Source organism: Artibeus jamaicensis, unplaced genomic scaffold (genome assembly GCF_021234435.1).
Source record: "Artibeus jamaicensis isolate MK-2021 breed Jamaican fruit bat unplaced genomic scaffold, CSHL_Jam_final contig_886, whole genome shotgun sequence".
Lineage (NCBI taxonomy): Eukaryota > Metazoa > Chordata > Mammalia > Chiroptera > Phyllostomidae > Artibeus > Artibeus jamaicensis.
In genome coordinates, this window is record NW_026522002.1 from 653,692 (window position 1) to 888,272 (window position 234,581).

General features: G+C 38.1%; 2 protein-coding genes and 1 pseudogene across 2 annotated transcripts; 2 read left to right on the top strand and 1 right to left on the bottom strand.

The window, feature by feature from the left end:
- Positions 1-44,997: 44,997 nt before the first annotated feature.
- Positions 44,998-206,719, bottom strand: GXYLT2 (glucoside xylosyltransferase 2). The gene is made up of 7 exons (XM_037150281.2): positions 206,338-206,719; positions 167,306-167,498; positions 149,714-149,845; positions 105,998-106,249; positions 104,795-104,918; positions 77,205-77,377; positions 44,998-46,413 (listed from the first exon to the last, which is right to left on the bottom strand). Exons 1-7 carry the CDS (start codon positions 206,610-206,612, stop codon positions 46,231-46,233), a joined length of 1,332 nt encoding a protein of 443 aa, XP_037006176.2. The 5' UTR covers positions 206,613-206,719; the 3' UTR covers positions 44,998-46,230.
- LOC119052871 (methylsterol monooxygenase 1-like) lies at positions 117,828-118,767 on the top strand. Its single transcript, XM_037150282.2, is given in 3 exon segments — positions 117,828-118,322; positions 118,325-118,375; positions 118,378-118,767. Coding segments are annotated over 3 exon segments (888 nt in total). The 5' UTR covers positions 117,828-117,875.
- LOC119052846 (syntaxin-8-like) lies at positions 185,345-186,078 on the top strand (annotated as a pseudogene).
- Positions 206,720-234,581: the final 27,862 nt, after the last annotated feature.

Sequence of the window (234,581 nt, forward strand, 5' to 3'; positions counted from 1 at the left end):
TGGCCCTGGGGTTTCCCAGGTGGTACAAGCCAAGATCAACTCCCACCTGTGTTTCATCTGGGGCACCCTGACTGAGCTATAAAGCAACCTTAGTGCCTGGTTCTTGTGCTGGGCTTGGAGATTCCCAGGTGAAGCCAAGCTGTGATTCTAATCTGGCTGCCACTAGGGGTCCCTGAAGCCAGCTGTTGCTTGTTTGATAGGATTTAGAAACAAGGACCAGCCATTCTTCTGGAAAAGCATCATGGGTAGGCCCATAAGATGGGTGAGGCAGAGCCTCTGTGGATCTACGAGATGGGTCACTCAGTGTTAGCCAACTTGATAAAGTTTCGCATATAGCACCAGCCTACTGGCTCTGTAAGGGGAGGGCTCTGCAAAGGAACAATGGTGTCTGCTTGCTCCAATGTCAGAAACTTCAGTTTCTTCCTGTATACCACTGGTGCTCTTCAAGCTGCCACCTTAGTGCTCAAAGAGAGTAAGTCTGAGTAGGTGAGTCCATGTAAGGGTTTCATAAGAGGAACTGCTTAGGGCTCCAGCAGCCTCCTCCACTGAATCAACCCCTGCTGGTTTTCATAGCCAGAATTTCTGGGGGCTTATCGTCCTGGCACTGGAATCCCGGGCTGGAGGACTTGGTGTGGGTCTGGGACTCCTCACTCCCAAAATATCTGTCCCAAATTTTTATCCATGTGGATGTGGGACCAGCCCATTCTGTGTCCATGCCCCTCCCACCAGTCTGGATGGATGTCGTTTCTTCAATTCCATAGGTGTCAGACTTCTATTCAACTCAATTTCTGATGTTCTGAGTGATTGTTTTCTATGTTTTGTTGTAATTTTGATCTGGTTGTGCAAAGAGGTGAGCCATGTCTGCCTACATGACCAGAAGCCTCGCTCATCCCTTTTTATCAGGTGACTCCCTCACTTGTGGATCCCTGGATTTTTAAACATTGGATAAGATCCTTGACAGGGGACAAAATACACACAGGGGTGATAGCCTAAGGGAATCAGGGGAAGTTTACCGAAGGAAGTGGTGTTTAAGCTAAGACCTGAATTATCAGAGGAAGGTAACCAATTGAAGTGGAGAGAAGGAACTTCCAAACAGAAAAAAAACATAGGTGTGTAGGCCTTAAAATGAGGAAGAAGAACAAGGCGGGTTCTGAAGAGCCATAAGAAATTTCACCTGACTTAAGCTGAGAGTGCAAGGACAGAATAGGAAAGAGATGAGGCTGTAGCATTATTTCCTTTGGTTTATTTCCTCCTTCTTTGGAGTTCTCTAGCCAGCATGCGTCCCAATGTCTGCAATTGCTAAAGCCTCCTATTGGTGCTAATTTCCCTGGAGGAAAAGAAAATATGAATGTCACAGACAGCCTCCAGAATGGCCCCAATTATACTTTTCTCCTTGGAGTCCTGCCATAGTGTAGTCTTCTCCTACTCTAAATCAGAACTGGTCTGTATAAGCAATAAGAATATGGCATAAGGCCCTGGCCCACGTGGCTCAGTTGATTGGAGCATCCTCCTGTAAACCAAAAGGTCACAAGTTCTATTCCCAGTCAGTGTACGTACCTAGGTTGCAGGTTCAGTCCCCAGTCAGGCTGCCTTTGAGAGGCAACTGATTGGTGTTACTCTGTCACATGGATGTTTCTCTCCCTCTTTCCCCTACTCTGTAAAATCAATAAACATGTCCTTGGGTGAGGATAAAATACATGTGTGTGTGTGCATGAATGACAGAAGGGATGGTGTTTCATTTCTGACATTAGGTTATAAAAGGTATTGTGGCTTTTGCCTTGGGCTCTTGTTGCTTATGCTAGAGAAAGCCAGCTGCCATGTCGTGAGAACATTACAGCAGTGTCATGCAAAGATCCAAATGGAGAAGAACTGAGGCCTTCAATGTGGATCCTCCCAGTCCAGGAAGTCCTTAGAATGACTGAAGCTGACATCTGAAGCCTCTCTCCAATGCCTTATCCACAGGAACTATGAAAAATGACAAATGTTTATAGTTGTTCTAAGCTTCAATTCTAAAACCATTTGTTACACAGTAATAGATAACTAATGCAACAAATGAAAGTATTAATATCATTCTACTAAGTAATTTATAAAAATATATAATTTAATCCTTGCAAAGATCATATGAGATAGGTGATATGATCCTCACTTAACAGAAAAGAAACAGATATAAAGAGGTGCCCTGGTTGGTGTGGCTCAGTGGATTGAGTGCCAGCCTACAAACCAAAGGGTCACCAGTTCAATTCCCAGTCTAGGGCGCATGCCTGGGTTGTGGGCCAGGTCCCCGGTTGGGGGCACATGAGAGGCAACCACTCATTCATGTTTCTCTCCTCTTTTTCCTTCCCCTCCCTAAATATAAATAAATAAAATCTTTCTAAAAAAGAAGTGAACTAACTTTCCCTAGGTTACACAACTACACAGGCAAGTGACTGACCTATGATTCAAATCTAGAATGAATTCAAAGCTCCCAAACACTTTCTTGTTCTCAAGAAGTTTGCAAACTACCGAGAGAGGGAAGGTGTGAGTATCAACTCTGATGCAAAGTAGAAGACAACTGTGCAAAGCAGGTAGTCAGAGGCCTGTAAAACCTCTTTCAGGTAGGAATAGAAGTTGCTTTTCAGAGAAGCTTCACTAAAAGACTGGAAAAGATTTGCATCTACAGAGAAGAGACTCCGAGGTAGAGGAAATGGTATTAACCAGGCAAACAGTCCATGAGGGCCTTTTTGGTGCTGGGGAGATGTATGTAGAACTTCCTCCTCCCTATGGAGCTCATGGTGTAATGGAAAAGATGAACCTTAAACGAGCATGAACATGCAGAAAGACTGGCTCACTGCTCTGGGTATATGCAAGAGGGAAAAAGTATAAACTTGAAAAGACTGAGAGTGGGAGGTGGAAGATAAAAACAGAAGGAGAAGTGGGGGAGAAAAACCGCTGGACTATGTCACAGAAAATATACATAATTCCAGGGAGAATTACTGGCTGTCCTTCTCACATGACTCTGTGGGAAAGAACAAGAAGAAGGGATTGAGAAAAAGTTATGGAAAAACCCACATTCTGCCTGGAAGGGTTGGAGCACGGGGAATAGGCTGCACTAAAATACCACTATAGAAAAGCCTTGGAGCCTCTACAATTTTATGGCTTTTTTCATCCCTTTTAATCCTTATTTGTATATCATACTGGGTACAAAGATGAAACTGAGGAAGGCAAATGAACAAATTAAGATGAATACCATTTTCTAAACAAGAGGGTAGCCTCACATATCATCAGGTTTAACGTTTTTCAAGAGACTTTTGAAACTAACAGTTTTTTATTAGAAATAAGGGTAACAAAGGTTATGTGCAAAAGTCCCTGGGTTGTTTTCTGTGGTGCCATAATGTGCATGATTGCTGCCAGCAGCCATGTTGCTTTGAAAAGCAGTGTTACAAGAGAAGGCTGGCAAAGAATAACTAAGTACTGCCTAGGCGGATGACAATTTTGACTGCAATAATGGGAGTTCACTTCAAATGCTGTGAAATAAAATGGGAATTTATGAGGAGAGTAGGATATCCAGGGCTGTCACTGAACCCAATAACCATTCTCTTCTTTAGCTGTGCTCATTTCTTTGGAGCAGTGTTTGCTGCTCACAAATAGATATCTTAATTTCCAATGATTTGCTAAGAAAATCATGTGACATCTAGTAGTCTCAACCAACTATAATCACAATACTATCAAGATCAGGAAATACTACTGATATATTACCTCCTTCTGATCCTTGGACTTTATTTAAGTTATATCAATTGACTTAATAATGTACTTTATAGGAGAAAGAAATATCCAGTCCAAGATAAGATGTTGCATTCATTTGTTATGTCTCTTTTGCTCCCCTTCAGGTCCAGAGAGTTCCTCAGTCTATCCGTGAATTTCATTACCCTGATCCTATTGAAGGTTATAATAGTAGACTCTCTGTCATTTTGGGTTTGTGTGACATTTCCTCATGATTAGATTCAGATGATGTATCTCTGGCAACAATATTATAGAAAGGATGCTATGTTTTTCTCATTCCATCCTAGTAGATGGCCCAAATTTCAGTTTGTCTTATTACTCATGGTGTTCACTTTGATCATATGATTAAGGTAGTGCCTGCCGAATTTCTTCTCTGTATAAGATTTTTCCCCCTTGTAATTGTGTTAGTTTTCTGTGCTTGCCTAAATGAGTTTACCACAAACTGGATGGCTTAAAATACAACAGAAATGCATTCCCTTGTATTCTCTCATGGTTCTGGAGACCAAAAGTTGGAGTGCAAGGCATCAGGCAGGCTGTGCTCCCTCTCCAGGCTCTGGGGGAGAATCCATTCTTTGGTTCCTCCAGCTTCTGCTGACTTTGTTGGCATTGTCTGACTTATGGCTGCATCACTCCAATTTCCACTTCAGTGGTCTCATTGCTTCTTCTTCTATTTGTCAAATTTCCCTTGACTTCACTCTTTATACTTTAAAAAAAGATTTTATTCATTTATCTTTAGAGGGGAAGGGAAGGAGGGAGGGAAAGAAATATCAATGTATGGTTGCCTCTTGTGTGTTCCCCACTGGAACTGGCCTTCAACCAGGCATGTGCCTGGACTGGAACTCGAACCGCAGTCCTTTGGATCCACTGAGCTACACCAGCCAGGGTTTGACTTTACTCTTTAAAAGGCACTAGTTATTGAATTTAAAGCTTACCTAGATAACTCAGATGATTTCCTCAGTTCAAGATTTTTAAACTTAAGCGATACCTACAATGTTCCTTTCCCCTCAATAAGGTAACAATCACAGATTACAGTAATTAGGACATGGACATATCATTTTGGGGGCTACCATTCATCCCACTATGGTTTTCTAAATCAATTATTACTTTTACATTGATTAATTGGCATGCTAACCTAAGGAAAGCATCATCTCTTATTTACTCATTTTCTTAAGTATATGTTCATTTGGACTCTAGGATTTCTATTTTATTCAATTGGTTATGATTCGGATACCTAAGTTTTTCTAGATTTGGTCAGTAGAACCTTCTTCAGGCTGGTTTGTACATCTTTTTTGATGTGTTCTTATTGTTGGAGCACTTTTTAATATTCTGGTACAAAAAGGCTTTCTAGCCTCATCTTGCATCTTCCCTGCCTCAACCCTGCAACTAGCCATTTCTTCAAGAATTTCTTTTTTTCTTTTTTTAGTGGAGAATACTCTTTAGGAACCCAAGTGAGTCTGTTAGGGTGTTTTTTGCCATTGGGATATCATTGCCCCCAGGCTCTGTTGGCAGCTAAAGCCAGGGAATATGTACATGTACACACACTCTGTGTGTGTGTGTGTGTGTGTGTGTGTATAGCAATGAGTTCACAGCTTCCAATTCCAATCCAACACTAAGGGTTCATTCTAGTTTTCTCCCTTTTCATATGTACAAATCCTCAACAGTAAGGAAACTGACCAATCTTATCCTCTGTACATTTACTTATTAGATCAATCTCCCTGGTATACAACTAACCTGTTACCACTGCCAATCTATTTAGCAGTTACCATTCTTACCTCTCTTGGGCTCTGGCACCCTGTACCAGGCAACGCTTCCATCACCTACTTGCAAATTCCTACTTTTCTTGGCTATATCTGACTAATTTGAGACCAAATTATTCTGGAGATAAAGAGAAAAATGTATTAGTATTTATAATAAAAATGTTTTTTCCTCCAATAACTCATACATAATTCTTTTAAAAACTAAAAAATATGTAGGTCAAGCAAAAGTCCCTTATGATCCTCATTTCACCCAATACCCATCACTCTATGGAGTTTTATGTCTGCCATGAGTCTTTCTGGATATTTATTTGGTGTCTATGTTTCTCACCTGTATTATTACAGCTTTAACAGCTCTTGTGCCTTCCATACTGACTTTTCTTTTTTTTTTGTTTTATTTTATTTTATTTTATTTTAATTTATTTATTTTTTTGAATTGATTATGCTGTTACAGTTGTTCTATTCCCCCCTCCATTCCCCTCCACCCTGCCCCCCCAACCCCACCATTACCCCCCTTTAGTTTATGTCCATGTGTCTCAAGTCCTTTAGGTTCTATATTTCCCAAACTATTCTCGCCCCCCATCTATTTTCTATCTACTGTCTATGCTACCTGTTTTCTGTACCTTCTCCCCCCATCTCCTCCTCCCATTCCCCTGTTGCTAACCCTCCATGAGATCTTCATTTCTATGTTTCCACTCCTGCTCTAGCTGTCCTTTTAGTTTGCTTTAGTTTTAGGTGTGGTTGTTAATAACTGTGAGTTTGTTGTCCTTTCACTGTTCATGTTTCTTTAACTTCTTTTTCTTCGATAAGTCCCTTTAACATTTCATATAATAAGGGCTTGGTGATGATGAACTCCTTGAATTTGGTCTTATCTGAGAAGCACCTTATCTGTCCTTCCATTCTAAATGAAAGTTTTGCTGGGTAGAGCAATCTTGGTTGTAGATCTTTGGTTTTCATGACTTGGAATACCTCTGTCCAGCCCCTTCTTGCCTGTAAGGTCTCTTTTGAGAAATCTGCTGACAGCCTGATGGGGACTCCTTTGTAGGTGATTGTCCCCTTAGCTCTTGCTGCTTCCAGGATTCTTTCCTTCATTTTAATTTTGGCTAATGTAATTATAATATGCCTTGGTGTGTTTCTTCTTGAGTCCAACTTTTTTGGTACTCTCTGGGCTTCTTGGATTTCTTGGAAGTCTATTTCCTTTGCCAGATTGGGGAAATTTTCTTTTATTATTTGTTCAAATAGTTTTTCCACTGGTGGTTGTGTCTTTCCCCCTTCTGGTACCCCTATAATTCGGATATTGGAGCGTTTAAAGATGTCCTGGAGGTTCCTAAGACTCTCCTCATTTCTTTGAATTCTTGCTCCTTGACTCTTTTCTGTTTGTCCATTATTTGCTTTCTTCTGGTCCACTGCATTGATTTGAGTCCCAGTTTCCTTTTCATCTCTATGGGATTCCTGTGGAATTCCATTCATTTCCCTTAATTTAGCCTCCATATGTTTCTCTAATTTGTGGCTGTAATCCACCAAATCTGTGAGGAAGGTGATGACCAGTGTTTTAAACTGTGCGTCTGAGAGTTTTGCTATTTCTTCGTCATTTAGATTTATCTCTGGGGCTTTGAGTTCTGCCTGCGACATTTTTGGTCTGTTCTGGCCCTTTAAGTGGGACAAGCGGCGCCTTGGAGTCCCAGGTCGCTGGGTTGTGACGCTATATGTGGGGGCGTGGTCAGAGCGGGAAATGGCGCGCCGCCGCAGCCGCAGCTGCCGCCGCCTGGCCGGTCCAACCGCCGGGCTGGTCCAACCGCTCACTCCCTCACTGGCGCGTAACCAGGCAACCACAGTCAACTCGTTGCCACTGCCTCCCCACTGTGTCGCTCCTCCTGTTGGCTGCTCGGTGGCTCACCAGGTCCAATCCTGGGTTTGGAACCCTCCGCGACTCGATTCGCGCGCCTGGTCCGACCGAGCCCTCCTTTGTAAGTCCTCACCCGACGCGGTTTCGCCCCTTACCGGTCAGGCTGAAGAATTTGTTGTTAGCGGACTTCCGAAAAGTTCAGTTTTCCGTGTTCTGGTTGTGTTTTGTGATGCTAATATTTAGTTGTCCCTAAACTTGGTTGTGAGAGGAGGCAGGCACATCCAGCTAAACCTCCATCTTGGCGGAAGTCCCCCAGACCATACTGACTTTTCTATAATTCATTTTCAACACAGCAATGAATCCTTTTAACAAGAAGATCAAATCTTACAATGCATCTGCTCAAAACTCTGCAGTTGCTCTTTATTTTATGCAGAGTAAAAGCCACAGCCCTTACGGTGGGCCACACTTCAGTCATGTAGGCATAATTTGCCACTCCTCTGCCTGTCTAACCTTACTTCCTACCACAGCCTCCAATCCTTCTTCAAAATGCTCCAGCCTCAATATTCATGATGTACTCTTAACCTCTTAGGATGGCACCCCGGCTCTTCCTTCTGCTTGAATCACTCTTCCCTTTGACATCCACATAACCCCCTCACCTCTTCCAATACCACATTCTCAATGACACCTACCCTGACCACACTGACACAATGTCCTTCGTCCTTTCCTGCACACCTGACCCCCATAACCTGTTTTATTTGTTTCTTTTGTTCACACCTCTATTTTATCTTCTAACATATTATGCAATTTTCTTTTTAAAATTATGTTTATTGTATGTCTATACATGGCTAGAACATAGACACCAGGAAATTATGTTTTGTTCACTCATTTTCCCAAGTGCCTTGAAGCCTTATACAATATCTATACACCATAGTACTCAATAAATATTAGTTGCATAAATATATAAAAGGCAAGGAAAAAGTAGGTTTACATTTGTGAATATGTAAAACACAGATTTCATTCTGGTAATTTTATTACTGCATTACTTTCCATATGATCAATGGTAAGCTTACTTTTGCCACACTCTGTATTGAAGTAATTACTCATGGCTTAATTTCTCTCTCTCTGACTTTTAATAGTAACATATTTTTTTGCAATTTTATTTTCTTAATATGTCTTTCCATTTTATTTTAGGGATACCAATTTAAATATTATGTTGCTCAGTACTTTGGAGTATAGATGAAATTTGTTACTTAACCAATCCTTTATGAATGATATATAACAGTATCCAATTTTTCTCTTTTGTAAACAAGATCTTGGATAATTCAAATCTCAGTGTCCCATCTTAAAAAATAGAGACAGTTTTTACCTCAATAAAGACTGAAGTTTAGAAAGTATCCAAGGTAATGGTGGAGTAGGTGGAAGCTACACTAACCTTTTCCCAGGACTAAATTGGAATGACAACTAAGTTATTAAAAAAATTTCATAAATAACCAATGGAAGTCTAGCTGGATAGAAGTCTTATAACCAAAGACTTACAGAAGAAACCACATGAACACATCAAAAGTGGTAGGAAGTACAGAGGTGTGAGGGGACAGGCTGGGCTCCCATGGGTGTCAGCTGAAGTTCCAGAGGGATATTTCAGTGGCTGGGGAGGTCCCCGGTAAGAAGTGTGAGGTCTAAACCCTGAACTGGCTCCTAAACCTAGAGCACCAGAACCAGGAAAGGTGCCCACCTAACATCCAGCTGTGAAAAGTAGCAAGGGAGAGATGGCTAGAGATGCAGCCATCCTATTAAAGGGCCAATGCACAAAATTTCATTTACTGCCACTCACTTTGAGTGTAACAGTGGAAATTGTAAAGGTGAGAAATTGTAACCCACTCTATCACTCTTTTGACATTGTTTCTTTAAATGCTGACTCTGACTAATATATAGCTTATAGATAAACAGCATGTTTATAAGAATCCTAGGAACAAACTTCAAAAATACAGACTCCAACCTTAAGCACCCTGGCCCTGGGAGATTTGCTAACTTTCAACCATAGATCAAGGTTGATGTGGAGCCAGGATGATGTAAAGCCAGAATGACTGAACCAGAATGACACACACAAGATCATTCCTTGCTTTATTGGAATGGACTGCGCTCATCTGCGTGTACAGAACTTTTCAATCCCCTTCCTTGATCTCTGTTTTATTTCCCTCTCCCTCCTTATAAAACCCTCTGCCTCCACTGAGATATGGAAATGGGCTTTGAGGCAAGAGTCCCCCATTTTCCTGGGAAGATGGGCTTTGTGACATGAATCCCTCATCTTCCAGATGGCTGGGATATGAATAAACAACTTTCTTTAACATTAGTACCTGACTCTCCAGTATTGGCTTTTGAAGCCACAGTAAGCCAGAACTATGTTCAGTTATAGTTTTTGGCAATGCAGATGAGACAATGTTGACTTTAGTAAGGCCCAGAGAGCCCAAGCTGGGGGTCCCAGCTGCTTGTGACAGACTGACCCCATAGCAGGAATCACAAGAATTTCCCAGGAGCTGCCAAGAGCTCTTTATCTCCAAGACTCTCCCTCCTTACCTTCCTGAGGCATTAGCTGCCTTTAAATGCTTTGCTGGTAAAAGGAAGTGGGAATCTATGGAGTCAACAAACTCCAATCTGGGGAATCAAGGACTCCAAAGTGGGTAACATCCTAGTGCAAATGACTGGGAGTCCCTACCCTGCCACTTGGGTTCTTTGAGCCATTTGGGATTCTGTACAAACCAGTGGACAACAATCAGTGATAGGCACAGTTCAACAATAAGAAAAATCTCAGTTTTCTAGTGTGGGAGTGATTAGAGCACTCTTTTAGTTTTAATCTATAATATATTTTTGGATATTGTTTGCTGTTCTTGTTGCATACTACCTAGTAAATATCTATTAGTTTTGTTTCTCTGTACCTTCACAGTATAAATTTAGTTTTTGTTTGAGAGCCCTCACCTGTTTCTCTCATATGTCTGTTTTATTTAAACTTGCATTGCTCACCTTCTTATTTTTAGGGGACTTGGTTTGATCTTCACTATTCTGTACACACTGGGAATACTCCATCTCTGTTGTCTGATACATGAAATGATCCAAAAGGAAGATATAACCTTAGTAAACATTTATGCACAACAAAGGAACATTTAAATATGTACAGCGAATATTGATGGACATAAAAGGAGAGACCGACAGAAATGCAATCATGTTAGGGGATTTTAACACCCCATTGATTTCAATGGACACATTTTCCAGACAAAATTCAAGGAGATGATAGCCTGAAATAACACACTAGATCACATGGATTTAATTGATATTTACAGAGCATTTCATGCCAAAACAGCACAAAATACATTCTTTTAAAGTGTACCTGGAATATTTTCCAGAATAGACCGCATGGCAGGACACAAAACTAGTTCTTAATAAATGTTTAATTGTTGTTCAATTATAGTTGTCCCAGTATTTCCCTCAACATTGTCCCCCTGATCTACCCACTCTTACTTCTCACATTCAATCCTCCACCCCCATTGTCTTTGTCAGTGGCTCCCTTATACATGTTTCTTGACGATACTTCTGCTCTTTCCTCTGTTATTGCCCTCACCTTCCCCTCTCATTACTGTCAGTTTGCTTTTTAAATCCATGTATCTGGTTACATTTTGATTTCTTGTTTGTTTTGTTGATTAGGTTCCACTTATCGATGAGATCATATGGTATTTGTCTTCACCACCTAGCTTATTTCACATAGCAAAATGCTCTCCAGTTCCACCCATGCTGTCCCGAAAGGTAGGAGTTCCTTCTTTCTTTCTGATGTATAGTATTTCATTGTGTAAATGTACCACAGTTTTTAGATCCACTCATTTACTGATGAACACTTGGGCTGTTTCCAGTACTTGGCTATTGTACATAATGCTGTATGATCATTAGAGAACATAAATTCTTTTGAATTAGTGTTTCAGGGCTCTTAGAGTATAATTTCAGCAGTGGAATTGCTGGGTCAAAAGGCAGTTCCATTTTTAGTTTTTTGAGGAAGTTCTGTACTGTTTTCCGCAGTGATTGCACCAGTCCGCCTTCCCAATGGTGTACTAGGGTTCCCTTTTCTCCACATCCTTGCCAGCACTTGTTGCTTGTTTATTTGTTTATAAAAACCACTCTGACTGGTGCGAAATGGTATCTCAGTGTGGTTTTAATTTGCATCTCTCTGATGGCTAGTGATGCTGAGCATCTTTTCACATTTCTCTGGGCCCTCCTTGGAGAAGTGTCTTTTCAGGCCCTTTGCCCATTTATTAATTGGATTGTTTTTCTCTCTGGTGAGGAATTGTGTGAGTTCTTTATATTTTTGGAGATCAAATTCTCATTGGACATTACATTGGCAAACATGTTTTCCCATATAGTTGGTTTCCTTTTCATTTTGCTAATGTTTTCTTTGGCTGTGCAAAGATTTTTATTTTGATAAAGTTCCATTTGTTTATTTTTTCCTTTATATCTCTTGCCCTAGGGAACATATTGGTGAAAATATTGCTGCGTACAATACCTGAAATTTTCTTGCCTACATTCTCCTCTAGGACTTTTATGATGTCACAGCTTATATTTAAGTCTTTTATCCATCTTGAGTTTATTTTTGTATATGGTGTAAGTTGGCAGTCAAGTTTCATTGTTTTGCATGTAGCTGTTCAGATCTCCCAACATCACTTGTTGAAGAGGCTATTTTTACTCCATTTTATTCTCCTGCCCTCTTTGTTGAATATTAATTGACCATAGAGACATGGGTTTATTTCTGGGCTATCTCTTCTGTTCCATTGATTTATGTTTCTGTCCTTATGCCAGTACCAGACTGTTTTGATAATTGTAACCTTTTAACATACTTTGATACCAGGTATGGTGATCCCTCTTACTTTCTTCTTCTTTCTCGGAATTGCTGTGGCTATTCAATGTCATTTATGGTTCCATATAAATTTTTGAAATGTGTGTTCTACATCTGTGAAATATGTCCTTGATATTTTGATAGGGATTTCTTCAAATCTATAAATTGTTTTGGGTAATATGGACATTTTGATGATGTTAATTCTTCCAATCCATGAGCATGGTATGTGCTTGCATTTGTTTGTGTCTTTCTTAATTTCTTTCTTTAGTGCTGTGTAGTTTTTTGAGTACATGTCTTTTACCTCCTTGGTTATATTTATTCCTAGGTACTTAATTTTTCTTGTTTTAATATCACCAAGACCTCCTCTCCTTTTTGGGCCTGGCTTGATACTTTATCAAAAACTGGATTCAAAGCTTGAGCATTCTGCCCAAGCCATTATATGAGTCAATAAAAGGACCCCTACAGGAACTGATACCACCTGCAAAGTCCATTGAATGACCCTTTTAGGAGCTGAAGGAGGCTCTCACTGAAGCCCCTGCTCTGGCCCTCTCTAACCTCAATAAACCCTTTTTCCTATGCACAGATGAAAGACAGGGCATTGCTCTAGGTCTCTTAGTATAGAAGTCAGGCCCAGACCTAAAAATTGTAGCCTATTTATCCAAACATTTAGACACCCCCCTCACAGTTGTAGGTTGGCCTACTCCTGCTAACTTTGACTTTCCACCCATAATTTGGGGCATGTTCAATGCCTACTGCCAGGTCAGTGGGGCAATGTCTCTTACAATGTTGACTCCACAACCACCCACACAATGGTTGGGGCCTCAGGTTACCAACAACTACCACAATAAGTTACCAAATACCTGTTCCTTCCACTACTGGCACTTTCCTAAGGGCCCCCTATTCTCTCATATCATTAATCACTTGCATGCCACCTACCCCTTCTTCATTTTAGTATATGTGCTGCCGAAGCGAGCACCCCTTCATCATAAGTCAAAGTAGTGGGGGAATCCCAGTTGGGTCACTTAACCCAAGCCAGAGCCAATGGAGTTTCATAATCCCACAATCCCTTCTCAGAAACATCTTGAGACTCTCCTTAACCTGGTCACCAAACCTTGAGATAGGCAGAATCCAAAATTCTGGAGACTAAGCCCTTTCTTACATGCTTGCCTCCCAAAACCCACAACTCTCACTGGCACAATCCCAATATAGACATCTACCTACTGCAATGGCAGGCCAGCCAGAAAAGTTAACTTTCTCACCTTCTTTCCCAAGAAGGCCAGGACTATCTCTGTCTGTACTAAGATCACACTATGGCCGCTCATTATGGGAAAAAGCAGGGCTCTGTCTATTCTGAATTTATAGACAAACCCTTCCAAAATCCCATCATCAATTCCCTAGTTGCAGCATCCCTAGCTGTACAAGGACTTGAATACGGGGTACCAAATACCCTAGGACAAGAACACTTATTAATGGTAAATGTATCTCAGTGGAAACCCAGACCATCCTGCTTATACAATACCAACTTTCTGTAGAAATCCACCACTCTTCATGGGTATATTGGATTTGTAGATCATGAACCTGTTGAAGTCTTCCCCCCAAATGGATAGGGATCTGCTCCCTGGGGTACATTCTTCCTGACATATCAGTCACATGGGAAAACACCTCACTCCCTTTTCCACTTAGGGGACAGGGACACTTATTCAAAAGACCTAGCCCATTAATCCCCATAATAGCATTGCTAGGAGTTCTCTTTGCTGCTGGAGCCATGGCAGGTGGCACCTCCCTAGGTTTTCATTACCAATTATCTCTAGAAGCAGCAGAAGCACTGACTAAGATGGGACAAATCCTAGCTGTACCCAAGAAACAGTTAAACCCCCTAGCAGGGGTAGCCCTTCAATCCAAAGAGCCCTGGACCTACTTACAGCATCAGGAGAGGGGACATGTCTGTATTTCAAAAAAGAGTGCTGTCTCTATGTTAACAAATCAGGCCAGCTACATCTAAATTTAAAAATTGGTGTCCATCAATAAATCATAGTTCCTGGCTCTCTGGCATAACCTGGCTACTGCCATTCCTGAGACCCCTCCTCTCAATACTCCTACTCCTTGTGCTCAGACCATGTATCTTTAACCTGTTTATAAAGTTTATATCTCTCAGGCTGGAGCACTTCAAAAAACAAATCAGGGCAGTATTTGTCCTGCAACATTACCAACCAGAGCAAGTGCAAGCACAAGCAGAGCTCATAGATACGGCTTAGGGACAGCTGTATGACCTCTTTCCAGACAGAAGCAGTTCCAGTAGATAGACCTTCACCCATTTATCCCCAATCTCATGAAAATAATAAAAGCAGTCTGGGGTGAAAGGGTCAGGCCAGTTTCTCAACCTGCCAGACTGCTCATGACCCAATCAGGCCAGTTTTCCAACCTGCTGGACTGTATATGACTCAATTATCCCAACTTGCTTGGTAGCCTGTGGCTTAATCAAAACTCTCTCCCACCTTGCACAATAGATATCTGATACCAGTCAAAATGACAGTGGTCAGACTGACCTTCCTGTTCCAGGGAACAGCCCACCCCTTTCCCTAACCCATTGTCTCTACTCATACCCTGAAACCCTGAGGCAACTGAGCTGAAGAACAAGAGACTAACCCCTCCCCCTATACCCCCACAAACCCTGTGCTTTTTCTTTTAGAAACCCTGTTCTTGCCTCCCCTTGGGGCTATAGTCTGTCCAGACTCAGCCCACCTGTAAGCACAACATCAAATAAAGGCACTTGAATCAGATTATCCAGCTCCTCCAGCCTCTATTTCTCATGTATTTTTTAACAGACAGTACCAGAGAAACTGAGGAGCTGGGTGACACCTGGATCTGGGAGAACAGATGGTCAGTGACTTGCTGTGACCCAGATGAACTCTGGGTTGGTCAAAGAGTTGGACTGTGTGGGAAGTCTGGCACTTGTTAGGAGCAGCAGGCGGCACCCAAGGGGACTTTTCTAAAAAAAAAAAAAAAAAAAAAGGGATCGAGTTGCTGTACAGTGACCTTGCAAGCTCAGCAACCCAGCCAGCAAGACAGAGAACTGGGGACATGATTTACTCCACTCAGGGTGCCTCACAGATTGATCAAGCAGGGGCAGCAGGGGCTCAGTGAGACAGCAGCTCCCACAGAGACTTCTTCCAATTGCAGAACCGAGCTGCCATGCAGGGATCTCACAGGTGGACATGTGGTGGCCAGGACAACAAAGAGGGAGGAGGGAGACCCGATTTGTTCCGACTCCATTCACCTCACCAACTGATTAAAGGGTCACAAAACCAGATGGATTATTGGCACCACCCTGGTGCAAATGTGCAGAGTGGACACTGTGACCACATAGCACTCTGAAAGCATGGGCTGAAAACTGGGCACTGTGATTACTGTAGCTCACAGTGAGCCCCCATCCTTGAAGAACCACAAAAAGGAAAATAACAGAGTCAATTGCTCCTCTGCCTACAGGATCCTGGAAGACCTGCAAAACCAGTTCGACAGGTGTAAAATCAGCAGGAGGCTTTTCTTTTTTTTCCCCAAGAGTAAGGCAATAACATCAGGAACTGTGAGAAACCAGAGACTCATCCAGACAGAAGTCAGAAGGTGAACACCAACAGCTAAAACAAATTTCATTTTGCTATTTTCAGAACTTGTGTTTTTAAAATTTATCTTCCTTCTGTTTACTCAAGTTTGTTTTGTTTTGTTTTATTGTTTGATTTTTTAAAAATATTTTATTCATTTATCTTTAGAGGGGAAGGAAGGGAAGGAGAGAAACATTAATGTATGGTTGCCTCTGTGTGTCCCCCGCTGGGAACTGGCCTACAACCCAGGCATGTGCCCTGACTGGGAATTGAACCAAAATCCCTTAGTTCACAGCCCCGCACTCAATCCACTGAGTTACACCAGCCAGGGCTATTGTTTGATTTTTTTATTCTCCCTTTCACATTGCATTTTAATTTTTCCCCTTTCACTTCACTTACATTCCAAATAACATACTATTCTTGGTCTTTCACTTTTTGTTCTTTTTATTTAAATTATATATATTTTTATCACACTATTGTTATTTCAAATCCCACACAGCACCCTTCCATGGTCTTAACTCATTTTGCCATCTTCCTAAGATTTATTACTGTTGTAGTTAACTTTATTTTCTTTCACACTACACCAAGTTTCTAACCCTTAATCTCCTTATTTCTCCCCCAGCTAACCTTGCATAAGTGCTCTTCTTAAGTCAGCTAACCTTCATTTTCCCTTCCAATATGAGACATTTCTTTTCTACCTTTTATAAACAGAGGCTAGTTGGGGAAAATATCATGGTTATTGCTGTACCTCTCCAAAATAACTCACAGTTGTTTACTACTTGTTTGTACTTTAAATCCCACAGAATACTCTCCTGCTGTCTTACTCCATTTTGCATTTGACCTGCCTATGATCAATCGAGTGAGGAATTTCTTTCATTGTTTTCTCTCTTTCTCTCTCATTTCATTTCTTTCTTTCTTCCGCCTCTCTCAACCTGGACTTTACTTTTACTCTTATTAGCTTCCTTCCCCCATCATTTCATAATAATTTATCTTTACTGCAGACATCTCATTCAATTTTTACTCTTCTACAATATTTTCATTTTCATTCCACCTTTACTAAACTTCATTCGGCAGGTATTGCTATCCAGCCTGCTGTGGTTTTCTGCAGTTTTACACTTGTTGGTTCAGTACATTTTCAATTTTACTTCAAACCTCTTCCTTTTTCTATCCCCTTGTTCCTACTGCCCAATATTGTTTTAGTTACATTATAAATATTACTTTCTCTTCTTCTTCACCTCGGTTCTAACCCAACTCTTATCAATGCTCCTCCCTCTTACCACACAACAACATTTTTCCCCCTTTTAGTCATCTTATATTCCCTTTGCCATATCTTATAATATCCACAGTCTCTCTTCAACTTTATTAATTCTAATTCAGTTGTGGTAGAGACTGCTGATGTGGTAGGAGGGTTTTTAGCTGCAGTAGGTTTGGTTGTCTGGTAATACTGCTATGTTTACCAAAACTTGTACAATAGCATACAAGACAAGGTGGCAGTTGTGAATATCAGTAAACCCACGGGAGGGAAGAACCCACTAACAAAGGAGCCACCAACAGATGAAGCTCAAGTACAAGAGAGCCCACACAAATGGAAGAAAGGGCAACCCTAGAGCATCTAGACAAGGAGATCAAAGAGACTGCACCACTAAATCCCACAGAACTCCTGCCATAGAATTTTACCTTATGAAGACAGCTGGCAAAGCAGAGCATCTGGAATTGCAGAACAAAATGAAATTGAGGCAGCAAACTATAAGATATAAAATTCAAAAGAGTGGTTGAAAGTGACAAGTACAAGGAACTGAGTGGGAACTTTAACAGCATGAAAAAGGAAATAGAAACTATAAAAAAGAACCAAGAGGAAATAAAGAATACAATATCTGAAATAAAAAACACACTAGAAGGAATTACAAGCAGGCTGGGTGAAGCAGAGGACCGAATTAATGAGCTAGAAGACTAGATAGAAGGAAATACCCAGGTAGAGGAGCAGCATGAAAAACGACTCTAAAATATGAAGATAGCTAAGGGAACTACAGGATAATATGAAATGAACAACATTCAAATCATAGGAATACTAAAAGGAGAAGAAAAGGAGGAAGGGATAGAAAACCTCTTTGAAAAAATAATGACAGAAAACTTTCCAAACCTCCAGAGGGGAATAACTGTGCAAGTTCAGGAACCACAGAGGGCCCCAATCAAGATGAATCCAAAGAGGCCTACTCCAAGACACATCATATTTAAAACGCAATTTTAAAGATAAAAAGAGAATCTTAAAGGGAATAAGGGAGAAAGAGGAAGTAACATACAAGGGAGTTCCAATAAAGGCTAGCAATGGATTTCTCAACAGAAACACTACAAACCAGAAGGGAATGGCAAAAAATATTCCAAGTAAAGAAAAGCAAAGGTCTTCAAACAACACTACTCTACCAAGCAAGGCTCTGACTTTAAGTGAAGGGTAAAATGAGGAGTTTCCCAGACAAGAGAAGGCTAAAAGAATATACCTCTACCAAACCAGCACTACAAGAGATGCTAAAGGGACTGCTTTAAGAAGAGGAAAAAAAACAGTGAGAGAAGAATACAAATACAAAGGATGAAAAATTAATAAGTACCTATCAATAATAACCTTAAATGTAAATGGATTAAATTCTCCAATTGAAAGACCTAGGATAGCTGAATGGATAAGAAAACATGACCCATATATATGCTGCCTGCAACATACCCACTTCAGAACAAAAGATCTACACAGACTGAAAATAAAGGGTTAGAAAAAAAGTGTTCTAAGCAAATGGTCAGGACAAAAAAGCTGGGGTAGCCATACTTATATCAGACAAAATAGACATTAAAACAAAGGACATAAAAAGAGACACAGATGGACACTTCATAATGCTCAAGGGAAGAATCCATTCAGAAGATATAAACATTATAAATGTACATGTACCAAACATAGGAACAACCAAATATATAAGGAAAATCTTGGAGGACTTCAGGAAAGATATAGATAGCAACACAATTAGAGTAGGGGGTTTTAACAACCCAGTGTCAAAAATGGATAGATCTTTCAAAAAAAAATATCAACATGGATATTGGAGTATTGAACAACATCCTAGATCAAATGGACTTAATGGACATATATAGAGCCTTTCATCTCAAAAAAGCAAAATACACATTCTTTTCAAATTCACATGGAACATTTTCAAAGACAGAGCACATAATAGGATACAAAGCAAGCCTCAACAAATTCAAGAAAACAAATCATATCAAGCATTTTCTCAGATCACAAGGGTCTGAAACTAGAGACTAATCTCAAGGAGAAAGACTTGAAAACATTCAAATTCATGGAAATTGAGTTGAATACTATTGAACAATGAACAGGTTAATAATGAGATCAAGGGAAAAATTAAAAAGTTTCTAGAAACAAATGAAGTGAACACACAACAGTCCAAAACCTATGGGACACAGTGAAGGCTAAGAGGGAAATTCATAGTGATACAAGCCTCCTAAAAATGATAGAAACATTTTAAATAAACAACCTAACCTTACATTTACAAGAACTGGAGGAACAACAACAAACAACACCCAGAGCCAGTAGAAAAAAAAAATAACCAAGATCAGAGCAGAATTAAATGATATAGAGACTAAAAAAAATAATTTAAAGGATCAATAAGTCCAGGAGCTGGTTATTTGAAATAATAAACAAAATTGACAAGTATTTAACCAGACTCATCAAGAAAAAAAGACAGAGGGCTCCAATAAATCAAATCAGAATTGAAAGAAAAGAGATTACATACAACTGATACCATAGATATACAAAAAATTGTAAGAAATTACTGTGAACAACTATATGCCAAGAAATTTGAAAACATATGTGAAATGAACAAACTTCTAGAAAAATACAATCTTTAGAACTTCTGGCCAAGATGGAGGTGTAGGTATATATGCTTTGCTACACCACACAACCTAAAGGACAACAAGAAATTTAAAAACAGAATAACCCAACTGTCAGAAAATTGAACTGTGTGAAAGTCTGACAACCAAGGAGTTAAAAAAGAAACATTCATCTAAACTGGTTGGAGGGGAAGAAATAGGCAGCCAGGGAAGAGAGGATGCATGGCAAAGGGGTGGACCAGGTGAATGAGGCAGAAGCTGGCAGACCAGGCAGTCCCACATCTGTGTGCAGATAAGCCAGGAGGAACAACTGGGGAGAGAGAGAGACTGAGCAACCCAGGATTGCAGTGTAGGAAACTAAAATCTCAAAACCTCTGGATGTAAAAGCATTTGGGGTTGTGTCAGGAGAAACTTCCAGCATCACAGGAGGGTTCATTGGAGAGACCCAGGTGGTCATAGAATGTACACAAACCCACCCACCCAAGAATCACTAACAGAAGGGTCCAATTTGCTTGTGGATTGCAGGGGAAGTGACTGGAAGATGACTGAGAGCCTAGCACATAGCATTGTTCCTCTCTGACCCCTCCCTCACATATAACACCACAACCCAGTGAAGTGTGTTGCTCTGCCCTGGGGAATATGGAAGGACTCCCTGTTACAATGTAATAGGTGTGCAGAGACAAAGAAGTATAGCCCAAATAAAAGACTCCAGAAAAAAAAACAAACTAAGCAACAAGGAGATAGCCAATCTATCAGATGCAGAATTCATAAACACTGGTAATCAGCATCACACAACAAAACTAGAGGAAGAAGTAAAGGCTATACAAAGGAAAATAAAGAAAAATATACAGGGGATAAACAATGGAGGAAAGGGAATCAGAAATCATCAACGATTTAGAGCAGAAGGAAGAAATAAACGTTCGAACAGTACAGAACCAAGAAACACTAATTCAAAAAATGAGGAGAGGCTTGGGATCCTCTGGGAAAACTTTAAACATTCCAACATCCAAATCATAGGGGTGCCAGAAGGAGAATAGGAGGAGTGAGAAATTAAAAGGTTATTTAAAAAAAATAATGAAGGCAAATTTCCCAATCTTGGCCAAGGAAATAGACTTGTAAATCCAGAAAGCTAAGAGAATCCCAAAGAATTTGGGCCCAAGGAAGCACACACCAAGACACATCATATTTAAATTATTCAAGATGAAAGATAAGGTGAGTATCTTCAAATTAGCAAGAGAAAAGGAGACAGTTACCTACAAAGGAGTGCCCATAAGACTATCAGCTGACTTCTCAAAAGAAATCTTGCAGGCAAAAAGGGACTTGAAAGAAGTATTTAAAGTCATGAAAAGTAAGGACCTACATCCAAGATTACTCAGCAAAGCTTTCATTTAGAATGGAAGGGCAGATAAAGTGCTTCCCAGATAAGGTCAACTTAAAGGAGTTCATTATCATCAAGCCCTTATTATATGAAATGTTGAAGGCATTTATCTAAGAAGAAGAAAAAGATAAAAAATATGAACAGTAAAATGACAACAAACTTATAACTATTGACAACTTAACCTAAAAAACAAAAACAAAAACAAAAATGAATTAAGCAGACAACTAGAACAGGAACAAATTCACAGAAATAAAGATCACACAGAGGGTTATTAGCAAGGAGGGAAAGGAGGAAGAATGGTACAGGGAATAAGAAGCATCATTAGTAGGTACAAAATAGATAGGGTGGTTAAGAATAGTATAGGAAGTGGAGAAGCCAAAGAACTAATATATTTGACCCATGGACATGAACTAAGTGGGAGGTAATGCTAGTGGGAGGATGAGTGAGGGTGGAGGGGTATAATGGGAAGAAAAAAATGGGACAACTATAATAGCATAATCAATAAAATATACTGAAAAAAGAAAGGTATAATTGTCCAGAACTGAATGAAGAAGAAGCAGAAAACCTGAACAGACCAATAACAGTTAGTGAAATTAAAGCAGTAATCAAAAACCTCCCAGGACACAAAAGGTCCTGAACCAGTGGATTTCACAGGAGAATTTTACAAAACATTTCAGAACTAACCCCTAACCTTCTCAGACTATTCAAAAAAATCCAAGAAGATAGAAGACTCCCAAACTGTTTTATGTGGCCAGCATTATCTTTATGGCAAAAACACAGAAGGATACAAGGAAAGAAAACTATAGTCCAATATCGATGATGAAAATAGATGCTAAAATCTTTGACAAAATATTGGCAAACCACATCCAGTGATACATCAAAAAGATTATACACCATGATCAAGTGGGATTCATCCCAGGGATGCAAGGATGGTATAATATTTTCAAATGAATAAACGTAATACATCACATAAACAAAAGGGAAGACAAAAATCACACTATCATATCAATAGATGTGGAAAAAGCATTTGATAAGGTACATCACCCATTTATGATAAAAACACTCAGCAGAGTGGGAGTAGAGGGAGCATACCTCAACATAATAAAGGCCATATATAAGAACTCACACCCAACATCCTACTCAATAAGCATAAACAAAAGCTTTCTCACTAAGATCAGGAATAAGGCAAGGATGACCACTTTCACCACTTCTATTCAACATAGTCATGGAAGTTTTAGCCTCAGCAATGAGACAGGAAAAAGAAATAAAAGGCATCCAAATAGGAAAGGAGGAAGCAAAACTGTCATTGTTTGCAGATGACATGATAACATACATAGAAAATTCTATAGAATCCACCAAAAGCTACTCAACCTAATAAGTGAATTTGTCAAAACATCTGGCTACAAAGTCAATATTCAGAGATTGAAGGCATTTTTGTACACCAGCAACAAAATATCAGAAACAGAAATTAGGAGAAAAATCCTATTTACTATAGCAACAAGAAAAACAAAGTACCTAGGAATAAACCTAACCAAGAGGTAACAGACCTGTACTCAGAAAACTACAAAACACTGAAGAAAGACATTAAGGAAGACACAAATAAATGGAAGAATAAACATCCTCAAAATGTCCCTACTACCCAAAGCATTTTTTTTTTAGATTCAACACAATCCCTATTAAAATACCAATAATATATTTCCCAGATAGAGAACAAACATTTCCAAAATGTGTATGGAAACATAAACGACTCTGAATAGCGATACAATTTTGAGAAAGAGCAACAAAGTAGGAGGGATCACCATACCTGCTATCAAAATATATTATAAGACCATGGTCATAAAAACAGTCTGGTACTGTCATAAGAACAGAAACCTAGATCAGTGGAACAGAATAGAGAGACCAGAAATAAACCCATATCTCTATGGTCAATTAATATTCATCAAAGTGGGCAGGAGCATGGAATGGAATAAAATAGCCTTTTCAACAAACAGTGTTGGGAGATCTGGACAGCTGCATGCAAAAAAACAAAACTTGACCACCAACGTATACCATACACAAAAATAAACTCAAGATGCATAAAAGACTTAAATATAAGCTGTGACAGCATAAAAGTCCCAGAATAGAACAAAGGCATGAAATTTTCAGATATTCTGTAACAGGGTGAAGCCATTGAGGGGCCCCAAATAGGGATTTGTAATGGGGTCCAGAGTTCAGTGTCCAGGAAATATTAGAAAAAAAATATAGGATGTCCTCTCCCCCACAAGTCTGAGCTAGGGGATGGGACACAAGGGGCAGGGCCATTGAGAGTTGTTTTGAATAGCAATAGTTTTGCAGATAACTTCTAGAATGGTTATTTAGCATATCTATTGATGCAAACACCAACCCACAGTGTTTGTGGCATTGTGGATGAGACAGGAAACATTCACACAGACTACTGAGTCCTGTGGAGGAAAAGGGATGGCATGGCTACTCTCTTGAGGGGAGAGTGCCTCAGAGTGGCCTAGCCACTCTCTCAAGAGGAGAGCACCTGGACTCTTGCCTTGACAGGCTTTTGCTGGGTTCAGTTTGCACAGGAATACAGGTAAAGCGCATTAATCATCGTCAGGCAGTAGGGTCAAACAATAGATAGCATACGAAGAATTACTAGGGCTTATTCTGAATCAGGGTCTCTTAGCTAAAGGGCTACAAAACTTTGGGAAACAAACTCATTTACTGCTCAGACCCTTATCATTTGATTGAGATCATTTTTAGCAAAGCAGTTTTCAGAGGATTTTATATATTCTTTCCTAGGCCTGATCTCCCAGAAAACCCTCCCGTTCCAGCACAGGGCTGCACCATCCTCTGTCATTGTTTCAGGCTTAAATCAGGCAGGAGAAGTAAGGCAGCCAAGAGATTAGGAGACTTCTCCCAGACAGAATGAGGACTCAGGCTATGTCAAAGCTGAGGGACAAGTGTCCAACACCCCCTTCTTCTGTAGCCCCCCAAGTCTTTCCCTGGGAGCTCCCCATGATTGTGCCTGTCTTAGGTCATTCCTCTTTTGAGGAATCATACCTCTGTTATTGGCTAACCTATCAAGCATTAGGGACCAGGCAGGGTGAAGTAAAGGGAGCAGAGGCAGTACCCCTGCCAGGGAGATAAGCTTTGTCTTCTTAGTAACTTATGGTCTGAAGGTCACTCACTCAGCCTTAGCCATGGCGGGTTACAGCTTCTGAAACCAGGCAGGACAGTTCCCAACAATCTATAACCTTTAACTGGTTTCATAGATATGTTAAACAGCTGTGACCATGCTTTGAGCCAGGGGGATGGGAATGACTTCGACCCATGATGTAACTGGGAGGCAACTCCCCCTGGTTATAGAGCCTATGTAAGAACTTGGAGATGATTGGCTCCACATCACAGGGCCATACCTGCCTGGACTTACTATGGAAACCTAGTAAAGCTGGGAAAATACAGTAATGCTGGCAGCTGTTGCCAGTTGTGGGTGGAATTGGAAATGGTGCAGCCAAGGAAGATTGGCACTGGGATTTAAACCTAGGCATGGCAGCCATGCAATGTCTTTTGGGACCATGTGGCTTGGGCAGAGAAGAACCATGGACTTCTACTTCTTTTTCTGAGATACGGTATGCTGGACTGGGCAGAGAGGGAAGGACTGTGCTTTTGTGAGTATTCTTAAGGACTTTGGGATCTCAGTGAAGACATTAAGTTATTACTCTTAAGTTTGTATAACTTTTAAAATAAATAATCCCTTTCCTTTTCATCAATCTCTGGCATTGAGAGATGTCTTTCCATGGTGGTGGGCAAGGCAAACCTAGAACAGGGTGGGGAGACCCCCAGAGCAAAAAAGGGGCTCCTTTTGGTAATAGTATATCATCACTCCATCCTCAGGTCTGTTCTGTAACAATTCCACCCAGCAATATTTTCACCCATATGTCCCCTAGAGCAAAGGATATATAGAAAAGAATAAATAGATGGGACTTCCTCAAATTAAAAGGCTTCTGCACAGCTAAAGTAAACATGAATGAAATAAAAATGGAACCAACTGTATGGAAAAACATATTTGCCAATGATATATCGGACATGGATTTGAGTAAATATTTTTTGAACACCAGAAATGTATTATTCATTAAGTTAGGTGATGAGCATAGGGCAGGGAATAAGATCAGCAAAAACTGTACACTCAAGGAACCTTAGCCCAAAAGTGTTGTTAGTCTTATAGTACATACTGAAAAAAAAAAAGTGCCAGATGATACTGTTAGGCAAGATATATAGTAAAGCAAGGCAGGGTGGGGAAGGGAGACATGTCTCACTCATTAATTCAGCAACCTTGAGCCTGGTCAGATAAAATTGCCAGGTATTCCAAAAACCATAAGAAAAACCATCATAGTGCTGGAGCAGGGAAGCCCCTGAGTTCTGTATCTATTGTTTCCATTGTTTGGGAAAGCCTTTGAAACTGTGTATTAATCCCAAGGTTTGGAAAGGGGAGGTGGAGAGGGAAACTAGAAGCTGGCTACAAATATAAACCCCCTAAAATCCCAATAGTTGGTTGTACTCAGATTAGCTGAAGCCCACTTGCAGGTTTGTGCTCAAGTATATTTTACAAGTAAACTTGTTTATTTTACTTAGCATGATGCTCTCTAGTTCCATCCATGCTGTTATGAAGAGTAGGAGCTCCTTTTTTCTCTCTGCTGGGTAGTATTCCATTGTGTAAACGTACCATAGTTTTTTGATCCACTCATTTACTGGTGGGTATTTAGGTTGCTATCAGCACTTGGCTGTTGTAAATTGTGCTGTTATGAGCAGTGAAAGACAAATATCATGTGATCTCACATATAAGTGGAACATAACCAACAAAACGAGCAAGCAAAATATAAACAGGAACCTTGAATTAAAAAACAAATAGACAATAACCAGAGGGGAAGAAGGAGAGGGATAATGGGGGAAAATAAGGGAAGGTCCATCAAGGAACATGTGTAAAGGACACATGAACAAAACCAAAGTGGGTAGGTTCAAGGGTGGGAGGTGGGAATGGGCAGGGCAGGGGGCTGAGGTGGGGTAAAAATGGAGACAACTGTACTTGAACAGCGATAAAAAAAATAAAAATAAAAACTTGCTATCTCATTTCCACTATATGTGTTGTCTTTCACCTGAATCTTTTCTTGCAAGCAAGGCAAGAACTGAGGAGGAATATCCCCCAACTTGGGTCTCCCCAGTGACAATATGAAGGGGTAGAAGAAGAAGCTTCCATAAAGAAATGTCATTTAAATTGAGACCTGAAAGACAGTAGTAACTTGTCAGGTGATTTTGTGGGGTGGAGGATTCCAAGCACCTGCATATTCCCTGTACTGGAAAGGAGCTTGTCTTCTTAAAGGAACAGAAAATAAACCAACATATATGAAACTTAGTGAAATGGGAAAGACTAACTCAAGACATGGTTGGGGAGTTAGGTAGGAGGTAGATAACTTTCTGAGACCTTTGGAAAGGAGCTGGGACATTATGCTAAGAGTAAAGGGAAATTCTAAAGGGCTTTATACAAAGTCAGGATAGATTATGGTTTTGAGGGGCTAGAGTGAATGCAGAGAGGTAAGAGAGGCATTACAATAACAATCCAGTCCAGAGATTACAGAGACCCAAAGTGTAATGATTTGAGTGGTGACAATAGTGATGATAAACAGGAAGCTGACTTGATTAGTAATCAGGAGGTAGAAGCAATATATAGTAATACCTCAGTACTTGTCAGCTTCAGAACTTATCGAACTCTGTACTTGTTGCATTTTGACAAGAAAAAAAATGTTTTAGGACTTGGGGCTTGCTTGGAACCTGTTGCACTCCCTAGAACCTGTATGAGTCACTATGCCATGCCACAAGAGAAAATACTTCATGTTTGGCGTTCATTGGTTTTGGTACTCATGAGTTCTGGGACTAATTAATGATGAGTACCAAGGTACCACTATATTGTCTAACTCTCTGTAACAGTTTGAGTTGTGTTTGCTGTCACTTGTAATCAGAGTGTTTCAACTACTTCAAAATGTGGTACCAGGGGTACAGAAGTAACAATTTAGTGATGAGGGTAACATGAAGTTCAGGGAAAGGGAGGAGATAAGAGTAATGGCCTTCTGGGATAAAGCAAGGGGTGGAGGTTGGTGACATTTACTGACTTAGGGAAATATTAGGAAATCATGTTGAAGGACAGCTTACTTTTTTTTCAACCACAGGTTACATTCAATACTATTCTTCACCAGTTTCAGATGTATAGCAAAGTGGCAGGAAAACCAGGCACTCTCCAGAGGGGTCTCTCACTGCCCCAAGTATCCACCTGGTTCATACCTCGTTATCTCAATATTATTGACTATGTTCTCCATGCTGCAATCCACTCTGTGGCTATTCTGCAACCACCAATTTGTGCTGCCTAACATCTCCTCTTTTTACTCAGCCCCCAACCTCCCTCACTTTTGCTAGCTGTCAGCCTGCTGTCTATCTATGAGTCTGTTTCTATTTTGTTTGTTTGTTTTATTCATTACCTTCCACATATAAGTGAAGTAATATGATATTTTTTTGACTGGATTATTTCACTTAACATAATACTATCTGGGTCCACCCATGTTGTTGCAAAACATAAGTTTTTTTTTTTTTTACGGCTGAGTAGTATTCCACTGTGTAAATGTACCACTGCTTTTGAGATGCATATAGGCTAAAGGTCCTGATAAGGATGCAAACAGACAAGATTGTAATGGGAATGGCATAACTACTGAAGGCAAAGATTCTCAAACTTTCCATTTATGATCCTTTAAAAAGACAGGGAAGACAGAACTTCAGCAAGCGGATCCTCTGGTAAGTAAACATCTGATACCATGGCAGACTCAGTTGTCATTTCTTCAATCTTATGTTCTTTAAAAATCAAATTTTCATTTATTTAAAGATGGTAGGGACCACAAACAGGAAATTTTTAACAATTTGAAATTTCATATTTTCAGGTTTTTTCCTCACAACAATCTCCCCTGAGAAAGGTCATTGTTAGTCCTATTCTAGTAGGTGAGAGGTCTGAAGCACAAAGAAGGTTAATAAGTTTGTACATGTCACACAGTCATAAAATTGCAGAAGTAGCATTAAACTCAATTTTATCTAAATACAGTGCCTGAATCTTCACTATATCTCATATAATAATTTTAAAAAATTTTTATTTCGTTATTTTTCAAGTACAGTTTTTTGTCTATTTCTCCCATCCCAGCCCCCTCCCCCTGCGCCGTGCTCCCCACCTTCCTCCCATTTCCACCCCCCTTAGTTCTCATCCCTGTATCCTTCCTATTTGTTCCTCCAAATCCCTCCCCTTTTTTCCCCTTAAATTCCCTTCCCTCTCCCCTCTGGTCACTGTCCCCTTGTTCTCTATTTTAGTGTCTTTGTTTTTATTCTGCTTGCTTGTTTGTTTTTTTGTTTAGCTTCCTGTTAAAGGTGAGATCATATGGTATTTGTCTTTCAACACCTGGCCTATTTCACTCAGCATAATGCTTTCCAGTTCCATCCATGTTGTTGCAAAGGGTAGTAGCTCCTTCTTTCTCTCTGCTGTATAGAATTCCATTGTGTATATGTACCACAATTTTTTGATTCATTCATTTACTGATGGGCACCTAGGTTGCTTCCAGCTCTTGGCTATTGTAAATTGTGCTGCTATGAACATTGTGGTGCATAGGTTCTTTGATATTGATATTTTAGGATTCTTAGGATATAATCCTAGCAGTGGAATTGCTGGATCAAAAGGCAGGTCGATTCTCATATAATAATTTGATGTGGGTTCCAAGTTACTCCACAAAACCATATTCAGATATGTTAGCATTTTTAAATGTTTTAAAATGTAAGGAGAAAACTCAATAGATGAATTGAATACCTTGTATTTATTTTATTTTATTTTATTTTTTAAGCATAATCAATAAAATATATATATTTTTTACAATTGCAATTCTTTTTTTAAAAATTTATTTCGTTATTTTTCAAGTACAGTTTTTTGTCTATTTATCCCATCCCAGTCCCCTCCCCCGCCCCGTGTTCCCCACCTCCCTCCTATTTCCACCCCCCTTAGCTCTCTTCCCTGTGTCCTTCCTATTTGTTCCTCCAAATCCCTCCCCTTTTTTCCCCTTAAATTCCCTTCCCTCTCCCCTCTGGTCACTGTCCCCCTGTTCTCTATTTCGGTATTAAATTAAAAAGACAACCAACTGTATGGGAAAACATATTTGCCAATGATACCTCAGACAAAGGTTTAATCTCCAAAATATACAAAGAACCTTGTGTTTATTTTAAAAAGACTAGTTGGCCATGGTCAGGTTGCTCATTTGGTTGAAGTGTCATCTTGGTCATGGGTTTGATTCCTGGTCAGAGCACATACCTAGGTTTCAGATAGAGGCAACAGTTCAACATTTCTCACATCAATGTTTTTCTCTGTCTCTCCTCTCTACCTTCCTCTCTCTCCAAAATCAATATATATATCCTTGGGTGAGGATTTAAAAATTGTTTTTTATCAGTCTTTTTTATTGTTGTTCAATTACCATTGTCCCCATTACCCTGCCATCACTCTCCCCCATAATTTGTTTGAAGATTTTATTTATTTATTTACTCTTAGCGAGAGGGAAAGGAAGAGAGAGCATCAATATGTGGTTGCCTCTTGCACGCCCCCTACTGGCATATGCCCTGACTGGGAATCTAACCTGAGACCTTTTGTTTCACAGTCCAGTGCTCAATCTACTGAGCCACAACAGCCAGAGCTTACTGTGGTTTTGATATTTATTTTCCTAATAGCTTCTGAAGTTAAACATCTTTTCATATTTCTGTTGTTCATTTGTATGTCCATTTGTATGTTTTCTTGGGAAAAGCGTCTGCTCGGGTCCTCTGTCCATTTATAAATTGGGTTTTATTTTTGTTTTTAAGTTGTGTAACTTGTTTATATATTTTGGGTATTAACCCCTTTCCAGAGCTATTATCTGCAAAGCTCCCATTCAGTTGGTTGTGTTTTGTTTTGTTGATGGTTTCTTATGCTGTGCAGAAGTTTTTTAATTTGACCCAGTCCCATTCATATACTTTTGCCTTTACTTCCCTTGCCTTCAGATTCAAATTCACAAAATCCTCTCTAAGACTAGGGCTCATAGGGTACCTATGTTTTCTTTTATTAATTCATTGTTTTATGTATTATATTTAGGTCTTGAACCCAGTTTGAGTTAATATTTATATATAGGGACAAAGAACAATCTAGTTTGATTCCTTCGCATGTGGCCTCCCAATTTTCCCAGCACCATTTACCTTTTCTCCATTGTATATTTTTGGCTCCTTTGTCAAAAATTAGTTTCCCATATACATGTGGGTTTATTTCTGGACTCCTAATTCTGATTCACTGGTCTGTGTGTCTGTTTTTTTCTTTTTGCCAATATTCTACTTTGCTTATTGTAACCTTTTAGTATAATTTGAAATCAAGAGTGTGATGCCTCTGTCTTTGGTCTTTTTTCTTAGGATTACTTTGGCTGTTCAGGGTCTTTTGTGGCTCCATTTGATGATGTTTTTGTTCTATTTTTTAAATGACATTAGGATTTTGATGAAGAATGCATTAAATCTGTATATTGCTTTGGGTAATGTGACAATTTTAATTAAGTTGACTCTTCCAATGCATGAACATGGAATATCTTTCCATTTCTTTGTGTCTTTAATATCTTTTAATAATGTCTTGTAGTTTTCAGTGTATAGATCCTTCACATTCTTTGTTGAGTTTATTTTCAGGTTTTTGTTCTTTTTGTTGCAATTGCAAATGAAATTGTTTATTTTTCTAATTTTAGTGTTAGCATGAAGACATGCAATGGATTTTTGTACATTATTTTTGTAACCTGACACTTTTACTGTATTTATTATTTCTAATAGTTTTGAGTTGACTCCTTAGGGTTTTCTATTTAAGGAACCATGTCATCTGCAAAAAGTGACAATTTTGTTTTTCCATTCCCAATTTAGATGCCTTTTATTTCTTTTTCTTGCTGATTGCTGTGGTTAGGATTCCAGTACTAGGTTGAATTAACAGTGATGAGAGTGGACATCCTTGTCTTGTTCCTGACCTTAGAGAAAAAGCTCTCAGTTTTTCACCATTAAGTATAATATTGGCTGAGGGCTTGTCATATGTGGCCTTTATTATGTTGAAGTACCCTCCTTCTATACCTCTTTTATTGAGTGTTTTAATCATAAAAGGATGATGAATATTTTCAAATGCTTTCCCTCCACCTATTGATATAATTGTATGATTCTTATTCTTTATTTTGTTAATGTTGCATATCACACTGATCATTTGCCTATGTTGAAACTATCCTTGTGCCCTTGGAATGAACCCCACTTGATCATGATGTATTATCTTTTAAATATATTGTTATTTTTCAATTTGCTAGTATTTTCTTTAAGATTTTTACATCCATATTCATCAGAGATATTGGTTGGTAGTTTTCATTTTTTAAGTATTTTTATTGATTATGTTATTACTGTTTTCCCAATTTTTCTCCTTTTATCCCCCTCTGCACTGCCCTCTCAACCCTCCAGCATTCCTGACCCCTTAGTTCATGTCCATGGGTTGTACATGTAAGTTATCTGAGTCCTCTGTTTCCTGTACCATTTTTTTATCTCTCCTCATCTATTTTATGCCTAATAATGATGCTTCTTCCTTGTACCTCCCCCCCATTCCTCCCTTGCCCCACCCCACGGAAATCCCTCTATGTGATATCTATTTCTCTGATTCTGTTCCTGTTCTGGTTGTTTGCTTAGTTTTTGTTTTCATTGTTTTTCTTTTTTTTTAGGTTCATTTATTGATAGTTGTGAGTTTGCTGTCATTTTACTGTTCATATTTCTTATCTTCTTTTTCTTAGATAAATCCTTTTAACATTTCATATAATAAGGGCTGGGTGATGATGAACTTTTTTAATTTGACCTTATCTGGGAAGCACTTTATCTGCCTCTCCATTCTAAATAATAGCTTTGCGAGACTTCCGCCAAGATGGAGGTTTAGGTGGATGTGCCGTGCCTCCTCACACAACCAAGTTTAGGGACAACTAAATATTAGCATCAGAAAACACAACCAGAACACGGAAAACTGAACTTTTCGGAAGTCCGCTAACAACAAATTCTTCAGCCCGACCGGTAAGGGGCGAAACCGGCGTCTGGTGAGGAGTTACAAAGGAGGGCTGGGTCGGACCCGGGTGCGGAATCCAGATGCGCGAATCCAGTCGCACGGGTTCCAAACCCAGGATTGGACCTAGTGAGCGACCGAGCAACCCACCAGGTGAGCGACTGCAGAGGAGACAGTGGGGAGGCGGTGCAGCGTGTTGACTGCAGTTGCCTAATTGCGCACCAGCGAGGGAGTGGGCGGTTGGACCGGCGGTGATAAATGGCGGCCAAGGCGATAGAGGGTGCCGCCATTTCCCTGCTCTGACCACGCCCCCACATACAGCGTCACAACCAAGCGACCTGGGACTCCAAGGCGCCGCTTCTCCCACTTAAAGAGCCAGAATAGACCAAAAATGTCGCAGGAAGACCTCAAAGCCCCAGAGATAAATCTAAGCGACGAAGAAATAGCAAAACTCTCAGACGCACAGTTTAAAACACTGGTCATCAGCTTCCTCACAGATCTGGTTGATTATAGCCACAAATTAGAGAAACATATGAAGGCTAAATTAAGGGAAATGAATGGAATTCCACAGGAAACCCATAGAGATGAAAAGGAAACTGGGACTCAAATCAATGGAGTGGACCAGAAAAAACCAAATAATGGCCAAACAGAAAAGAGTCAAGGAGCAAGAATTCAAAGAAATGAGGAGAGTCTTAGGAATCTCCAGGACATCTTTAAACGCTCCAATATCCGAATTATAGGGGTACCAGAAGGGGGAAAGACACAACCACCAGTGGAAAAACTATTTGAACAAATAATAAAAGAAAATTTCCCCAATCTGGCAAAGGAAATAGACTTCCAAGAAATCCAAGAAGCCCAGAGAGTACCAAAAAAGTTGGACTCAAGAAGAAACACACCAAGGCATATCATAATTACATTAGCCAAAATTAAAATGAAGGAGAGAATCCTAGAAGCAGCAAGAGCTAAGGGGACAATCACCTACAAAGGAGTCCCCATCAGACTGTCAGCAGATTTCTCAAAAGAGACCTTACAGGCAAGAAGGGGCTGGACAGAGGTATTCCAAGTCATGAAAACCAAAGATCTACAACCAAGATTGCTCTACCCAGCAAAACTTTCATTTAGAATGGAAGGACAGATAAGGTGCTTCTCAGATAAGACCAAATTCAAGGAGTTCATCATCACCAAGCCCTTATTATATGAAATGTTAAAGGGACTTATCGAAGAAAAAGAAGTTAAAGAAACATGAACAGTGAAAGGACAGCAAACTCACAGTTATTAACAACCACACCTAAAACAAAAGCAAACTAAAAGGACAGCTAGATCAGGAGTGGAAACATAGAAATGAAGATCTCAAGGAGGGTTAGCAACAGGGGAGTGGGAGGAGGAGATGGGGGGAGAAGGTACAGAAAACAAGTAGCATAGACAGTAGATAGAAAATAGATGGGGGGGCAAGAATAGCATGGGAAATATAGAACCTAAAGGACTTGAGACACATGGACATAAACTAAAGGGGGGTAATGGTGGGGTTGGGGGGGCAGGGTGGAGGGGAATGAAGGGGGGAATAGAACAACTGTAACAGCATAATCAATTTAAAAAATTAAATAAATTTAAATAAATAAATAAATAAATAAATAAATAAAATATTTTTAAAAAACCACACACACAAAAAAATAATAGCTTTGCTGGATAGAGCAATCTTGGATGTAAGTCCCTGCCTTTCATAGCTTTGAGTACTTCTGTCCAGCCCCTTCTTGCCTACAAGCTGTCTTTTGAGAAATCAGCTGATAGCCTTATGAGCACTCCTTTGTAGATAACACTCTCTTTTCCTTTTGCTTCTTTTAGGATTCTTTATCTTTAATCTTGGGTAACTTAATGATGATGTGCCTTGGTGTGTTTCTCTTTGGGTTCAACTTCTTTGGGACTCTCTGGGCTTCCTGGACTTCCTGGAAGTCTATTTCCTTCACCAGATTGGGGAAGTTTTCCTTCATTATTTGTTCAAATAAGTTTTCAATTTCTTGCTGTTGTTCTTTTCCTTCTCCTTCTTCAATGTTTCAGGTTGTACCAGAAATTTGCAAGACTCTCTTAATTTTTTTGAATTCTTGTTTCTTCATTTTGTTCCATTTGGATGTTTATTTTTTCCTTTTGTTCCAAATTGTTGCTTTGAGTCCTGGTTTCCTTCCTGTCACTGTTGGTTCCCTGAATATTTTGCTTTATTTCACTTTGGGTATCCTTCATTTGTTTTTTCATTTTTCAACCAAGCTCAATCAGTTCTGTGAGCATTTTGATTACCAGGGCTTTAAATTCTCCATCAGATAGGTTGGCTATCTCCTCATCGCTTAGTTCTCTTTCTGGAGTTTTGCTCTGTTCTTTCATTTGGGCGATATTTCTTTGTTTAGACTCACCTGATAAGTTGTAAGGGGGTGGGGCCTTAGGTATTCACCCAGGCAGGGCAACCCCCTTTGTTGCACTGTGGCACTGCCTGCGGGGGAGGGGCCAGAGAGGGAACAGTGCAGCTTGCCTGCTCATGTCTAGCACACTTGCCAACAGACTTTCATGTGAGACTGGGAGTTTCTCCCACCATGGCAACCACCATAGCCCACAGTCAAAACTGAGTCTCAGTTTCACCTTCAGTCAGCCCTTCCCACCTTGTCCGCTGCCTCACCACAGTTTTTCTGAGTTGGTCTGTGTGGTCTGCTGCCTTATTGGTCTAGTTGTTCTGGTTGATTTTTTTTTTAAATTCCTTGGTTGTTGGAATACCATGCAGTTTGGTTTTCTGGCACTTTTGGTTGTTTATTTACTCTAGATTGTTTGTTATCCTCGTTTTGGTTGTGTGAGGAAGTGAAGGGTTTCCACATATGCCTAAATCTTGGCTGAAACCTGTAGTTTTCATTTTTGAGTATGTTGTCCTTGCCAGGTTTTGGTATCAGAGTAATGTTGGCTTCATAAAATATGTTAAAAAGAATTGCCTCTTCTTCAACTTTTTGTAAAGAATAGGTATTAAATCCTTTTAAAGGCCTTGGTCCTAGACTTTTACTTTTCTAGAGGTTTTTAAGTCTTTTTGATTTTCTTAATGTTGATTGGTCTATCTGAATTTTCTAGTTCTTTGTGATTTACTGTAGGAAGGTAATATGTTTTTAAGAACTCATCCATTTCTTCTAGATTATCTAATTTGATGGTTTATAGCATTTCATAGTATTCTTATATAGTCTATTTTATTTCTGTGGTGCCTGTTATAACTTCTTTTTTTTCCTGATTTTGTTTATTTGAGTGTTTTTTCTTTTTTATTCAGCCCAGTCAGAGGTTTTTCAATTTTGTTAATCTTCTGAAATAACCATCTCTTCTTTGCATTACTTTTTTTGTTGTTGTTCTATATTCTTTTCAAATTTTTATAATTTTTCTGTTACTAATTTTTAGCTTCATTTGTTCTTTTTCTCTAGTTTTTTAATTTATTTTATTTTTTACAGTGGAATGTTAGGCTATTTATTTGAATTTTTCTTGTTTCTTGAAATAGGCCTGTAATGATATAAACTTCCCTCTTTTTAAAAAGATTTTATTTATTTATTTTTAGAGAGAGGGGAAGGGAGGGAGAAAGAAAGGGAGAGAAACATCAGTGTGTGGTTGCCTCTCACATGCCCCCAACCTGGGACCTGGCCTGCAATGAGCAATCGAACCAGCAACCTTTTGGTTCATGGGTTGGTGCTCTTTCCACTGAGCCATACCAACCAGGGATGAACTTCCCTCCTTTTTTATTGTTAAATTAATTTTTATTAATTTACTACAATTAAAAATCATGATTTCCTCATAGCTTCTATTTTTTTAAATAAGTTTTTTTATTTTCACAAAAATGTATGCATATAAATGAGATGAACTAAGGTGATCCTGGGGAACATTCTGAAGTCGTAGGTTATTCTTCTTACAGGAGACATTTTTTCAGAGCAAACTGAGAAATGTTACTAGAAGTGATTTAATTTTGTCAATACCATGATCATGTACATAGATGCTGAGGGCATCACATGAAGTATAGGCCAACAATAAAAAAAAAAAAAAGAACATGGCTTAGATTAAGTCATGTTCCTACAAACCAAGTGTATTTATCTCACAAAGTCAATATCCTTTAAATTTTCCTCTTAATACCACTTTTTCTGCATTCCCCAAATGTTGGTATGTCATATTATCATTCTCATTAGTCTCTAGTTATTTTTGATTACTTCTTTTACTTCTTCTTTGACCCAATCATTACTTAGTAGCATGTTGTTTAATCTCCACATATTTGTGTTTCTTTCAGCATTCTTTTGCAATTGATTTCCAATTTTAAAACACTGTGGTTGGAGAATACATTTGGTATGATTTCAATCTTCTGAGGCTAGTTTTGTGTTCTATGTACACTAGAAGAGAATGCATATTCTGGTATTTTGGCAAGAAAAGTTCTATAAATATCAATTATGTCTTTTTGTTCTAATATGTTATTTAATGTCGATATTTCCTTTTTGACTTTTTGTTAGGATGATCTAGTCATAGCTGTAAATACAGTATTTAGGTGCCCTATTATAATTGTAACTTTGTCAATTTCTCCATTTATTTCTGATAGTAGTTACTTTATATATTTTGTGCTCCCAGATTGGGTTTTATGCCATCTTGCCCATCTCTGTTCTTCTTACCTTTTTTTTTTAAATCTTAGAACTATTTTGTCAGTTATAACCATGCATATACCTACTTTTCTCTGGATGCCAATAGCTTGTAGTATCATTTTCCACCCCTTCACTTTGAGTCTATATTTCTCATTGCAACTGTGGTGTTTTTAATTTTGGATTTTGTTTTCTCACCAAACCTTTTACTCTGTGCCTTTTAATTGGTGAGTTTAGACTATTTATATTTAGAGTGGTTATTGATACATGAAGATTTTCTATAGCAATTAATAAAGTGCATTTAATGATTTTTAAAATTAGCTAAGCTACTGCTAAGCAAATTTTTTAACTAGTTAGAAGAACTTACATGTTGTTATTTAATATTATAATTTTTAACACATTAATCTTTTTCCTTTTTTTAATTGTTGTTCAAGTACACTTGTCTCCATTTTCCACCCAACACTCCCCACCACACCTGCAATATCTACCTCCACCCACCAACTTACTGCCCTTTGGCTTTGTCCACGGGTCCTTTATACATGTTCCTTGATGACCCTTCTCCCTTTTCTTCCTGTTACCCACCCTACACCTCTACTCTGATAACTGTCACTTTGTTCTTTATTTCAATGTCTATGGTTATATTTTGCTTGTTTGTTTGTTTGTTGATTAGGTTCTACTTATAGGTGATATCATATGGTATTTGCCTTTCACCAACTGGGTTGTTTCACTTAGCATAATGTTCTCCAGATCCACTCATGTTGTCTGGAAGTATAGGAGCTCCTTCTTTCTTTCTGCTGTGTAGAATTCCATTCTGGAAATATATTATGGTGTTTTGATCCACTCATTTACTGAAGGGAACTTAGGTTCCTTTTAGCACTTGGCCATTGTAAATTGTGCTTCTATAAACATTGGGGTGCATAGGTTCTTTTGAATTGGTGTTTCAGTATTCTTAGGGTATAATCCAAGCAGTGGAATTACTGGGTCAAAAGGCAGTTCCAGTTTTAGTTTTTTTGAGGAAATTCCATACTGTTTTCCATAGTGCTTGCACCAGTCTGCATTTCCACCAACAGTGTACTAATCTTCCTTTTTCTCCACAACCTCACTAGCACTTGTTTGTTGATTTGGTTGTGATGGCCATTCTGACCTGTGTGAAGTGGTATCTCATTGTGGTTTTACTTTGCATCTCTCTGATGGCTAGTGATACTGAGCATCCTTTCATATGTCTCTGTGCCCTCTGTATGTCCTCCTTGGAGAAGTGTCTATTCAAGTTCTTTGCCCATTTTTTAATTGGGTTGTTTGCCTTCCTGGAGTGGAGTCATGTGAGTTCTTTATATATTTTGAAGATCAAACCCATGTCTGAGGTATCATTGGCAAATATATTTTCCCATGTAGTTGGTTTCCTTTTCATTTTGCTGATGTTTTATTTAGCCATGCACATGATTTTTATTTTGATGAAGTCCCATTTGTATATTCTTTCCTTTATGTCCCTTGCTTTAGGGGACATATCAGTGAAAATGTTGCTGTGTGGAATATCTGAGATATTCTTACCTCTGTTCTCCTCTAGGACTTTTATGGTGTCCTGACTTATATTTGTCTTTTATCCATCTTAAGTTCATATTTGTATATGATATAAGTTGGTGATTGAGTTTCATTTTTTTTGCATGTAGCTGTCCAGTTCTCCCAGCACCATTTGTGGAAGAGGCTATTTTTACTCCATTTTATGCTTCTGCCTGCTTTGTCAAATAATAATTGACCATAGAAACATAGGTTTATTTCCAGACTCTATTTTGTCTCATTGATCTATGTGTCTGTTCTTATGGCAGTACCAGACTGTGTTGATTACAAGGGGTTTGTAATATAGTTTGATGTCATCTATGGTGATCCCACCTACTTTGTTGTTCTTTCTCAAAATTGATACAGCTATTCAGGGTTGTTTATGGCTCCATATAATTTTTTGAGATGTTTGTTCTATATCTGTGAAATATGTCATTGACACTTTAATAGAGATTGCATTGAATCTATAAATTTTGGGGTGTAGTATAGACATTTTGATGATGTCAATTCTTCCAATCCATGAACATGCTATATGCTTCCATTTGTTTGTGTCTTCCTTAATTTCTTTCTTCAGTGTTGTGTAGTTTTCTTAGTATAGGTCTTTTACCTCCTTGGTTAGGTTTGTTCCTAGATACTTTATTTTCTTTTTTGCTATATCAAATAAATTTTTTTCCTGATTTCTTCTTCTGATATTTCATTGCTGTTGTAAAAAATACATTTGATTTCTAAATATTAACTTTGTATTCTACTGTTTGCCAAATCACTTATTAGGTTAAGTAGTTTTTTGGTGAAGTCTATAGGATTTTCTACATACACTGTCATTTCCTCTGCCAACAATGACATGTTTGCAAACAATGACACTGTGTGCAACAATGACAAATAAAGCAAATTGTGCTTTATTTCTGTTGAACTTTTTAAAAAAATTTTATTTAGTTATTTTTCAAGTACAGTTTTTTGTCTATTTTTCCCATCCCAGTCTCCCCCGCCCCTTGCTCCCCACCTCCCTCCCTTTTCCACCCCCCTTAGTTCTCGTCCCTGTGTCCTTCCTATTTGTTCCTCCAAATCCCTCCCCCTTTTTCCCCTTAACTTCCCTTCCTTCTCCCCTCTGGTCACTATCCCCTTGTTCTCTAACAAATTGTGCTTTATTTAATAAAAGTTGTGCTTTCTCTTTCCATTTTTTATGCCTTTTATTTCTTTTTCCTGTCTGATCTCTGTGGCTAGAACTTCCAATGTTATGTGGATAGGAGTGGTGAAAGCAGAAATCTTTGCCTTCTTCTCTTAGTGGGAAAGCTTCTAGTTTGCCCATTGAGTATGATGTTGGCTGTAGGTCTCTCATATATGGCCTTTATTATATTGAGGAATGCTCCCTCTATTCTCACTTTGCTGAGTGTTTTTGTCATAAATGGGTGTTGCACCTTATCAACTGTTTTTCTGCATCTATTGACATGATCATGTGATTTTTGTCTTTGTTTTTGTTTATATGATGTATTACATTTACTGATTTGCAATTATTGTACCTTCCTTGCATCCCTGGGATGAATCCCACTTGGTCATGTGTATGATCTTTTAAATGTATTGCTGGATTCAGTTTGCCACTATTTTGTTGAGGATTTTAGTGTCTAAGTTCTTATGTCATGGCTTAAGTTCTTATAGGCCAATAGTAATATTGGCGTATAGTTTTTTTTCTTTGTTGTGTCTTTATCTGATTTTGAAATTAGGATGATGCTGTCTTCATAAAAAGAGTTTGGGAGTCTTCCCTCACTTGGACTTTTTTGTAATAGTCTAAGAAGGATAGGGGTTAACTCCTGAATTGTTTCGTAAAATTCTCCTGTGAAACCTGGTTCATGGCTTTGTGTGCCTGGAGTTTTTTAATTATTGCTTTGATTTCATCAGCTGTTATTAGTCTGTTCAGGCTTTCTGCTGCTTCTTCATTCAGTTTTGGAAGATTATGTTTTGCTAGAAATTTGTCCATTTCAGCCAGATTTTCAAATTTCTTGGCATATTGTTCATAGTAATTTCTACAATCCTTTGTATTTCTGTGGTTATCAGTTGTAATCTCTCCTGTTTCATTTCTGATTTTATTTATTTGGGTCCTCTCTTTTTAATACATTAAATCTTTATGTAAAAAAAGAAACACAATTCCAAATTAACACCAAAAGACATGTTTTCTAAAGCATTTAATTTAAACAGGTAAAACAGGAGATGATATTTAAAAAGACTAGACAGTAATTAAATCATAATAGTTATGTTCCTTTTTATTTGCTATATTAATTTTTTTCTTTAGAGTATTTTCTTATGCTATCACTCCCAAATACTAAAAATACTTTTCAATTAAAAACAATGTATTCAGGTTCTCCTTGGGAGCTATAAACAATGGGTACACTTTTCAGTGACAATATAAACATACAAATTTGATGCAGAAATTGCATGTGATTCTTATATGTACATGCACATGATAATATAACTACAAATGCTTGATCTTCAAGTCTCATAAAAATATTTCCAGTTTTGACCTGTGAAGAACAAAAAACTAGGATAAATTTCTCTCTTTGCCAGAATAATGTCATCAGATACAATCTAGCATGGTAATGATGAAATGATACGACATAAGATTTCACTATAATTTCTCAGTTCACAAACCACAACAGATGATGGTTCTTCCAAAAGGCATGTGCTTAGTGTGTGTGTGCACACGTGTATGTTTATGTATGTATTTTGTGCTTTTTTAATTTTTAGAAAGTTATTATCATAAAGATTTGACCTAATGATTAGAACTTAGTCCTGCCTCCACAGGGATCACCAAGTTCTGTAACTAATGCCAAGAAAGGGAAAAATTTTTTAAAAGAGGAAGATGAAAAAGTAAAAAAAATAATACAACACAAGAAAGATTTCCTACCATTCTATGGAGTGAAAATATGATGATTTGTACTTTCATGCAATTAAACATATTTCTGAATTCAACTTATTGCTGAATTCAGTCATAAAATCATGTTCATTTTGGCTTATCTAACATCCAATTTATCTTTTTAGTATAAATATCAGGTACTATTTATACATTTACCTAAATTTTTATGAATGTTGTCTTATTACAAGGTGGTTTTGTTACCGAAAGAGAGGTCTGAGGGGGGGCAATATTTGGCCCACCTAGAGATGCCAAAAACTGCTACAGAACAACAGGGGCCCCTCCCAAGGACAGAATACTAATATCTACTGGGCTCTTCTGTCTGCCACCAAATGGAAAGGCATCTCTCAATGCCAGAGGTTTGTGAAAAGGAAACAAAATGTTTATTAATGCTATTTAGGCCTAATGCCTCCACTAAAATATCAAAGTCCTTTAGGGTATACACCTACACCCACACAGCACTCCCTTCTCCCTCTGTCCCAACTCTGGGTACCGTGAATCAGGAAAAGAGCACACATCTGTGTTTCAGGCCGCTGGTAATGTCACCTGTGTCAGGCAGGATCTCTAGTTAATCCAAAGTACTGTGGTACCCTCTTATGGTCCACTGGCAATATAGTTTTTTGTACCCAGTTCCAGTCAAAGTCTCTCCTGCTTTGCAGGCCACATGGCCAAAGGGGCACCCCAAAGTCACGTGGGTCTCTTCTACCAAAGCTGCAGGGGTCCGCACTCCACCAAAAGCATGTGTCTTTCTTCTTCACCTGGCTGCAGGGATCTCCATTCTGGCAAAGCCGAGTGGTACTCTTTCACTCTGACCCAAACCGTGTGGCCCTCTCCTCACCTGGGCAGTTATCCCCTCATGTCCCGGAGCCAATCTTTTTCCAAGCTCTCAGACAGGCGCTCTCCCTCAGGGGCGCAGCCCCTAGTTACATCTTGGGTAGAAGCCACTCCCTTCTTCCTGGCTCAAAACTTGGCCACAGCTATTTAACATATCTATGAAACCAGTTAAAGGTTATAGATATGTTAAATAATCATTCCAGAGGTTAGCTGCAAAACTGTTGCTATGCAAAACAGCTCTCAATGGCCCTGGCTCTATTTGTCCCTCCCCCCCTGGGGGTGGTGAGGACATCTTAATATTTCCTGGACACCCTGAACTCTGGACCTCATCTCAAATCCTTTTCTGGGGCCCCCTCTTGGCTGCACCCTGTAACAGTTTGAAGTGGTTATTCCATTATTGGATCACTATTTTATGACTTTGAATAAGGTTTTTATGTTTTGTTTTATGAAATCATAATTGTAATAAGATAAATATTCTGAAATTGCTATGAGTCTGTCCAAATACCCATTTCAATAATAAATGCAGTAAAAGTAATAATTTACAATGGGATCATTGAAAATGTAATAGAAATCTCAAATAAATAGTAATGCTTGAAGCATTATACCCTAAATGCTAAATTGTCATTTTGGAAGGTAAAGGAAAGCTTAAATAGATTCACTAGCTAGTCGATTTTTTTAAATATTGGAATTTCCAATGTAAGTCACAAATTCTGAAATCCATTGGGAAAAAATTCAGCAAGAAAAAATATTTTCAGGATTTTTAGTTATGCAGCTAGTAAAAATCTAAATCTCAACGCATACAAAAATGTTGTCACATTTTGCTATAAGAAAGTGTTTTTCATTGTCCAGTGGAATTCATAGTCATATGCACTAAACATAACTTTAAAGTAAATGAGAAGTGGAGAAGACAGGACAGGACAGGAAAAGGGAGGAGAGAACCAGTCTCATACCCTTTCCATAGATTCAATGTGGTATATTAGGCAAAACACAGACTGCAGACTACATGTATTAGGTGTCCACTGAATTAAAATTTGCAATTACCAAATTTCCAAGGCACTAATGTAGTAGTTTCCTGGGATTCAAAGGCAGAGAACATTCTACCTAATGGTAACATCCTAACTATAGAAAATAATAACATCAAGCAGCAGGAAATGGGAGAGCAAATTTTCTCTAAATTCTCCATCATGCTATCTAAAATTTCAGGATAGAGAAAAAAAATTCCAAGGCAGGAAACCACACCAAATTTTAAGATTTTACATCCTTATCATACATCATTCTAGAATGTTCTTGAGTTCTATGATTGACCTTTGCTGGAAATCCTATTCTGCAGGTTAAGACCAGAATCAACAGTTGGGAGTTCTGGGTAAACCTGGCTCTCATAAAAAGGCATTACTGTATTAAAAGTCTTTATAGCAGTTTTTTGGGTTTTGCCAAAGGAATAAAGTAACTTCTTTATGTCTGTGAGCCACCAACAAACCTAAATGACATTTGTAGGTTTTAGTGGCCATGCTGAATAAATACAAAGAAAATTGTGATGGAAGTCAGGGAGTCATGTTCACACCCTGGCTCTTATACTAAAATCCTATTTGTGGGTATATAGAATGCATTTTCCCCATCCAAAAAAAAAGTCCAAAAATTACCCCACATTCTTCAGATATAAAATGATGAATGATGTCACATTTAGTGGTAAAATATGGTGAAATGATAAAACATAAAATACAACAACAAAGATAGTAACTTCCTTAACAATAATAGTAAACCACAAGGCACCCAGAGAATCAAAAAAAAAAAACCAGAAATACAGGTTATCACTGTAACAGTTTGTATTTAAATTTGTTACTATCATAATGGTACTACATACCAATATTGATTAATATGTATATATTATACATATTTGTATATGTATTTGTATTGCTGAAATTTTTACTTATTTTTTCAGGGTAAGACTTTTTTTCTGCTGATTTAGAAACTATGATGTCCTATTGGATTCCCATATATAAGATACTACATTATATTAAGAAAATAATATTTTAATTATTTATTTTCAGGTTGTTGTTTACATATAATGAAAAGCATTTAATATTTTCTTCCAAATATTTTCCTGTAAAACAAGATGTATCTTATATATATCTCTACATTTTGTAGAAGAGCAAATATATGGGGTATGTTTGTTTCTTTATATTACAGTTTACTTATTTGACAGTGGAGATAATACAGGTCCTTACTAAATTCATAGGGCTGTTACACACATCAAAGAGATCATTTATGCCCAAGTTTTTTGAGGTAAATAAAGCATTATGCAAAACACCCTTATGGTGATATCAGCTACATGAGTAACTAGGATCAAGTCAGATCCCTTTGGGGAATAGAATATAGAACCTCCCATACTATAGCTAGGTGATAAGACCTGCCTCATTCTTATGCTAAAAGCTGGGTAAACCTAGAGGAAAAAAAAGTTTAAAGAGACCTTTCTAAGGCTGGTAGGCAGTTGAATTTTCTGGTCAATGAATCAATCAGATTAACTATTTATGTTGTACAGATTAAATTCAAAGTTGCCCAAGAGTTTAAAGAGAGGAGGTCATACCTACTGATGATATAAGAGATAAAATGTTTTTGTCTGTGGGCAAATACAAAATTCTATCTCTGCTAAACAAACCTCTTAGGTGTAACACAATTACTCAATTGTCTTCCAAGAGGTCTGGTTGCATAGACATTTCTTTTTATTTTGTTTTATTTTTTAAATATATTTTTATTGATTATGTTATTACATTTGTCCCATTTCCCCCTTCATTCCCCTCCACCCTGCACACCCTCTCCCTCCCACATTCCCTTCCTTTAGTTCATGTCCATGTGTCTTAAGTTCTTTAGCTTTTACATTTCCCATACTATTCTTACCCTCCCCTCTCTATTTTCTGCCTGCCATCTATGCTATTTATTCTCTGTACTTTTCCCCCACTCCTCTTCCCAATCCCCTGTTGCTAACCCTTCATGTGATCTCCGTTTCTATGGTTCTGTTTCTGTTCTAGTTGTTTCCTTAGTTTATTTTTATTTTAGGTGTGGTCGTTAGTAATTGCGAGTTTGCTGTCATTTTAGTATATATGTTTTTTTATATTCTTTTTCTTACATAAGTCACTTTAACATTTCATAAAATAAGGACTTGGTGATGATGAACTCCTTCAACTTGACCTTATCTGAGAAGCACTTTATCTGTCCTTCCATTCTAAGTGAAAGCTTTGCTGGATAGAGCAATCTTGGATGTAGGTCCTTATCTTTCATGACTTGGAATACTTATGATTTAGTCTTCTACAAATCTAAACAAGTTTTTTTAGAGAAACACTCTCAGATATGCTTCATTCTTTAACACTGCCCATTTAGCTGAAACCCAAATGCTTCTCTGGATGTGTTTTAAATAAAATACTGTAAACATAATCATTTTGTCTAACTTGTTAGTCTCCTATGTAAAAATCTCAGTATAGGGGGCAGTTTTAACTCAAACTACCTATTTTAGATATGTGTCAGAGTGGAAAAGACAACAAGCAAGTAAATCTAGAAATAGGGAAAAAACCTAGAATAAACTATATTAAAATAACAATCTTTTTCACTGGTCAGTAGGATTATGGCTAATCTAATTTTGATTTTGGTTCAGTGAACCATATTCTTGATAAATTTTTAAAATTTGTTTTACAACAAGCATGCATTATTTTGATTACACAGGTACAGGGAAGCCAACTGGTTAGAAAGAGTTGAAGGAATATAATATAAATATATCACAATTGCCACTGATATTGTCTCAGACATTGAACAGAAATTGGAAAACTGACAAAAGTTTCTTTTCACAGCTAGCTCAACCAGCTTGAACAATGACAAATGAGTAATTATATATATATATATGACAAAGATAAATAACATTTAGAAAACACAAAAGCATATTTACTTATAGGAGCAACTAATTTAGTAATATTTGACAAGGCTTTTAAAACTCAGTTTTCATGGAGCACCATTAAATATTCACACAAAGAAGATGCAGGCAGCTTGAAAATGTCTATTTCCTCATTCATGAGATGCCTAATTGACTTGCAATAAGATGAAACATTCAGTACATCTGGTTGGAACCAACATGGATGATGACGTGCTTCTCATAAGCCCTTTTCATTGTTTTCTCAATTTGCTTCAGAAAAACTTGTGGGATTCGTCCACATAAAGTGTGCACAGTTTCCAAAAACTTTAGCTGAAGAGGGTAATAAATGGATTGAAAGAGATTATCTTGAAAGGGAAACTGAAAGATAATTTTTTAAAAAAAGAAAGAAAAAGTTTATTTTAGTTACTAAAATTACATTTTTTATTGTTCAGTTACAGTTCTCCTACCTTTTCCCCATTTTTCTCCCTTGCCTCATCCCCACCACTCCCACAGTCAACCCTTCCCATAGTCCATGCCCATGAATCCTCTATCCATGTTCCTTGACTTGCCCCTGCCCATTCTTTTGTCCTTTACCACCTCTGTTCCCCCACACCTCTGTTCACTAAAGTGCCAATAACTTTTACTAATAAATGAAACAGGGAATTACTATAAGCATGCAGACACAGGTTTGTATATACATAGTAGAATGGATTTCTGAGGACCCAGGTTCAAATCCTTATTCAATACTGTGCCATTAACCAATCAAGCAACATTAACCAATTCTTGGCCTCAGTTTTTACACTTCTAGAAAATAAAGATTTATGTGAGTCCTTAAAGCTCTTAAAATCTAAAAGCATACTCTTGCAAATCTCAAGTAGATACTTAAAATTTATTATAATAAAACACTAAATTCTTCAAATTTCTGGCATTGTAGCAATTTTAATTAATAAACCTTAGCAAACCCTCCTGAATGGCCTCAGCAATTTTGAGAAAGAACAACAGAGTAGGAGGGATCTCAATACCTGATATGAAAATATATTACAAGGCCACTGTAATCAAAACAGCCTGGTACTGGCATAACAATAGACACATAGATCAATGGAACAGAATAGAGAGCTCAGAAATAAACCCATGTCTTTATGGTCAATTAATATTTAACAAAGGGGGCAGGAGCATAAAATGGAGTAAAAATAGCCTTTTCGACAAATGGTGTTGGGAGGTCTATACAGCTACATGCAAAAAAAAAAAAAAAAAAAAAAAGAAGAAGAAAGAAACTTGACTACTAACATATACCATAAACAAAAATAAACTCAAGATTGATAAATATTTAAATATAAATCGTGACACCATAAAAGTATTAGAGGAGACTTTTAGGAGGCTCCTATAGGAGACATATGTGCAGGAAAACTTAAGATATCCCATGCATAAGTATTTTCACTGATATATCCCATAGGGCAAGGGATATAAAGGAAAAAATAAACAAATGGGACTACATAAAATTAAAAAGCTTCTGCACAGCTAAAGAAAACATCAGCAAAATGAAAAGGAAACCAACAGTGTAGGAAAATATATTTACTAATGATACTTCAGACAAGAGTTTGATCCCCAAAATACATAAAAAACTCACATGACTCCACACCAGGCAGACAAACAATCCAATTAAAACATGGGCAAAAGACCTGAACAGACATTTCTCCAAGGAAGACATACAGAGGGCACAGAGACATATGAAAGGATGCTCAACATCACTAGCCATCAGAGAGATGCAAATTAAAACCACAATGAGATATCACTTCACACAGGTCAGAATGGCTATCATAACCAAATCAACAAACAATTGCTGGCGAAGTTGTGGAGAAAAGAAAACCCTAGTAGACCACTGGTGGGAAAGCAGACTGACTAGTGCAACCACTATGGAAAACAGTATGGAATTTCCTCAAAAAAACCTCCTAAAACTGGAACTGCCTTTTGACCCAGCAAGTCACTGCTCAGATTATACCCTAAGAATACTGAAACACCAATTCAGAAGAACTTATGCACCCCAATGTTTACAGCAGCACAATTTACAACAGCCAAGTTCTGGAAACAGCCTAGGTGCCCATCAGTAAATTAAAAAACAACAACACAAAGAAATTTTAGGGCATGACTATGGTAAGTCTTGAGTCCAGAGTTTAGCAATTACTAGTAACATTTATTAGCAATGAACTTTATTTTCATAATTCAGTTACCAAAACTAGTTGATGCCTATTTCCCTTACTATTAAGCTTAAAAAAATTCTCTTGGAGGGAAGATGTTGGAGTGAATGGAAATCATGCTGACCTCCTCCCAGGGCCAAACTGGAATTATGGCTTAATTGTGGAGAAACAACCCAGAACAAACAACAGAGCAATAGCCAGAGAAAAGTATATAACTTTGGACAGACAGAAGAACCAGCTTTGGCACAACCTGTCAGGTAAGAAGAGCATTGGGAACTCAAGAAGACTGGTTGGGCACCCACAGGCAGCAGCACTGGTGGGATAATTAAGTGGCCAGTTGCATCCTCTGGAGAAGATTGTGGTCTAAACCCTAAGCTAGGACTCCCAGCCTAGAGCACCATAGCCCCAAAAGTACACAGATAACATTCAGTTGAGAAAAGTGGCAGGGTTGCTCTCTGCCGGAGACAGATGGTTGGAGATGCAAGGGCTGTTTAAAGGGCCAAAACACAAATTTTCATTTGAAGCCACTTACCCCGGGCTCAGGCAAAGGTGGGTAAGAATGGGCAGGAGATGCCTGAGGAGAAACAGGGGATAGAACCCTTGGGGAGAGAACTGAGAGAGGAGCCTCCAGGATCCTGGTGCTGAGTAATCCCTCAAATGGCAGTAGCCTTTGTGCTCAGGCAGACTACTACCTTCCGAGCCATAGTAGCCTGAGGGGAGACAATAGCCCCAACCCTAGGAGTGTCTCTGCCCTGGCCCTTTGGTATTTAAGCCTGACTGCTGAGTCCTAGTGACCAAATGAAAAACTGAAGGAGATAGCCAAAGACAGTAGATCACTGGCAAAGGGAGTGCAGAGTGGACTAGAGGTTCTTGAGGAAAGACTGGGGATGGAGGCTTTGGGGAGAGAACCAAGAGTAGCCGCCAGGATCTGGTGCTGAACCACTCCCGTACACAGCAACCATCCTGCTCAGGTAGACCACTCCCCTCCCAGAAGTAACAGCCAAAGGCAAATAATAGCCCCCACTACAAGAGGGTTTCAGCCCTGCCCTACAGAGTTTAAACCTGACTGCTTAAGACAGAGTGATCAGATTAACAATTGAAGGAGACAGCCAGTGATAGCAGATCATTGCAAGTATCAAACAGGCTGCCTAAAGTCAGACAGGGTCAACATCTGACATTACCCAAGGCAGATCCAGAAAGAAAAAAAAAAAACAGCAGTAAATATAAGAGGCTACCCAGATGAAAGCCACTGTGGTCTTTATGATTTGCGATATTTTCTTTCCTGCAGAGCTTTACAACATTCATTTCTTGTTTAGCAAGTTTGCATATATCAAGTCACCAGATTTTATACTATAGTGTATTTCAATTCTCATATTTTGCCCATCCTTCCTCTTAGCCCATTTTACCTTCTTATTTCCTCACAATATTTTCATTTCAAATTTGGTCTTCTCTCTAGCTACAACTTGTTTCCATTCCACACTCTTACTATTTCTCCCCTGTCCAGACACTCAAAATAAATTTTTTTTTTGTCAAGAATCATTTCACATCCTTTTGCCCATTTCTTAAAATACCTCTCTACACCTTTAACAAAGTTTGCTAGTTGGTTGTGGGTAGGGCAATTATTATTGCACTGTTTTTTCAAGGTTATCTGTAGAGCTTCACTAACTGTGTATTTCAAATATCCAATTTTACTGGGCCCCTCTCCTACTCTTTTTTTCATTTCAAATTTTAATTTTGTCATCTTAGCCTGTTATTTTATTTTTCTTTTTTGTCTTTTTTCTATTCTTCTTTCACCATGGCCTTTTATTTTTCTTTATTCTCCCTTTTTTCTTTTTTTTTTCCTTACATCCCAAATTTTAATTTTTCCCTCACTTATTGTGGTTTTAGTTCCTCACTCTTAGTATTCTCTCTCCCTCTATAATTTCAAAATCACTTCCCATTCCTTTAAACATCTCTTAGACTTTTTTCTCTTTTCCCTCTTATTCCCATACCTCCCATATTAATTTTAGCTTATTTCTTGTTGATAGTACTGTGGAGGATCTTTCTCTCCGATTTGGGTCCTATATTCTTCTTAATTATTTACTATTTTCCATCCTTTTTATTTCTCTCTCTTAATTTATTTTATAGTATATTACTTTAACTTCTGTTTAAACCTAATATAGGAAAGTATACTTCCCTTCTCATACTCATTCCACACTCCTCATTCCCTTTTTTATCATGAGGTAAATTTTACCTTCTCTCTTTCCATTGCTCCAACTCCCAACACTTATTAGTGCTCCTCCCTCTACCCTCTCAAAATCATTTCTCTTTCAGGAGGTCACCTTATATCCACTCTCCTTATAATAGTGTTACTCTCATTACACCCTTACTAATACCAGTTCATTTGCTATTGATAGTGGGATTGTGTGTGGGAGTTATATTTCTGGGTGTGGGTTTGTTTTTTGGGCTCTGTGGTTTGGTTCAGTCAGCACCCACACAAGACATGGAGGGTGAAGTGACCCTCAGTCAACCAGCAGCTGTGAAGGACTCATGAAAGAACAACCCAACAGCAATCAAAACTCAATTACATCCAGAAAATCAAAATAAAAGGCATAAAGGTCATCCAAAGAGCATCAAGTTCGGGTGATCAAGGAGATAGCACCACTGTATCTCACAGGCCTCCCCCATAGAAGTTCACACTACAAAGTCAGAAAGTCAAAACAGTTCAATTTAAGAAACAGAAGCAAACAAGAAGAATCTCCCTTAAAATGGGAAGACAAAGAAACAACCTCCAAATGAAAGGAAAGGCAGAATCCTCATAAAGAGGGCTAAATAAAATAGCAGCAAGTCAACTATCAGATATTGAATTCAAAACAATGATTATAAGGAAGCTCAATAAATTCAGTGTGAATTACCAAAACCTACAGGGAAACTGAGGAAATTACTGAAAACTATATCAGCATAAAAAGGACATAGAAATAATCAAGAAGAGCCAAGAAGAAATGAAAAATACAATTTTTAAATTAAAGAACACAGTAGAAGGAATCAAGACTGGGCTTGATGAAGCAGAGGATCAAATCAGTGACCTGGAGGAAAAGTAGAAAAAACTCCCCAAAAGAGCAAGTAAAGGAAAAAGACTCAAAGAACAAAGAGGTGTTAAGAGAACTGCAGAACACGAAACACAATAATATCGATATAATAGGAATACCAGAGAAAGAAGAAGAGCAAAAGATAGAAAACCTTTTTGAAAAAGTAATGATGGAAAACTTCCCTAATTTTGATAGGAGACTCAAAAGTCAGAAAATTTTACTTTAAGATAAAAAGTTATAAGCTTAGTAAGTAATGTATATGTTAAAGTGTTTGTTTCAGAAACTACAGAAAAGGCCCATCCTGGCTTCTGGGAAAACAGCTGACCTCCTGGGGCACTGCTGAAGACCACCACTTGGGGACAAGTGCAGGCATCCAGGCCTTTGTGTTCTAGGGAGAGACAGACAACCACCTGCCCCTGGGAACAGCTAACTGCCCAGGACAGGAATGTTGCAGTTTCTTTCACCTAATCCTCCTTGAAGTTTGAAACTCCTCACTGCACCTTGTTTATTCCCTGGTATAAAAACATTGGCCTGGAAAGAAAAGAGAAGATGGTCCATTAGGGTATGAATCCACTGTCTTCTCAGATCGCTGGCCATCTGAATAAAGCACCCATAAAGATTCAATTGCTGTCATTACTTACTGGGTTTGGTAGTGACAGGCAGTCTGAACCCTGGTGTCTTTTCTGGTTTCAATTTGATGGGAGAAAAAACCACACAAGTCTAGGAAGCAGAGGGTCTTCACCAAGAGAAACCCAAAGGGGCCCATTACAAGACACATCATAATTAAAATGCCAAAATTCAAAGTCAAAGAGAGAATCTTAAAGGAAATAAGGGAGAAACAGGAAGTAATAATAAGGGAGCTGACTCCTCAACAGAAACACTACAACACAAAGAAAGGGCAAGAAATTTTCCAAGTAATGGAAAGCAAAGCCTGCAACGAAGACTACTCTACCCAGCAAGGCTCTCAATTAAAATGAACGGTGAAATAAGGGGTTTCCCAGACAAAAGAAGGCTAAAAAAAATACACCTCCACCAAACCAGCATTGCAAGAGATGCTAAAAGGACTGCTTTAAGAGTAGGAAGAAAAACAGTGGGAGACAAAGGAACAAAGATACAAGGGGAGTAAAATGGCAATGAATAAGTACCTATCAATAATAACCTTAGGAGATTTAGAAGATGGAGGTGAGGTAGGTGGGAGCAGAGCCCACTTTCCACTGTGCACAGGTGGAACACCTAGCCAATCTTCTGGTGGGATCAGAGTGAACAGCCAGTGGTATCCCAGCTTATATGAAGGTTGGAAGCCAAAATTGTAGAGGACATTGAAAAACAGATGGTAAGGAAATTGTGTTGGGATGGTCAGGTCTCTGGGACCAGCACGGGGACAACAGCTGATGCAGCCCTTGGCCCAGTACCTGTTGGCTCCTGTCACAGGATCCTTGGAAGAGGGCCAAATTAATAGCTCCCTCCACTGTCAAACAGGGATGATAGAGTAGCACCAGGATGGACCTGGATGCTTAAAGTCACTGGGGGGAATAAAGATGAAGTGGGAGACACAAAGAGGCAGTGTTCACCTGCTGAGACTGTGGACATTGGCTGGGTCATTACCAGAGAGATTGGGGAGCTGGGTGACAACTGGAGAAAGGAAAAGAGTGGGGCCATGATGGACCCTGACCCTGATAGCTCTGATCTGGTTGGAAATTTGGGATGTTTGAGAGGCTGTGCCCTTGTTAGGAGCAGCAGCTTTGAAAAGGAGGATTTTGTTCAAAATACAGCATTCGATGGCTGTTTAGGAAATTTTCCCGCAGCTACTGTTTCCACTGCCATGGCTACACCCTACTATCACACAGGCATCCCCCCTTACCCACAGAGGAGAGTAGCAGGGCTCAAGGAGTTAGCAGTCCCCAGAAAAACTTAACTCAGTGGGAGCTGAACTACCCTTAATAGACTTTGAGAGTACCTAGCTCTAAGGAGAGCAAAGAGCAAGAAGATGGTATGTGAGTTGCCTCTAATTAGTGCACCTCAAGGACAGCACAACTGGTAGATTGAAGGTGCCAGCCTGGAGTACAGAGAGTGGGGTCATGGCAGTGAACTAAGGAACTGGACTGGAAGCTGGGAACTGTGAAGATTGAGGCCCAGACCTGGCCCCTATCCTCCCAAAACCATAGGAAGGAAGAACAGTGAAGCCCAACACCCCTCAGCCTGCTGCAGCCAGGAAGACCAGCAGAACTTGCTTGGCTGGTTTAAAGTCAGCAGGAGGCTTTTCCATTTTTCCTTTTTCTCGTTTTTTCCCCTCAAGTGAAACAATAAGACTTGGAGCTATGAAAGGACCAGAGTCAGACCCAAAGAGGGATCATAAGGCTAATCCTCACAATTGTGAAACTGAGACAAATTTCACTTTGCTATTCCAGGGAACTAGCATGTTATTGTTTATTTATATTATTATTATTTCCTCCATTTTTACTTCTTTTATTTTATTAGCATTTTTATATTTCTTTCTGTTTAGTTTTCTTCCTTTTATTTGTTTGTTTAATTGCATTGTTTGTTTGAATGGTTTTCCTTGTTCTCTCTTTCATAGTGTATTTTTAATTTTCCTTCTTTCACTTCACTTGTGTTCCAATAGTATACAGCTCTATGTTGTGTACTTCCTATTCTTGTTATTCATATGATATGGTTCCTGTCATATGACTGTTGTTCCAGTATTATTGTAAATAATTGTCGTTCCATACAAATGTAAATACTACACAGCATGCCTCCCGGATCTTAGCAAATTTCAATGTTTTCTGGAACTTTATTACTCTTGTGGTTAACTCTATTCTCTGGCACACTATGCATATTTTCTATCCTTTACTCTCACTATATTTCATAATCTGATCTCCACAAGCTCTCTGATTTCTGGATTCAAATCACAATCCTCTCCCACTCTAACAAGAGTCTTATCTCTTTTCCATCTTTTCTAAAAAGTGGCTAGTTGAGTGAAGTATCACAGTTAACACTATATTTATCCAAAGGATCTTCTATCTCTTCTCTAAGGGTTGGTACTTTAAATTCCACAGAATACACTACCACTGTCTTAAACCATTTTCCCTCCTACTTACAACTGATCATATAAAAGAGTAGATGGGATCTGTGAATACCAGTATACCTGCTAGAAGAGGAAACACTGAGAAAGGAACCACCAACAGATAACAATGAAAGAAGGTGAAGGGGGGAGTAGAAGCCACACTAACTTGCAACCAGGACTGATCTGGAAAGACAACTAAATGATGGAGAAATTACTCCCCCCCCAAAAAAAAACTGAACAGTAGTGAGAGAGAAGCCTCATAACTTTGTACAGACAGAACAATAAATTTCGACTTGATCTGTCCATATGTGCACAAGAGCATACAAGACGTGGTGGGCAGAGTGACCCTTAGTTAAGCGGCTGGAGGGAAGAACCCACCAAAGAATGACTCGATAATAATCTAAACCCCAATACATCCAGAGAGCTGATATAAACGACATCCCAAGAGCAGTAAGTTCAGAAGATCAAGGAGACTGCACACTGAATCTCACAGGTCTCCTACCATAGAAATTCACACCACAAAACTAGAGAGTCAGAAGAGATCAAATTAAGAATCAGGCTAACAAGAAGAGTCTCACAAACAATGGGAAGACAGAGAAACAAACCCCAAACAAAAGGAATAGAGGAAGTCTCATAAAGAGTGCTAAATGAAATAGAAGTCAACTATAAGATATTGAGTTCAAATCAGTGGTTATCAGGAAGCTCAATGAACTCACTGAGAATTACAAAGAAATACAGAGAAACTACAAAGAACTCACAGCAAACTACAGCAATATGAAAAAGGAAATATAAACTATCAACAAAGGCCAAGAGGAAGTGAAGAATATAATATCTGAATTGAAGAAGACAGGAGAAGGAATTAAAAGCTGGCTAGATGAAGCAGAGGAGTGAATCAGCAAACTAGAGGACAAGGTAGAAAATACACTGAAAGAGCAAGAAAAGGAAAAGAGACTCATAAAGAACAAGAACAAAGAGGTTAAGGGAACTGTATGACAACATGAGATGTAACAATATCTGTACAATGGGGATAGAAGGGAGAAGGAGAAGGGGAAGAGGAAGAGGAAGGGGAAGAGGAAGAAGAAGGAGGAGGAGGAGGAGGAGAATGAAGAGAAGGAGGACAGCAGCAGCAACAAGGGATAGAAAACCTGTTTGAAAAAGTAATGAAGAAACACCTCCCTAATTTGATGAGACAAAAAGTCACACAAATCTAGGAAGTACTGAGGGTGTGAATCAAGAGAAACACAAAGAAGCACACTCCAAGATATATCATCATTAAAATGGCAAAATTCCAAGTCAAAGAGAGAATCTTAAAGGCAGCAAGGGAGAAATAGAAAGTAAAATACAAGGGAGGTACAATAGGACTAGCAGCTGACTAATCAATGGAAATGCTCCAAACCAGAAGGGAATGGCAAAAAATATTACAAGTAATGAAAACCAAAGACCAACAAAAAGGAGTATTGTATCCAGCAGGACTCTCAATTAAAATGTAAGGCGAAAAAAGGAGTTTCCCAGACAAAGGAAGGCTCAAACAACAGACCTCCACCAAACCAGCTCCATAAGAGATGCTAAAGGGACTGCTTTAAGAAATGGGAGGTAAAGAGTGAGAGAGAGAGAGTATCACAGGTACAAAGGAAGTAAAATGGCAATGAATAAATACCTATCAATAATAGCCTTAAATATAAATAGATTAAATGCTCCAATAAAAAGACATACAATAGCTGAATGGATAGGAAAACATGACCCACACATATACTGCCTACAAGAAACCCACTTCAGGATAAAACACCTACACAGGCTGAAAGTGAAGAGCTGGAAACAAATTTTCCAAGCAAATGGACAGGAAAAAAATGCTGGTGTAGAAATACTCATATCAGACAAAATTGATTTCAAAAAAGGGCCATAAAGAGAGACCCAGAAGGTCAATTCATAATACTCAAGGGAAGAATCCACCAAGAACAACTTCCGCCAAGACGGAGGCATAGGTGGAAACACTTTGACTTCTCGCACAACCAAATCTAAAAACAATAAAGTTTTAACAATAATAAACATAGCCAAACCACAGAAAATTGAACAACACGTAGTCCGACAACAATGAACCACTCAGCTAGACCAGTAAGAGAGGCGGAGCCAGCAGTGGAGCGGGTTGGGCAAAAAAGATCCCCCGACCCAGGCAGCCAAGGGCAAATCCCAGGTGTGGGGTAGCAACAGGTGGACCCAGTGAAGGTGCAAGGAGGCTGGCTGACTGTGGTCACACATTTGCACACAAATAAACCAGCAAAAAAGTGAGCAGTGAGACAGACCGGGCAGGCCCCAGTGGCGGTAAGGAGCAGAGTGGACTGCTATTGCTCCCTCTCAGACCCTGCCTCCACATACAGTGTCACAAACCAGTGACCTGGGTGACCCACCATGGTGAACAACTAAGACTCCTCTCCTCATACATAACAGGCGTGATCAGATCAAAACATGGCTCAAGAAGAACTCAGAGCCCCGAGCCCACAAATCTAAGCAAACAAGAAATTGCCAACCTATCAGAGGCACAGTTCAAAACACTGGTGATCAGGATCCTCACAGAACTGGTTGATTTTAGTCACAAAGTAGAAGAACATATGAAGGCTAAACTAATTGAAATGAAGGGGAATGCACAGGAAACCAATAGTGATGGAAAGGAAACTGGGACTCAAATCAAGGGAGTGGACCAGAAGGAAGAAAAAAAATGACCAAACAGAAAAATATGAAGAAACAAGAATTCAAAAAAAAAAAATGAGTAGAGGCTAAGGAACCTCCAGGATATCTTTAAATGTTCCAACATCTGAATTATAGGGGTACCAGAAGGGGAAGAGGAACAGCCACGAGTGGAAACTTTATTTGAACAAATAATAAAGAAGAATTTCTCCAATCTGGCAAAGGAAATAGACTTCCAGGAAATCCAGGAAGCTCAAAGAGTCCCAAAGAAGTTGGACCCAAGAAGGAACACACCAAGGCACATCATAATTACATCACCAAAGATTAAAATGAAGGAGAGAATTTTAGAAGCAGCAAGAGATAAGGGGATAGTCACCTACAAACAAGTTCCCATCAGACTGTCAGCAGATATCTCAAAAGAGACCTTCCAGGCAAGAAGGGGCTGGAAAGAAGTATTCCAAGTCATGAAATCCAAAGACCTACATCCAAGATTGATCTATGCAGCAAAGCTTTCATTTAGAATGGAAGGGCAGATAAAGTGCTCCTCTATCTGAGAAGGTCAACTTCAAAGAGTTCATCATCACCAAGCCATTACTATATGAAATGTTAAAGGGACTTGTCTAAGAAAAAGAAGATAAAAAAGATGAACAGCGAAAGGACAACAAACTCACAGCTATTAACAACCACACCTAAAACAAAAGCAAACTAAGAGGACAGCTAGATCAGGAGCAAACCATAGAAATGAAGATCATATGGAGGGTTAGCAACAGGGGAGTGGGAGAAGGAGAAGGGGGGGAGAAGGTACATAAAATAAGTAGCATAGATTGTAGATAGAAAATAGATAGGGGAGGGTAAGAATAGTAGGGGAAATACAGAATCTAAAAAACTTGAGACACGTGTTCATAAACTAAAGGGAAGGAATGGTAGGGGAGGGGTGTGCCAGGTGGAGGGGAATGAAGGGGGGAAATAGAACAACTGTAATGGCATAATCAATAAAATTAAAAAAATTTAAACTATAAAAAAAGAATCCACCAAGAAGACATAAACACTGTAAATATATATGCACCCAACAGAGGAACACCCAAATACATAAAGAAAATCTTAGAGGACTTCAAGAAAGATACAGACAGCAACACAATTATAGTAGAGGATTTTAACACCCCACTGTCAAACAAGGACAGATCTTCCAAAGAAAATATCAACAAAGATATTGTGGCATTGAACAATGTCCTATATCAAGTGGACTTAACTGATATATATAGAGCTCTTTATCCCAAAGAAGCTAAATACACATTCTTTTCAAATGCACAGGGAACATTTTCAAAGATAGACCACATGATAGGACACAAAACAAATCTCAACATATTCAAGAAAATTAAAATCATATCAAGCCTTTTCTCTCACTACAAGGGACTGAAACTAGAAACAAATCTCAAGGAAAAAACTTAAAAACACTCAAACTTACGGAGATTGAATAGCATGCTATTAAACAATGAATGGGTTCAGAATGAGATCAAGGAAGAAATCAAAAAGTTTCTGGAAACAAATGAAAGTGAACCCACAACAATCCAAAACTTATGGGACATAGCGAAGACAATCCTGAGCAGAGAGTTCATAAAAAAAAGACTGAAACATTTCAAATAAACAACCTAATCCAAATACCATATGATCTCATCTTTAAGGGCAACCTAATCAACAAAACAAACATGCAAGCAAAATATAACAAGAGAAATTGAAGTTAAAAACATGTGACATTATCCGAAGGGGAGGTTGTAAGGGATAAAGAGAGAAAAAGGGGGCAGAATTTTCAGGAACAAGTATAAAGGACACATGGAGAAAACGGACAAAACCTAGTGGGGGTAGAATCAGGGGAGGGTGGTGTAGATGGCTGGTGTGGGGAAGGAGTGGGGGAGGATGCAGACAACCGTACTTGAACAAAAATAAAATTAAAAAAAATAATTCCCTTATTTTCCCATGGAATATGTCCATGAGCAATATTTTCTAAAATGAATATTCCAGACCACTTATTTATGAGCATGTATCAAAGTTTTATTACAATATTGTTGAAAGGGAAATTCTTATAGCAGCTCAAGTCAAAAATTCATTGTTGAAAAGGGTCTTTCTTTCTTTCTTTCTTTCTTTCTTTCTTTCTTTCTTTCTTTCTTTCTTTCTTTCTTTCTTTCTTTCATTCAAGTACAGTTTTCTGTTTTTTACTCCCATCTCAACCCACTCCCCCAGTGCTCCCCACCTCCCTCCCATTTTCACCTCCCTTAGTTGTTGTCCCTGTGTCCTTTATAATAGTTCCTGTAAATCCTTCCCCTTTGTCCCCTGAAATTCCCTCCCCTCTCCCCTCTAGTCACTGTCCCCTTGTTCTCTATTTCAGTGTCTTTGTTTTTATTTTGCTTGGTTTGTTTTGTTGTTTAGCTTCCTGTTAAAGGTGAGATCATATGGTATTTGTCTTTCAATACCTGGCTTATTTCACTCAGCATAATACTTTCCAGTTCCATCCATGTTGTTGCAAAGGGTAGGAGCTCTTTCTTTCTTTCTGCTGCATAGAATTCCATTGTGTATATGTACCATAATTTTTTGATCCACTCATTTACTGACAGGCACCTAGGTTGCTTCCAACTCTTGGCTATTGTAAATTGTGCTGCTATGAACATTGGGGTGCATAGGTTCTTTTGGATTGGTGTTATAGGGTTCTTAGAATATAATCCCAGAAAGGGCATTTTTATACCAAAAGGCTAGAAGAAAGAAAAGAAATCAAATAATAGTGAAAGGCCAGTATACTTTTTCCTAACAGCAGTGTGGGTAGGTGTATGGTATCTACAATAAGTCTCAATCCTGTTAAAGTTAACCAGAAATATTACTTAAGCACGTTTATAAAAAATGGGAATTTGTTACTTGAAGGAGGTCATGCATCACAAAATGCAATATGGTTCTGTTCAAAACATCATTTAGAACACTTGAAAAAATTTTTTTACCATTTTTTATTGTTCAAGTAAACTTGTCTACATTTATCCCCACCCCTCTCCATCACCCCAGCCCTTCTTACATCCTTCCCCTGTTTCCATGCTCCCCTTGTTATTGTCCTTATAGCCTTTATAATTGTTCCTGTAAACTCTTCACACCTTTCCCTCATTATCCCCTCTCCTCTCCCCTCTGGTCACTGTCAGCCTGTTCTCTATTTCAATGTCTTTGCTTATATTCTGATTGCTTGTTCGTTTTGTTGATTAGGATCCTGTTAATGGTGAAATCATACGGTATTTCTCTTTCACTGCCTTGCTTATTTCACTTAGCATAATGCTCTCCACTTCCATCCATGCTGTTGCAAAGGGTAAGAGCTTTTTACTCTCTGCTGTGCAAAATTCCATTGTGTAAATACACCATAGTTTCTCAATCCATTCATTTATTGATGGGCACTTAGGTTGCTTCTAGCACTTTGTTATTGTAAATTGTGCTGCTATGAACACTGGGGTGCACAGATTCTTTTGGATTGGTGTTTTGGGGGTCCTTAGAATATACCAGTAGAATTTCCAGGTCAAAAGGCTGTTCCATTTTTAGTTTTCTGAGAAAATTCCATACTAATTTCTGTAGTGGTTGCACCAGTCTGCAAACCCACCAGCAGTGCACTAGGGTTCCCTTATCTCCACAACCTCTCCAACACTTACTGTTTGTTGCTTTGTTTGTGATGGCCATTCTCAATGGTGTGAAGTGGTATCTCATTGTGGTTTTAATTTGCATCTCTCTGATGGCTAGTGACACTGACCATCTTTTCATGAGACTCTGGACCCTCTGTATGTCCTCCCTGTAGAAGTGTCTGTTCAAGTCCTTTGCCCATTTTTTAATTGAGTTGCTTGTCTTCTTACAGTGGAATCATGTAAGCCCTTTATATATTTTGGAAATCAAACCCTTGTCTGAGGTATCATTGGTAAAATGTTTTCCCATTTTCTTGGTTCTCTTTTCATTTTAATACTGTTTTATTTAGCTGTGCAGAAGCTTTTACTTTGGTGAGATCCCATTTGTTTATGCCTTCCTTTATGTCCCTTGCTCTAGGAGACATATCAGTGAAAACATTGCTGTGTGGAATATCTGAGATTTTCCTGCCTATGTTCTCTTTTAGGTCTTTAATGGTGTCAGTACTTATGTTTAAATCTTTATCCACCTTGAATTTATTTTTGTATATGGTGTAAGTTGGTGATCAAATTTCATTTTTCTGCATTTAGCTGTCCACATCTCCCAATGCCATTTGTTGGAGATGCTATTTTTATTCCATTTTACACTGCTGTTCCCTTTGCCAAGTATTAATTGACTGTAGAAACATGGGTTTATTTGGGCTCTCTATTCTCTTCCATTGGTCTATGTGTCTGTTCTTAAGCCAGTACAATGCAGATTTGATTACAGTGGCCTTGTAATACAGTTTGATATCAGTTATTGTGATCTCTAATACTTTGGTCTTCTTTCTCAAATTTCTGCAGGTATTTGGGGTCATTTATGGTTCCATATAAATTTTTGAAGTGTTTGTTATATATCTGTCAAATATGCCATTGGCATTTTAATAGAGATTTCATTGAATCTATAAATTCATTTGGGTAGTATGTATATTTTGATGATGTTAATTCTTCAGATCCATGAACGTGCTATATGTTTCCATTTGTTTGTGTCTTCTTTAATTTCTTTCTTCAGTATTGTGTAGTTTTCTGAGTACAGGTATTCTACCTTCTTGGTTAGTTTTATTCTTAGGTACTTTATTTTTCTTGTTGTTATATAAAAGAGGGATTTTTTTCCTGATTTCTGTTTCTGATATTTCATTGTGGTGTACAAAACTGCCTTTGATTTCTGAATATTGGCTTTGTACCCTGCTGTTTTGCCAAATTCATTTATTAGGTCAAGCATTGTTTTTGGTGGAGTCTATAGGATTTTCTATGGACATTATCAGGTCATCTGCAAACAGTGACAGTTTTGTTTCCTCTTTTCCAATTTGGATGAATTTTATTTCCTCTTCTCATCTGATTACTGTGTTTAGAACTTTCAGTACTATGTTGAATAGAAGTGTTGAAAGTAGACAACACTTCTATTGTTCCTAGTCCTGATCTTAGTGGGAAAGTTTTTAGTTTTTGCCCATTGAGTATGATATTGGCTAGGTCTCTCATATATGGTCTTTATTATGTTGAAGAATGCTCCCTCTATTCCCATTTTGCTGAGTGTTTTCAATCATAAATGAGTGCTGTACCTTATCAAATGCTTTTCCAACATCTACTGATATGATCATGTGATCTTTGTCTTTGTTTTTGTTTATGTGAGGTTTTACATATACCGATTTGAGAATATTGTACCATCCTTGCAACCCTGGGATGAATTCCACTAGTTCATAGTGTATAATCTTTTTAATGTATTGCTGGATGTGGTTTCCCAATATTTTGTTGAGGATCTTAGTGTCTATGTTCATCAGCGATATTGGCCTGAAGTTTTCTTTCTTTGTTGTGTCTTTAACTGATTTTGGGATTAGGATAATGCTGGGTTCATATAAAGAGTTTGGGAGTCTTCTGCATTCTTGGATTTTTTGGAATAGTCTGTGAAAGATAGGGGTTAGCTCTTCCTTAAATGCTCTGTAGAAGTCTGAAAAACTGTCCAGTACAGGGCTTTTGTGTGTCGGGAGTTTTTTGATTACTACTTCAATTTCATCTCCTGTTATTGGTCTGTTCAGGCTTTCTGCTTCTTCTTCATTGAGTTTTGGAAAATTATATTTTTCTTGAAATTTGTCTATTTCATCTGGCTTTTCAAATTTCTTGGCATATAGTTCTTCATAGTAATTTCTTACAATCCTTTGTATTTCTGCGGTATCAGTTGTAATCTGTCCTTTTTCATTTCTGATTGTGTTTATTTGGGTCCTCTCTCTTTTTTTTTGCTTGAGGAATCTGCTTAAAGGCTTGCTGATTTTGTTTATCCTTTGAAAAAACCAGCTCCTGGATTCATTGATCCTCAGAATTGTGCTTTTAGTCTCTGTCTTGTTTAATTCTGTTCTGATCTTGGTTATTTTCTTCCTTCTACTTGCTCTGGGCTCTTTGTTGTTGTTCCTCGAGTTCTTGTAGGTGTAGGGTTAGGTTGTTTATTGGAAATGTTTCTATCTCTTTTAGGTAGGTCTGTATCACTATGAACTTCCTTCTCAGGACTGTCTGCACTGTGTCCCATAGGTTTTGGATTGTTGTGGGTTCATTTTCACTTGTTTCCAGAAACTTTTTGATTTCTTCCTTGATCTCATCTTGACCCATTCAAGAATGTGACAATTGTTCAGTACATGTTATTCAATCTCTGTGAGTTTTAGGGTTTCTGAGTTTTTTCCTTGATATTTGTTTCTAGTTTCAGTCTCTCGTGGTCAGAGAAAATTCTTGATATGATTTTAATTTTCTTGAATTTGTTGAAGCTTGTTTTGTATCCTATCATGTGGTCTGTCTTTGAACATGTTCCCTGTGCATTTGAGAAGAATGTGTATTTAGCTACCTTGGGATAAAGGGCTCTATATATATATCAGTTAAGTCCACTTGATATAGGACATTGTTCAATGCCACAATATCTTTGTTGATATTTTCTTTGGAAGATCCGTTCTTGTTTGACAGTGGGGTGTTAAAATCCTCTACTATAATTGTGTTGCTGTCTGTATCTTTCTTGAAGTCCTCTAAGATTTTCTTTATGTATTTGGGTTTTCCTCTGTTGGGTGCATATATATTTACAGTGTTTATGTCTTCTTGGTGGATTCTTCCCTTGAGTATTATGAATTGACCTTCTGGGTCTCTCTTTATGGCCCTTTTTTGAAATCAATTTTGTCTGATATGAGTATTGATACCCCAGCATTTTTTTCCTGTTCACTTGCTTGGAAAATTTGTTTCCAGCTCTTCACTTTCAGCCTGTGCAGGTGTTTTGTCCTGAGGTGAGTGTCTTGTAGGCAGCATATGTGTGGGTCATGCTTTGTTATCCATTGAGCTGTTCTATATCTTTTGATTGGCTTCTTTAATCCATTTTAATTGCCTTGTTTAAGGCAATTATTGATAGGTTTTTATTCATTGTCATTTTACTTCCTTTGTGCCTGTGATACTCTCTTTCTCACTCTTTTCTTTTTGTTTCTTTTCTTTTTTTTTAAAAATTTTTATTTAGTTATTTTTCAAGTATATTTTTTGTCTATTTCTCCCATCCCAGCCTCAAAGCAGTCCCTTTAGCATCTCTTGCAGAGCTGGTGTGGTGGAGGTGTATTCTTTTAGGTGTTTTTTGTCTGGGAAGCTCCTTCTTTGGCTTTCCATCTTAATTGAGAGCTCTGCTGGGTAAATTAGCCTCGGTAAAGGCCTCTGATTTTCATTACTTGAAATATTTCTTGCCATTCTCTTTTGGTTTGAACCCTTTCCATTGAGAAGTCAATTGCTACACTTATTATGGCTCCCTTGTATGTAACTTCCTGTTTCTCCCTTGCTGCCTTTAAGATTCTCTCCTCGTCTTGGAATTTTGCCATATAATTTTGATGTGTCTTGAGTTGGGTCTCTTTGGGTTCTTCTTGATTGGGACTCTCTGTGCTTCCTGGATTTATGTGACTTTTTGTCTCATTAAATTAGAAAAGTTTTCCAATATTTATTTTTTCAAACAGATTTTCAATCCCTTGCTTCTCCTCATGTCCTTCGTCTTTTCTTCCTTCTCCTCCTCTTCTTCATCTTCTTCTTCTTCTTCTATCCCTATTATATGGATATTATTACATTTCATGTTGTCTTGCATTTCCTGTTCCCCCCCTTCATTCTTTCTGAATCTCTTTTCCTTTTCTTGTTCTATCTGGGTGTTTTTTTCTACCTCATAATCCAGCTCACTCATTCAGTCCTCTGGTTCATCTGTCCTGCTTGATTCCTTCTAATGTGATTTTTATTTCTGAGATTTTATTGTTCAGTTTTTCCTGCTTTTGATTTGTAGTTTCTATTTCCTTTTTCATGCTGATGTAGTTCTCACTCATTTCCTTTTAGTTGTCTGTGAGTTCCTTGAGCATCTTTATAACCATTATTTTGAATTTTATATATGATAGTTTGGTTACCTCCATTTCATTTAGCTCTTAGTGAGGAATCTTCCATTCCTTTTGATTGCAGGTTCTTTTGTGTCTACCCATTTTAGGTAACTCTTTTTGTTTGTTTCTACACTTCCTGATGTTTTGCTTTGCTAAGTGTCTTTGTAGGGTGAACTTCTATGGTAGAAATCCTATGAGGTTCAGTGGTGTAGTCTTTTTGATCTCCTTGTCTGGATGGTCTTGGTTTGCACTTTTTTTGTTCATGTGTGCTCTCTTGTTGTACTTGGGTTTTTACCTTTAGGTGGTTCCTTTATTGGTGGTTTTTCTCCTCCAGGAGGTATACTGATATTTGCAGCTCTCGCCTCTTCTTGTATGTGATCAGTGGCAGGGGATAGGCAAAAGGGACTAAGAGAGCAGGAAAGTATTTTATGGGATTTAAAGTGCTAGCAAGCAGAGAAAAGATAGGAGATTCTTTGGATAAGTATAGTGTTAACTGATATTTCATGAAACTAGTCACTTTTTATAAAAGAGGAAAGAGAGATAAGACTCTTGTTACAGGGGAGAATGATTGTGAGCTGAATCCAGAATACAGAGCACTTGTGCAAGGTTAGATGATGAGACATAGTGAGAGTAGAGGATAGAAAGCAGGCTTAGTATGAGAGAGAATAGAGTTAACCACAATCATAATAATGTTCATAATTGAAGTGAAGTGTACTAAGATCAGGAATGGTTGCTGTGTAGGATATACAAGTGTATGGAACAACAATTATTGACAATAGTAGTGGAACAACAATAATATGATAAGAAACCTATAATTTGGATAACCAGAATAGAAAGTACCTGATCAAGAGTAGGGTGTTACTGGAATACAGGTGAAGTGAAAGAAGGAAAATTAAAATACAATAAAGAGAGAATAAGGAAAACACACTTAATTAAATGGTCAAACAATCCAATTAAACAAAAATAAAAAGAGGGAAATGAAGGAAGAAAAATAAAAATACTAATAAAATAAAAGTGGTAAAAATAATTAAAAGATAATAATAATACCCATAAGCAATAAAATGCCAGCTCTATGGGACAGCAAAGTGACATTTGTCTCAGTTTTTCAGTTTTGGGGTTTAGCTTTGTACTACCCCTTTTGATCTGTCTCTGGACTATTTGTGATTCCACATCTTATTGCTTCACTTGGGGGAAGAAAAAAAAGAGAGAGAGAGGATTCAAACAAAAAAGAAAGTGTCCTGTTGACGATAAACCTATCCAGGGAGTTCTGCTGGTCTTCCTAGATGCCACAGGAAGAAGGGGACTGGGCTTCACTTTTCTCTCTCCCTATGGTTTTGAGAGGATGAGGAATAGGTCTTGGTGGAAATATTCACAGTTTCCTGCCCCCCCCCCCCCATCCCAGGTTCTCCATGAGCTGCCAGGCTGAAATCAGCCACTCAGTCTCTAGGCACATACGTGAGTCAATCTTGGGCTCATGGTTCCACTCAGGCATTCAGCCTCTGGGCACACAGCTCAAATCACCCTAGGGATGAGCCAGCCACTGCTCGGACTTTCTTTCAAAGTAGCTGCCCACTGTTCTTAACAAGTGCATGGCTTTTCACACAGCCCAACTTTCCAACTAGTCTGGAGACTATCCAAGTCAGGGTCCTACACGGCCTAACTCCTCCCTTCTCCAGATGTTGCCTGGCACCTCAATTTCTGTGGTGCAGGTGTCCACAATCCTAGCAGGTATAAACTGCCTCTGTGTGTCTCCTACTTTGTCTCTATTCCCCCCAGCAACTTCCAACATCCAGGTGCCTCCTGGTGCTGGGCTGCCCTCCCTCTTCTGGTAGGCGAGGGAGCTGGTGATCTAACTCTCTTCCTCATATCCTGTGGCAGGCACCAGGCCAGAGGGCCACAGAGGCCTAGGACCCTGTGCAGATCACAGGCATCTTACTGTACCAGCACAATCTCCTCACTATCTGTTTTTTAATGTTCTCTGCAATTTTTTGCTTTCAAATTTCATATAAACTGGGATTCCATTGGCTGTTCACTCTGTTCCTCAGAAACTTGGATAGGTATTCCAGCTGGGCACATGGAGAACTGTGCTCCACTCCCACCTACTTTGCTGCCATCTTCTCCTGATCAAGATACTTTTATTCATAGCACCATGGAATCATTCTTGATTTATCTCTCTCCCCTATATCATTCAATAATCATCCATAAACATGTGTTGTAACTCCATTTTGACAACATATCCCAAATATGGCCAATGCTTCCCATATTCTTGCTATCACCAAAATGCATCCCATCTCTCACCTGAATAGTTTTAACAAGTCTCTTTAAAGTACCTTTGTATTTTCACTCTTGCACCCTTTCACCAAGCTTCCAAGGTGATATTTTTAAAGAAAAAATTGGAGCATATCATATTTATGCAGAAATTTCTCATTGCAATTAGAATAAGAGTCCAATTCTCCTCTTACTCTGAAGGTTCCATGTCACCTTGAACTTTCTGTGCTTATCTCCACTCTCCTCTTGTTTCATCCTTCTGTGCACTGTGGCTTCTTCCCTGTCCTTCAGGAACAATGAACTTCTTTATGTCTTGGGAACTTTTACCAGGTTATTTGCTCTACTTAGCAGCATGTTTGCCCAGATTTTCCCAAGGGTACTTTCATCTGATCTAGTCTTGGGCTTGCATAGGTCACACTGAGGACCATGGCTCATCAATGCTCCTCTTTACCTGAAACTCAGCCCATCACCCTGCCCTGGTTCACTTTTGTTCCTTCTACTATCCAATACAATTTTTAAAATTTCTTTGTTCGTGTGTATATTGTCTGGCTTCCCCTATCTAGAATATATGTTTCATACAGATAGGGCTTTGCCAGTATTATTAAATTCTGACTTCCCTAGAACGTAGAATTTTTCCTGCACAAAATAAGTTCTTCTTAGATGATTGATAAAAGAATTATTGAAAGAATGTAATCTGATAGATGAATTTCCTTGGCTCATGAAGGGAAGAGATTATACTTCCACTTCACACAAACACATACACACAGGATTAGGATGTGTATGTATGCATGAAAGAGAGGGAGGTGAGAAAGAGGTGTGTGCATAGAGAGAGAGATTGAGAGGGAGAGAGGGGAAGGGAGATGAGAAAGGGAAAGGGAAAATATTTTCAAAGAGACATGTGAATTGAGAGAAATATAGTGAGAAAGAGAAAGAAAGAGCAAATGAGGAAGTGTAAGCAAGGTAAGGAAATATATAAATGAGAAACTTATCAAAAAATAACATAATTATTGTGCACAACAATATGTTGATTACTGTAGTACTAGAAGTTTAAAGACCATCATTTGTTGAAACCCCACAATACTTTTAGGAGGTTCATAATCTTATCTCCATGTCAAAGATGAGGAAAGTGAGGCCCAGTGAGGGAAGAGGAGAGAGCTAACAACTAATTAAGAAAAAAAGTGACAAAATTTGGACCCAAATCCAGGTCTGTTATTCCCAAAGCCCTGACGCCACTACACCATGATGCACATCACTGTAGAGAATTGGAAAATACATCTTTTATAATGGAATCTGTTCACATTTATTCACATTTCATAATGGTGTATTATATTTCTGATTGAAAGGCTTGAATGAAAAATGTATTTTTAGGCCCAGCTGAACAACATCATTGAGTATTTAGGTAAGACCATTTATGAAACACTCTTTTTGATCCTCCAGAAAACAAACAAGATAGATTGTACTCAAGAACCATACTTACTCAATTCCAAACCAGGACTGACAGATTACAAAGAAATTCCGAGAATGTCTCTGATGTACACATACCTGCTGCATACCTCTTTATATTCCATTTGTACTCCTTGATGAGTTTGCCCCCAGAGTCAGCATTTGAATATCTAAATGTGATGATGTCACTAAGTACAAAAATAATTTCCTATGTAAATAAATTCCCTGGCCTTTGCAGACCAACAGCTAGAAATGTGGGAAAAGAGGGGTTAGTTTATAGGCTTCTAAAACTTTCCTTACAAAAAAGGCAATTCTGAGAATTTCAGATTTGGAATTCTCTGGTATTCTCCTTTGTAAAATGCACATTTTAATAAAGGCAAAAATGTGTTTCTGTGTTGCAGGATTAATCTGGTACCTCACTCCTGCCAAAGCCAGCTAATGAATCTGGGAGGATTCCTAGATCCTAAAGAAAAAAAAAAAACTTGAAAAAGTCTACATGCTTTAAGTCAGAGCTCAGCAAAATTTCTGTAAAGGATGAGATAATAGATATTTTAGACTTTGAGGGCTAATATGGTCAATTTACTGCTACTCATTTCTACCATTGCAGTATGAAAGCAGCCATAGACAATACATAAATGAATGTTTGCCACTATTCTCAATAAGACTTTATTTATGAATGCTGAAATTTATGAACTTCATATAATTTTCTCATGTCCAAAAATATTATTCCTCTATTCATTTTTTCCAACCATTTAAAAACTCATACTCAGATAACAACAGGGAACTGAAAAAAATTTGAAAGAGAATATAAGAAACAAAAAAATTCTTAGCCCACACGTCTTACAAAAACAAGCAGCAAGCCAGATTTGTCCCAAGTTTGCTGACTGCTACTCTATGTCTTGAAATTGTCAATGAAATTAGGGGGGAATAGATGAACTTAGTGAGAACTTCAACAAAAAGATAGTAAACTTAAAAAAGGACATAAGGACCACTAAAAATAGTTAAAATGAAGAATAAAATAACTTAAATGAAAATAACACTAAGAAATCAACAGAAGATTAGCTATGTAAGAAGACTGAATCTGCAATTTAAAACACAAGGTACAGGAAAACACTAACCTGGAACAACAATAATAAAAAAAATAACAAAAAAATGAGTAGAGTTTAGAGGACCTCTCAGACAACATGACAGGTAAAAACATTCACATTATATGGGTACCAGGAAGTTAAAATAGAGAGAAAGGAATTGAAAATCTATTTGAAGAAATAATGACTGAAAATTTCTTAAGCAGATGAAGAAAATAGACATTCAAGTTCAGAAGCCAAGAATCCCAAACAAGATGAACCAAGATGTATCATAATTAAAACACTAAAGAATAAAGAAAGAAAGACTCTTAGAAGCAGCAAGAGAAAAGGGAGCTCCTATAAGACAGTCAGCCGATTTCTCAACAGAAACTTTGAAGGCCTGAAGCTTCAAAATATTCACAGTGATGAATAAAGTGACATATAACCAAAATTACTCTACCTAGAAAGACAATCATTTTGAATTGAAGGAAAGATAAAAAGCTTCCCAGATGAGAAAAGTTACAGAAGTTTATCACCATCAAACCAGTGTTACAATAAATGTTAAATGGACTTCTTTAAGACAACAAGAAGAAAATAAAAACACAAATATGAATAATAAAATGCCAGAACTCATATACCTATCATAATCAACTTGAATATAAAGGAATTAAATACTGCAATCAAAACACATAGGGTAGATAAGTAAATAAGAAAACATGACCCATAAATATGTTGTCTAAGAGACCCACTTCAGATAGAAACGCACAAACAAACAGAAAGTAAGTGAGTGAGAAAAGATATTTTATGAAAACAAACAAACAAAAAAGAGCTGGGCTAGCAATACTTATATCAGAATAAAATAGACTCTGAAAAAATTATATTAAGAGATAAGAAAGGACATATTATAATGATAAAGGGATCAATCAAACAAGAAAATATAACTCTGGTAAAAATTTATATACCCAATGTAAGAGCACCTAAATAGATACAGCAAATATAAAAAGAGAAATAAACAACAATACAGTAATTATAGGGGAGTTTAGAAATACATTGATATCAATGGATAGATTATCCAGACAGAAAATATACATTTTTTTTCAAGAGCATGTGAAATATTTTCCAAGAAAATACATAATAACCAACAAATACATAATAACCAACATAATAACCAACATAATAACCTACATAATAACCTCTCCTACATAATAACCAACAAAACAACTCTTGATAAATTTAAGAAGATGAAAATCGTATCAAGCATCATCTCCAACCACAATGGTATGAAACTATAAATTAATTGCGAGAAGAAAACTGGACAATACATAAACATGTTAAGACTAAATAACATGTTACTAAACAGTGAATGGGTTAATAATAACATCAAGAAAGATGTTAAATGAAAATGAAAATAAAATCACAATGACCTAAAAATCTATGGAAAAGCCAAAGAAGTTCTAAGAGGGAAATTCATAGCAATACAGACCTACTTTAAGAAACAAGAAAAATCTTAAATAAAAAATCTAACCTTACACCTAAAGGGACTAAAAACAAACAAACAAACAAACAAACAAACAAACAAACAAAAAACCAAACAAACAAAGCTCAAAGTAATTAGAAATAAAAAATAAAAATTACATGGGAAATAAACAAAATACAGTCTAAAAACACAGTATAAGTGATTAATAAAATCAAGAGCTGGTTCTTTGAAAATATAAACCCTTAAACAGACTCATTAAGAAAAAAAAGAGGACTCAAATAATTAAAATTAGAAATGAAAGAGGAGAAGTGACAACCAATACTACAGACATCCAGAGGATTATTTAAAAATACTATAAAAATCATCTGTCAACAATATGGACATTTTGGAAGAACAGGATAAATTCCTACACACATACAATCTTTAGACAGACTCATTAAGAAAAAAAGAGGAGAAGTGACATCTGACACTATAGAAATACAAAGATTTATAAAAATACTACAAAAAATATTTGCAAACAATTTGGACATTCTGGAAGAAATGGCTAAATTCCTATAAACACACAATCTTTCAATACTGAATCAAGAAGAAATAGAAAAATTGAACAGACAAATAACTACTAATGAAATTGAGGCAGTAGTCAAAAAGCTTGCAAAAGACAAAAGACTTGAAGCAGATGGCATCACAGATGATTTGTACCAAAAATTCAAAGAATTAACACCTACCCTTCTGAAACAATTGTTAAAAATTCAAGAGAAGGTAAGGATACAAAGCTCATTTTATGATTGCCCTAAATCCAAAACTAGACAAGGACATTACAAAAAAATTACAGGCCAATATCCCTGATGAACATAAATGCTAAAATCCTCAACAAAATATTAGTAGAAGACCAAATTCAGCAATACATTAAACAGATCACACACTATGATCAAGTGGGATTTATTACTGGGATGCAATGTTGGTTCAATATTTGCAAATCAAAGTAATTCTCCACATAAACAAAATGAAAAGTAAAAGGTTATGTGATAATATAAATAAATGTGGAAAGCATTTGACAATATCCAGTATTAACTTATGATAAAAAGTCTCAGGAAAGAGGAAATGTATTTCAACATAATAAAAGCCATACATGACAAACCCACAGCTAATACCATACTCAGTGGGAAAAAGCTAAAAGGATTTGTTTTGAGATCAGGAACAAGACAAAGATGTCCACTTTCACCACTTTTATTCATAATACTGGAAGTCCTAAGCACAGCAATCAGAGAAGAAAAAGAAAGAAAAGTAATCCAAATTAAAAAGCAAGAAGTAAAACTGCCATTACTTGCAGATGGCATGATACTATATAAAGAGGGCCCTAAAAATTCCCACCCAAAATTATTAGAACTGATAAATGAATCCAGTAAAGAAGCAGGATATAAAATTAATATCCAGAAATTTGTTGCATTTTTATACACCAATAATGAACTATCAGAAAATGAAATTAAAAAAAATCCCATTCTATTACATGAAGAAATATCTAGGAATAAATTTAACCAAGGAGGTAAAAGATCTGTACTCAGAAAAGTATAAGACATTAAGGAAAGAAACCGAAGAAGATACAAATAAATGAAAGCATATTTTATGTTCATGGATAGAAAGAATTAACATCATTAAAATGTTTGTACTACCCAAAGCCAACTATTGATTCAATACAATTTCTATCAAAATACCAATGGCATTTTCCACAGATCTAAAAGAAAATAATCCTGAAATATATATATGAACAAAGAGACACAGCAATCTTGAGAAAGGACAAAGTTTGAGGTATCATGCTATCTGATATCAACCTACACCACAAGCCTATAGAATCATAATAGCATGGTACTGGCATAAAAACAGAACATAGGTCAATGGATCAGAGTATAGAGCTCAGAATTAAAACCATGCCTACATGTGGGTAAAGAAAATCTCTTCAATACGTAGTGTTAAGAAAACTGGATATCAACCTTAAAAACATTAATTGAGACCACTTTCTTATACCACACACACACACACACAACTCAAAGTGGATTAAAAACTTAAATATAAACCCCAAACCATAGAAATCCTAGTAAAATATAGGCAATCAGCTCTTCGATATTTCTCTTGGTAACCTTTTTTTATCTATCTTCTTGGACAAAAAAAAAAGCAAAAGAAAAATAAACAAATGGGATGACATTACACTAAAAAGGTTTTTCACAGCAAAAGAAACCTTCACAAAATGAAAAGACTACCTAGTAAATGGTAGAAGACATTTGTCAAATACATTCAATAAGGGATGATTATCTAAAATATTATCTAAAATATATGAAGAACTTGAACAACTTAACTTCAAAAAACTCTAATTAAAAAATGTGCAAAGGACCTGAATAGACATTTCTCCAAAAAGGATATATAGATGGTCAATAGACATATGAAAAGATGCTCAACATCACTAATTACCAGAGAGATGCAAATTAAAACCACCATGACAAAACCCCAGCACCATCCTTACACCTGTCAGAACGGCTATTATCAATAAACAGGTGCTGGAGAGAATGTGGAGAAAAGGGAATCCTCATACACTGTTGATGGGATTGAAGATTAATACAGCCACTATGGAAAAGAATATAAATTTTCCTCAAAAAATTAAAAAATAGAACTACCTTATGATCTAGCAATTCCACTTCTGGGGGGGGCAAGGGGGCTGGGGTTAATAATATAAAGGATTAAGAAGTGCAAATTAGTAGTTACAAAATAGTCATGGAATGTAAAGCACAGCATACAGAATATAGTCACTAATATTGTAGTAACTGTGTATCATGTCAGGTGGGTTCTAGACTTATCAGAGATCCACTTTGAAGGTTAAATAAATTTTTAATAACTATGTGGCACACCTAAAACTAACGTAATATTGAATGTCAACTGCAATTGAAATAGAAAAATAATTAAAAAATTTAAATTTACAAATTAGTTATAGTAAAAATGAACAATAAGTGACAACAAAATAGAGCAATTATAACAATATAATGTAATAACTGAGATGGCTACTAAGTGACTAATGAGCTGGTGGCATGGGAGATTCCATCATGTTACTTAGGAAGGTATACAATTTAAAACTTGTAAATTATTTATTTCTGGAAGTTTTCATTTAATATTTTTAGATTGTGTCTCACTGTTGGTAACTGTAACCATGGAAAGTGAAACTGCGAATAAGGGGGATTACCATATAGGAAAAAAACATAGTTTATATAGGATTTGTCCCTATCTGCAATTTCAAGTATCCACTTGTTCCTTATTTCCCATGGACATTGGGGGACCAGTGTACTAGGAGGCAGTACTTGACATGATCTTAGACGGTAAACTTCAAAGTAATTTATCTCAATCTTCCCATTTACTGCAAAAAGATAGTTCACATATATATTTTAGTTCTCCTCACCATTTGGTAATCAGTCTTTTCAAGGTAGTAAGAGGAGTCCTTGGGCTTTGAGGAGTGCAGTTTCAGGCTAAAACGTTAGGTGTGACATCTCTGACTCAACCATAGGCGGTGACGAGGCATCTTGGTAGACCTCTGGGAAAGGCTGCCCTCCCCACACCAGACTTGGCACACAAGCAGTGTACTATATTTTTCTTGAGGGAGTTGCTGTCACACTCAATGACTAACCCCCATGTTCATGAGCATGTCTGTCTGCAGTCCTGTCCCAGGCACCTTTGTTTGAAAGCTTTCTTATTAGGGGAGGGAGAGGAAGCTGCGTCTCCACTCCTCCCTCTTTTCCTTCTCATCCCTCACCCCCTGGCTGAGGGGTCCATAAAATTTAAGGAGCCCTGAGATGAGTGCTGCTTTTCTGCTACAGTCACTTGATTCCTGCCCGGCACTCCTTGGTGTGTAAAAAGTAAATATTGCACACCAAGGAGCCGGAGCTTCTTTTTTTCTCTTTTGCTTGTACAATTGCAGGACATAAATAAAGCATATAAATTTAAAAAAAATTGGATTTATTGGGTGGATATTGTTCACAAAACGACTCAGGTTTCAAATGTAAAACTCAATAAAACATCATTTGCACACTGCATCATGTGCCCATTGACCCAAAGTGTCTTTCTGTCCCCATTTATCCCCTTTGCCCATCTCCACCTATCTCCACCCTCCCCCTTTCCCTCTAGCTGTCACCACACTGTTGTCTGTGTCTTTGTGTTATGTATATGCACATTTTTGTTTAATCCTTTCATCTTCTTTCATCCAGTCCTCCAAACCCTTCCCCTCTGACAGCTATCAGTTTCTGTGTCCATGCCTCTGTTTCTATTTTGTTTGTTAGTTTATTTTGTTCATTAGATTCCATGTATGAGTGAGGTCATATGCTATTTGTCTTTCTCTGACTGGCTTATTTCACTTAGCATAATAATCTCTAGTTCTATCCATGCTGTCACAAAAATTATGACATGCTGTTATAAATTTTTTAAGGTTGAGTACTATTCCATTTAGTAAATGTGACACAGCATCCCATGTTCACTGCAGTGCTATTGACAATATCCAAGATCAGAAAACACCCCAAGTGCCTATCAGTAGATGAGTAGATGAAAAAGCTGTGGTATATGAATAAAGACTTGATTATTATTTTCATTTTGTCTGCTTGTTCTAATTGAGCACTTCCACACCTGATTGTTCAACAGGGTGGAATTGGCAACAAGGCAACACTTAGCTTGAAGTGAGTATCATTTTATTCTTATTGTATTATCTTTACCCTAACCCAATACCCTCTATCATGGCAATTGGCACAGGGTTTCCCTTTCTGATATAAAAGTTCCTGCTTTAGTGAAATTAAGAGAACAAAAGTGAGTGACTTACTTGGAAATATTAAGTAAAGAGTGAATAAAGTATAGTATTAAGGGGAAATTGTGTATACTGAAATAGAGTGACTGAGTTTGGGGAAAACTGGTATAACTCAGTGCTTGTGGGGAATTATTTGGCCTTCCAAGAACATTATGACCAAAATACCCATACTGTTTTGTGCTGGTAAGTGTTGTAGATCACTCTGCCTGGTTCTAGGAATTGTATCTCAACCCCTTGTGGCTAAGGGCAAGGGATGACCTTTGGAATGTGAGCCACAGGAGACAAAGCTTATCTCTGGTAGCAAACGCTGCCTCAAGTTTCCTTTCCCTGCCCCCAAAGTTTGGTCAGAAGTCAATGAAGGGTAAGACCCCTCATAGTGAGGGGGGAGGACCTAAGACAGACTCGAACACTTGGGAGGCCTTCATGGAAGGACTTGGGGGGTTGCAACAAAGAGGGAGCAATGGACTTTGGCCTCCCCACCCTTTGACATAGCCTGAGTCTCCATGTTCTCTGGGAGAAGCGCTTCCTGGCTCTAATCCCCTTAAGCCTGAATACCCGATGGGGAGAGGTACAGCTCCTTTTCTTGCTAGAGCATATCCTGGGGAAAAAATCTGGCATCACAAAGACTCACTGATAAACCTGCTAAGAGTGCTTTCATTCATATGTTAAGGGTTGGAACAAGAAACCCTAAAACTCTGTTCCCGACAGACTGACTCATACTAAGATTTCTTTGAAATGTTATCTGCTGTTTGAGCCTTGCCACCCTGTATTCCTGTGTATTACAACCCAATAAAAGGCCCTGGAGGAGGGTTCTCGAGGCCTTTTTCTCCTCAGAGAAACTGGCTGCCACTGGCCTTTTCCTCCTAAGAAACTGGCCACTGCTCACGGCCTTTTTCCTCTGGAAAAATGGCCACTTCTCCTCCCCAAGCAGATCACATCATGTCTTGGTCATATTTACTCTCACCTGTGGCACTTGGGGGGACTTGCAAGGAAAGTCGCCCCCACAGGTAAGCATATATCTACTGAATGATAGCAAGAACACACTTACATCCCGTATTGCTTCATAGAGTGCTTTGAAAGTCGGCTGCTTATCATCATGATAGACACCTCGGTTCCCATGCAGAACAGATACACCTTCAAGCTCAGCCCCTCTGCAGTTGCTTCCATACATGCAGTGATCAGGACGGTAGTTCCACTGGCAGGGGAACACATAGAGACACTCTGGTGGTGGTGACAAGAGAAAAACGTGTTCACAGTCAGTGCCAGCTCTCCTCTGTACTCCTGGCAATTAAACCAAAGTTTACATAAACTGCTCATAACACATGATTTAAATGTACATGTGTGATTATGACTCATAGGCCAAATTTCACATTTGTTAATACCCTGAGATTAGGGCACACATTAGTGATATTGTAGGTTTCACCCATCTCCCCTTGCCACAAAAAAGGAGAGCAGGGGACAAGAAGGCAAACAAGGAAATCAGACACCCCTTGTTCAGACAGTTTGACTGGATCCCAGATCTCCCACTCAAATACAGTGAATCCTAGGTCCAGTGACTTAATTGCCTTGTACTTCAGTTTCTTTGTATGTAATATGGGAATAACAGCATCTCCCTCTTATTTTGATGATTAAACTTAAAGAAAAAACATGGGCAATGCTCAGCAGGGTGCTAAGCACACAGTTGTAGTCAGTAGTGTTAGCAGATAGAATTAACTCTTCAGAAAGACTTTTGTGAAATGGACAGAATCAAAAAAATAGGAGTCAAGATTAAAGAAAAAAATTCCTCTTAGGATTAAAAACCAACTAACCAACCAACATAGAAAAAAACATTCAAATAAATAAACAAACAAGAAAAAAACTATAACAGTAAAGAAAAAATCCAAAGAAAGAAGCAAAGCCCAAAAATAGTCCCTATGCCAAGGTGACTATATACACTGTGGGTAGACATGTATACATGTGTTCTCATGGGTGTTTATATCTCTAATCCAGTGGTACTTAGCAGGGGTGAAATTACCCCCTCCCCTGGGGCCAGATGGCAATGTTTGGAGGGAGGCATTGGTTGTCATACATGAGAGAGGCTGCAATTAACATCTGGTGGATGGAGAACAGGGATGCTCCAAACATCCCACAATGAACAGGACAGTCCCTGCAGTAGTAGCAGTACCAAGTGAAGAAACTTTGCTATAATGCTGTTGAACTCAGAAAAACTCCTCTTGGTTACTAGGATTATACAATTAGCAATAATTCATGACTGTCCAGCTTCCTGGCCCTTCAGCTTGATGATTTTAAGGGCAGAGGAACATGGATCAGAATTCTCTGTGAATGTGTGTTACTGATCATGAGAAAGGTCCATGTGAGTGAACAGAAGCATTAGAACAAATAAATTAGCACTGTCAGAAGAGGGATAATGGGAGAAAATAGGGGAAGGAACATGGAAAAGCCAAGGCAGGTAGGTTCGAGGGTGGGAGGCAGGAATCAGCAGGGCAGCAGGTGTAGTGAGGTGAAAATGGAGACAATTATACTTGAACAACAATTAAAAAAATAGAAAAGCAATCTAAAGATGTGCTTGTTGGTTGGGTTGACAACATTCCCTTCTCACGGAAAGTATCACTGCTTAGAGAGTACTTACAGAAAGCTTTAAGATGAAAGCAAAGAATGAAGAGACCATTACACATTCCCTCTGGCAGGCCGTGTATAGTATTTATATCACTCAGTCTTAAGATAGGCCTCATAACATCCAGGCACCCTCTATTTAATTCCTAATTTTTCACAACATACTCAGAGATTTTCCTTTCCTGTGAAGATCTACATACTACCATTATGTTTCTCTTACTTGCATTCACCTTCACGGTGAATGAAATGGGAGTATGTGTATGCGTTTTGGTGTGTGCTTCCCTGGGTCCAACATTTTTGGGACTCTGAGTTTCTTGGACTTCCTGGATATCTATTTCCTTTATCAGATTAGGGAAGTTCTTCTTCATTATATTTTGGGGTTTTTTTCTAAATTTTTTATTTTAATTACAGTACAGTAATTAAAATATAGTTCACGGTTCAGAAATGGGAGAAAAAAGTGCTCATCCTGAAGCCACATCATCTAGATTTATTTCCCAATTCTATTATCTATTTGACTTTTCTGCACTTCAGTGCAAAGGGTGGGTGTCAATATTATATGAGTGAAGATATCTTGAAGTGCTTTTTTTGTACTGTGCTTTACTCCAGCGCAACTGTTTCCTTTTATAACTCAATGACTCATGTTACTAATTTATAATACCTGCCTGGGCATTGCATTTATAGTGCCTGCTTAAGCCCCTGCTAATTTTTCTTGCTGAATGAGTTGACAAACAAAGTTTTATTGAGTACCTGCTATATCTGCAGTTTCTGCCTTCATGAAGTTTAAGATTGGTGCTGAAATTTTTTTCCCCTTTCCCAAGTAGTACAGGACCCACTACAAAAGGAAATCTTTTTTTTCCTTTATGAAGGGAGAAAAAGAACTGAGCCTTGTGAAGGCACTCTGAGGCAGAGATGAAACAGAAAGACTTTGGAATCAGACAGATGTATGTTCAAAGTTGGCTTCTACCATCTCTTAGTTCTATAACCATGATAAGTTACTGAATTTCTTGACCTCAATTTAGAAATGAAAAAGAGAAGCTAAATTATCCTGGATTGAATCCCAACTTTATCATGTGTTAGCTGTGACCTAATAGCTAGCTGTGACCTAATAGTTGTTAGCTGTGACTTAACAGCTAGCAAATAGAGCATGCCATGGAGTTGACACACTGGGTTTAAATACAGAACTCTACCACTAGTTGTATGAACTCAAGCAAATTATGTAATGTGTCTGCACCTCAGTTTCATCATCTGTGAAAGGGAGAGAATTATAAATATTTGTTCAATAGTATTTTGGGGAGTATTATGAGGTCTACCTGGAAAAAGTCCAGCCATTGTTAATATAATGAGTATGGTTTGCATGACATTGACGTTATCTGGCTGCCAAGGAGAGTGGACTGGAATGCCCATGTGTGAACAATGATGACTTCACTGTACTAGTCAGTGGGATATGTAGAGCCATTGAGCAAGCATGTGACTATGTGGCCAGTACATTAAAAATGACTGAGCAGAGAAATGAATCTGCATCAAATTTTGTGTTAAGGTTGAATGTTTCTCCATGTAAACTATTAGGATAATTCAGAAGGTTGCAACTATGGGCAACTGGTAATTGGCAGCTTCATCACAAACAACACCCACTTGTGCATCACGTCTCATGCAGAGCTTTTTGGCTAAACATCAAATCACCCAGGTGTCTCCATTCATCCACAGTTCCCACCCTCCATCCTATGAACATTGGGGTGCATAGCCAAGTGCTGGAAGCAACCTAAGTGTCCATCAGTAAATGAGTGGATAAAAAAACTGTGATACATTTACACGATGGAATACTATGCAGCAGAAAGGAAGAAGGAGCTTCCCTAATCTGGAAGGAGCTTCCCATATAATGAAGAAGAACTTCCCTAATCTGATAAAGGAAATAGATATCCAGGAAGTCCAAGAAACTCAGAGTCCCAAAAATGTTGGACCCAGGGAAGCACACACCAAAACACATCATAATTACATTTCCCAAGATTAAAGATAAAAGAGGAAATCTTAAAAGCAGCAATAGAAAGGGAGACAGTTACCTCCAAAGGAGTTCCCATTAGATTATCACCTGATTTCTCAAAAGAAACCATCTGGGCAAGAAGGGGCTGGAAAGAAGTACTCAGTCACTGAAGTCAAGGACCTACATCCAAGAGTACTCTATCCATCAAAGCTATCATTTACAATGGAAGGGCAGATAAAGTGCTTCCCAGATAAGGTCAAGTTAAAGGAGTTCATCATCACCAAGCTTTTATTATATGAAATGTTAAAGGAAGTTTCCTAAGAAAAAGAAGATAATGAAAACTCTGAACACTAAAATGACAATGAATTCACAACTTTCAACAACTGAACATAAAAAAAGGAACTGTGCAAACAACTAGAACAAGTTTAGAATCACAAAAATGGAGATCACATGGAGGATTATCGGTGGGGAGGGGGTCTGGGGAGACTGGGGTAAAGGCACAGGGAATAAAAAGCATAAATAGTAGGTACAAAATAGACAGGTGGAGGTTAAGAACAGTATGGAAAATGGAGAAGCCAAACAACTTATCTGTATCACCCATGAACATGAACCAAGTTGGGGGGAATGATGGTGGGAGGGAGGGTACAGGGTGGAAAGAAATACAGGAGAGAAGAGAATGGGACAAGTGTAATAGCATAATCAATAAAGTATAGTTTTTATAAAAGAAGAGGCTAGTTCAAAGAGACTAGGAAAGTGTAGAAGGTTTGTAAAGGGAAATCTTGAGAAGAAATTTTACATATGGTTAAGCTGAATAATACTGAAATAAATTTAATTAATTTAAATATTAAAAGTAAGCTGACATAGAATTAGAGTTTGATTCTTTTTTACTCTGTTCAAAAGAAAAAGTTTTTTTTCTGTATTTATTCTACTCCAGAGAAGATAGTAAAAATTTTTTCTAACTAGAAAGCAAACATTCTATGTTTTATGAAAATATTCTGTGTCTGTCCTGGTGGTTGTGGCTCAGTGAATTGAGCACCAGCCTGTTAAGCAAAAGGTCACCAGTTCAATTCCCAGTCTGGGTACATACCTGGGTTGTGGGCCAGGTCCCAGTTAGGGGCATGTGAGAGGCAACAGATTATCTCTCACACATCAGTGTTTCTCTCCCTCTCTTTCTCATTCCCTGCCCCTGTCTTTAAATATAAATAAAATCTTTAAAAAATAGTTTGGTGTCTGTTATATTGTTTTTTGAATTCAGCCTTCCTTCCTTCCTTCCTTCCTTCCTTCCTTCCTTCCTTCCTTCCTTCCTTCCTTCCTTCCTTCCTTCCTTCCCTCCTTCCTTTCTTCTTTCTTCTCTCTTTCTCTCTTTCTGTCTCTCTCTCTCTCTCTCCCTCCCTCCCTCCCTCCCTCCCTCCCTCCCTCCCTCCCTTCCTTCTCTCATTCCTTCCTCCCTCCCTTCCTTCCTTCCCATTGAACTTATTGGAGTGACACAGGCCAAAAACATTATACATGTTTCAGGTATACTTCTACAACACATCATCTCTAAACAGTATTGTGTGTTCAGCACCCCATGTCAAGTCTGTATCTATTACCATTTACACCCCACACCCATACTCCCCTCCCCTGTCCCCCATAGTGGTCATCACACTGTTCTGTTCCATGTCCATGAGATTTTTTCCTCCTTTTTGCTTAATCCCTCCACCTTCCCCCAGCATGTTCCCAATTAGCTGTCAGCCTGCTTTCTATCTATGAGTCTGTTTTATTTTGCTTGTTAGTTTATTCTGTTTCTTAGATTCCACTTATAAGTGAAATCATGTGGTACTTGTTTTTCTATGACTGGCTTATTTCACTTAGCATAATACTCTCCAGGTACATCCATGCTGTCACAAAGGATAAGATTTCCTTCTTTTTGTGGCCAAGTAGTATTCCACTGAGTAAATGTAGCATCGCTATTTTATCCACTCATCTACTGTTGGAAACTTGGGCTGTTTCCAGATCCTGACTATTTTAAATAATGCTGCAAAAAACATAGAAGTGCATATATTTTTTCAAATTAGTGTTTCAGGTGTCTTTGGATAAATTCTCAGAAGTGGAATCACTGGGTCATAGGCAATTCCATTTTTAATATTTTTTGAAATGCCTTATTTATTTTTTTAAAAAATTCTTATTTGAGGACGTGTTCATTGATATTTAAAGAGAGGAAAAGGGAGAGACAGAGAGAAAGAAAGAAAAAAATTGATTTGAAAAACATCATTTGGTTGCCTGCAGTATGCACCCTGACTGGGGAGCAAACACACAACGTAGTTATATGCTCTGATCAGGTATCAAATCAGCAACTTATTGGTGTACATGACAATGCTCCAACCAATCGAGACACAAAAGGCAGAGCCACTTTTAATTTTTTAAGATAACTCTATACTGCTTTCCACAGTGGCTATACCAATCTGTATTCCCACCAACACTACAGTAGAAGTTCCCCTTTCTCCACATCCGCACCAACACTTGCTTTTTGTTGATATATTGATGACAGCCATTCTGATAGCTGTACAGTGATATCTCACTGTGGTTTTAATTTGCGTTTCTGATGATTAGTGATAATGAGCATCTTTTTATATATGTGTTGGAAATCTATACATACTCTTTGAAGAAGTGTCTATTCAGGTCTTTTGCCAATATGTTAATTGGATTTTTGGGGGGTTTTGGGGGTGTATGTTGCATTTTATAAGTTCTTTACAGATTTTGAATATTAAACCCTTATCAGATGTATCAGCAAAAATGTTCTATTCAGTAGGTTGTCTTTTCATTTTATTAATGATTTCCTTTGCTGTGAAAAAACAATTTTAGTTTGATGTAGTCTCATTCATTTATTTTTCTTTTGTTTCCCTTGCCCAAGAAGATAGATCAGAAAACATATTGCTAAGAGAAATGTCATAGATTTTACTGCCTATGTTTTCTTCTATGATTTTTATGCTTTTCAGTCTAACATTTAATTCTTTGATCCATTTTGAGTTTGATCCATCCTTGTGTATGGTGTAAAAAGATGATCTAGTTTAAAATTTTTGCACATATCTGTTTAATGTTCCCCAAACCATTTATTGAATAGACTATCCCATTGTACAATTTGCCTCCTTTGTCGAATATTAGTTGCCCATAAAAAAGTGGGTTTATTTCTTGGTTTTTAATTCTCTTTCATTTATCATGTCTATTTTTATGCCAGTACCATGCTGTTTTGATTATTATGAGTTTGTAATATAGTTTGCTATCAGGCACCATAATTCCTCCAACTTTGTTCTTTCTCAAGACTCCTGTTGCTATTCAGGGTCTTTATTTTGTATCCTGCTATGTTACTGAACTCATAAGTTCTAGCAGTTTTTGGTGGAATCTTTAGGGTTCTGTATATACAGTATCACGTCATCTGTAAATAATGATAATTTTACTTCTTCCTTCACAAAAATTTGGATGCATTTTATTTCTTCTTTTTTAAAAATTTATTTTTATTTTTATTTTATTGATTATGCCATTACAGTTGTTCTATTTCCCCCCTTCATTCCCCTCCACCCTGCACACCCTTCCCCCACCATTCCCCCCTTTAGTTTATGACCATGTGTCTCAAGTTCTTTAGATTCTTTATTTCCCCTACTATTCTTGCCCTCCCCTATTTTCTACCTACCATCTATGCTACTTATTCTTTGTATCTTCTCCCCCCTTCTCCTCCTCCCACTCCCCTGTTGCTAACCCTCCATGTGATCTCCATTTCTATGGTTCCACTCCTGATCTAGCTGTCCTCTTAGTTTGCTTTTGTTTTAGGTGTTGGTTGTTAATAACTGTGAGTTTGCTGTCCTTTCACCATTCACATTTTTTATCTTCTTTTTCTTAGATAAGTCCCTTTAACATTTCATATAATAAGGGCTTGGTGATGATGAACTCCTTGAACTTGATCTTATCTGAGAAGCACTTTATCTGTCCTTCCATTCTAAATGAAAGCTTTGCTGGATAGAGCAATCTTGGATGTAGATCTTTGGATTTCATGACTTGGAATACTTCTTTCCAGCCCCCTCTTGCCTGCAAGGTATCTTTTGAGAAATCAGCTGACAGTCTGATGGGAACACCTTTATAGGTGACTGTCCTCTTATCTCTTGCTGCTTCTAGGATTCTTTCCTTCATTTTAATCTTGGCTAATGTAATTATGATGTACCTTGGTGTGTTTCTTCTTGGGTTCAACTTCTTTGGTACTCTCTGAGCTTCCTGGATTTCCTGGAAGTCTATTTTCTTTGCCAGATTGGGGAAATTCTCCTTTATTATTTGTTCAAATAAGGTTTCCACTGGTGGCTGTTCCTCTTCCCCTTCTGGTACCCCTATAATTCAGATGTTGGAGCATTTAAAGATATCCTGGAGGTTCCTTAGCCTCTCCTAATTTTTTTGATTTCTTGTTTTTTCATTCTTTTCTGTTTGGTAATTTTTTTCTTCCTATGGTCCACTCCCTTGATTTGAGTCCCGGTTTCCTTTCCATCACTATTGTTTTCCTGTTTATTTCCCTTCATTTCCATTAGTTTAGCCTTCATATGTTTCTCTAATTTGTGGCTAAAATCAACCAGTTCTGTGAGGATCCTGATCACCAGTGTTTTGAGCTGTGCCTCTGATAGGTTGGCAATTTCTTGTTCGCTTAAATTTATGGGCTCTGGGGCTCTGAGTTCTTGAGCCATGTTTTGATCTTATCACGCCTGTTATGTATGAGGAGAGGAGCCTTAGTTGTTCACCAGGGTGAGTCACCCAGGTCGCTGGTTTGTGACACTGCATGTGGGAGTGGGGTCAGAGAGGGAGCAATAGCAGTCCCCTCTGCTCATTCCTGCTGCTGGGGCCTGTGCGGTCCTTCTCACTGCTCATTCCTTTGCTGGTTTATTTGTGTGCAAATGTGTGACCACAGTCAGCCAGCCTCCTTGCACCTTCACTGGGTCCACCTGTTGCTACCCAACACCTGGGATTCACCCTTGGCTGCCTGGGTCAGGGGATCTTTTATGCCCAACCCACTCTGCTGCTGGCCCCGCCCCTCCTACTGATCTAGCTGAGTGCTTTGTTGTTGTCAGACTATGTATTGTTCAATTTTCTGTGGGTTGGCTGCGTTTATTATTGTTAAAACTTTGTTGTTTTTAGATTTGGTTGTGCGAGAAGGTAAAGTGTTTCTACTTGTGCCTCCATCTTGGTGGAAGTCCCCATTTTATTTCTCCTTCTTGTCTGAGTATGATGTTGGCTGTGGGTTTGTCATATATGGCCTTTATAATGTTCAGGTATGTACCCCCTATTTCCACTTTGATGAGAGTTTTTATCTAAATGGGTGCTGAATTTTATCAAATGCTTTTTCTGCATCCATTAACCATATGATAATGTGGTTTTATCTTTTATTTTGTTATGTGGTGTGTCATGTTTATGGGTTAATATTTGCAAATAAATTTTATTTAATCATGGTGTATGACCTTGCTAATTAATTGTTGAATATAATTTGCTAATATTTTGTTGAGGATTTTAGCATCAATGTTTATCAGGGATATTGGCCTGTAATTCTCTTTCTTTGTAGTATTTTTATCTGGTTTTGGGATTTGGATAATGCTGGGCTCATAAAATGAGCTTAGAAGTCTTCCTTCCTCTTGAAGTTTTTAGAATAGTTTGAGAAGGAGAGATGTTAGTTCTTCTTTGAATATTTGGTAAAATTTACCTGTGAATTCACCCAGTCCAAATCTTTATGTTGTTGGGAATTTTTAAATTACTGCTTCATTTTCACTAGTTATACTTGTGTATTCAGATTCCCTGATTATTCCTGATTTAATTTTGGAAAATTCTATGTTTTCAAGAATTTATCCATTTTGTCCAGATTGTCTAATTTGTTGGCATATAGTTGTTTGTAATATTTTCTTACAACATTTGTATTTCTTTGGTGTGTTTTTACTTCTCCTTATTTCTGATTTTATTCATTGGGGCCCTAGTTCCTTTTCTTTGATGATCTGGTTAATGTTTATCCACTTTAAAAAAAACTTTTCAAAGAACCACTTCATAGATTCATTGATCTTTTGCATTTTTTAAACTCTATTTTGTTTATTTTTGCTTTGATCTTTATTATTTCCCATCTTCTACTCACTGTGGTCTTTGTTTATTGTTCTTTTTCAACTTCCTTTAAGTGTAAAGTTTTATTGATTATTTGAGATTTTTCTTGTTTTTGATATAGACCTGTAATGCTATGAATTTCCTTCTTAAGACTGCTTTGGCTGTGTTCCATAGTTTTTGGATTATTGTGTTCTCATTTTCATTTCTTTTAAGGTATTTTTTACTTTATTTTTATTATTGAAACTATTATAGATATTCCATTTCCCCTTTTGGCCCAATTCACCTAGCTGCCACCCTGCCTTCTTTTTGGTTATCACTACACTGCTGTTTGTGCCTATGGGTTATGGTTATACATTCTTTGGCTAATCTCTTCACCTTTTTCCATCCAGTCCTTTTTCCCCTCCCTTCTGAGAGTTGTCAATCTGTTCTATGTATATATACTTCTATTTCTATTTTTTGTCAGTTTTTTAGTTCATTAGATTCCACTTTCAAGGTATCTTTTAATGTTTTTCCATTCATTTAATCCAAGGTATCTTGGATTAAATTGATTTATTCCACTCAAGGTATTTTTTTAATGTTTTTCCATCCATTTAATGTTAACCCATTCATTGTTTAGTAATATGTTGTTTAGCATCCATGTTTTTGTGTGTTTTTCAGCTTTTTTATCGTGACATATAGTTTTATACCATTTTGGTCTGAGAAGATGCTTGATACAATTTCAAACTTAAATTTATTGAGATTTGTTTCCTAACGTGTGGCCCATCCTAGAAAAGTTTCCATGCACACTGAAAAGAATGTATATTCTGCTGCCTTTGGAGAAAACTGTCTGAAGATATCAATTAAATCCACTCATTCTAGTGTGTCATTTAAAGCCATTGTCTCATTGTTGATTTTCTGTCAGGAATTTCTGCCCATTGATATCCATGAGATGCTAAAATCCCCTACTGTGAGTGTATTTCTGTCAGTATCTTCCTTTACATTAATCAAGATTTGCTTTACATATTTAGGTGCTCCTATGTGTAGTACATAAATAGTGACAAGGGTTATATCCTCTTGTTGGATTTCTCCCTTTATCCTTCTTTGTCTCTTACTATCGCCTTTGTTTTAAAGTCTAATTTGCCAGATGAAAGTATTGCTGCCCCAACTTTTTAAAATTTCCATTTGCATAAAATATATTTTTCCATTCCTTTACTTTTAGTATGTATCTTTCATTCTGATTGGATCTCTTGTAGGTAGCATGTATATGGGTCTTCTTTTTTTACCCATTCAGCCGCCCTATGTATTTTGATTGGAGCATTGAAGCTATTTATATTTATAGTGATTATCTATAGATATGTATTTAGTGTCATTTTATTCTTTTAACTATGTTCCTCTGTTTGGTTTTTTTCGTACTGTTTTTTTTTTTCAAGCAAACCCTTTAACATTTGTTGTAATACTGGTTTGGTGGTGACAAACTCTTTTAGCTTTTTCTAGTCTGGGAAGCTCTTTATTTCCCCTTTAATTTTAAATGATAGCCTTGCTGGATAAAATACCCCTTGGTGGTAGGTCCTTGCTTTTCATCACTTTGAATATTTTATGCCAATCCCTTCTGGCCTGAAATCTTTCTGTTATGAAATCATCTGAAAGTATTTTGGGAGCTTTCTTCTAGGTAACTGTCTTTTCCTTGTGGTTTTAAAGATTCTCTCCTTGTCTTTAACTGTTGCCATTTTAATTATGATGTGTCTTGGTGTGGGCCTCTTTGGGTCCACTGTGTTTGGGACTCTATGCTCCCTGGACTTGTGTGTCTTTTTCTTTCACCAGGTTAAGGATATTTTCAGTCATTATTACTTTAAATAGGTTCTCCATCTCTCATTCTCTCTCTCTTCCTTCTGCTACCCTATGATGCAGATGATGTTGTGCTTTATGTTGACCCAAAAGTCCTTTAAACTATCCTCTTTTTAAAATTTCTTTCATTCTCTTTTTTGCTTCTCTGATTGGGTGTTTTTTCCTATGTTGTTTTCTCAATCACTGATTTAATTTTCTGCTCTATCCAACATACTCTTTATTCTTCCCAGTGCATTCTTAATTTCAGACATTGTATTATTTATTTTCTGAATGGTCCTTTATAAAAATTGTTTCTATGTCTTTTTCATGCTATTGAGCATCCTTATGACCATTACTTTCAATTCTGCTTCTGATAAATTGCACGCCTCAATTTTATTTAGCTTTTTTTCAGGAGATTTCTCCTATTCTTTCATTTGGGGCCTGTTTCCTTGTCTCCCCATTTTGGGTGCCTCTTTTGAGAGTTATAGATCTGCTAGAGTCTCAGTCTTTATGGGGTAGCCTTATTTAGTAGGTGTCTTGTGGGGTCTAGTGGTACAATCTCCTTGATCACTGAAGATGGGTGCTCCAGGAATGTCTCTTGTGTGGGCTATGTGGGCACTCCTGTTGTAATTGAGTCCTGATTGCTGTTGGACCATTCATGTGTGAGATTGACCCTTAGGCTGGATCACTGTGAGGCTCAACCCTGACCATGGCGTATGAACTACTGTGTAGGTGCTGACCACACAAATAATAATTTGTTTTAACAAGGTTTGGTGCCTGTCAAGCTTATGTGAAGCTTATTGGATTATTGATCTGATGTTGTCTGAACCCGTCTACTGGGTATGTTGGATCTGGGCCTCTTAGGAAGGACTCTGATACTGACCAATGTAAAATGCTGCTTGTGACTGGCATTTGACAACCTGTTTGGAGCAGTCTTGATGTGGTTTTTTTCTATAAATCCTTGGTTACAAGGCTACTGCCAGCTAGTCCTCAGTTGGTTATTCAGGATAATTGTTCTATAATTTAGTTGTAATTCCAGTTTAATCGTGGGAGGAGGTGAGTGCAGTGCCACGTACTCTGCTGACATTGTGGATTCAGATAAATTCAGTCCTAAAGATATTATATCATATTGTATTAATGAGGTACTTGATTACTTAAAAGACAGTCTTTTCAACCTTAAAAACTAAAATTTGACAAAGAATAGCTAACCTGTGTTTTATATTTGATATATTTTACTGTTACTTTGGGTAAGTAAATAATTTACTATTGTTTCATAATAATATATGATATTTTTGTTCGACTATGTTTAATCACTTTACCAGAGTTCAAATTTTAAAAGGAGACTTTCTCTTAACCTGGAAATAGCTTTGGGTTATCCCAATAGGCCCCTGAAATACCTCAAAGACTTGCTCTTATTTTCCCATCATAAAAGAGAACTTTTAAACCAATTATGCCTTTTTAATATGCTTAAATTACATGGGAAACTTTGTCAAATAAAGAAAAACTATTATTTTATTTAGATATAAATTATTACAAAAATAAATTTTCTAGAGATTATATAAAAATCTCCAATAGTCTACAAAGTCCTGACATAATTTTAATTTGTAATTTTAATCATTATATTAAAATATATAATACACAAAAGCAATTTTTGTCAATTGCATTATAATCAGATCTATAATCATATCATTTTTTGTTTTGTTATTGGCACACAGTCATTGTTTAACTCTGATACTTTTGAAAATGTTCCCTCTTGCCCTGGCTGGTGTGGATCAGTGGATTGAGTGCTGGCCTGAGAACCATAGGGTCCCTGGCCAGCAATTTCCAGTCAGGGCACATGCCTGGGTGGTGGGCCAGGTCCCCAGTAGGGGGCACACAAGGGGCAACCACAGATTGATGTTTCTCTTCCTCTCTTTCTCTCTCCTTTCCCATCTCTCTAAAAATAAATAAATAAAACCTCAAAAAAAATGTTTCCTCTTCAGAAAGATTCGTGGAAAGGACTTAGACTTGTTCAAAATAGAGCTTTTTTTTTAAACGTTTGTTTGAAGTTTATTAGCATATAGCTCAAGCATGTTGCATAGAGGTTTTGAGTGGACTTAGCCACGTGTTTTAGAGGAGCACAATGGAAAACAATGTTCTTAGCAAGGTCTAGTGACACAAATTGTAATTTTGCCTACAAAACCTGCTCTTCTTCCTAACTTTTCTTTCTATGAATAGCTGAAAACCTCTGAGTCATTCTTGGTGCCTCCTCCCTTCCTCACCCCACATCAGATGGAATCGACACACCTGGCTTTGTCTCTCTCCTTTGGTCCCTCCTCTCCATTCCTAGCGCCACATCATGGTTCAGGTCCTCCTTCTGCTTAACTGGTGTCCCAGCTTCCAGCTTCTGCCCTGGACAGTACAGCCCACCCCCCCCAATGGTGCCTATTCCCTACCGATAGTCCTGGGGTTGCCTCGTCTTTTCCAGGTTTCTCTTTCAATAGTTCCATGCTCTGTGTTAGCAGTTTCCTGGTTTGGATTTCTCCCATTTGAAATACCCACATTGGCCCCTGACTGATCCAAGGACAGGGAATAAATGTGGGCATCTCTGCAGACAGCTCTGTGTCAAAGGAACACCATGGCCCTGTCCGTGGCATCTTTGCATTCGGCATAGAGCCTGACGGGGCTCTTTGCCACTGATAAGCCCTCAGTAGCGTGGCTGGTCTGAATGGTTGAGTGAATGAACAAGAGTAGCCTATGATTCTGTAGGATTTCAAAAAGTCAAGGATGTTAGTGCAAGTTTGGATTTTCTTAATGTTTTCAATTTCCAAAACTTGTTTGCTGAAATAAGATGGGGAAGTTTAATTGGAGATTGCTGGCTTAAGCCAGGAGGGCTGAAAAAGTGACAGTTACAAAAATGCAGATTATCTGGATATTTTATGTTGACAGAATCTGAGTGTTTTGAAATACCCCCTCTGTGAAACAATAACCTGCGTCTGTGGTCCTCATTTGCATTTATGTGGTGTTGAGCGAGTTTTGTGCATGTTGTCTGTATATACCTGGAATGATGTCATGTTGAAAGTGTGGCAAAAAAAAAAAGAAAGTGTGGCAGTGGCTGGAGGAATGGGGAGCAAAGGTAAAGCTTTTAAAAGGGCTTTTTATAATCACATAACTCTTTAACTGGTTTCATGTGTGCCTGATGGTTTGCCTTGCACATGCGAGGTACTTAAAACCCTGTGGGAAGCAGGCCATGGGTCAGAGGTGAGGCCTCCACTCTGTGTTAGATCCAGTTGGCTAATAGGCCCTCACATCTCCGGGATTCTCTGCAGGTGTCAAAGTGATTTTTAGTTTGCAATTGAGGAGTGCAGGCTCTTCCTTATTTTTCTGTCAAGCGGTGGAAGAAGTGGGAGCTCACAGGCAGCAACAGGGCTCAAAAAGCCTTCTGACTTAGCCTGTGCCAAGGTGTCTACCCACCACACATGTGGAGACTCCTCACTGGGGTCCTGCATCAAGGTCTCTGAGACTAACTCCAAGTTCGATGACCACTAGGACTACAGGACTCACTCATCAAGCTGTGCTCACTGCTGTGCTTAATGGCAGCAAAGCACAATTAGCATAAGGAAGGTGCCAGCTTCTAGGGGTCCTTTGCCATTTTAGTCACACAGGAGACACTAATTCCTCCAGCAACAGGTTGTGACAATACATGTGAAATGTTGCCCACTAAGGATAATTGTTAGACACTCAGTGTCCAGGGTTTTCCCTGGGGGCTGGTCACACGGGCACCCTCAGGCACATTGTCAAGTTCACATTCCCAGAAGGAAAGCAAGTGTTCAGCATAGACCACATTGTACAAGCAGTTAGGTGCAGTCAGCCACCCTTCCCAGCCAGGGAAGGGGTGTGCTCTTCAAATCTGGACTCCCAGACTCCAGACAAGGCCCAGCCTTGGACATCGGTCTTTCAAAGGATGAGCAGCATCAGGCCTGCTGTATTCTTTTCTGCCCAGGTCTGATCTTCCTCTTTGCAGATTTCAGTGATATCAGTCAGGGGTAAGGGTCAGTCCTCACTGTGGTTCAAGTGTAAGAGATGAGTGCTTACACTTGGCTTTAGGTGGCAGAGTGGCTTTGACTTTCCTATCAGATGAAGTACATGCCAGCTTTGCAGAACGTCTAAACCACCACAGGGTCTGCCGCTCTGTGTGCCAAGGGCCTTCTCTGAGGAGCCTCTGACTATGTAGTTTGGTTTATTGCTTCAGAGAGACTTTTCTGATCTATACCTTCCCCAAGGCTTTTAAAATTAAAAATATATTTTATTGATTATGCCATTACAGTTGTCCCATTTCCCCCCTTCATTCCCCTCCACACTGCACACCCCTCCCCCACCATTCCCCCCTTTAGTTTATGACCACGTGTCTCAAGTTCTTTAGATTCTATATTCTCCATACTATTCTTGCCCTCCCCCTATCTATTTTCTACCTACCATCTATGCTACTTATTCTCTGTACCTTCTCCCCCCTTCTCCTCCTCCCACTCCCCTGTTGCTAATCCTCCATGTGATCTCCATTTCTATGGTTCCACTCCTGATCTAGCTGTCCTCTTAGTTTGCTTTTGTTTTAGGTGTTGGTTGTTAATAACTGTGAGTTTGCTGTCCTTTCACTGTTCATGTTTCTTTAACTTCTTTTTCTTAGGTAAGTCCCTTTAACATTTCATATAATAAGGGCTTGGTGATGATGAACTCCTTGAACTTGATCTTATCTGAGAAGCACTTTATCTGTCCTTCCATTCTAAATGAAAGCTTTGCTGGATAGAGCAATCTTGGATGTAGATCTTTGGATTTCATGACTTGGAATACTTCTTTCCAGCCCCCTCTTGCTTGCAAGGTATCTTTTGAGAAATCAGCTGACAGTCTGATGGGAACACCTTTATAGGTGACTGTCCTCTTATCTCTTGCTGCTTCTAGGATTCTTTCCTTCATTTTAATCTTGGCTAATGTAATTATGATGTACCTTGGTGTGTTTCTTCTTGGGTTCAACTTCTTTGGTACTCTCTGAGCTTCCTGGATTTCCTGGAGGTCTATTTCCTTTGCCAGATTGGGGAAATTCTCCTTTATTATTTGTTCAAATAAGTTTTTCACTTGTTGGTTTTTTTCTTCCCCTTCTGGTACCCCTATAATTCGGATGTTGGAGCATTTAAAGATATCCTGGAGGTTCCTAAGCCTCTCCTCATTTATTTTGAATTCTTGTTTCTTCATTCTTTTTTGTTTGGTAATTTTTTTCTTCCTATGGTCCACTCCCTTGATTTGAGTCCCAGTTTCTTTCCATCGCTATTGTTTTCCTGTGCATTTCCCTTCATTTCAATTAGTTTAGCCTTCATATGTTCCTCTAATTTGTGGCTAAAATCAACCAGTTCTGTGAACATCCTGATCACCAGTGTTTTGAACTGTGTATCTGATAGGTTGGCTATCACTTGGTCACTTTGAAGTATTGGCTCTGGGGCTTTGAGCTGTTCTTCTTGAGCCATAATGTTTTGGTCTGTTCAAGCCTGTTATGTATGAGGGGCGGAGCCTTAGGTGTTTACCAGGGAAGGGCAACCCAGTCGCAGGGTTGTGATGCTAAATGTGGGGGCGGGGTCAGAGAGGGGCAATGGTGTTTGTTCTCCCTTGGATTTCAGTCCTCTCTGCTCCTTCCCACAAGCAAACCAAGCCCCCTGGTGCCAGCTCCCGGGTGTGTGGGCCTGTGCACCCTCCAGGACCCTGTGGGTCTCTTCAACAAACTTTGTGAGCCTGGGAGCCTCTACCAGCACCTCGACCCCTAAATTTTTCCAATTGGTGCTTTTAGGCTTTAATTCCCGTTACTGGGGCCCTAGCCTGATCAGTCTGTCTCACTGCTCACTCCTTCACCTGGTTTATCTGAGTGTGAATGTGTGACCATGGTCAGCCAGCTGCCCTGCGCCCCCACTGGGTCTGCCTATTGCCACCCCACGCCTGAGATCCACCAACTGCCGCCTGCGCACCTGAGTTCATCCTGTCCGGCCGCTTTTTCCTGACCCCGCTCCTCCAGCCGCTGACTCCGCCCCTCTTATTGGTCTGGATGAATGGTTCGTTGTTGTTGGACTTCTATACAGCCCAATTTTCTGTGTTTTGGTTGCGTTTTTGTTACTAAAACTTTGTTGTCTTTAAACTTGGTTGTGCAAGGAGGCACAGTGTTTCCACCTACGCCTCCATCTTGGCCTCAAAACAGAGCTTCTGAGAATAAAATTTCAGCTCATACTTTTACACTGGATGGGAAATTACCCAAAATATGGGATTTTCAGGCATAGGCTGATAGGAACTATGTGGCTTGGCTTCTTAACCTTGAGGCTAATTAAAGTTCAGTCTGGAAATTTCTTATGAAATTTCAGCAAAGTAGATTTAAAAGAGCCTACTGTGATTATTATTTTTGTGTTTATGCAAATAATCAGGGCAAATGTATTTATTTATTTTTAAATATTTTATTTATTATTTTTAGAGAGAGGGGGAGGGAGAGGGAGAGAATCATCAATGCATGGTTGCCTCTTGCATACCCGCTGCTGGGGACCTGGCCACAACCCAGGCATGTGCCCTGACTCAGAACTGAACCAGTGATCCTGGGTTCCAGGCTGGCACTCAATCCACTGAGCCATACCAGCCAGGTCTAATCAGGTGAAATTTATTAAAATTAGATTTACAAAATAAATTAGTCTTAATTTGTCTAGTTTTGCTAAACAGGGTGATTTTAGGGAGAGAAATTGTGTTTCAATAGAAAAGATAATACAGTTATGGAAATTAAATTCTAGTAGTCTTTCAAGTTATTTTTCATCTGTGAACTGGACTGAATCCTGAATTTTTCTCTTTTTCTTAAATTGGCTACAACCTGCTAAACTAATGTTTCATTTTTTCCTCATTCTTTGACTTGGAATTATTGAGAAATAATTTCCTTTTTCTAAGAGGATGTAACAGGGTATAGCCAGGGCCACCTCCTGTCACAAGTATGGCTGGGGAATGGGAGACATGGAGCAGGGCCATGGAATTACCTTACATATTGATAACAGTAGGCTAGCTTCATATCCATATGAAAAATGGTTATTTTGCATATCGATAACAGCAGACTAGTCTTCCAGCTTGAATGGAACCAGAAAAGTATGTATGATTTGAGACCATGATGTAACTGGGAGGCAGTTCCCCCAGGTTACCATGCCAGTGCCAGAGCTTGGAAATGGTTTGCTCTATGCCACAGGGCCATGCCTGCCCAGACTAACTATGGCAGTCAAGAAAGGCTGAAAAATATGGTAGTGATAGCAGGTGTAGCCAATTGTGGGAGGAGTTGGAAATGGGGTTATGGAGGAGGTTCTAGGCTGGGATTTAAACTAAAGATGGGCCATGACGAGGGATGGAAGACAATGCAAGACTATGTGGGAAGGAAAGGGTTGAAAGGACTGTCACTGGTGGGCCATGAAGAGGTGCCATGTGGTTTTGGATTAAGAACTGGAGATTGCGGCAACACAGCTGATGGTGCTGGGGACTGTGGGAGAACTGCCCTGCTGAACACTTATTACTGAGAAGAACCTGAAGTCTAGCCAAGCAAGCTACTTACAGACTTCTATTTTTTTCCTGAGTTATGCCACCTCTGACTGGCCTCATTGGGCAAATCGGGAAAAGGCAGGACTGTGTGTGTGTGTGTGTTTTAAAGAGACTCTGGGATTTTTAATGGTGACATTCTGCCATTATTCTAAACCTGTATAACTTTTGAATAAGTAGTTTCCTTTTTACCATGCCCTGACACTGAGAGCCACAATTCCTAACACCTGGTGTGGGCAAGCTGAACCATAGCACAGAAAGACCTGTGGGGAGAGGTTGTATTTCAGTAGCAGTATCTGGCCCTCCATGGGATCATTCTGTAAAGACATGATGTAAACTTTAGAGAAATCACCACAACAGTTCATGCTTAAACAATCTCAATGACTGAGGCTGGGTAAGCCAGAGACAGGTTATCTAAACCCCTGATGACAGCATCAGAAACATTCAAAGTGCAGGTAAAAAGGATCTACCAGATTGTCACTGTTTGCCTCCATTCATTCCAGCAAAAGAAGTTTTGAGCCTTACATCTAGAAATCTTCCCCGACTGACAGCCTTACACACTCAGAAACCGGTTTATAGTTTGCTCTGATCATTAACCTTTTGGAAACTCTTAATAAGAGAGTACTATTTTCTTTTGTTTTAATAGACATACTTCTTATTAAATACCTAATTGCTTACACAATTTAGGCCTCACTTTGGAAGCTCATCTACACCACTGCCTTCTGAAATAATACTCAACAATTTAACTAAACTCATTTATTTTCAGGACTGAATGATATGATCAATGAAATAGGGAGCAATCCACCAATTTAGATTCTGAAATGTGAACCTTACTTTAAGTTTCAAACACAGGACTTACGGAAAACAAAATTTAGCCACCCTGAAGCTGCTTTTCAGGATATTGATTTTAATGTTGTTTATTAAGAAACAAAACTCCAAGAAAGCCTCTAACCCTTCCACCCCTTTTCTGCCCCGGAGATTCAGACAGAGAAACCAGCTTCAGGAAGGAAATGTTAGGATGCTCCCCTTAGCCAAATTTGAATTGCGGCAAATAGGAGGGCTTCTGGCAGGTGCCTGGTAGCTAGACAGCCCCTGTGTCCTGTTGTTTCTGAGTCTCCTAGCAAGAATTTTTCTGCCATGTGTCTTACATTCTTCCTCCATTACCCATAAATTGCCCATTCTCACTTCTGAAATTTAATACCCCACCCCTCCACCCCTTTTCTCCTTTGTCCAGAAGGCCTTATATACCCAAAGTTGGATATATAAGGGAAATTATATATCACTGTCCTTGGAATTTTTCTGCCTATGTAAATTTCCCCATGCACGTGCATCAAATCTTGATATTCCATTAACCTGTCCCTGTTCATTTGATTTTGGACCAGCCTAGAAGAATTTAGAAGGTGGGAGGAAAAGTGTGTGTATGTGTGTATATGTATATACATGTATGTATGCGTGTGTGTATATAGCCCCTACAGTACACTGGTGATAAATGTGTTGCTACAATTGCTTCTAGAAATTCAGGTGGCCTGTCATTCCTAACCTTTTATCAGTCACAGATCTCTCTGAAAATCTAATAAAAGCTTTAGGCCCTGTTTTTGAAAAAATACAACTGGTTATATATGAAGAATATTGCTTATGAGTTTAGGGTTTTTAGATCTTCATGGAATTTCAGACCAGCTAAGACCACCAGCTTTGAATGTCAAATGTGAAATTGGGTTCCAGACAGAATTCAATTCACAAGTATTGGTCCACCGCATTACTGCCAGGTGTTGATTTCAATCAATGCATGATCAGGTGCTATTCCTGCTCTCAAGAAATGTATAATCTTATAAGTGAGATAGTGTCATCAAAACATGTTTTATTAAGGTTCATAGAAAAGAGGACATTTAAGTTTCATTTAAACTTAGACCTTTGGTAAAGGTGGAATTTTGACAGACACAGAGATGTGGAAGAGCGATTCAGGAGAAGAAAATGGCCTGATAATGATGAAAGTTTTGAAAATCAAAGTGTGCTTTAGAAAAGATATATCATTTAATTTTGCTGGGACAAATGCAATTTCTTCAAAGACATAAGAAAATGGTAGCAATGTTGTCACATAAGTAGAATGCTATAAGTCCCATTTGTTTATTCTTCCCTTTATGTCCCTTGCTCTAGGGGACATATTGGTAAAAACATTGCTGTGTAGAATATCTGAAATTTTCATGCCTATGTTCTCCTCTAGGACTTTTATGGTGTCATCACTCATATTTATGTCTTTCATCCAATTTGAATTTATTTTTGTGTGTGGTGTAAGTTGATGATCAAGTTTCATTTTTTTGCATGTAGCTGGCCAGTTCTCCCCACACCATTTGTTGAAGACGCTATTTTTACTCCGCTTTATGCTTCTCCCTTTGTCGAATATTAATTGGCCATAGAGACATGGGTATATTTCTGGGCTATCTATTCTGTTCCATTGATCTATGTTTCTGTCCTTATGCCAGTACCAGACTGTTTTGATGACCATAACCTTGTAACATAGTTTAATACTAGGTATTGTGATCCTTCCTACTTTGTTCTTCTTTCTCAAAATTACTGCAGCTATTCAGTGTTATTTATGATTCCATATAAATTTTTGAAATGTGTGTTCTATATCTGTGAAATATGTCCTTGGTGTTTTAATAGGGATTTATTTGAACCTATAAATTGCTTTGGGTAGTATGGACATTTTGATGACATTAATTTTTCCAATCCATGATTATGGTACATGCTTCCATTTGTTTGCGTCTCCCTTAATTTCTTTCTTTAATGTTGTATAGTTTTCTAAGTACAGGTCTTTTACCTCCTTGGTTATATTTATTCCTATGTACTTTATTTTTTTTTGTTGCTGTAGCAAAAGAGATTTTTTTTCCTAATTTCTGTTTCTGATATTTCATGTTGGTGTAGAAAAATGCCTTTGATTTCTGAAAATAGGGTTTATATATTGCTGTATTGCCAAAATCAATTATTAGGTTAAGTAGTTTTTTGGTGGAGTCTATAGGGTTTTCTATGTACAATACCATGTCATCTGCAAACAATGACAGTTTTACTTCCTCCTTTCCAATTTGGATGTGTTTTCTTCTTCCTTTCTCATTGCTGTGGCTAGAGCTTCTAATACTATGCTGAATAGAAGTGGTGAAAGTGGACAGCCTTGTCTTGTTCGTGATTTTAGTGGGAAAGTTTTAGTCTTGCCTGTTGAATGTGCAATTGCTGTTCATTGAATATGATACTGACTGTAGGCTTCTCATATATGACCTTTATCATGTTGAGGTATGCTCCCTCTACTCCTACTTTGCTGAGTGTTTTTATCATAAATGGGTGCTGAACCTTATCAAATGCTTTTGATATAACCATGTGTTTTTTTCTTTCATTTTGTTTATGTGATGTATGATGTTTATTGATTTGCAAATATTGTACTATCCTTGCATCCCTGGGATGAATTCCACTTGATCATGGTGTATGATCTTTTTAATGTATTGCTGGATGTGGTTTACCAATATTTTGTTGAGAATTTTAGCATCTATGTTCATTAGTAATATTGGCCTGTAGTTTTCTATCTTTGTTTTGTCTTTAACTGGTTTTGGGATTAGGATGATGCTGACCTCAGAAAAAGAGTTTGGGAGTCTTCCTTCTTCTTGGAGTTTTTGCAATAGTATAAGAATGATAGGGGTTATCTCCTCTTGAAATGTTTTGTAAAATTTTCCTGTGAAACTGTCCAGTCTAGGACTTTTGTGCGACAGGAGATTTCTGATTACTGCTTCTATTTCACTAGCTGTTATTGGTCTGTTCAGGCTTTCTGCTTCTGTATGCAGTTTTGGAAGATTATATTCTAGAAATTTCATCTAGCTTTTCAAATTTCTTGGCATGTAGTTATTCATAGTAATTTCTTACAATCCCTTGTGTTTCTGTGGCATCAGTTCTAATCTCTCCTTTTTCATTTTTGATTTTATTTATTTGGGTCTTCTCTCTCTTTTTTTGATGATTCTAGATAAAGCCTTATTGATTTTGTTTATCTTTTCAGAGAACCAGCTCCTGGACTTATTGATCCTTTGAGTCTCAATGTCATTTAATTATGCTCTGATCTTGGTTATTTCCTTCCTTCTGCTCACTCTGGGATTTGTTTATTGTTGTTCCTCCAGTTCTTGTGGCTGAAGGGTTAGGTTGTTTATTTGAAGTGTTTCTATTTTTTTTTTTTTTAGGTAGGCCTGAATTGCTCTGAATTTCCCTCTCAGGACTGCCTTCACTATGCCCATCAGTTTTGGACTGTTGTTCACTTTCATTTGTTTCCAGAAACTTTTTGATGTCTTCCTTGATCTCATTACTAACCCAATCATTGTTTAATAGCATGCTATTCAATCTTCATGAATCTGTATGTTTTTGAGTTTTTTCCTTGAGGTTGGTTTCTAGTTTAAGTTCCTTATAATTGGAGAAAATGCTTGATATGATTTCAATTTTCTTGAATTTGTTGAGGCTTGTACTGTAGTCAGCTATATTTTAATAACAATGTATCATACCAGGTAGGTACTAGATCTAGCTGGGTGATCACTTCCTAAGTTATATAAGTGTCTAATACTGATGTTGTACACCTGAAACTCATATAATATTGTATGTGAACTGCAATTCAGAAAATAAAATAAAAAAGAAACTTACCATTAGCTTCATTAACTGGTTGTCTATGGGTGTGAAATCCTTTTGTGGTCCTTTCAGGAGTCTTACATTTATTTCCAAAGCCTCCTAACTACTTGCAAAGTACTGTATGAATTGATTGTCTCTTACACTTCTGATTATTTAAAATTCTGGTGTCTCTAAGATTATGGAATAGATTATGCCTGATTATTTTAACTTCACAGTGAAAAAATTTTCCCAGTCAGTTACTACACTGTATCATTAGAACAGAGGCTGTTTGTACTTAATGGTTTTTTGTTGTTATTATTGTTTAATTTTGTTAATGTTTCATCCTGGAACTGAGCTTTCTCAGTCTCCTCTTCTTCCATTTTCACCTTGTTCCAGGAAAAGAAATTAATTTTTCAAAGGATATTTACCTCCCTCCAGCTTTGATAGTCTCTCTCTCAATCCCTTACTTGTTTCCTTTATAGAATTCATCACATTTTGTGATTTTGAATGAGTAGTTGTTATTCTTTGGAAGTCTACCTCTTCCAATAAAATGTAGGTTTCATGAAAATGACACTTTGCCTATTCTCTTTGCCATACTCCCAGTGCTTAAACCTATGGCCAGCACAGAGTAGGTGGTAAAAAAATCTGCTGAAAGAATAAATGATTAAAACCTTATACATTCCTCTACAGATGTTTTTCCTTTCTTCCTTTATTTTCTCTCCACACTTTCCTTTCCTCTCATTTTCATTGCTATTGTCTTTTTCTTCCATCTACTTCCCTCTTTCATTCCATTCAAGGCACTAAACTTCGCACTGTGAAAGACAAAGACAACACAACCTCTTCTCATGAGGACCCTACAATATTCATGTTTGTGTTTTATATAAGGGTTAATGAACTTCTCAGACTCCCAAAACAACATTTTGTTACCAGTTTCCCAGAACAGTGCTAATACCAAATAACTGAGCCCGTAAAACCCACCCCCCAAAAAAACCACACTCTTAACTGCCAGTTGCTGGGTGCTTTTGTTGGAGTAAACAATGTTGTTGCACAGTCAAGTGCAGAGCTCCAATAATCACTTGGCTCCAGTAATCTCACAGTATGAGAACAAATCCCTGACAGGGCCACCGAAGAGGTATGTCCCATGTGATGATATGTCCCCTTCTCTATGACCCCAATAAAGCCTCCTAACTCCTTAGTATCATATTGAACTTGTGGAATGCATATATATATTTATATTATATATAAAAATCCACAATTAATAAATATATAAACATAAACATAAACACAAACACAAACATAAACATAAACATAAATATAAATATCTCCCATAATTATTTTAGCTCTTCTCTCTCCCATGGGCAGAAACCTACCCTGGCTGGATGCCCTGCCTTGTCATCTACACTTGGCTCATTTAATTTCCTTCCCTGCTGACAGCCCATTTTTCTAGAAATTGCTCCAAAGTAGAGACAGAACTACGTAGTCATGTTTGAGAAAGAAAAATGTCACAAAACTTTGCTCCTCTGGCCCCTGACCAGATCAAGAGTAGTATCACTATCTAAAGAGAACTGATTCAAAGCTAGGCTGGTAATCATTTCATAGGCTGAGACAGGGCCAGTCTTTCTCTTTCTCTCTCTCCAAAAATTTGAATTGGGAAATACAAGAAATCTATCATCATGGTTTGGCTTGTAAGGTTGTTCAACACAACCTCAGGGTTGGACCGTGTGCAAACAGAAAATGCTGTCTAAAAAAATAAAATAGAGCCATGGCTGGTGTGGCTCAGTGGACTGAGTGCTGGCCTGCAAACCAAAGGGTTGCCAGTTTGGTTCCCAGTCAGGGCACATGCCTGAGTTTTAGACCAGTTCCCCAGTTGGGGGTATATGAGAGGTAACCACACATTGATGTTTCTCTCCTTCTCTTTCTCCCTCCCTTTCTCTAAAAAAAATAAATACAATCTTTAAAGAAAATGTTAAGAAAGATGAAATATAGAATCATATGGGTATGGAGAGAAGTACAATGACAGAGACAAAGGTGAATGAAAAAAATCATCTGTGGTCCTTAGCAGCTTCCCAGAGCTCATTCTCATGAGGGCTGACATGATCTGATCCCTGTGTTCATGGGACTTCCCTGGATCCTTACTTAACCTGCCTGAGTGGAGTTTTGTTCCTTGCAACCTAGGGGCATTAATTCAAGCACATCTTTCTATATAGAGTTCTCTTTTTTCCCTTGTTAAATTTATCCTTTCTATAGAATTCTGCTCTTGAACTCAGATTCACCTGGAAAAATGTGAGCTCAGTCTTCCACTCCTTGAAGAAGTTCCTCAGCTCAATCGCCAGGAGAATGTCCTGTAGGTTGACCTACCTGCATGCCCTCAGTGGGCTTCAGCATCTCCTCCTGAGTCAGCTTATTACCCAGCACTGCAGTTACCACCTGCCTACCCCAAGCCATGCACTTTCTAATTATATCAAGAGTTTTAAAACACTTTTCTAGCTAATGACTTTTAAACACATTTTAAAAGTGGTATTATTGGCTACATGAGGTTATAATAACAACATTCTAGTTCTATGCTCCTGTTTTCTGTGCATTGCTTCTACTGTGGCAAACCAAAGAACTATAACAATAAGCAAGTTTACTTCCTGTGTCAGGGCCAGTCTTTTATCCCTCTCTCCTTACCAGAGATAAAGATGAAAAAAATCTTTTTTTTGTTTTCAAATGTAGTTTGTTCAATTTTATAGAAAGTGCTCACCGTTCAATGTGGTGGATATCACTGGATTTTTGTATGCCCTGAGTTTCTGTGAGACAATAGTTTGTTTATGAAAAAGTATCTTTTGTCCTTAGACTAACTCCAGGAATCTTTTTGCAGTCAAGTATTCTAACCAATACATCTACACCTAGAAAAAAAAAGATGAAGTGTGCTAAACAAGAAAAAGCACAAGGTTCAGACTTGAAAATCCCTATTGTTATCAGACTGAAATGGATTGAAACCCCACAAGTGAATAGCAACATTTTCCCTTTGTCTAATGAATGTGTATTGGGTGTCTTTCCCAGAAACCCTGTATCATTGTGCTGTTGTTTCCCCCAGGATTTTATCCTTTTAGATCCAAAGACATATGAGATTAAGTTTTATTTCAGGGTTTTGTTAAAGAGAATAAAGCTATGTAGTGGGGGCTTCCAGGGTGATTTGCAACCATATGCAAGTCTTTAAAAATAAGAGTCTCTACTTCAGAATTTTTTTAAAGACAAAGGAAAGAAGCCTGAATAGGTTGGAGTAAAAGTGTTGTTTATCCCCAAAGATATTTTTTAAGAAGAATACATGGTTTTTATTTTAATAATATTAAATTAGATTTTAGCAAGAAAAAAGGAAAACAAATTTTGTTAGATTTAGGTGTTGAAATAAAAACTTAGACCAGAAATGTTTGCCTCCTTCCTTCCCACAATTCCACCAAAGCTCTGACTTAACAATATAAGAATTTCTTTTGTCCCAGATGAAAAAAAGAGGGATTTGGGAATTTGAGTCCTTATTTTAGTTTTTTTTTTTTTTACCCCTGAACAAGTCACTTCACTGTAAGTGTCCCAAGAATCAATTTCCTTCAATCTAATAATTGTTCAGGCTATGAAGGCCTCACGTCTAGATTATAATGTTTTCATTAAGTTCTGTGCCTACTATTAATTTTGACCGTGCTTCTTAGAAGAATGATGTTGACAAAATCTAAAACATATTCCCCAAAAATGGAGTCCAGTGTTGGAGGTTTCATCATTTGATGTTTTGCATCAGTAGCACAAGGATCCACCTCCGTGAAATCCTAGAGGTGCATAAAAGGTTGCACCTCCCAGCACAAGGTTGGGGAACACAGGAACAGGTCAAGCCTCCTCAACAGCAGACCTGGCTGGAATGTGCTTGCTGGGGTGAGGTGAGCATACTCCCATACAAATGACATTCTGGAAAAGCAGCCTACCTGGATTGAAGTAAAAAATAATATTTAATAAATCCTGGTCTCCCCACGTGATGACATTCTTGTACTTCTGGTACAGAGGATACAACATGTCCTCCCAAGCTAAGCCCGTTGGAATCACGCTGTTCTGGAAAAGAGAAAACTGTCAGAGCAGCAGAAGCAAAGGAAATCCATCTTGTCTGCTGAGAAACGACATAGAGGGACTGATCCTCTCTTTCCAAAAAAGCAAATAGAGGAGGGGCCCTGCTGAGCTCAAGGAATATGACAAAGCAAATCTAGGGTTGTAGATTGTAGCATTTTAAATGTACACATGATTGCTACATCGATCAGGAGCTGGAAGTTAAGCCATAATTTCTACTTAGAAAACCATGCCCCAAATTGACACTCTTTTTTAAGAGTTTTAATTTTGCCTCTGAAGTGGAGGAATAACAGAATTATAGCATCTTAACAAAAACATCCTTGTCTTGTTTTAAAATAATCATTTAAAAATAAAAGCAACATATTCACAAACTAAATATTCAAACAGCATACAAAAATCTAAAATATAGTAAAATTACTCTTCCCTCATCCTCTTGCATTCCCATTCCCACTTCCCCTAAAATTATCCACAATTAATAATTAATGGTCTGTTAGGTATTTTATGGAAAATTATAAGACATAAAAGGGATAACACTCTACAATATTATGTTTCGTTGTATTTTATTTTTTCCACTTAGTATTTTTTTGAGATCGTATTTATCTCACTTATAGATTTACCTACTTCTTTTTAATAAAAGGGTAATTTTTTGGACTAATTCTCTACTGATGTTCATTTAGGTACTCTTCAATTATTTTTTAGCATAAAAAATGAGGCCATGTACAGCTTTGTACAAATATCTCTGTGTACTAATGTAAATATGTCCCTAGAGTAATTTGAAGAACTTTTCCTATGGTTATTGAAGCATGAATACACATAGCATTCAAACATTATGGAATTCAGAAGTACAACATAATAGTCCTGAATAAGCACATCTGCTGAAGCTTTAAATTAAAAAACTACCTAGGCTTTTCCTGAACAAATATTCCATACCTCTCCAAACACTTTTTTCTTCCCTGGCTCCTAACATCACTGCCTGTAAGTCACTTACTTACAACATTAGTACACTGATACTCTAGAAAAGACAAAATTCCCTTTTTTAAACAAGTAAATACAAAGTACTTCCTCACCTTGAACTGGGCAGTTCTCATGCGAGTTAAATTCATTAGCATGACTCCCGAATTAATTCCTGTAGAGCCATAGAAAGGGTGTTGAGCAAAGCGGCTGTACCAGCCAATTTTGGGGATTTCATGCTCTGGGGCCATGGCTGCAAGCTGGGTAGAATTAAACTGCCTCAGAAATTTCCAGATGTCATCAACAGGTCTCAGAAAGAGAACGTCAGTGTCCACATAAAGAAGTGAGTCCACATCCTTTAAAATCACCTTTGTGTTGTATTGGGGAAGGAGAGGAGGAATAAAACAAAAACATGTCATAAACAAAGGAAGTTATTTCAACAATGCCACTAATTTAATTAGTTAATGTTGAATTTTAGAAAGGGCACCACTCTTAGCTCCTCTTCTCCATCTCCTTTAACTTGAGTGATGAGTGTCAATCAAGGGTAGAGACTCAAAGGAAGATAAATCTTGATCTAGACTGGTCCAATTTCAGGACCCTGGACTATCTTTGCTAAGGGCTGAACTTTCAAAGGAATTTCAAAAGGAATGAATGAACTTTCAAAGGAATGAAAATTACTATGGCTCTGTGTTCTTCTACCTTCCGATAAAGCCATCTGTTTTTCTGTCTTAGGATTTTTTTAGTTGTTTTTTGTGTTTTGGAACAGTGATGTCTGACATTAGACAATTTGAAATGGACAATCTTGAAACTAGCTTATTTCAGGCTTTGGAATAAATTACTGTGTCTCTGGATCCATTAGCTCTGTATCTTTTTGAAATTATATATTGAGCTAAGATTTAGACTTGGGAATAGGCAAAGCAAGTCATTGGCCAGGTTTGTTTAAAGATAGAAGACGGGGGAAAAAAGAAAAGAAAGATTTAAAAAATGCATAAAGATCAAAGAATGACAAACTTTTCCTCTAAAGGGACACAGAGTAAATATTTTAGGCTCTCTTGAAACCACTGAACTCTGCCACTATAGCATGAAAGCAGCCATTGATGGCATTTAAACAAATGAACATGGCTGTATTCTAATAAAATTTTATCCAGGGACACTAAAATTTGAATTTCATATAATTTTTAAATGTCATATAATCTTTTTTTTTTGAATTTTTCAACTATTTGAAAGTAAAAGCCACTCTTGGCTCATAGGCTGTTGATTTGCCGATGTCATTTAAGCAAACCACTTAAGTAAATGAGTTCTGTGCTAACTGCTTAGCCCTGGGATTCAAGACTACAAAGCTTCAGTTAATAATAGTGTTATTCACCTTATTTTGCCACTGTTCTTTAAATTTAGGAGTAAATTAAAATCAAGGAAGGATTTTAGTTCTCCTGGATCCCTGGCCTAACATCATGATATCACCATAACAACTACTTGTTATGGACAGAATGTCTGTGTCCTTCCAAAATTCATATGTTAAAGCCTAACCCCCTAGTGTGATGGTATTTGGATATGAGACCTTTGGACAGTAATTAGGATTAGATGAGGTTATGAGAGTAGAGCCCTTGTGATGGAATCATGCCCTTAAAGAGACACCAGAGACCGAGCTGTTCCAAGAAAAAATCGAGAGGAGATAGATGGCTTTATTGGAGGATGGAAGAACACAGGGCCACTGTAATTTGCTGCTGTTTTCATTCCTTTGAAAGTTCTACCGTTACCAGAAAGTCTCTCCGCCACCACCACATGAGGACACAAGAAGGCAGCCTTCCGTTAGCAAAGAAAAGAGCTCTAAACAGAACACGACCATGCTGGCACCCAGCTTTCAGGCTTTAAGCCTCCAGAACTATGAAAAACTAAATTTGTGCTGTCTAAGCCATTCAGTTTAAGCTATTTTGTTATGATAAGCTGACTAAGACAACATTCCCTTGGGATCCCCAATATTTAAAATTGATGAACACTGTACTATATGATGCAGGTATCACAGAAGTTTCATTTTAAAATAATTATTGTTTAAATAATTTCAAAGCTTACAGGACTTATCTTTCCTACCTACTAGAGGAATAAATTTTACAAACCAATAAAATTTTTAAAAAGTCATCATTTACCATTTCAGAAAAGATTTATTTTGACATCCATATTAACAAATTGAATGTCCTAATTTCACAGTTAGGGTAAATACTTTATTTTATTTATTTAATTTCATTATTTTTTTTTGCTTTCATTGAGAATACTTTTTCTTTTTTAAATTATATTTTATTGATTATACTATTACAGTTTACCCAATTTCTCCTCCTTTATCCCCTTCTGCCCTGCACACCCCCATCCTCCAGCATTCCCCCCCACTTAGTTCATGTCCATGTATTATATATATAAGTTCTTTGAGTTCTCTGTTTCCTATACCATTTTTTATCTCTCCCTATCTATTTTATGCCTACCAATTATGCTTCTTCTTCCCTGTACCTTCCCCCCCATTCCTCCCTTCCCCCTCCCCACTGAAATCTCTCCATGTGATGTCCAATTCTCTGATTCTGTTCCTCTTCTAGTTGTTTGCTTAGTTTTTGTTTCATTGTTGGTCTTCGCTTTTAGGTTCATTTGTTGATAGTTGTGAGTTTGTTGTCACTTTACCGTTCATATTTTTTATCTTCTTTTTCTTAGATAAATCCCTTTAATATTTCATATAATAATGGCTTGGTGATGATGAACTCCTTTGACTTGACCTTATCTGGGAAGCACTTTTTCTCATCTTCTATTCTAAATGTTAATTTTGCTGGATAGAGTAATCTTGGATGTAGGTCCTTGCCTTTAATGAATACTTTCTTTCCAGCTTCTTCTTGCCTGCAAGGTTTCTTTTGAGAAATAAACTGATAGCCTTATGGGTACTCCTTTGTAGGTAACTGTCTCCTTTCCTCTTGCTGCTTTTAGAGATTCTCTCTTTATCTTTAATCTTGGGCAAATAGTGATGATGCGTCTTGGTGTGTTCCTCTTGGGGTCCAATTTCTTTGGAACTCTCTGGGCTTCCTGGACTTCCTAGAAGTGTATTTCCTTTGCCAGACTGGGGAAGTTTTCCTTCATTATTTGTTCAGATGTTTTCAATTTCTTGCTGTTGGTCTTCTCCTTCTGGCAACCCTATAATTTGGATATTAGAATGTTTAAAGTTGCCCAGAGGTTCCTAAGCCTCTCTTCATTTATTTGGATTCTTGTTCCTTCATTTGTTCTGGTTGGATATTTATTTCTTCCTTTTGTTCCAAATCATTGCTTTGAGTCCTGGCTTCTTTCCTGTCACTGTTTGTTCCCTGAATATTTTGCTTTATTTCACTTTGGGTATCCTTCATTTGTTTTTTTTCAGTTTTCAACCCAGCTCAATCAGTTCTGTGAGCATTTTAATTACCAGGGCTTTAAATTCTCCATCAGATAGGTTGGCTATGTCCTCATTGCTTAGCTCTCTTTCTGAAGCTTTGCTCTGTTGTTTCATTTGGGCCATATTTCTTTGTCTTAGGGCACCTGTTAAGTTGTAAGAAGGCAGGTCCTTAGATTTCCACCAAGGCAGGGCAACCCTACTTGCTATGCTGGGGTGCTGCCTGTGTGGGATGGACCAGAGAGGGAACAATGCAGCTTGCCTGCTCAGCTCTAGCCCACTTCCCAATGAACTTTTGTGTGAGATGAAGTTTCTCCTACCAGGACAACTGCCCTAGTCCACAGTCAGTTCTGAGTTTCAGTTTCCTGTTCAGCCAGCCCCACCCATACAGTCTGCCATCTCAGCAATGTTTCTCTCAGTTGGCCCCAACTGCATGGTCTGCTGCCTCACGGCTGGTTCTTACTGGTTTGGTTGTTCTGGATGACTGTTTCCCGAATTCCTTGGTTGTTGGAGCCCCATGCAGTTTGATTTTCTGGGACTTCTGGTTGTTTATTGATTTTATATTTGTTGTTATCCTCCTTTTGGTTGTGTGAGGACAGGAAGGGTTTCTCCCTATGCCTCCATCTTGGCCAGAACTAGGATAAATACTTCAAATTGAACACACAAAATTTTAAAAAATTCCCTACATTATCCTTACTATTTCCTCTTATTTTTCCATGGAAAGGTAAAAACTTTGCCATAGATTAGCTGTAGTCTGCTGAATTTTTAAAAATTAAATCACAACTTCTGAGTATAGCAGAGGAAAGGCAAACTCTACAAAAGTACTAGTAAATGCATGTTATAATATTAATATGAATAACATGTAAATACAGTTATTATTGCTTGTATGTCCAAGAACATCCCAAGGACTCAACATCTTACCAATCTTATTTTAGTACTAGAAAAACTACAGTACAGAAAAGTCTTCTACTCAAATTCATATGTCAAATAATGGTAATGAATGCTGGATTTTGGCTAATAAAGTTATAGCAAGATAAAGTCACTTCCTAGAATGTGTTTAAGGGAATAAAAGACTACACAGTGTTACAATAAATGCTAATTTAGAAATTCTGAATCAGAGAGGAAAAGAAAACTATTTCAACCCAGGTGAATAGAACAAAATTGCCTTCATGCTGATCATCTAATAATGCCTAAATAAAAGCATACAATCCTAATGATTTAATCAGTCAAGAGTTATGTAGGCATCTACCACTCAAGTTCATTGAGTTGTTTTTTTAAATTTATTTTTAATTATTTTTAGGTATATTTTGTTGATTATGCTATTACAGTTGTCTCATGTTCTCTACCCTTTATCCCCCTCTGTCCTGCACTGCACCTCCCACCAGCATTTCACCCAGCTTAGTTCATGTCCATGGATCATACATATAAGTTCTTTGTCTTTTCCATTTTCTATACTATTCTTATGTACCCCACTGAGAATTTTGTACTTATGAATTATGCTTCTTATTTCCTGTACATTTTTCCCATTCTCTCCCTCCTCCATCCCTGTTGATAACCCTCCATGTGATTATCATTTCTGTAATTCTGTTCCAGTTCTATTGCTTGCTTAATTTGTCTTTTGTTTTTGTTTCTTAGGTTCATTGATAGTTGACGTTTGTGAGTTTGTTGTCATTTTACTGTTCATAGCTTTGATCTTAGGTAAGTTCCACTAACATTTCATATAATAGGAGATTAGAAGATGATGGCGACATAGGTGGGAGCAGAGTCCACTTCCCCCGTACAGCTGGAGAACACCTAGCCAATCTTCTGAGGAGCAGAGCGAATGGTCAATAGTATCTCAGCATATATAAATGTTGGAGGCCAAAACTGTAGAGGACATTGAAAAATCAGACAGTAAGGAGATTGCTTTGGGACAATAAGGTCACTGGGAAAAGTGAAGGTACCAGGGCAGCTGCACCTCCAGGCCCAGCATCCACTGGGTCTGCTGCAGGATTCTTGGGAGACAGTCAGGTCAACAGCTCCATCCCCTGCCCAACAGGGAGGTTTGAACAGCACTAGGATGGACCTGGATACTTGAAGTTGCTGGGGAAAATAAGGATGAAGTAGCAAACACACAGAGGTGGTGTACACTGGCAGAGACTGTGGACGCAGGCTGGGAAGAGTTGGGCTTTGATAGACCCTTGTCCGATAGTCCCCAGTCTGGGCTGTATGAAAGGCCAGGTGCTCATTCAGAGTGGCAAGCTTAATAGGAGGAACCTTTCCAAAAAGGAAAAAAAGAGGCACTTGGTGGCTTTTTAGGGAATTCTCCTGCAGCAGCTGCCTGGCCTCTCCCTGCAGCAATCATGCAGCCTCCACAGCCTCGGCTGTGGGCCCGCCTCTGCTGCCAGGACTGTGGCTGTGCCCCTACCCTACCCCTGGCTGCAGCAGTGGAAGAGCCCAACCACAATGCAACACACATGGTGCGCCACTGACCCAGCCACCCGCCCCCGCCCCCACCATAGCTACCACTGTAGCAGCAGAAGCCAGCATGCTGACACTGCCACCTGGGACTGAGCTCCCACTGCAGCAGCAGAGACTGCACACTCATACACAAAACCCCAGCGAAAACACATGCCCTAACCCATGGCCCAGCGGCCCAGCAGCCCAGCAGCCCAGCAGCTGCATTCCCACCACAGCAGTGGAGGCTGGGCGCTCACCCTCACAGATCTGAGGAAGGTTCGGACTTGACCCCGCCACCCAGAGGCACCATGCGCCTGACCCCACCACCCTGGCCACAGCCACAGAAGATGTGCCTGGGTGCGCCGCTGCAGCCATGGTGGCCCACCACCATGCACGGCTGACTGGCTTGCTCAGAGGAAGGTGGAGAAACCTTGGAAGGTTGGTTCTAAGCAAAGGAGAGGAACAGGGCTCAGGGAGTCAGCAATCCCCAGAAAGACTTAACTCAGTGGGGGAACGAAACTACCCTGAAGAGACTTTGAGAATCTCTAGCATCTAGGAGAGCAAAGAGTGAGAACATGGTGTGAGAGTTGCCTCTAACTGGTACACATGAAGGACAGCACAACTAGTGGACTGGAGGTGTAGGACAGGTGCACAAGGGCACTAGAGGGCAGGCAGTGAACTGAGAACCTAAGCTGGAGGCTGGGCAACTGCTAAGAAGAGGGCAGCTCAGACCTGGTCCCCATCCCTGTAAAACCACAGGAAGAGAGAAAAGTGAAATCATCCCCCCCCACAACCTGCTACAGCAGGAAGACCAGCAGAACTAGCTAGCATGGTCAATTTAAAGATAGGAGGTTTTCCCCCCTTCTTCTTCCTTCCTTTCTTTCTTTTTTAAAAAATTTCCACAAGTGAGACAATAAAACCTGAAGCTGTGAAAGGGTCAGAGTTAGTCCCAAAGAAGGGTCATTCCAACAACTGAGACAATGAGACAAATTTCACTTTGCTATTCCAGAGAACTTGCAAGTTATTGCAGATTTATATTATTATTAATTTTCATTATTTTTACATATTTTATTTTATTAGTATTCTTTTATTTCCCTTCTTTTTGTTTGGTCTTCTTTACTTTGTTCCTTAAATTGCATTGTTTGACTGGTTTCCCTTGTTCTCTCTTTCATGGTGTATTTTAATTTTCCTTCTTTCACTTCTCTTGTGTTCCAAAAGTACACTACTCTAGGTTGTGTACTTCCTATTATTGTTATTCAGCTCACATAATTCTGCCATATGATTGTTGCTCCATTACTATTATAAATAATTGCTGTTCCCTACAATTGTAAATACTACACAGCACTCTTCCCAGACCTTAGTTAACTTCACTGTACCTGGAACTTTATTACCGTTGTGAATAACTCTATTCTCTCACACACTACACCTATTTTTATCCTTTACTCTCACTTTATCTCATAATCAGACTTCCCTCAAGCTCATTGCTTTCTAGAACCAACTCACTATCCTTCTCCCCTCCCAAAGAGAGTCTTATTTTTTTTCATCATTCCTAAAAAGTAGCAAGTTGGGTAAAATATTATGGTTAACACTACACATATCCAAATGACCTCCTATGTATTCTATATGGGCTGGTACTTTAAATAACATAGAACACTCCAGTTGTCTTAATCCATTTTGCCCCCCCCCAAAAAAATGATAACAAAAAGAGTAGGTGGTAGCTGTGAACACCAGTATACCTGCTGGAAGAAGAAATCTACCAACAAAGGAACCACCAACAGGTAACAGTGAAAGGAGGTAAAGGAGGAAGTGGAAGCCATACTAACATCTACCCAGGACGGATCTGGAAATACAAATAAATGGTGGAGAAATTATACAGAACAAACAACTGAACAGTACAAAAGAGAAGCCTCAAAACCTGGGACAGACAGAAGAACCAGCTTCAAAACAACCTGCCCACACCTGCACAAATGAATAGACAATGTGGGGGAAAGAGTGACCATCAGTTAACCAGCTGGAAGGAAGGACCCACCAAAGAGAGACCAAAAAAATAATAAAAACCCAGAGACATACAGAGAACCAACAAAAACAGCATCCCAAGACCAGCAAGCTCAATGACCAAGGAGACTGCACTACTGAATCACACAGAACTTCTACCCAGAAGTTCACACCAGAAATTCAGGGAGTCAGAACAGATCAATTTAAGAAGCACAGGTTAACAAGAAGAGTCTTACAAACAATGGGAAGACAAAGAAATAATCCCCAAATGGACAGAAGGAGGCCTAAAAAATTCTAAATGAAATAGATGCAAGTCAACTATCAGATATTGAGTCCATTATAACGAAGCTCAATGAGCTCACTGAGAACTATATCAACATGAAAAAGAAAACAGAAACTATCAACAAGGGCCAGGAGGAAAAGAAGAATATAATTTCTGGATTGAAGAACTCAGTAGAAGGTATCAAAAGCAGGCTAGATGAAGCAGAGGAGCAAATCAGCTAGCTGAATGACAAGGTAGAAGAAAACACCCAAAAGAACAAGAAAAGGAAAAGATACTCATAAAGAATGAAGAAGGGTAAGGGAAATGCAGGACCACCTGAAATGAAACAATATCCATATAACAGGGATATGAGAAGGAGAAGAAGAAGAGCAAGGGTTAGAAAACCTGTTTGAAAAAGTAATGATGGAGTACTTCCTTGATTTGATGAAAGAAAATGTCAACAAATCCAGGAAACACAGGAGTCCCAGTCAAGAGGAACCCAAACAGGTCTACTTCAAGACACATCATAATTAAAATGGCAAAATTCCAGGACAAAAAGAGAATCTTAAAGGTAGCAAGGGAGAAACAGGAAGTAACATAGAATGGAGCCCCAATAAGGTTACCAGCTGACTTCTCAATGGAAATACTCCAAGCCAGGAGAGAATGGCAAGAAATATTCCAAGTTATGAAAATCTGAGGCCTGCAATCCAGGCTACTCTACCAGCATGGCTCTCAATTAAGATGGATGGACAAATAAGGAGCATCCCAGACAAAAAAAGCTTCAAAAAATACACATACACCACCACCTCTGAAAGACATGATAAAGGGTCTGCTTTAAGAACACGAGGAAAAAGAGTAAGAGAGAGAAGAACACATATATAAAAAAATAGCAATGAATAAGTACCTATAATAATAATGTTAAATGTAATTGAATTAAATGTGCCAATCAAAAGACAGAAAATAGCTGAATGGATAAAAAATCATGACTCACACATATGCTGCCTACAAGAGAACATCTCAGAACACAAGACCTACACAAACTGAAAGCGCAGGGTTTGAAACAAATGTTCCAAGGAAATGGACAGGGGAAAAAAAGCTGGGGTAGCAATACTCATATCAGACAAAATACACTTCAAGAGCCATAATGAGACGCAGAAGATCACTTTATAGAACTTAAGGGGAGAATCCATCAACAAGACATAAACATTGTAAACATTTATTGACCCAACATAGGAGCCCCCAAATATATAAAGAATATATAAAAAATTTCACATTTTTAAATTGTGAATGTTTTATCAACTTTGCATTCACAGAATAAATCCCATTTGATCATGCTGTATGACCTTTTTGATGCATTGCTGTATCTGATTTATTAATATTTTGTTGAGGATTTTAGTGTCTATGTTCATTAAAGACAAATCTTGTCTTTAAGAAAGGGATCAATGTCAATATAGTAATTGTAGGTGATTTTAGCACCCCACCATTAACAATGGATAGGTCTCCAAAGATTCAACAAGGATATTGTGGCATTGAATGACATCCTAGATCAAATGAACATAATTAATATTTACAGAGCATTACACTCCAGGAAAGGAAATATTCATTCTTTTCAAGCACCCTGGGGTCATTTTCAAAGATAGACCACATGGCGGGACACAAAGCAAGACTCAAAAAATTCAAGAAATTTGAAATCATATCAAGCATCTTCTCAGATCACAATGGCTTGAAACTATAAACCAACTTCAAGGAAAAAAACTCAAAATACTCAAATATATATTGGTGTCTGAATAACAGAATAACATGTTATTAAATAATAAAGGGGCCCTGGTTGGTGTGGCTCAATGGATTGAGTGTTGTTGGCCTGTGAACCAAAGGGTCGCTGTTTTGATTGCTAGTCTAGGTCATGTGCCTGGGTTGAAGGCCAGGACCTCCATAGTGGGTGCGCAAGAGGCAACTACACATTGATATTTCTCTCCCTCTCTTTCTCTCTACCTTCCCCTCCCCAAAATATATAAATACAATCTTAAAAAAATAATGAATGAGATAACAATGAGATAAAAAATACCAAAAAGTTTCTGGGAATAAATAAAAATGTACATACAACAACTCAAACCTGTGGGGCACAGCAAAGGCAGTCCCAGGAGAGAAGTTCACAGAAATACAGGCCTACCTAAAGAAGATAGAAAATTTTCAAATAAACCATCTTGTAGAAGGATCTACAAGAGGAAATTTGCTAAATTTAGTAATTTTTCCTTTAAGCAGGCTTATCAAGAAAAAAAGAGAGAAGACCTAAATAAACACAATCAGAAATGAAAGAAGAGAGATTAAAACTGATACAGAAATACAAAGGATTGTAAAAAATTACTACAAAGAACTGCATACCAAAAAATTGGTGAAATGGACAAATTTCTAGAAAAATATAATCTTCCAAAACTAAATGAAGAAGAAGCAGAATGCCTGAACAGATCAATAATAGCAGATAAATTGAAGCAGTAATAAAAAAACTCCCAACACACAAAAGCCCTAGACCATACAGTTTCAGAGGAGAATTTTACAAAACATTTAAGGAAGAGCTAACCCCTATCCTTCACAGACTATTCCAAAAAACCCAAAATGATGGAAGACCCCCCAAACTCTTTTTATGAAGCCAGCATCATCCTAATCCCCAAACCAGTTAAAGACACAACAAAGAAAGAAAACTTCAGGCCAATATCTCTGATAAACATAGATGCTAAAATCCTCAACAAAATATTGGCAAACCACATACAACAATATATTAAAAAGATCATACACCATGACCAGGGGGGATTCATCCTAGGGATGCAAGGAAGGTACAATAATTGCAAATCAGTAAATGTAATACATCACATAAACAAAAGACAAGACAAAAATCACATGATCATATCAAGAGATGTGGAAAAAACATTTGATAAAGTACTGCACCCATTTAAGATAAAAACTTTCACCAAAGTGGGAATAGAGGGAGCATTCCTCAACATAATAAAGGCCATATATGAGAGACCTACAGCCAGCATCATACTCAATGGCCAAAAACTGAAAGCTTTTCCACTAAGATCAGGAACAAGACAAGGTTGTCCACTTCTACCACTTCTATTCAATATCATATTGGAAGTTGTAGCCAGAGTGATCAGACAAGAAAAGGAAATAAAAGGCATCTAAATTGGAAAGGAGGACACTGTTTGCAGATGACATGATAGTGTACATAGAAAATCCTATAGACTACACCCAAAAACTTCTTGACCTAATAAATGAATCTGGAAAAACAGTGGGATACAAAATCAATATCCAGAAATCAAAGGCATTTTTGTATAATAACAATGGAACAACACAGGCAGAAATAAAAAATTCCATCCAATATAGAAAAAAGAAAAATAAAATGCCTAGGAATAAACCTAACCAAAGAGATAAAAGACCTGTATTCAGAAAACTACACAACATAAAAAAAGAAATTAAGGAAGACACAAAGAAATGGAAACATATACCATGTTCATGGATTGGAACAATTAACATCATCAACATGTCCATACTACCCACAGCAACTTATAGATTTAATACAATACCTATTAAAGTACCAATGGCATATTTCACAGACATAGAACAAACACTTCAAAAATTTATATGGAACGATAAGCGACCCTGAATAGCTTCTGCAATTTTGAGAAAGAAGAACAAAGTAGGAGGGATCACAATACTTGATACCAAACTATATTACAAAGCTACTGTAATCAAAACAGCCTGGTTCTGGCATAAAAACAGGAACATGGACCTCAGCTGGAAGAAGCAGCTACTTGGGTTGCGGCACCTGTCCAAATTTGGGTGGCAGTGGGCGGCATTCTCCGCGCGAGACTCCAGAATTTTAAGGCTGTGTGCAGAGATTTGAAAAATGGCAACAAATGAAAGTGCCAGCATCTTTAGTTCAGCGTCCTTGGCTGTGGAGTACGTAGATTCACTTTTACCTGAGAACCCTCTGCAAAAACCATTTAAAAATGCTTGGAACTATATGTTGGACAGTTACACAAAGTTCCAGATTGCAACATGGGGCTCCCTGGTAGTTCACGAGGTCCTTTATTTCTTGTTCTGTTTACTTGGGTTTTTGTTTCAATTTATACCTTACATGAAGAAGTACAAAATTCAAAAGGATAAACCAGAAACATGGGAAAACCAGTGGAAATGCTTTAAAGTACTTCTCTTTAACCACTTTTGTATCCAGCTTCCTTTGATTTGTGGAACTTATTATTTTACAGAGTATTTCAATATTACTTATGGTTGGGAAAGTATGCCAAGATGGTATATGATTTTGGCAAGATGCTTTGGTTGTGCGGTGATCAAGGACACCTGGACACCTGGCACTATTTTCTACATAGGCTCTTACACCACAAAAAAATATATATAAATATATTCATAAAATTCATCATGAGTTTCAGGCTCCATTTGGAATGGAAGCTGAATATGCACATCCCCTGGAAACCCTGATTCGTGGAACTGGATTTTTCATTGGAATCATTCTTTTATGCTATCATGTAGTTCTTCTTTGGGCCTGGGTGACCATTCATTTGCTAGAAACTATCGATGTCCACAGTGGTTATGACATCCCTCTCAACCCTTTAAACCTCATCCCCTTCTATGCTGGTTCTCCACACCATGATTTCCACCACATGAACTTCATCGGAAACTATGTGTCAACATTTATGTGGTGGGATCTACTTTTTGGAACAGACTCTCAATTTACTGCCTATAGAGAAAAGATGAAGAAGACTGAGAAAAAGACTGAGTAAATATTTATGTAACACTTCCTGAAGATGTACATTTTCCTGAATTAAAATTAGTGGCTAACATTGCCTCTGGGGAGCAGAAAGAAGCATAGATCTTGTCTGCTGAGTGATAAAAGTTAACAACCTTTGTCTTCCTAGTGGGAACTTTTTCTACTTCCCATTCAAGTTCTGTATGTGTAGAAATAAGTAAGAAAGTCTCAAACACCATGTTGCTAACCTTACAAAAAGGTTTTAAATAATAGAAGATCTATATCTTTTCCCCTCCAGTAACACCACAGGCCTGAAATTGATACTGGTCTTTCAATATTTTAAATATACAGTGACCATTTTTAAAAATTTTTTTTATTGATTATGCTGTTACAGTTGTTCTATTCCCCCTTTCATTCCCCTCCACCCTACCTCCCCATCCCCACCATTACCCCCCCTTTAGTTTATGACCATGTGTCTCAAGTCCTTTAGATTCTATATTTCCCATGCTATTCTTGCCCCCCCCTTCTATTTTCTATCTACTGTCTATGCTACTTATTTTCTGTACCTTCTCCCCTCTTCTCCTCCTCCCACTCCCCTGTTGCTAACCCTCCTTGAGATCTTCATTTCTATGTTTCTGCTCCTGATCTAGCTGTCCTTTTAGTTTGCTTTTGTTTTAGGTGTGGTTGTTAATAACTGTGAGTTTGTTGTCCTTTCACTGTTCATGTTTCTTTAACTTCTTTTTCTTAGATAAGTCCCTTTAACATTTCATATAATAAGGGCTTGGTGATGATGAACTCCTTGAATTTGATCTTATCTGAGAAGCACCTTATCTGTCCTTCCATTCTAAATGAAAGCTTTGCTGGATAGAGCAATCTTGGTTGTAGGTCTTTGGATTTCATGACTTGGACTACCTCTTTCCAGCCCCTTCTTGCCTGTAAGGTCTTTTGAGAAATCCAGTGACAGTCTGATGGGGACTCCTTTGTAGGTGACTGTCCCCTTATCTCTTGCTGCTTCTAGGATTCTCTCCTTCATTTTAATCTTTGCTAATGTAATGATGATGTGCCTTGGTGTGTTCCTTCTTGGGTCCAACTTCTTTGGGACTCTCTGAGCTTCCTGGATTTCCTGGAAGTCTATTTCCTTTGCCAGATTGGGGAAATTTTCCTTTATTATTTGTTCAAATAAGTTTTCCACTGGTGGCTGTGCCTTTCCCCCTTCTGGTACCCCTATAATTCAGATGTTGGAGCATTTAAAGATGTCCTGGAGGTTCCTAAGACTCTCCTCATTTTTTTGATTTTTGCTTCTTGACTCTTTTCTGTTAGGACATTATTTGCTTTCTTCTGGTCCACTCCATTGATTTGAGTCCCAGTTTCCTTTTCATTGCTATTGGTGTCCTGTGCAATTCCATTCACTTCAATTAGTTTCGCCTTCATATATTTGTCTAATTTGTGGCTATAATCAACCAGTTCTGTGAGGATCCTGATGACCAGTGTTTTAAACTGTGCGTCTGAGAGTTTTGCTATTTCTTCATCGCTTAGATCTATGGGCTCTGAGGCTTTGAGATCTTCTTGTGACATTTTGGGTCTGTTCGCGCCCTTTAATTGTGAGAAGCGGGGCCTTGGACTCCCAGGTCTCTGGGTTGTGACGCTGTATGTGGGGACGTGGTCAGAGTGGGGAAATGGCAACCCCCTCTGCTGTTTCTCACAGCTGGGTGAAGAGCAGCATCTTAGGTGGTTCACAAGGGCCGGGCCACTCAGAGTCACTGGGTTATGACACTGTATGTGGAGGTGGGGTCAGAGCAGGGAAATGGTGGCGCCCTCCGCTGCCGCTTGCTGCGGGGACCCGCCAGCCCTGGTCCAACCGGCCACTCCCTCGCCTGTCCACCCGCCTGTCCACCCGTGCACAAATGCGCAACCACAGTCAACACGCAGCACTGCTCCCCCACTGTCTCCCTTGAGGTCGCTCTCCTGGTTGCTCGCTCAGTCGCTCACTAGGTCCAACCCTGCGCCTGGATTCCGCGCGCCTGAGTCTGTCTGACCGAGTCCTTCTGTGCAACCCTGCTTCACTAGCTGCTGGTTTCGCCCCTTACCGGTCAGGCTGAAGAATTTGTTGTTAACGGACTTCTGAAACGTTCAATTTTCCGTGTTCTGGCTGTGTTTTCTGTTGCTAATATTTAGTTGTCTATACAGTGACCATTTGAAAAACTCTTTAATAGTGGATAATGGGCTCCTGTGGAACTTTAAACATTTTTTAGAGTTTGCCTAAAGATAAAAATATCATGGGTTGAATGGCATCGACTGATCCAGTGTGGATGAGGCTGCAAATATCAGAGCTGGCCAGCCCCGTGAGTTTCTACTCTGGTCTGCAGCTGACCAGTTTGGGGTGATTTCTGTTGTTTTGGGAAATCCTTATGGGTTCCAGTGTACTACTGGCATCTAAGTATTTCTGAATTGATATAAGTGGAATATTTTAGTCTAAAAGTTTCCATGTTCCTTGAATTTTTTAAAAAATGAAGCTTTATTTCTGCTATTTACCCATTAATTTTTGAAAATCAGGTTTTTATTACACTTAAAGCTATATCTTGAAACTTTGTGAACTGATTTGTATTTGCACTTGGAGCTATTAAAATAAATGTGTTTTTTTTTCTGTCTGATTACCTGGTTTCCAGTTTTGAACATCAGCTGTCACCTTTTATTTTATTCTTATGAGGAAAAGTACAGAGATCATTAAATTATTAAGTTTTGTAGTAAAAGGAAAAGGAAAAAACAACCAGGAACATGAACCAATGAAACAGAATAGAGAGCCCAGAAATAGATCCAAGTCTCTACAGTCAATTAATATTCCACAAAGGGGCAGCAACATAAAATGGAGTAAAAATAACCTCTTCAAGAAATGGTGTTGAGAGAACTGGACAGCTACATGCAAAAAATTGAAACTCGAGAACCAACTTCCACCATACACTAAAATAAATTCAAGGTGGATAAGAGATTTAAATGTAAGCTGGGACATCATTAAAGTCCTAGAGAAGAACATAGGCAGGAAAATCTCAGATATTTCATGCAGCAACATTTTAACTGATATATCCTCTACAGCAAGTTACATAAAAAAAGAATAAACAAATGGGATCTCACCAAAATAAAAAGCTTCTGCATGGCTAAAGAAAACAGTATTAAAATAAAAAGAGAACCAACTTGTTGGGAACTGCTGTGCCTGGTTTCAGGAGTTGTAACTGCCCCCCATGGCTAAGACTGAGTGAGCAACCTTCGGAATGGGAGCCACTTAGGAGACAAAGCTTGTCTGTGGCAGCAAGCACTGCTTCTGCTTCTTCCCCTGTCCCCAATGCTTGGTCAGGTATTTAGAGATGGGTAAGACCCCTCAGAGGAGGGGTAACCTAAGCCAGACACGATCACATGGGAGGCCATCTTGGAAGGACTTGGGGGGCTGTAACAAAGAGGGAGTGATGGACCCTCTCCCCCTGGCTATTCTGACATAGCCAGAGTCCCCATGTCCTCTGAGAGAAGCACTTCCTGGCTCTAATCCACTTAAGCCTGAAAACCTATGATGGGGGAGGCAGTGCAGCATCTTGCATGCTGGAGCAGGATCTGGGGTGATCGGGCATAAGAAAGAATTCACAAAGTCCTGTGAAGCCTGCTTTGCTAAGAGTGCTTTCATTCATATGGTAAGGGTCTGAGCCTGAAATGAGTATGTCTCCCAAAGTTTCTGCAACCCCCTTTCCTGACAGACACTGACTCAGATTAAGCCCTCAGATTTCTTTGAAATGTTATCTACTGTTTAATCCTTGCCGCTTGTATTCCTGTGTATTACAACCCAATAAAAGTCATTGAGGAAGGGGCTCCTGGCCCTTCTCCTCTGAGAGATTGGCCACCTCTCCTCCCCAAGCAGATCATGTCTTGGTAGTGTTACTTTCATCTGTGGTGGATGGGGAAACTTGTAGGCAAAGTCACCCCAACACCAACTGTATGGGAAAACATATTTGCCAATGGTATCTCAGACAAGGATTTAATCTCTGAAATATATAAAGAACTTATACAACTCCACTCTAAGAAGCAGCCCAATTAAAAAATGGGAAAGGACTTGAACAGACACTTCTCCAAGGAGGACATACAGAACATCCAGAGACACATGAAGAGATGCTCAATATCGTTAGCTATCAGAGAGATGCAAATTAAAACCACAATGAGATGCCATTTTACACTGGTCAGAATGGCCATCATAAACAAAGCAGCAAACAACAAGTGTTGGAGAGGTTGTGGAGAAAAGGGAACCCTAGTGCACTGTTGGTGGGATTGCAGACTGGTACAACCACTATAGAAAACAGTATGGAATTTTCTCAGAAAACTCAAAATGGATCTGCCTTTGACCCTGCAATTCCACTGATAGGATTATATCCTAAGAACCCTGAAACACCAATGCAAAAGAACATATGCACCTTGTACTCGCACAAAAGAACCAATGTTCATAGCAGCACAATTTACAATAGCCAAGTGTTGTGAGCAACCTAGATGTCCATCAGTAAATGAATGGATCAAAAAACAATGGTACATTTACACAATGGAATTCTATGAAGCAGAAAGAAAGGAAAAACTCCTACCCTTCATGACAGCAACGATGGAACTGGAAAGCATTATGTATGCTAAGCAAAATAAGACAGGTGGTAGAAGAAAAATACCATATGATATTAACAGGAACCTAAACAATAAAACAAACAAGCAAGCAAAATATAACCAAAGACACTGAAATAAAGAACAGGCTGACAGTGACCAGAGGGGAGAGGGGAGGGAATTTCAGGGGAAAAGGAGAAGAGTTTACGGGAAGAAGTATAAAGAACATGTGGACAAAAACTAGGGGGGATGGAAATGGAAGGGTTGGGTGGGTGGGCTGGGATGGGAGTAAAAGACAGAAAACTGTACTTGAACAATTAAAATAAAATTAAAAAAATTAACTTGTAATTTCAATCATATTTCCAGGGCTAGTCACATAATTGGGACTTAATAAATAATCCTGAATGAATGGCTGTGTGTAAAAATGGTTGTGTATATAAATGCTTGTGTGTATATACACAAACATACAGAGAAACACATATACTTTAGAATTTTTTAAGATAGTAATGGAATCCTATTATACATATTTTCTAAGTGACCACTTTGAAATATTCCCCTTTTGTTTTGATGTATAGAGAACAAAGACTTTGTCTTTGATGCTGTATATTCTTTTTTTTTTAAAGATTTTATTTATCTTCAGAGGGGAAGGGAAGGAGAAAGGAAGAGAAACATCAATGTATGGTTGACTCTTGTGTGTCCTCTACTGGGAAGTGGCCTGCAACCCAAGCATGTGCCCTGACCGGGAATTGAACTGCGATCCTTTGGTGCATAGGCCCACGCTCAATCCGCTGAGCTACACCAGCCAGGGCTGATCCTGTATATTCTTAAACATTCTTTTTTATATATTTTATTAAATTTATTGGGGTAACATTGGTTAATTCAAACATTCTTTTTGATAATAGTAAAATAGTTTAAGATAGAATTATGAACACTTGAAAAGTATCATTCTTCCTTTTTAAAAATACATTGAGAATTTGTACAAAAATAAATATTCATTCTTTTTAAATGAAACAGGTAGCTTTTTCTTTTTAATTCATTATAATTTTTAAAAATTGTAATTGACACAATATTATGTTTCAACTGTACAGCATAGACGTTTATATAATTTATGAAATTATTTCCCTAATAATAATTGATTAAATAGTAATCTACTATTTTTTTTGAGATTTTAAGGTTGTTCATTACTATTAGGTAATATGGCACAAAATTAAAGTACTGTATTTTTAGGACCATAAGATACATATAGGTTTTAGAGGAAAATAGGGAAAACATTTTGAAGCAAAAAGTGTGGTTAAAATATTTAATAACACAAATAACATAATATTTCACCAATGTAAAGGTAAACAGAACTCAACAGCAGCATTAACAAGCATTATCCCTCCCCAATTTTTTTTGGAGGGGGGTTGCATTTTATAGTCCAAAAAATACGGTATACTGATTTTTATTTTGCTTCTATTGTGCCCCCTTGTGGAATTATATATAGTTTACATATTCACTTTTGGGACATTTAAAAAAAGCAGAATGTACCATAATCACTGCTACATTCAAACATGCTATCATCAATGAATAAGACTCTTCTGATCAGTTTAATTTCTGATTTCCAAGCAAACAAGTTTCAGATTGCCTCTGAATTGCACAAATCAATGATGGCTTTGTTCAAGATGGTTGTCCTAAAATTCTGGCTCAACAAACTTATATTTTGTCTTTGATTTAATCATCTCAGCTGTGTGGCCATCTGTTATATCTGTATGAGGGCATTTTCCACAGGTCTTGTAAGCAAAGGTATCTGGTTTCTTTGGCACATTCTGAGATAATGGCTGTCTTAGAATTCCATTTGCTTCCTTCCTTTTTGGCTTGCTTTCTCTGGTTATCAGGTGTTGTAATCCCAGCCAGCAAGTATACACTATCTTTTCTTGTTGGCTGTAGATATTTTAGCTATGGCAATTGTCATTTAAAGCAGAATCCAGTTTCTCAGTTAGATGGTGCTTCTCCAGAGGATACATTCTCAGCTAGGAAGTTGCTAAAAACAGGATCATTGGGTTACAAGGAACTATTGATCTTGGCTCAAATTGGATTGTTTTTTTTAAAGAATGTATTCTTTTTCCTTATATTTAATAATCAAATCTAACATTTACTGAGTATATGTTGAGTCAAGCCTAGGCAATTTTGTAAGCGTTATATCTTCAAATCTTCCCTACTGCCCTTTGAAGCACTTGCTAAAGCCCTTTCTATGAGTCCATTAAGGTATGCATACATGCATGCATTTGCCTTCTGCTAATATGTGTCTTGCACTACTATGGGTGCTAGAGATCAAAAATCTTTCTTCTGGTAAGGCTTCCAAGATGGTGAGCAAAGCCAAAAATAAAACAAATAAGTAAATAATGTAGTTTTCTAACTCCAAAGGTAATATTATAGGGAGAAAATAGAGTAGGGGAGGGAGAAATTTTTATTTTTGGTTTTCTGCTTTTTCCAGTTTTTTAAAAAAGGATTTGTTTTATCTTATTTTTAAATTAAAGTTGACATTCAATATTATTTTATATTATTTTCAGTTGTACATTATAGTGGTTAGACATTTATGAAGTGATCCACAGGGGGACAATTTTAAATACAACAGCCTCACTAAACCTGAGCAAAGACTTACATACTATTTTTATATTAATTCAACAATTGAAGAATGGGAGCTTCAGGAGAATCTTTGAAAGGAGGTATTTGGGAACACTTGGGAATGCTTTTTATAAGTACAGGAGAAAACTCTGGAACTTAGAAACTGCAAGCAGGGCAGAATGACTATATTGTACAAGAAAACTGGCCTCCAATCTAGTCTCGAGAATTTACCCCAGCAAAATGATTTATCTTCCTTAAACTACAGGATCTTCATTTCTGAAACTGATATAAATCATTACATCCCTCAAAGAGTTGTGAAGAGTTAATGAAGTCATAAATGTCCTGGCAGGTGTTAAATGAAGCAGATGTATGATCTTTGGCCACCTTTCTCTTCTTTCAGATATTATGTCCTGAAGACACATTTTAAAGCTTCATTTCCCAAACAATTTTCAACTGTGCCTGACTGTAAGAAATGCATTATAATTACATCACAATTTTAGTACATGCAAACATAAATACATTAAGAAGAAAAAAATTTTGAAATTATATAGCAATGCATGGTGCTTATTCTATTCTATTCTACTTTATTTAATATTTTTATTTTTTACATTTTTTTTTATTGCTGTTCAAGGACAGTTGTCTCCATTTTCCCCTGACACTACCCCCCATTCCAGGACTCCCCACTTTCTACCCTCCATCCTACCCCCTTTGGTTTTGTCCATGTGTCCTTTATATATGTTCCTGAACACACTTACCTCTTTCCCTGCCTTTATCCCCTCTTACCTCCCCTCTTATTACTGTCAATTTGTTCTTAATTTCACCATCTCTGGTTATATTTTGCTTGCCTGTTTGTTTTGTTGATTAGGTTTCACTTATAGGTGAGATCATATGGTATCTGTCTTTCACAGCCTGGCTTATTTCACTTAGCATAATGCTCTCCAGGTCCATCTATGCTGTCACAAAGGGTAGGAGCTCCTTCTTTCTTCCTGTTACATAGTATTCCATTGTGTAAATATATTGCAGTTTTTTATCCATTCATTTACTGATGGGCATTTAGGTTGCTTCCAGCCCTTGGCTATTGTAAACTGTGCTGCTATGAACAGCACATAGTGCTGTTATGCAGCACATTATATAGGTATACCATTATGTAGGTATAATCAGTTATTTTTTCATTTAAATTAATTTATTCTCCAATTACAGTTAATGTTACCTTAGAACGTAAGAAAGAACACTAGGCTGTCTCCCCCATTGGCCAAGATGGTAGCAGGAAGGTTCTTACAGAGTTCAAGGAAAGCTAGATATATTAATGGATAGGGCTCAAAAGTGCCAAAAACTAGAAATAAGAATGGAAAGGGCCACAGCATACTGAAAGCTAGAAAAATAAGTGGATAGGGCTCCAAGTGCCTCAAAAGCTAGAAGGACAATTAGATGGGGGAAGAAAATCTCTCCCCTCCCTACCCATATAAGAACTACAGGTTTTAACAGGAAGATGAGAAGGTCTTTGAGATGGGAATCCACCATTCTCCCAGGTTGTGCAGCACCTGAATAAACCCCTTTCTTTTGAACTACCATGTGTCTCACAAGTTTGGCTTTTGTAGTGGTAGGCAGCTGAACATCTGTTTTTGTTTGGTTACATTAACATACAATATTATTAGCTTCAGGTGTACAACATAGTGATTAGACATTTATGTATCTTATGAAGTGATCACCTTGATAAATGCAGTATCTGACACCCTACATAGTTATTAAGATATTATTGACTACGTTCTCTAAGCTTTTCTTTTTATCCTCATGACTATTTTTGCAACTACCTATTTGTACTCTTTAATCCCTTCATCCCTTCTCAAAGCCCACCCTCATCAGGAGTGGCAACCATCAGTTTGTTCTCTATCTGAGTCTGCTTCTGTTTTGTTTATTTATTATTTTTTTAGATTCCATATATAGGTGAAATAATATGATATTAGTCTTTCTCTGTCTGACTTATTTCACTTAGCATGATACCCTCTAGGTCTATCCATGTGGCAAATGACTAGGTTGAGGGTTCAGTCCCCAGTCAGGGCACATGTGAGGCAGCCAACTGATGTTTCTCTTTCCCACTGATGTTTTTCTTCCCCTCTTTCTCCCTACCTTCTCCTCTCTCTAGAGAATTAAAGAGCATGTCCTCAGGTGGGGATAAAAAAATGGACATTGAGGCTGCTTCTATATCTTGCCTTTTGTAAATAATGCTGCAATAAACATAAAGCTACATATATCTTTTTAAATGAGTGTTTTGGATTTCTTTAGATAAATGCCCAGAAGTGGAACTCATGCATTATATGATTAATCTATTTTTTTAATTTTTAGAGGAAATTCCTTCCTGTTTCCATAGTAGCTAAACCAATTTACAATCCCGCTAATAGCGCACGAGGGTTTCCTTTTCTCCACATCTTCGTGGGGGTTTTGTGTTTTGTTTTGTTTTGTTTTGTTTGGCATTTTCATGATGGTGAGTAATGTTGAGTATACTTTCATATGTCTATTAGCCATTCACATATCTTCTTTGAAGAAATGTCTATTCAGGTTCTTTGCCTATTTCTTAAGTGGATTATTTGGGTTTGTGTGTGTGTGTGTTAAGTTATAGAAGTTCCTTGCATATTTGGATAGTAACTCCTTATCAAATGTATCATTGCCAAATATCATCTCCCATTCAGGAGACTGTCCTTTTGTTTTGTTGATAGTTTTCTTTGCTTTGCAATAACTTTTTTAAAAATTTTATTTATTTATCTTTGGAAGGGAAGGAGAGAAGGAGAGAAATATCAATGTATGGTTGCTTCTGGTGCATCCCCTGCTGGGAACTGGCCCCTGCTAGGAACTGTCCTGCAACCCAGGCATGTGCCCTGATGGGGAATCAAACCTCGATCTTTTGGTTCGCAGGCCCATGCTCAATCCACTGAGCTACACCAGCCAGGGCTTGCAATAACTTTTTATTTTGGTATAGTCCCATTTGTTTATTTTTTTTGTATGTGTGCCCCTTGCCTTAAGAGATATATCCAAAAATATTGCTAAGAACTATGTCAAAGAGTTTACTGTCTGTGTTTTTTTCTAGTAGTTTTATAGTTTTTAGTCTTACATTTAGATGTTTAGTCTATTCAGTTTATTTTTATGTATGGTATAGGAGAGTGGTATAGCTTTATTTTTTTTACATGTATCTGTCCATTTTTCACAATACCATTTATTGAATAGACTTTCTTTTCCCCATTGTATATTCTTGCCTTTTTTTTTAATAGATTAATTGACTGTAGGGGCATAGGTTGATTTCTAGACTCTTGATTCTGTTCTATTGATCTAGTGTCTGTTTCTATGCCAGTATCATGATGTTTTGATTACTATAGCCTTATGGTAGTTCTGGATATCATTCTTCTTTCTTAAGATTGCTATAGTTATTTGGGTCTTTTGTCATTCCATACAAATTTTAGGATTATTTATTTTAGTGCTATGAAAAATGCCATTGGTATTTGATAGGAATTGCACTAAATTTTGCAGTAGATTTTTTTTTGGGAAGTATGACTATTTTAAAGATGTTTATTCTTTCCATCCATGAATGTAGTGTATTTCCACTTATTTCTGTCTTCCTCAATGTCTTATAGTACTCTGAGTCTTTTACTTCCTTATTTACATTTATTCCTAGGTATTTTATTTTGGACTCAATTATAAATTAGATTATTTTCTAAATTTCTCTTTCTGACAGTTTGTTATTGATGTATAAAAATGCGACTAATTTCTGAATATTAATTTTGTATCCTGCTAATTTTGTATTTTTTGTTTTTTAGCTATGTGATTTTATTTTTAAGTATATTCTACTGATTATGCTACTACAGTTTTTCCACTTTTTCTACCCTTTATCTCTTTCTGCCATTCACCCTCCTTTCCACCAGAATTCCCCCTCTACTTAGTTCACGTCCATGGGTCGTACATTTAAGTTCTTTGCCTTCTCCATTTCCTATACTATTAACCCCCCCCATCTATTTTGTACCTACCATTTATGCTTTTTTATTCCCTGTACCTTTACCCCATTATCCTCCTCCCACCTCCTGATAACCCTCCATGTGATCTCCATTTCTGTGATTCTGTTCCTGTTCTAGTTATTTGCTTAGTTTGGTTTTCTTTTAGGTTCATTGATGGTTGATAGTTGTGAGTTTGTTGTCATTTTACTGTTCATAGTTTTGATCTTATTTTTCTTAGGTAAGTCCCTTTAACATTTCATATAATAAGGGCTTGGTGATGATAAACTCCTTTAGCTTGACCTTATCTGGGAAGCACTTTATCTGCCCTTCCATTTTAAATGATAGCTTTGCTGAATAGAGTAATCTCAGATGTAAGTCCTTGACTTTCAGAACTTTGAATACATCTTTCCAGCCTCTTCTTGCCTGTAAGGTTTCTTCTGAGAAATGAACTGATAGCCTTATGGGCATTCCTTTGTAGGTAACTGTCTCCTTTTCTCTTGCTGCTTTTAAGATTCTCTCCTTATCTTTAATCTTGGGTAATTTAATTATAATGTGCCTTGGTGAGTTCTTCCTTGGGTCCAGTTCCTTTGGGACCCTCTGACCTTCCTGGACTTCCTGGAAGTCCATTTGGCAAAGGTTTTCTTCATTTTTTTTCAAATAAGTTTTCAATTTCTTGCTCTTCCTGTTCTCCTTCTGGCACCTTTATGATTCAGATGCTGGAATGTTCAAAGTTGTCCCAGAGGTTCCTAAGCTTCTCCTCATTTTTAAAATTTCTGTTTCTCGAATGTTTATTTTTTTCTGTCTGCTCCAGATATTTGATTTGAGTCCTAGTTTCCTTCCCTCCACTGTTGGCTCATTGTATATTTTTCTTTATTTCACTTTGCACAGTCTTTACTTCTTCCTCCATTTTGCATCAATACTCAATAATTTCTGTAAGCATCTTGATTACCAGTGTTTTGAAGTCTGCATCTGATAGGATGGCTATCTCCTCCTCATTTAGTTCTTTTTCTGGAGCTTTGATCTGTTCTTTCATTTGGGCCATATTTCTTTGTCTCAGCCCACCTGTACATTGTAAGGGGTGGGGCCTTAGGTGTTTATTCTCCAGGGCACAGTAACCCATGTCTATGTGTTGTGGCACTCTATGTGGTGGAGTGGTCAGAGAGGGAACAATGTCTCTGGCTGAGCTCTTGTCCCACTTTTAGTCACTTCCCCCACTACCCACAATCAAATTGGGCCCTTCTGGCGCTAATTACCAGGTGGGTGGGTTTGTGTATGTCTAGGACCCTATGGGTCTCTCCAACAAACTCTCCTCTGAAAGTGGAAGTTTCTTCTGCTGCCAGACCCGCCACAGGTTCTTACAGCCAGAGGTTTTGAGGCTTTAGTTTCCCATGCTGGAACCCTGGGTTGTGTTGTCATCTTGCTCCCCAGTTGTTCTTCCTGGCTTATCTGCATGTAAATGTGGGACTGCTTGGTCCACAAGCTTGCCTCACATCCTCTCTGCCTTGGCTGCCCAACTCCACCCCTCCTACTAGTCTGGATGAATGTTTCTCCTTTAACTTCTTGGTTGTTGGACTTCCATACAGTTCAATTTCTGGCAGTTCTTGTTGTTTTTTGTTTTTAAATGGGTTGTTATCCTTTTGGTTGTGTGACGAGGCAATGCGTATCTTTCATCTTGGCTGGAAGTCCCTGTATCCTGCTGCTTTACTGCATTTATTTATTAATTCTAATAGAGTATTTTTGGTGGGCTCTAGAATTTTCTATATATAGCAACATATCACCTCACAATAATAACAGTGTTACTTCTTCCTATCCAATTAGGATGTATTTTATTTCTTTTCTTTTTCTGATTGCTGTGGCTGGGACTCCAAAACTATATTGCCACTCCAACTAAGTGGCTGCTTAGTTTGAACCACATTATAGGCCAAGACCAGCTACCACTTTTACCTGTTTGGGGGCCACCTGGGGAAAGTAAAAATGAAAATTGAAGCTGTTTGCCACATATGCTGGGCTTGGGGATGTTTGGCAGCAGCTATAATGTATGCCAAGGCCAGCCACTGCTTGTATAGAGTTTGTGGACATTTGAGAGTCTGTAGCATGACAGGCTACAGTCTGTAGTGAGGACAGGCTCCAATTACATGGGGTTTCTAGTCCTTTGAGTGTGTCTGCAGCATAAACTGAGGCAGGCCCCTCCTGTGAAGGAGCCGCTGCAAGAAGTTTGGGCCAGGAGAGTGAGTTGGGTGGAATGGAGTCTCTGAGAATCACCAGGGCAAGGCACAAGATGTTAGTTGGGTAAATGGAGAGCACAGATTTTGAATCTGCCTGCCCCTGGCTGGTTGGGTGGAAGGAGAATTCAACTAAGGAACAATGATACCTGCCAGCATTTCTATCCCAGGAGAGAGTTGTTCTGACTCTTGTCCCTCTAGTCTTTGCCCTTTAAAAGCAGTGTGTCTCAGTTTCCCATAGCCCTTTATCTCCTGGGACACAGTTCATTCATTCATTCTTTTCTTCCTCCCTTCCTTTCTTCTTTCTTTCTTTATGTCCTTTCCTTCCTCTCTCCCTCCCTCCTTCTTTCTCTCCTCTCTCTTCTCTCTTCTCTTCTCTTCTCTTCTCTTCTCTTCTCTTCTCTTCTCTTCTCTTCTCTTCTCTTCTCTTCTCTTCTCTTCTCTTCTCTTCTCTTCTCTTCTTTCTTCTTCTCTTCCCTCTTTCTCTCTTTTGAGCCTCTAATTATGGCTTGGTTTTTCTGGTGACCAGCTCCCATCCAGAAGCTATTAGAACAAAAGACACTCCTATCACCCAGGAAATTCCAAGGGATTTAGGAGCTCTGTGTAAGATGTTCCTATTACACTCGTTAGTCAAAGTTGCAAGGTTTTTTGGGAGTTCTGACAGGAACAGGAGTCAAAAACCAAATATTAGAACATAAGATGCTGCTAGCAGCCCTATCACTCAGGAAATTACAAGGGTTTTAGGAGCACTATAACAGGAACTAGGGACAGAGACCAAATATATATTTTTATCATGTCACACATGCCTTATTTATTGACTGCCTATGCTTGAAGAAGGAAATTTAGTTTCCTTTCATACAAGCATCCAATCCTACCACACTGCTCATATACATACTTTTCATCCCCAAATACTAAGATACCAAAATATTATTTAGATCAATATGCAATATTTTCTAATGATGGCCATGGAAACACCATTTCCAATTAAGCCATGGAGTAAACCATGATACTTTCCCTTATGTACAACTCCGCTTTCCTTGGAAATAGTACTTTTCTTTTTTTTTCTGTTGTTAGTTTGCTTAGTTTTCTTTATATTAATTAAAATTCCTTCAGTTTCCTGATTTGCTCCAATCAAAATGCTGTGCATCTGTCATTTCCTTTCTCCCCAAGACTCTTCTTATGTCTTTTGTGTGGGATTCTCTGCTTCCTGAATCCCATATCTTCCTCTTACTTGATGTATTCCTTTTTTTAGGTGGAGAACACTCTCCATTGGTTCCCTGAGAGAAGATTCAGAGGGGAGGTAAATATTTTGAAACTGTGCACATCTAAAAGAAAATGTCTTTGTTTAAGTTCCAATGTTATGTTTATATAAAACCAAAATTATTGTACTTTAAGTTTACTGGATTTTAAAATGCTAACTTTTCAAATATGAGGTCTGTCCAGAAAGTATCCAGCCATTCAGCCATGGAATATTAAAAATAGGCGTGTTTACTAAAGAAGATACCAGGTATAAGAAACATTGTATGTAGGTAATGATGCCTCAGTCCCCTTTGAAGTAAGCACCTTGAGATCTCCCACAGTTCTCCTAATCACCATCAGCTGCTCCATCATATTTTCCTGAATCTCATCAACAGTCTGAATCTCTTCTCTTTCATAGGTGTTTCAGTCTGGGGAAAATCCAGAAGGTGCAGAGGGCCAAATCTGGGCTGTAGGGGGGCTGAGTAACCTGGTGATTTGATTTTTTCCCAGAAACCCCTGCACGAGATGTGATGCATGAGTAGGTACATTGTTGTGATGAAGTTGCCAATCACTGGTTGCCCATAGCTGTGGCCTTCTGAATCACCCAAAGTTTCCATGGAGGAATATTCAAGTTTAATGCAAAATTTGATGCAAATCGTTGATCTACTTGCTCAGTCATTTTGAATTGGATGGCCACACAGCACACATGCTCACTGAACAGCATCTACCTCCCCCACTGACCAGTACAGTGAAGTTGTCATTGTTCATGCATGCGCATTCCAGTCTGCCAGGTTATGTTGATGTTGAGCAAACTGTCAAGAAGTGTTGGACTTTTCCTGGACAGACTATAGTGGTAACATTGGTTTATAACTTTATATAAGTCTCAGGAGTACAATATTATAATTTGTCCTTGTACTCACTACAAAAAACCTATTTTCCATCCATCACCATACAACTGACCTCCTTTAGCTGTTAGGTTATGCTCTCCCTCTAGGCCTTCTTCTCCTCCGGTAACCACTTACCTGTTCTCCACATCTATGAGGTTGTTTTTTGGTCTTTGCTTGTTTCCTTATATGTTATCTTGTTTTTATTTACTTATTCCATGTAAGAGTGAAATAATATGGTGTTTGTCTTTTTCCATTTGGATTTATTTCTTCAAGGTCCATCCATGTTGTACAAATGTAAGGATTTCACTTTTTAGGGCTTAGTGGTGTGCCATTGTATATGTGTCACATATATATTACACTTGGGTTGTTTCCATATCCTGGTTATTGTGAATAATGTTCTAATGAATATAAGAACATCTGTGCATATATCTTTTCAAATTAATGTTGTAAGTGTCTTGATTCTACCTATACAGTTGATTTGTAGTTGACTGGGTATAGAATTCTAGGTTGGAAATGATAATGCCTCTGACTTTTAAAGGCATTTCTCCAATATTGTAGCAATTCCACTATTGCTATTGAGAACTCTGAAGCCCTTTGGAATTTTGATTCTTTGTATGTAAACCCCCTCCACCCTTGCTAGCACTGAATGTGATCTTTTATTCCTATTGTTCTAATAGCTTAAGTCCTTTCTTCTGTTTTAGTCTGCTGTTGAACTCCTTTAATGAATTTTCCAGTGTAGTTATTATATTCATCTCTATGATTTATTTGATAATTTCTTATATTTTCTTTGTTGTAAATTTTACTTTGTTCATACATTATTTTCTTGACTATAGTGACATCTTTATTAGAGTAATTTTGAGTTCTCTGTCAGATAAGCTATTTAACTCAATTTCTTTAAGGTCTATTTTTAGACATTTTATCTTATTCTTTTGTTTGGAACATACTCCTCTTTTTTGTTTTTTCATTTTTACTTGTCTCTATATATTAGATAAAACAGTTAGTCTTCAAGTGTTAAAATAATAGTTTTGTGTAGGAAATGAAACTTTTTGATCAGCCTCTTGGTTATCTCTCAAATCTTTGTGACTATACACACCACCTTCTTTGTTCTGAGTGGCTGCCAGTAGTTGAGAACGTGCCAAGATCCATTTTGATGCTGGGTATTTTTGTGTTTGCCCAATATGTGGAAACCCTCCAGATAGTTTCCAGATTTCTTTCAGAGGAAATCTTTCTGTGTATAGCTATAGATTCAGTGTGTCCATGGGAAGACAAGAATTCAAGAGGCTCCTATATTGCCATCTTGGACTGGAACTTCTGAAAGTTGAAAGCTGAACCTTTGAAATTTTGTCTGATGCTATGTATCTTTTTCCATGTAATGTAATGCTCGTTTGGTGGGTTCCCTCAACCTGGGAACTTGTGTCTTCTTATTCTGGGAAATTTTCTTAAATTAATTTTACCATTGATTTTTCTATGCTTTGTGTTCTTTGCTCTCTCTCCTAAAAACCCTATTTGTTCAGATGTTGGATTATCCCCTGTCTTTCTCATCATTTTTTATATTCTTTATCTCATTTCTTTATATTGTTTTTCTTTAAAAGATTTTTAAATTTTATTTTTAAAGAGAGGGGGAGGGAGGGAGAAAAAGAGGAAGAGAAACATCAACATGTGGTTGCCTCTCATGTGCCCCCCACTGGGGACCTTGCCCACAACCCAGGCATGTGCCCTGACTGGAATTGAACTGGTATTCCCTTGGTTTGCAGGCCAGAATTCAATCTACTGAGACACACCAGCCAGGGCTTTTATATATACACAAAATCTTTCACAAAAATTTCCTCAACTTTTTCTTCCAGTTATTCATTTCTGGAAGAAATGGAGTTTCTGGAGTTGTTCATTTCTGCTCTCATATTTTGAATTTACAGGAATTTATATTTACTCCTGTAAATGTTTAATTTTTTTCAGAATCCTACGTGTCTTCATGTATTTTTTTATTTCTCCAAGGATACTAATGATATTTCATTTAGAAGTTTTACTCATTATGTACATATTATTTTCTCTAAGTTGATGTTTTCTCCTTGTTTGTTTTGATATGTGTCCTATTAGAGTGTTTCTTCAAATTTCCAGTGATTGCTAGATTTCTATTAATATTCAAGAGCTGTTTCAAAGTATGTAGAGGGGACCTGTCAGTGTAGGAAGCCCTGACTGGGTCACCTTAATGGGAAATACTCTGATGTTAGTTAGTGTTCTTAAATTCCTACAGATATTTCTTCCAAATCTTTGCCTGGAAGGCATAATTTTCCTTGCAAGGCTCTGGGAGCTATGTGAGAGAAAAGGGCCTAGGATCTCAACATTCATCTGTAAGTTTTCAATTGAACCTCATATTTTCTACATGATGCCCTCAATTACCCGTGGAGTTCCTTAGTGCAGAGACTTCCTGGTTTATTTTCTCTCGAGAGTAAACCTCCAACATTTTACCCAGGGAGAAGCAAGACAGAGTCCCAGTTAGATGCTTCAAAACAGGCAATCTGGGACTTCAGTTAGTAACAGTTTTACTGAAAGAGACTTTCAACCAAACCTCCAAATTCTAAGCTCTTCTTCACTGCTACTTCCAGAGGTAGCTGATGTCACCAATTTATTGGCCTTTTGAAGGTTGTGTCATACAATTCATTTGCTTCTGGGGTTTCTCTACTGCTGGTTAAATATACAGATGTCTCAAGAACACTAAGGTGGTCACTACTACTCTAAATCCAGTTTGAGCTTTGGTTTCCTGATCTCTTGCTTTTCTTTATCCTAAAATAAAAGGTTAGTGGCCTTTAAAATATTTAATTATCAATTCTAATATAGTTTTGGGAACAAATGAATATAAATGCAAATGGTTTGCTTGCAATCTTTAATCACACACAAGCCTAGTTGGCTAAACTTCTCTTCCATTCTGAGAAGCACTAACATCTTTTCAGACTTAGATGGAATCAATCAATTATGCTTGCTTGCAACCAGAGGATTATGTTACATTAGGCAAACAACAGAAATTAGTTACTATTCTTATAGTATGCTTCATAACAAACATGGTGATTCCAGAACTACTAGGATGGTAATCATGTTGAGGTCAAAAACACAATTCCCTACAATGTACTTGATGTCATTACAGGGGTGTTCTCTGCTACAGTATGTTATAATTGTGCTGTTGGTTTTAGCTTATCCAACCAGATCAAATTTATTTTTTGTTGATATTAACCAATATAAGATCCTTTTTGGAAAGCAGTCAGTGATCTCAGTAGTTTCATTGCTACTTATCAGTACTCATAACAATAGCAATAATGATAAAAATAGCAGTTAAAACTTACTATGTGCCAGGCAGTGTTCTTAAGGATGTTAAGTACACTAAAGATGAGTTTATACACACTATTAAATAAGTAATATTCTTATTCCCATGTTACAAATGAATAAATTAGGGAAGTATAAGTTAAGTTATTTCCCCAGGTTACAAAGTTCTAAGTGGTAGAAGCAAGATTTGAACATATTTTGCCTTCCTCAAGAGATGTGGTCTTAACAAATATACTATATTGCTTCAATATATCTGAAATTATTTTTATCACCATTAAATGCTTCCTAATTATAGTAGCTATTAAATTTCCTAGAGGTTACACATTATATATTATCTCACACCTTTTACTTTAACAAAGTAGAAGGAAGGACCTCTCTAAAGAAGAGATTATATGGAACTAATCATTCTCAAGTTAGAAAGATATCTATTGTTTTGCCTTCCCAGCATATCTTTCTCCATCTTCTGACAAGAGCAACACTCTCTCCTGTGGAAAAAATGAAACCCATGTGGTTCAGATGCATTTGGGCTCTGTTGCCCATGGAAGAGAATGTGACTCAAGTCAGGCCAATCAGAGTAGAGTATCCAGGCCCCTGGCTATAATAATCATTCAGGGATGAACACGTGAATCACTCTGGGCCAATTAGAATACCCAGAATTTATATACAGTTATTTAGTACCATGCTTTTATTTTCTATGGTAACAGCTTTATAGAAATATAATTTACATACCACAGAATTCACACATTTATAATGAACAACTCAATGGCTTTCAGAATATTCACAGAGTTATGCAACCATTATCACAATCTAATCTTACACCATTTCCATCACTTCAAAAGGAAATCCTGTAGCCATTAGCAGTCACTACAAATTTTCCCCACCCTGCTTAGCCTAAGCAAGCAATACTTTTACTTTCTATCTCCATAGATAGACTTGCATATTTGGGATATTTCATATAAATGGATTCATACAATATGTGTTCATCTGTGAATGGCTCTTTTCATTGTGCATGTTTTCAAGGCATATCTCAGTTTAAACACTTATGAGTACTTCATTCATATTTATTGCGAAATATTTTTCCATTGTATAAATATACTACATTTTATTTATCTTGTCAACAGTTGATGGTCATTTGAAATTGTTTTCATTTTTTGGCTCTTGTAAATAATGTATTATAGATATTTGGGTACAAAATTTTGAGTACCAGCAGTATATGAAGGTTCCAATTTTTGCACATCTTTGCCAACACTTGCTATTGTCTTTTTTATTATATCCACCCTATAGTATGAAGTAGCATCTCTATGTGGTTTTGGTTGAATTTCCATGATTATTAATGATGTTGAGCATCTTTTCATATGAATATTATCCATTTATATATCTTCACTGGTGAGGTATTTATTCAGATATTTTGCCCATTATTAAAATTTAGGCTAGTTGTCTTTTTATTATTGAGTTTAAGTGTTCTTTATATATTCTAATACAGGCCCCTTGTCAAAAATGTAATACACAAATATTTTCTCCTGTACATTTCCTTTTTACTTTCTTTATGGTACCATTTGAAGCACAAAAGTTTTCAATTATAATGTCCAAATTAGCTATTTTTCTTTTGCTTATGCTTTTGTGCCATAGCCTAGAAAACACTGTCTAATCCAAGGTCATAAAGATTTACTCCTATATGTTCTTCTAATATTTTCATATTTTTAGGCCTTTGGTCCATTTTAAGTTAATGTTTACATATACTATGAGGTAGGGAATGTAAGTTCTTTTTTTTTTTTTTTGCATGTGGATATCCAGTTGCACCAATACCATTTGTTGAATAGATTACTCTTTCCCCAGTGAATTGCCTTGGTACTTTTGTCTGAAATCAATGGACTATAAATATGAGGGCTTATTTTTAGACTCCCAGTTCTCTTCCATTGATATATATGTATATCATTATGCCAGTATTACACTGGTTTGGTTACCATAGATTTATAGTAAATTTTGAAATCAAGAAGTGAGAGTCTTACAACTTTTTCCCCCTCTTAAATACTGTTTTGGATATTTCAGGTCCCCTGAATTAAAAAAAATTAAAGACAATTTAAGAGAAGTTTTAGGTACACAAAAAAACTGAGAGGAAGGTACAGAGATTTCCCATATACCCACTGCCTCCACACATGCATAGCTCCTCTTTATATCCATATCATACACCATAATAGTATATTTGTTACCAGGGATGAACCTATATTGACACATTGTAATCACTTAAATCATAGTTTACATTATGGTTTGCTACTGGTGTTATACATTCTATGGGCTTGGATAAATATATAATGACACATATCCATCATTATAATGTAAAGAATATTTTCACAGCCCTAAAAATCCTTTGTGCAGTGCCTATTCACTCATCCCACAGTCCCCCTTTCCCACCCAGGCAACCACTTATTTTTTATTATCTCCATAGTTTTTCCTTTTTCAGAATGTCACACAGTTGCAGTAAGAGTATGTAGCCTTTCTGATTGGCTTCTTTCACTTAGTGATATGCATTCAAAAGTTCCTCCTTGACTTTTCATGGCTCAAAAGCTCATTGTTCCACTGTCTGGATGTACCACAATTTATTTTCCCGTTTACCTACTGAGGGACATCTTGGTTGTTTTTTTTGTAGCTTGAAAATATTTATAGTGGCTTATTTGAAGTCTTTTTCTACTAAACCTGACATCTGAGTCCTCTCATAGGCAGTTTTAGTTATATTTTTTCTTATGAGTGAGTCATACTTTCCTGTTTCTAGGGTGTTTTAGATGATATATTATAACAACTGTGGCTATTGATCCTTTCCCTCCCCACACATACATACACCAACATGAAGGGCTTGTCGATGTTGTTTGCTTGTTTATTTGTTTAATGTCTTGACTATACTATTTTAGTGACTCCATTTCACCCATCATGTGAAACCTATAATGTTGTTCCTTGGTGGGTGCAGCCGTGGGCATGTGCGTAGTCACCCTAAACTGACTGGTTTTGTCAGGGCTCTCTTTGAGTGACTCCTCTAATCTTTCTGTTAAGCTATCTGCTGTTGTTGATATTACACTTAGTTATTAGGCTCCACTAATTGCCAGCTCATTGTTTTATTGTCTTTGATAGTGGCCTGAGGCACAAATTACTCCACAGCCTGATCCAATTAAATTCAGGACCATTTTCAGAAATAGTTTTTAAAGTCTTTGAACTGTGTTCTGACACCAGGAGGGTACTTTTTATATGTCTCTTCTCCTAGTTCTCTCTTATAAACTAACTGGCCAATACTTTATCTTGTTCCTCTCCTGAGGTTAGAAGCTTCCTCTTAATTGAGAGAGCCCCTGAAATTTTGATAAGAGTTGGCTGAAATTTAAACTTTGCCACATATTGCTAGTAGAGATAAGGAATACTGGTGATTTGCCTCTTCCTTCAAGGAAATACCATATCCTTTAACTAAGAGCTGTGGAGAAAAGAATCCCTGTGTACTTGACTGAATTGTCTAGAACTGAGTTTCTATCATGCTGAGCTGTAAGGGAAGGAGGAACTAAGTCATGGTTTAAATGACACAGAGTCTCACTCTTTCTTACTGAGTTTTAGTAGGTTTTCTTGAATAATAAACATCTTTCTCCAAGGGCCTTTGCTCAGGCTTTTATGTCAATTGCCATAAACTATAAACAGTTGTTTTAAAAATAATTTTTGCCAGGTATGCTTGTTTTACTGGGGAGCAATTCCACGGAGCTTCTCAGTCCACCATTTTGGATGCAATCACCCTACTCTGCTCTTTTTCTGCTGCAGTAACTAAATTTCTAGAATTTGAATCTGGCTGCTTTAAGCAATCATCATGCTCATGGATAAGTCTTGCAAGGGACTGAGGGAAAGACAGAATGCTGGTGACATATGAGAGCCCTTAGATCTAGGCATGTTTTGGATTAGCCCTATCATTAGCACTTTGCAGTCAGATAAATCAGGAAACTTCCTTTTTTGCTTAGCTAGTTAGAATTGAGTTTTTCTCACATGAAACCAATAGTTGCAAGTAATACCCTGAATGTCTCATCTTTAATAATGTGTGAGTAAATAATAAGTACTGTGGAAAGCTTGTTCAACAAAACTGGCATCTGGGGTCATTTTTATGTGATTTTTTTTGGTAGTTGATCTCATCCAATAATTTCTGGCCTCTTGGTGCTTGACAAAATATAAAGGCATCATTTATGATTATTCTAATTGACATACCTCTTAATAAAGATTTTAAAATATTCCAGTTGCCAGTCAATATTTGTTGATAGCTAAAAGGTTGTTCCCAAGGAAGCCTCAATGTAAATTGCTAATGCTGAGGTTTAAAATGAATAATAAGACAGAGACCTGACCTTATTTATAAAAATTTCAAATAAGTCAGGTAAATCTTTCTTTTCCATTAGCCTATGGCAAACTCATTACAATGTCTCTGGCAAGTATACAGTCTTGCAAACAATAGAACCAGTTCCATACCTCTTTAACAAATGTAAGTGGAAAAAGGGAAGTTCATATGCTGTTGCCCTTAATGTGATATTAAAAACAAGTAACAAGATTTTTGTTTATTTGGTGTGGTACTTCTCTGAAATATTAAAGAAATGGAATAAGTTTGTTGGAAATCGATTGAGTTAGAAAACTCTCAGGACAAATTACAAGTCAAGGCTATAAGCAATTTTATCCTGTTTCTCTTGACAATACTTTTTCCTAACTTCCTCCTTAAATGGGGATGCTCGAGGCAAGTACTGAGACCAAGAAAGACATCAGACATTATTATAATCTTGGAACTTACTGAAACTTGGTTAAAAATTCTTTCTCCCTGGTAAGACCTGTACTGGGCCTTAACCTAATTCATAGTAAATACTGGATGTCAAAGTATCTGCAGATTCTATAATCTAGTGATCTTTGTTATATTTTAAATATCTCTAGGATCTCCAGTGGACCATATATTGAGGACAAGGGTTTTGTAATCACATAGGCACAATGCGTAACAAAATATATAGGCCCATTATAAAATCTCACTAATTCCTATTAAGTGGGTGAAAGGTGATATGCATTCATGAAATTCAGTTACTTTTTTTTACTAATGGAAAAGGAAAAAATGTCTTCCAGGATCAATTTTAATGAACAGTTTTTTTTTATTTGTAATTGGCATATTGTTTTAAATACCTTAAGCTTATGAATTACCTGAAATCAGTATTTAGCCTAAAAAGCTTAATTGAGCTCTCTGAACTTTAGTGTATACCAATAACTGTCCTGTTCTTAGGACCATTATTCACAGAACTAGAAAAGTAAATGTCCACTGGTTTTTAGGACTTCATAAGTCTTGAACTGGTGGGATTGATGCAACAGTGATTGTACTTGAAGATATAATAGGCTTGAGTTGCAAAGGCATGTGCTCTGATCATTCTCATACTAAAATATTACCTGAGAAAAGGTTTCTTCTACAGGTTTGAGGTAGATGAAATCCCTTCAGAAAATGGGCAAGACTGTGCTTCTCAGTCAATTGACTGACCACCTGTAGCATGTTTATATTTTAGAATCTCCATTTTCTCTGTGTTGCTGAGATTTGGCTTTATAAAGATTTGGTTTTATAGAGATAAATTTGTTTTTATAGAAATGAATTCCAAAGAAAACATCACCTAAAATTTATTTCAAATATCTCTAGCATCAATACATTTCACTGATGCCCCAAAATACCAAGTTCATAATCTGCTGTTATGCTATGACTTAAACAACAACAAAAAAAAAACGTCCTGTCAGGTACAATCTCTATTATTTTAAGCAGCTCTACTTTCCCTTATCAAGAACAGATAAGGAATGCCAGCACCATTTGTCATGCAAAATGGAATACTTACCTGGGTTGAGTGAAAAGCTTGATATGGGAGGGTTTTTAAAGATTTTATCTATCTATCTATCTATCTATCTATTTATCTATCATCTATCTACCTATCTTTTTTTCAAATAGAGTGGAAGGGAGGGAGAAAGAAAGTGAGAGCAACATCAGTCTGTGGTTGCCTCTCACATGCTTGCTACTGGGAACCTGGCCAGCAACCCAGCATGTGCCCTGTTTGGGAATTTAACCAGCAACCCTTTGATTTGCAGGACAATGCTCAATTCACTGAGCCACATCAGCCAGGGCAGGGTTCTTGTTGTTGTTGTTTAGTGGCAATAAATTCACAATTCAAGGTCAGGGAAAATTCACATTTATTGCTAATATTTTTCAGAGAGGTTGGGGGGATAATTTTCCAATGCTAACCTTGGCTATATAATGCATTTCCTACCAAAATGAAGACAATAAGCAGAAACATGAGAATTTTTTCATCTTCTCAAATGATAATTAGTTTTAAAATCACTAGCCAACAGATTTTAGTACTAATTTGAGGCTGTTTTTCTTAGCCCCATTTGTATGCAATTAGACCTATATAACAACATATATAAAGATCTGTGGTGTGAAAAAATAGGATATTTAATGAGTGAGTACCAACAGTACATTCAGGCCTTCTTCATCTCATAGGTTCTGTGTAAGAAATGCTGAAAATACTATTTGGCATTTAGGGTTTCAGATCAACAGAAAGTAAGATTTCCCTGTGTGGATATGTCCTAGGCACTTCAAAATTAAAATGTGACTCACATTAGGAGACTAGGTGTGCTGGAGGAAGATGGCAGAGGAATGAAGACAAGTCACATTAACCTCCTCTGAAGACCAACCTGGAATTAAAACTAAACTGTGGAGAAATGTACCACAGAACAAACAACAGGGCAATAGTGAGAGAGAAGCCTTACGACCTCGGACAGAGAATTAGCTTCAGCACAACCTGTCTACACCTGAACAACAGCATACAAGACATGGTGGGAGGAGTAACCCTCACTCAACTGGCTGGAGAAAAAAAACAACCACAAAAAAACACCCAACAAAATCAAAACCCAATTACATCCAGAGAACCAACATAAATGGCAAAAAGGACATTCCAAGAGCATCAAGTTCAGGTGATCAAGGAGACTGCACCACTGAATTTCATAGGCCTCTTATCACAGAAGTTCACACCACAAAGTCAGGGAGTCAAAACTAATCAATTTTAAAAGCAGAAACACACAAGAAGTCTCACAAATAATGGAAAAACAAAGAAACAGTCTTTGATTGAAAGGAGAAGAGGGAATCTCAGAAAGAGTGCTAAATAAAATACAGGAAAGTCAACTACCAGATATTGAGTTCAAAACAATGGTTATAAGGAAATTCAATGAGCTCAGTGTGAATTGCCAGAAACTACAGGGAAACTACGAGGAACTCACTGCAAACTATATCAATATAAAAAAATGATACAGAAACTACCAACAAGGGACAAGAGGAAATGAAAAATACAATTTCTGAATTGAAGAATACACTACAAGGAATCAAACACAGGCTAGATAAAGCAGAGGATCAAATCAGCGAGCTGGATGACAAGGTAGAAAAAAATAACAGAAAGAGAAAGAAAAAGAAGAGGCTAAAAAAGAATGAAAGGTGTTCAGAGTACTGCAGGACAACATGAAACATAATAATATCTGCATAATTGGGATACCAGAAGCAGAAGAAGAGCAAAGAACAGAAAACCTGTTTGAAAAAGTAATGATGAAAAACTTCTTTAATTTGATGAGAGAAAAAGCCATACAAATTCAGGTAGCACAGAGGGTTCCAATCAAGACGAACCTAAAGAGGCCCACTCCAAGACACAGCACAATTAAAATGGCAAAATTCCAAGATAAAGAGAGAGTTTTAAAGGCAGAAAGAGAGAAACATAAATTAACATACAAGGGAGCCCCAATAAGGATAGCGGCTGACTTCTCAATGAAAACATTACAAGCCAGAAGGGAATGGCAAGAAATAGTCCAAGTAATGAAAAACAAAGTACTGCAACCAAAAGTACTCTGTCCAGCAAGGCTCTCAATTAAAATGGAAGGTGACATAAGGAGATTCACACACAAAAGAAGGTTAAAAGAATAGACCTCCACTGAATCAGCATTGCAAGATACACTATTGGAACTTCCTTAAGAAGAGGAAGAAAAACAGTGGGGGAGAGGAACACAGGTGCAAAGAGAGTAAAATGGCAATGAATAAATACCTATCAATAATAACCTTAAATGTAAATGGATTAAATGCTCCAATCAAAAGACAAGGGTAGTTGAATGGATAAGAAAATATGATCCACATATGCTTAAAAGAGACCCACCTAAGAATAAAAGCCCCACACAGACTGAAAGTGAAGGGTTGGAAAAATATAATCCAAGTAAATGGTCAAGGAAAAAAAGCTGGATATCAAACAAAAGAGTTAAAAACAAAGGCCATGAAAACAGACATGATTCCTTTCACTGTGTTCTTCAGTTCAGATATTGTATTCTTCATTTTATCTAGACCCTTGCTCATAGTTTCTATTTCCTTATTTATGTTGATATAGTTTGCAGTGAGTTCACTGTAGTCTCCCTGTAGTTTCTGGTAGCTCATTGTGAGCTCTTTATATTTCCTGATAACTATTGCTTTAAACTCAATATCTGATAGCTGACTTGCCTCTATTTCATCTAGCATTCTTTCTGAGGCTTCCTCCTTTTCTTTCATTTGGGGATTGTTTCTTTGTCTTCCAATTGTTTGTGATACTCTTCTTGTTAGCTTCAGCTTCTTAAATTGATTTGTTCTGGCTTCCTCGGTTTACGGTGTGAACTTCTGTGGTATACTACCTGTGAGATTCAGTGGTGTAGTCTCCTTGATCTCCCAAGCTCACTGGTCTTGGGCTGTAATTTAAGTTGGCTCTGTGTTTGTCTTTGGGTTTTGATTGTTTTGGGGTCCTTCTTTTGTGGGTCCTTCCAACCAGCTGGTGAACTGATGGTCCCTCTGTCTACCACCTGTTGTAATTTGTTGTGCTGGTGAGGGCAGGTTGTGTTGAAGCTAGTTCTTCCGTGTGTACAAGGTCTTGAGGATTTTCTTTTGTTCTTGTTCAGTTGTTTGTACTAGGTAGTTTCTCCACTATTTAGTTATATTTCCAGAGAGGTCTTGGATTGAGGTTTGTGTGGTTTTCACATCGCCTTCACCTTGTTCTGTCGTTATCTGTTGGTGGTTCCTTTGTGTTTGGGTTTCCTCTTCCAGTGGGTATCCTGGTGTTCACTGCTTCCACCTACTCTAGGAGGACATACAGAGGATCCAGAGACATATGAAAAGATGCTCAATATCTCTAACTATCAGGGAGATGGAAGTTAAAACCATAATGAGATACCACTTCACGCTGGTCAGAATGACCATCATAAACATCAACAAACAGTGCTGGAGAGGTTGTGGAGAAAGGGGAACCCTAGTGCACTGTTGGTGGGACTGCAGAATGGTGCAGCCACAGTAGAAAACAGTACAGAATTTTTTCAGAAAACTAAAAATGGATCCTGCCTTTTGACCCAGCAATTCTACTGCCGGATTATACCCTAAGTACCTTGAAACACTAATTCAAAAGAACATACGCAGCCCAATATTCATAGCAGCACAATTTACACTAGCCAAGTGCTGGAAGCAGCCTAGGTGCCCATCAGTAAATGAGTGGATCAAAAAACTGTCGTAGATTTACACAATGGAATACCACAGAGCAGAAAGAAAGAAGCTCCTACCCTTCAGAACTGTATGGGTGGAACTGAGGAGCATTATGCTAAATGATGTAAACCAGGCAGTGAAAGACAAATGCTATATGATCTCACTTATAGTGGAACCTAATCAGCAAAATGAATACAGAAGCAAAATATAACCAGAGACATTAAAATTAAGAATAAACTAACAGTAATCAGAGGGGATGGGGGAGAGAGATAATGGTGAAAGAAGGTTAGGGTCATCAATGAACATGTTTAAAGGACCTAACAACAAAGTCAAAGAGGAGAAGGATGGAGGGTGGGAGGTGCCAGTGGGTGGGGCAGGTGAAAGTGGTGGCAGGAAAATTGAGACAAGTGTATTAAAAAAACAAACAAATAAATAAATTTTTAAAAAGGGAAAAATATATGCCTCACATTAAAATTATCTCACCTTTTACTAAAATATATCTTTTTCTAATCTCTTCTATCTCTACATAGCACCACCATCAGCTTGGTAGTTTGAACCATATGAAACTGCATTTCTTTGTAGGTCATAAATAGCTGACTATTGGTGGTTTCAAACAGGTCAACTTTAATAGTTGTTTGGGTCAGCAACCTGGGTGAAATTCTTATTACCTCACTTCCCTTCAACTTTTACAACAAGCCAATCATGAGGCCTGGTAAATTCTATTTCTCAGGCAGGTTCTGAATCCATCTGTAAGTCAACTACCATACCCCAAGTCATCACTTATTGGCCCCAGCGATTCCACTGTCCATACTGCTTTGAACCAGTGTGTCCTCTTTAAAACACAAGTTAGGTGATCCTACTTCCATGCTAGAAATCAGTCACAGATTCTCACTGCCCTCAACACAAAAAGCAGATATTCATCATGGCTTGGTAGAGCTAGAACATTCCAGCTCCTGCTGACCTCTTAAATCCCTCCTCATTGTATTTTCTGGTTGCTGTATTTTTTGAATTTTCTCACATAGGCTCCTTCCCAATTCAGGGCCTTTGTACAAACTCTTCCTTTTGCCTGGAGCCCTTTTCTCTCTTAACCTCAGGCTCTTGTCACTCAGTGACCCTTACTTCTTCTTCATCTGTGTCTTATCATAAAGGCCTCAAGAGAACATTCTAAGACAACCTCCCAAACAGAGATGAAACACATGTTCCATCATTGACACTCTGTTCTCCACTTCAGCACAGATCACACTTCCAAGTACCTGCTCAATGTCCTGTTTGATTCACACTCCAAGAGGTAAGACCAGAACTCTCTTGTTCATCACAATATAACCACCACTAAGCCATACCTAGCACATAATAGGCACCCAATAAATGTTTGCTGAGTGCACGACTCCCTCAAAAACATCAAGATTAAAATTGAAAGCTGCCATGTTGGCTCAGTGATATCCTAGTTTTGATATATGTTCAGCAATTTTCCTATTTAGGATTTTTTTAAATAAATAGAAACATTCTATTAAAATTTCAAAATCAAAAGGCTGAACCAGAACTCTGGACCTTCTCTAAATTATTCCCTACCATGGTTATGTTACTGTAGGTCACAGCTAAGAATAAGCAGCTAGAGGGAAAATAAAGCAGAGCCCCCACAATCACAATCTAACAAAGAACTTAAAACGGGAAGCTAGAAACAAAAGGGAGACATGTCTCACTCATTGACCTAGCAGTCCTTAGCCTGGTCTGATAAGATTGCCAGGCATTCCAAGCATCACAAGTAAAACTATAATAGCACAGAAGAAGGGAGCCTTGTAAGTCTTTGTGTATCATCTCCACTAGCTGGGAAAGCCTTCGTGACAGTATTAATCCCAAGATCTGGGGAGCAGAAGGAGGAGGGAGAACCTAGAAGCCAACTAAAGTATATTACCTCTGAACCCCAATAGTCATCACACTCAGATTAGCTGAGGGCCAACTTGTAGCCTTGGCTAAAGTGTATAGAATAAACTTACTAACAAACTTACTACCTTATTTCCTTTATAGATTTCATAAATAAACTTACTATCTCATTTTGACTACATATTTGTCCTTTGATTGAATTCATCTCTTGTGAGCAAGGCAAGAACTGAGGAACAAGCTTGGGGGTGGGTCCCTGACTTGGATTTCTCCCTGGTAATAGCTACATCTAGTAGTAGTTATAGTTATAAGAGAAATAATAATCATAACTAATATTTATAGAAGGTCAACTTTGTGCCAAGCTGATGGAGGAAACTGAGTACAGTAGAGAAAGAAACTGGGAGTTTTCTGAGGTGTACATAGCCAGTAAATGGTGCCACAGTCAGAAAGACCCTTAATTCAGAACAAGCTTTGGATGTTCTCAGTCTCTAAATCTTTGGGAAAGACAATTTTTCAAACACAGAAAACCTCTTTACACCCTGAAGACTAAGAGCATGGACTACATAATCCAAGAGAAACACATGTTCAGCTCTATATAAATGTTTCTGAATGGGTTCCAGTTAATGTCACCACATTCCCAGGAGTGTTCTCTCCCAAGCAACATCTCGTTAAAAGCAGGTGGTCCTACCGGAAGAAAGAGTCTCTGGGCAGCACAGGGTTTGAATAATTTCTTCCATTCTTGAGAGTTTCCCACTGAAAATGTGATGGGGTAGATTCTGTGTTCAAACTTCTTTGTATATGAATCAGGCCATTGGCGTAACTGAAGAACATGGAAGAGAAGGAAAGGTTAATTAGACCCCAGAAATAAAGAAAACACTTAAAGCCTAAGCATATTTATGAAAGAAGAACAAAGTAAGTGGGATCACAATACATGACATCAAACTGTAATACAAGGCCACTGTAATCAAAACAGCCTCCGGATCTATATATATCAGTTAAGTCCATTTCATCTAGGGTGTTGTTTAATGCCACGATATCTTTGTTGATAATTTGTTTGGAAGATCTGCACCACAATGTTCATAGCAGCACAATTTACAATAGCCAAGAGTTGGAAGCAACCTAGGTGCCCATCAGTAAATGAATGGATCAAAAAATTGTGGTACATATACACAATGGAATTCTATGCTGCAGAGAGAAAGAAGGAGCTACTACCCTTTGCAACAACATGGATGGAACTGGAAAGCATTATGCTGAGTGAAATAAGCCAGGAGTTGAAAGACAAATACCATATGATCTCACCTTTAACAGGAAGCTAAACAACAAAACAAACAAGCAAGCAGAAAAAAACCAACAACAAAAAACAAAGACACTGAAATTGAGAACAAGGGGATAGTGACCAGAGGGGAGAAGGAAGGGAAGTTAAGGGGAAAAAGGGGGAGGGATTTGGAGGAACAAATAGGAAGGACACAGGGACGAGAACTAAGGGGGGTGGAAATGGGAGGGAGGTGGGGAGCAAGGGGCGGGGGAGGCTGGGATGGGAAAAATAGACAAAAAACTGTACTTGAAAAATAACTAAAAAAAAAACAAAAAAAAAAAAACCAGCCTCCGGTACTGGAATAAGAGCAGACACATAGATCAATGGAACAGAACAGAGATTGAAGAAATAAAGCCATGTCTCTATTGTCAAATAAAATTTGACAAAGCAGACAGGAGCATAAAATGGAGTAGAAATTACCTCTTTAACAAATGGTGTTGGGAGATCTGGACAGCTACATGCAAAAAAATGAAACTTGACCACCAACTTACACCATACACAAAAATAAATTCAAGGTGGTTAAGAATTAAATATAAGTGGGGACACCGTAAAAGTTCTAGAGGACAACATAGGCAGGGAAATCTCAGATATTCCATGCAGCAATATTTGCATTTATATGTCCCCTAGAGCAAGGGACATGAAGGGAAGAATAAACAAATGGGACTTCATGAAATTAAAAAGTTTCTGCATGGCTAAAGAAAATATCAGCAAAATGAGAAGTGAATCAACTCTATGGGAAAATATATGTGCTAATGATACCTTGGACAAGGGATGATCTCCAAAATATATAAAGAAGTGACAGGACTCCATACCAGGAAGACAAACAATCCAATTAAAAAATGGGCAAAGGACCTGAACAGACACTTCTCCAAGGTAGACATACAGAGGGCCCATATTTGTATGAAGGAATGCTCAACATCACTGGCCATCAGAGATGTAAATTAAAACTACAATGAGGTACCACTTCACATTGATCAGAATGGCCACCACTAACAAATCCACAAGTGCTGGCAAGGTTTTGGTGAAAAGGGAACCCTAGTGCAATGTTGGTGGAAAGGCAGACTGGTGTAGCCATGTGGAAAAAAGTAGGGAATTTCCTCAGAAAACTAAATATAGAACTGCCTTGTGATCCAGTGATGCTACTGCAGCAATTGTACCCCAAGAATCCTGAAACAGCCCTTCAAAAGAACCTATGTACCCCAATGTTCATAGCAACATTATTTTTTTTGCAATGTTATTTATAATAGCCTAACTGCCCATCAGTAAATGAGGGGATGAAAACAATGTGGAATATTTATCTAATGGAATACTGTGCAGTAGAAAGAAGGAACTCCTACCCTTCACAGCAGCATGGATGAAACTGGAGAGTATTATGCTTGGTGAAATAAATTAGTCAACAAAGACAAATACCATATCATCTCACCTATATGTGGAAGCTAATGAACAAAACAAACAAATGAGCAAAATAGAACCAGGGACATGGAAATAAGAAACAAACTGACAGTGACCAAAGGGGTGGGTGGAAGAAATAACAGGAAAATAAGAGGGAGAAAAAAGAAAGGGAAGGGCCTAGTAAAGGACCCATGGACATGGACAACAGGGTGGGAACTGACTATGGAAACAGAGGGTTGGTTGGCAGGTAGAGAGCAACTGGGAGAAAATTGTGACAACTGTATATCGAACAATTTTAAAAATTGAAAAAAGAAATATACAATGGATTACTATATAGTTAGAATAAATTAGATCTGTATGTGCTGACATGCAAATAATGATTATAATATTAAGTAAAAATGAAATATGCTTGTATTACAGGGAAAATATATGCATATATTTTATGAGTAGAGAAAAATCTGAACAGATGTGCACAAAATGTTAAAAATTGGTCACCGGTAGAAGTGGTGATGGTGTTTTTTTTTTCCAGGTTTAATTTTTTTGTATTTAAAGGATGTTTACTTTCTTTGCACTTATTAATTTTATAACAAAATTATACTTAATGTACTTAATGTTTTATTCATATTTTATGGTTTATGCTATTACAGTTGTCCCAAATTTCCCTTTTTGTACCCCCTCCACACAGCCCTTTGCCCACTCCCTCAGGCAATCCCGACACTGTTGTCCATGTCCTTGGGTATTGCATATATGTTCTTCTTTTCCCTATGCTGTACTTTATATCCCCATGACTATTCTGTGACTACCAACCTGTACTTCTAGATTCCTTTACCTTTTTCATACATCCTCCCTGACACCCCTCCCAGAAAATGTTCTCTGTTCTTATGATTCTGTTTCTGTTATGCTTGTTCATTTATTTTGTTTTTTAAAAAATATTTTAGTTTTTAATGAAGTAAACAAAGTTTTATTATATTTTATTACTGTTTAGTTCCATTATACCACCTTCCTCCCCCTGCAGTCATTGTCCATGTCCATGAGTCCTTTTTCCTTTTTGCTTATTTTCTCCATTCCTCTCCCCTCCCCTCCCCTTAGCTGTCATCCTGCTGTTTCCTTGAGTCTGTCTTTATTTTGCTTGTTAGTTCAGTTTGTTCATTAGATTCCACATATGAGTGAAATCATATGGTATCTGTCTTTCTATGACTAGCTTATTTTACTTAGCATATGTTCCTCAGGTTCATCCATACTGTCACAAAGGATAAAATTTTCTTTTTTTTACAACTGAGTAGTATTCCATTGTGTATGTGTCCCATAATTGTTTTATCCACTCATCTACTGATGGACACATGACCTCTTCCATAACTTGGTGACTATAAATAAAGCTGCAATGAATATAGGGTTGATTATGTCCTTTAGAATTAGTATTTTGGGTTCCTTTGGATATATTCCCAGAAGTGGGATTGCTGGGTCAAAAACTAGATTAAACTCAATTATGGATAGATATGTATTCATTGCCATTTTCTTGTTGTTGTTCTCCTTCTCCTCCTTCTTTTTCTAGAAGACCCTTTACCATTTCATAAAATACTGGTTTAGTGATGATGAACTCCTTCTCTGATTCTAAATGATAGCTTTGCTGGGTAGAGTAATCTTGGTTATAGGTTCTTGCTTTTCGTCCCTTTGAATATTTCTTGCCAATCCCTTCAAGCTTGCAAAGTTTCTTTTGAGAAACCAGCTGACAGTCTTATGGGAATTCCCCTGTAGACAACTAACTGCTTTCCTCTTGCTGTCCTTAGGTTTCTCTTTGTATTTAACCTTCGGCATTTTAATTATGGTGCCTTGAAGGTGAGTCTCTTTGGTTCCATCTCTTTGGGGACTCTCTGTGCTTCCTAGACTTGTTTGTCTATTTTCTTCACCAAGTTAGTTAAGTTTTGTTTCATTGTTTTTCCAAATAGGTTTCCAATTTCTTGTTCTTTCTCTTCTCCTGCTGGCACCCCTATGATGTGAATGTCAGTATGCCTGAAATTGTCCCAGGGGATACTTACACTATCCTTATTTTTTTAGATTCTGTTTTCTTCTTGCTTTTCTACTTGTTTTTGTTTGTTTGGGTTTTGCTTCCTTATGTTCCAAATATGTGATTTGATTCTTGGCTTCATCCACTCTACTGTTGATTCCCTCTAAATTATTCTTTATTTTAATTAGTGTATCCTTCATTTCTGACTGTTGAGGTCCTCCCTAAATTCCTTGACTATCCTTATTACCAGTGTTTTGAATTCTGCATCTGATAGATTGCTAACCTCCATTTTGTTTAGTTCTTTTTTAGTTTGTTTAGTTCTTCCCACTGAAAACCCTTGATGTGATGTCCATATCTCAAATTCTGTTCCTGTTCTAGTTTGCTTAGTTTTTGTCTTTGTTGTTTTTATTTCTTTTAGGTTCATTTGTTGATAGTCGTGAACTTGTTGTCATTTTACTGTTCATATTTTTTATCTTCTTTTTTCTTAGATAAGTCCCTTTAACATTTCATATAATAATGGCTTGGTGATGATAAACTCCTTTAATTTGACCTTATCTGGGAAGCACTTTATCTGCTCTCCCATTCCAAATGATAGGTTTGCTGGATAGAGTATTCTTGGATGTAGGTCCTTGCCTTTCATGACTTTAAATACTTTTATCCAGGCCCTTCTTGCCTGTAAGGTTTCTTTTGAGAAATCAGCTGATAGCCTTATGGGCACTCTTTTGTAGGTAACTCTCTCCTTTCCTCTTGCTGCTTTATAGATTCTCTCTTTGTGTTTAATCTTGGGTAACTTAATGATGATGTACCTTGGTGAGTTCCTCTTTGGATCCAACTTCTTTGGGACTCTCTGGGGTTCCTGGACTTCCTGGAAGTCTATTTCCTTTGCCAGATTGGGGAAGTTTTCCCCACTTTGTTCAAATGTTTTCAATTTCTTGCTGTCATTCTTATCCTTCTGGCACCCCTATAACTTGGGTATTAGAACATTTCAGGTTGTCTCAGGTTTGTAAGCCCCTCTTCACTTTTTTGAATTCTTGTTTCTTCATTTTGTTCCAGTGGATGTTTATTTTTTTCTCTTGTTCCAAAGCATTGATTTGAGTCCCAGTTTCCTTCCTGTCACTGTTGGTTCCCTGAACATTTTGCTTTATTTCATTTGGGGTATCTTTCTTTTGTTCTTTAATTTTTGACCAAGCGCAATCAGTTCTGTGAGCATTTTGATTACCAGGGCTTTAAATTCTCCATCAGATAGGTTGGCTATCTCCTCATTGCGTAATTCTCTCTCTGAGGTTTTGCTCTGTTCCTTCATTTTGGCCCTATTTCTTTGCTCAGGGCCCCTGTTAAGTTGGAAGGGGGCAGGGCAACCATCTTTGCTCTGATGCGGATATACTTATAGGGGAAGGGCCAGCGAGGGAACAATGTAGCTTCCCTGCTCATATCTAGCCCACTTTTTAATGAATTCTCATGTGATACTGGGCGTTTCTTCCACAGAGGCAACTGCTGTAGTCCACAGCAAGCTTTGAGTCTCAGTTTTCCCTTAAGTCAGCCCCTCCTGCTCAGCCTGCTACCTTGCAATAGTCAGCACAGCCTAAACAGTCCACTGCCTTGCCACAGTGTCTTAGCTAGCATTGCCCCCAAAGTCCACCACCTTGCTGTGGTTTCTTTCCATCTGCGGCCTTACCAGTCTGGTTGTTCTGTTTGATTGTTTCTTTAATTCTGTGGTTGTCAGAGTTCCATGCAGTTTGATTTTCTAGCTGTTCTGGTTGTCCATTTATTTTAGATTGGTTGTTAGTCTCCTATTGGTAGTGCAAGGACATGAAGGGTTTCTATCTACACCTCCATCTTGGCTAGAACTCTACTGATGGACATCTTCATTGCTTTCAGTTTTAAAACTGATGTAAACATTCATGTACAGGTTTTTGTGTGGACAGTCTTTCAATTATTTGAACAAATACCAAGAAGAGCAATTGCTAGATTTTATGGTCAGTCCACAAAAGAAAATGCCAAAATGCCTTCCAAAGTCTCTGTACCATTTTGCATTCTCACCAGCAATAAGTGAGTGTTCTTGTTTCTCCACATACTCTCCAACATTTGGTGTTGTCTGTGTTATAAACATTAGCCATTCTAATAAATGTGTAGTAGTATCATGATTTAATTTGCAATTTCCTAATGGTGAATAATGTTACATATCCTTTCATATGCTTATTTGCCATCTGTGTGTCTTCATAATTTTGTAAGTTAATGCTTTCCTATTGCCACGACAATCCTACTTCTAAGAACTTATCCTTAGGAAAAATTCCAAAAGTGCACACATTTATTACCAAGTTGTTTACTCTCTTGTTGTTTGTTGTAGTGAAAACTAGGCAACAACCTAAATATGAGACTGGTTAAATAAATCAGTATGTCTACATAGCAGAATACTATTCAGCTACTGATGACAATGTTGTAACAAGGGTCAGAAAACAATGGTAGTGCAAGTGCCAACCCTGATGGCTACACATAGCACACAGCCAAAAATAATCATACATTTTTAAAAGTTGAAAAAATAAAAACAAGAATAATATTTTGCAATGCAAAAATCACATAAAATTTGACTTTCAGTGTTTATAAATAGAACCCATTTCTTTACATATTTCTATGGCTGCTTTTAGGATAAATAGCATAGTGAATAACTATGAAACCACACAACCCACAAAGCCTAAAATAGTTACTATCTGGTCTTTCACAGAAAAAGTTGGTCAACCTCTATTTTAGAAGAAATTCAATAATATAGGTATCAGTAATACAAAAGAGAATCTAGGATATGATCCCATTTCTGATGTTGACAAGAAAAAAAGGAATGGAAATAAATACACCAGAATTGTTCTCCCTGAGCATTAGTATAATGGCTAATGTTTTTTCATTTACAATTTTATGACTTTTTTCCAGTGTACATGTGTTGCTTATAGCGCACACAAAATTTTTTGGAAAAAAAACCATACCATTGGGAACACTTTAAATTTGCTGTTTTAAGATGGACATTTAGGAGAGAAATCCCAGAATGAGAAAGGAATGATAGTCAAAGTATTTGACAACTGACTAATGAAGGGCACTGATCAATCAGAAGCCACATCAGGCAAAAATATTCAGTACAATTGCACAACACATCAGAACTGATACCAGGCATACATATTAAATACAACAGTACCAACCAATCAGAACAGACACTGGGCACAAATACCCAGTACAATTGTGCTACTGTACAACAGCCCAAGGATGGAGAATGGGAAGGTCCTGGATCTACTGGTTTCCTTAACAATTGATCTTTACCATCCTATCTTCAGGAAGGGTGTATTTACCTTTGTCAATCTGTCTTTTAACTGGAATGTTCAATTCATTTACATTTTCAACTATGAGCATACATGAATTGTGTACTGATTGCAGACAATGGATGTCCTATTGCCACTTTATCCATGGCAAGCTACACACACACAGAGGCTGTTGATGCCCCACTGTCTTTACCAGAATGGGTTGGTGGCCATACCTATTTCTGTATCACACTATTTTCTATTACTGAATCTAGGGCAAGAGCATAGATTAGCTAAACCTAAATCACATGTCTGATCTCAAGCTTCCCAGAGAGTCTAAGAAACCAACAAGCTGTCACTTTCAGCTTTTATATTAGACATGACAAAATTAAATAAAACTTTTAAAATTAATGATCTACAATGTAGATGGTAATATCATCATATTGTACTTAAGCAGTTTGAAATAAATTCTACTCAAATAAAACTCACCCACATGAAACTTCCAAAGGAATAATAAAGGCAATTAACACTTTATGTTTGTTTTCACCCTGAGTTATATGACCTAGCAATTCCAAGGAAGTTATCACAAGAAATTTTGGATAGTCCCACAATGACTCAGTGTTGGAACAGACAGCTTTTTATTTTTTCAAACAATCAAACTGGTCTTTAATTTTTCTAAAGATTTTTCTTCCTTTATTATTGTTCAATTACAGTTGTCCCACTTTAACCCCATTACTCTCCCCTGCCCTACCCACCACCTACCTCCCACATTGAGGTCCTCCCCCCTTGATTTTGTCCATTAGCCCTTTGTACATGTTTCTTGACTTGACCCTCCCCCGTCTTTCCCCTGTTATACCCCTGCACCCTCTCCTCTGGTCACTGTCAGTGTATTCTTTATTTCCATGTTTATAGTTCTATTTTGCTCGATGTTTGTTTCACTGATTAGGTTCCACTTATAGGTGAGATCATATGGTATTTGTCTTTCAGCTTCTGGCTTATTTCAGTTAGCATACTACTGTCCAGATCCATCCATGCTGTCACAAAAGGTGACCTCATTCTTTCTTTCTCCTGTGTATTCTCTTGTGTAAATGTACCACAGTTTTTTGATCCACTCATTTGCTGATGGGAACTTTGGTTGTTTCCAGGCCTTGGGTATTGTAAATTGTGCTGCTATAAACATTGGGATGCATAGGTCCTTTAGCATTGGTGTTTCAGGAATCTTAGGGTATAATCACAGCAATGAATTGCAAGGTCAAAAGACAGTTCCATTTTTAGGTTTTTGAGGAAATTCCATACTGTTTTTTATAGTGGTTGCACCAGTCTGTATTCCCTTTCATACCTTACATACAGTAGGGTTCCCTTTCTCACAGCCTCTCCAGTACTTGTTATTTGTTGATTTGTTAATGATGACCATTCTGACCAGTGTGAGGTGGTACCTCATCGTGGTTTTAATTTGCATCTGTCTGATGGCTAGTGATGCTAAGCATCCTTTCATATGTCTGTGGGCCCTCTGTATGTCCTCCTTGGAGAAGTGTCTGTTCAGGTCCTTTGCCCATTTTTTAATTGGGTTGTTTGTCTTCCTGGTATGGAGTCCTGTTAGTTCTATGTATCTTGGTGATCATCCCTTGTCCAAGATATCATTGGCAAATACGTATTCCCATATGGTTAGTTCTCTTTTCATTTTAATGCTGCTTTCTTTAGCCATGCACAAACTTTATTTTGATTAAGTCCCATTTGTTTATTCTTTCCTTTATGTCTCTTGCTCTAGAGGACATATCAGTGAAAATACTGTTGCATGGAATATCTGAGATTTCCCTGCCTATGTTCTCCTCTAGGACTTTTATGGTGTCATGATTTATGCTTAAGTCTTTTATCCTTTTTGAGTTTATTTTTGTGGATAGTGTACATTTGTGGTTGAGTTTTATTTTTTTGCATATAGCTCTCCAGCTCTTCCAAAACCACTGGTTGAAGAGGTAGTTTTTACTCCATTTTTTGCCCTTGTCCCCCATGTTGAATATTAATTGACCACAGAGACATGGCTGTGTTTCTGAACTCATTATTCTGTTCCATTGATCTATGGGTCTGCTCTTAGGCCAGTGCTAGACTGTTCTGATTACAGTGGTCTTGTAATACAGTTTGATATCAGGTGTAATAATCACATGTACTTTGTTCTTCTTTCTCAAAATCTCTGAGGCTATTTGGGGTCCTTCATGTTTCCATACAAATTTTTGAAATGTTTGTTCTATATCTGTAAAATATATCATTGGTATGTTAATAGAGATTGCATTGAATCTATAAATTTCTTTGGGTAGTATGCACATTTTGATGATGTCAGTTCTTCCAATCCATGAACATGGCATAGGCTTCCATTTATTTGCATCTTCCTTAATTTCTTTCTTCAGTGTTGTGTAGTTTTCTGAGTACAGGTCTTTTACCTCCTTGGTTAGGTTTATTCCTAGGTACTTTATTTTCATTGTTGCTATAGCAAATGGAATTTTTCCTAATTTCTGTTCCTGATATTTCATTGTTGATGAAAAATGCATATAATTTCTGAATATTGACTTTGTATCCTACTCTTCTGTCAAAGTTACATATTAGGTGAAGTATTTTTGGGGGTTAGGTCAAGTATTTTTTTGGTGGAGTCTATAGGGCTTTTTGGTACAATATCATGTCATCTGAAAACAATGACTGTTTTTGCTTCCTCCTTTCCAATTAGGATGCCTTTTATTTCTTTTCCTTGTCTCATCACTGTGGCTAAAACTTCCAATACTTTGTTTAATAGAAGTGGTGGAAGTGGATGCCCTTGTCTTGTTCCTGATCTTAGTGAGAAGGCTTTTAGTTTTGTCTGTTGAATATAATGTTGGCTGTTGGTTTTCCATATGGCCTTTATTATGCTGAGGTATGCTGTCTATTTCCAGTTTGCTGAGTTTTGTTTTTTAATCATAAATGGGTGCTGTACCTTATCAAATATTTTTCTGCATCTATTGATATGATCATATGACTTTGTCTTTCATTTTATTTATGTGATGTATTACACTTATTAATTTGTGAATATTCTAACATCCTTGCATCCCTGGGATGGATTCCACTTGTTCATGGTATACAATATTTTTAGTATGTTCCTGGATGTGGTTTGCAAATATTTGTTGAGGATTTTAGTGTGTATGTTTATCAGCAATATTAGCCTGTAGTTTCCTTGCTTTCTTGTGTCTTTAACTGGTTTTGTGATTAGGATGATGCTGACCACATAAAAGAGTTTGGGAATCTTCTCTTTTCTTGATGTTTTGGAATAGTCTGAGACAAATGGGGGTTAGCTCTTTTAAAAATATTTTGTAACTTCTTCTATGAAACACTCAGTCCAAAGCTTTAGTGTGCCTGAAGTTTTTTTATTGCTGCTTCAATTTCACTAGCTGTTATTGGTCTGTTCAGGTTTTCCTCTTCTTCTGCATTCAGTTTTGAAATATTATAGTCTAGAAATTTGTTCATTTTGCCCAGGTATTCAAACTTCTTGGCATATAGTTGTTCATAGTAATTTCTTACAATCCTTTGTATTTGTGTGGTATTAATTCTAATATCTCCTATTTCATTTCTAATTTTATTTATTTGGGTCCTCTCTCTTTTTTTCTTGATGAGTCTGGTTAAAGGATTGTCAATTTTATCTTTTCAAGGATCCAGCTCCTGGACTTATTGATCGTTTGAATCATTCTTTTAGTCTCTACGTCATTTACTTCTCTCTGATCCTGTTTATTTCTTTCCTTGTACTTGCTTTTGGTGTTGTTTGTTGTTGTTCCTCTAGTTCTTGTAAATGTAGTGTTTGGCTGTTTATTTGAAATGTTTCTATCTTTTTTAGGGAGGCCTGTATTGCTGTGAACTTCCTTCTCAGGACTGCCTTCACTGTGTCCCACAGGTTCTGGACTATTGTGTGTTCATTTTCATTTGTTTTCAGAAACTTTTAAATTTTTTCCTTGATTTCATTATTTACCCATTCATTGTTTAATAATGTGCTGTTCAGTCTCCATGAACTTGAGTATTTTTGAGTTTTCTTCCTTGAGTTGGTTTCTAGTTTCAAGACCTTGTGGTTTCAGAAAATGGTGGATATGATTTCAATTTTATTGAATTTGTTGATGCTTTATTTTTGTATCCTGTCATGTGGTCTATTTTGACAATGTCCCATGTGCATTTGAAAAGAATGTGTATTTAAGCTTCTTTGGGATGAAGGGCTCTATATATATCAGTTAAGTCCATTTCATATTGTCACAATATCCTTGTTGATATATTTTTTTGGAAGATCTATCCATTGTTGATAATGTGTTAAAATCCCCCAGTATAATCCCCTAGTGTTTTGCTGCATATATCCTTCTTGAAATCCTCCAAGATTTTCTTATATATTTGGGTGCTCCTATGTTGGGTGCATTTATGATTATAATGTTTATTTATTTATTTTATTTATTTTTAGCAGAGGGGAAAGGAGGGAAAAAGAGAGGAAAAGAAACATCAATATGTGGTTTCCTGTCATGCACTGCATACTGAGGACCTGGCCATCAACCCAAGTATTTGCCCTGACTGGCTATAAAACCAGGAAACCTTTGGTTCACAGGCAAGTACTCAATCCACTGAGCCACATCCACCTTCCTGGTAGATTCTTTCCTTGAGTATTATGAAGTATCATTCTGTGTTTCTTTTTATGGCCTTTGTTTTTAAGTCTCTTTTGCCTGATATAAGTATTGCCACCCCAGCTTTTTTTTCCTGTCCATTTGTTTGGAATATTTTTTTTTCCAACCCTTCACTTTCAGTTGTGTAGGTCTTTTGTTTTGAGGTGGGTCTCTTATAGACAGCAGATATATGGGTTATGTTTTCTTATCCATTCTGCTACCCTATGTCTTTTGATTCTAGCATTTAATCCATTTACATTTAAGGTTATTATTGATAGGTACTTATTCACTGCAATTTTTCCCCTTTGTAGCTGTGTTCCTCTCTCTCACTCATTTTCTTCCTCTTCTTAACGCAGTCCTTTTAGCATTTCTTGCTAGTTTGGTGGAAGTGTATTCTTTCAGCCTTCTTGGTGTGGGAAACTCTTGATTTTACCTTGCATTTTATATGGCAGCATTGCTTGGTAGTGTTAGTTGCAGGCCTTCGCTTTTTGTTACTTGGAGTATTTCTTGCCATTCCCTTCTGGACTTCAGTGTTTCTGTTAAGAAATCTGCTGCTAGCCTTATCAGAGCTCCCTTGTATATTACCTCCTGGTTTTCCCTGGCTGCTTTTAAGATTCTCTCTTTGTTTTTTTAATTTTGGCCTTTTAATTACCATTTGTCTTGGAGTGAGCCTCTTTGGGTTCATCTTGATTGGGATCCTCTATGTTTCCTGGACTTTTGTGACTTTTTCTCTCATCAAATTAAGGAAGCTGTCCATTATTACTTTTTCAATCCCTTGTTCCTCTTCTTTTCCTTCTGGTATCCCTACTATATGGATATTATTATGTTCAATATTGTTCTGAAGTTCCTATAACCCCTCTTTCTTTTTGTTGAGTCCTTTTTTCTTTTCCTGCATTTTGTGGGAATATTTTTCTACCTTGTCCTCCAGCTTCCTGATTCGATCCTCTGCTTCATCTAGCCTGATTTTGATTCCTTCTACTGTGTTCTTCAGTTCAGAAATTGTATTCTTTATTTCCTCCTGGCTCTCATTGATAGCTTCTGTGCTTTTTCATGCTGATGTAGTTCACAGTAGTTTCTTGTAGCTTTCCTGTAGTTTTTGGTAATTCTCACTGAGCTCATTGAGGTTCCTTATAACCATTGTTTTGAACTTAATATCTGATAGTTGACTTGCCTGTATTTCATTTAGCACTCTTCCTGAGAATTCCTCATTTCCTTTCCATTGTGTTTTTTCTTTGTCTCCCCATTTTAGGGGAGACTCTTCTTGTTTGCTTGTGCTTCTTAAATTGATGTGCTTTGACTCCTGTCTTTGTGATATGAACTTTTATGTTAGTAGATCTGCGGGATTCTGTGGTGCAGTAACCTTGATCTCCTGAAATTGATGTTCTTGGGATGCTCTTTATGCCATTTATGTTTGCTCTCTGGATGTAACTGGGTTTTGATTGTTCTTTATTTTCCTTGATGGGTCCTTCCTGCTAGCTGATTGACTAAGGGTAACTCCACCCTCTAAGTTTTATATGCTGTTGTGCAGATGCACTGTTTTTTCTTTGTGAATCTACCTTTGTTGATATCAGATGGATACTCCATCTGGCTTTAGGCAGCATGTTGAGACTACCAGGGATCTACTGTCTGTAGCTGACTCCTTCAGTTGTTAATGTAGTCACTCTGCAATCAGTAGTCAGGTTTAAGCACCATAGCTGGCTTAGTGTCCATCCTGTGAGTAGGGCTGTTGCTTCCCCTCAGGCCGGTTCCACTAGAAAGGGAGTGGTCTGCCTGAGCAAGATGGTTGCTGCAGTGTGGGAAATGACTCAGCACCAGAATCCTGGTGCCTATTGTCTCAGTTCTCTCTCCAAAGCCTCTGTCCCCAGTCTCTCATCAAGCATCTCTAGTCCACTCTGCCTACCCCCTTTGCTGGAGGCCAATGTAAGTGGCTGCAAATGAAATTATATGCATTGGCCATTTAAATGGCTCTTTGGACCTGCAGTTTCCATCTCTGGTAGAGAGAAACCCTGCCACTTTTCACAGCTGATGTTATCTGTGTACTTTTGGGCTCTAGTGCTCTAGGCTGGGGATTTCAGCTAGGATTTAGACCTCACACTTCTCAGCATGATTGACCTGGCTGCTTAAATACCCCTCCAGCACTTCAGTTGCTGCCTGTGGGTGTCCAGCCGGCCCCATCACACCTCCACCGCACTCCCTACCAGTCATGTTGTGCCGAACAGGCAACACTATTGCTTCTCTCTCACTATTGTTCAGTTGTTTTTTCTGGATGATTTCTCCACAATTTAGATGTAATTCCAGATTGCTCCTGGGAAGAGGTTAGTGTAACTTCCACTCACTCCTCCACCATCTTGGTTCTCTGGAACTGACAGCTTTAAGAGTGCCCCTCCACTATCTCCTGGGCTAAGCAGATACCAACTGCTGCTAATCTACTACTTTAGGGCTAACATATTGCTCAACATAGGAGATGTTTCAAAGAATCTTTGTGGAACGAGAGAATATATAAATTATCTGATTCAGCCTCACAACTACATTGTGCAAGAAGTAGAGGAAGAATAATTTGTACCCTTTGTGTATCTACCTACTAAAGTTTTTGCTTACTTTTTGATACAGATGAAGAAATTGGGACTTAGAGTTCTATGACTTATGTAAGAGTCTATATTTTAAATAAAATATGGTACCATAATTCCAGTATGAAAAAGAAAGGGGTGACACCACAGGCCCTGCTCAGCTTTTAACATCTTATTATATTATTATCTTTTGTTAGTTGAGGTTCACTGGTCTAACAAAGACCTGAGAAAATGAGCCATCAAAGGGGTAAAGGCATCAGCAAATTCAAAACATGGTACACCTTCACGAGTATCTACGATTTTCCCCATGTAATTTATCTCCTAATCTATAATGTTCCAGTTATTATGGCTCATAAATTACCCTAGAATTTAGTGATTTTTTAAAAAATCTTTTATTTATTTATTTTTAGAGAGAGAGGAAGGAAAAGAGAAAGAGAGGGAGAGAAACATCAGTGTGTGATGCCTTCTTGTGTACCCCCTACTAGGGACCTGGCTGGCAACCCAGGCATGTGCCCTGACTAGGAATCAAACCAGCAATCCTTTGGTTCATAGGCCAGTAGTCAATCTACTGAGCCACACCAACAAGGGTCAAAACTTAATAAATTTTTTATTTATTGTGTTCATAGATTCCATGTTTCAGAAATTTGGACAAGGTAGAGAAATGATAGCTTGACTCTGCTCCACAGTGTCAGGGGCCTCAGCTGGAAGCCTGGAAGTCTGGAGGCTGGAGTCATCTGAAGTCTCATTTACTCACATGTCTGGTGAGTGAAGGTAGTTATTGGATGCAGACCTCAGATCCCCTATGAGTGGACCTCTGTGTGTCATTTCTCCATACAGGCTATTTTGAGCCTCATCACACTATAGTGGAGGGGTTCCTGGGGAAGGTATCCCAACTGAGAACCAAGTGGAAACTATACTTTTAATGACCTACGCTCAGATGTCACACAGCATGATATTTGTAATACCATATTTATATGTACATACACATTATGTATATACATATATGTAATAGCTATTACCTTACAACAAATTACTCCAAAACTTAGTAGTTCAAAACCAAAAAAACATTTATTTCACATTGTTTCTTAAGGTCAGGAATCTGTGAACTGCATTGTTCTGTCTCAGGGCTTCTTATAAAGTTGCAGCCCAAGTACTGGCTGGAGCTGTTGGAGTTGAGAGGGTCTTATATTAGCAGAAAAGACTCAGGCTACTGTCAAGCTGAGGTAATAAAAAGCAAAGCCAAGATCCACTAGTCTCTTTCTCCTATAGTGACATCCTAGGAACTGTAGAGGCCACATGTTCTGGAAGGTACACCTAAAAGCAGGAACAGTCTGTCAATTGCCAGACAGGCAGCAGGCATACAGAAATTCTCTGAGAGCTGTTACTGCAGCCTGACCTGGCCTGTCCTGATTACACATGTATTATCTCTTTTATCAATCCAGTTGGCCCCAAGTTAAAGATATGGAAACTGAAGGTCAGAAAGGCCACAAAGCTTGTGGAACTCGGTTTGTAAAATAGGAACATGATTGTTACCTTTTACAAAGGGTTGTTATGAGGATTAAATAATATTAAATCATAAACCCTTGAAAAATGCTTATTATTGTTATCATAATTTCTCTACACTATAGCTTCAGAGCAACAACTATATGTCTTTCAACCTTTTTTTCTTTCCCCCTCCCCTGATGCAGATAGTTTTAAGGCATTTAGCAAAGAATTTTAAAGTCCCAAGAATATTTATCCCCCTGGCTTTTCTTGGTGAAGATGCCATGGTCATAATTTTCTTTAAAAAACATATAACACATTTTCTAGTTTTCTGTTATTAGCCTTTCTATACCCAATGTGCTTCTTGGGCACTTCTCATCTGCATGGCTCCTGATGGCAGGATGCAGCACTGATAACTCAAGTAAGTAGACATAATACAGAACAAGTGCTCACTCTGCCAGCATTTAAGAACCTAGAGCAAAAGACTTTCAAGAAAAACAAAGCATGGTCTACAAAGTAACACATGTACCTAACTGGAAAGAAGAGGCATTTCCAAAGTAATCCTCATGTACTGGTTAAAAAAATTATTACTTGTTCCTCAAAAGATGACTCAGACACATAATAAAATACCATGTAGTCACCAAAAAGAATGATTTATGAATCCTGACCTGAAACAATGCTGACAATATGGTTTTAAGTGAAGAGAAGCAAGTTCCAGAAGCACACATAGAGAATAATCCTGATTTTGTAAAAGAAACATATTTTTAGCTGGGTACATAAATATTCATGTACCATGTATGTACACATATATATACACACATACATACAAGTATACATGTATATATGTACACACCCACATAGATAAACATACATACACACATCTGTATAAGAAAAACATATAGAAGAATCATTCAAAGTTGTTAACTTTGATAGTTTCTTGGGTGGGACTGAACAATAGCAAGGACTGCACATTTTAGCTTACAACATCTATATTGTTTGAATTTATTTATTTTTTATTTTTTAATCCTCACCCAAGAATATATTGCTTTTTTTTAGAGAGGGAGAGAGAAAAAAAATATCAGTGTGAGAGAGAAACACTGATCAATTGTCTTCCTTATGCGTCCAGATCAGGGATCAAACCCACAACTTAGGTTATGTGCCCTGACGGAGGATGGAAGCCACAAACTTTTGGTATACAGGATGACACTCCAACAAACTGAGCCCCCTGGCCAGGGGCATTTGAATTTATTTTAATGTATATATTTACTTGCCATTCATAAAACATATATAAATAAAAATAAGCTGTCTGCCTCCCAAGTGAGAACAATGTTGATAACACCAAGAAGGATTCGACTGTAAGTCAAATGCTTTATGTGCACTATCTAATTGAATCCACACCATATCTCTATCTCCACAGGTGTGACTATCCCTATATTGTAGATAAAAACAGTAAGACTCAGAGTCAAAGGTTCATAGTCATACAGTTCAGTATGTAGCAAAATATATTAGTTAATAGAATATGCATTTCCCAAAATGCACTCTAGCTGTACTCAGTACATTCTATACTACAATTTCTGCAAATTCACCTGCTTATCAAACTCAGACTTCAGTGATTCTTCTGTGAAAATGTGGAATTGCATCTTCCTGTGGCTAAAAAGCACAGCTGATTTCAGCATGACCAGCGTCTCCTCTAACCGACTGCCACAGGCCACCACAGCCAGGTGGATCCAGAGCTTGGGTGGCAGCACAGCATGAAAACTCCTGGGTTCTCCAGGCCTCCTAGAAAGAAGAAAAATGTTAAAGCTATTACTAAACTCATTTTTAAAAAGAGTGGTATGTAGTTGGAATATTTCAAAACATGAACATGTATAACCTGTTATATTGTATAAAGTGATAAGCATTTTGACAATTCTGCTTGCTTGGAGAAAAATACCATTTTATTCCAATATTTATCCTGGTAGTAACAGGATGAGTCACTGTTCAGACTGCTATATGTATCTGGAACTTTTCTTCCAGCACTCAGCTGTCTAATGCCTGCTGGCTGCCTAATGGCCCATGTTTGGAAATAGCATTGCTGAACTTGACAGCTGAGACAAGTGCTGTGGAACTCCTGCTTACATGGGCCATGGAAATTAGATTTGAATGCAACTTGAATAAGAGGACGGGTCATGGCTTTCCCATGTGAAATGAGCAACATGATATTTCCATCATCTGGGTGGTTTTTGGTTGCAGTGGAATGTGTGACCACTGAACCAAAGGAAAATCATGCAAGTCCAGAGGGTGAACACAGAAACCAGTGGGCCAACATTACATGTTGGGAAAGACTAAAAAAAACAGGTGTTAATCTTAACCATCTCATTCAAGGTTGCTGATGTAGTATGTGTAAGATTCAGCTTCCATATGAAACTGATATTAATGAGAAATGCAGGAAAGGGGGCAGGTTAAGCTGAAAATTACCAAGGTATCAAATACCAAGTTAACAGCTGAGAGGAAACTTGGATCCAAGAGTCCAGAATCATCATTCTGCTATTTCCTCATAATAAAAGATTTGTTTCAGACAAGGAGATGCAGCCAAGGCTCAGGCATACCACTGAGAAACACTTGCAGGCACTTTGGAAGAAGTTGGCCTGGAAAAGGTGGTCTGAGACGAATGAAATTAATTTACTTGTACTAAAGGTTCAGAGACCAGGGAAACTTGGATGTTGGATGCTACCTTCCTTCCAAAAACTTTCAGTACAATCAGTGTGGTGTTCCACTCTTCACTGCTCTGTTGAATAATGGCAGTTTGCTCTAGATTTCTTTCACCAGTAAGAAAGCTAAAGATGTGGGTGGAGCTCTTTGGACAGCTTTCTAATTTGATTACTTAGGAGCACGCTTAATAGAAGCCTGGCCTCCTGGCTCAGCTAAGCCCAGATGCAGAAAGTTACTCAGATTCCACTTATTTCAGCAATCGCAGGAAAGAACAGTAGAGAAGTCCTAAGCTTCTCCATAAATTATCCAAGTCTCTTAATCCTCCTATTGAAGGCCACTGTCTTCCTTCACCTTCATAACTGTGATAACTTCCCTGTAAGTGAAAAGGTGAGTGCAGTACAATAAGACATTTTGAGAGAGAGACTATTTGCATAACTTTTGTTATGATATATTTTTATCATTGTTCTATTTTATTATTTATTGTTAATCTCTCAGTGTGATGAGTTTATAAATTAAACTTTATCATTTATATGTATAAATAGGAAAAAACAGTATATACAGTAGTACTCCTTATCCAGGTGGATATGTTCTAAGACCCACCCCCCAGTGGATGCCTGAAACCACAAATAATACTGAAACCTGTAAATATGTTTCTCCTATGCATTTAAAAACACCTTTTCATTTAAAGAAGGCAATTTATAGCTCCTCTTTGGCATATCCAAATTGCCAGCATCCGTCCTCTTGCCCCTTAGGGCCCTTTATTAAATAAAATAAGGGCTACTTAACATAAGCATTTTGATACCCTTACAGTTAATCTGATGACCAAAGACAGCTAAGTAACTAATGAGCAGGTAACGCATACAGGGTGGAGACACTGACAAAAGGATGATTCATGCTCTCAATGGGACAGAGCTGGATGGCAAAAGTGTTCATCATGCTACTCAGAATGGTGCACAGTTTAAAACTTTTAAATTATTTAGTTATGGAATTTTCCATTTAATATTTTCAGCCACTGTTGACCATGGGTAATTGAAGTTAAGGATAAGGAAGGACTACTGTAATGAACCAAACAGATCAAGATGCCTCCCCTTGCAGAAGTTACATTCTACAGTTGGTAGGGGAAAGATAAAGAAAGAAATAACACTCCAAGCAAACAGTAACTAAGCCACTGGAAGGAAATATATAGTAGAACAGGAAAAGATACAGGAGTGGCTGCTGGATGGGCAAGTTGGGAAAGGCCCCACTGAGAAGGGGAGATCTGGAGATGACCTGAATAGGTGAGCCTTGCGCATTTCTGGGTGAGGATCGTTTCAGACTGAGGAAAAGTCAGAGCAAAGGTGCTAAATCAGGAACATGCCTGGTGAGTTAGAGGATGCCTGTCTTCAGGACTCAGATGTCTGTTTTCTTCTTCAGCTTCATGGCTGGGTTTTTATAACCTGCTATTAAAGCCAACTCCCAATTAATTTATGCAGATGGATGGGGAGGATGTGTCTCAGACATTAAAATCACAAACAACTAGCCAAAATATGGTACCTATAACTCATTTACTTAAAAACATGCTCAATGTTTAGGAACACAGACATCATCCAAAGGTACCTGAACAATAAATGCAGTAGCTTACATATCTTAAATGTGAACCATTACCCCATCTCAAACAGAACAACTCTGCCTAGTTTAGCTTTACATATCAGGCTTCTACATGAATAACAAGTTTAACCTTAGTAATCTGGGAAATACAAATTCAAAAAATAAAGATAATTCATTTTATTTTCAGATTGGCAAAAATTAAAAAATAAAATAAAAGTTGGACTGTACAAGTTTTGAATTGGATGGAGCTGGGAGACAGCTCAGACACTGCTAGGGGCAGTATAAATTGGCCCAACACTTTGCCAAGCCACTTGGCAACATCTAGCAGGAGTGAAGATATACATACACCTTTCAGTCTTCCATTTTCTACTATATATATATATATATATATATATATATATATATATATATATGAACTCTTGCATACTTGAACAAGACCTCTCCCTGCAAGAATGTTCACAGCAACCCTGTTTATCATAGTGAAAAATTTGAAGTAACTTTGCTGTCCACACACAAGACAATCATGAATATATTTGATATGTTTAAGTAGAATACTACATAGCAGTGAAAATGAACAAACCAGAATGTCATGTATCAACATAAGGCAAAAAAATAAAAAGCAATTTGTAGATGGAATACCATTCAGATTAAGCTTAGAAACAAGCAAAATAGCATTATATGTTGTTCACAGACATGTAAAAAAAGTAAACATGCATAAGAATAATAAACATCAAATGCAAGACAGACAGTGGTTGTCTCTGGGGACTTATGTTTTTACTTCCTAAGGTACGTGCAGGGTACACAGAAATTCATTATGTTATTATCTTTATTTCTTTGTGTTCCCAAACTATTTGACATATACTTTTTTCCCTAATTAAAGGAAGCTTGCACTCCTCTGCTGCACAACGGCCACTGCTCTCCTTCCCAGGCTTTAGTGACTTGGGAATACATAGTACAAAAAGCGGGAGCTAGGGGCAACAGTTTTTCTTGGTGTTTGGTGACAGGCACTAAAAAATAAAAGTAAAATCCTCTCCTGGTGGAAGTTCAAGTATCAGTGGTTGGGATTTAATGAGACCTTTGAGGGCCTGACTCTGTTACCTCTCACATTACATTAAAAATCTCAGGCTTCAGGTAATAAGCATTTGTGTTGTGTGGTCACAATGAATAATCAAGTTTAAGGTCACTGAAATGTTGTGACTTTCACCAACTCCTAGCAATGGCACACTCAGCACCTCTCAAATGTCACTCAAGATTGCAACAATAAAGGGAAGTCCAGTCTACAAACCTAGGACTGGACCCCTAGGGAATGGGTGATGGGAACTGTAGCAGTGCTCTAACTGGTGGCTATGTTTAAAAGAGCACTGAAGTGGACATCTGCTGTCCAGGAGTTTTAAAGACCTGTTGCTTAAGACTAAGAGCTAATTGTAAACATGTCAGCCACTACACTGGTAGACCCTAAATGGGAGTCAAATTAACACAGCAGAGAGCAGAGCCAAAAGTTCATGGATGGCACTACTTGAAAACCCGGATCCAAGTGCTCCTGACCTTAAACTTGGACAGTTCATTTATTGAGACAATAAATTCTCCTTTGCTTAAGTGAGTTTGAAACAACTTACAACTTAGCAATCAAAAGAGAAAATAAGTCCTAGCATAGCTCTTTAAAATGCTTCTATTCACCTTTGACTCATTTTGCCTCTCATATTCTCATCTTAAGGTATTCCTTGAAATATTCATTGAATCCATTCCTTTCCTTTTGCTCACTGCTAGGACCCTGATTCAAATTCTCATCATACTTCCAGTTTTGCAGCTGGAAGAAATACACGACACCATCTAGTGCAGGGGATCCCCTATCTGGTTGCACACCATAACTATTGGAAGTGTATGTTAATATGCAAACCCCCACCCCACACAGATTCCAACTCAGTGGGTCTTGGGTTAAGCCCTGGAATTTGCATATTAACACACTTGCACTACAACCACCCATAGTCCAGCTACAGCCAGGAACTTATCTGAGCTGACATCTCACCTCTCTTATCTCTCACAAAAATTTCCCCCTTACCTTCAGGAACAATCTAGTCTCAAACTTTTCTCACAGTATTCTCTTTGCCTCTTGCCTTAATGAAAATATGGCTGCCTTGTGAGGATGCTACCTCTTCACAGATCCTCCAGGTGAAGGCTGGTCTTCCTCTTCTTCCCAGGAGCATCAGGACAGCAGATGGAACTAGTGTTCTCCTTGCCCTTCACTATCCCACACAGACATAAACACATCTTCAGAGTGAAGTCTGTGGATGAAATCATTCCACCTTCTCCATGTTGTCGTTGGTGTCATTTCTCAGCTTCCTGGTTACTCCCCTTCACTAAGAGTTTAGCTCCTCACTTGCTGTATTTCTTCTCCCCACCCAAACTTCTGTCTTCATTATTGAGGACTTCAACTACTATTTAGAAGATGCTTCCAGCATTCTGACCCTTCACTTTAGTGATCCCCACATGCATCACATTTTCCTTCTTTCTCCCTAAGATGCCCAGTGTTGAGTTCACCTCCTGGGCCTCTCTACAAACTCTGTTCTCCAACTGAAGCATTCCTCCCTGGCTCTTTGCATGGCTGCCTCTTCTCTTTTGGATGGCAGAATGGTCCTCCTTGACTACCTCATCAAAAGAACACCCTCTCTTTTATCTGTCAGGGTCTTCTCATATTTCCTCCCCCAAATTTGCCTCCACTGGTGATTACATATTCTTTTATTGTAATTTACATCAGCATACAACATTATATACAAGCAATATAAGTAAACAAAATCTCCATCTTTAGAAAAAGGTAAAAATTAAATACACAATGTGCATTTTCAATGAAAAATATAAATCTTGCACTAAACATATAAAGGCCAATATATTTTTTCTTCTTTTACATTTTAAAAAATAAAATAGTAAATTAAAATGTTTAAATGTTTTTAATTTTAAAATATATCTTATTGATTATGCTATTACAGTTGTCCCATTCCCCCCTTCATTCCCCCCTTCATTCCCCTCCACTCTGCACACCCCCTCCCACCCACATTCCCCCCCTTTAGTTAATGTTCATGTGTCTTCAGTTCTTTAGCTTTTACATTTTCCATACTATTCTCGCCCTCCCCCTGTCTATTTTCTACCTACCATCTCTGCTACTTATTCTCTATACCATTTCCCCCTCTCTCCTCCTCCCACTCCCCTGTTGCTATCCCTCCATGTGATCTCCATTTCTGTGCTTCTGTTCCTATTCTAGTCATTTGCTTAGTTTGTTTCTGTTTAAGGTGTGGTTGTTAATAATTGTGAGTTTGCTGTCATTTTACTGTTCATATTTTTTATCTTCTTTTTCTTAGATAAGTCTTTTTAACATTTCATATAATAAGGGCTTGGTGATGATGAACTCCTTGAACTTGACCTTATCTGAGAAGCATTTTATCTGTCCTTCCATTCTAAATGAAAGCTTTTCTGGATAGAGTCATCTTGGATATAGGTTTTTGTCTTTCATGACTTGGAATACTTCTTTCCAGCCCCTTCTTGCCTGTAAGGTCTCTTTTGAGAAATCAGCTGACAGTCTGATGGGAACTCCTTTGTAGGTAACTAACTCCTTATCTCTTGCTGCTTCTAGGGTTCTCTCCTTCATTTTAATCTTGGGTAATGTAATTATGATGTGCCTTGGTGTGTTTCTTCTTGGGTCCAACTTCTTTGGGACTCTCTGAGCTTCCTGGACTTCTATTTCTTTTGCCAGATTGGGGAATTTCTCCTTTATTATTTGTTCCAAAAACTTTTCCACTTGTTGTTCTTCCTCTTCCCCTTCTGCTACCCAACATAAGTTGGATGTTGGAATGTTTAAAGATGTCCTGGAGGTTCCTAAACTTCTCCTCATTTTTTTGAATTCTTGTTTCTTCTTTATTGTTTTCTGTCTGGTTGTCTCTTTCTTCTTTTTGGTCCACTCCATTGATTTGTATCCCAGTTTTTTTCCCATCACTATTGGTTCCCTGTGCATTTCCCTTCATTTCACTTAGCATAGCCTTCATTTTTTCATCTAATTTGCGACCAAATCCATCCAATTCTGTGAGCATCCTGATCACTAGTGCTTTGAACTGCACATCTAATAGGCTGGCTATCTCTTGGTCGCTTAGCTGTATTATTTCTGGAGCTTTGGTCTGTTCTTCTGTTTCAGCCTTTTTTTTTTTTTTTTTTGTCTAGTCACTCCTGTCACTACTGAAAGGCAGAGCCTTAAGTGTTCACCAGGGTGGGGAAACCCAGTCACTAGGTTGTGATGCTGTATGTGGGGGCGGGGTCAGAGAGGGAATGATGGCACTTGCTCCACTCTCTGTTGGACCTCAGTACTTTCCACCCTTCCCCCAAGCAAACTGGGCCTTTCTGGTGCTGATTCCCATGCGGGTGGGCTTGTGTGTGTTCTAGGACCCTGTGGGTCTCTCCAATGAACTCTCCTGGGAGTCTGGGAGTCTCTCCCTGTGCTTCAACTCCCTCAGGTGTTTTCAATCGGTGTTTTGAGGCTTTATTTCCTAGTGCTGGGACCCTGGGTTTCGAGGTCTGTCTCGCTTCCCAGTTATCTGTGTGAGAATGTGGGACTGCTGCCTTGTCAGCCAGCTGCCTTGTGTGAAATACCTCAGTTTATAATTGCTGCCTTGCTGGATCTGCCCATTGCCATGCAGCACCAGGGGTCTGGCAGCTGCCACCTGCAAGCCTAGGGTTTGCCCTCTGCTATCTTGCACGCCCAGTGTCACCTCTTCTTGTGCCGTGACCCCTTTCCAATTGGCTACTTGACTCCACCCCGCCCACCAGACTCCAGTCTGGGTGAATGTGTCTATTTCAGCTCCTTGGCTGTCTGACTTCCATACAGTTCAATTTCCTGTCAGTTCTGGTTGTTATTTTGTTTCTAAATTTTTGTTGTACTTATTTTTGTTGTGCGAGGAAGCACAGTGTGTCTACCTATACCTCCATCTTAGCTGGAAGTCCCCTTCTTTTACATTATTGTCTTAGACTGTATCCCAGAAATAAAATTAGTGGGTTAATAGCTACTATCCTGTCAAGAATGTAATTTTGAGTTTCTCATATTTACCCAAGTTCTCAGAAAAACCAGACCATGAGAAGAAAAACAAACAAACAAAAACCCATAACAGTCTGTTCCATATTTCCATGTCTCTGGTTCTGCTTCACTCATTAATTTTGTTCATTAGATTCTCTGATAAGTGGATCTCATGGGACAGACTGATAGCTACCAGAGGGGAAGAGGGGCAGGGGAATGGTAGAAAGGAAAGAGACTAGTTAAAGAACATATGAATGACCCAAGGACATAGACAACAGTGTGGGTGTTGATTGGGGGAGCAGGGGATGGACTGTGTAGAGGAGGGCAAAGAGAGAAAAGTTGGGACAACAAAAAAGAATAATAATTAAAAAAGAAAAAAAACAAATTATAGGGAGATAAATGGTGACAGAAGGAGGCTTGGGGTGGTGAACACACAATACAATGTACAGTTCATGTATTATAGAATTGTACACATGAAACCTATATAATTTTATTATAATTATATAGTGCCACCCCAATAAATTCAATAAAGTAAATAATAATACAGAAAATAACAAACACTGCCCCAGCCACATCTGAGTTACTTATATGACATAACCATGCAGCTGACATCTGAAACAAGATGAAACACATGGCATTTGCCTACACATTCTATGTGTTCCAAAGGTGGTAATGCATAGGTTGTAGTTTTCACTTAGACACTGCATCAAATAGCACCGAGACTCATAGTAAGAAAGTTATTCCGTTTTCATTCTTTTTCAACAATGCGGAAAAAATGAGTCTCAGCATGGTACTAAGATGTCTTGAACAATTTTCTAATGTTTCCTAATCTTCTCTTTCAACTAAAAAGATAGTAGACTTAATATGTAGATCTTTCATTGAGTAAGAGTGCTAGGTTAGAAATGAACAACATTGTTTAGTTTTCTCAGTGTTTAATTTGACAATTAACTTCTACTTACATTATTGCTGAAAATTTATGGCAGTGATATAATGTAGAGAAATTACAACCCTCAAACATTACTGATGGGATTATAAAATGATGCAAATAAGTCCCTTTGTAAATAAGTCCAACAGTTCCTCAAAAGTTTAAATATAGAACTACCACATGACCCAGTAATTCCACTCCTACATGTGTTCCTAAGAGAAATGAAAATGTCTACATACAAAAAATCTTATACATAAATGTTCATAGCACCATTATTCATGAAGTCCAAAAAGTCTAACCTAGATGTCCATCAACTGATAAATGAATAAATAAAATGCAGGATATTTATACAATGGGTATTATTTGGCAATAAAAAGAATAAAGCACTGACATGCTACAATATGAATGAACCTTTAAAAGAATGAACTGTGAACCTTGCAAAAATACAGAAGACCCCAAATTCTATTAATTCCATGCATATGAAGTCCAGAATAAGAAAAGCCATAGAGACATAAAGCAGATTAGTGGTTACCAGGGGCTGAGGGAAGAGGCAAATGGGGAGTGACTGCTTGATGGGTACAGTTTTCTTTTACAGGGTAATGAAAATGTTCTGAAATTAATTAGTGATCTGACAGTTGCACAATTCCGTAAATATATCAAAAACCTCTGCATCTCACACCTTTACAGTATATTTGAATTATATGAGAATAAAGCTGCTACTAGATAAATAATAAACGTACTTTAGTTTATGACAAGGGTAGATTTTTTTAAAATTTAAATTATAATAGGAGTGTAGCCATATTATAATGCTGGTACTTATACAGAAATGACTGGAGCTTCATAAACACTGCCTCAATTGTTCTGGTTCAAGTTTACCCCCCACACAAATAAAAATTGATTCTAACAGAAATGTCTAAGAGGAGAAAGCAGCCTCACCACTTCCATGTTGCCCGAGACAAGGCTTCTCCTTAATTGCTTAAAAGTCTCAAGTGTTTGACTTAGGCATCAGTTTCTGGAGTTTATAAATAATGAAATATTACTCTTTCATGTAGTGCTATTTACCTTGGGGCCTATTACTTCAAAACACACTGAATTATTAAAGCAAATAATAGGTTCTACTCAGACCCTCTTTTCTGTCATCTCGTGCCACCTTTCTTACCAGTGCCTCTACTTAACTGATAAGCTAAATAAACTCAGGTAAACCTGATGCTGTGACATAGGCAAGCAGTGTAAGCTTAATGGAAATCACAGTTCTTGAAAAGCCTAAGGCAGTGTAATTGGTAATTAGTTGTAATAGGGAAGTAAGCACAGAAATATTTTGGGAAAGATGGTGGAAGATTAATTCTAAGAAGTTGAATACGCTCACCTTTGGGGAAGAATTGATGTGTAGAATCTTTTAAAAGATGAAATATTAGCTAGTTGAACATAGAGAAGGTCTGCAAATGAGGACAGAGTGAAAGTTTAGGAAATAGAAACATCTTGACATAGCCCCTAGAAAGAGACTCTGGTGGTGAGTAAATATCTGTGTGGAGTGTGGGCAGTGAGAGGCACTAATAAACCACAGGGAACACATTAATCCCCTGGCAAAATAATTTTCCCATTGAAGCTGTGAGTAGAGCCTTCACTTAGAAACCTAGACATTATGCTAAGGATTATGCTAACAGTTAAATCATTTTAAATGACCCATGGTTTGGAGTTAAATCAAGTATCATTAATCTTTCAAGATAGACAAGCTGACATTTTTCTTGAAGTCATGGTATTAGAGGAATGGTGTTAACATAGTACCAAAAAATTGCCATGGGGGGTACATAATACAATTATTTGATAAGTGCATTCAGCTATAAATAGTGTATATTTCATCTGGATCATGATATTTGAAACATGGCTGTGTCCCTAAACAGAGTCTAGATCTAATACACAGGTGTTCAATGCCTCCAATTATTTAACTTTGCCTAAGTGTCTATGTGTGCCTGTCTGCTTTAGACATTATGCTTTATGAATAGTAAATGGCAGAGTAACAATTCAAACCTAGGGGGCTAGACTTAAAAGCCCATGCTTTTAATCATTATGCTATATTTGAGGACACACATGAGTGAATTAGAAAAGGAACCCCTTCTGGACAGACAAACCCTTTATCTGTACTCAGGGTTTCTGGCTTAGTGATCCAAACACGGATTGGATTTCAGCCCCCAACTCACCGCCTCCCTGGGTACAACTCTCAAATCATACCCTCACCAACTCTTTCTTAGTAATTCACCCATTCACCATTAGCTGAGATCATCCACAATAATGTTGATAGTTCTTCTCTCTTGAAAACTCTATGATGCTGCCTGAACTAATTCTCATTTCATTTTTTCCCAGTATGACTGTTCCTGACACAGAACATTCTATTTCTCCATCTTCCTCTTCTTTTCAAATTGAGATGTTATTGAAGTTTCAAAAAATGAACTAGCAGTGATAGTTTGAAACAAATGGCTGGTAATATATAAGAGAGAAGAACGAGTATTACATATTCTGCAAATGGGCACTTCTCATTTCTTGAAAAAGATCATAAAGAATAAACCAACTTAAAGGGAAGAAAAAATAATCTCAACTATTTTATTTTTATGTCTCAGGCCAATAAAAGATTTTTAATTTATATAATAATGTACATACTTTAACTTTTTTAAATAAATTACACAAGTAATGCATACATTTACCATAGAAAAAATTAAAATCCAGATAAGCAAAAAGGGGATACTCATAATATCAATTCTGGAACCACTGTTAATATTTTGGTATATTGGTACAATCTTCCAGAGTTATATCCAATATATGTGGGTGTGTGTATGTATATAAATGTGATATATAAAAAAACTTTTTAAAGGGGGATAATTCTTATAACCTATTTTCCCTTATATGGGCAAGTACAAAAAAAGGAAGATTTTAAAAAAAGTAATGTTCTTCAAAGGAATTCTAGAAAGCAATCAAATAGTTCAGATTTCAAGACATGTTGCCAAGTATAGCAAGGTGGTTAGCAATTTACCTCTAGAAGCACATGGACCTGACTTCAAATTCTAGGTCAGCCACTGGCTGTTCCATCTGGCTTTAACCACCTTTAAGCCTCAATTTCCCCATATGTGAAATAAGCTTATTGATTATAGCGGACATGTGCTTTTGGTTTGGGGGTTTCTTACTAGCATTCATTTCCAGAAATTTCAGGTAACAACACCTTAGTTTCCTTTTTGGGAAACTATTCCTCTGCTGTTCTCAGTCCATGAGTTCTGGAAAGGCTTGCTCATCCTTCCTGATAGGTGTAGTCATGAGTGATTGGATATACATGTGACCCAAGTCATGTCAACAGAGGCAGCCCTGGAGACTTGATGAATAAAATTTTTCCCTTAGCAGTTACTAAAGGAGGAGGATGTAAGCCCAAATCTGTTGGAACTATTACATGGAGAAAACTCACCTAAGAGTGTGATCTGCTCAGAAGAAAACTGAGCTAAAATACTGAGGCAAGATGGTTGAAATCATGGATATACCTATAATAGGAACTTTATCTTCTTTGTACTTTACAGTTTTATAAGCCAGTAAATCCCCTTTTATGATAAAGTGATATAAGTGATGAGTTAAGATTCTATCACTTGCATCTACCTCATAGGTTGTTATGAAGAGTAAATGAAATAATGCAGTAAAGTACTTCGTACAATACCTGGAATATTTTAAGTTGCCATTAAATATTAGTTGTTATCATCATAATTATTATTAAATACTAATTTGAAATATACCAGAAGCATTCATTATTCTCTAAATATTTTATATGCACGACAAAAAACAGGCCAAGCAGAGCATCAAAAAGTACATGTTAATTTAAGTATCTATATCTTGTTGCAAATCAGATTTGAAGCTTTTGTACACTTTTAAACTTTTCTAAAAATTTTCTTCTCAAAAAAAACAATTTCTATTGTGTTTCCAAGTTCTCTTGTATTTCTTCTAAAACACCAATTTCTAATAATCCACTATTCCTGAGGAATAAATAAGTCTGATACCTGAACATTATGTTATTTTGAAGCCAGTAGTCAGGCAACTAGGATCTGTGTAATTTTCACAAAACTGGGAGGAGAAAAAAGCCCAATAAGTGATGCAAACCCCTGAATAGCAGTAGTTGTGGACAAAAATCTGCATTTTGGTTCCCTGAGAACACTTTCTAATTCCCACAAACTCTTTACTCACCCTTTGCTTTAGAAAAGCTGAAAGCAATAGCTTGCTGCTCTTCAGCAGTCATAACATCTACACATAAACAGAATTCCAGGTTTGAAACTTTCTGGAATAGTCCCACTCTCTATGATGCAGTGAAAAGGGTCCTGCCTCATCTATTCCTTCAGCTTTTACTGAGGACAAGGAGATTGGAGTTGTGTAGCACTTGTTACATATGGAAACTGGGTCTTGATTTCCTCGGGTCACAACACAAGAAGAGCTTGCCTGTATCTGTACCTTAGCTATAGCCAACATTTGCTGAGAGTTTCTTGCGTGGCAAATACTGCAACAACATTTTATATGCATTATTTCATTTCATTGTTGAACTTAGGACAAAGCAAAAATTTGCTGAGAATGACTGATTAATTCAAAGCCACACAGCTAGTTAACTGGCTCTACTTAGAATTCAGCTCCTCAATAATAAAGCAACAGTGGACAATAACAGTACTTAGAACCATGAATCATTTGTTGAGTGACTACCAAGAGCTAGTCCTATGCTAAATGCTTTATACACATTTTCATTATTTTACCTCTTTGGACTTCAGTTTTCTCTGCCATGAAAGACAGTCATTTTGGGATTATGTGTTCTCTCTTGTCCTTAGTTATGTAAATCTTGGCTTCTAAATTGTGCCTTGATAAATCTCTACTAGAAGATTACAATTTTTTGTATCGCTAAAAGAGGTCAAGAGAAGGTAGAATGGGTGGGCATCAAAACATTGCCTTCAAATGTACTCAAGTCACTTTTTGCTGGAACAAAATCATGGGGTCTCAAATAAGGTGGCAAGTCAAGAAACTCCTTGTTCCAGGGACAATGTTCAGAATTTTGCAATCGAAAATAAATCAAATACTGAGAAAGATTTGGAGAGGAATGTTAAATGAATTGCATCTTCAACAAAGTCTTTTATATTTAAAAACATATTTTAAATAGTGGTAAAATATATACTACATAGAATTGTCTCATTTTATTTTTTCTATTTTTACTTCTTAAATTACAGTTGACATCCAATAATTTTTATATCAGATTCAGATGTACAGCAGTATAGTGGTTAGACATTTATATAATTTACAAAGATCTGCCCAATAAGTCTAGTATCTACTTGGTACATACATAGTTACCACAATATTACTGATTTTATTCCTTATGCTGTGCTTTATAACCCCATGACTATTTTGTAACTATCAAATTGTACTTTTTAATCTCATCCTCTTTTTTCACTCAGTCCCCTGTCAACTCTCCTCCCATCTGGCAATCATCAGTTTGTTCTCTGTATCTGAGTCTATTTCTGTTTGGTTGTTTACTTAGTTTGTTCTTTAAATTTCACATGTAAATGGAATCATATGGTATTTCTTTTTCTCTGACCTATTTCACTTAGCACAATACCCTCTAGGTCCATCTATATTGTCATAATGGTAAGATTGCATTCTTTTAATGGCCTAAAATATTCCAATGTATGTATGTATATATATATTTGTGTGTGTGTATGTATATATCCCATCTTCCTTATCCAGTCACTTACTGATAGGCACTTGGGTTGCTTCCATAACTTGACTATCATTAATAATGCTGCAATGAACACAGGGGTACATATATTCTTTTGAATTAGTATTTTGGATTTCTTCAGATAAATCCCCAGAAGTGGAATTTCTGAGTCATAGGCAGTTCCATTTTTTTCATTTTGGGGGGAACTTCCATACTGTTTTCCATAGTGGCTGTACCAGTCTTCATTCCCACCAACAGTGCACAAGGGTTTCCTTTCTCCACATCCTCACCAACACTTTTCATTTGTTTATTTACTGATAACAGTCATTCTGACAGGTGTGAAGTGATATCTCATTGTGGTTTTAATTTTCATTTCTCTGACAATTAGTGATGTTGAGCATCTTTTGCTGTGTCTATTGGCCACACATATGTCTTCCTTGGAGAAGTGTCTATTCAGGTGGTCTGCCCATTTTTTTAATTGGGTTTTTTATTTTTGGGGGATGTTATATAGTAGGACTTCTTATAAATTTTGGATATTAAGCCCTTATCAGATGTATCACTGGTGAATATCTTCATCAATTGAATATGTTGTATTTTCATTTGTTGATGATTTCCTTTGCCATGCAAACCCTTTTTAGTTTGATGTAGTCCCATCTGTTTATTTTTTGTTTCCCTTACCCAAAGAGATATATCATAAAAAATATTGCAAAGACAAATACAAATTTTACTGTCTATGTTTTCTTCTAGGAGTTTAAAGATTTCCATTCTTACCTTTAAATCTTTAATCCATTTTGAGCTTATTCTTATATATGATGTAAAAGGTGGTCTAGATTCATCTGTTCAATTTTCCCAGCATTATTTATTGAATAGACCATATTTACCCCATTGTATGTTTTTGTCTCTTTTGTCAAATATTAATTGACCACATAGGCATAGGTTTATTTCTGGGGTCTCTATTATGTTTGCTCGATTTATCTGCCTGTTTTTTAGGCCAGAACCATGCTGTTTTGACTACTATAAACTTATAGTATAGCTTCATATCAGGTACTGTGATTCCTCCAACTTTGTCCTTTGTAAAAATGCCATGGTCATTTTGTTAGGAATTGCATTGAATCTATAAATTGCTTTGGGTAGTATAGACATGACATTAATTCTTCCTACCCATGAACATGGTGTATGCTTCCACTTATTTGTATTTTCTTCAATGTCTTTCTTCAGGATCTTACAATTTTCCCAGTACAGTTCTTTTGCATCTTTGGCTAAATTCATTCCTAGGTATTTTATTTTTTAATATAATTGTAAATGGATTGTTTTCTTAGTTTCTTTTTCTGATATTTCATTATTGGTGTATAAAAATTCAGCTGATTGTATCCTGCTACTATGCTGGTTCATTGATCAGTTCTAGAAGTTTTTTGGTGGAATCCTTAGGGTTTTCTATATAAACTATCACATAATTTGCAAATATGTTCTGTTTTACTTCTTCCTTTACAATCTAGACACCTTTTATTTCTTCTTGTCTAGTTGCTGTGGCTAGGACTTCCAGTACTATGTTGAATAAGAGTGGTAAAAGCAGATATCCCTGTCTTAGTTCTGACTTTAAGGAAATATTTTTAGTTTTCCCGTTATGTTGTTGGCTGTGAGCTTGTCATATGTGTCCTTTATTATGATGAGGTATGTTTCCTCTACAATCACTTTGTGGGTATTTATTATAAATAGGTGCTGTATTTTGTCAAATGCTTTTTCTTCATCTATTGATATGATCATAATTTTTATCCTTCTTTTTTATGTGGTATATGTATCATGTTAATTGATTTATGGATATTGTGCCAACCCTACATCCCAAGAATAAACCCCACTTGATCATGGTTATAATCTTTTTAATTTATTGCTGAATTTGATTTGGTAATATTTTAAAGAGTTTTGCATCGATGTTTATTAGGGATATTGGTCTATAATTTTTCTTTTTTATACTGTTGTTGTCTGGTTTTGGTATTAGGATAATGCTTTCCTCTTAAGATGAGCTTGGGAGTTCTTTCCCCTCTTGAATTTTTTGGGAATAGTTTGAAAAAGACGGGTGTTAGTTCTTCTTTGAATGTTTCATAAAATTTACCTATAAAGTCTTCTAGTCCAGGAATTTATTTTTTCTGGAAGTGTTTTGATTACCACTTTAATTTTACACTTATAATCAGTCTGTTCAGAAATTCTACTTCTTCTATATTCAGTTTTGAAAGATGATATGTTTCTACAAATTTATACATTTGTTCCAGATTGTCTAATTTGTTGCATATGGTTATGTGTAATATTTTCTCATAATTTTTTGTATTTCTGTGGTGTCAGTTGTTGCTACTCCTCCTTTATTTCTGAGTAATTTAGTGTGTCCTGTCTCTTTTTTTATTGATGAATCTGGTTAAAGGTTTATCTTCTTGAGGAATAAGCTCTTGGTTTTACTGATCTCCTGTACTGTTGTTATTAGACTCTATTGTGTTTATTTATGCTCTGATTTTTATTATTTCCTTCCTTCTACTCACTTTGGCCTTTGTTTGTTGTTATTTTTCTAGTTCTTTTAGGTGTAAGGTTAGATTGTTATTTAAGGTTTTTCTTGCTTCTTAATGTAGGACTGTATTGCTATGAATTTCCCTCTTAGGCCTGTTTTCACTGTTCACTGTGTTTTCTAGATTTTGGGTTGGTTTGTGTTTATTTTTATTTGTCTCAAGGTAACTTGATTTCTTCCTTGATCTCATTGCTAACCCATACATTGTTTAGTAACATGTTATTTAGCCTTCATGTGTTTGTGTGTTTTTTAGTTTCTTTGTTGTAATTAATTTCTCATTTCATACCATTGTGGCTGGAGATAATGCTTAACATAATTCCAATCTTCTTAAATTTATTGAGACTTGGTCTGTGTCCTAATGTGGTTTATCCTACAAAGTGTTCCATGTACACTTGAAATAAATGTATATTTTGTTACTTTGGTTGAAATGCTGTCAAAATATCAATTAAATACATCTGATCTAGTGTGTCATTTAAGGCCACTGTTTCCTTGTTGATTTTTCATCTAGAAGATATATCCACTGATGTCAATGGGGTGTTAAAATCTCCTACTATGACTATTACTGTCAATCTCTCCCTTTTGTCCATCAATACTTGCTTTATGTATTTAGGTGCTCTTATTTGGGGTGCATAAATGTTTACAACGGTTACGTCATTTTGTTGGATAAATCTTTTTTTTTAGTTATGTAATGCCCTTCTTTGTCTTTTATTATAGCCTTTGTTTTGAAGTCTATTTTGTCTGATATGAATATTGCTATCCCAGCTTTTTACTTCCATTTTCATGAAGTATCTTGTTCCACCCTTTACTTTCAGTCTGTGAATCTATTGATCTGAGTTAGTATCTTATAGACAGTGTATGTATGGGTCTTGTCTTCTTATTCATTCATCACTACTATGTCTTTTGATTGGATCATTTAACTAATTTACATTTAAAATGAATATTAAGATAATATACTGTCATTTCATTATTCAAATTTATATTCTTTTACCCCTATTCTTTTTAAAGAGGTTCCTTTAACATTTCTTTTAACACCAATTTGTTGGTGATAACTCCTTTAGCTTTTTCTTGTCTGGGAAGCTCTTTAATTCTAATTCAATATTAAATGCCATTTTTAAGAGACTGCACTACAGCTCTAGGTGCCTGGTTCTCCACATACAATTCCACTTGCCAAACTGCATGAGAGATTGCTGACAAAATTCGACAACAAAACCAGTATGAAAGAAATGGTGAAAATACAGCCAAGCTTACCATGACAATCAGAGCGTTGTCGCAGAATCTGAAGGAAAAGATCACCCTTTTGAAGGACTTATTGCTAAGAGCTGTGTGAAAACATCAGATAACCCAACTTGAAGGGAGCCAAAGACAGAAGCTATTGGATGATCTTGTAACTCGAGAGACACTTCTTCTGGCATCCTTTAAGAGTGAGGGTACAAAACCAGATCTCATCAGGTCCAGCCTGGGGACAGAAGCAGCTAAGTGAGGTCTCCCAAACCCTATGCTCTTTGAGGAGCCAGAGGAGACCAGAGGCTTAGGGTTTGATGAAATCCAGCAACAGCAGTAGAAAATCATCCAAGAATAGGACACAGGCCTTTATGCCCTGTCTTCTATCATCAGTCACCAAAAGCAAATAGAGTAAGAGATTGGGAATGAGCTGGATGAACAAAATGAGATAACTGATGACTTGCCAACTTAGTGGAGAACACATATGAGAAACTTCGCACTGAAATCATTCTTGTGAATATGGTACACAGAAAGTCAGCATCTTGTGGGATGCTAATGGTGATTTTATTGCTACTTGTGGCTATTGTGATCATTGCAGTCTGGCTTACCAAGTAGTGCCAGTAAGGGGACCACCAGCTGTGACCTGCCAGCAATGGAGAAAAGCTAAGCATCCTTTTGATGCACTAAAGCTGCTCTCAGTAAAGTCATTCAAGCTCTGAAAAATAAATAAATAAATGCTATCCCTTCAGGGTAGACTAGTCTTGGTTGTAGGTCCTTGCATTTTATCACTTTGAATATTTCGTTCCAATCCTTTCTGGCCTAAAAATCTTGTTGAGAAATTAGCTGACAGTGTAATGGGAGCTTCTTTGTAGGTAATTAACTGTTTTTCTCTTGCTGCTTTTAAGATTCTCTCTTTGTGTTTACCCTTTGCCATTGTAATTATGATGTGTCTTGGTATGGGCCTCTTTGAGTTCATCTTGTTTGGGACTCTCTGCGCTTCTTGGAATTTTATGTCCTTTTCCTTTGCAGGTTAGGGAAGTTTTCAGTCATTATTTATTTTTTTTAAAATTTTATTGATTATGCCATTACAGTTGTTCTATTCCCCCCTTTATTCCCCTCCACTCTACACCCTTCCACCCCCACCATTCCCCCCTTTAGTTTATGACCACGTGTCTCAAGTTCTTTAGATTCTATATATCCCATACTATTCTTGCCCTCCCCCTATCTATTTTCTACCTACCATCTATGCTACTTATTCTCTGTACCTTCTCCCCCCTTCTCCTCCTCCCATTCCCCTGTTGCTAACCCTCCAGGAGATCTTCATTTCTATGTTTCCACTCCTGGTCTAGCTGTCCACTTAGTTTGCTTTTGTTTTAGGTGTGGTTGTTAATAACTGTGAGTTTGCTGTCCTTTCACTGTTCATCTTTTTAATCTTCTTTTTCTTAGATAAGTCCCTTTAACACTTTATATAGTAAGGGCCTGGTGATGATGAACTCCTTGAATTTGATCTTATCTGAGAAGCACTTTATCTGTCCTTCCATTCTAAATGAAAGCTTTGCTGGATAGAGCAATCCTGGATGCAGATCTTTGGATTTCATGACTTGGAATACCTCTTTCCAGCCTCTTCTTGCCTGGAGGGTCTCTTTTGAGAAATCAGCTGACAGTCTGATGGGAACTCCTTTGTAGGAGACTGTTCCCTTATCTCTTGCTGCTTCTAGGATTCTCTCCTTCATTTTAATCTTGGCTAATGTAATTATGATGTACCTTCGTGTGTTCCTTCTTTGGTCCAACTTCTTTGGGACTCTCTGAGCTTCCTGGATTTCCTGGAAGTCGAGTTCCTTTGCCAGATTGGGGAAATTCTCCTTTATTATTTGTTCAAATAAGTTTTCCACTGGTGGCTGTTCCTCTTCCCCTTCTGGTACCCCTATAATTTGGATGTTGGAGTGTTTAAAGATATCCTGGAGGTTCCTAATCATCCTTTTCTGTTTGGTCATTTTTTTCTTCCTAGTGGTCCACTCCTTTGATTTGAGTCCCAGTTTCCTTTCCATCACTATTGCTTTCCTGTGCATTTCCCTGCATTTCAATTAGTTTAGCCTTCATATGTTCCTCTAATTTGTGACTATAATCAACCAGTTCTGTGAGCATCCTGATCACCAGTGTTTTGAACTGTGCATCTGAAAGTTTTGCTATTTCTTCATCGCTTAGAGTTATGGGCTCTGGGGCTTTGAGCTGTTATTCTTGAGTCATGTTTTGGTCTGTTCGTGCCTGTTACCTAAAGGAGCAGAGCCCTAGGTGTTCACCAGGGCAGGGCACCCAGGTCACTGGGTTGTGATGCTGTATGTGGGGGCTGGGTCAAAGAGGGGCAATAGCAGTCCCCTCTGCTGCTTCCCGCCACTGGGGCCTGTGTAGTCTGTCTCACTGCTCACTCCTTTGCTGGTTTATCTGCGCGCAAATGTGTGACTGTGGTCAGCTGGCCGACTTGCACCCTCACTGGGTCCGCCCATCGCAACCCCACGCCTGGGATCCGCCAACTGCCACCTGTCCAAGCGCCTGGGTCAGTCTGGCCAAGTTTTCCTGCGCAACCCCGCTCTGCCAGTTGCTGGCTTCACCCCTCTTACCAGTCTGGCTGAAGAATTCGTTGTCAGACTTCCATATAGTTCAATTTTCTGTTTTTTGGCTGTGTTTTCTGTTACTAAAATTTTGTTGTCTTTAAACTTGGTTGTGCGAGAAGGTACAATGTTTCCACCTACGCCTCCATCTTGGCGGAAGTCATCATATGGACTATCAGTCACTATTTCCTGAAATAGGATCACAATTCATTGATTTCTCTCTTTTCTTCCTGGTGACCGTATGATGCAAATGTTGTTTATGTCCCAGAGGTCCCAAAAACTATCCTCATTTTTTAAAATTCTTTTTTTTTGCTGTTTTTATTGGATGTTTTCTGCTACCTCGTCTTCTAAATTTCTAATTTGATCCTCTGTCTCATCTAATCTGATGTTGATTCCTTCATTGTTCATTTCAGTTATTGTGCTCTTCATCTCTCACTGGTTCTTTTTAATGGTTTCTATGTCCTTTTTATGCTTACATTTTATTGAAGTTCTCACCAAGTCCCTTGGGCATTCTTATAATCGGTGGCTGAAATTCTGCTTCCATTAGATTGTTTGCCTTCATTTAATTTAGTTCTTTTCCTGAAGTTTTCTCCTAGTCTTTCATTTGGGACCTGTTTCTTATTCTCATTTGGGCAACCTTTCTGTGTTTGTTTTTATGTATTAACAAGATCTGCTATGTCTCCTAGTCTTAACAGCGTGGCCTTATAACAGGGCATGCTGTGAAACCCAGTGGCAAAGTCTCCCTGATGACCCAGGGTAAGTGCTTCAGAAGTGTACCTTGTGTGGACTGTGTGTGGCCTCCTGTTACAGTTGAGCCTTGATTGCTATAGATATGTCAGTGGGTGGGATTAAATTGGCACCAACCATAGCAAACAAATTACTATGTGGGGGCTGACACCACAGAGCAGAATTTGCCCTAGTGGGCTCTGGTACCTGCCAAGACAATCCTTTGGGTGTACTGATTTTGGAGCTAATTGGATGCTTCTTTGTTGTGATATGAAGCTATCCACTGGATGTGTAGGTTTTAGAGCCTATTTGCAGGGTCTGCAGTGAAGCCTAAATAGAGTCACTGCCTGCGACCAACCCAGGGCTACCTGATAGTGTCTACAAAGTAATCTGCAGTTGGTAGCATCCTATGCTGACCCTGGAGGCATATCGTAGAGGCCACACTGCAAATCTAGGTTGACTGCCACCAGTCCTGGGCCTGGGGCCACTTAGTAAAAGGCATAGGGAGCCCTAAAATTGGTCAGTGCCTGCTAGCTGCCTTTAAGGCTCAGGCATTGAAAGAGCCTCAGGCGGTTCTTGAGTTAGAGTAGGATCTCAAAGAGCCCCCAGGATGGAGACTGTAGTGTTCACCAGGTTCATGCAGATTCAGATTTGACCACTGCAGGGAAGGTTCGACACAGGAAGGCTGAGACTTCTGGCCAGGATGGAGGCATGGGTAGATACACTTTGTCTCCTTGTACAAACAAAAGAACAACAACAACAAATTTAAAAATAAAAAAATAACCAGAACTGCCAAAAAAATCAAACTGTATGGAAGTCTGACAATCAAGGAGTTAAAAAAAGAAACATTCATCCAGACTGGTAGGAGGGTCAGAGACAGGCAATCAGGCAGAGAGGACACAGGGCAAGGAGGCAAGCAGGCAGGGTGGCAGCTGCTGGTCCCACATTTACATGCATATAAACCAGGAAGAACAACTGGGGAGTGAGAAACACTGTGCAACCCAGGGTTCCAGTGTTATAAAGCCTCAAAATCTTTGGCTGTAAAAACCTGTGGGGTTTGTGGCAGTGAGAGAAACTCCCAGCCTCACAGGAGAGTTCATTGGAGAGACCCACAGGGTCCTAGAACGTGCACAAATGCACCTACCCAGGAATCAGCACCAGAGGGCCCAATATGCTTGTGGATAGTGGGGGAAAAGACTGAAAGCTAGAGGTGAGCCCATCAAGAGGTACTGTTCCCTCTTTGATCCTTCTCTCACATACAGCACCACAACGCACACAGCAAAGTGGGTGGTCCTGCCCTGGCAAATACCTAAGGCTCTGACTCTTACAACAAAAAAGGTGTGCCAAGACAAAGAAATATGGCCCCAATGATAGAACAGATCAAAACTCCAGGAAAAGAACTAACCAATGAAGAGATAGCCAACTTATCAGATGGAATTCAAAACACTGGTAATCAAAGAAAAACTTCTGACTGAGACAGAGGCATAGATAGATACACTGTGCCTCCTCACACAACCAAAAAAAGAACAATAAATTTAAAACCAAAAAATAATGAGAACTACCCAAAAATCACACAGTTTGAAAGTCTGGCAAACAAACAGTTAAAAAAGAAACATTCCTCCAGATCAGTAGGAAGGGGGAGAAACAGGAAACCATGGTAGAAAGGACTCACAGCAAGGTAGAGGCTGGTGGAGCAGGCAATCCCTCACTTGCATGTAAACTGGGAGGCACAAGTGAGGAACGAGACAGATTTTGCAATCCAGGGTTCCAGCATGGGGAAATAAAGCCTCAAACCTCTCACTGAAAAAAACCTGTGTGTGTTGCAGAGGCAGGAGAAACTGCCATCCTCACAGGAGAGATCATTGAAGAGACCCACATGGCCCTAGAATATACACAAACCTACCCACTCTGGAATCAGCACCAGAAGGGCCCAATTTGCCTGTGCATAGCAGAGGAAGTGACTGAAAGCTGGCTGAGAGTAGAGCAAGTGGCATTGTTCCCTCTTGGACCTCTCTCCCACATACAGCATCACAACACAGCCACATGGGTTACCCTGTCCTGGTGAATAACCTAATGCCTGTTACTAAGTAACAGACATACCAAGACAAAGAAAAAATGGCCCAAATGAAAGAACAGATCAAAGCTCAAGAAAAAAAATACAACTAAGTGATGAGAAGGTAGCCAACCTATCACGGGCAGAGTTCAAAACTCTGGTAATCAGGATGCCCAAAGAATTGGTTGAGTATGGTTGTAAAATAGAGGAAAAAGTGAAGGCTATGAAAAGTGAAATAAAAGAAGATGCACAGGAACCAACAGTGATGGGAAGGAAACTAGGACTCATATCAACAGTTAGGAGCAGAGGGAAGAAATAAACATTCAACCAGAACAGAATGAAGAAACAAGAAGTCAGAAAAATGAGAAGCTTGGGAACCTCCAAGACAACCTTAAACATTCCAAAAATCTAATCATAGGGGTGCCATAAAGAGAAAAAGAAGAGCAAGAAATTAAAAACTTATTTGAAAACATAATGGAGAACTTCCCTAATCTGGCAAAGGAAATAGACTTCCAGGAAGTCCAGAAAGCTCAGAGAGTCCCCAAACAGTTGCATCCAAGGAAGCACACACCAAGGCACATCATAATTATATTAGCCAAGATTAAAGATAAGAAAAATCTTAAAAGCAGCAAGAGAAAAGGAGACAGTTACCTACAAAGGAGTTCCCATTAGACTATCAGCTGATTTCTCAAAAGAAACCTTGCAGGCAAGCAGGGACTGGAAAGTAGTATTCAAAATCATTAAAGGCAAAGACCTAGATCCAAAATTACTCTATCCAGCAAAGCTGTCATTCAGAATGGCAGGGTAGGTAGAGTGTTTCCCAGATAAGGTCAAGCTAAAGGAGTTCATCATTACCAAACCCATATTATATGAAATGTTAAAGGGACTTATGTAAGGAAAAGAAGAAGATCAAAAACCAAGAACAGTAAAATTACAATAAATTCATAACTATCAACAACAAAACCTGAAAAAACAAAAACAAACTAAGCAAACAAGTAGAATAGAAACAGAATCACAGAAATGAAGATCACATGGAGGATTATCAGTGGGGAGGAGGAAGGAGAGAATGGGGGAAAACATACAGGGAATAAGAAGCACAAATGATAGCTACAAAATAGACAGGGGGAGGTTAAGAATAGTATGGGGAATGGAGAGGCCAAAGAACTTGTATCAATGACCCATGAACGTGAACTAAGGTGGGGGAATGCTGGTGGGAGGGGGGTGGTACAGGGCAGAGGGGAATAAAGGGGGAAAGTGGGACAACTGTAATAGCACAATAAATAAAATATTTAAAAAACAAAAAAACCCTTGTAATCAGAATGGTCAAAGAAATGGTTCAGTATGGTCACAAAATAAAAGAAAAAGTAAAGGCTATGTAAAATGAAATAAAGAAAAATGTATGGGGAACCAACACTGGACGGAAGGAAAACGGGACTCAAATCAGCGTTTTGGAGCAGAAGGGAGAAATAAACATTCAACCAGAACAGAATGAAGAAACAAGAATTCAGAAAAAATGAGGAGAGGCTCAGGAACATCCAGGACAATGTTAAATATTACAACATACAAATCATAGGTGTGCCAGAAGGAAAAGAGGAAAAGCAAGAAATTGATAACTTACTTGAACAAATAACGAAAGAGAACTTCCCCAATCTGGCAAAGGAAACAGACTTCTGGACAAATTTCTAGAAAAATATAATCTTCCAAAACTCAATGAAGAAGAAGTACAAAGCCTGAATAGACCAAAACAGCTGATGAAATTAAAGCAATAATAAAAAAACCCCCAACAAACAAAAGCCCTGGACCAGATGGTTTCACAAGAGAATTTTTCAAAGCATTTAAAGATGAGCTAACCCCATATTTCACAGATTATTAAAAAAAATTCAGTAAGATGGAAGACTCACAAACTCTTTTTATGAAGCCAGCATCATCCTAATACCGAAAGCAAATGAAGACAGAACAAAGAAAGAAAACTTCAGGCCAATACCACTGATGAATATAAATGCTATAATCATCAACAAAATATTGGCAAACCACATCCAGCAATACATTAAAAAGATCATACACCATGATCAAGTGGGATTCATCCCAGGAATGCAAGATGGTACAATATTCATAAATCAATAAATGTAATATATCACATAAATAAAGGCAAAGGCAAAAATCACATGATCCTATCAGTGGATGCAGAAAAACCATTTGATAAGGTACAGCACCCATTCATGACAAAAACACTTAGCAAAGTGGGAAGAGAGAGAGCATTCCTCAACATAATAAAGGCCATATATGAGAGACCTAGAGCCAACAGCATACTCAATGGGTAAAAACTTAGAACTTTCCTACTAAGATCAGGAACAAGACAAAAATGTTCACTTTCACCATTTGTATTTAACATAGTATTGGAAGTCCTAGCTGCAGCAATAAGACAAGAAAAGGAAATAAAAGGCATCCAAACTGAAAAGAAAGAAGCAAAACTGTCATTGTTTGCAGGTGACATGATAGTATACAAAAAAAAAATCTATAGATTCCACCAGAACTACTCGACTTAATGAGTGAATTTGGCAAATGAGTGGGATACAAAGTATTCAGAACTCAAAGAATTTTTGTGCACCCGAAATGAAATATCAAAAATGGAAATCAGTAAAAAAAAAGTCCCATTTGATATGGCAACAAGAAAAATAAAGTACCTACGAATAAACCTAGCCAACGAGGTAAAAGACCTGTACTCAGAAAACTACACAGCCCTGAAGAAAGAAATTAAGAGACACAAACAAATGCAACCATGCACCATGCTCATGGATTGCAAGAATTAACATCATCAAAATGTCCATACTACCAAAAGCAATTTATAAATTCAACAAAATCCCTATTAAAGTACTAATGACATGATTCACAGATATTGAACACACATTTCAGAAATTTATATGGAACCATAAACAACCCCAAATATCTGCAGTAATTTTGAGAAAGAGAACAAAGGAGTAGGTATCAGAATACCTGATATCAAACAGTATTACAAGGCCACTGTAATCAAAACAGCCTGATACTGGCATAAAAACAAACACATAGACCAAGAAAACAAAACAGAGAGCCCAGAAATAAACCCAAGTTTCTATGGTTAATTAATATCTGACAAAAGGAGCAGAAACATAAAATGGAGTAGAAAATGGTTCTTATTAAATGGTTTTTCTGCATCTACTGACATGATCCTGTGTTTGTTGTCTTTGCTTTTGTTTATATGGTGTATTACATTTACTGATTTAGGAATGTTGAACCATCCTTGCATCCCTGGGATGAATCCCACTTGGTCATGGTGTATGATCTTTTTAATGTATTGTTGGATGTGGTCTGCCAATATTTTGTTAAAGATTTTAGCATCTATGTTCATTAGTGATATTGGCCTGAAGGTCTCTTTCTTTGTTGCATCTTTATCTGGTTTTGGGATTAGAATGATGTTGTCTTCATAAAAAGAGTTTGGGAGTCTCTATCATTTTGAATTTTTTGGAACAGTCTGTGAAGGATAGGGGTTAGCGCTTCCTTAAATGCTTTGTAGAATTCTCCTGTGAAACTGTCCAATACAGGGCTTTTGTGTGTCAGGACTTTTTTGATTACTGCTTCAACTTCGTCAGCTGTTATTGGTCTCTACAGGCTTTCTGCTTCTTCTTCATTCAGTTTTGGAAGATTATATTTTTCTAGAAATTTGTCCATTTCACCTAGGTTTTCAAATTTCTTGGCATACAGTTCTTCATAGTAATTGTTTCTTACAATCCATAGTAATTGTTTCTTACAATACATAGCAATTTCTGTGGTATTAGTTGTAATCTCTCCTCTTTCATTTCTGATTGTGTTTATTTGAGTCCTCTCTCTTTTTTTTTCTTGATGCTTAAAGGCTTGTTGATTTTGTGTAGCTTTTCAGAGAAGCAGCTCCTGGATTCATTGATCATTGGAATTGTACTTTTAGTCTCTATGTCATTTACTTCTGCTCTGATCTTGGTTATTTCCTTCCTTCTACTTCCTCTGGGCTGTCTTTGTTGTTGTTCCTTGAGTTCTTGTAGGCATAGAGTTAGGTTGTTTGAAATATTTCTATATTTTTTAGGTAGGCCTGTATCACTATGAACTTCCCTCTCACAACTGCCTTTGCTGTGTCCCATAAATTTTGGGTTGTTGTGATTTCATTTTCACTTGTTTTCAGAAACTGTTTGATTTCTTCCCTAATTACACTCCTGACCCATTCATTGTTTAATACAATGCTATTCAATCTCCATGTTTTTGAGTGTTTTTGTTTCTTTCCCTTGAGATTGGTTTCCAGTCTCAGTTCCCTATGGTCAGTGACAATGATTTCAATTTCTTCAATTTGTTGAGGCTTGTTTCCTGTCCTATGATGTGGTCTATCTTTGAAAATGTTCCATGTGCATTTGAAAAGAATGTGTATTTAGCTTCTTTAGGATGAAGAGCTCCATATATATCAGTTAAGTCCATTACATCTAGGGCATTGTTTAATGCCACAATATCTTTGTTGATAATTTGTTTGGGACATGTGTCCATTTTTAACAGTGGGGTGTTAAAATCCCCTACTATAATTGTGTTGCTGTCAATATCTTTCTTGAAGTCCTCTAAAATTTTCTTTATGTATTTGGATGCTCCTATGTTGGGTGCATATGTATTTACAATGTTTATGTCTTCTTGGGGGATTTTTCCCTTGAGTATTATGAAGTGACCTTCTGGGTCTCTCTTTATGACCCTTTTTTGGAAATCTACTTTGTCTGATATGAGTATTGTTACCCCGGCTTATTTTTCTTGTCCATTTGCTTGGAAAATTAGTTTTAACCCCTTCACTTTTAGTCTGTGTAGATCTTTTTTCCTGAGGTGGGTCTCTTGTAGGCAGCGTATGTGTGGGTCATGCTTTCTTATCCATTCAGCTATTCCATGGCTTTTGATTGGAGCATTTAATCCATTTACATTTAAGGTTATTATTTATAGGTACTTATTCACTGTCATTTTTGTACCTGTGTTCCTCTCTCTCACTCTCTTTTCCTTAAAGTAGTCCCTTTAGCATGTCTTGCAGAGCTGGTTTGATGGAGGTGTATTCTTTTATACTTCTTTTGTCTGGGAAGCTCCTTATTTGGCCTTGCTGAGTAAAGTAGCCTTGGTTTTAGTCCTCTGGTTCTCATTACTTGAAATATTTCTTGCCATTCTCTTCTGGCTTGGGGCATTTCTATTGAGGAGTCATCTGCTAACCTTATGGGGGCTCCCTTCTATGATTACTTCCTGTTTTTCCCTTGCTGCCTTTAAGAATCTCTGTCTTGGAATTTTGCCACATTAATTATGATGTGTCTTGTAGTGGGCCTCTTTGGGTTCCTCTTGATTGGGACTCTCTGTGTTTCCTGGATTTGTTTGACTTTTTCTCTCCTCAAATTAGGGAAGTTTTTCATAATTACTTTTTCAAATAGGTTTTCTATCCCTTTCCCTCCTTTTCCTTCTGGTATCCCTATTATATGTGTATTATTATGTTTCATATTGTCTTACATTTCTCTTAATCCTTCATTCTTTGTGAGCTTCTTTTCCTTTTCTTGCTCTTTGTGGATATTTTTTTTTTTACTTTGTCCTCTAGCTGGCTGATCTGTTCTTCTGCTTCATCTATCCTGCTTTTGATTCCTTCTGTTGTGTTCTTCAGTTCAGATATTGTATTCTTCATTTCCTCTTGGCCCTTGTTGATAGTTTCTATTTCTTTTTTCATGTTGATATAGTTTGCAGTGAGTTCATTGTAATTCTCCTGTAGTTTCTGGTAGCTCATTGCGAGCTTATTGAGCTTTGTTATAACCATTGCTTTGAACTCAATACCTGATAGTTGAGTTGCCTTTATTTCATTTAGCATTCTTTCTGAGGCTTTCTCCTTTACTTTCATTGGGTATTGTTTTTTTTGTCTTCCCACTGTTTGTGAGACTCTTCTTGTTAGCCTCAGCTTCTTAAATTGATCTGTTCTGGCTCCTTAGGTTTATGGTGTAAACTTCTGTGGTAGAATACCTGTGAGATTCAGTGGTGCAGTCTCTTTCGCATACCCTGTTGTTCACAACTTCCACCTACTCTTTTTTGTGATCAGTTGGAGGCGGAAGGCAAAATGGTTTAAGATAGCAAGAGAGTATTCTATGATATTTACAGTAGCAGAGAAGAGATAGGAGATTCTTTGGCTAGGTATAGTGTTAACCGTGATCTTCTGGCCAACTAGCCACTTTTTAGGAAGGAGGGAAAGAAGATAATACTCTTGTTGGGGAGGGAAGGATTGTGAGTTGGATCTAGAAGGCAGTGAGGTTGTGGGAGGTCAGATTCTGAGTCAAGGTGAGAGTAAAGGATAGTAAATACTGTAGTATGTGAGAAAATAGAGTTAACCACTACAGTAATAGAGTTCAGGAACTGTGAAGTGGGCTAAAATCTGGCAGATGTGTTCTGTAGTATTTACAATTGTGTGAAATAGCTATTATTTACAATAATATTAGAGCAATAATCATATGACAGAATCTATGAGATCTAGATACCAAGAATAGGGAGTGTAGGACCTTGAGTAGTGTGCTAATCAATCACAAGTGAAGTGAAGGACAGTAAATTAGCAATACACTATGAATGAGAGAGCAGGGGAAATCTGTCAAATGATACAATATAACCAGCCACGCAAAGATGACTAAACAGAAAGAAGAGGAATACAAAAACTATTCAAATAAAAGATGTAAGAATAATGAAAAGATAATAATACAAATATGCAATAACTTGCAGGTTCCCTGTAATAGCAAAGTAAAATTTGTCTCTCTGTCTCCGCTATTGGGATGCCCTCTCTTTGTGTCAACTCTGGTCTTTTCACAGTTCTGGGTTTTTGTTTTTTTTTTGTCTCAACTGTGGGTATTTAAAAAGAAAAAAGAAAATTTAAAAAAAGGCAGAAGAAGGAAGGAAGAGGAGATAAAATTGGAAAGAGAGGAAGAAGGAATAAAATAAGAAAGAAGGAAAGAGAATCAAAAGGAATTGAGAGATAACAAATAATAGAAAATAGACAGGGGGGGTAAGAATAATATGGGAAATGTAGAAGCTAAAGCACTTGTGACACATGGACTTGAACTAAAGGAGGAAAATGGTGGAAGGGGTGTGCAGGGTGGAGGGGAATGAAGGGGGGAATGGGACAACTGTAATGGCATAATCAATAAAATACATTTATTAAAAATTTTAAATAAATAAATAAAAATTACTTTAAAAAATCAAACTAACAAAAAAACCTCTTGCTGGTTTCAAACTGGCCGAAGGAGTTTTTCTTGTTTTGTTGGCTGCAGCAGGCTGAGGGGAGACTGGTATCCCTTTTCTCCTTTCCTGTTCAGTACTCAGTCATCCTCCTGCCCACTCTCCCCAGGGCTAGTTCAGCACTCTCTCCAGGGCTATCCCAGGGCCTGCCCCCCCCCCCCCCAAGGTCCCTACTGTGGGATCCCAGCCTTCCTAAGAGCATGCTCTCCCCAGGTTTACAGTTGCGGGCTTTGGGCCTTCCACGAAACATACTCTCCCTGGGTTGTGGGCCTGGTTGCAGGGGTTTGGGCGCGCACTCTTCCCAGGGCTATGCGTGGGTGCTCACAGCCCCTGTGTGTTTCCCACTTAGTCCTTAGTCCCCTCTCTGCCACTTCAAGCAACCAGGTCTCTCCGGGTGCTGCTCAAATGCTGTTTGGCTGGGAAAGGAGTGGCCAACCCAGCTCTCTCCCAAGAGCCCTGTGGCAGACCCAGCTGTCACTGGGCCTGGGGCTACAGCAGTCTCCCTGGTCCCTTCGCTGATCCCTGGGCCCTTATTGTCCTGAAGCACTCTCCTTACCATCTGGTTTTTCAATGTCCATTACAATTTTTGATCCCCTATTTTCATATGCTGTGGTACTGTTGGGTGTTTGCTCTGTTCCTCTGTAGATCAGCTAGGTTTTTCTCCCATGTGTAGATGGAAGTGGAATCTGCTCCCTCATACCTCGCCACCATCTCCCTCCTCTTAAATAATAGGACTTCTGTTCATCTGGTCTTGAGATGGCGCTCCAAGTTGATTGTTCTATAATGTAGTCATAATTTTGATGTAGTCAGCACAGCATTTACTTATCTGCCATCTTGACTGGGATTCTCTCATTTTCCTAACATGAAGAGGAGCATTTACAAGGAAAATAAATCTGTTTTCAAATTTTCTTTCAAAGAATCTCACTTGTGAGTTTGTATGGGAATAAATGTCAATAAGGCTATTGTTCACTGAATTTAATAAAGGTGCTAAAAGCAGGTGCTACATATTCAAATTAGTCAGGACTCTGGTGGTGAGTTATAAAACTCAATTAATGAAATCCAAGAAAGAAATGAAACTGCACATCCAGCAAAGGGCAGAAGCTGGCTTTGGGAACTTAGGACCTGTCTCTCCTCCCCCCATCACTCAGAATTGTTTCTTATTTCTCCACATCACCCTGTGTGCATGTACTTTTGATGCAGATCAGCTTTCTCCATATGGCAGAAACATGGTTGGCAGTTCCTGAGTTTCGTTCCTTACAATCTGAGCCACTAGAAACAGTTTGCCCTTATATTGTCTCTGACCTTGGGTGGCCTTGGCCTCATCCCTAACTCAAGAGGTAGACCTTGTTTGGTTTAAGTCAATTAGCTGCTCTTATCTCACCCCTCAACCCCTTCCTAGTCCTTTCTCTATGCTACAGGCATTTCAACAAACCAAAGCAAATTAGATGAGAGATAAGCAAGTGAAGGAAGCTAGAATGCTCCATGTAAGTAATAGAGTTGGATACATTAGTATGACCCCATGTTTAGCTTAACATAACGAGATGTTTACATATAGAAAAATTTATAAATACATATACATATACAGATTAGTATAAACATATATGTTTTGCTCTATCTCTTGTGAAGAACTAAAAATAAAAAGTACAGATCAACAGCAACAAGCATGCTGAGTGCCCATATCTTGGTTTTTAATATCATTTGCAACAAGAGTAATCAAGATTCCTTGTAGAAATGTCTGATTCTAGGACTGTGGCAGAAAATATCCAAGATGAGCCTGGAGCATCCTGTAGCCAGATAGTAAGAAAGTGCTCAAAAACCAAAAATGAAAACAAAACCCAAAAACACTTTGTTGGAGAAATGTAAAAGGAACACAGATACCAACTGAAAGAGTTCCTAATGGCCAAAACTGAAACAATTTCAGCAACAAAATAAAGTCATACTAGATTGTCACTCAAAGTATAAATATCTGTAGGTTCCTACCAATATAATAACTGAAAAAAATAAACGAGCGAGAAGAATCAAATCTCTCATAAAGAAGAATTTCACATAATTTATGCAGATGCTCCATTCTCAAGGAAGAGAGCATAACTCCCTACTCCTCATGTGTGGGCTGTGCACAGTGACTGCCTTCCAAAATGTATGGTATGAAGTGGAGGGGTGGGGAAGAGTAACTTCACAGTGGAGAATTCTGACACTATCTCAGGTAAGTAACTGAGGCCAATATTAACAGTTATTAATCATGCTGACAGTGTATACACTTGATATGATGTGATGAAAATGGCACTCCAATAATTTATAACCCAAGTATTATCATGAACAAAACACTTAACATAGTCCAGTGGTGCAATTCCTAAATAATATCTGATAAACGCACTTCAAAATTCTCAAGGTTATGAAAAACAATGAAACTTTGAGAAATGGCTATGGCCAAGAAAAGCCTAAGGAAACAATACAACTATGGTAATATAATGTGGTATCCTGGTTGGGGTCACAGCACAGAACAACATTAGGTAAAAAACTAAAGAAGTATGAATAAATTAACATTAGTAATAATACATTATATTTGTTAATTAATTGTACCACATGTATCATACTAGTGAAGGTTTTAAGAACAGAGGAAAATTGGTGCAGGGTATAGGAAAACTCCTTTGTATTGCTTTCTCAACTTTTCTATAAATCTTAAGCTGTTCTAAAAATTAAAATCTATTAAAAGGAAAATTTTCCTCTCTTTTAATAATGTCACTATTAAAGATCCTCACTATTCTGCTAAAAGGTGTGAGATTGTTTAGAATATGGTTAAATAACATGTAATTTAATCATGTAAGTGAAGTGTCAGCATAGTGCTGGCACAAGGTAGACGCTGCATTCATTCATTAGTTCATTCTACAAATATTTACACTATGAGATCACCTCTGTTTTAGGTGTTAGCAGTGCATGAAGTGTACATAGAGGAGGAGGGAGAAGGAAATGAAATACAATATTCATATAATAATGAGTATTATAAAAATATATACTAAACAGGGTAAGGGGGTAGAAAATAGTGGGGAAGATTCTGTTTCTCCAAGGCAGCTGAGAAAACCCCTCTGAGATTATCTGAAAGCACAAATCTGAAAAGGAAGCTAGTGATACAAAGATGTGAGCAAGGTACATTCTAGCACAAAAAACAAAAAGTGCTGAGGAAGAAGGAGCTCAGTGTATCTGAAGTCCCGTGTAGCTGAACTGGAATGAGTGAAGTGGGGAGTGGTGGGAGAGAAGGTCAGAGACTAAGTGGGGTTGAGATTAGGCAAAAGCTTTAAGGCTACACTAAGAAATTGAATTTTATTCTCAGTGTGATAGGGTCTGTCACTATAGTAGGTATATCCAACCTTTTTGTGTCTCTGGGACACAATGGAAGAAGAGTTGTCTTGAGCCACACATTAAATACATCATGATATATAAATACAAAAAACTCATAATATTTTAAGTAATTGTGTGTTGGGCTGCACTCATAGCCATCCTGAGTCACATGCAGCCTGTGGTCCGCAGGCTGGACACTCTTGTTAGGGCTTTAACCAGGCAAGTGCTACTCAGTGTGCTCTACATATTTAAGATTATCCCAGCAACTGCAGGTAAAATGGACTGTAGAGGGCACTGGAGTGAAAACATGCAATCCAGATAGTAGGCTACTGCAAACATCCAGAAGCCAAATGATGTTTAGAAGACTGGTGGTACCATGGAAGTGATAGAAATTATGAAAGTGGGAATATATTTTGAGGTAGAACCAATTAGGGCTTACTGTTTGAGTATGTGTAGAGGTTGAAAGTTGCAGGAGGTGGGGGGAACTTATGGGTTAATCAACAAAAATTAATCTGAATAGAATCAACACTTATAGGACATAATATCAAAGCTGGTATCCAAGAGCTAGAGAACTTTTGTGTACTCTGGTCCTATCAGCAAATTATGGGATGGCCACAAACTTAGCATTTTGCTATATAACATTATCCCTCTTTAGTGAAACCTGTATTTAGGCTAGAACCTTGAGAAGACTTAGATACCAAATGGAACTGCAGGAGATGGTGTCTCTTGATGAGCAAGTATTTATGCTTCCTTTCATTGGAGTAGCTGGAGAGGCTGCCGAGTATAATATGTTCCTGTCTTCCCTCCTCCCCCCCACAAAAATTCTGGGAAGGAAGCAACTTCACTGATTACTGTAGAATGAGTGCTTGGCCCAGAATATATGTGCAATAAACATTTGCTGAATGAGAGAATAAAATGGTACAGGAGCACCGCAAAGCAAATAGGTGGCCTATGTCTCCCTTGGAGTCATGTTTTAAGAGGAAATAGCACTATCTTGCCCAACACAGAAGAAAAATAAAAGTGCAGAAAAGGATTGAGGTTGAATAATCAATCAGAGTTCTAGACCCGAGGCAAAAAATGACAGTGATTTTGCAAGAGATGCACAAAGTGCTGAACAACAGTCTTTGTTGGAATATTTTGCAGCTACACTTGATATCATTACAGAATCACCAAATGTTGGAGCTGGAAGAGATCTTAGAAAACTTTGGATCCATTTGCTTATTTTATAGAAGAAGAAAGTAAGACAAAATGTCTTGGGACTAGAACCCAGTTCTCTGGACTCCAGATGCTACATTTTTTTTTTACATGGCAGGACTTGGCAATTACAGTAAAACTTCCTTTCCTGTGTATAGGCTCAAAGAGGAGTTTTCAGAAGCAGGAGTTTTGGATAGACCTCTAAAGTCTAAAGTTTATTCCCAAGTTAAATTCTCCTTTTAAAATTTGGTTCATGAAAAATAAATCATCTCTCTTGATTAACTTTTCCTTTTATCTTTCAGTGACACTGAGGCAGCCTATTATTCTTACCTTTTTGACAAGACTTCCAGGAAGCTTAGAACTAACTTGAAATAATCCTCAAGTTAACAGTGGCCTCAGTTTTTCACAAATAGTATTTATTTTCCCCCCTCTTAATATCTTTTCATTTTTATAACTATTTCAATGGCATTATTGTATACGTGCTTTTTACTGTATGATGGGTGTCAAACTCATTTTCACTGAGGGCCACATCAGCCTCGTGGCTGCCCTTCAAAAGGCCAAATGTAATTTCAACTTAACAGTTAAGGAGTAGTTACATCTATACAGTCCTAAAATTATTTCACCCTTTGAAGGCAACCATGAGGTTGATGTGGCCCTTGGTGAAAATGAGTTTGACACCCCTGCTCTAAGTCATTGCAAATTCTTTTTGGAAGTTAGCCAGGTATAAGTCATCAATAAACCCAAATAGAAAGATTTCATTTCTCTCGTACACCACAACTGCTTTCAGATCCCAGACTTGGCCTAAAAGATCAGATCTTACCTCCTGGCTTTATATTTATAGAGAGGAAAGGCCACAAGATAGACTGCATACAAATGACTAATTACAAAATTGAAGGCTCTGCCTGGTAACTTAGACGAGTCCCTGGAAACTTCTCCAAAATTAAAACAAGATGTGCAAGAAAAGTGCTGTTTCCTGTGCTGATGTGGCAGATCTTCACTGACAGCATTACCCTGGGGGAGGCAAAGCCGTCCTGTCCATGGTTGGCTGGTCAGCAGGTGGTAAACTGTGTCACATCCAACTCCAAATTTCTGCTAAAGACTCCCCCAGGCCTGAGAAATGAGATCCCTGTAGCCTTCATCTCTTCTGGATTCTAGCCATGTAAAGAAATTAAAGCATTCATTTACTGAAAACATGAGGCTTTCTTTTCCCTCCCTAAAATAAAATTCCTCCTAAACCACAAAAATTTACTCAGGCAGGATTAGAAATGCAATAAAGGAGTCCATACAGAGATCTTTCCTTCTGCTCCTTTACTGCTTCAGAATCTTCTGTCTCCATTTCTGTCTAGGTAGTAAAAGAAACATTAATAAATCCCAGAAAATGTCAACTTCTCCAGAGGGCACTAGACTTTTATGTTTATGCATTTGAGCTTGAGACTTCCTGTGGCTCTTTTATTTTTCACTCTTCCCTTTTTAAATTTTGTTCTTTATTCCCATGACATTGGCCACAATTTTCATGATAACCTAAGAGATAGGTTCAAAAGAAAAACAGCTTCCAGGGTTACTGCTGCTTATGGAAATAGTCCTTCCCTAAATCATCCATTTAGATTCTGTTCATGATCACTTCCTAGTCAGAGACAGTTTCTTCAGATAGAGATGAGAAAATTATGCCCCAGCATTCCCAATACATTAAAGAATGAGACAGTTGCAAAAATCTATGTTGTTTCTTTAGAAAAATCTCAGAAAAATCATAAAATGTAGGCAAGACTAGTGTATGACATCAGCATAGCATGTAAGAGCTCACCTCGGGCCCAGGCAGCTGCTGGGTCTTTATCCTTACCTACCACACGTTATCTATGAACCTTGGACAAAGCGCTAAACTTTGTGTGTTACTTTCCTCACTTGTAAGAGGGCAATAATAGTGCTTACTTCACAGAGTCCCCTCTCAAACTTTGTTGTGCATTAGAACCAATGGGAGGGCTTGCTAAAACACAGATTACTGATCTCACTCCCATGGTTCTGATATAGCGGGTCCAGGATGACGACAGAGAATCTACCTTTCTAAGAATGCCCTAGGTGACACTGGTGCTGCTGGTTAAAGGTCACACTTTTTAAAAAAGACTTTATGGATATATTTTCAGAGAGAAGGGAAGGGAAGGAGACATTGATGTAGAAGAGCAACATGGAAGGGTTGCCTGTCCTACGCTCTCCACCTGAGGACTGAACTGCAATCTGGGCATGTCTCCTGACCAGCAATGGAACTGGCAACCTTTCACTTTGCCTGATGGTGCCCAAGGCCACACTTTGAGAACCACTATCATAGGGTTATGGTGGAGATGAAGTAGTTGATATTAACTGTTAACAATAATTATTTTTATGTACTGATCTTAGCACTGCGACTGGTTAGCCATGTTAAACTGTGTCAGTTATTATCTTACAGGTTGTCCCATCAATTACAAATCATAGTAAACTTGTAGTTGAACCGTAATCCATTATAAGAAACTTCAGTATACAGAAAGGAAAAACCCTATTAAGTTCCTAACAGAAATATCATTTTTTAAAAAGCATATACATTCATAAGGGGTTGCAAGTGGTTCTAAATCCTTAAAAACATTTCTATAGATCACTGGGGGTTTTTTGCTCCCAAGTTTGTCAGCACCCATCTGTACAGTTATTGAGGCAGAAAAGCTGATAAAGCTATTTCTTGAGATTTTGTTTCTTTTCTCTTAGTTACGGTAAAAGCACCAAAACACATTTAGTAATTATAGTCAAAAAGAATTCTTTAACTCATTTCAAGTAATTAAGGAGCTCAGCAAATGTCAACCCTGCAAAGGCAATTAATTAGAAATATCTACAGCTTGGAAAGGGAAGAGTATACACTACAGGTACAAGACAAGGGGTCATTACAAAGCTCTCCACAACGAAGAAAATAAGGCAATCCCTAACCTGGGGCCCAGCCAGCAACCCTAAAACCAAAGATAATGCTCTCTGATGAAAAACTGGCATGTTAATCTTTGCTTAGACTTAGAGAAAGAGAATATTAAACATATTGTAAAAGGTTAAGATGTTTTCTCTGTAGGACTTTGACTTGAGTCTTGACTAGAACAAAGCACAGGGAAACCCCCACCCACTGTGTCCTTTCCGGCCACGCATCATTCGTTTCAAGGAGAAAACTTTTAATAAACTTAGGTCGAGTGCTTCTTTCTTCTAAGCACAAAGTGATTCCAGGCTCAACTACGGGCAGCCAGTTTTTGGTAAACATCTAACTTTTTCAACTAAATTAGATCTATGAGTCTGGTAAAAGGTCTCCAATGCAACATGAGAATTAAATAAAATATTCTTGCACCGTGACGGCTCTTGAAAAATTAAACAAAGGGCACGTGTTTACAAGAATGCAAATATAAGCCTTGCCTCGACAGTTAAAGAAAATATGTAATATACAAACCACTTCTCCTGACACTTCTTTGGAAAACATAGTACGTGACTGATTATCAGTACTAGCCATCAAGTGAACTCCACGAAGGTGGTCCTTCATTTCTAGTAGGTTAAGAAATAGAAATGGACAACTCTCGGGTGAACTTGAACTCTATCCCTCCAGCCCAAAGCCTCCCTAGGACTTGGCAAGGGTGGAGGGGGTGAGACACGGGTTCCCAGGCTCGACTCTGGGATGCCACGACTCACCTCGCCAACTTTTCCAGGCTCGCGGCGCCCCGGCTGCCGGTTCTGGGGCGCGGACGCAGTAGTCTGCGCCTCTGAGCGCTTTGCCTGGCGCCGGTAAAGGTGCCTTGGCTAAGGATGCGCGCAGGGGCCCGAGGGGGAAGGCGCTGAGGGGCAAACGCCAGACGCACAGGAGGCGCTGGGGGTTCGGTGCGGCCAGTGCGCAGGGTCAGCAGCACGAGCAGCAGCGCTGACAGTGCGAGCAGAAGCAGCACAGCCGTCCTGCTGCGGAGCTTCATGGTTCGGCTGGGCAGTGGCAGCCCCCGGCCAGCGCGGCACCTCTACGCATCGCTGCGCTCTGAGCAGAGGTGGCGGGCCCAAGGCAGCAGAGCACAGCGGTGCCTCCTCCTTCGGTCAGAGACTGAGGTTTGGGCCCGGGACGCAGGCAACCCCGGAGGGAGGGGGAGGAGGCTGTGGGAGAGGAGGAGGCGCGAGCTGGGCTGAAGGAGGAGCGGTCCGAGCCTACCGTACAGTGTGGAGTAGCTGCTCGTCCGCCCATCCTCCAGCCTCCACAAGGTCCAGTTGCAGGTAGCGCAGCCTCAAAACCTCTCACTTCCTCATTTACTCAGTCAAGTACGCTGCGTTCATTCAGTCATTCACTCGCATACTTCTTGTTTACTTCTTTATCACTCGCATACACTTACCCTACCATTGCCACCCACTCTTCCATCTGATTCCCTAATTGTTCCATGCATTTTCCCTGTTTCGTTTTATCCATCTATCCAACCCCTCCTGTACCTATCCCTACAGTCAATCAGACAGCGACATCTCTATCCTGTATGTCCAGTGCCAGGCCTGACATTTGATGGATATCTGTCAGATGAAATTAATTTAGATCTATTTTAAAGAATCTATAAAATAAATTTCAAAGTCTGGTTTTGAAATCTCACTTTGCTGCTTACTGGCTTGATGATGCTGAACAAGTTGCACAATTTTCCTGAGCCTTAATTTCCATACATGTAAAATGGAATGATTATACTGCTCTCCACAGAGGCATTTTGTAGTCATTACATTTTAAAAATATTTTATTTATTTATTTTTACAGAGAGGGGAAGGTAAGGAGAAAGAGTGGGAGAGAAACACTAGTGCGTGGCCACCTCTCATGTGTCCCCCACTGGGGACCCGACCTGCAACCCAGGCATGTGCCCCAACTGAGAGTCGAACTGTGATCCTTTGGTTCACAGGCCCATGCTCAATTCACTGAGCCACACCAGCCAGGGCAACATTTAAAAAAAATTGTATTGTTGTTCAGTTACAGTTGTCTCACCTTTTTCCACATTGCTCACCCTTACCCTGCCCCTCTACCAGCTCCCACAGTCCATGCCCTCACATTGTTCATGTCCATGAGTCCTCTAATTCTTGCTCCTTTGTTTGCCTCTTCCCCTTTTTTTCCCCTTTGTCCCCTTTCACCCTCCCTTCTGGTCTTTGTCAGTTTGGTCTTTATTTCCAAGTCTCTGGTTCTATTTAGCTCATTTGTTTGTTTTGTTTACTAGGTTCCACTTATAGGTGATCTCATATGGTATGTCTTTCATCACCTGGTTTATTTTACTTAGCATAATGCTCTCCAGTTCCATCCATGCTGTCCAGAAGAGTAGGAGTTCTTTCTGTTGTGTAGTATTCCATTGTGTAAATGTGCCACAGTTTTTATTTATTTATGTATTTTTATCATGTTTTTATTGTTCAAGTACAGTGGTCTCCATTTTTACCCCACCATGACCCCTGCCCCACCCACTCCCACCTTCCACCCTCAGTCTTATCCCCTTTGGCTTTGTCCATGTGTCCTTTATACATGTTCCTTGATGACCTTTTCCCTTCTTTTCCTTGTTATCTTTCTCCCCCCTCCCCTCTGGTTACTGTCAATTTGTTCTTTATTTCAATGGCTCTGGTTATATTTTGCTTGCTTGTTTTGTTGATTAGGTTCCACGTATAGGTGAGATCATATGGTATTTGTCTTTCACCACCGGGATTACTTCACTTAGCATGATGCTTTCTAGTTCCAACCGTGCTGTCCCAAAGGGTAGGAGTTCCTTCTTTCTTCTGCATAATATTTCATTGTGTAAATGTACCACAGTTTTTTGATCTACTCTTTTACTAATGGGCACCTAGGTTGCTTCCAGCACTTGGCTATTGTAAATTGTGCTGTTTTGAACATTGATATGTATAGGTTCTATTGAATTAGTGTTTCAGGGTTCTTAGGGTATAATCCAAGCAGTGGAATTGCCAAGTCAAAAGGCAGTTCCATTTTCAGTTTTCTGAGGAAATTCCATACTGTTTTCCACAGTGGATGCACCAGTCTGCATTTCCACCAACATTGTACTAGGGGTCCCTTTTCCCCACAACCTCACCAGGCATTAAATTAAATAATGCATTCAAAGAAACTAGCACAGTGCCTGGCTATAGGTGTCCAATAAAAGGTATGTGGTAGTTAACACAATAAAATGTAGCTTATCATATATACATATGATAGAGTAATAACTTCACAACGAAGTGTAGGAATGAATTCTTCTGACACTTTAACAGCCACAATCACCAGATCAAGGTTTCAGAATTCCTCAAGCAATGTTGGGGCATCCCCAGTCACAAATCTGAAGCTTTAATACATGTTATGTTATTCATCATGAATCAGCCATCATTCTATTGACTCTCTTTTTAGCATGGCAACAGAACAAAGAACACTAGTTATACTTGTCTCTGAATTTCTACAAGATTCCATATTGCCTTATAAATCATCTAAAACTTCAATTAAATTTTGAATTATTCTCATATTAGCATTATATCTTAATTCTTTGAGAACTCATTATATTTAAAACTCTAGGAATGAGAATATTTAAACACATGGGACCATGGCAGGGTGTAAGCACAAACAATACATTGGTTCTCAATGAGGGTGAAGTACCTTCCCAGGAAGCATTCATAATTGTGGAAAGGATGTTTTGGACCATCACAATGCATGGCATGTACTACTAGTATATGCTAAATCTTCTTCAATGCTCAAGACATTCCAGCACAACCAAAAATTGTCCTAAGTCAAATGCCAACATGGGGGTCTTGTTGAGAAACACTGGGCTAAGGCCTTTTGTTTAGGCCTTGCAGGTTTACCACTGTTATGTTGGTATGTGGCCCAGTGAAGCAGAAATTCCTGGATCTGCCTTCTCACTTTCCCTCTCCCTTAAGGTGACTTTTGCAACAAGGATAAAATAAGGCAAAGTAACCCTTGATTAGCAGCTGAGTTTTGGTCTCAAACAAAAGTAGAACTGGGAACTAGGCTTAAACAAACAGAAGACTGTTTTCTTATACCCTGCTAAAGCAATAGGAAAAGCCTGATTTACCTCCTTCCTCTGAATTTAAATCCAAGTTTTGGATTATACTGCTTTGATTGGTGGAAAAGTACAGCATCTAATGTCATATAAAAAGGGTTCCAGAAACCATATTTATGGCTCACATAATTTCTCACTTGGATGCCTAACATACCAAATGCTTGTTTATTTGTCCCTGTACCCCTAAAATCTATTTGTCTCCCTGAAATGTTGACAGGTGTTGTCAAAAAGAGAATCAGTTTCTTAAGCCATAAATTAAGTATTGATAGGTACTGTTCTTGGTCTCTGTTTTCCTCATCTCCTGTATTAGTCATCTATTGTGGCATAACACACTACCCCCAAATTTAGTAACTTGAGGTCACATACATACAATGATATCATTTCTGTGGGTCAAGAATTCAGCACAAATTTGCTGGGTCCTCCATTCCACAGATTCTCACAAGGCTTCAATCAAAGTGTTGGCCCAGGTGTGTGGTGTCATCTGAAGGCTCTCCTAGGGGAGGAGCCACCTCTAAGCTCACTCACAAGGTTGTTGGCAAGATCTGGTTTCTTTCAGGTAATGGGACTGAGAGTCTCTCTTGTTTGATGGCTGTTGGCCAGAGGCTGGTGTCAGGTTCTCTACTAGGTGTTGTTTCTATCAAAGTAGGTATACAAGAAGAGCCAAGGAGAGAATGCCAGCAAGGCTGAAGTAACACTTTTTTGTAACCTTTTTTCAGAATTGACATCCTATCACTTCGTTAGAAGAAATCATTAAATCTAGCCCACACTCAAGGGGAGAGAATTACAACGGGCTTGAATCCCAGGAAGCAGGATTATTGGGAGCCGTTTGAAAAAAGTTAATTAATTAATTAATATTGTCCTGTTACAGTTGTCCCAATCCCCCGCCTCGCTGTTGCACTCCCCTGTCCTACCCACCCCTCACCTTTCCCCACTCCCCTCCCATAATCAAATCCGCACCCTGTTGTCCATGTCCATAGGACACTCACACTTGTTCTTTACCTAGGCCTTCCCCTTCTTTCCTGCCTAATCCCCCTCCCCCCTTCCCCTCTGGTCATTCTCAGTATGTTCCTTGTTTCCATGCCTCTGATTTTATTTTGCTCATTTGTTTGTTTTGTTGATTAGGTTCCACTTATAGGTGAGATATGGTATTTGTGCTGCCCGGCTTATTTCACTTAGCATAATACTCTCCAATTTCATCCATGCTATCTCAAAGGGTAGGTTCTTTCTTTCTTTCTTTCTTTCTTTCTTTCTTTCTTTCTTTCTTTCTTTCTTTCTTTCTTTCTTTCTCTCTCTCTCTCTCTCTCTCTCTCTCTTCCTTCCTTCCTTCCTTCCTTCCTTTCCTTTCCTTCCCTTCCCTTCCCTTCCCTTCCCTTCCCTTCCCTCTCCTTTCCTTTCCTTTCCTTTCTTTCCCTTCCTTTCTTCCTTATGTGTAGTATTCCATTGTACAAATGAACCACACTTTTTTGATCCACACATTTACTGATTGGCACTTAGGCTGTTTTTGGCATTTGGTTATTGTAAATAGCGCCACTATGAACATAGGGGTGCATAAGTTGTTTCAATTGGTGACTCAGGATTCTTAGGGTATATTCTCAGCAGTGTAATTGCTGGGTGAAAAGGCAGTTCCGTTTTTAGTTTTTTGAGGAAATTCCATACTGTTTTCCACAGTGGCTGCACCAGTCTGCATTCCCACCAACATTGCACTAGGGCTCCCTTTTCTTCACAGCCTCACCAGCACTTGTTGTTTTGTTGATTTGTTAATAATGGCCATTCTGACTTGTGTGAGGTGGTATCTCATTGTGGTTTTAACCTGTAGCTCTCTGATAGCTAGTGATGTTGAACATCCTTTCATATGGCCCATAAGCCCTTTGTATGTCCTCTTCAGAGAAGTGTCTGTTCAAGTCCTTTGCTGACTTTCAAATTGGATTGTCTTTCTGGCATTGAGTTGTATGAGCTCTTTATATATTTTGGAGATCAAACCCTTGTCCAAGGTATCATTGGTAAATATATTTATCTATATGGTTGATTCCCTTTTCATTTTGATATGTTCTTTAGCCATGGAGAAGCTTTTTAATTTGATGTATTCCCATTTGTTTATTCTTTCCTTTATTTCTTTAAAAGACTGCCTCTTCTACCTTGCATATCCAAAGGACTATCAAGTTCTGTCAACTCCATGACAAAAACATAACAGGCATCTATGCACTTCTCTCCCTAATTGTCAGCAGTGATTGCTTGACAAAGCTAAACCTTGCTCAATTCTAATGGCTTCATTTCCATTGTATTTCATATAAATTTTACTCACTCCTACCTCCTCCTCCTCCTACCACTCTGAATTGTATGATGTGGCTGTTTTATGACCTAGAAATGACAGCAATTACCTTCTAATTGATCCCCTTGCTTCTTCCCATGCCTTTTGAACTCTTAAACTAGAATGATTTTAAGAACATAAGTAAAGATTTTATTTATTTTTTAGACAGAGGGAAAGGGAGGGAGAAAGAGAGGGAGAGAAAAATCAATGTGTGGTTACCTTTTACACACCTCGCATAAGAGAACCTGGCCCACAACTCAGGCGTGTGCCCCAACCAGGGAATTGAACCAGCAACCCTTTGTTCACAGGATGGCACTCAATTCATGGAGCCATACCAGTCAGTAGCCAGGACTTTTAGTAACACATGCCTACCTCAAGAAACAAGAAAAATCCGAAATAAACAATCTATACTTACAAATAAAAAAAATCCACAAAAGAACAACAAACAAAGGTCAGAGTAGAAGGTAAAAAATAATAGAGGTCACAGTGGAAATAAATAAAATAGTCTAAAAAACTAATAGAAAAGATCAATGAAACCAAGAGCTTAGTCTTTAAAAATATAAACTAAATTGATAAATCTTTAGTTAGATTCATCAAGAGAAAAAGGAGAGAATTCAAATAAATGGGAAATAAAGGAGGAGAAATGACAACCAATATCACAGAAATATAGGAAATATGATGAAAAATGGTATGCTAACAAATTGGATAACTTAGAAGAAATCAATAAATTCCTAGAAACATACAATTTTCTAAGGCTGCATGAGGAAGAAACAAAAAACCTGAACAAACTGATAATTGTTAACAAATTTGTATCAGTATTCAAAAACTTAAAAAAAAATGTCCTGGACTAGATGGCTTCACAGGTAAATTTTACCAAGTATTCAAAAAAAAGAATCAATACCTATTCTTTTCAAACTATTACAAAAAAAAAATTAAAGAAAAGGAAAGGCTTCCTAACTCATGTTACAAGGCCTAAATTATCCTGACACCCAAACCAGAAAAACACACTATAGAAAAAGAAAATTATGAGCCAATATCCCTGATGTACACAGATGCAAAAAATTTCCACCAAGTATTAGCACATCAAATTTAGCAACACATTAAACGGATCATACACCATGATCAAGTGAGATTCATTCTTGGAATGCAAGGTTGGTTAAATATCCACAATTTGGCTAATGTGGTACATATACCATGAACACAAAATAAAGAATAAAAATCGTATGATCATATCAATAGATGCAGACAAAGCATTTGATGAAATCCAGTATTTATGATAAAAGCTCTCAGCAGCATAGGGATAGAGGTAACATACCTCAAAGTAATAATAGCCATTATGATGAACCAACAACTAAAACCATACTTAATGGTAAAAAGCTAAAATCTTTTTCTTTTTTGTGTGTGTTAAATACATGTATTGTAAACTTTGGACACAAAAGTAAGTTTTCCAGGCCATCAACAGTAAAACCAAAAATATGCAAAACCACACAAATTCATATAATTATAGAAATGGTACCACTCCCTGATGTTTATAGAATTTCTATCTGTGAGGAATTACCTGAAAAGCATTAGCTTGCAGAAGTGTTTCACTACCAAAACTCTGGTTAACACTGTAAACTAAGATTTTTGGAAGGAAGTTCCACAAGTTGGCTAATATTTGTTCTTTTTAAATCTTTTTAAAAAAATTGAACTTGTTAGGGTGACATTGGTTCACAAATCATACAGGTTTTAAGTATACAAGTCAATATCACCTTCACACTGCATTGTGTTCCCATCACCCCAAGCTAAGTCTCCTTTTGTCCCTATTTTCTTCCACTCTACCCACCTCCACCCCTTTTTCCCTCTGGTTACCAACACACTGTTGTCTGTGCCTATGTGTTATGTATATAAGTTTTTTGGCTAATCCCTTCACTTTGTTTCATCCAACCCCCCTGTGCCCTGCCCTCTTCTCTCTGATAGCTGTCAGTCTCATGTATCGATGCCAAAGTTTCTATTTTGTTCATAAGTTTATTTTGGTAGATTCCAAATATAAGAGAGACAATATGGTATTTTACTATCTCTGATTAGCATATTTCACTTAACTTAAACGTCCAGGCCCATTCATGCTGTCACAAATGGTAAGAATTACTTCTTTTTTTACAGCTGAGTAGTATTCCACTGTGTAAATGCATACAGCTTTTTTTTTTTTATCTACTCATCTACCAATAGGCACTTGGGCTGTTTCTGGATTTTGGCTATTGTAAATAATGCTGCTATGATCACGAGGGTGCATATATTCTTTCCAAATAGTGTTTTGTGATTCTTGAGATATATTTCCAGATATGGAATCCCTGGGTCAAAAGGCAATACAATTTTTAATTCTTTGAGGAAACTCCATACTGATTTTCACAATGGCTGCACCAGTCTGCATCTCCACCAGCAGTGCACTAGGTAGGGTTCCCTCTTATCTGTTTCCTCACCAGCACTTGTTTGTTGATTTATTGATGAGAGCCATATTGGTAGTCGTGAGGTGATATCGCATTGCAATTTTAATTTGCATCTCACTGATTTTAGTGATGCTGAGCATTTTTTCCTATGTCTATTAGCCTTTTGGAGGTCCTCTTTAAAGAAGCGTTTATTCAGTTTCTTAGTCCATTTTTTTTAAGTTGAATTGTTTGTTTTCCTGGTGTTGAGTTGTTTATATATTTTGGAGATTAACTTCTTATCATATTTAACATTGGCAAATATGTTCTCCCATAGTTGTTTCCCTTTTCATTATATTGATGCTTTCTTTTGCTGTGCAAAAGATTTTTAGTTGGATATAGTCTGATTTATTTATTTTTCCTTTGTTTCCCTTGTCCTAGGAGATAAATTGAGAAAAATATTATTATGCAAAATATCTGAGATTTTACTACCTGTTTTCTTCTAGGATTTTTATTGTTCTGTGACTTACCTTTAAGTCTTTTTTTTAAAATGGATTTTGAATTTATTCTCATACATGGTGTAAGTTGATGGTATAGTTTCATTGTTATGCATGTACATGTCCAATTTTCCTAACACCATTTATTGTAGAGACTCTTTACTCCATTGTATGCTCTTGCCTTCCTTGTTAAATATTAATTGACCATAAAAGCATGGTTTGATTTCAAGGCTATCTGTTTTGTTCTATTCATATATATGCCTATTTTTACGCTAGTACCAGGCTGTTTTGAATACAATTGCCTTGTAGTATAGTTTGATATCAGATATTGATCCCTATAATGATGTAATTCTTTCTCAAGATTTCTGAGGATATTTGAAGTCTTTTGGAGTTACATATAAATATTTGGAATACTTGCTTTAGTTCTGTGAAATATGCTACTAGTATTCAATAGGTGCTATGTTGAAGCTATAGATTCCTTTTGGAAGTATGTACATTTTAATGGTATTAATTTTTCCAATCCATGTACACAGTATATGCTTCCATTTATTTTTATCTTCCTCAATTTCTTTCTTTAATGTTCTATGATTTTCTGAGTACAGCTCTTTTACCTCTGTGGCTAAATTAATTCCTAGGTACCTTATTTTTTTGTGTCAATAGTAAATAGAATTACTTTCTCAATTTAATTTTCTGATAGTTCATTATTGGTATATTAAAATGCCACCAACTTCTGAATATTAATTTTCTATCTTGCTACTTCACCGAATTCATTTATTATATCTAGGAAATTTTTGGTGAAATCTTTAGGGTTTTCTGTGTACCATATCATGCCATCTGTGGATAATGAGTTTTACTTCCTTTTTTCCAATTTGGATGCCTTTTTATTTCTTCTTATAAGATAGCTGTGGCTAGAACTTCCAGTACTATGTTTTAAGTGTGATAGAAACAGACATCTCTGTCTTATCCCTGATCTTAAGGGAAATCCTTTAATTTTTTGCCTGACGAGTGTGAAGTTGGCTGTAGAATTTTCATGTATGGCCTTTATTATGTTTAGGTATGATCCTTCTATTTCTATTTTGCTGAGAGTTTTTATCATAAATGGGTGCTTGATTTCATCAAATGTTTTTCTGTACCTGTTGTTATGCTTGTATCATTTTTCTTCCTCATTTTTTAAATGATGTACAACATTTATTGATTTGCACATATTGTACTGACCTTACATCCCCAGAAAAAAAATCCCACTTGATCATAATATATGATCTTTTTAATGTATTTCTAGATCTTATTTGTTAATATTTTGTTGCAGATTTTTGCATCTATGTTCATTTGGGATATTCACATATAATTTTTTTCTTTGTAGAATCTGTTTCTGGTTTTGCAATTAGGATAATGCTGGCAATGTAAAAAGAGCTTGAACATGTCTACCCCTCTTGAATTATTCAGAATACTTTGAGAAGGATAGGTGTTAGTTTTTCTTTGATTGGTAAAATTCACATGTGAAGCCATCTGGTTCTGCATTTTTGTTTCCTTACAGTTTTTTTTTTTATTACTGCACCAATTTCATTAGTTGTTATCTGTCTGTTCAGGTTTTCTGTTTCTCCCTGATTCAGTTTTGAAGATTGTATGTTTCTAGGATTTTGTCCATTATGCCCAGTCCAATTAGTTAGCATGTAGTTGTGTGTAGTATTTTCTTACAATTTTTTTGTATTTCAGTGATGTTATTTGAAACTTTGCTTCAATTTCTGCATCAGCTGGTTCTTTTAAGAATATTTTAAAAATTGATAAACTTTCATCCAGAGTCATCAAAAGTAAGAGAGAGAAGCCAAATAAATAAAATCAGAAATGAAAGAGTAGAAATTACAACTAATGCCATAGAAACACACAGGGTTGTAAGAAATTACTAGAACAATTATGCCAATAAATTTGAAAACCTAGGTTTTCAAACGTGGGTGAAATGGAAAATTTTCTAGAAACATATAATCTTCCAAAACTGAGTCAAGAAGAATCAGAAAGCCTGAACAGGCTGATAATGGATAGTGAAATTGAAGCAGTAATAAAAAAAAACCCAACAGCTGACACACAAAAGTTCTGAACTGGATGGTTTCACAGGAGAATTTTACAAAACATTTAAGGAAGAGCTAATCCCTATCCTTCTCACACTATTGTAAAAAGTCCAAGTGGAGGGAAGGCTCCCAAACTGTTATTATGAGGCCAACATCCTCCTAATCCCAAAACCAGAGAAACATACAACAGGCCAATATCACTGATGAACATAGATGCTAAAGTCCTCAACAGATTATTGGCAAACTGCATCCATCAATACATTAACAAGATCATACACCAAGTTTCTAAGACAGTTGTGAGAAAGTTGGGAGCAGAGTCTACTTCCTCTTGTGACAGGTGGAACACCTAGTTGATTCTCTGAGGAATACAGGGAATAGCCAACAGTATCCCAACATATATGAAGGTTGGATTCCATAAATTGTAGAGGACATTGAAAAATCAGACGGTAAGGAGATTGCTTCAGGACATAAGGTCCCTGAGACTAGCATGGGGACCAGAGTAGTTATAGCTCCAGGCCAGGCTGGGCTTGCTGGACCCCTGCAGGATTCTTGGAAGAGAGCTAGGTCAATGGCTCCCTCCCCTGCCAAATGGAGAATATAGAGTCACCAGAATGGACCTGGATGCTTAAAGTTACTGGGGGTAATAAAGATGAAGTGGCAAATGCACAGGGGTAGTATCCACACTGATACTGTGGACACTGGCTGAGTCATTACCAGAGAAACTAGGGGGTTGGGTGACACCTGGAGAATGGAGCAGAGTTGGGTCCTGATGAACCCTGACCTGGATAGTCTCTAGTCTGGTTGGAAAGTGGGACTGTGAGAGAAACCTGGTGCTTGTTGGGAGCTGCAGGCTTGAATAGGAAGAATTTGTCCCAATATAAAAAAAAAGGAGAATCTCTGTGGCTGTTTAGGGAGTTCTCCAGGGGGCTGCTGCTCCCACCTCCCTGGCTGCGCCCCCGCAGCTGCCACAACCTTGGCTTTTGTCTGCCCCTGACACCACAGCTATGGCTGCAACCCTGCTCTCTCTCTGGCCTCAGTAGCAGAGGCTGAGCACCCACACCCACTTGCCGCCCCAGCAGTGCATCTCACAGTTGCAGACCCAGAGGCATGATCCCACACATCCTGTGGCAGCCATGGTGGTAATACTGCCCTATGGGGCTGGACTGGCTACCTAAGAGGAAAGAAGAGGTACCCCCCCAGGCAAAGGAGAGCAGCAAGACTCAGGGAATTAGCAGCCCTCAGAAAGACTTAACTCAGTGTGGGAGCTGAACTACCCTGAAGAGACTTTGAGAGTGCCTAGTACCTAGGACAGCAAAGAGTGAGAAGGTGGTGTGTGAGTTGCTCCTAATTGGTGAACCTCAAGTATAGCACAACTAGTGGGCTGAAGACGAAGGGCTGTCACAGAAGGGATGGAGGGCGGGTGAGGCGGGCAGCAGTGAACTGAGGAATTAGGTTGGAGGCTCAGCCACTGTGAAGAGTGTAGTCAGACCTGCCCCCCATCTGAACAAAAACACAGAAAGGGAGAAAAGTCAAACCTAACCCACCTCAGCCTGCTAGAGCCAGGAAGATCAGCAGAACTTGCTTGGCAGGTTTAAAGCCACCAGGAGGCTTTCCCCCCTTTCTTTTTCTTTTTCTTTTTTTCTCACACAGGAAACAATAAGACCTGGAGCTGTGAAAGGACCAGAGTCAGACCCAAAGAATGATAATCACAACAACTGAGAAACTAAGACAAATTAAACTTTGCTATTCCAGAGAACTTGCAAGTTATTATTTATTTGTATTATTATTATTATTATTATTATTTCATTATTTTTACTTCTTTTATTGTATTAGTATTTTTTATTTCTCTTCTTTTGGTTTAGTTTTCTTAATTTAATTGCATTGTTTGACTGGATTTCTTTGTTCTCTCTTTCATAGCACATTTTAAATTTTCCTTCTTTTACTTCACTGGTGTTCCAACAGCATACTGCTCTAGGTCGTGTACTTCCTATTCTTATTCAGATCACATAGACTCTGTCATGTGATTGTTGTTCTAGTATTATTGTAAACCATTATTGTTCCATACAATTGTAAAAACTACACTGCATCTGGATCTTAGCCCATTTCACCATCTTCTGAAAATTTATTACTGTTGTGGTTAACTCTATTCTCTTGCACAATACACCTATTTTATATTGTTTACTCTCGATTTACCTCATAATATGATCTCCCACAAGCTCACAGTTTTCTGGATCCGACTCACAATCCTTCTCCCATTTAAGAAGAGTCTTATCTTTTTTTCCATCCTGTTTAAAAAGTGGCTAGTTGGGTGAAATATCATGGTTAACACTCTGTTTATCCAAAGGATCTCCTGTCTCTTCTCTATGGGTTGGTAATTTAAATTCCATAGAATAAACTCCCGTAGTCTTAATTCATTTTGCCTTCCCCTTCCAACTGATCAAATAAAAGAGTAGGAGGGAGCTATGAACACCAGTATACCTGCTGGAAGAGAGAACTCACCAACAAAGGAACCACCAACAGATAATAACAGAAGAAGATGAAAGAGTGAGTGGGAGCCACACTGACCTCCACCTAGGACTGAGCTGGAAATACTACTAAGTGGTAGAGAAATTACTCAGAACAAACCACTTAACAACAGCAAGAGAGAAACCTCAAAACCCAGAACAGACAGAAGAACCAGCTTCAACACAATCTGTCTGCACCTGCACAACAGCATATAAGACATGGTAGGCAGAGTGACCCTCAGTTAACCAGCAGGAGGGAAGAACCCGCCAAAGAAAGACCCAACAAAAATCAAATCTAAATACATTTATAGAACTAACATAAAGGACAACCCAAGACCAGCAAGTTCAGTAGATCAAGGAGATTGCATCACTGAATCTCACAGGTCTCCTACCATAGAAGTTCATACCATAAACCCAGGAAATCAGGATAGATCAAATTAGGAAGCACTGGCAAACAAGAAGAGGCTCACAAACAATGAGAAGACAAAGAAAAAAATCCCAAATGAAAGGAAAGGAGTAAGCATCAGAAAAAATGCTAAATGAAATAGAAGCAAGTCAACTGTTGAGTTAAAAACAATAGTTATAATGAACTTCAATGAACTCACAGAGAATTACCAAAAACTACAGGGAAACTACAATGAACTCACTGCACAGTATAGCAACATGAAAAAATGAAATCAACAAGGGCCAGAGGAAATGAAGAATACAATTTCTGAGTTGCAAAACACAGGAGAAGGAATAAAAAACAGACTAGATGAAGCAGGAGATTGGATCAGTGAGCTGGAGTGCAAGGTAGAAAACACACTCAGCTCAAGAAAAAAAAAAGACACTCAGAAAGAATGAACATGTGGTAAGGGAGTTATAAGACAACATGAAACATAATAATATACATATAATACAGATACAAGAAGGAGAAGAAGAGCAAGAGATAGAAAACCCATTTAAAAAGTAATTATGGAAAACTTCCCCAATTTGGTGAGAGAAAAAGGCATACAATTCAGGAAACACAGAAACTCTCAATCAAGAGGAACCCAAAGAACCCACCTCAAGACACATCATAATTAAAATGGCAAAATTCCAAGACAAACAAAAAATCTTAAAGGCAGCAAAGGAGAAACAAGAAGTAACATACAAGGGAGCCCCAATAGGACTAGTGGCTGATTTCTCAATGGAAATGATCCAAACCAGAAGGGAATGGCAAGGGATATTCCAAGTAATGAAAATCAAAGGTCTACAACCAAGACTACACTATCCAGCAAGGTTATCAATTAAAATGGTAGAACAAATAAGGAGCTTCCTGAACAAAGAAGTCTAAAAGGATACACCTCCTCCAAGCCAGCTCTGCAAGAGATGCTAATGGCACTGTTTTAAGCAAAGGAAAAAAAAAAGAGTGAGAGAGAGCACCACAAGTATGAAAAAAATGGCAGTGAATAAGTATCTATCAGTAATTACTTTAAATGTAAATGGAGTAAATGCTCTAATCAAAAGATGTAGAATAGCTGAATGGATAAGAAAACATGACCCACACATATGCTGCCTACAGGAGACACATCTCAGAACAAAAGACCTATGCAAAAGTGAAGGGCTAGAAACAAATATTCCAAGCAAATGGACAGGGGGAAAAAAGCTGGGGTATTAATACTCATATAAGACAAAATAGACATAAAAAAGTAGACACAAAGAGAGACTCAAAAATCCACTTCATAATACTCAAGGGAAGAATCCATCAGGAAGACATACACATTTTAAATATATATGCACCAAACATAGGAGCACCAAAATATATAAGGAAAACATTGGAGGACTTCAAGAAGGATATTGACAGCAATGCAATTATAGTAGAGGATTTTAACACCCACTGTTAAAAATGTATATGTCTTCTCAACAAAATATCAAGAAAGATATTGTAGCATTGAACATCTTCTTAGATCAAATGGATTAATTGATATATATGCAGCCTTTCATCCCAAAGGAGCAGAATAAACATTCTTTTTCAAATGTACATGGAACAGTTTCAATGATAGACCACATGATAGGACACAAAATGAGCATCAACAAATTCAAGAAAATTGAAATCATACCAAGCATTTTCTCTGGCCACAAAGGACTGAAACTAGAAACCAACCTAAGGGGAAAAACCCCCAAAACACTCAAAATCATGGAGGTTGAATACCATGTTATTAAACAATGAATGGATCAAAAATGAAATTAGGGAAGAAATCAAAAAGTTTCTGGAAACAAGTGAAAATGAACTCACAACAATCCAAAATGTGTGGGACACAGTGCAGGCAGTCCTGAGAAGGAAGTTCATAGCGATACAAGCCTACCATCAAAAGATAGAAACATTTCAAATAAACAATCTAACGCTATGCCTCCAAGAACTCAAGGAACAAAAATAAAGACAGCCTAGAGCAAATAGAAGGAAGAAAATAACCAAGATCAGAGCTGAATTTAATGATATAGAGACTAAAATCACAATTCCAAGGATTAGTAAATTCAGGAGCTGGTTCTTTGAAAAGATAAACAAAATTGACAAGCATCTAAGCAGACTCATCAAGAAAAAAAGGGAGAGGATCCAAAAATACAATCAGAAATGGAAGAGGAGAGATTACAACTGATAGCACAGAAACACAATGGATTGTAAGAAATTACTATGAGGAACTATATGCCAAGAAATTTGAAAACCAAGATGAAATGGACAATTTCCTAGAAAAATATAATCTTGCAAAACTCAGTGAAGAAGAAGCAGAAAAGCCTGAACAGATCAGTAACAGCTGATGAAATTGAAGCAATAATCAAAAAACTCCTGACAAATAGGAGCTCTGGACGGGACAGTTTCACATGAGAGTTTCTCAAAGCATTGTAGGAAAAGCCAATCCCTATTCTTCACAGGCTATTAAAAAAGAAGAAAAAAACAGCCCTGGCTGGTGTAGCTCAGTGGATTGAGTGCGGGCCTGTGAACCAAAAGATCGTGGTTCGATTCCCAGTCAGGGCACATGCCTGGGTTGCAGGCCAGTTCCTAGCAGGGGCCAGTTCCCAGCAGGGGACACACGAGAAGCAACCATACATTGATATTTCTCTCCCTCTCTCCTTCCCTTCCCTTCCCTTCTAAAGATAAATAAATGAAATTTTTAAAAAAGAAAAAAACAAAAAGTGGAAAAACTCTCAAACACTTTTTTATGAAGCCAGCATCATCAGAATCCTAAAACCAGATAAAGACCCAACAAAGTTTCCTTTCCTGAAAGGAAACTTCAGGCCAATATCACTGATGAACATGTGGCAAACCACATTTAGCAATACCTTAAAAAGATCATATACCATGATCAAGTGGAATTCATCCCAGGGATGCAGTGATGGTGCAATATTCACAAATCAATAAATATAATACATTACATAAATAAATGAAAGACAAAAATCACATGATCAATAGATGCAGAAAAAGTACTTGATAAAGTACAGCACCCATTTATGATAAAAACATTTATAAGAAAAGTGGGAATAGATGGAGTATTCTTCAACAAAATAAAGGGTATGTATGAGAGACCTACAGCTAACACCATACTCAATGGGCAAAAACTTAAAGCTTTTCCACTAAGACCAAGAACAAGACAAGGATGTCTGCTTTTACCACTCTTATTCAACACAGTATGGGAAGTTCTAGCCACAGCAATCAGACAAGAAACAGAAATGAAATGTATCCAAATTGGAAAGGAGGAAACAAAACTGTCATTGTTTGCAGATGACATGCTAGTGTACATAGTAAATCTTACAGACTCCACCAAAAAACTACTTGACCTAATAAGTGAATTTGGGAAACGAGTGGGATACAAAGTCAATATTCAGAAATTAAAGGCCTTTTTGTACACCAACAATAAAATGTCAGAAGTAGAAATCAGGAAAAAAATCCCATTTGATATAGCAACAAGAAAAATAAGCTACCTAGGAATAAACCTAACCAAGGAGGTAAAAGACCTGTACTCAGAAAACTACACAACACTGAAGAAAGAAATTAAGGAAGACACAAACAAATGCAAGCATGTACCATGCTCACGCATTGGAAGAATTAACATCATCAAAATCTCCACACTACCAAAAGCAATTTATAGATTTAAGGCAATTCATATTAAAGTACCAATGGTACATTTCACAGATATAGATCAAATATTTAAAACAATTATATGAAACTATTAATGAACCTGAATACCTGCAACAATTTTCAGAAAGAAGAACAAAGTAGAAGGGGTCACAATACTTGATAGTAAACTGTATCGTAAGGCCACTGTAATAAAACCAGCCAGCTACTGGCATGAGAACTGACAGATAGACAAATGAAAGAGAATTGAGAGCCCAGAAATAAACCTAAGTCGTTATGGTCAATTATTATTCAACAAAGGGGGCAGAAACATAAAATGGAGTAAAAATAGCATCTTTGACAAATGTGTTAAGATCTGAACAGCTACATGCAAAAAAAGAAACTTGACCACCTACTTACACCATACATAAAAATAAATTCAATGTGGATAAAAAGACTTAACTATAAGTCATGATGCCATTAAAGTCCTAGAGAAAAACATAGGCAGGAAAATCTCAGACATCCCACACAGCAATCTTTTCACTGATATGTCCCCTCCAGCATAAGACCTAATGGAAAGAATAAACAAATGGGATCTCATCAAAATGAAAAGCTTCTGCATGGCTAAAGAAAGCAGCATTAAAAGAAAAGAGAACCAATTGTATGGGAAAACATATTTGACAATGATACCCAGACAAGTGTTTGATCTCCAAAATATATAAAGAACTCATATGACTTCACTCTAGAAAACAGACAATCCAATTTAAAAATGGGCAAAAGGCATGAACAGACACTTTTCCAAGGAGGACATGTGGAGTGCACAGAGACATATGAAAAGATGCTCACCATCATTAGGTATCAGAGATATGCAAATAGAAGCCACATGAAATACTACTTCACACCATTGAGAATGGCCATCATAAACAAAGCAACAAAAAACAAGTGTTGGAGTGGATGTGGATTTAAGGGAACCTGGTGAACTGTACGCAGACTGGTGCAACCACTATGGAAAACAGTATGGAATCTTCTCAGAGAACTAAAAATGGAACTGCTTTTTGACCTGGCAATTCCACTGCTGGGATTATACCCTAAGAACCCTGAAACACCATTCCAAAAGAACTTATGCATTCCAATGTTCGAAGCAGCACAATTTACAGTAGCCAAGTGCTGGAAGCAACCCAAGTGCCCATCAGTAAATGAACTGGTCAAAAAACTGTGGTACATTTACACAATTAAAAACTATGCAGCAGAAAGAAAGAAGGAGCTCCTACCCTTTGTGATAGCATGGATGGAACAGGAGAGCATTTTGCTAAGTGCAATAAGCCAGTCATTGAGGGACAAACACCATACAATCTCACGTTTAAGTGGACCTCGTCAACAAAGCAAACAAGCAAGTAAAATATAAACAGAGACATTGAAATTAAGAATAATCTGTCAGTAAGCAGAGGGGAGGTAGGAGGGCATAATGAGGGGGAAGAGGGGAAATGCTTTCAAGAACAACTATGAAGGATTAATGGACAAAACTAAGGGTGGGTGGAAGCAGGGAAAGGAGGTGGGAATAGCTGGGATGGTAGGTGTGGTGGGGGGTAAATGTAGACAATTGTACTTGAACAACAATAAAATATATATTTTTAAAAGATAATACACCGTAAGCAAGTGGGATTCATCCCAGGGATACAGTGTTGGTTCAACATTCGCAAATCAATAAACACAATACATCACATAAACAAAAGAAAAGACAAAAAAATCACATGATTATGTCAATAGCTGTGGGAAAGGCATTTTATAAGATTCAGCACCCATGTATGATAAAAAAAATACTCAGCAAAGTGGGAGTAGAGGGAGTATACCTCAACACAATAAAGGCCATATATGAGAAACCTACAGACAACGTCATACTCAAAGGGTATAAACTAAAGCTTTCCCACTAAGATCAGGAACAAGACAAGGGTGTCTGCTTTCTCCCCTTCCTTTGAACATAGTATTGGAATTCCTAGCCACAGTGGTCAGACAAGAAAAATAAGTAAAAGGCTTCCAAACCAGAAGAGAGGAAGTAAACTGTTATTGTTTGCATATCACATGTTAGTGTATACAGAAAACACTACAGACTCCACCTAAAAGTACTCAACCTAACAAATCACTTTGGCAAAACAGTGGTATACAAAGTCAATATTCAGAAATCAAAGGCAATTGATTGCCTTTGATCAATATACCACCAACAAAAATATCAGAAAAATTAATCGGGAAAAAATTACATTTGCTATACCACCAAGAAAAATAAAGTACCTAGGAATAAAACTAACCAAGGAGGTAATACTTGCATTGAGAATACAACACAACAATAAAGAGAGAAATTAAACAAGACACAAATAAATGGAAGCATACTATGTTCATGGATTAAAGAATTAACATCATCAAAGTGTCCATACTACCCAAAACAATTTATAGAGTCAGTGTAATTCCTATTAAAATACCATGGGCATATTTCACTGATACAGGAATAACATTTGAAAAATTTATACAGAACCATAAATGACCGTGAATAGCCACAGCAATTTTGAAAAAGAAGAACAAAGTAGGAGGGACCACAATATCTAATATCAAACTATATATCAAGGCCACTGTAATCAAAACAGTCTGGTAGTGGCATCAGAACAGACACATAGATCAATGGAAAAGAATATAGAGCCCACAAATAAATCCAAGGCTCTATCATCAAGTAATATTCAACAAAGAGAGCAGAAGCATAAAAGTTAATAAAAGATTTCTATTCAACAAATGATGTTGGAAGATCTGGACAGCTACATGCAAAGAATTAAACTCGACCACCCACTTACACCATACACAAAAATAAACTCAAGTTGGATAGAAGAGTTATATATAAGTTGTGATACCGTAAAAGTCCTAGAGGAAAACATAGGCAGGAAAATCTCAGATATTCTATGCAGCAACATTTTTACTAATATGTCTTCTAGAGCAAGGGACATAAAGGAAAGGGTAAGTAAATGGAACTTTACCAAAATAAAAAGCTGCTGAATGGCTAAAAAAATCAGCAGAATGAAAAGGGAACAAACCTTATGGGAAAACATATTTGCCAGTGATACACTGGACAAGGGTTTGATCTCCAAAATATATAATGAACTCTCACAACTCTACACCAGGAAGACAAACAACCCAAGTTAAAAATGGACAAAGGATTTGAACAAACACTTCTCCAAGGAGGTCATAGAGAGGCCCCAGAGACATATGAAATGATGTTCAGCATCACTAGCCATCAGAGAGGTGCAAATTAAAACCACAATGAGATACCACTTCCCACCGGTCACAATGGCTATCATAAACAAATAAACAAGCAAGTGCTGGTGAGGCTATGGAGAGAAGGGAACTCTATTGCACTCTTGGTGGGAATAGATACTGGTGCAGCCACTGTGGAAAATGGTATGGAATTTCCTCAGAAAATTAAAAATGGGACTGCTTTTTGACCCAGTGACTCTGCTGCTGGGATTATACTCTAAGAATCCTGAAACACCAATCTGTAAGAACCTATGCAGCCCAATGTTCAAAGCAGCATGATTTACAATAGCCAAGTTCTGAAAGAAATCTTGGTGCCTATCAGTAAATGAGTGTACTAAAAAAAACTGTGGTACCTTTACACAATGGAATACCACGCATCAGAAAGAAAGAAGGAGCTGCTACTCTTCATGACAGCATGGATGGATCTGGAGAGCATTATGCTAAATGAAATAAGCCAGGCAGTGAAAGACAAATACCATATGATCTCACCTATAAGTGGAACCTCATCAACAAAATCAATGACCAAGCAAAATAGAACCATAGACATGTGTTGGGGTCCGCTCTGTGTGGTTTTGGTGATTGTAGCCCTGCAAGAACATGCTCTCAAAGGAACTGGCAAGTCTCCTTGGAAAATCATGTCATGATACAGGTGGCAGGCATGACTTGATTCTAACACTGAGGGTCTGTTGGGAATCAGGCCTGAAATGTACATTTTTATCCTTTGAAACCGGCACTGCTCAGGAATAAGCCCTGTTGGTATAACCCAGATACTTGTGTTCCAAGGCATAAGGATTGAAACTCCCTACTTCACGATATACAATTTTACAGCCATCTGGCACTTGCATGTCTTGCAGACCCCAACCTGAAAAGATTTCTGAGTTTCTCTGTTATCTATAGACAGTGTTAGCTTTTTATGACTATAGCCTGTTGGACATTGACTGATAAACTATGCATATGTGCTGTATCCCCCTGCACTTCCCCACCCTAATAAAAGCTGGGTCAGAGAAAGGCTTGCAGAATTCTGCACTAGAGGGAATTGCCACTTTTTTCCCCACCAGAGCAACAAGATTGCATCTGGGGTGACCCTTTATTTCCATCTGCAGTGGCCCTGGGGTACCTCACGGGCCAAAGTTCCCTCATACATGGAAGTAAAGAAGTGACGAACAGTAACCAGAGGGGAGGGAGGAATGGAATATTGAGGGAAAGAAGTGGAAGGGGCAAGTCAAGGAACATGTATAAAAAACATGTGAACAAAGCCAAAGGGGGTAGGTTCAATGGTGGGAGGCATGGATGGTTGGGCCAGAGGTCATTGGGGTGAAAATGGACACAGCTGTACTTGAACAACAATAAAATAAAAAAGAACAGAAGGGCTGGTACTAGCTTTGAGAAGTTAGAGGTCAGAGGCACTGCTGAACATCTTATAAGGCATAGGACAATAACTCATAACAAATAATTATCTGGCCCCAAATCCGAGGTGGAGAAATCCTGGGTTAGGGCAATTTTTCACAGAAGGGAGTAAGTGCAAGATACTAACAACATTCCTTGGTAGTGACAGATGGGCTCCCTGGTGCCATAAATGGCATCTGGGTAGGCATCAATATAGTACCTTCTTTAGATGTCTTTCATCTTAATATATGATATTAAACAGTGAAATCTTGAAGTGCTCCTTGGTTAAAATTCCCATGTGATCTGCATTTCATTTAATATATGGGACTAGCATCTTAAAATACATTGCCCAGCCCTTGGCTACACACTGCAGAAAAATGTTACCAGAACACTTACTCAGGTCACCTGTAACTAATTTAGATTTTCTTCAGAGGTTTGCTGAGCTTGTGTAATATTGGGAGTAGACTAAATTCTACCTGAAATACCCATTGTTATGCTATGTTATTGCCAACACTGTGCTCTTTTAACAACACTAACTTAAATAGGTTGAAGGATTAGTATAAGAAATAAAAATAGGTGTGCTATAGAGAGTTTTAAAAACTATTGCAGATATTTCTAATGTCAGACTTATAGTCTGCTTTGTTTATATTCTGTTGGGATCTCTTAAACTTCTTTTACAATCCAGTATTTATCTTTAAGTTATCCATGAATTTATCCAAGTCCTCTTAGAAGCAGCTTATAAGTTGAAATAGAAAAATGCAAGATATCTAGTCCCATTGTATTTATCACTGATATATAAAAGATTTTTTTCAAACTTCAAAATGTGTTATTTACTTTGTATTTTAGCTTATGTATTTTAATTCTTATTTTGGCTCTATGTTTATGATCTACCATTGGTTTTCTTTTCTCTCTCAAAGCAATCATCACATTATTCATTTCTAAAGAGTTATAGTACTGCTCTGGCTTGTGTGGCTCAGTGGATTGAGCACTGGCTTGGGAACCAAAGTGTCACGGGTTCAGTTCCCAGTTAGGGCACATGCCTGGGCTGTGGGCCAGTTCACCAGGAGGGAGCATGCAAGATGCAACCATACGTTGATGTTTCTCTCCCTCTCTTTCCCCTTCCCTTCCCTTCTCTAAAGATAAATAAATATAATCTTTTTAAAAAGAGTTATAGTACTAATACTGATAGATAAAAAGGGTACAATTATAGTACAATATTCTTGACAAAACAGTTAAATGGAAATAATAGAATGCTATGTTAGGTGAAAAAGTGAAAATATAGAATATGACATTTTGTTTAAAAACTTTCTATATTTATATGAATAAAAGTCTAAAAATATGTATACCAAAAATAATTATAGTGGTTAAGGTATATTTTGCAAATTCTGCCCAAGATCCTACCACTTCCCCCAAATGGCTCAGAAAATGAATGAACTAGAGTTATAAACAGCTTATTTAGGAAGCTATTTCCAAAATAGGTAAACAAATCGTCTTACTCCCATGTATGCATGACACCATCAGGAAACAAGAGCATTTCACCATTAAAAGACTTTCTAACAAAAGAACAGTGTAATAAGGCTAAAGTTAAAGTTGTTTAAAGAAAAATTTTTTTAGCTTTTATTTTTATTTTATTGATTATGCTATTAGTTTTCCCAATGTTTTCCCTTGTACCCTCCCTCTGCCCTGTACCCCCAACCCTCCAGCATCCCCCGCCCTTAGTTCATGTCCATGGATTGTACACATAAGTTCTTTGAATTGTTTCCTATACCATGTTTGACCTCTCCCCATCTATTTTATGCCTATCAATTACATTTCTTCCCTGTACCTTTTCGCCCCATTCCTCCTCTCCCCCTCCCCACTGAAAACTCTCCATGTGATGTCCATTTCTCTGATTCTGTTCCTATTCTATTGTTTGCTTAGTTCTTGTTTTTGTTCTTTTTCTTTTTTTAGATTCATTTGTTGATAGTTGTGAGTTTGTTATCATTTTACTGTTCATAGTTTTTCTAAAAATATATCTTATTGATTATACTCTTACAGTTGTCCCATTCCCCCACTTTATTCCCCTAATTTATTCCCCTCTGCCCTGCACACCCCCTCCCACCCACATTCCCCACCTTTAGTTCATGTTTAGGGGTTTTACATATAAGTTCTTTGGCTTCTACATTTCCTATACCATTCTTAACCTCCCCCTGTCTATTTTCTACCTACAATTTATGCTACTTATTCTCTGTACCTTTCCTCCTTCTCGTCCCCTCCTACTCCTCCATTGATAACTCTCCATCTCTGTGATTCTGTTCCTGTTCTACTTGTTTGCTTAGTTCTTGTGTTTGTTTTTAGGTTTGGTTGTTAACAACTGTTTGTTCATATTTTTTATCTTATTCTTTTTCTTAGATAAGTCCCTTTAACATTGCATATATTAAGGGCTAGGTGATGATGAACTCCTTGAACTTGACCTTATCTGGGAAGCACTCTATATGCCCTTCCATTGTAAATGATAGCTTTGCTGGATAGAATAATCTTGGATGTAGGCCCTTGCCTTTGATGACTTTGAGTACTTTTTTCTAGCCCCTTCTTGCCTGTAAGGTTTCTTTTGAGAAATCAGCTGATATCCTTATGGGCACTCCTTTGTAGGTAACTCTCTCCTTTCCTCTTGCTGCTTGTAATATTCTCTCTTTATCTTTAATCTCAGGTAACTTAATGATAATGTGTCTTGATGTGTTCAACTTCTTTGGGCCCAACTTAGGTTGTTATCCTACTCTTTGGGCCTCCTGGATTTCCTGGAAGTCTATTGCTTTTGCCGGATTGGGAAGTTTTGCTTCATTATTTGTTCAAATAAGTTTTCAATTTCTTGCTGTTGTTGTTCTCCTTCTGGCAACCCTATAATTCAGATATTGGAATGTTTAAAGTTGTCCCAGAGGTTCCTAAGCCTCTCTTCATTTTTTTAAATTCTTGCTTCTTCATTCTGTTCTGGTTGGATGTTTATTTCTTCTTTTTGTTCCAAATTGTTGCTTTGAATCCTGGTTTCCTTCTTGTCACTGTTAGTTCCCTGAATATTTTGCTTTATTTCACTTTGAGTATCTTTCATTTGTTCTTTCATTTTTCGACCAAGCTCAATCAGTTCTGTGAGCATTTTGGTTACCAGGGTTTTGAACTCTCCATCAGATATGTTGGCTCTCTCCTCGTTGCTTAGCTCTCTTTCTGGAGTTTTGCTCTGTTCCTTCGTTTTGGCTGTATTTCTTTATCTTGGCACACCTGTTAAGTTTTAAGGGGGTGGGGCCTTAGGTATTCACCAGGGCAGGGCAACCCTCTTTGCCTTGTGGCACTGTCTGTGGGGGAGGGGTCAGAGAGGGGGCAATGCAGCTCACCTGCTTGGCTCTAGCCCCTCTTTCCAAGGAGAACTCTCTGTGTGAGACTGGGAGTTTCTTCCACCTTAGAAATCCCCACTGTAGTCCACAGTTAGCTCTGAGTGTCAGTTTCCCTGTTCAGTAAGCCCTGCCCTCAGGGGCCACCACCTCAATGGGGGACCTTTCAGCCAGTCCCACCCCCATGGTATGCCACCTGTCCTCAGGTTCTCTCCATCCTCCCATTTGTCCCATCTTCCCCCTCTCCCTCTCACTGGTCTGGTTTGTCTGGTTAACTGTTTAATTCCTCGGTTGTTGGAGATCCATGCAGTTTGATTTTCTGGCACTTCTTGTTGTTTATTGTTTGTAGATTGGTTGTTATCCTACTTTTGGTTTTTGGAGGAAGTGAAGGGTTTCTACCTATGCCTCCATCTTGGCCAGAACTCACATATTTTTTTTAAAAGATGGCACTGCAGAAAGGAATACAATTCTACAAGTGCAAGTGATAAAGAGAGATCTAGCAAGATCAGTGGAGAGTATGGAGGGATCCCTGAGGCAGTGCATGAGAGCCCAAGTTTCTGGAGGAGAGAGGGTTGCAAGAAAAAATGCTGCAGTGCAGCATGGGATTGCTTTCCATAGCCTTGGTAAATGGTAAACAAAGCATCACATTGCATTCCCATAGCATCACATTGCCCTGGCAGCTGAGCTAGCATGGTCCAGGGCACCCTGCCCAGTGCAGAGACACTGTGCTGGCTGACAATCATGATGGATGAAAGGAAAAGCTCTCCTCAGAGGTCAGGGGGAGGTGGATACCTGCTAGCCTAGCCTGAATTGGCTGGGAAGTTTGACACTTCTGCTGTGTCTAACTTTGGGACCTGGATTTTTAATCAGAGGGAAGGTGGAGACTTGGCCCTTCTGCTGCCCCTTGCTTGCCCAGTTGGGTGTGGTTTGTGCCAAAGCTGAGACCTGTGTGCTGGGCCATTCCTCAGGGATGCATGCCTTTGTGATCACCTACAGGATGCTGCAGTTCTCTGCCCTCCTCTGCCTCTGAGATTGGTACAGAGGGCTCACCAGCCCTGGGGGCATGAATAGCCTCAGGCACTGGGTCCCACCAATGGAGCCCCTGCACAACCAGCAGCAAGATTGCCAGCAGCCCTGGGGCCCTCAGGTCAGGAGAAGCATCCGTGGTGTGGCAATGGTGTATATGCCTCAGCAGTGCACACTCCAGGAAGGGAGCACAAAGGCAGATAGATGCCTGTGCAGCAGCCTTGGGCTGCAGAAGGACAGATAAGGATGAAGTGGAGTTTCTGGACACTGTCTCTGGTTCTTATGGTGGCTGGGTTCTTTCTGTGTTATGTAGAACAGATTGGACTGGAGTTGGGGAGTCTCCTACATAGCCAAATTTGGCAACATTTTTAATAAAGACCTTTTCCCTTCCCCACCAACTTTTGTCTTATGCTTGTGTTTGGCCTCAGATAGCCAAATTCTACTCTACTTGGTAACATAAACTCTCAAGAAGCAGATTATTATATTTCTTATAACTGCTTTATTAAAATAAGTGCTTTATTTAAGCCAATTAAACTGAGCTCTTTATGAAAAAATTCTAATAATTTCCTCTGGAGGTGTACACACAAATACACAAAACTAGAGACGTGATCATTTTGTTGTTTTAAAATTTTCAGGCATGAAACAGGTATAATAATGCAAAACTCCATTAATTTGTAACAGAGTAAGTTAAAGTTATTGCTTACATGTCCAAAACCTTAAGATTTGTATTTGTCCTTGATAAATAATTTTTAAGTAGACTAGTGGTGACTGCTTAGACAAGGCAATCTTTTCAGCTGCTTGTGCTTTTTAAAAAGGATTTTCTTTCCTATTTTGTTCCTTTGATTTGTTTAGTCTCAGGCAGTTATGGACTGTGTTTACATTTCTGATTATCTGTCAGAAGGCCTTGGAAAGTTACTGAGGAGGCTTTAAAATCCTATTTGACCTTGAAAAATCAGTTTCCAATTTTGCCAAATTGATTTCTAATCATAAAGTTTTTAATTTTTTAAAATATCTTGTCAGGTTTCAGGCAGGACAAACAGTAAGAAATGTTAAAGTACCTACTCAGATGGCTAAAGTGTCTTATTGGATTATTTTAGAGAAATCATTTTATCTTTTAGAAACCTCTGCTTATCAATCAAAGAATGTATTCCATTGTTTCATGGAGGATTGGGTTTCTCCCCTTATGAAATCTTTTTCTTACAACAAACAACATAACAGGCAGAGACAAGAAAAAGAAACCAAAGAGCTTTCAACCCACTAAGTCCTCACCCACCAGGGACACCCCTGTGAGCTGCTTACCCCTAGGGCACTTCTTACTAACAAGAGAGCTGTGAAATGTCCCTCTTGGGGAAAAGGGGGATCTCTTCATAGGAGGCAGCAAGGTCCTACAGCCCCCTGCTGCATGCTGCATGCCAACACCAGAACAATCATCCTCACGCAGTTGCCCCTACAACCCTGAGGAAAACCCCCTCGTATCTCAAGTAAAGGTATTTGACCTCAACCAAAAAAGGAGGGAGTTCCAAACAGCAGAGGGCTTCAATCTAGGAGATAGTGGGGGAACACAGGAAGAGCAGGAAAAAAGAGACAGGAAAGAGGACCCCAAACAAGCCTAAGGAGAAAAGTCAAAACAAAGGAAAGAGGGAGAAGTACAGATTGACTGTAATTCATCAATGCAGGCACTAATTGGGTTTAAGAGTCTGACGTTTTCGTTTCTGATAATTGTAAAATGCATGATTATTATAAGACATATTGCTAATCTCTGAGTTGTATTCTTCAGAGTCCATAGTGAAGATTAAAAGAGATTAGTTGGATGGACACTCTGTAAAGAAGAAAACTCTAGTCAAATAAGGAATTGTGAAAGAGAGAGGGGAAAAGGGAGAGAAATGTGGAGGGGGAGAGGATAGATACTGGCAGAGAAAAACGGAGGGGAAAAGTGAGAAAAGGAAATTACTGACCAAACAGATGAGAGCTAAGGAA

Excerpts from the sequence above, each read along its gene's own strand:
- GXYLT2 (XM_037150281.2), bottom strand. The coding sequence starts at position 206,612 with ATGAAGCTCCGCAGCAGGACGGCTGTGCTGCTTCTGCTCGCACTGTCA. Across the intron at positions 149,846-167,305 it reads AGTCTGAGTTTGATAAGCAG|TTACGCCAATGGCCTGATTC; the intron begins GTGAATTTGCAG and ends CATGTTCTTCAG. Across the intron at positions 106,250-149,713 it reads CCCAGAGACTCTTTCTTCCG|GTGATTTTAAAGGATGTGGA; the intron begins GTAGGACCACCT and ends TACAACACAAAG.